This window comes from Strongylocentrotus purpuratus, unplaced genomic scaffold (genome assembly GCF_000002235.5).
Source record: "Strongylocentrotus purpuratus isolate Spur 01 unplaced genomic scaffold, Spur_5.0 spur5_scaffold_9, whole genome shotgun sequence".
Classification (NCBI taxonomy): Eukaryota; Metazoa; Echinodermata; class Echinoidea; order Camarodonta; family Strongylocentrotidae; genus Strongylocentrotus; species Strongylocentrotus purpuratus.
The window spans coordinates 34,305,795-34,536,779 of NW_022145615.1; the positions used below are offsets into that span (position 1 = coordinate 34,305,795).

At 36.5% G+C, this 230,985-nt stretch overlaps 7 protein-coding genes and 3 long non-coding RNA genes across 18 annotated transcripts; 5 read left to right on the forward strand and 5 right to left on the reverse strand.

The window, feature by feature from the left end:
- The first annotated feature begins 2,381 nt into the window (after window positions 1–2,381).
- LOC115920783 lies at window positions 2,382–6,520 on the forward strand. Its single transcript, XR_004062549.1, has 2 exons — window positions 2,382–2,479; window positions 4,842–6,520. It is a non-coding gene; the product is annotated as an uncharacterized LOC115920783 (long non-coding RNA).
- A 29,205-nt stretch (window positions 6,521–35,725) lies between these two features.
- On the reverse strand, window positions 35,726–41,377 carry LOC115920546. Its single transcript, XM_030976438.1, has 2 exons — window positions 41,355–41,377; window positions 35,726–40,251 (listed from the first exon to the last, which is right to left on the reverse strand). The coding sequence occupies exon 2, from the start codon at window positions 39,995–39,997 to the stop codon at window positions 35,726–35,728; it is 4,272 nt and encodes a 1,423-aa protein (XP_030832298.1). The 5' UTR covers window positions 39,998–40,251; window positions 41,355–41,377.
- Window positions 41,378–51,135: 9,758 nt separating this feature from the next.
- LOC115920639 lies at window positions 51,136–75,617 on the forward strand. The gene is made up of 3 exons (XM_030976920.1): window positions 51,136–53,539; window positions 70,155–70,214; window positions 72,464–75,617. Exons 1-3 carry the CDS (start codon window positions 51,483–51,485, stop codon window positions 72,606–72,608), a joined length of 2,262 nt encoding a protein of 753 aa, XP_030832780.1. The 5' UTR covers window positions 51,136–51,482; the 3' UTR covers window positions 72,609–75,617.
- An 8,353-nt stretch (window positions 75,618–83,970) lies between these two features.
- LOC100891509 (GRAM domain-containing protein 2B) lies at window positions 83,971–141,063 on the forward strand. 5 transcript variants are annotated; one of them, XM_030977340.1, is made up of 13 exons: window positions 83,972–86,304; window positions 109,971–110,031; window positions 114,303–114,378; window positions 117,241–117,344; window positions 118,799–118,894; window positions 125,792–125,875; window positions 127,406–127,474; window positions 128,087–128,186; window positions 131,260–131,400; window positions 134,021–134,120; window positions 135,118–135,231; window positions 136,743–136,848; window positions 137,707–141,063. In XM_030977340.1, the coding sequence occupies exons 1-13, from the start codon at window positions 85,901–85,903 to the stop codon at window positions 137,812–137,814; spliced, it is 1,563 nt and encodes a 520-aa protein (XP_030833200.1). In that variant the 5' UTR covers window positions 83,972–85,900; the 3' UTR covers window positions 137,815–141,063. The 5 variants fall into 5 exon arrangements, with proteins under 5 accessions (XP_030833201.1, XP_030833200.1, XP_030833202.1 ...); XM_030977342.1 differs by lacking the exon at window positions 83,972–86,304 and adding an exon at window positions 99,832–100,775; XM_030977344.1 differs by lacking the exon at window positions 83,972–86,304 and adding an exon at window positions 105,219–105,764.
- Window positions 131,768–132,901, reverse strand: LOC115920757. The gene is made up of 2 exons (XR_004062523.1): window positions 132,652–132,901; window positions 131,768–131,886 (listed from the first exon to the last, which is right to left on the reverse strand). It is a non-coding gene; the product is annotated as an uncharacterized LOC115920757 (long non-coding RNA).
- Window positions 141,064–147,955: 6,892 nt separating the features above from the next.
- LOC105442957 (toll-like receptor 4) lies at window positions 147,956–153,489 on the reverse strand. The gene is made up of 3 exons (XM_030976439.1): window positions 152,898–153,489; window positions 152,467–152,588; window positions 147,956–149,158 (listed from the first exon to the last, which is right to left on the reverse strand). The coding sequence occupies exons 1-3, from the start codon at window positions 153,487–153,489 to the stop codon at window positions 148,061–148,063; spliced, it is 1,812 nt and encodes a 603-aa protein (XP_030832299.1). The 3' UTR covers window positions 147,956–148,060.
- On the forward strand, window positions 153,125–207,687 carry LOC105445269 (major facilitator superfamily domain-containing protein 12-like). 5 transcript variants are annotated; one of them, XM_030976538.1, is made up of 14 exons: window positions 153,125–153,371; window positions 168,538–169,476; window positions 184,414–184,686; window positions 185,846–185,982; window positions 186,689–186,896; window positions 188,548–188,677; window positions 196,139–196,336; window positions 199,177–199,269; window positions 200,486–200,578; window positions 201,180–201,347; window positions 202,678–202,772; window positions 203,751–203,774; window positions 205,318–205,445; window positions 206,245–207,687. In XM_030976538.1, the coding sequence occupies exons 3-14, from the start codon at window positions 184,526–184,528 to the stop codon at window positions 206,619–206,621; spliced, it is 1,812 nt and encodes a 603-aa protein (XP_030832398.1). In that variant the 5' UTR covers window positions 153,125–153,371; window positions 168,538–169,476; window positions 184,414–184,525; the 3' UTR covers window positions 206,622–207,687. The 5 variants fall into 5 exon arrangements, with proteins under 5 accessions (XP_030832398.1, XP_030832397.1, XP_030832400.1 ...); XM_030976537.1 differs by lacking the exons at window positions 153,125–153,371; window positions 168,538–169,476 and adding an exon at window positions 176,535–176,674; XM_030976539.1 differs by lacking the exons at window positions 153,125–153,371; window positions 168,538–169,476 and adding an exon at window positions 176,541–176,674 and having other exon boundaries at window positions 184,419–184,686.
- Window positions 167,776–169,579, reverse strand: LOC575859 (melatonin receptor type 1B-B-like). The gene is made up of 2 exons (XM_030976440.1): window positions 168,547–169,579; window positions 167,776–167,861 (listed from the first exon to the last, which is right to left on the reverse strand). Exons 1-2 carry the CDS (start codon window positions 169,577–169,579, stop codon window positions 167,776–167,778), a joined length of 1,119 nt encoding a protein of 372 aa, XP_030832300.1.
- On the reverse strand, window positions 173,394–176,529 carry LOC115920571. The gene is made up of 2 exons (XR_004062405.1): window positions 176,317–176,529; window positions 173,394–175,063 (listed from the first exon to the last, which is right to left on the reverse strand). It is a non-coding gene; the product is annotated as an uncharacterized LOC115920571 (long non-coding RNA).
- A 5,185-nt stretch (window positions 207,688–212,872) lies between the features above and the next one.
- On the forward strand, window positions 212,873–227,330 carry LOC115920696. Its single transcript, XM_030977149.1, has 11 exons — window positions 212,873–213,250; window positions 213,926–214,042; window positions 217,119–217,244; window positions 218,225–218,394; window positions 218,837–219,032; window positions 219,906–220,025; window positions 220,400–220,566; window positions 221,533–221,750; window positions 222,482–222,700; window positions 223,650–223,719; window positions 224,571–227,330. Exons 2-11 carry the CDS (start codon window positions 213,965–213,967, stop codon window positions 225,673–225,675), a joined length of 2,469 nt encoding a protein of 822 aa, XP_030833009.1. The 5' UTR covers window positions 212,873–213,250; window positions 213,926–213,964; the 3' UTR covers window positions 225,676–227,330.
- The last annotated feature ends 3,655 nt before the right edge of the window (window positions 227,331–230,985 follow it).

The following is a 230,985-nucleotide window of genomic DNA, read 5'->3' on the forward strand; positions in this document are numbered from 1 at the left end:
AATAATGTAAATAATATTAATGAAAACAAAAGTTATGAGTTCCTACATAGCTGTTGTTAACGAATTATTGTTTAAAAGATTTTACTAATTTTCGTCGTTTATTATGTTTACGAAATTACGCAAGGCTTCTCTCTGACTGTTGATTTGTTATAAAAATTAGAACTACATGGTTACATTGTTTGAGATGGATAATCAATTTTCCTTCTTTTTTTTTTCATTTTTCGTCAGTGAAAACCAGTGGCGTGGATGTGCAGGAAAACTGTGTCTCCAAGAGACTGGCAAAAGAGAAAGCGGGAGAGAGAGAAAGAGAGAGAACAAACGAGAAAGAGAGAGAGAGAGAGAGAGAGAGAGAGGAGGAGATGGAAGAGAAAAGGGAAGGGAGAGCGGAGAGAGAGTTGTGTGTGTTTTTTTTTTTTTGGGGGGGGGAGGGTAACAATGTTATAATACGACAATTTTTATTGCATCTCAATTATAAACCTATAACAGCGCCGGCCCGGCCGCCCTGCCAAGAATACAGATGATAACATGTGGCAGATTCACTGATCTTTACGAATTATCATTACTTTCTTCGTAGAGGTAACTGACATCTATACGACTCTACTAAAGCTATATGGTGTTTAATCCATAGAGGGGGTCGTTCTTCATATCACATAGGAAGCTTTTGTCTATGGTCAAACAATTTTCTCCGAAGTTCCTAACATTCTCGTCTTTCTCCCGATTCTCCGCTCCATCATCATCAAGAACTTGAACACAAGCGACTGAAATAATCTCCATCAACTATTATAGACTAATATCTCAAAACTCAATTGCCGCCTTGAATATGAATTTTTATTTTGCATTGACCTACTCCGTACGATATATTACTATTTAATTATGCATATAAGAAACACTCTGCTTTTAATTTCATATAATATAATCATAGTAAGATTATAATGATTTTGTGGAGTAGTATACCCTCTGGATTCGGTATTTGAAGAAAAACAGAATTAGAGAAACAACTGAACAAAAGCAAAGAAACAAAAATAGAAGAACTATGAAAATAGAAGTTGAAGAAGAAGATGAAGAAGAACAACAACAAGAAGAACAACAACAATAACAACTAAAACAACAACAATAATAATAATAATAATAATAATAATAATAATAATAATAATAATAATAATGACAATGATAATGATAATAATAATAATATTGATAATAAGACAAATAATGAGAAGAATAACATAACATTATACTAGACAAAATGAGAAACAGATGTTTCTAAACTGAGAAGATAAAACCCTATAGCTGAGATCTTAAGAAATTGTCATCTATTAGCCATATCCGACAGGACACCCCCCCCCTCCCTCCTTCCCTCCAGACATAGGCTTACGTCATTGCATTGTTTAATTAGGTTCTTTCAATATGAAATGGCACTGGTAAATGAACGGACCCGGGAACGGACCGGAGAAGAAGAAGAAAAAAAAACTGAAAGAAAAAAAATTGTTTAGAAAAAGGAAAAAGTAAAGAGGAGAAGGAAATGAAAATAGCAACAACAAAAAAGCTAAAGAATAGGAAGAGGATAGGGGGTCAGGAGGAGGAGGAGGAGGAGGAGGAAGAAGAAGAAGAGGAGGAAGAGGAGGAGGAGGAGGACTTTAGCTGGGAATAGATGATGTATGTCGATGATGATGATGATTGATTGATTTTTATTCATTAAGCGATCCAACATACAACAATATACAGTAATAACAGATCAAAAGTATGTCAGCTTGAACAGGATAACCCACGAAAGCTCGAGATGAGTGGTAATGATGATGATGATGATGATGATGATGATGATGATGATAATGATGATGATGATAATGACGATGATGATGTTGGTGATGATGATGATGATGGTAATGATGATGATGATGATGATGGTAATGATGATGATGATGATGATGATAATAATGATGATGATGATGATGATAATGACGATGATGATGTTGGTGATGATGATGACGATGATGATGGTTATGATGATGATGATGATGATGATGATGATGATGATGATGATAATGATGATGATGATAATGACGATGATAATGATGATGATGATAATGATGATGATGATAATGATGATAATGACGATGATAATGCTGGTGATGATGATGATGATGATGGTGGTAATGATGATGATGATGATATGATGGTAATGACGATGATGATGTTGGTGAGGATGATGATGATGATAATGACGATGATAAAGATGATGATGATGATGATGATGTTGGTGATGATGATGATGATGGAGCGAAGAAGGTCGAGGATAAACAGGAAGTTTGAAAACTATAATATGGTAAGGTTTACGAAGCGTACTAGTGCATAATGCAGCTGGCTATACCTAGTGAAAATTGCATTGATCAACATTATATCACATTTCTGTGTGGAACCCTGATGCGGATGTTAGCTGAGCTTCGCTGAGAAATCCCTTGAAATGATCACTTTCTGATTCTATGTAAGTCACTATGATTGCTTATTAAACTGAAACTAGAGAGTAATGTTTATTCGCTCTCGGATGGGTTGTTGCTGCTTATATTTAAACAGAACAGAAAAAGGTATCTTCTCGTAAATAGTTCGTGCATTTTGTCAACAACAGTCCCAGACGTTCAGATTCACGCTTGGAACGTCTTGCAACATCTTGCAATCGGTAGTGTTGACTGTTGAGTGCTGTGTTTACAATTTATCTCTGATCCTGACACACGAAAGCACATTCTTTATTAACGTTGCATATGTTCTCCGCCTAATGTATATGAAGGGGTGACCAAAGTTCGCGGACATTTTAGAACATATTACAAAAAGTGATATTCGATCTGTGATTTCTCACATTCTACACAACTTTATTTATTTCAATTATTACCAAATGGACGGCAAAGTTTTTTACTACAGATTGGTTTAACTAGAAAAATTTACCGTCAAAGGATTTCGGAGATATCGCGATCTAAAAATTCGATGTCCGATCGTGCGTGCGCGCTGCATCTAAAAAAGTCATAAAAACAATGAGACCTAACTTCACGCACGATGGTTTACAGTTGATTTATCAAAAAATGCGATTCATCAAAAATAAGGTAATATCATAATTTGCAAGGCAAGATATCGTACAATCAGTTAGTACCACTCTTTACTTACAATTTTGAGGATTTCTGATCTCAAAATGAAGATTTCCAGACCCTTATCGGTAAGTTGATAATTTTTCGGAACGGACGCAAATAATTGCAAAATTTGCCGATCTTTTGTCAATATTTTCACAATTTCGCACCCACTTCTAAAGAAAATTTCGTTTCTGGGTAATTTTATGACCCTCTTTCCATTGGTGATATCAGATTTTCGAAATCTTACCGATTTTTTGAGAAAGCGAACTTTGGTCACGCGCGAACTTTGGTCACACCGCCATACAGTTAGTGTGGTTGTGTTGGCTCGTTGTTGGCTAGGTTTACATTCATATCTGTGGTTCCCCCTGAATTGCGATATCATTTTGTTAAATTTATTTGTTATTGTTGTAAATCCTCTTTTTTTTCTTGAATAATAATATTAATAATAATAATATTAAACCGAAACAGAAATTCTTTTTGCCCAATTGATCGTGAGCCCAGGAGCCACTGAGCAGCGCCAGATCGACGTTGCTTTATCCCTATTGTTGAACGCCAAACAAGGTAGCAACAACTCCCATCTTTTAACGTCTTTTGGTATGACGCGGCCGGGGTTGTATTATTGTTTGTATTTCTCCAGAAATCTATATTCTGTGTAATTATTTTCTTTTCTGATCTAGATCCTATCCAGCTTGTGTGTTTCTATAGAATGGGGCATCATCTGTACTTGAATAGCATAATGCAGACATTGTCATTCCAGTTTAATACACATTTATTATGTGATAGATAGGTTAAAAAACAAAACATTGAATTTGTTTATTTTTGTTGACTAGATTATGAACAAAAAATATATTTAAAGTGAAATTCAACCTTGATGGCAAACTTCTCCACAAGAAAGCAGGCGTAAATATTCATAAATGAATGACACACGCCATTTAAACTAAAAGAACAACAGGAAAAATCAACAAAGCAGACTGGTGAAAGTTTGAATGAAAGTTATGAATTTTTGAAAGTTGTAATCACTTGGTATAAGTAGGCCTATGGGCTCTTTAAATTGGCTGAGTCAGTAATGTCTGTGTGATATAGTGGCGGACAACTTTCCCATATGTTCCAACACACAAAATGACTACGATTTCAGTTTTTCAAAAATGTATGACTCAGTAGGTTCTTTCTCTTGTAGAGGACCTACACGGAGTCATGTATAATATGCTATCCATAATATATTTTTTAGAATTAGAGTAGTGCCCCAAGGGAGAAATTGATGATATTTTTGTACCTGACAAACGGGAGCGTTGTCTGTGTCTACATGTACGTCACAATCCATGGACCAAATTGCCCCTTTGAGATTCGCACTTATTTAGTGATCTGATATTTCAAACATTCATACATGTGAATCTCTTATTATTGGTCTAAGTTATGTAATACTGTCACCATTCTCTTTATATTATTTTCTACTTTCATACTAATGAACTTTTTGCAAGCCTCGGATTGCCCTTTCAAGTTCAATTTATTAAAATTAAGAGTCGTATATAAGGGTCTAAATTATAAGCCTCTAACTGTCTATTTCAAAACAAAATTAGGTCTCCTATGAGAGGAAATATAGCAATATCAAACAAATTTTTAGTAAATTATTAAGCTTAAACATCCTGAACAAATGCAAATGATATTGGATTTTGTGTGTGATAATATAATGTTGACATTCATTTTTATTATTTTTGTTTGACTCTACAGTGCGAGAGACATTGCTGAACATTTCAAAATGTAGTTAATCAAGGCATGTATAGAGCTACTGGGCTGAATCAACAAGAATGGACATTACATTCGCTGAATTTACGTGCAATGACTCCCCTGTCCAATTGAGGTGAGTAGTCTAATGTTCATTTTTTTGAATAAGAGTTTCTCCAAGGTTCCATTAATCAATTCATTTATTTGTTCATTTATCTATTGGTTTATTTATTTATTTATTTATTCATTTTTTGTTTTTTAATCCACATCTGATTTTATTAATTTCATTTCAATTACTTTTACTTTTTTCTTCATCATATGTGTAGTACTCTGGTTACAATCGGAGTAGTAAAACTAGCTGTTAAAGCTTGTATGTACTTGTATCATAAATTTCCTGGTTCATGTATATTAGAACATGTAGAAACTGAAAGTAATATTATGAGTACTTATGCCGTGTAGTAGGTTGTGCAGCTACATGTACTTTTATTAATGATAAATTAATAAATTATGAATATAAATTTTCACACTGTTTGAAATGAGGCTTCCTTTGTGTTGAGCTTAAAGGGGATTCAAACCTTGATATCAAACTACTCTAGAGGAAAGCAGAAAAAGCTGTAATCATCATTAAAAGGTATGGGCTCTTCAAGTTAGCTGAATCAGTAATGTCTTTGTGATGAAGTGGCGGACAACGTTCAAATTGTTCCAAATCACAAAATGTCTGAATTTAATTTCCCCCCCAAATTTATAACTCAGAAGGGTCAATTCTCTTTAGAGGACCTATAATAATCTGCTATCCACAGTATATTTTGAGTAGTGCCCAAAATGAGATGGCACTATGGAGAAAAACTAAAATTAATGATATGTGCATGGCAAATAGGGTCTTAAGCCGTGCTCTGTGTGCAACAGGGGCCCAGGCATTTCCTTTTGTGTAGGATGGGTTGGCCTGTAACAAAGAATTCTGTGCACAACATTGAAAGGAATCAATACTCCTGTTAGAGAAAATTCATTGATTTGAGTTTAGAGAGGGATACTCGATCAATGTAAATTGTTAAGTGTATTTCATGACTTAAAGAATAAAGAATAATTGTGTTCAAAGGGTTGTTTTCAGGAATTTTAGATTACCTTTATATCAATATCCGATGCAGGTAAACACTACTCCCATTCTGAACTGACTGAACTAAACCTAACCATATCTGTTGTACATGAAGTATTCTTAGTCCAAATGGATGTTAATTGTTTGGGATATCACTTTTGCAATAAAAGAATTAAAGAAACTGGTACAAATAGCTTTAAAACAAAAAGGCTGGTACATAAAGAAACGCTGGCACTGAATGTAAAATACAACATGTATGGTGTTGGTCTAATAATCATTAGTCATGTCATTGCTTCTAAACGTGTAATTCAGTTTATCAGAATGACAGTTTGATACAAAATGATGTATGGTATCATTAAGCTCACAATTGAGGAAGTAGAGTTAATTACTATCATATCCTGATGGTATGGTCTTGTATGAGTGCAATAAATCATACATGTAACTTTTGATGATCAGGGCTTTTTTTTTTTTTTTTTTTACACATGTGAATTAATGTATATACTGCTTTTTATATTTTGCCAAGCTACTTTATTACATGCATACACATTTATGTAAAATGTACCGGTAAATAAATATATAGTGCTCTTACAATGTATTCAATCCATTGTGTCATGTGCTTTTGAATGAAACATAATATAAAGGTTACTTGTTGAGAAGTGACAAGGTAGAAATATGTTTTAGAATAATCACTGTATTAAACCATCCTTTGTAATTGGAGTATAATCAAAATTGTGTTTTCTTGTTAATTAAAATGGTTGCTCAAAATTTTCTCTTCTTATGATGTCATAACTAAACTATAAGTACATGTATGTGCGTTTATGTTGTATTGTTTGTAGCTAATAAAATAAATATGTGGAATTACGTCAACATGAGTTTGTGTTCGTTGTAAATGTTTGTGCAAATAAAAAATGTGTAGATTTTACTTTCAAGCACTGTGTTAAGATGTACTTATAGTTCTACCAGACTGGAGAATGGTCATCTTTCTTATGAGAAAATTTCAAACATTTCTAGGTTGATTCTATTTATGATCATATGACCTTGCATTTGAAGTCTTTTAGTCATAAACCTGGACTTCCATTAAAGATGAATGTTTTCTAGAAAAAGTTCAGTGTTTTTTATGCTTATCAGCTCTTTAATGTGAAGTCTTTCAGTCATAAATCTAAGTTTGCATTATGAAGGATTAACTGTTTTAATGATGTTTTTTTTTCTTCTTCTTCTTACCTTACTGCTACAAAAAAGACAATGCTTCTAATCTAGAGACCTATCATTTAAAGACTTTTCTAAGAGACTTGGTGAAATTTTAAGGACTATTGTCTTACCAAAGGGCATTAAGGTTTCAACCGTTGACTTTCTAGATATGAGGCTGCTGCTCACCACTGAGCCATCACATGATTTGTAAAACAAAAGTGAAATTGTCTGAATTTATTTAAGTGTAATTTAGAATATCATATTTATTTGTTGGAGACCATTATTGGCTGGGTAGGCCTACATTGCTCTGGTAAACAAATCTTGCATAGTAAACACTATGTAGGATATCATTATAGAAATAAAACGTGCCATTTTTGGTGAAAAGTCATTGGTTGGCTTGATAAGTTAAGGAAATTCTGTGTACCCTGCTTGTCTGAAAATGCATCAATCCTTTCTTGCAGTAGTTGAGTGAGGGCAGCAGACATGAATTGCCTACAGGTCTTGATGGAAGTACAGTCATGTAGATCCAAGAAAAATGTGAATAAAATGAAAGTGTGTGATGGGTACATTGTTTTAGGATAGTAGGCTGATATTACACAAAGTCTAATTTTTTTTAAATTATGCAAAATTGATAAGGTGTTACAATCTGCTTAATTTTTGAGACCTTTTTTTGTAATTCTCATTTGTAGGTAAAGTACTCTTTGATATAGCAAAGACACCTATACTGGTGAATATTGAAAAGGTATATCATTTAGCCACATTATACTCATTAGCCCCATTATACTCATTAGCCCGGACATGTTTATTAAGAATGGCAGTCCTTCATGACAGTTGTCTTAGCTTATGTTGTCTGTGTTTCTTGGAAACACTTATCATCTGTTGATGATACAGGATAATTCATTTCACCCAATCCATGTCTTTAACTTGTGAATCCACTAATTAACCACCATGTTATGATTTAAGAATCGATTATTGCTCCTGGTCAATCAATCGTCACAATATGGTCTCTATTTACCATGCTCATTAAGATACAATGTATAGTAGTAGTTCAGTGATCTCATATGATACCTGACTATTGATCTGGCTATACTGAGGGGTCAGTGACACAAAGACGTAACTCAATTTTGGCCATTTTGAGAAAAAGTGGTTTATGTGTCACTGAGCACTTAAGCCTTATAGAGTTGAGTCTATGTTTCACTAGCCATTAACTTCAATTGGGCGTTGGGAGGAGTTAAGTCTCTGTGTTTCCTGGAAAGTCCACATGTTTCTGAACGTTTTGCCTCATTTTGGCAAAATATGGAGTTACAGTATGTCTTTGTGTCACTGAACCGTCCATATCGTCGCTGTTTTCACGAAGTGACGGTAGTGAAAACAAATTGCATTCACTTTGCGTTACGATTTTCCTCACTACCGTCACTTCGTGAAAACAAGGACGATATGATATACAACGATATAGGTCTGTAGAGCTGTGATAGAGAAAGCCGAAGCTGTTATTGATGTTTATGGCATCCAACACTTTGACACTAATTAGCTACTACAGACTGATAAGACCTTGTTTTGTGATCTCATGCACGATTATTATCTGGCCCTCTATGATATATCGCGATCTGTAGAGCTGAGAATAAATTATGCCGAGTGGAACAAAAAGTGAAGCCGTTATTGATGTAGTACGGTAGCAGTGCTCAAAAGACACGGGGGCGGTGGGCGATTCGCCCCTGTGAGCTACATGTACATAATCGCCCCCGTCAGGTTGCTCATGGGGGCGATTGCAAAATTAAAAATCGCCCCCGTGGAATTATAAAATAAAGATTATCTTTCCTGTTATAACTTTAACACAATATTGAGCTGCCAAGTGAAAATGTGATATTAAAGCAGGGGGTGGGGGGGTGGGGGGGGGGGATGCTGGAGAGGAGGACTACTAATCTATTTTTTTTTAGGGGGGGGGGGGGAGTGAAGCGCCGTTTTAGCATGACTTTCTTTTTAACTCTTACTTTCACCTATCTCAGATAACCCTAAGTTTTTGGTTGCTGCTCTATATGTAGTTGATAATGCATGATTAAAATAAAGAGAGAGAGAGAGAGAGAACCACCATCATTTTGCAATGGTTCAGGGTTCGTGTAATGTACATTTGAAACCATTTCTTAGCGTCTCAACCCTAAAAAAATAGCAAAACTATTTTTGAGGAAAAGCATTATACTGAATTAAATAAAGAATAGTAGCTTTATATTGGATCATACTAATACTGATACGGGCTAAAGACAATGTGGTATTTGTATAGAGGTATTCCAAAATGACATTCTGATAATCAACATTTGTTCTGGTATCATAACGTATATATGCATAATACAACTGATCTTTATGATTTCTTAACATGACATAGCTTCTTCTCCCCCTGCAAACAAAAAAGAAAACAAGGTTATTTAATAAAAGGATCATGCGACAAATATTCATTGTGATTCAAATTGATGCAAGGATTTTTTTGAATAAGCAATGCTTCTTACCAGAATCTTCTTTGTAAAAACGACTTTTACAAATTTCAGCCATGCAAATCTGCCACTGTGTTGTAAGATCACTTTCAGATTAGGAGAAGTGTATTCTTTAATGAGTATTTTACATTAAATGGAACGTCTCAACTCAGTAAGCATGGCTGAGATTTGTAAAAGTTGTTTTTACAATGAAGATTCGGGTGAATAGCAGTGCTTATTCAAACAAATATTCGCATCAATTTGAATCACAATCATTATTTGTCGCTTAATCGTTTTTAACGACCTTGTTTTCTTTCTCGTTTGCAAGGGGAGAAGAAGATATGTCACGTTAAAGACATCATAAAGATCAGTGTTGTATGCGTATATATTATATACACAGGCCAGTAACAGCTATGTAGCTTGTAAATGTGTAAGAGGGAAAATGCTGATTGAAATGATAATGATGAAATAGCAAATAATTGAGGAGTATCATAGGTACCAATTCAATGGATATTTGTATAAAAAAGAGCCCCCGTCAGTACTAAAAGAGCCCCCGTGAGAAGGCTCACGGGGGCTCTTTTTTTTGGGTGGGGGGGGGGGGGGGGGGTAGAAGAGCCCCAGTGGACAAAAAATTAATTTGAGCCCTGTATGGTAGTTAACACTTCAATTCTTGACAGCGACATGTAGTCTTGATTATTTGACCATGTCCATGAAGATAGTGCTGTGATCACATGTATATCATGTTTGAGCCGAAACATATTTTTATCCATATCCTAGATTTCAGGAGAGCTGTGAATAAAATGATACTGTGTGGAATAGAAAATGAAACTGTTGACCATATGGTATAAACATTTCAAAACTTGGCAGCGACATTTAGCATTACTTTGATCATGTGATATGTCACAATGTTTTTATCCTTATTCTGCATTGAAGTCAGCTTGCTTAAGTAAAATACTTAGATGTCATCTGAATACAAGATCAGAAATTTTACTTAGCCAAACAAAATTTTAAGTAACACACCGTCTTATTCTGCAGCCTGAATTGAATATGATCCCTCGTTTATATTTCAGTAGAGTTGTGAACATTGTGGAGTAGAAAGTGAAGTTGTTATTGATGATCTTATGGTATTCAATACTTCAACACTTGACTGTCTTGACATCATACTATACATAGATGCCAGTTCATGTCGTTTTGTATTTTCACTATGGATCTTGGCATCTTGCCGATAGTTTTCAGTAGAATTATGAATACATTATACTTAGTGGAATATTAACTAAAACTGTAATGATGAGCATATGGTATTCAATTCTCAAGGCTTTCTCGAGGCTTTTTCAAACCATGGCATCAATTAATTTTGTTCTAAAGGTAAATGTCTCTTAAACAGTTAATATCTAGTCAGGTTTAAAATAAACCCAGTACTAGCAGCAAGACAATCGAGAAGCATAGAATTTATGAAAAAAAAAGTTTTCTAGAGATATCATTTATGCTTTATATAAGAGCCATTTTTGCGTTCTGAAGGCTAATTCAGAAAAATAATTAATGTCCCTATAAAACTCAGAAATGAGGAAGTACATTTATTTTGAAGTAATTTTAAATAGATATAATTCAGTCATTCTTGTGTTCAACCGAGACAACTGAATGTTTTAATATATCATTCAATAAAAAGGTTGATATTATTTTACTCAATACTTTCAAACTAGTTTAAATCATAACAAAATGCTTTTCGGTGCCGGGACAAACCTGCTACGGCCTCTAGTCTACCAAGCTAAATATAGGATAAGCGCTTGCTTTCATGTGCTACAGAATAATTTCTATAGAGCCTTCTCAATGCAAATAGAAGAAAACATGTGACCCCAAATGCAAAGGTCACTTGGTGTAGCCAATTTGGAAATGGCATGTACCTTGGGAGGCCTGAATGTATGGTTCTGAAGAGGCTCCTTATTTTTTCATGTGGCATCTATAATGCAGGGCTCCATGCTAATTTTGGTGTAAAGGGTTTAGTTCAGTTTCGGTGATAACCACATGTACTGCACACAGAAATTGATACATGGGACTACACACATGCAAGTGGCATAAAAGTTTGGTGCAAACATTTTAGCCATTTCTCATTTCAAATATGAGGGAACTGTAAGAGCAATCCTTGTTCAGGGGATATTTCTAATATTTTCTATGATATTATTCTTCCAAACTGACATAAAAGGATTGAGAAAGCTATTAACAAATTATGTTCACCATCACCAAAGCCTGACCTTTGCTTTGAATAATGTGCTCGCATCAGGAACCTGGTGGTGTCCATGTCAACACTGGTAGAATGATCAAGGGATGCAATCCAGTGTGTATCTCGGTCATGCCTGTCAGCCCCGAGCAGACCTATCAAGAATCATTCTCTGAAAAAAGAAGAAAAACCAATATTGCTATCACCACTGACATCCACCACTGGGAAGGCGGGAATTGAAGCCTTTTTTGTCACAGTATCTCAAAACATTTTTGATCATTTACATTGTGTTTAACACTCTGCAGCGGATGAACATTTCTATAAATAGTATTCTTATGTTGAAATAGGTTGACTTTCTACCTCATATGATCTATTTACATGTAGATAGGTTATTTTGAAAACATGTTAATTACAATTTATGTGACCCCACATGAAAAGGTCACTTAGTCTAGCCAATTTGAATTTGAGAAAAAAAGAGGAAATTGAGCAATTCTCAACATTTAGTCAGTGATTAATGCTTAGGATACATGTATCTGCAGTTCATTTTCAATGGTAATCATTAATGTTGTCACCACATTATTAGTTCCTTATTAATGTAAAAATAATTTGATAATGAAAACTAGAAATTACACTTTATGCATGAGTAGAAAGTATAAAAATTTGTAATTTATTGATTCCTCTTTACAGGAAATAAACATAAAATCTTTAATTGGGTGTCTCAAGCACAATACATGTAGAAATGTTGTTGTTGTTGTTGATGTGACCTGTAGTATTTCTTAATAGTATTTCATTGTGGATGTGTATTCTATCAAAATACTGTCACAATTGAATAAAAACATAAATGTTACTAGGTTTATTTTATGCAGAAGTTTTATTTGCCCAGATGAGTTAATATCTGTAGCTGGAATGATATTTGATTATCACATTCAAAACACACCTTAAATATTCATGGGATTCCAAGATAATCAGAAAAGCTCTTTATATGAATTATTCTCTTTAGAGCACCCATTACGAGAGGAATAAAGGTGCTTGCTTCCCACACATGTATTTGAATAATGCTTTAATCCAAGGTGATTTATGGAGACACATTTGTCACTTGGTTACCAATTGAGATCTAAATAACCGATGACAGTAAAGCATCGCTTTGAAGAGAGATATTATTTTCTCCAAAGTTAAGCAGGTGGTTCGTTAGGAATGACGCAGTTATTTTGAGCTTAACTTGGGCATTTATAAAGTACCTGCTTAATTGCAAAGATAATGACCAACTATATGCTGCTGAATAGCTGCATATTTTTGTTAAATTGCAGATCTTATTATTTTTCCTGATGAGTCAAGGGTACAATAGAAGTATTGGAAGTACATGTACACAAATCTTCCCTTCTATCACAATTTCCTACATTCTTGTAATTTAATACCCACAGGTTATGATTAGCATATTAATTACAGAAACATAAGTTGATGTGATCACTACCGTGTGAGTCAAAAAAAAGTTTACACCTGAACAGTAAATTAGTACACATCTTATGAAAGAGTGTTTCATCTCAAATCATTTGGTATCATTTTTGTGTTGTACGTGTTCACGCTTGGATGAACACGAGGCATTGTTTGCGAGAGTGCAAAAATCGACTTGCGCCAAAGTGATGCGTACAGTATGTATTATGTTGAGATTAGTGGAGTGAGAGAATGAGTTAAATGTATCAAATGAAATGCATTGCAAATGCTTTTTGCAAAGGGCAAAGTCACACCACTAACACACACGCGCACAAATGTTTGTTGATATTTTTTATATTCTATATTTAATATGTGTGGCATGATTAATTTTGTTAGGGATGTTATTTGGATCTGCAAAGACCGAATTAAACCCCAAATCCAAATTGTTTTATTCAAACATCACATAAGCAACTTTGGCGCAAGTTGATTTTTGCACTCTCGCAAACAATGCCTCGTTTTCATCCAAGCGTGAACACATACCACACAAAAATGGTACCAAATGATTTGGGATAAAACACTCTTTCATAATAATTTACTGTTCATAGATGATTTTTAAAATAATTATCAATTGTCTAGGTGTAAACTTTTTTTTGACTCACTCTGTTTAGAAATTTAAGTTTGATGGAAATAATTCTGTCATTAGAGAGTTTAAATTATATATGATGTACATTGCCATTGAGCTATTAACATGATAACCACATTCCATGAAATTTTCTTTATTTGCATTCTTCCATGTGAAATTGTGCTTTCCTGTCTCTCATGCATATCCCTCAAGTGGAAGGACGGGTTTCTCATCATCTCCAGTTATTACGGAGGAAGATATAACCTATATCATGCCACCATGTCTGATATATATATATATCCCTCGACTGCTTGGACAACATGGTTGGTTAATAACCTTCTCGCTTAGTCATGTTCATAGTAAAAGGAAGTAAGTGCTTTTGGGCGATTCCTTGCAATATGTCTCATAGACATATTGCATTTTCTAAAAATCTTTCATCATTGTTAAATCAATGGTAGTACCAGAAAGTACCATTATTCAATGCTCTTTATCCCCCCTCTATCTTTATCTCTGTTTCTTTCTTATGAGTCTGTATCTATCTCTGTCCCCACTCTCTTTCTATCTCTTCCTCTCTCTTCCTCTCTCTATTCATCTGTTTCTTTCTTTAAGTCTGTATCTATCTATCCCCTCACACACTCTCTCTCTTTCTCTTTCTCTGTCTCTCTCTGTCTCTCTCTCTCTCTCTATTTCTCTTTCTCTCTCTCTCTCTCTCTATTTCTCTTTCTCTCTCTCTCTCTCTCTATTTCTCTTTCTCTGTTTCTTTCTTTTAAGTCTGTATCTATCTGTCCCCACTCTATGTTTCTGACTCTTTTACTCATGAATTCAACCTTGTTTCTTTTTTTCTCACTATCTTCTCAAACTATATTTCTCTGTTTCTCTTATTTTTCTCCTTTGGGTGTCTCTTTTTCTTAATATTTTTTTTCCCTTCCCATTCCTCCTCCTCTCTCTCTCTCTCTCTCTCTCTCTCTCTATCTTTCTCTTTCTCTTGTCTTCCCTCTCTCTCTCTCTCTCTCTCTCTCTCTCCCTCTCTTCTTCATTTGTCTACCCTTCACACTTCTCCTCTTGCTTGCTTTTTCATTGTTTAGATAGCACTATTTTCATCAGTATGATTGCTTGTGAAATGGCATTGCGAACATTGATTTTGTAGGTGACTTAAAAAATCATTGCAACAATCTTGGTATTGAAGCAGACATGTGTAAAATAATTAAATTGATTTTGGGGGAACGATGTAACAAATCCATATTTGTGTAAGTGGGTTTTGGGTGTGGGCGTGTGTGTTGCAGTGTGTATGTGATAGCATTGAATAGTTTGATCTTGAAAATTAAATGTATATTTTTTTTTTACAGTTTCTGACAGATAATTCCCAATTTTTCTTAAAGTCATGATGATTATGAATCATGTGAATCTAACAACACAATTGTGTAGGGGGGGGGGGTGTCACATTTGAGAAGAGTGCAGAGAGCTGTGTGATGTGGGTGCACGTACATCCTTTTACCACCAGCTGATATATGATTACACCTTTGTGTAGGAGGGGGGGGGGGGGGTTGTCATGTAAGAGTGAAGAGAGCTGCGTGATGTGGGTGCACGTGCATCCTTTTACCACCAGCTGATATCTGATTACACTTGTGTGTAGGGGAGGGGGGGGGGGAGGGGTTGTCATGTTTGAGAAGAGTGCAGAGAGCTGTGTGATGTGGGTGCACGTTCACCCTTTTACCACCAGCTGATATATGATTACACTTTTGTGTAGGAGGGGGGGGGGGGGTTGTCATGTAAGAGTGAAGAGAGCTGTGTGATGTGGGTGCACGTTCACCCTTTTACCACCAGCTGATATATGATTACACCTTTGTGTAGGAGGGGGGGGGGGGTTGTCATGTAAGAGTGAAGAGAGCTGCCTGATGTGGGTGCACGTGCATCCTTTTAACACCAGCTGATATATGATTACTCCTGTGTGTAGGAGGGGGGGGGGGGGTTGTCATGTAAGAGTGAAGAGAGCTGCGTGATGTGGGTGCACGTGCATCTTTTTACCACCAGCTGATATATGATTACACCTGTGTGTATGGGGTTGACATGTGAAGAGTGCAAAGAGCTGTGTGATGTTGGAGGTAAGCTCCAAGTGTAATCAGTATGTTAAGGTATCTGGCCTGGATATGAAGTCATTATACATCTGGCTGCCGGTAGCCTCATTAGGCATTGGTAGGCCGCTTGATTAATTCCCAACAAACCTTGTTACGCTGTCTCCTAGGTAAACTCGTATGTGATTAAGAACGCGTGCCCAATAACAAATTATTCTCCAACGGCTTTGAAAATGAGAGAAAAGGACAGACCTTGCATACACATTTTTATAGGAGCTCTAATGCTTGAGAAAGGCTTGCCTCAATTTCTGTATGCACAATTTTCACAAAGCATCTCTGGATAAAAGTGATGAGTTTGAATAGTGGTTTGTATCGTTGCTGCATCTAGCCAGGCAGCGGCGGTGCGAGGAGGAATGCATTTTGCAATGTTGTGCTTGAGAGGCTCAATCAGCCAGAGGTTTTAGAAGATGCGTCTCTCGTCACTAGATTCACACGTGTGCAGCTATCGAGTGAACCTCCGCGAGACACAGCTGAGCATACCCCCGCTGGATGCAATTTAGGAATACCATTTTGGATTTTGGGTCAAACTCATTTCCTTGCAAAATCTGTGGCTGTGGTTCTCTCATGTTTGTTTTACCCTACTAGTATGCTCTCTTTGTGATATGTTTTGTTGGAATATTGAAAAGACTGCAAACTCTTTGGAATTATGGTCATGATATGGTTGATTGACACAAATCTTTTGTTTTTGAGGTGGTATTTTGTTCTTCTTCAGCTCTGAGTGGTTCCTTTAATGTGCAGGAGTTGTTCCTCTCTCAATCCTGGACGGGAGGACTCTAAATCAGGTTTGAATTCATTATGTTCAGTGTTCATCAAGGATGGTATGTATTGATACTTCAGGATGTATTCTCATGGTTACATGGAAGGATCTATAAAGAAGCCTTGGTGCCAATTAATGATTATCAAAGACCATTGTCTGTCTTTGCAGTGACATTCAGAAGAGTCAATAACACTAAACCTTTTTTGTGTTTTGTTACATTGAAAAACATTTCACTTTGTTTTTTCTCTTATCTTTTTATTGAAGAAGATTTATTATTTCACTTTATTAACCCAAATACATTGTACGTACACAAATTTCTAAAACGTTAAAGAGGGGGAAAAAGTGAATGTGAAAGATAATTCAAGAGAAAGAAGCAGAAATATTGATAAATTAACAACACCATAAGTACATGATAGTGTCATCAGTTTGACGGAGAATCTATTTGATGATGCTCACATCTTCACACTTGTATAAGCCTAGTATTCGTCAGAGCATGGATTTAAATTACAAATGCTAATTGATCTGTTTATCTGTTGTGATGATTTTTATTATAAACAGATTGTTAACAAGTTTTATAATGCTTATTTGTCTAGATCATTATGTTGTCTACTGGTTCAATACCTCATTACCTGCATGGAAAGACTACAGCAAGGCTGTTATTCCTGTTCATTTGCCTCTTGCCAATGCCAAATAATCAACAAAATCAATGAAATTTCATCTCTTTCATAAATCCAATGGTGCTCAATGGCTAGTTCACCATCTCCGGTGGACCTTTCAGCTCGTGAGAGATACTATTCGTAATTATTGACCGCTGTCACGTATTGGATATGTCCACCTGGCCAAATAAATCCCTCTTGACCGAGTTCATTTAGGAGCTGTCTGCCGAGACACTTGGACAGTTAACCTCTCTGCTTTTATCCCGTATGGAGGGTGTTTTTCTGATGCCGCCACAAGTCTTTATCTTGGTACTTGGTAGGATTCCTCCAAAAGACGCCGTAAAGGTGTTTAAACTGGAGGTGTGTCGTTGTGTGCGGCCACCAACTTAAGGTGCTGGTTTTAAGTTGGTTTTAAGCGCAGATTTCAACGTATTTAAGGAAGGTTGGGCTACAATTGAGGGAGAAAGACTGTTCCAGTCCCTAACTGTCCTTGGGAAGAATGAGTAAGCGTATGCGTCCGTCCTGACTTTGTTGATATAGAATTGTTGGTCATGGCCCCGTCTTGTTCGTTCTACCTTGGGTGAGATGTAATTCTTGTAGTTGATGTCCATCAAGTCGTGAATCATTTTGTACAAACAGGTGATACGAGACTTCCGTCTTTCCTCCTGGAGGGGGATCCAACCCATTGAGTCCTTCAAAGCAGTGACACTTGAATATCTTGTATAAGTGTTTTTGACGAATCTAGCTGCTGCATTCTGGACTCTCTCAATGTTGCAGATGTTGGTGCTCGTGTATGGATCCCAGGCTGAAGAAGCATAGTTAAGATGAGGTTTAACTAGCATAGAATACAGCTTCTCCTTTGTTTTTGTTGAAGATTGATAGAAGTTCCTTTTCAAGAAGTTGACTACTTTCATGGCCTTACTTCTTGAATTTTCAACCTGCTTGTTCCATCTCATATCATTTTGTATGATTATACCCAAGTATCTGGTGTGTGTGGTTTCTTCGAGATTGACTCCCATCATCTGGTAGGATGTTTTGTTTGGTTTCCTGCTCCTTGTGACTCGCATAGTTGTGCATTTGCTCGGGTTGAAAGTCATTCCCCAGGTATTGGCCCAGTTAACCAAGGTGTTAAGATCCGTTTGCAGTACTCCCTCATCTTTGGGTGATCTTATGGTGTTGTAGATTAAGCAATCATCCGCAAAGAGTCTGGTAGTACTCTTCACACCATTATCAATATCATTGATATGAAGGAGGAAGAGATGAGGCCCGAGGACCGTACCCTGTGGAGTCCCACTAAGGACGGGAACCCAGTCAGAACACTCGCCGTTAATCATGACCCTCTGGGATCTCTTAGTAAGGAAGGATGATATCCACTTTTTGGTTTTGGATCTAATCCCGTAGAAGTCCAGTTTAGTGAGAAGGCTATGATGCGGCATCACATCGAAGGCCTTCGAGAAATCCAGTATAGCTACATCCGTTGTCAGTCCAGTATCAATACTCTTTGTAAGATCATGAGTTGTCAAGATAAGCTGAGTTTCACAAGATCTTGCCTTTCTGAAAGCATGCTGGTTGTCAGAGAGTATGTCCCATTTTGATAAATGGGTCATAAGATTCGAATCAATGATATGTTCCAGGAGCTTACAGCAAACACACGTTAGAGAGACCGGACGGTAATTCGCTGGATTTGTTGTGGGCCCTTTCTTGTAGATGGGTGTGATGTTTGCTTTCCTCCAATCCTCCGGGAGGTCACCCAGGTCGAGTGATTGCTGAAATAGATGCTGGAGTACAGGAGCAATTTCATCTGCTGCTAACTTCAAGGCTTGATTCGGGACTTGATCTGGACCTATAGCCTTTGAGGTATTGATATTCTGCAACAGCTTCCTAACTCCTTCTGTATCGACAATTATGGGTGGCATGTCCGGGAAGGGATTTCCAGTCATGGTTGGTTGAGGCTTTTGGCCTTGGCTCTCTCGATTGAAGACGCTTTCAAACTGGCTTGATAGTGCAAACGCTTTGTCTCGGGCATTTGTGAGAGTTTGATCATTGACTTTCAGGGTTTGAATGCCGACATTGTCCTTTCTTGTTGAGCGTATATATCGCCAGAAATTCTTGGTGTTCGCGTCCTCCGTCAACTCTTTGATGTATTGCCTGTGTGCAGATCTGATGGATTTACTAGCATCTTTGCGTATGTTTGTAAAATCAATCCAGTCTTGGTGATTTCCAGAACGCTTTGCTTTGATGTAAGCTTTCTCCTTCTTGCTACACAGTCGCTTGAGTGTACGTGTGAACCAAGGCTTACGTATATTCTCCTTGGCTGTTTTGGTAGGTACTGTGTCCGAGACTATTGTCTTCAGATTATCCCTGAAACACAACCAGTTTTCCTCAACCGATTTTGAATCAGGATTTCTCTCAAAATAATCTGCTTTCAGTTTACGAACTTTGTCTTTGAAGTCATCGGGCACTACGTTCTTCCATAGTTGCATTATGCGCGGTGGCTTTTTCAGAAGATTGGTAAGGGTAGAGAACTTTGCTTTAACAATACAATGGTCACTGAGGCCTGCAACTGGCTTCACATCTGTGACTAGGGAAGGATGTGTTGTTAGTAAGAGATCCAGCGTGTTCTCTGTTCCATTTTGGTGATGTCTTGTTGGGAAGGTAACCATCTGGGATAAGTGGTTGTCATCAATAAGATCCAGTAAGGACTTCTGAAGACTTCCCTTTGGTGAAGTAACATCATCAGTGCTCCAAGTCAATTGTGGGACGTTAAAGTCGCCGCCAAGAATTACATGAGGAGATCTGGTGCTGCTGTGTATCTTGAGTAAGTTTTCCCTCAACTTATCAATAGGCGTAGCGCTTTCTCCTGGTGGTCTATAGAATGCTCCCAGTAGAACAGTCTCGCCAGAAATCGAGGCTTGACACCAAATGAGTTCGACTCCCTCTTCTGATAGGTCTTCCCTTTCAAAACATGGAATGTCCTTGTTGATGGCTATAAAGACACCCCCTCCATTGGAGTTCCTATCTTTACGAAAAATGTTCAAGTTCCTTGGAAAAATTTCAGCAGAGCCAATATCTTGGTCAAGCCATGACTCTGTGCCGACCAGAATGTCCAGTTTCTCGTTATCAATGGTTGCTTGTAGAATGGAAGCTTTCCCACGGACACTGCGGCAGTTCAAAATGGCCAAGTTCAGAGAACAATTGGTTGAATTTGGTTTGACCTTAGGAAGTTGCCTTCTGGTATCATTATTACATGTAGATGTAGAGTCCTTTTTATTTAGTGTCCATTTTCCCGAGGATTTATACATTTTTATTGGGGAAACATGTCGCTGAACTATTCTCCAACCATCCAATGAGTTGGCAATTTTGAGTGTAGGCACTCGTTTCCGACTCTGTAGTTTGTTGGATTTCGCTTCAGCTATATCAGCTTGCTGTTGATGTCGATGTTGACGGGAACCCTGTCTTGGGCAGCTGGTGGTGAGGATCGGCGGTGGATCTGCATCCACGTCGGAGTCAGGGTGCAAATCTTTTTCCGTGTCGTTCTCGTTAAGACTAACATGTAGCAATGAATTGTCACAATTGTTAGAGTAAACATAAGCAGTAGAATCGTTTCTAGATTTAGTTATATTTAAGTCGTCACAGGTAGTACAAATCCAAACCATAGTAGATCTATTACATGTACCAGTATGGCCACTATCTGAAGCACCTGAACAGGCATTGTGAAACCATTTATTACAACCTGTGCACTGGATACAGTTCGTTTTGACCGCATACCCACACAATCCGCAAGGATACTTAGGTTTACGTCCCCTGCGGGCTTTTCCATTTTCTGGCCCAGGGTTAGGGTTAATATCGTTGGCTAATAGATTACCTACGATGAATAAGGGAAACTTGACTCGTGGTACTCCAACTGGTCCTAGCAAGGGCGTTGTGCTTAAATTAAGCCCTTTTGCAGTTTGAGGTTTCTTTACACAGCTCAATGATATTGAATACATGTTCCGCAGTTCCACACAACTTAAGTCAAACTCAAAGTGGTGATAACGCAAGTTCATTACATTGAGATCACGAGGACAAAAGTCATGGTCAAAAAATGGTAAGATCCTACCGTATCTAACTCCAACAGAACTAGTAGTAGTAGATCTACTCTGCTCCTTGAATCTTGCCTGGTCATCTGTCCTTAAACGTAGTACTGACAAGAAGAGCATCACACAGATATATGTTGAAAGGTTTGCCGTAAAAGAGAAAGGCTTGCCTCTCCTCAAACCCGATCCCGATAGGCATGTCATACTCTGAAAACCTTGGTTCCCAAAAAACAACATGGCGGCGAAGTTGGCGTGGGAAAGTCAGTCATGTGATCACAAGAAAAATTTGCCCACTTTTATCTTCTAAAAATGGGTTAAGAAAACCGCAGTTCCAGTCCTATAAATTAGGTTGATGACACTAAAATGACATGTAGTTAAAAGCACGGCAGATCCGGCGATACTTTATTAAAAACAAAATAAGAAGCTGAAGGCTAACATAAGTTTAAAAATATAAAAGCCGCTATGTAAAAGCCGCTATGTAAAAGCCGCTATGTAAAAGCCGCTATGTAAAAGCCGCTATGATGACGGCATGCGACGCGATGCAGGGCGGCCGACAGGCTCGGCCGTATTGCACAGCGGTCTATGGTGGGTGTAATCTCCGTACACGTGTTGATCTTTTTGCGTTCGGCAGCAGGAATAACTCGATCTAATTTCCAGTTTCCAGTCGTCAAATTTCACAAAAAATTGTCCACAATTGCTCCTAATCAACTCCAACAACATAATCTTCGTAGATTTTAGTTTAAAAAGCAAAACAAATGGGGTAAATAGCAAGTTTAAAAACAGAAATTGCAGCAACGAAATTTGATGACCGCCTCCAACGACACACATCACATCACATCCTAAGCTATCGAGAGAGCTTAGGAGAGAGAGAGGCATTGCTGGAGAGGAGGAGATGTGTTTTAAATATGATTAGGAACCCATTTGTCAGTGAGTTCAAAGGCATTATCGTCTGTGAGTTGTGAAGAAAGATCATTGATGGATCGAAAGCCTTGGGAGAAGCAATATGCTGTTTGTCTTTTTGTGAATGTATAATGACTGAAGGATTCGTTGTGAGTCTCAATGTGGCAGTTTGGATTCAGCCGCCATTATTGGAGTGACCTAGTCAAAGGACCTGAAGGTTGGTTTTGGAAGATATATTAAGGTCTTCCTGAGGTCTTCTGATGCAGCATCTTTTGAAATAGCTGTAAATTCTGATGGTACAGTATTTGTCTCATTGTTTGATTGACATAATCATTTGTTTAATAGTGGTCTTCCTTCTTACTCTTCAATCTGAGCACATGTTATCTAGGGCTCATACATAATCTGGTGAGTCGTGTTTTTGAAAAATTAATGACTGCAGATGTAAGAAGGGTGCCTTTCTGATCTTTACGTTTTTTAAGAAGCCCTCTTTTCCTCTAGTGGCAGGTGTTTGACAAGTCAGTAGTGTTTGCTGATTGGTAGACTGGTCCTTAAATAGAATACAATGGTTAATTTGAAGCTAAATTGGATATGGCTATCATGTTGATTTATCATAACCCGTGACAAAACTCGCTTTTACTCAGGCTATTTCTCATTTACAGGGACTCATTTGTTTGTGAAGGGGGGGGGGGGGGGGTTGGCCCTATGCTCCTGAATACATTTTCACTGCATATTCATTCATGCATATGTACTCATTCACTCTTCACAACCAACGTTAATGATAGTCACACAATAAGGCTCTTGATTATGCCAGCCTTATGTTCTTTTGTTGTCAAAATTTATAATAACGCAGCCTAGTGGAGATGACTGCACTTTTTATTTGCCCAGTAAAGTATGCATCACACAGGTGTACCAGGTGTACTATTGTTAACTGCTTTCCTATGTCTCTATATAAGTGTTTTAAGATTTGCTGTACCAGGTGCCAGGTGCCAATACTGCCAAATTTACTGGTATGAATATGTTTATCATGGGATTGTCCCTTTATTGTGTTTTTTGTACAATTTATTTAGATGTTCTATGAGATCTACAATGTGCATGGGGATGAAATTCTGAATAAAACCTGTTGGACAAAATGTTTTGATTATCATTAGAATTAAGATAAAAATTAGCAAAATGTGTTACTCCGACAGTAAACAGGAGAAAGGAGAAGGAAAACCCTTTGGAATACTGCCTGCAATCTACTGACAATTATCAGTAACTCCTTGCAGTATAAATAATTGCTAACAAATGGACAATTGACATACATGTGTTCATTTGATGCATTACACAGTCTTTACATAAGTGACAATTGCAAGGTCAGGATCTTGGAAGTGCCAATTTGAAGACTTTCTTTGAGAGCAAACTCTCTTGATCTCTGAGAGCATTATGTCAACTCTTCCGTCACTGTCCTATCCCAAGACACACACTTGCTCCTTATGTTTTAATGCTGTATACTGCAGCATGGGTGCATTTTTAATCAAGATGGTCTTTACCTAATTTTTTTTCTTCCGAATACTGCCCTTAGACATTCTAAGTGACTTTTGGAAGCTCAAAAGCTTGAAGGTGTCAATTTGAAGACTTTTTATTGGTAATTTGACATTGTTATCCCACGTCTGCTTTACTTCTTCAAAGATAAGATTAGGCCTAGGGTTAGGGTTGTCATTGGATTTGGGAGTTAGGGAGAGGGCTTGACTCATTACCTGCCTGCCTGCCTGCCGTTTCAGGCTAAAGGGAATATGAATGCAGTATAAAGAACCTTTGTATAGCGAAAGAAGTGGACAGACTAGAAAACAATAATCGTATAAAGAAAGGTATAAAGGAACTCATTTTGATGAGGTCAATTGACTTGACAGCTGGCCAATCATAATGATAAGCCCCGCCCAGTTGTTTGATTTTCGTATGATATGACATTCAAACTAAAGTGGGTGTGACTAAATAGAAAGGTGGTTTCCTTGCATACATATTTTGCTCTTCAATGTAAAGATCTGTTGTCGAGCTATGACTTTTTAATGGTATAACATCTACAGATCTAGATATTATACTCTTTATTTGTCTAGTGCAAAACCTCAAGCAGTATGAAGTGGGTAGGTTTCAATGTTTACAAAAATCAAGTTGTAATCTGTACTGATACTGATAGACATGTATTTACATTGGAGAGGATGTTATCAAATATAGGTATAATTTGAATACTGTATACAGCTCTAGTTTCTGTACTTGTTATTTGTCAGTTGTTAAAAGCCTTGAGCAGTGTACAGTGGGTACATACATGTATGTTTCTGTGTCAAGAAGAGCAAACTGTAATCTTTATTGATAGATGAGGACAAGCATTTAAACAGAAAGAACTTTTTGAGATGTAAGTATGATGTAGATCTACACCTCTTGATACTGCACTTGTCATTTGTCTAGTTCAAAACCACAAGCAGTATGCCAATCAAGTTTCCTTGTTAAGAAGACCGACCAGTTATCTTAATCGATAGATGAATACATGCATTCAGAGTTTTTTTAAATATAGCTCTGGATAATGTGAAAGCCATGTTTACTTCAGGTAGCACTGAGTGGGAGAGTAGAGAGTTAGAAGAGCATATACTAATCTCTGTTAGAGAGAGAGAGAGAGAGAGAGAGAGAGAGCAAGAGAGAGAGAGAGAGAGAGAGAGAGAGAGAGAGAGAGAGAGGAGAGGGAGAGGAAGGAGAAGGGGGTAGCCAGCCAAAGGGAGGGGAAAAAAAGAAAAAAAGAGGTAAAGCGAGACAGAGGAAGAGAGGAGGAGATGGAAGAGAAAAGGTAAGGTAGAGAGGATTTAAGGAAAGAGAGAGAGAGAGAGAGAGAGAGAGAGAGAGAGAGAGAGAAGCCCCATCTGCCACCCATCCGTAAAAATAGCCGCAATATTTGTGACTATTTTACTGATATGCTTCTGTTGATAGTGGCAGATATCAATGGGTACCAACAAGTCGTGAAGTATATTGCTTTCTGCTAATTATGCTCACTTTACAGCTATTTTTAATTTTTTGAATATGGTGATATTTTCGATAGCTTGCCGTTGTGAATTGTATCCACAAAATAATGATACATTTTGTTTTATTCAGTGAAGCGTAGTGCCTACACCAAGGGTTAATAAATGCGCATTACATGCCAGGCAACCACAATGCATAGTGGTACTTGTGTATTGAACTGAATACCGTCTTTTTGTATGTATGAACGGAGAAATACCGGGACAGTACAGCAGCATTACGTTATTGTCCCCAGGATATAACAGGGAAAATCACATAAAGATGCACTTTGGCAATATTGCAGTTTTTACAGATATGAACAGGGCAATTGGGAGAGAGAGAGAGAGAGAGAGAGAGAGAGAGAGAGAGAGAGAGAGATTGTGAATCCACAGTTTCTTAATGTCCAAGTAGATCTAGATATTTCCTAATAGTGCTTTCAGATATATGTACTGATTGATATAGCTAAGAATACTTGAAGTGCTTATTTTAGCTCAAGCAACCTCACTATTATGGTTCTGAATACTTGTTATTGTCGCTCTCGATACATGTAGTTCTTGGTATAGCTCCAGATATTTCTTATTTGTGCCCGAGACTATCCAGATATCTCTTAATATAGCACTTTGCTATCCTTGTTATTTCTTCTCTATATAGATAATGATTAGTATAGCTCTCCTTACATACTCCAAAAACAATTTATTTTTACCTTTTAGATGGATGGGATTTCAGAGTAAAAATAGCATAAACTGATGTTTGCTGACGTTGCAGGTATTGAGTAATGTAAGAGACAAACGGATATGCTGCAACATGTGTTATTGGTATAGTCGGACTAGAGTATAAAATACACTCATGATTATCTAAAAATGATCAATCAACATGGTCTCAAATGGAAAGAATATGTTATTTTCCAAAATTCTATTAAATTCATGAATACTCCTAGCCCCCCCCCCCCATTAATATTGTGAAAATACTCAATACTCTGTAATATGATGTGGGCCTAAGTTACCCTTTGGCATAAGCTCTTACCCACCCCACTTACATACATACTCATGTGTCAGGCTCCTGTTAATAGGGGTTGAAGAGAACAGACCTGGGATGGCTAATCAGTTTAACCTCAATTCGTTGACTAACGGAATGACAGTAACCCTCAGTATTTGTTAGCAGAAGATCTCTAACAACATCTCATTAATGACAAAATGTAATTATATAATGTCTGATCAGAACCAGGTGGGTGTTAAATCTGTTTTAAAATATATGTTTTGTATATAAGTTAAAACCCTTCTGGCTCCAAACAGACACAGTAATGATTTCTTTAGAACAAAACCATGGTTAGTGTATTTACACAAATGTTTTTCTTGGGCACCTAGTATTATCATTATTATTAATATTTTTGCATTGTCTATTGACTTTATCTAAGAGGCCTTTGTAATGTTGACACATTGCAATAGATAATGTAAATGGTAGCAAGTAAGTTCTACCATTTCAAAATATTTGCAAAAATGCACACTACCATTTAATGTCGATTACATAGGATTTTTTTATGGAACCACTTGACCTTTTGAGTTTATTTTTTTATGTTGACTATTACATCAATGATTCTCTTGTCTGGATAGTAGTTGAAAGGCCATTATCTCAGTATTAATGAGTTAACACCTTTCTAGCTTTCCTCCTGACATGGTGTTGCCTTTTGACATAACAACAAATAGCATTTTGATGACATATGCAAGTTTGATGTTATCCTCCAGTTTGCGTTTAATGATAAACACATTTATTTTTTCAGGAAGAAAATAAAGATTTGTATATTTGTCACATTAGTCTGTATTCATCATCTAATGGGAGTCAGGAGAATGTCAGTGGAGAAGATAACTTTCTTGCAAATGCTTTTTGGCATGCTCCAATTGCAGGAGGGGAATTCTGTACAATCTATATTTTGCCTCCAAATAATTTTTTCCCACCGGACACTTTTAGCGGCAATTCCCTTGTACTAATAAATCTTGTTAATGGTTTTTACTTTTGATGAAAAAAAAGAGTTCTATCCTATTAATGTTTCACCTGAAAATTCATCTTTTGACTGAACATTCACATTAGACAATTCAATTTTTTAAAATGTATTAATCAAGTACATTTCAAGGGCAACTCTTTACCATTCTCCTGTAATGCTATTTGTATGAGGAAAAGAGGATTTCTATTCATATTATGTTTTCCTCAAATGTATATTCCTGCAAGGCAAAAATAAAACCAAAAAAAAAAAAGAAGAAGAAAGGAAATAAAAAGACCGATTCTTTCCAATCTAATGATAAGTTCCAAGGGTATTTTTTTTTTTTTTACTATGTCAGCTCTTCTTCTTAGAAGAGAAGAGCAGTTCTGAGCAAATATTACCCTCCTGCATGCTGTATACAGTATTCCTCTGTGATTTGACCATTTCATTCAAGACATGTCCACTTACCTCAAGCGGTTAGACTTTTATCACACCTCAGTTAGGGGGCCTTCCATTAGACCGTCATGTAAGGGGGGGGGGGGGTGTATTTTATTGGCATCCATAATCAAGTATCAGAATTGTAATGTGTTAGGCTGGATCCCACCGGAGCTCCCCCTCCCCCCTCCCCCCACCCCCACCTCAACATCAAGTGAGGACATATGGAAATCGACTACTCAAAAGGAAGAACATTTCATTTTGCCCCATGTCCTTGTCACTTCATTAGCACTGGCATATTGATTCGGTTTAAATCGTTTTGCCATTCAGAAGATTTAACAAAAGATAAAAGAATACATTGACGACTAGAATTGGATAGAATTGATACGGGGAAAACAAGTAGAGAAAAAGTTTATCATTTCCTTTCAGTGAAAGCTAATGACTGGTCGATATCACCTTCTAACAGGTAGCAGGGTATTTACATGTACATATATCATTTAGCCCTAATCATTGTTTTGACATTATATCATGGATTTTAATAGCAATCATAATAGGCCTTTACAAAAAATAATCATTTTATTACTCTGCAGACATGCAAGACTGATTTACAGTCACAAAATGTGTTGGATTAATCATGAACTCATGAAGTTTTCATGTTTAATTTCATTGGTAAAATGAGCACATGACACCACATGTGATTCACCTCTATTAGAACGCAAGTGAAATATGGGGGAATTATGAGTTTGATATTGAGAATGAAGCACTTACAAAATAATAACATGAATATATGATGAAGTTTAATTACAGATTATATGAGGAGTTGGCTCCAACTTATTGTGACTGTAATTTTGGAAGTAACTTAGTACAAATTCATGGATTTTAAAAGTGCTGACACTTAGTCATCCGTGATAACAAAGATGCAAGTAAAATTGTTGTTAATGAAGATAGATCTTCAAAATGCAACCACTGTCAGTTGATTTTCCAACCTAGAACTTGACTACATTTTAAAAAGGAATCTCTTGTTATTACTTTTGTTACACTCCTTTTGCCTGCGAGGGAAAAGGGAACTAAATCACTTTGAGTATGACCTGAATATCACTCCTTCATTATAAAAAGATTGCATTGTGCTTGTATCGAGAAAGCGAATTTTCTTTCCAATATGACAAATTTGTAACAGGTTGGAGATTCAACCTGAGAGTATTTGGGTTTATGCCAGTGGGAATAACATTGTATGAACATGAGACCATTCCCAACGGGTCAATAGAACTTGATCCCTTTCTATCTAGCTGCATTTCATCACACCAAGCTTGTCACTTTGCATCGATCCAGATGATTTGGTAGGCATGGCTGACTAATGCAGGGGTCTCCATGGCCGTTCAATTCATTGCAGCTTTATATGAACACCCTCACAAAGTTCCTTAATATATTACATGATATTTTGGTTGTATAATGCATGCTCTGGTGACAGAATTTGCTATCTGGTATATCCTTCAATAACCAACTTCTTAACTCCCCCCTTTGGATCAAATGCTATACCCCACACTAAACCCAACCCTAAACCTAAACCTTAACCCAAGCTACATGTAAAACCCAATTGTAACCCTAAGCCTATGTTTTTTATGAATATAAGCCAGGAGCAATTGTCATTGGAGAAATGTCAGAGCATGAATATTTCACTAAGAAAGTATTGATTTGCCATTTTCTTAAATCAACATTTAAAGCACCTTTCAATTTTACGGTGTTCAAATGTTCAACTTGTTCCCATACAGATACATACACACCATTAGGAATTGTGTTTCTTTCTTGTCACCATTTCAACGAAGCATGTAGTCTGTACATAATCTTTGGTTAATCCTGCTAGTATCCTAGGCTTAAATGCCATGCATAATTTAAAATAGCTCTTCTAGTTCCTGGTATCAAGGGGATTCAAACATCAGACAGTGTTATCCATTTCCCAGTAGGGCAGTGTGAATGACATTAGATCAAGCTACAGAGCCATGAAGACCTTTTATGAACTTCCACCGTTGAAAGAAAAACAATCTATTTTTGGTTATCAGGAGCCTTTGCTGTCGTAAGCTAGGTCCTCATGAGGGACTAGAAATTGCTCTGACATGCGTGTGTGAAGACGACATTTACACCCACTACCCTGTATGATAATGTTGCAAGTTTGAAAGAAGAATCACGTCAGGATAAGTTGATCTGATTGTTCATATCACACTGCTGTTCCCTTGGGGACAATTTTTTAAATAGAAATATGGCTTTTTAGGGGAAATGACCTACGTTCATGTTGGTTGTCATGGAAATTAATTAATTCACTATGTTTTTATATCATAGTTATATTCTTCATAGGCAAGCAATAACATTTTAACATTCTATCATAACATTATGTATACCGGTAATGTCAAGTGCAATTACTGGCGATATCCCCTGTGTCTGATGTTGCCACATTCTGCATTAATTTTTTACTCTCAATAATTGTGAAAGTGATCTAAAATAACAAGAGACTTGAGGGGAGGGCCGGGTTCACATCTAAGGTCTATGTCTGAAAAATGGAAAGGTTGTTTAAAGGAAATAAACCTGAAATGCCATATATGTTGCAGCAGTAAAGCTTACAAAAAGTATGCGGGCAATTCCATGCAATGCGTCCCATATGCCATATGGCTTTTATACATTTATTTGCATCTCATGAAGAAAATCTCTCAACGTGGCCATTACCTAATGCTTGTTTCTGTTATCACAAACGTTATTCAATGGTTATATCTAAACAGCTTTCATTTTGAGATTAAATAGATGGAAAAAAGGAAATACATCATGTGAGACATATTTTAATTACATATCCAATTTAATCATGAATATGAATTAAAAACATGAGGTTCCTTTTACATGTTGTCTGCTTTCCTTAGGCTAGACATGACAATAACAAACAAATTATGAGAATGTTATTAATGCTCTCCAGATCACTCTCAATGCCAAAGATATTCTGAAAGAAGCTTATTGAATCCACCTCTTCAGCCTATCAAAAATGGAATACTTCTTTGTGTTTTGTAAATGGCTTGCCAGTTATGGCATATGTGACCTGAGTGATGTGTTGTAATTACTGTAATTATGCAGGCTCATTAAAATGTAAATGTCACCATGAAGAAAAAAAAAGCAGGATTTTCATATACTTTCACTTGAAGAATGGCATCCTCATAGTTGGTGCATGCCTTAATAGACTAATTATCCAAAAAGCTGATTAAAACTCTTTCTCTCTCGAGAAGGTCTTGGCTTCAAATAATAATCATATACTGTATATTATTTGTGCATTTGGATGATAAAGGTCATATTATTTATTTATTTGTTTACATCAAATTTTAATTCAAAATACAGGTTATATACATTCAGTATACTGCTTTACAAGTATGGTCTGTAAAAGGAGTGTAATCTCCATATTAGTTATGCATATGTTATATTAATCCTTAGGATGCTACCGAATTTAAAAAATGTGTGTCATAAACACAGCAAGTAGAACTAGTCTCAGAAGTTGAAAGTAGAGGTTGTGATGAGGATGTGTTTCTCCAATGCAAGTGCAAAGTGATGGTTTTGATCCCGGGATAATATGAATTAGTTCATGTGATTGACAGACGGTAGGATATATGATCTCATTGGATTGGTCTATTGATTGGCATTGAATGACTTCACATCTACTGTAGATGAAAGGTCTCAGGAGCATTAAGACATGAAGACCAAGGAGGACACTAGGAGAAGAGGAAAGGGATGAAAAGTACAAGGGAAGGAAGGAGAAGAAGAAAGAAATGAAAGAAAATTGGAAAGGGAATTTAATTGGAGGGGGAGGAGAAACAGAAGGGATGGAAAGTACAAGGGAAGGAGAATTGGAAAGGGAATTTAATTGGAGGAGAAGAAGAAGAAGAAGAAGAAGAAGAAGAAGAAGAAGAAGAAGAAGAAGAAGAAGAAGAAGAAGAAGAAGAAGAAGAAGAAGAAGAAGAAGAAGAAGAAAAAAAGAGAGAGAGAGAGAGAGAGAGAGAGAGAGAGGGGGGGGGGGGGGCTGAGGAAGAGAGGTGGGGGAGGGGGGGGGGGAGAAGGAAGGGAAGGAGGAGGAATATAATATGAGAGAGAAAGAGAGAGAGAAGGGAGAAGGGAGAGCAAAATATGGGGCACAAAAAGTATTAAAATATACAAAGATGTCAATGTTAAGTGGTAGATGGAATACTTCTAAAGTATGTACACAAGGAGTGTACTTGAAGACACTATGTCAACACCATTGTTTGTCAAAATTAAACATATGTTCCATTTATCTTTGAAGGTACTTCATATGGAAGGAAAGGAACAATTTACATTTTGATGCATGTATAGTGCGCATATGTAGGTAGCAGACTCAGTTTCTCAGAACGATCAAGCGAAAATGATCAAGGAGGATATTGCAAGTTCCACATCCATCTTGTTCTAATGGGCGATGAAGAGGGGTCTGATTGATGGTGAATTTATAATAATCCAAGTTCTCCAAGCCCAAGCAATAATTCTTTGTCAAATTCAGATCGTTTTGTAACAGAGGAATAGAAAAGTGAAATGTCATTGCGTTATGTATAGTGGAGCCGTAGTGTGATCACTAATACACTTCTTGATCAGGCTAATGAGCATGCAGAATTGGTGCTACTCAAATACACAATAAAGGGCTTGATAGATTTATGATAATCCAAGTTTTCCAAACCCAAGCAATAATTCTTTTTCAAATTCAGATTGTTTTGTTCATACAGATAGACCATGGGCCAAGCCCTGTTTTCTTGCTTAGTTTTTGAATTCCGTGGTCTCCGACTAGGAAGTACCTACAAATGTGCCAAATATCTTGGAAATGTGTAATTGAAACAAAAATGACATGTTCCCAAGTTTGAAACTTGAGCACTAATTAATAACGGCCAAAAACAAAGAAAAAGTTAAGAATTGGTTGCTATGGACTTTTCCTCCCTAGCAACCATACAAGGGAAGATATTTGTTGGAATATTTTGCACCTAACATGCTAATTGTGCATACAAATGGTGTTTGGAGAAGTGTGATGTTATGAATTGAAGTTCAATCATGTAAAAATTTAATTTGCATATTTATTAATACCTTGATTAATACATGTATTATCCTTATTATTCAAAAACATGTTGTTAAAAAGTCTCATAAAACCTGATATCAGTATGAACATAGAATCAGATGTATTCATGTATTTATCAATTTTTCCAAAGGGATGGCATTATTAGTCACATGCCCCATACCCCCTCCCCCAACCTATACCCTCCACACCCCCCCCCCCCCCCCACCAGCTCCATGAAGCGAAAACGACGTAAACATACAGTAGTTTCCAATCATAATGATCAGCAAAAGATGTTTTCTCACCAAATTTCAAACCATGCTCATTTTTATATTCACACACAGCCACCCCACCACATAGATCTTCATGTATATATAAAGGCAACCCCCCCCCCCCAACACACACACATATACACAGTAATACCCAATGATATAATGAAAGAAATTAATTTAAAATACATTATTTGTGACTTGTAAATTCAAATGTCCCTCATGTTTGCTGATATCCACTTTATCCTAGATACACAAACTCATGCATATGAACACACATGTATGCCCCCATCATATACCCCCCCCCCTCCAAATACACAAGCATAATCGCATCAGTTGTTATCTTGTTTTCTTGGATATTATCTTCCATTTTTTCTCGCTGTGTGACCTCACATGAAAAGCTATGACAAATTGATTTTATAGTATAGTTTTTAATGTTCTATTTACTATAACAAATAAAACAAAGGTTCACAGTACCATGTTTTATGTATTTCATATTGGCATTATATATGTACATGTATGTACCATAAGATTTCGTTAAAAATGTTTAGAAATCACATTCCTACAATATTAGGCTCTCTTAGCTCTGTCATATTAAAATGGTACGTCTCTGGATCTATAATTCCGTTCAATTAATCAGCCAAAGTAAGCAGGTACATGTATTGTAACTTCTTAGCTCTTACAAATTATACTCTTCTATACTCACTTTAATTCTAAAGTGTAAACTCAAAAGTGCACTCAAAATTACTTACAAACTGAGTGAGACAAGGGTTGCACATCATAACATATTCATATGTACAACAGTCAATAACGATATAGATCACAGATTTTGCACCTACACACATGTATATGGTAATTTAAAGCACCAACAAGTTTTTAACCCTCATTTTCACCTTAATAAGTGAACGTGTAAAAAATACCATGACAAGGGCTGACCAAATGAAGATTTAGATATCGAACTGTAAATGTTACTCTAAATACAGTGTACATTCAATATTATAGAAGTTCAGAAAAAAAATGATATTATAACAATTATCTGTAAAAAAAAAATACCATGACAAGGGCTGTCCAAATGAAGATTTAGATATCGAACTGTAAATGTTACTCTAAATACAGTGTACATTCAATATTATAGAAGTTTAGAAAAAAAAAGATATTATTACAATTATCTGTAAAAAAAAAAAGACCATGACAAGGGCTGTCCAAATGAAGATTTAGATATCGAACTGTAAATGCTATTCTAAATACAGTGTACATTCAATATTATAGAAGTTCAGAAAAAAAATGATATTATAACAATTATCTGTAAAAAAAAAAAAGACCATGACAAGTGCTGTCCAAATGAAGATTTAGATATCGAACTGTAAATGCTATTCTAAATACAGTGTACATTCAATATTATAGAAGTTCAGAAAAAAAATGATATTATAACAATTATCTGTAAAAAAAAAAAAGACCATGACAAGTGCTGTCCAAATGAAGATTTAGATATCGAACTGTAAATGCTATTCTAAATACAGTGTACATTCAATATTATAGAAGTTCAGAAAAAAATCATATTATTACAATATCTGTACCTAATCCTTTTAGCTTTACTTGAAGTAGGCTTACTTTTGTTGTAATACATCCTTAGAGAAAATATATTGCATAATCATTGTAGAGCATTTTATTGCCTCCACTTCAAATAGTAAAGGTAAACAAAAAGAATTGTCTTTACTGATGGAGATTACAGTGTGCTTGTATGCAAATGTTGTTGTTTTTTAAATCAATAAAATATATATAATTAAAAAATATTCAAACCCATGAATAGCAATGAGTGATCTTAACACCTGTAAGGAAGCAATGGGTAATAATATTGATTGAAGGTTGTATTGTAGAGGAAACCTACAAAGCAGGGCTTGTAATTTAGGGTTCCTGATACAAAATTGAATGAAGTATCTCAAATGTAAAAAAATAAAAACAAAAACAAAATATATGTTGGAATGACAGTACGGTGTATGAACAAGAAAAGACATTACAGTTAATTATTTACAATGTACCTTTTTACAACATATTTTCATTTACAATTATTTCCACATTATCGTAGGACAAATATTATGGATGACTGAAAGAAGTAGTACAAGCATCTATTAACAGTAAGTTACTGTGCAGTAGCTCTGTATTCAAGATGATAAGATGCATGCAAGAATAGCTGGTTGAAATAGTTTGTACCGGGGTATGTTTCAAAATCGTGTTAAGACATTGGAAATATGGTTTTAAAGAGTTTCTTATAATGAAACAACAAAAGATACATTTGTGAAGGAAGTCATATGCATATTACATTACATTAATAGTATATGATATCTCTAAAGCGCTTAGAGACATTCTGGATCTGTTGAGCGCTAGGACCTGTTTAAAAGCGGAATATTATTATTTTATATCATTACCTGCAAAACACAAAATTTGATTTTAGCAATTTCTTCAGATGGGTAGATAATCAAATGACAAGCTGTATAACGTTCAGTTAAATGTTAATAAAAGCTTAAGTTCAATACATTTTTTTCCTTTACACTGATTTGGTGTAGATATATCTAAAAAATTATCATATCACAGCCTCCAATTCCTCATCAGAATCATCATCATCATCATCATCCCCTACTCTGTTTGACATGGATGGCAAATTTGCGCAATCGATGCATGAGCACATATCGGTGCATGGCATATTATTTTGAAGACAGGAGCAACGGCCTTGTGTACACTGTGTCTTCTTGCATGAACAGTGAGAGAGCTCTAATACACTGGCAGGTGCTGGTGGCAGTGTCATCCAATCAATGACGTACGCATCATCCTCAACCTTCCATCCATGGCTCTCTGGAGATGGTGTCTCTGGTTTAGGGTCAAGACAAAGCTTGTGGACAGCAGCTTGGTAATTTGCCCTCTGTGTGTGCTTGTGGAGACTGTCCTTGTTTGTGGGTAAGCTCTTCTCTCCGCAAGTGCCGCTCTTGAACAATTTACATCTTGCATCATTAACATCTTTGCACCCCTTCTGTCCATAAAGCTCACAGGTGTATGCCTCGATGCCTTCATACAGGGTTAGAGGCACTGAAAATGATGCTCCCAGATTCTGAAATGTGGTACAGTGCTCTTTGCTAGACATCATCAATTTCAGAGCTCTCACCTTCCCAATGCCATACATGGCACTCACTGTGTCACAACCTGTGAAACAGTGCAATCCAATGAGGGCTCTACACACATCTTGGCCGAAATGGTTGAAGACATTACCGATGGCGATGGTTCGGGTCTTGTTGCCTTGGCCTGTCCGGAAATACATGTTTGCGTCGATATCTTGTGAAAAAGCCAGACAGAGGATGAACACATCAGTGTCGGGACTGTTGATAATTACATCAACACTACAACTGGCAGCATGTAGACTGTGAAGGAGGAGTCTGGTGTCTGCCTCTTCTTGGGTAGAGAATAATGCCGGTAAAGGTTGTATTTCCAGCTCTCCCTTGCTCCTGTCCATGCGAATGGCATGGCATTCTTCCCCATGTCCAACAATAACCGTGACATCATCAATTATGTCCTTTCCCGACTGGCTCCATCTCTCAAAGAGATATTGGAGGAGATTCTCCTTGTTCTCCCCAGAAGAGAGAAACTTTGTCCACTGGTTTGGTATCTTCTGGTCACCAGAGAAGATTTTTGTGAGCTGGGACCCCTCGACAGCACGTCGCCCTCGTTCAGCATTCTTGATGCTCTTGGATTTGTATCTGTCAGGAACAAAGTGAACAATTTTAGATTTGTTCATCTTTGCTTGCTTCACTAATATCTTGAGTACCTGGTCCGCAAATTGCCCAAATGTAGAAGGAGGTTTGATGCTGCGGATCAATGCCATAGCATCCCACACCCATGTAGATCCGAAAGGGATATCTTCTATCGTTGGTGATGGTTTTACAGATCCCTCTAGGAAATGAAGTAGTTTGGCTTTGTTTGTCTTCACTAGAGAGCCATCATGATTAGCTAAAGGAGCAGGCAATGGTCCCAAAGTATGCACAAGCATCTCTCCGATATCAATCTTTCGAACGGTGCCGACCACAATAAGACGTGCAAACAAGTTTCTATCAGCCTTGAGTGCAATCTCTCTTCCTTTCACTCTCGTGATTGAGGATTTTGCTGCATCTTTGAAGGTCTTCAGCTTATTTCTCTTCAGGGTATCATGGAAGCCGACATCTTGTTTGAGTAATCGGTCCTGACAAAATGACATGAGAGCCTCTTCCCCCTTCTCTTTTGCTCCCTTCAGGTCTTGAAGAACAGGTTTTGGTGCCATTTGTCCAGATGTTATGTTGTACAGCTGTTCTCTCTCAAGTGAGGCATCGAATGGGTTGACCATATTGAGTATCGTGTCCATGATGTTCTGGATGTCCCTTTCATCACGATCTATTCTTGATCTATCCAAGTCAATCCTTTGTCGAGTTGAGGTGTTACGACCAGCCATCTCTTGACATTCTCTTGTAATGGCAGCTCTTTCATGCTGTGAAAGAGTCCACCTGTACACAGCGCCCTTGTTGAGGGTAAATCCTGTCAATCCTCCCTTGGTCTTTGAGTCCCGATTTGCTGTTTGCTCTATCACTTGGTCACAAGCAACCTGGGCAAAACCATGATTCTGTTGTCGTTGAGCAACAAAATTACCAGCACGCAATGCATCATGAATATCTGGATGAGTTTCCTTCAGTGCACACATTTCAACCCAGTAGGCAGACAAGTATCTCGCATAGTTTACCCTATCATACGAGAAGTACCAGGGAAGCATTGAGCGCACACAGGACAGGTGTAGGTTCCAATCTCCTTGTCTTGTTGCTCTGATAAATTGTAGCAAATCACCAACCATTTCCATGTACGAGCACCAGAACTGAAAAGTCTCATTGTTCTTATTTTCGATGATGAAGTTATCATAGCTAGTGCTTAGATTCTGATATGCTTCTGAGTCAATGTAGTAATCAAAGTCCTGAGATGGAAATGCTGCTTGCATGTCCGAGACAATTTTCTGTGATTGAGCTTGATCTTCCTCTGAAAGGGTGTCAAAGAAGGCCTGCCAACACAAACGATGAAGAGCCTCACATACTAGCTTGTGAGCCCTTAGACTCCTATTGTAGTGATGACCACTTATGACTCCTCTTAAGGACCCAGCAGCAACAACTTCTGATTCAATGACAATGTCCTGGAATCCAGCATCCCCAAACCTCTTTCCTATGCAGGCGAGGTAAGCCATAGCAGTATGAAATTCCCCCATGCGAATGACAAGTCTGTCCCTGAACATGTCATTTCTCCATCTGATTTCTTGGGCCTTCGCATAAATTGCTTGGTCGAAGACTACTACGATCCTATTTAGCCCTAGCTGATCAGCGATGGCAACACTGCGACAAAGGATGGTGTATACAGTGTTCAAATTGGTTGGGCTGGCATCTATGACTGGTAGATATCCTATATTTGTCAGTGGTGGAATATCACATCTCTGAAGTAATGTGTTGAACCCACTCCAACCTGGCAATGCATGTACATTTGAAACCTTGGTGAAGTAGTATGCACTGTCTAATCTCCTTGAACTTTGTTGGATGTGGATATGGTCTTCTAAATCTACAGCGACATCTTGCTCAATGAAAGGACCTCTTCTTTGCCCTCCACTGTAGTAGTCAATGTTTGCTGCTGGTGGCTGTATAGACCTCTTACGTGTCCTTTCTACCGAGATACTTTCAGTGCGATGGGTAGTTGCTGGTGATGGCCTCTGCAAGATTATGCCATTGGTGTTATGGGTTGTCCCTTTACCGGAGAGGGTCTCCTCCCCAAAGTCATTATTATCCCACACTAGTGTGGTATGTACAGATGGCAAAATGTTGGGAGGAATGAAGTTCTCGCCTCGTTGAATTTGGAGTTGAGCAAGGGCAGTGTCATGCTCGAGGACTTGTGAGTTCGAGGAGCAGTGCCCTAATCCATTCAACAGCCCAATGAGCTGCGCCGAGCCAGTAAGGTGTCTCACCGACATAGCCAGAGCAGAGTGCTTTGGCATAATCGTCCTACCGCTGGAAGCAAGATTCATTACGTCCTGGCATATTGAGACAATCTTACTTTTCTTTGCATCCTTCACCTGCACTCTTGAATTATCTGGAGGGAGTTCATTAGTTGCACCTACAGTCCATGCCATAAAGTTATACAGCGCATCTGGTACTAATCCCAAAGCCATGTCTGCAGTTAAGTCTCTCGCAGTTGGTGGCCATGGAGGCTGAGGAATGGAATTAGAACCTCTTTCTATTGCTCTTCTGAGTGATTGTGCTGCATGATATAGTGGTCTCAAGTCACATGATGTTCTCACTTGAGGAGCTCCTTCAGTTTGATGAATGTCAGAGTCGGTATCCCCATCAGTCTCATCTGTACTGCTTATGTCGGATGAAAATGGATGAACAACGTCCTCTGCAACTTCATCCATAGATAAATCTTCAACAAAAACTAAATCACTAGCATTACTGTGAGAAGACCTAAGAAATTTGAGAAATGGAAAGGTCTTTTGAAGCCTTCGCTTTAAATTAAATGACTTGTAACTTGGGATTTCTTTTCCCTCTACCTCCTTCACACACTTCTTGAACAATCCAAGCAATTTCTGTAACCTTAACACTTCTCGACCCTTCACCACTCTTACATCAACAACTGATCTACAAAAATGATCATATGACTTCTTATACAAAATGTTCTCAGAGTTTTCTTCTTTGTCCTTCTTTGTGAGAAACCTTGTATAGTTCTGGTAACAGCTCAAGTGGTATCTCACTTCCAATGCGACAGGGTCCTTCCCACGAATCTGCATCAAAATCTTCTCATCGGTGCGCATTTCTGCAGCAAGTACAAGCTTACCTGCTGAAATTGTTTCACATTGAGTTAATTTCTCCTTCCTTCTTTTCCTTGTAAAATGATCACAAGTTGTTTTGTCTTTCCTACATATTATGCACTGCACTGGAAGAATATGCCGAACCCTTGGCTGAACACTATGCTGATCCGACTGCCTCGGTCGAAGTTGTCGGATCTTCGAAGGTGGCTTTATCCCTGAATCTTCTGCCTCCAGTGGAACATCGTTGGTTCTTGTGGCTGAAGCAAGTTTTTAAAGACAAAAAGAGAAACAGGAAAACAAAATTATTATTGGTCCAAGCTTTACATGTAATAATGAAATATCCCATATATACAATTTGAACATTTGAAAATGTTCAGTCCCTTTCCTAAAAAAGGAATACATAAATTTCATTGTGGACAAAATAATTTTTCAACATCTTAGTTAACAAGATTGAAAGCTGAATAACTGTTTCATATTGATGGCTTGTTAATGTGGTCAATGAATACCCAAGCTATTTTCTGAGTGGCATTACTATTAGCTGAATCAACGTGCTCATTATTTGTAATTTCTTCCCGATGATGTTTGATCGAACTTGAATATGTCATTAGACATTACACATTTACCATACGAGGTCAACTATAAACAGTGTCGACCTTACGACCATTATCATCTTGTCGTACATGTATGAAAAATGAGATTCAGCACTCGCAGTATTATAGAAGGCCTAGTGCATACAATGAATAAGTTGCCAGGAGTGACAACAGTCAAGATTTCATTTGTTTAAGTATTTTTCTTTTCCAACATCGATGATGAAATTTATTGTACAATAAATACTTTACTGTCAATTAATTCAGCTCAGTCAGATGTCACTCATGACCAAGTGTAACTTAAGTAAAGCTTAAGAGTGAATTTAAGTATTGTACAATGACGTTGGAAATTTTTTAGAATTAATATAGATCTAGAGGTGCTCGTGTTTTGTTCAAATAATTGAAGTAGACTAGTTCTCATGGTTCTAGACTAGTATTATTAAGTCTAAGAAGTAAGAGTAAGACCCTAACTTTGCTTTTTTGCGTGTGTGTGAAACTGAATTTATTATGATGATAGCCTACCTACATATATATAGTGCCTGTAGCTGTATATCTTATTAAGGGAATAACTAGTTTGTGGGTAAAATCAAGTGATTTCAAAGATAAGCGTTAAGCCCACGCAAGAGAACCCAGATCTTACACGAATACCAATGCATGGGACTGTAATGTGAAAAAACTGGGCAAACAATCCATGACTAAAACCTGATGAAACCTTCACTGTTTAATCATAACAATGCTTTTGAAATATTTAAAAAATGACAGTAATAAATTACCTTCATGTCCTGATCTTTCTTGCTTCTTTCTGACCCTCTCGATCTTAGTTTTGTCGGTAAATCGCATGTAACATGCGCGATGGTAACCCAAAGTTTGAGGAGGCACATTGAGAATATCTGGAGACAAAACAAGCTCCAAATCATACTTTTCAATGGCATGGGTAGCAATAACACCTTCTTTAATGTCAAATTCCTTCCACTGGTGAACACTGATAACAAATTTCCTCCAGCTTGTCTCAGAAAAAGAGATAATATTTGTCGAATCGCCATCAACAATGTGCATGCAACACTCCATGGTCATGGTGCACTAGCAGACTAGACATACAGACAGTGCATGCGAACCAAGACTCAGAATACATGGACTGTGATTGGTCAATTGCACTATGAGCTCTAATACCCCAGCTGTGATTGGCCAATTAAGGAACAGCTATGACATCATCATTGCAGAATGGCTGTCTGCTACATACAGTGATATTTGCAACTTTATATCAAAATTGTGAAAAAATGTACCAGCCAAAAGTTGGGAACATTTGACCATTGTTCTTAGATACATGTCCAATGATCATTTAGGACAAAATAAAGTACTTCCCAGGGGGAGACCACGGAACTGAAGAATTTTGAGGCTTGGCCCATGGTCTAAGAGGAATAGAAAAGTGAAATTGTCATTGAGTTATGTATTGTATAATGGAGCCGGAGTGTGATCACTAATACACATCTTGAGCGTGCAGAATTGGTGCTACACAAATACACAATGTTTAAAAAGGGGCCTGATGGATTTATGATAATCCAAGCTCTTCTAACCAAGGCATTAATTCTTTGCCAAATTTGCATTTTAGTTTAATGGAGGAATGGAAAAACAGAAATTGTCATTGATTAATGTGTAGCTAGCTGATTAACAGGGTAATCAATAGTATATCACCATGCATCTGGTAGATGGGTCAAAGCGCACTGCACCATTCTGCTAAATACGAACGCACACGATATTGCACTAAGGCTAAGTATTAAAAGGCATGTAACTTTTAAAAATATGTGCTTATTTCATCTAATATGTAACTACTCCAAATAAACAGTTCTAATCCATTTTCAATTTCTTTTCAAATTAGTTGATAAAGAGAGAAATCCTTGTCATGTTTTTAATATGGTATGCAGTTGAATCCTTTGAGGCGAGTTACCACAAATTTAGTTTACAGCGTTTGTGCTTGCTAAAAAGATATTAATGTCACTGAAAATAAACACTATGTAGATGGGCATACAGGTGGTGCTCTGTACACTGCTTCTGATTGTCTGACTGTATGAGTATTTGCCTTGAAAGGGCTCTTATTAGTGAAGAGATGATATCTTCATATGGTCAAGGTCTTAGCTTTTCTTGTTAATTCATCATTTTCTATTACCATGGAAACTGGAGGATTCAAGAACCAACGGTACTGCCAAGAAAGGGAGATAAAAACCGTTCTTGATAATTACAGGCGTAGAAAATAAATGATGGATGCAGAGCCTAAAAATTTGCCATGCATTATATCTACATTACATTTTGCATCTGTAATATATACCTGTATATGTAATGTATGTAAGGAATAGTACAGGTACATTTTGGATAGGCCAATATTAATGTAACACAATATTTTCAACCTTCACATATTTTTGACTTTCAAATAAGGTTATAGATCAATTAACTTATTTTAAATTATGGTAAGCAGTACTAGCAACAGATAATTTACAATGAATTGAATACATTAGTGGAGACCTATTGGACACCTAGTCCCATTCATCTTGTTTTGTGTCTAGTTGTGCGTAGGTAGGTGTAGCATGTTGATTGAGAGTGGGTAGCTTCTGACCCATTTGACTCAGCAGCATGGTGTAGCTTTGAATAATGTTTAATTCACATCTGTCAAATCCACTTTCACCTGTTCTCATCTGATGTGCAGCCTGACAAACTTTATCTTGTAAACAAGGAGCAAAATAGTGAATTGTGACGGAAGGAACATCAAATTTCTTTTAGTTGAGTTAGAAATGAGTAAAATAACCCAAATTGCATTGCATAGTTGGAAGAAAGAAGACAAATTGAACATGTACAGGAATATACATTCTGGTCTGTTGAGAGCTTAAAGGGCATTTCATCAATGTTCAAGAATATGAGTTAATACCCTTATTCCTTTATCTTGTAAACAGGGAGCAAAATAGGGAAATGTGAATAAAGTGTGAAGGTTGAAGGAAACCCAAATTTCTTTTAGTCGGGTTAGAAATGAGTAAAAGAACGCAAATTGCATATCAGAGTTGGAGGAAAGCAGAAATATAGAATATACCTTGAATATACCTTGAAGTCCACACCTCGCCATCGTGGTGATAAAGATCCCGTAGATAGTGTGGTGTGGCAGGGTTAAGGGGGTCCCATGGGACCCATTTAAAAACCCAGGTTGGATAGTTGTTGTTTGAAGCTTAGGAGTGTGGGAGCATCAATGGCAGTTTGTGGCAGCTTGTTCCAATTGCTTACAACTCTCTGGCTATAGAAATTTTTCCTGATGTCAAGGCGGCTTCTTGTTTTGGCTAGCTTCATGGAATGGCCTCTTGTTCTTTCATAGTTAGCAAACTGAAAATAATTCTCGGGGTTGGATTTGTCGATTTGCGTCATTATCCTGTAGGTTTGCAGTAGGTCTCCTCTCTCTCTTCTTTTCTCCAAAGTAGTTAGTTTCAGTTTTGCTAGTCTCTCTTCATATGGTAGATGTTGAATACTTGGGATGAGTTTTGTGGCTCTTGCTTGAACTTTTTCCAACTTCTTTTTGTCTTTTTCCAGGTAAGGACACCAGGCCTGAATGGCGTAATCTAGGTGGGGTCTGACGAGTGACTTGTATAGTTTCAAGATCACTTCCTTACTTCTGAATGTAAAGTTGCGTTTTATCATTCCTAGTGTCCTGTTTCCTTTATTTGCTGCTGCAGCACACTGGGAGGCAACTTTCAGGGACTTGTGTACTAGAACCCCTAGATCTTTTTCTTCTGTACTTTCTTTCAGCTGGGAGTTGCCCATCGTGTATGTGTAGTGTGGGTTGTGGGTTCCAAAATGCATCACTCCACATTTGTCTGCATTGTACCTCATCTGCCATGTATTTGCCCATCTGTGAAGGTGGTTGATGGAGTTTTGCATGTCTGTTCTATCATTGTCTATTTGCACTGGATGGATTAGCTTGGTGTCATCAGCAAATTTGCTAACTGTTGATTTGTCGGTTAGCCCAATTTCGAGGTCATTCATGTATATCAAGAAGCACAGTGGTCCCAGGACTGATCCTTGTACTACAGAGCTGGTAACAGGTCTCCAGCTAGATTTGGCTCCCTGGGTAACGACTTTCTGCTTGCGACTGTTGAGCCAGGCTGTTATCCACTGTAATATGTTACCATCTATTCCATGGGCCTTGATCTTTGTTACTAGTCTCTTGTGTGGGACGGTATCGAAGGCCTTTGCTAGGTCAAGGTATACTACATCTACTGGTGTACCATTGTCTACTGATTTGGTGATGATTTCTAGGTATTCTAGCAAGTTGGTAGTTGTAGATTTCCCTTTCCTAAAACCATGCTGGGTATCCTGTATCAGACCATATTTATTCAGGTGGTTAGTTATTTTGTCTTTGATAATGCTCTCTAGTACTTTACAGCTGACTGATGTTAAGCTGATCGGTCGGTAGTTCTCCGGTTTAGATCTTGCCCCTTTCTTGAATATTGGAGTTATATGGGCTGATCTCCATTCCTCTGGTACATGTCCTTCCTTTAATGATTTTCCAAACAAAATGGTGTATGGAACACTCAGTTCTTCAGCCAGGGGTCTTAGAAAAGCCGGTGGTATATCGTCTGGACCCGCTGCTTTGGATGGGTCGAGGTGTTCAAGCTTCTTTTTCACACAATCTTCAGTGATTTCTATCTCAGCAAGGATCTCTTCATTAGTTCCTATGAAGACATTCTGGGGATTGGGAACATTTAGGTCCTCTTCAGTGAAGACTGCTGCAAAGTATTCGTTTAAGATATTTGCCGTTTGTTGGCCTGATGGGACTGACTCTCCATTTTCTCTTTTAAGAGGTCCTACAGTGTCTCTGACCTTTTGTTTTGATCGAACATATGCATAGAAGCTCTTCGAATCTTCTTTAATGTTTTGAGCAAGTTTCTTCTCGAAGTCACGTTTTGCTGTCTTTATTTCATGTTTGGCGTCCCTCTGGCATTTCTTGTAGTACTCTAAGTTCTTGGTTGTCTTATCTGATTTGTACCTTTTCCAAGCTCGATGCTTTCGACGGATGCTTTTCTGTGTTCTTTTTGTGAGCCAGATAGCTTTCTTCTTTCTAGATTGCCTTTTTAATGGTACATGATCATGCATTAACTGCTTCAACTTTCTTTCAATTGTGTTCCATATTTGATCAGTCGTCTGGTTTTCAAGTTCCTTTATCCAATCTATTTCTTTTAGTTCTGTTCTGATTTGATCAAAGTCAGCATTTTTGTAGTCTCTCTTAGGTTGAGGTACACATGGTTGGACATAGTAGTTGGTTTCCCATCTTAACATGTTATGATCACTGGTTCCAAGATGTGCGAGGACCTCCACTTCATCGATCATGTCAGGATTTGATGTGATGACAAGATCCAGAATTGAATCAAGCCTTGTAGGTTGAGTCACATGCTGACACCATAGATTGTCCTGTATAACTTCTAGAAATGCACCTGATTTGCTTGAAGCAGCTTGCATGTTTTCCCAATCAATGTCTCTGTAGTTGAAGTCGCCGACAATCATTATATCTTTATGTTCATCATTTAATTGCATCAAAACTCGATTCAGACAGTCATTTTGGTCGTTTGAATTGTTTGGGCTCCTATACACTATGCCCAAAAGTAAGTCAAGGGCTGCATCCTTACTTGAGATATCGCACCATAGTGCTTCGTCATATTCAGCTAGTGTTTGGCTCTCTCTCGGTTGCACTTCAATGCCATCTCTTGCATATAAAATTATTCCTCCATGGGCTCCTCTTTGTCTATCTAGTCTTGTGATTTGGTATCCTGGCATTTGAATTTCTGCATTTGTGGTCTTGTCATTCAACCAGGTTTCTACTATACTGACCAGATCTGGTTTTTCTGCTTCAATTACGGCAGACAGTTCATTTACTTTGTTCGTGATGCTTTGTGCGTTGGTAAAGATGCACATCAACTTTTTCCTGGCATTTGTGGATTTGGCGTGAGTATCCTTTAATTTTCCTTGTTTCACTTGATCCTTAAGGTCATCATGGGTACTTGTTGTGCCTCCATCATTTCTTTCTGTTAGAGGTCCTTGTTCATCTATGTAGTTTTTCACTTTCCCTTTTCTTTTGTTTGAGTTGCATTTCTTTAGGCCTGCATTTCGTCTTAATTGTTCTTTTTGCTTAGTATTGAAAACATTTGATGAGACCTCTTTGTGGTGGCTTTCCTCCAAAGTGGTTGGTTCCTCTAGACTACATCTTAATTCTGATCTCTTAGTACTCAGTTTATACACATTTATACCTGCTTCTTTGCTACCATGTGTCTCTTGTGCTGTTATATCAGAATAATTTGGATGATCCTCTTCGTGGTGGCTTTCCATCAAAGTTCTTGGTTCTTCCAAATGTGTGTAGTGCTTTAAGGGTGCTCTATGTACATTTGTGCATGTGATGGTTTGCTTCGTTACGGTCCTTGGTCTGTGGGAGGCTTCACCTTTGTGATAACCCCCCTCACTATCTTTAAGTTTTTTGCACCTTTCTCCTGTGACTGTGATGTTGCTGCAGAAGGTGTTGTGGCCGGTGCTGGTGGTGCTAGTGGTGCTTGTGTAGGTGCCCTTGTGACTTGATGAATTCTGTTTTCTATCCAGACTCTTCGCCTGGGTGGCGAAAAGACTGTTTCGTCTTGATCACTCCATTTCGAATGACCAAGTCTTTCTCTCCATTCTCCAATCGATACTTCAACTCTTCACGTAGTTTCCTGTACTCTTCCCTTTCTGCCTTAGTACGATCTCTAGATATCTGTACCGATCTCTCCTGATATTCTATAAGATTCAAGCCTCCATCTCTAAACGTCTTTAATACCTCATCTCTGATGGACTGGTTGTTCAAAACTGCTTTCAATGGTCTTGGTCTTTCGCCGTCTTTCTTTCCAAGTCGATACAATGCCTTGATCTCTATCTTATCATTGGTAAGCTTACTTCCGATCATATCTCGAAACCTTTTCTCATCATCTGCCTTTCGTGTGCCAGATTCGATACTGGTAGACTCCGGAATTCCAAAGAGTATAAGGTTGCCCTTTCTCTTTTCCTTTTCTTCCATTTCATCAAATTTCTCTTTCACCAGTTTGTTTAGCTCAATGTGAACAGCTTCAGGCTGAAAAGAATTGGCTGCACCTTCTGCATTGATCATACCATTCTTCACCTCCTCCAACTTTGTTGTCATTTGATGGAAGGTGTCTACACTTTCTTCTCTGTAATCCTGCATCACCCTTTTCATGTCTTCTACCTCCTTCTGTAAATTTGCTTGCTGGGTCTGGAGCTGTGCCATTGCATTTAGCATACTCCGTGCTGTTCCGTTGCAGATGTGACAATACCAGTGGACAGATTCTGGTTCCTCATTGACTATATCATATAATTTGCTTGAGACATTTTGACATGTGCAGTGGAACCAGAAATTACACAACTCACATTCAATGGCATAATCATCAGACAAAATGATCAGTCTACATGAGCCACAGCATTTATCATCTTTTGATTTGGATGCGCTTGTCGACTGCTTTTCATCTAAGTTCACACTTCCTCTAGTTTGTCTGATTCTAGTAGTAGTAGAAGGTGGTTTGTTTCCTTTGCGGGTAGCCATCTCACGTTGAATACAGTTATGTACAGACAAAATTCAAAGTTCACTCAGTCCAGTTAAGTAATGTTGTACAGATACAAGACCTGGCCTATTCACTCAATTTCAAGGTCAAAGCAATTAGGGCTGAAAGAGCACTCAAAATCTCAAAAACATCCAACAGCATGAATCATGATTTTGATTGGAACAAAGATAGTAGCAACACTTATCACTCCTGATGATATTGATGTTATCTTGTAGTAAGGTCCAGTCCACAATCGTGTTTGTTGAGAACACCAAACTAAAAAAGTAGTGAAGTTACTGCTCGCATAGAAATGCACAAGTGGGACTGAAATGGTATTCACTCCAGTGGCATGCCTGCATATCAAAATGTATTCTCCAAGAAAACTCTCCAAAATACATAGAATGAACAAAATAATTGCCCATATAGTTGCATCTGGTGTCAATAATGAAGAATAAAGCAAATTTGTATCCAAAAAGCCAAGTTCTAGTGGTGGATTACATGGATTTTGATCCAGCTTTCAGCACACACATCCTCTCTCATTATAGCAATCTATCCAGCCTCCTACCTCCCTCCTGTCACTGATGCATAGAACATGTACAGGAATGTACATTTTGGTCTGTTGAGAGCCAGAAGGGCATGTAGTCTACCGGTATGTTGAAGAATATGAGTTATTAATACTCTTATTCCTCTTAGCAGATGAGTGACATTGTTTAGGAGTGAGCGTTGAATACATTATACATGTATAAAGTTAACATCAATCTGAATAAATATGTGTTTGAATTATTCTCTGGGACTGCTCATTCTATAAAACTATTTAAAAAAGCTGAATTCCCAGATAGAATCTGTTGTTGGTCTACTGTTGGTCTGTTGCTGGTATAACTTTAAGTAAACTTAAGTTTGATAACCATGAGTACATCTGTATGTTTTGTAACTACAAGATATAACCTGGACGTTTACAACCATAACCTTAACTTGAGGTCTATGGGCTGTCATGTGAACCTGAATATTCACTCTCAATCTACATACAGTTGACCTTTAACTCATTCAACACCTCTCCTGATCATACGACCATAATGAATTAATGTAACAAAGACCGATGCTATACAGCATGTCTGGCGATAATGAGCCCCCTTTGGTATTCCCGCCCCCTTACCCGAGCGATAATGAGCCCCCTTGGTATTCCCACCCCCTTACCCGAGTGATAATGAGCCCCCTTGGTATTCCCACCCCCTTACCCGATCTCCATTATCATCTTGATGCTATCAAGTACAGTCTTATAAGTGGATCACAGAGAGACAGTGTTGGTAATTCCTACACAATAATTAAGTCAAGGGTAGTAGTTGGTGTGGAATTTTATCCTGATGAATAAGTGGAGTCAGTAGTCTAACCTAGTTCTAGCTTATGAATGTTCAGATTTGCCTTCATTTGGAATGCATGTTAAATGATCATGACACTTTCTAGTTTTGGTTTAAATATACTATGTCCCTTTTGCAGCCAACATCAAATTCTGTAGAACTTTGCAGGAAGTATGAATATGTCATGTATGTCCTATCTGTGAAATTTAAACGTTAGCAGTGTCATCATATTCAAATTATGCAAGGAAACCCGTTTACTTGCTAGACTTCACTGTCAGACACTATTGAGTGACTGACTGGCTTTTTTTTTTCTTTTTTGGTAATAACATACATGAAAAGAGTTGTAAAGGGTACATGAGCATTTGTCTACATCAATAACCCACTTCTTGTGATGGCCAAGATTAAACTGATTGAATCTTTGCGCAGCATACAACGTATGACCATTCGGTACAATTGTCTGAAAATCAAGACTATTACTTTTGGGCTCTATAGCCCTAAAGTCGATTTGACAACTATTAGTCATTATTTTCCCACTTGAAGACATTTTCAAGCCCCACCTTTTTTAGGGAAGTTCTAAATAAGTATTATCTTTCAAATGCCATTGGAATTTAACCTTTTCATTTTTTTGACCTGCAAATGGGACATAGTACATTTAACCTTATGGTTGATGTATTAAGTCTATGGGAATGAAAGAATTCAGTCAGTAGGTTAAAGTTAGTTTCTATTACTCTGACATAGTTGTGAAAGTAGTGATATTGTTGAAAAGTTTATCTTTGAATAAGGAAAATTCCGGACAGTTTATATAGGTGAAATGAACATTGTGTAGAGAGAGAAAATAAATGTTGATTTTCAATCAGACTCGTTGTATAGTAATAGTAATAGTCTGTTAAAGGTAAAGACCAGTTATGGTCATGCCATTGCATTGTGAAAGAAACGTTGTGGATTAGATCAGAAAAGGTTGATCATCTATTAGCATATAAGTATTGGTGTGTACTGCAAGGTTCTGGAATCATCAAAAGGATAAGAAATTTGGCCCAGTCTTCGTAAAGTTACAAGCACTGTACACAGAAAGATGTATATGAGACTATACACACATATGCGCGACATGTGCGTTTATCTCTCACAGACCATGTAGATAAACTAATTTACCAAATATATCAATTAGTTGGCGGTTTCCAGGCAAAATTGTTATCATCATGTATTAGTCAAAACATATTCTTTCACATGGTTGGTAATAAGAGCTTCCATTTCATTTTTTGAAATTGAGGCATTTCCAATACTGGTCTTTACCTTTAATAATAGTGATTTTTAAAATCTAAGACCCTATATTAGTTGGTTTTATTATTATAGTAGTCGGAGTTGGTTTTACCTTTTTGTGTTCTAACGGTAAAGCAACATTTGTTGCAGTTTCAGTTGCATTTCGTTTCATCTGTTAATTTCCTTTGAATAGTATTATATCATATGCAGTCATTTGTACTGGTAGGCATTTTGATTTTTCTTTTTGTCGCATTTTGATTTTTCCTTGATTCATATTTTGCTTTTTCCTACATCTCATTTTGCCTTTTCCTTGATCGCATTTTGCTTTTTGCTTGATCGCTTTTGGATTTTTCTTGGTTGTATTGACTTTTCCTTGGTTTAAGAAAAATTAGGTCTATTACCGGTCGGTCTATTATTGTGGTCTCCTTGATAAGTGCAGTCAAGCGTCTGGTGTTTTTACGTCTTTAACTAATCTCTTTGTAAAGTCTTGTTTTGTTCAGTTGTCTGTCTGTCCTAACCAGCATCAACACAGAGTCCATTTGAGGAATGTTAAACCAATACACTTTATATTTTATCTTTGATGTGATACAGCTAAAGGATTTCATGTACTTGTTGTGAACAGAGGGATATATGATTGATATGGAACTAGATCTTCATATCGTAAGTGAAGAATCCTGTCAGCATGGGTGAATGGACTTCTGATAATATGATCAGTAAAATGAACAAATGGCAGAATAGACTTGATTCAACAGATCTTGAACACTCGGATGACATACACCAAATAGAGCAAAAGCAATACAGCTTTGAAGGAACAACCAATGTGTGGCAGAAGAGCAAACAGTCTGATCCGTCTCATAGTTACGATCCTTTTCGCGAAGATGAGCCGAGAGTTTGTGCTCTAGAGACATTGCATTTGAACAGCACAATGAGGAAGCATTTGTGTAAGGGACAGAGCTTTGATATGAGTGAGATTGGGTTCAATGTAGATGTTCCTTATGACTATACACACAGTCTTCAGCCAGAGAGTGATATTGAAGAGTACATTGTAATAGATGATGTCCATGGTGATTCTTATGATCCAGTAAAAGCGGATGAATATTTATTGTGCCAAGATTGCTCTGGTGATGTCTCCGATGCTGTACTGACAGTGATGGGGAAAGACAAGAGGAAATGGAGGTTCATGAGAGCAAAGCAGCAGAGAACAGGTCCACGTCAACCCATCCGTGTTGATAGCATGGAAGACACTTTGAACAAGCTCAAAAAGTCAGATAAACCTCTCGTTGGTAAGCCCAAGACACTGTTGATACCAAAGTCAAATACCACATCAGACATTGGGACAAGGGATGGAGATAAGACTCCTTCTGGTGCCTTTCGACCCATCAAGTCTGAACCAGCGTTAGGCACACAGATGGACAACGTTTCCAAAGAAACATCCACTCAGTGCAATGTCAGAAAGACAAACGCACAAGGAATAGAAGGTGGCATGCTATACAGGCAGAAGAGAACAATGTCGATGCCTGAGGCACCCACCAAAGGCAAGCTGAAGAAACTGCAAAGCCAGATATCATCTGTATTCAAGAAGCGAGAGAGCTACCCTCATGACGAAGCTTACACCAGATGCTCCAGGAAGCGATACGTTTCCTCATCATCCTCGTCATCTTCAGAGACCTCCCCCATCATTGCTTCCTACCTCTCATCTCCAGAGGTGTTTCAGGATGAACCTTTCTGTGAAATAGACATTGATGTGGAAGAGATAGAGAAGGAAGCAAGTGAATTTGAGAATATTGTGGAACCGAGTTGGGTATCTCAATCAAGCATTTTGTTGTCCCACAGTCTGGTACATCAAAACAGTCAAGAGGAATGTACTGAAACAGAAGAGTGGGTTGTTTCAAAGTCCGGAGAGTATATGTACTTGTTCAAAGAACCCAATGCTCACAGTGAAGGGGATGGATTTTCTAGCAGGAATCAGGACTTGCCAGCAGTCAATGCTGACGTAGTGCCTGAGAGTCATGCTGCCATCAGTGTTGAAAAGGGTACAGGTTTTGCTAGCAGTTGCGGCAGTGAAGGAGGTGTGAGTGGAAGCAGTGCTCAGCTGCCGATCTCCCGGCATTGTACTTCTTCGCTCACTTTAGGGACCATGAATAATGAATTCCAATTAACAGACGGAAAATTTGGTGCTGTAAGCCCAGACACCATCAGCCCCGGGGTAGTAGTTCAAGCTCATGAGGTCGCTGAATTGTGCATCCCCAATGACAATGGCATCAATCACAACAATAGGTCCACATCAGAGAGCCCTGAGCAAGGGTATAGTACTGCTCCAGAGACAGACAATATGCCTGAATGTCAAGAGTCAATGGCCTATGATAGCGATGAGAATGACAATAGTAATAGCAGTTCTTATTCTTCATGCGATGAAACCGTGAATGACAAATTTACCAGGGACCTAGCATCTGCAGGTGTATTCAGCAATGACTCTGAGCATGTGATCATCACTGCATCGTTGCCGGTTGGTCCTAACTTGATCCCTCAGGCCGATCCTATACCTATGTTGATGGATGCTCCTCCCCCGAGGGATACCGCCCTTCTGGATGGAGACGGGGAGGATGAGGATAAACCAGGAGGAGCAGCGGAAGATCAAGGAGAGGAGCCGGAGGATGGGGAGGTCAACTACAGTCAACATGTTGGTGCATCCCTCGTCAACAACACCATGGCCATCATGCTTCTCATAGACCACAAGTTGTAAGTAGATGATGCAACAAATATTGAGTGCTGTGGTAGAGTGTCTTGACGTATAATGCGTAAGTTCTAACCTGAAGTGCTGTGCCTTTGATTTCTATACCAAATATGTTACTTATTTATAACAGAATATGCTGATTTTTACAATTTTGTCCGTTCAAATGTTGTGTATATAGTAGCTATTGAACAACAGTAGCATATATTTTGATGTGAATATGATTGTTATTCAGCACGCAATATCTTATGCTCATCAACAAACATTGCATCTAGGTGCCTTTTTACCCCTTTACCCTCACTTGTATTTTTTTGCAGGTTGAAGTACTGCTTGACAAGAGTACTGTATTCAAAGAGCATGCACTATTAATCATGTAGTCACAAAAAAAATATTGATTTATTGCATATAGCTCTTTCAAGCATGAACATATTTTATTTACTCATTGCATTGCATTGCCAGATTCATCATAATACCAAAGAAGGCAACAAAATAACATGTTTTTGTAGATGGTTTAATAAGCAAACGTGGCACAGGAATTTCAACTCCATGCAAGAAGTAGTATGACATAACGTCTGTTGGGAGCTTAATAGTACACAAGTTAGATTCCTTCTGGCTGTGAAGTCTATGCCCATGTTCACAAAAAGATGTTTTTGTTTGTAATTGTACCCGTGGGATAATCTTTCTCTTTATGTGCTTGGTTCATTAATATCTAATAAAAGGGCAAAGTTTTATATAAATACGTTAATGTTGGTTGCTATGCAGACCATTGGATGTTGTATAAGCCTAGGACAGAAAATTCAAATTCTGTTCATGACCAAGTATGACATATATGTGAACTCTGAGACCAGAATTCACTCAGATTTGTTATGTAAACCCATGGTTTGTACCTCTGGAAGTATAAGTGTAGTAATTCACTATTTATGTAAAGGGCATTTAGTGCTTTTATACAATCATTTGTTTTGCAGTGGAGATTTAACCCATATATTAGATCGTGCATAATCATCTGTTTATTTTCCCCAGCACATGTTGTTATTGTCTTCTAAATTCAAATGATTATAGTGTATCAGATTACCTTTTATATCTGTAGTAACTTCAGTGTATCTATTTATAATAGTTTGATCTTAATAACAGTTAAACATTGAGTCTTGTGGAAGCAAATAAAAACTATTTGTTTCAAGTAATATACATAGATGAGGAAATTATTTGAATTCAATTATAATTAAAGGTTTATTGTTTGGCCATTTATCAATTCTTAATTTGTAGCACTTTCTTTAATGTAATTGCCATAGAGTTTTGTATCGAAACCAATCATAACACATTCATATTTGATATACATATCAAAGATTTGAGAGCTTCACACATTGTAAATGCTTTATAATGAATCATAATCTATAATAATGATCCATTTATCATGATTATTCCAAACTACTTACAGGATATCTTGGGACGGTAGGCCAGTAGCTTATTTTTAGTTTAATAGAAGAAAAAGCATAACTATCAAGACTTGTTCCATTGATATGCATTTGATTTCATGTGAAAATATTTGATATTATTGACAAGTGTATGTATCACACTTTCTCTCTTTCATCAATTAGAAACACAGAGGTAGAAGGAAAAAGGTTAAAGGGAAAGTAATGAGGGTTTTAGCCCTAGAAAACTCCAATAAAAGCTCTGGAAAAATGAGGGGGAAGAAGTCTATAGTTTAAAAGAAAGAAAAAGAAATAAATCGAAAGGCTACCAATATTGCCACAAGTTAATCTCACATATTGAATTCAAACAGACTGTTAAACAAAATAAATTTTCACTCTGATAGTTACCTGCACATTTATTCGTATTTAATATGGAGCAGAACACATTTTGGGCACAGGTTATATTACCTTCTCTACATGCCATCCAGTTGGATAAAGTTATTGAATTTCTACATGTATTGGAAATTTAGCTACACAAACAAGAGTTGCATGTATAAGTGAATCAATTTTGTGTACAGATGGGAGAGTTGATGAAGGGAAAAAACCCCAAAGAATCAATATTCCACAGACAGCCTGGATGGCGTTTAAAGGGAATGTCGACATTTTTATGATTGAAACGTTTTTGCCATAAATCTGATTGACTTCAAGTAACACTAACACTAAGCAACACAGATGAAAATATATCAGAAAATATATTGAATGATTGGACAATGTTTTAGAAATACAGGGGTTCATTGAAGTATTTAGTTCTTAAATTTGTCTAATTTGTCTGTTTGAAAGATTTGTCAACGAAAGTGACAGAATTCAAAATCTGCAAGAAAAGTAAAATATTACAACGTACCAAAACATTTCAAAATGCAATGTATGTAGCTACTAATATTGATTTTCTATAGCTAACATTAAAAAAAAGCATTTTCCTAACTTCATTTTTATTTCATTTGCAAATCCATTTGAATCAATACTACCTGCATGAGCTTCTAAGAAAGATCACATTACTTTTTGATTATCAATCAGTATCAGTATTATTAAACAAGGAATGATTGCCCATTACAAAAGCTGGTACCAGTAAGAATACATCTTAGAAATGCCTTGTTGAATTTATAGGTTGAAGGGTGTATATAATATTTAGTTTCACACCAATTCGTTGAATGTAACTGCCCATTATATAAACGATAAATGATTTTTGCAGGTTCTATGTGATGCAATACAATTCTTAGGTATAAAACCTCTTCAAAAGAAAGAATTTATTTCCAATTTTTAGGAAATGCTACTAAATAAGAAGTTAATTTATTACAAATTGACAATTGTAAATGCTATGAGAAAAAGGCAAAATTTGTTCCCCACTCTTATGTCATGATATATAGAAATAAGAAATTACTAATTATTAGATAATGCTAAATAAAGAAGTAAAATCAAAACTGAAAAAAAAGTCATAAAAATGATGGAGAGATAAGTGTGTTGAGACTCTTGACATCCAGATTATGATGATCTTACATGTTATGCAGGTAGTGCGAATAACTGTAGAGAAATTATTGTTTGATCAGTTTTATGAATGTAGAATAGAGCCTTTAAGATTTATTTCTAAAATTTAGTCTGTGGCATAAAGGAAAAAATATATGTATGATGTGAAAATAAATCAATAAATCAATAAATCAATAAATCAATAAATCAATCATTAAAGAATTAATAACAAATAAATTAATAGATGAATGAATAATACAAGCAAACAAACAAATACACAATAAAATAAATGGAACAATGCTAATTCATGACTTTAAGGTCTCAAATGAAAATAAAACTGATAAGTGGTAAGCTCTCTCTCTCTCTCTCTCTCTCTCTCGATCAATCAATCAATTTTACAAACCAGTAGGCTTATATACTTGTATGGTTTCATATTATTTATGTAATATAAAGATATTGAGAAGAAGCCACACAAATTGGCCAGACAATATTTGACATTAAAAGTCTTGTTCACATTTCCATATCTTATAACACTGACCTCAGTCAATATGCGCAAGCCCTCTGTTGCGCAGCTGTCATTCATTTACATACAGGAATGAGGCAGGTTTTTAGCGGCAGTTTACTGCACATTACTGAACAAGCCCTTACTGATATATCATATAGGATAAATGCTGTCATACTGTTTGATTAAGCATTGTATCAGTAGACTAATAGCACATATTGGACATGGAGATAAAGTTGTGAAAAAGTATTTTGCTTCGTATTTTGACCGTATCTGAGGATGGACGAATCTGAGGATGGACGACGCATTGCCATGGCGATACCAAAATCTAACCGAAATATGAGGGGTCTGTTTTTAGAATATAAGTGAGTATTGGATGAATGGGTGTGATCTGTTGTTTTAATAAGGAGAGTAATGGGGAATGTTGAGATGTAATTCATAGCTCAACAGATGTGTATGTTGACATTAGAAAAGCAAGTCCATTCTATTAAGAACCTTTTAGAATTCGCTATTATTTATGAGGCCAAAGGCATCATGCCTAGGCTCATTGAAAAATCAAAAACTTGGTTTGGGTTGCTTTGATTGGTCATTAGTAATTTGACTTACAAAGATTGGATTATAAATTCACTTTATATCTACCTAGTGATATTCAGCTAGGATTTTGGCAGATTTGTCTAGTGGATTGTACCCCTCTAATTCCACCATTGCTACATCACCAACTTGTTTTGGAAAATTGTAACAAATTCTATGAATGTGTAAATATTTTAACATCCCACTATATTCATGTTTCTAAAAACAGTCAGTAATGCCTTCCATCGAAAATGTAACGATGCCCTCTGTTGTTAAATTGTATAAAGTTGTTTTCCACCAGCTCGATGATGGGTAGGTGTTTGTAGGCTGTGAGTGTTCAGAAGGGTATAGCAGAGAGTGGGAGAGAGAGAGAGAGAGAGCAGTTTGGAGCAGGGAGGGAGAGAGAGAGAGAGAAAGATAGGAAGAGCGAAGAGAGAGAGAGAGAGAGAGAGAGAGAAGAGAAAGATGTGAAGAGTAAGAAGAAGAAGAAGAAGAAGAAGAAGAAGAAGAAGAAGAAGAAGAAGAAGAAGAAGAAGAAGAAGAAGAAGAAGAAGAAGAAGAAGAAGAAGAAGAAGAAGAAGAAGAAGAAGAAGAAGAAGAAGAAGAAGAAGAAGAAGAAGAAGAAGAAGAAGAAGAAGAAGAAGAAGAAGAAGAAGAAGAAGAAGAAGAAGAAGAAGAAGAAGAAGAAGAGAGAGAAAGAGAGAGAGAGAGAGAGATAGAGAAGGTGAGTAAGGGTAGGGGATAGAGAGTAGGAAGGGTGGAAAGAAAGGGTTCATGTTCAAGAAGATAATAGAGGATGGAAGAAGGAAAGAGAAAGGGAGAGGTGAGGATAGGATCTGATAAGAGAGGGAGGGAGAGAGAGAGAGCAAGAGATAAATAAAGAGAGTGGATGGCATGAGGGGGGACAGATGAGGGGGAAAGGAGAGGGAGACAGGGAAAAAGTAAAATTGTGGTGTTGGTCATAAAGATGGAGTGGATAATAATTATAGGGGATAGGGAACAATGATGCCAATCTGTTAATAACCATGAGTGAATTGTGGTTTAAATTTGTCCTAGCTCATCAATCTTCTCAGAATTTGCTGAATCGATGCACGGAAGGGTGAAGGAAACTGCAATAACATGATATTAATTAGATTCAGCTAAGGGGAGCCTTCCAAAGTTGCGACTGTGCCCGGACGCGTCGGGGCGCGATGAATAGAACAGTCGCGTCCCAAGAGACGCATTGAGGCGCAAAGGGGCGCAAAGGGGCGCAATAGTCACCCTCACCTGATTCTTGCATATGAAAAGAAACCGTCTATTGTTAGTATAAACCCGCTCTATTCTTCTTGCGCCCTTTTGCGCCCCACCAGGCGATGGAAGATTATCTCTCCCGTCATTGTTCTCGCTCGTGATGCGCGGTACAGCTTAAACTTGATATACAGAAAGTATTTCTCGGCCAAAGCCTGTCTTCCCCTCCTCCGGTTTTCGTTCTGATAAACTTTCCATTGTTTGTACAAAATTGATGTATTCTTCTCGCGTCGCGATCTATTCTTCTCGCGCCGTTTTGCGTCGTAACGGGCGGGGTATTACCTTTCCAATCATTGTGGCGAAGCTTTGCGATGTACATTACTACAGCACAGCATGAACTTCTCTGGTGGGATCGTCTTTGTTTGGGGGGGGGGGGGCAATCAACACACTCGTTCATCTTGATCAGAATACATTATGATTTATTTTTGTTGGGTTTAATACGCCTCCTTTTAATTTTTGTGACGACTGTATGAAATGTGAAATAAAGATGACTATGTACGATTAATGGTTGTTTAATTGCGAGCTTAATTGTCCCCAACAACAAAAAATAAAAGACGAATGATGTGAATGACTACATGTATGCGGTTATGGTCGGCAAATTGATTACTGTTTGGGTCGCTTGTGTATGTTTGTAATTTGAATGATTATCAACATATTTGTATAATTCCCACATCGCGATATTATTCTAGCATCGTATAATGGACAAATGAATTATCTTTCTCTCCCGTCATTCATATTCACGCTACGCGTTGCACATCGCCACAGCCTGAGCTTGGAAGAATTTATATTTTGTCAGTCAAATCCTTTTTTTTTCTCCTCCCATGACTTGGTTCTAATAAATTGAAGGTTTGCTTATTAGGGATGAGAAGGATAACATCAAACAAACGATTTACTCAAGATGACGCTTTTTTCATTTCACCTCGCTGTTTGATAAAGTAGAGTTTTACGGAGCGAATACAAAAGAAAAGTTCGCTCTAAGGCCAAATAAAAAAATGTTTTATTAGTGTCCTGTTTTTTCGAAAACTAGGAAGGAGGAGGCCCTCTCTTTTCTTTTTTTTTCTTTCAAAATGGCCGCTCAAAATGGCCGCTCGGTACATTTTCCTGACAGTCGGGCTAGTTTTCAAGATGGCCGCCGACATCTTTTAACTTTTTAAAAAAAATCAGTAATAGATACATTTTAGTATTGTTTTTCATGTTTTTTTTTTTCAAAAATTATTTAAAAAAAAAAATTAAATAAAAAAAAAAAATTAAAACAAATTTCCCCAAAAATAAAAAATAGGAGGCGGCCCCCAAAAAGAAGCAGCCGGGACGCTAAACATGAATATTTTGTTAAGTGGCCTCAGGGAAGAAAAAAAACATAAAATGCCGTGGCAGGATTTCACGCCCGAGATTTGCCTTCGAAAATTGCCCGTCCAAAAGGCGTTTTAAATCATAATAATTCCATAGCTCTTTTTAAAAGTGGAATAAATAGACAAAAGAGTCCGGGAACTATATCGAGATTATAAAACATGTTTGTCATGAAGATGTAAACAAAAAAGCGTAGCCTGATGGTGATAAAGTTGAGCAGCAATTGGAAATGCAATACAAAACATTAATCAGTTCATGATGATAATTAATCATTCGACACAAATACAAACATTGATTTCTGCTCTAACATTCGAATCATTTATTCGTAGATTTGTATAATTAAGTGGCGAAAGTGAAATTTTGAAATCTTAATGCACAGATACAAAAAACATACCAAACATGTTTTGATTCTTATTCTAAAAAAAAAAAAAACCGGCAAATTTTAAAAGATCTTTTTAAAAGGAGGGAGGCGCTATAGCCCAGTGGTAGAGCAGAGCAGCTCGTAACCGGGAGCTCCCTGGTTAGAAACCAAGTCGATATGCTATTGTAAGGCATAACTCAACATTACATTTCGTTCGGAGAGGATCTTAAACCCGCCGGTCCCCTGTTTGCGTATCAGAGCATACACATGCTTCATATAGCAGTCAGGAAAAAAAAAGCGAACGGTACAGGAAGCTACCTTTTATGGATATGCCTAAATTGAAGGTTTGGCTTAACTAGGGAGAAGAAGGATAACATCAAACAATAGATCTACTCATGATGACGCTCTTTTTATTTCACCTCGCTGTAAGATAAAGTAGAGTTCTATGGAGCGAATACAAAAGAAAAGTTCGCTCTAAAGGTAAAAACATAGAATGCCGTGGCAGGATTTCACGCGGCCGAGCAAGACTATTGTTTGATCGCTATAATTGTCCGACTTGCTATAGATTCTTGTTTAGCTACACATTAAGGTTGCGTATTATGTGTGTGTGTGTGAGGGAGGGGGCGGCGAAGTGAACGGCCGGACCAAAATGGCAGAGGTCAATCACGAGGGCTCCGCTCGCTAGTTATAAGGACCGCTATTCATTGGACAACTATTCATGAAGACCGCTATTCTTAATTTGAGAACATGGTCATTATGTATAAGGGTCATGAATTCGTAATACGACATCCCCCTCCCCAAAACTAAATAAATAAATAGAAAACATGAATAGATTAATAAACTTAACTAAAGATACAATAACAAATAATGCCCGGTGATTGGGAATAGCCGCCTATGAGCGGAACAATGGGCGCAACAACTATTAGCTGCTCAAAGAGCTGTCTTTTGTCATTGCGTTGCAAAAACAAAGTGCTTTTAAAAGTTACATGTACTATAATATCCGTATGCTATATAACACCCAATGTGAACATGACGTGTTCAGGCCTTATAACTATATACAGTGCACGTTAAAACAAAAGACTTTACTAGCGCTAGCTAACAAATATGAAACGTCAAAACGTCACGAACATTGAAGATAACAAATTGTTAAGACAAATGACACCACCAATAAAGTTTCTTCGCGAAGAAATATTCGATCGAATTTCATGTTTGGAACAGATAGGCGATTTCGAATTGTTCCATCTACCGAAACGTTTTGATGATGCAGGCTCCCGACAATACGACTATCATTTTTGTAATATCTTTAATTTGCAGATGTTTGTTTGTTTTGTATGACATATTTATAAACGCCCTATAATCTTATTTCAAGCAGAATCTTTCAATCTCTTTGATTATAAGTATCATTTTTAAATCACGGGTATTTAAATACAATAGCTGATTTTGCGAAGATTTAGAGAACCTACGTTTCTATTCTTTAAATCGATCTTGCATGAGAAAGAACAGAGTGATGATATAGATATATGACCTATTTTGATCGGATGACAGAACAAAATAAATGTAATATGAAACAAATAATGTGTCAAAACATACAGAAGGAATACAATTATACATATTGTTTTTGTTTTGTTCGTGAACAAATTAATATAATACAAGTATTGAACACATTAATGAACAGAAATGAACAATCATTCCAACGTCAACGCCTACACAACTTCGATGTTTGGGAGGAAAATAACAATCAGAACAACAATCTAAATCAATGTCTTGTACGTAAAATAATAATAAAACATATCAGTAGCCAAAGTGAAAATTTTAGAGTCAAATCTTTCAAGACGAGAGCGGACACACACGCGGGGATTACATGAATAACTAATGCGTAGGAACGGGCGCGAAAGCTTTTCAAATTCACAAATTCACAATTCACAAAAAGCGCTTCGCCTTTAAGCGCACCCCTCCCTCACCCCCACCCCCAATGAGTGTTATGTAGGGTACGCATATGCATTTTCCCTCCTTTTGAAAACAGTCCCCTAAGTCCGGTGTGTAAAGTCAATACGGGCCGGATTTGTGTGTACTAGACGAGCCGGACTTTGGTGCGTGAAAAGTACCTCTTTACCAGATAGTAACAATGAGTCTCCAAACAATAGCCAGATTTGATATTCATATTGTGAGCATGTGCTTAGTTATATCAGGATTCCCTGGTTATATTGAAGACGTGGGCTAATATCTGTTTGCCCAGTACTTCTCGCTGATTGTTTGACCAATATTAAATTGCTATTGTCCAGCTGACTTTTCTAAAGGATTTTCTACCCTCGGCGCTAAAGGGATTGCGGAAAATTTCAACACTATTTGTGTTTCTTGATGACCCAGTAGAAGAAGAATAAGGGCTACCCTGCCCCCCCCCCCCCCCGAAAAAAAAATGTCCCAAAACAACCCAATCATTATTAATTCCGTTTACCAACACGTGCATGATGGATCCCCCGGATGGATCCTTATTTAGACAGTGAGACAGTTCTGTTACGAGAAGCAATTCAACGAATTGCCATGGCTTGTATTTGTTCTAGAATGTACTACGCTCTTTCGATAACATGTGGCCCCTATTCAGCACAATATATACGCAATTTAGTTATTCTTAACAATGAGCTAGATCTAAAACTGGCCGCGGATGTAACCCCCCCCCCCCCCCTTCGTCGCAAAGAAATATTCGATAAAATTCTTTGACACAGAATGATAAACTAATTTCTTCTTGAGATATGTTTGGGGTGAAATTTCAAACATCATTTCCTGGTAACTCTCTTCTTTTTTAATGCATGCTCTATTCTTACGATTTAGGCATAATTTACTATGTTGATTTGCAATTGATAATCTCCCTGGGAGTTTTGCGATATCCCCGATGATACGGGTACAGTGTATTTAATTTTGTTCGTAACATTAGTGTTTTGCAAAGAAAGAACATTCTGAAAATGAGCGTCTTCCTTCTAACGAAACATATTGATGATGTTCCCGACAATACGGATATCATTTGCTTAAAAAATCGTAATACAGATAAAACGCTTTTTAAATCCAATTCAAGGAGAAACTATGACATTCTTGATTAAGTATCATTTTCAACATCACGGATTTTAAAATACGTTCTCTAATTTTAAGAAGATTCAAAGGATCTATGTATTGAAATAACAGACTGATGATATAATTATATGATTTATAATGATCATACGACAGAACTGTTTACAAGATGCAACAAAAATTGTTTAAAAAAAAAAACAAGAAAATCGAAACATGCGATAACATCGCTATAAGGAAATATAAAATTACAATTAAAGTGTCAAAACATGCACGAGGAAAACAATGTCAGAGAGAGTGGGGTAAGTATAAAATAAATTTGTTTTTTTGAACAAATCAATTTGTATTAAAATTGATACAGTATATTGAACACAATCATGAACAGAACAGGAGGAGATGAAAAAATGAACAATCATGCCAACGTTAACGACTACAGAACTCCGATTTTGAGAGGAAAATAAACAAACATTGTAACCAATGTCATGTACGTAAAATAATATTAAAACAAATCAGTAGCCAAAGTAATGCTTTTCAGAGTCAAATCTCGCAAGACGAGAGCGACACACAAGCGGGCACTACATGAATAACTAATGCGCCGGACCGGGCGCGAAAGGGCGCGAAAGCTATTCAAAGTTTAAGCTCCCATTCACAAATGTCAAGTGCTTCACCGGGGCACGCCCTGGCGGGGTAATTTCGTAACAATGAGACTCCAAACAATAGCCAGATTTTAATGAGCTGGCAACCAACTGAAGTCCTCTCCTATCCGACGCAAAAAGGCGCTAATGGGCGCATAAAGGCGCCTCCTTTGTTCTCATATCCTGCTCTGCGCCCCGACGCGTCGCGGCACAGTCGCAACTTTGGAAGGCTCCCCTAATGTCATTCAACTGCTCAAGTTTCTCTGCCTTCTTTCATAGGTTAAGTTCGAGGATAGTACATTTGATGGGTTGATAACGTTGTTGCCGTTTTCTTTTATTCTGCATTCATGCTATTAGTCTTATTATATCTTAAATAATCAAGAATACATGTAGGCAAACCAATCAAATGTAATACAGAAGTAATAATTTCTTTTGGGAATCACATTTCTTAGAAATGCAAAATGAATAAAATCAATTAAATGTTCCAGAAACAGAAAAAGAAAAGTAAGATAAGGAAGATTGTAAGAAACAGAGAAGTTGATTCAGAAATAAAATCCACTTTAGATTTCAATTTCATATGAAAGCATCACTGCCAAAGATTCTGTAATACCAAAGAGAACAATTCGTCGCTGTTTTCACAAAGTGACGGTAGTGAAAAAAATTGCATTCACTTTGCGTTACGATTTTCCTCACTACCGTCACTTCGTGAAAACAAGGACGAATTTTTCATTTTGCAGATTTGTCAAAATCTAGAAAACATACCTTACATCACCTATATGCAGTCAGTGTATATTGGAAAGCTAATACAAACATTTCTTATATAATGGATTTTTTTCTTCAATGAACGGAAGATGAGATGCAGCTAGACGATTCAACAAAGGCATTCAGTTACGCAAATACGACATGTGATGTACTGCTAATTTCATGGGATGTTCGAAATCAAATCAGTCTTTGGATTATACCTTGCTTTGTCAAGATAATGAGAGGAAGGATTTAGCTTTGCTCCTTGATAAGTTTGAGGCACAGAAGGGTTATTGCCATGGCGATGTCCGAATCAAACCAGAATATGGGGGATTTGTTTCTGGAGGGTTGCCCAAATGAGTGAGTATTGCTGGTACAAGGGTGGTCAGATTAGATTGTTATTAGAACACTGATCAGATATGCTGTTGCTCTATTTCTTGGGGCTTTTCTTTGGATCCATTCATTAGAAGCCAACGGTTTTAGAAACTTGTTCAAATATTGGCATGTGTGTGTGAGAGATAGAGAGAGAGAGAGAGGGGCGGACAGAGAGGGAGGGGAGAGGGTTATAGAGAGAAGAATAGGTGCACTTAATGAATTTAATTATGTCATTTTTGTTCGCTGTTTATAAACATTGTAAGAGAGAGAGAAAATTGGCTATTTTTAAATCTTCATAAGATGTGTGTATGTCTAAAATGTGTCATCTATAATCGATTTGTACACGCAGTAAACCATCTCCAAAAGATGTGTTCATATGGTTCATATTTTCAGTAGATGTGTTCATAATTGCTAGTAGATGTGTTTATATAATACATCATCTTTGATAGATGTGTTCATACAATATATCATCTTCAGTAGATGTGTTCATATACAATACACCATCTTCAGTAGATGTGTTCATACAAGACACCATCTTCAGTAGATGTGTTCATACAATACATCATCTTCAGTAGATGTGTTCATACAATACATCATCTTCAGTAGATGTGTTCATACAATACATCATCTTCAGTAGATGTGTTCATCCAATACACCATCTTCAGTCGATGTGTTCATACAATACATCATCTTCAGTAGATGTGTTCATACACTACACCATTTTCATTAGATGTGTTCATACACTACACCATCTTCAGTAGATGTGTTCATACGATACATCATCTTCAGTAGATGTGTTCATACAATACACAATCTTCAGTAGATGTGTTCATACAATACACCATCTTCAGTAGATGTGTTCATAAAATACACCATCTTCAGTAGATGTATTCATACACTACACCATCTCTAATAGATGTGTTCATACAATACACAATCTTCAGTAGATGTGTTCATACAATACACAATCTTCAGTAGATGTGTCCATACAATACACCATCTTCAGTAGATGTGTTCATACAATACACCATCTTCAGTAGATGTGTTCATACACTACACCATCTCTAATAGATGTGTTCATACAATACACAATCTTCAGTAGATGTGTTCATACAATACACAATCTTCAGTACATGTGTTCATACAATACACAATCTTCAGTAGATGTGTTCATACAATACACAATCTTCAGTAGATGTGTTCATACAATACACAATCTTCAGTAGATGTGTTCATACAATACACCATCTTCAGTAGATGTGTTCATACAATACACCATCTTCAGTAGATGTGTTCATACACTACACCATCTCTAATAGATGTGTTCATACAATACACAATCTTCAGTAGATGTGTTCATACAATACACAATCTTCAGTACATGTGTTCATACAATACACAATCTTCAGTAGATGTGTTCATACAATACACAATCTTCAGTAGATGTGTTCATACAATACACAATCTTCAGTAGATGTGTTCATACAATACACCATCTTCAGTAGATGTGTTCATACAATACACCATCTTCAGTAGATGTGTTCATACAATACATCATCTTCAGTAGATGTGTTCATACACTACACCATCTCTAATAGATGTGTTCATCCAATACACCACCTTCAGTAGATGTGTTCATCCAATACACTAACTTTAGTAGATGTGTTCATACAATACACCATCTTCAGTAGATGTGTTCATACACTACACCATCTTCAGTTGAAGTGTTCATGTACATCATTATCTAATTTGACTTTGTGTTCAATCCAAAATTATATCTGTAAAGAAAGTGTGATAGATAATAAAGTTTTTTTTAATGATCAGCATGCCTTTAAATTCATACAGATAATATACATTTTTTTTGTGTGAGTGCTTATACTATAATATAAATAATTAAAGTAGATTCTAAGTGCAATTTTTACAGTATGGTTTGTATTGTAAACTAAATTACTTACTGCTCCCATTCATTGTTGAGTGGTTGTACATACATGAAAATGTCATAAATATTTCCATTGCTTAGAAATAAGAGATGTTTTTCCACGCATTGCAGAGTTACAGTCCACAATTTTATCAAGCATGTATGTTCAAACACTTTAGTAACAGAATATTACTATATATCTAGCAGTAATACACTCTGGAGAGTGAGAAACAAGAGTTTGTAAAACAAAATCTTCAGTTGCATTGTTTGATAAGTGCTCTGACAGTAGTCCTCAAATATTGGTGTAGGATTCCATAAATCATATTTCATTTATGAGGACCAAACTCCAACAGTAGCTACGTGTTGAATAGTCTGTAACCTTAACTTGTTTCCTAGCAACGTAAGGTCTTCAAAAAGAACATTCTTTGCTTATCAAAGGAAGAGTAAATTTGCTTTTCATGGAGTATTTTTATCAATATTTAGAGCAGTCTGCATAGAGTTGCTGGGTCATTTGTGTGTTAAAGCTGGTGGTGTACGCTTGATTTGTGCTTGTTCATAGGAGGGATTGTATCTTTGCTTTGCACTACATGTACATGTGAGTATATACATGATAACGTTGGTTGGGAAGGTTGAGAAAGGAAAGGGTCTAATATCGAAAGACAATATTAGACTTGAGGCTCTTCTTATTGTCAATCAAAGATATATTACTTTTATATTTCTATAGGTATATATTTCTGTCATATACTAGTTTGATCACTTGTTAATTTATGAGGCGAACTGAGCTGAAAATGTCAATATGAGCACAGCTCTACTCCAGACCAGCAATCTTAAAGTTGAATAATGAACTCCTGAACTATAAATCATTAATCTTATGAAGCTATAAAACAAAAATAATATTTGTTTGGAAATTATAATTTTTATATCGTAACCAGTATCTTTTGCCATTTCTTATTCATAAGAGGCATCATATGTGAACGAGCATTCATGGGTAAAGGTCATCACCGATTTATTGATCGTTTTTCTTTTGTTGTTTGTTGTAGTTTTATTCAGATAATATTCTCCACATATCTGTAAATTATAACTCATAAACAGTGAGTACACAAATAACCTGTGTTCAACGCAGTTGCATAGTTTAATCCACACGTCTCATTGACAGTCAAACCTGTCTATAGCGACCGCCCAAGGGAAACACAAAAAGTGGTCTTTATAAGTAGTTGGTGTTTGTAAACAGGTTCCTTTAGTACATGTTTCAATGAGAAACCATTTTCAAGGGAAACAAACAAAAGGTCTTTGTAGACAGGTGGTCACTAAAGCAGGTTTGACTGTACTTACATGTTTTTTTAAAAAGGCTGGGGTAAACTGATGCAGTCTTCTGCGTCATTTGTGAACAAGCCAATGTGGATGCTTGATTTTGTGTTTAAAAGCAGTGTGGTATTTCTCTCGTTAAAGATAAAGGTGAGTTCTGGTCATCCGATTGCATTGTGAAAGAAAAGGTGTGAAATGGATCAGAAAAGGTTGATCATGTAGCATGTAAGTATTGGTGTGTACTGCAAAGTTCTGGAGTCATCAAAATCATAATAAATTTAGCCCAGTCTTGGTAAAGTAACAAGCACTGTACACAGAAAGATGTATATGGGACTACACAAATGGTGTCGGGGCTACTAACCTTGATTTCCTAATCTTTCTATGCTCATTACTCAGCCAGTATACATTTTCTACCGAAATTGTTGGGCAAATGACATTTATTTGTATTCTTGAACATTCAGTGTAAGTTTTGTTTGTTTCTGTGAGAATTCATTTTCTTTTTTTTTAACCAGAACTCACCTTTATCTTTAAACTAACACTTTTCTACCACAAAAACAATCCATCAGATGACAGCGACAGCTGAACATGGCTGCATCTTTGTCAGATTCTAATCAATAGTGTTGTCAAGTTGTCAAGTGTCGAGAAATCCCCCTCCCTCCCCTGTCTCTATACAAGACAACAGGCATTGGAAGCTACATTTGTTAAAATATCGGAGAAGGTGACCACAAAATGTGTCAAGTAGATTGAAAATTGCTGCAGAAATGTTTTTATCATCATGCCTAGATTAACTTTTTAATAGTTTGGTTGTGAAATGTTTCATGCCCGGTTTAATAATAATCACGACTATAATGGAATTTAATTTTTTATGTGCAATGGTTAATTTATTGATAAGTAAAATATTGAAATGCATTATTCTTGCTGTGCTTGTGTATTGATTCTTTTTATTAGTGCAAATTTACAATTGTTTTTTTCCTGATTCTCACTCTTTATGACTTTGTTTTCTTGAATAACCTAATCCTTATTAATGATTGTATTTCAAACAATTCTGCTGGTACTGTGTGATAGGATGTTCTGTCGTTTTGGGTGCACAATTTATAGCTAACAATGGTACAAAAACCATCACATTTTCCATAAGACTATAACAGCTTGGGAAGAAGCATCAAGTAGTTTTATTTTAAATATTTTAATAATACAACTGGAAGTAGAACTGCTACTGACAAAGGCAATTTATTTCCTTAGGCCATAAGGAAAATGTATTTTGAACACACATTGTTCATTACATACAGTACTTGAAGTTTGACGAGAATTTTTGATACATATGTAGTTCCCCTTCAGCCCCCCCTGAGGAGGAAAATCCCACTCAAAAATTGATTGATGGTTAAACATTGTGCTTGTGATTTTCAACAAGAGCGAGTCTACATCTCTTAATTTGATAATTCCCAAACCACAGAATACATCATTTCTTATGTGCTACATAATCAACCTTTTCCAATGGCTTCCTTACAGTTTCTTTCATAATGTCATTGCATGAAAGGTACTCAACTATATTTTTAATTTGATATTTCTTGCCTGTTTTGTATTCTTTTCCGTAGGGGCTCAGGGTCCTTCCAGTTCTCACCCAGTGCAGAAGACAGTATCTTACAAGATGATGGGTAAGTGTTCCACAAAATATTGACAATGTATAAGGGCTCCACACTAACAGGAGCCCAGTTAATATAGACCCTGAATTTTAATGTCAGACCCCCGCCTGTCAGACCCCCCACCAGCCAACTTCTATTTCAACTTAGGTTTAAAGTGATTTATATCATTTCCAGGAATTAATTAGTGCCAGGTACCCATCAATATCATCAATAAATAAAATCATCATTCTGAGCACAATGTATATTAGTACGGAATATGATTTACTTGCACCCATATAGTTTCTTGTGATCTTTTGTATTCTCTTGAAACGTCTAGTTCTTTATTATTTTTTGATATCAGAGAAAAGCCAGTGTAACACAAGCCATCGACCTTATTCAACTCCAATGTATAGTGTTCATGAATGATGTTTTTATAAGAGACAAGAAAGTAAATTAAAGAGGGAACAAAAACTGATGCATGAATGGCATTTATTTGATCTCACAAAACCATGTTGATGTCAGTGCTTGTAAATCTATTAGCTTATGGATGTTGGATGGATGAATTTACGTCATGGTAGAAGGAACATGTCTAATTTAATCAAACCTAATTTGTTTTTTATTAGTTCTTGAATAGCATGTGATTACAAAGATCCATTATTAAAACCTGCAGGTGCACCAAACATATTTTTTCTCAAAGGGGGGGGGGGGGGGGGGGGTTTTAAGACTAAAGTCAGTGACATAGCTACATGGGAGTGCACATGCCCCAATTAACATGACAACATATAAAGGGAATTAAAAGAGTGAGAAAGAGAGAGAAAGAGAGAGAAAGAGAGAGAAAGAGAGAGAAAGAGAGAGAAAGAGAGAGAAGAGAGAGAGAAAGAGAGAGAAAGAGAGAGAAAAAGGAAACGGTGAGAGGGGCAAAGGAACATCATAAGAAGATGGTGGGACCACTACACCCTTTTCCATCCCCAGGTTTTCACCAAGTATAGACAGGTACCCCCACCTAATGCCCCCCCCCCTCCCCTCAATGTCTAGAGCCACACCATGCCACTGAGTGAAGGCAAGTCGGGTATTGATCTTTAGCTCATTTTGATAACAAAAATCAAACTAAAGAACCTAAAAAACCTGTTGTATGCTACACCCTTGTCACCATACAATGATTCTGTACACATAGTCTACACAGACTATTGGCTTTCTGTAGTTAACCTTGAAATTGAAAACACCCTTAACAAAATTAATCAGTAAAGAATTTTCAGGACATAATCATAACAATAACTTACCCGGTAAGCAGGCGTGCTCTCCCGATTCACTCCACACTATGCACAAAAAAGGTCGCACATCGACGCATTCACCAATCATTCAAGATTATTCAATATCCATTACCTGAAATTAAAAGTGATAGGAAACCAACTTTTGCTTTATTCAATGCGGCAACAACATTTGCATCATTAAAAACCTTCCTTCTCTTCACTAGCTTGAAATTCACAAAATTTAATTCATTATTAATGCTTTCACCCTTCAGTTCGGGACAGCGTGCGTACATAGTTCAGTTCATACATTTCAAAGGGAAGAGCTGGTCGGAAAAACATTGTCAGAAAGAGATCGAATGAGTACTGGGGTTATAACATTTTGAAGCCATGCCCATGACTGATTTTTGTTGTTGTTTTTCTTTACATACAAGGTAAGACCACCGTACACCTTATGGACCAGCTACGATTAGATTTGGGAAACATCGGAAATGGCATAGGATATAAAGTTCATAAAGGGCAAGTCTGGCCCATTTGCAAGTTTAATTGAATAAAGAAGGAAAAATTTAATATCCAAAACTGTGAAAGTTTCATCAAAATTGGACGAAAATTAAGAAAGTTATGGAATTTTAATTCTTCACATTATTTCATAAAAGTGATATGTATCACATACACTGTATGCAAATTAATGAGTTGGGGATGTCACCCCCTTACTTTTTAGTTTGTCCCTTTTGTTCATTAAAAGGACAAAAGCTAAAAACAGTTTTTTTTTAAGTGGGGGTGGGGAAGTCATTGGGTCTTTGTGAATTTGGGGCCTTTGTGCTATGTGAATATATTGGTGTTTTGTTTTTAATCTAGGCCTCTTGAATTAGAATACATTTCAAAGTTATAATGACCATTGACCTCATCCTTGCTACCACTCCCAGGCCGAAAGAAGGTAGTCTTGCAAGTGACATTGTAGATTTAGAATGGATTGTCATGTCGTAACGGTGACTTTTAAGTTTTAATGGTGACCTTTGACCTTGTCTCTGCTAGGCCTGATGAAGGTGGTCCTGAAGGTGACATTGATGCAGTCCAGTTCCAGTACCAGGATCCTGATGAGAACCTTGAGGAGGATAACCTGCTGATGGCCAGGACCTTACACTACATGAACCGTCAGCAACAGGAACTAGACAGGTAGGAACTGGACTACTTTCTCCTTGTTAATTCTCACATTTTCAGAAACCAGGGGCCACTTTATCAAAACCATCTCAAGTTTATTAAGTTTGTGTAAATCTCATTGAAACATGTGTTAATTCACATATTTCCATGGAATGTGTGATAACTTGGATTTATTACAGTTTCAAGAAAATGGGCCCTGGTAACTGATAGATTTACATTTATTCATGTTTCCCCCAAATCCATGGTAACAAACTTCTTTAAAGGCGGTGCCTGTGACACATGGGCACCCAAATCAGAACACCCAAAATTTTGACATTTGTACTGTACACATCTGGACCCCTGTCCAAAAACTTTGGTGTCGAGCCCTGGTACAAGATTTGAGATGTTTAATTTTCTCTACATGAAGCAGTTGTCATGTAATACTACACTGCAGATGCAATTAGGCACCTCTTTATTGCTTCATTTAACTAGACCCTGAATTTTGGTTGTGATTTTCTTTTGTATGTTTTGTTTTATTTTGACATAATTTTTTTTTAAATGTGAGAGACATCAACTTCACACACAACTTGGTTCGTTTTTTTGTGGCTGCTGTCAGCTAGGCCCTGGTTTTTTTAATGACAAGTTTGTGTGTGTGCTGTTATGTTTTATTTTGCTTTAAGAAAAATAAATGTGCAAGACATTAACTTAAGAACGATCTTTACTTTGGTTTTCAACAGTGTTGATCAACCTCCCTGCTTTGATTTGGTTTGTCTGTATATTCATAAACATTTTGTTAGTTGCCCGCATGAAGGCTGTTACTGTTAATGACAATCCATGGCTCTAATGATCTTCTTGTGGGCAGCCAATGAATTATACCCTCATCTCTGCTGTGTTCATAAGTTTAAACCCAAACCGTCGATGGAGATGGGGTACGATGTGTTCATGGACCCTGGGACTCTCAACATGTGTTGATGTGGTGTGTGATTTTCATAGGGCATTAATTCCTAAAGTGCATCAGCATTTTACACGGCTTAAGTGGTGTTATTCTTCCATTGGGGCACGAGAGCTGGCCAATAAAGTGCTTTTCATCCCTGTAATTGCAAAGTGGAGATGCATTGTAAACTGATTTAGAAGTAGATCTTTAAAGCCCAGTATGTGTAGGCCAACAGACATTTAGCCAACAGATATTGTGATAGTCTCTAATATTCATTCTATCTTGTACACTGTAGGAAAATAAAAAGAATATCTATGCAGGATGTTAATGATGCTTTAAAAGCCCTAGGACCAACTGAAAATCAATTTTAAGGTTCTTTTTTTTCTTTCCTTCGTTGTAATATAAACATATAGAGTTTGACCAATCACTTCCTTGCTAGCGTTTGGGAAGTATATCGTCTGTTTGGAATCAGAAGGGCATTATTTCATATAATATTTCATAGGCTTTAATATTAATGCCCTGCTGGCTCCAAACAGACAAATTATCATGTAAGAAATCAATAGCACTTTCCGGTATCAAAGAGAAATGAGTATGAATATTGAGAGACATACTACATGGCATGTATTCTGTATGAAGTGTTATTTGTTATTTGTGAATGCTCTCAGGAGATGATATAACTCATCTTGGTTTTAGGATAAATAGATGAATACCTGACACTGACGAACATCGATATGAGCGTATTATGCATTGTGCCATTTTGATATCTTTTCCTGATATGAACATACTCTTTTAAATCAGAATGTTAATATTGTATGCATCTTCTCTTTGGAAGATGAACAAAAAAAGACCAGTTGTAGTATTGATGGAGAGGAGATGTATGCAGATATATTCTGTACATTCTCTTTGAGTTATGATGATTTACCTGCTCCTCACAGCCAGAAGGGCATTAACTCATAGACCTCAACACAGAGTTAACACCCTTCTAGCTTTCAACAGATGATGTCTTGTCTGAGTCAAAAGTGTATCGGGCTACAACATGGACGTAAAGGTCACAACTGAGACGTACATTTATAATCAATCTCAATAATTTGATTCAATAATTGTTACTGATTGTGCCCATACTTGGTACGTGTAGCAAATAAAGGGTGACATTGGTGCCATCACAGGGACTTGAACCATATTCCCTATGATCACCAGTCCGGTGACTTATGCACTAGACCATAACACCTGTACAACTTCCTCAATGTTTTCCTTGGTTTACCATGCAGTGCTTGAGATAACACTTCGGCTGAAGGCTCAAGTACACTGGATTGTCTGATGTCTTGAGAATGTTGGTTTGCCTTAAATGTTAATATAAAACACTAGTGGTCAAGTATTAGAACAGTACCTGCGTAACTTGAATCGTGGATGAATAGGCAAGTGATGTCCTTTGGTTTCTAACCACACATTTCTCAGTGGTCAGACGAAGAATGGTGCTTTACACACCCCTGAATATTCTTGAAGTTCAGCGGTAAAGTGCTCTTTTGTAGCCAAATGTCATGCATTTTGTGTCAACTATGTTTGCCTTAGATGTAAGAATATGCATTGGTTCCAGGAAACCTCTTTTGTTGTACTGAGGTACACTAATTTAGGCACAAAACTTTTATCTTTCCCTTGTGGTAAAATCTCACATCAAGCAATCTGTTCTTTGAAAGTTTTAAAACACACTCACAAAGATTTCAATAAATAAACTCAAGGAGAATATCAATAATCTATTTGTTCATAGGAATAATGTTTGGAATACGTCATTATCATGTACCTGCATTTCAATAAGTTACACACAAGGCTATTGCAATTTCCCTGGGATGATTTCCTAAAAGTCTTTAAGATTATGTTTTTCCTGCTTGGAAATTGAAATAATAAACACCCCACTACAACAGCTCTGCAGGGAGATGAAATATCATAACAATCCAGAATTTATGAAACTTACATGAGGTATGAAGATGAAAAATATTGAAATTAAAATCTTTTATTTTGAGCCAGAATGACATTTACAGAGCTGCGAACCATTCCGTTTTTGCCGGAATTACTCCGTTTTTTCCTCCCAATTACTGTATTATGTTTTTTCTTCATAAAATATGTTTTTTAATAATTTTTTAAATTTTTTAATTTTAATTTTTTTTTTTTTTTTACATACTGCATGTCAAACAACTGCCCTAAAATGGTGATTTGATCACAAATTCAATAGAAAACTAATTTAAAAACATACTTGAAGAGAAAAATTAAAAAAAAAAAATGAAATCCCGATGATAACAAAAATAACCACAAAAAAAAATTACCTGCTTGTATGGAAAAAAACAGCATGATGAATGAACATTTCTGCATTGGAAGTGTGTTGCGCGTGGTTGTAAGTTTTGTTTTTATGAATTCCTTTTTTTTGCTTGAAATTCCTTTTTTTGGTGGCACAAGGTTGGCAGCTCTGCATTTACTCTGTGTTAAATTATATGAGTAAACACCCTTCCGGCTTTCAGCAGATGAAATGCTGTTTGATCAGCTTTCTGCAGATTAGAGATTAAATGCTTATTTTTCCGCTCTGGACTTATGCACTCTAGATTGTCTTATTGTTTTGAGTATAACATACACAGAGTGTGTGTTACAAAAGTCAACTGGCAGTCCACTGTTTTGTTCTATAAGTCGACTTAAGCGGATAAAGAGTTAAGTATGCAATGACCGCTGGATGACTGCTCTGCAAACCTAGCCTGGTAACAAGGCAGAATCTTTTCTTTATGTCATAATTTAATAAAATTCAATCAGAATTGTTGTTCGTTCCGTCGGAAATCAAATGAATATAATCTGCATATGTACTTTGTCTTTGTATGTCCTTAACCAATTTAGATGGGAGGGGAGGGGGGGGGGGGGGATATTTGACTACCGGTACCAATAATGTCATTGTCATACTCCTTAGCAATATCCAGTTGTAGAATAAAGAGTGTGTGCATAGAATGTATGAGCGTGATATATTTCACATAAAAATCATTCAAATATTGCTGTCCTGCTACCAAGATTAGGCTTTAAAAATGCTTTAAAAATACAGAATTGTTTATACCTCCAATCTTTGAACCTCATCTGACTGAGTTGCATTTTTCCCTTTTGAAGTTATGCTAAATCTATTCTCATTTGGAGAGAAATGTGTCATCCAACCTGAAGGTAGACTAGTCGAGGCAATCCACGATCCCTCAGCTCACAGATGGTGAGGTGGATCTGAGTGTCTGTTACACAGCCTCATTTCGATTCAGAAAAGTGTGCCAGTAATTGATTCTCTCCCGCCTCTTGAATTACAACAATTCCCATCTCTCTGTGCCGTGTCTGTTCCCTTAATGATACTTTAACTCCTCCCGTTGAGGACCCTGGGGATCTAAACGCCTCATGAGCTAGGACCCTGGGGATCTAAACTGCCGGGTGAGGACCCTGGGGATCTAGAGCATATCTGTCTGCGGCTCTGAATGCCCCCTTCCCTATACCTTTCCTATATGTCGTCCCACTTACTATGATGGCTCCTCTCTCACTCCCACTCATTACATCTTTATCATCGGATTCTCTTTCTTACCCTCTCTCTTTCTCTCTCTTTCTCTCCCTCTTTCTCTCTCTTTCTCTCTCTTTCTCTTTCTCTCTCTCACTTTCCCCCTCTCTCTCTAATTATCTTATAAATACTTTAACAGAGAATGAATGGCTTCTAGCTCAGAATAGATGAAACTGAATATGTTATCTATCTCTAAGTGAGGCAATGAAAGGCTATGAAATACCAGATGTCTGAATTCATCCTGTTTGATTGCCATTATGTTCATACAGTCACAGATTTCTCTGTTCTAAATGTTCCATCCAACATTTTCTCCATCGCCTGGATGTTTATGTGGCAATCTGATGGCATAGTTGCCTAGCAACGAGTGATGATGCTCAGGTGCTCAGGAGTTTTTCAAGTACGCATGGCCTAGGGGGAGGATATTTTGATTTATCCATCCAGCCTCCCAAGTTTTATTGCAGTATCTATTTTCACTTCTTCCGGCCGTCGTGGCATGCAGCATATTTGCGTTTACAATTTACAAAACATTAGGAGATGACATTACCGATACATCATCCATCACATTTTCTATTTATAGTTTTCTACCTCTTGAGGTGATGTAATTCTTTAAAGTTCAGGGCTAATTTAGTGTTGTCAACTTCTAGGAAGTAGACTGGGTTTAATTTCCACCTGAGGGGAAATGCAATTTGCTTTATAACACAATTACCTGTGTTATTTGATGAAGTATATAAGGATTGAAGCTATAACCAAATTATAAGGAAAACATAGAGTAAGTAGATCTTCTTTGCTTTCAATATAATTATTGGGTTGATAATTTCAACTCTTTATATTTTTAAACTAATGTTCAGGTAAAATGAATTTATTTGATGGACACACGTATCTATAAATATTATATTGTGTGTGCTCTTGGCATGTTTTTTTTTGTTTATTTGCAATTCATTTTTTTTCAATATTTCCAACTTGTGTAATTTAAATTCCAACAAGATCCAAGTATAGATCCAAGTATTGAACACACATGTACCTAGTCATGAAGGGGTTGTTCCAATGCTACAAGATTCAGTGTGGGAGTACAGTGGTACATGTATTGGTCATGGATGGCTCTTGACTCTTAAACGAGAGGTCTCTGGTTCAATGCTTGCTCAGTGCTCAGGGAAAAAATACTTTAAACATTGTGGGGGCTACTTTTCAAGCTTGCTTGCATGAAAATAACACTCTTTAATTTGTTTTGCATTGAACTCTATGCAAATTTTGGGGGCTCTTTTATGACTTTCGTGGGCTCTTTTGGGCATTTCGGGGGCTAATTTGCCCCGAGCCCCCGTGTATTTTTTTCACTGTCAGTGCTCATACCCTCAAACAAGATGTTTTACCCACATTTGTCCCTCTGCACTCAGGTCTATTACATGTAAATGAGTTCCTAGTAGCGCTGGGGTGATAATAATTACACGGCCCTGATGGAAGAACATTATTAATGAAACTGATGTGGCTACCCTGGGCATATAAGACGAAATTATTCTTATTGGTAATCTGAAATGATATATTATATACCCTTTCGAAGAAATGCATCAGCAGAGAAGAAATAGATGTTTTATTCAGACGTGACCTGAATTCTACCTGGCTTTCTACCTAGCCTCATGAATTTTACATGGTAGAATCCATCTACTCTATCATCTAGCATTCCACTAGCTCGGCAGTTGCTCTTTCCTAAGTGCCATCCATCTTGCCCTAGTGCCTGTAATTCTAAAAAAAAATCTCTTAGGAAAATATAATCTAAGTTCAAAGCTTTACCATGCCAGATGCAAGCAAAAGCATCTGCCAAAGAAGAGAAAAAGAGAGAAAAGGATAAGATATTGCATACACTTTTCATCGCAGATACTTTCAGATTTATCTCAATTTTTATTGAAGTTGCATTTTGTTTCTGTGTCAGCTGCGTGTTAAACCAACAGGGAGTCTGTAGCCATAAGATTGGAAGTGTGTTTGTAGAGGTATTGGGTGTATTGGCTGGCGTGTTTTGACATCTATATTGGTATCGGTTGGACAGCACGCACCGGCTGAATAATTGTTTGAGTTGTCACCTTGTATGCAGTAAAACTGTTTATGAACTTGGGGTAATGAAACGCAGCTAGTGCACATAAATTCTACATGAAATGCATGACACCATCCAAACAGATAGACCTGGGAGATTAAAGACACAGTGCTAAAAAATGCTGCACAAAATATGTAATATATATTTGGAAAATGGAGTGTTACTTGGGACAGTTGAATAAATCTCAATAATCTGTTTTTATTTGGTTGTGTAGTGATGTCCCCATTTTTGGGGTGTATATATGGGGAATGGGTAGAAACACCCTAGATATTGAGATGGCTTAGCAAACTGTAGTGTCACAAAATAAAAAGAAGTACCGGTATCAAGAACGCAAACTTCATAATAAATGTTCACAATCACAATTTCATCACTTACAGGTACAACCACATTGTTAGGATATGATGGAGCTGGTAAATGCATATTCTATCTCACTGACCAGCATTTTTGATGGTTGAAATTCCACATATAATGCATCAAATACATGCGGGTCGCTTGTTTTTTCCAAAGGTTCATAATTCCTAAACACAATGTTCCTATATTCCAGCAGTTTCATATTTCTAAAAAATGAAATAGGGTTCATAATTCTGAACATTTGATGCATTATTAGTTATTCTGAAAATGAAACAGTTTAATTCTGAAGGTTCTTAATTCCACAAATGAAATATGGTTCATAATTCTGAAAATGAAATAGGGTTCATGATTATTAAACCTGCATAAAAACAATGTATAATCAAACCTACTGTGTATCCTTTCTATACATTATGAGAGGCAATTTATTTGACAAAGAGAAATATGTCAGGGAAGGTAGATTACACAGCATATTACTTTACTGAAATGAAACCCAACAGCTGCTGATGATGGATGTCATTTTTGTTATGAAAGGGAATGTCCTTTATTGAATTTTATTAAATTGAAAATCTATAATTGTTACGTCAGCTAAAAGCCTTATGGAGATCGATGATATGTCAGAGTGATACAAATGTATGAGGATTTATGATCAACTGAAAGTTGGAGAGTACCAGCTCATGGTCACACTAGGCGTGTCTGCACTATCTCGAGATTGCCAAATATCCAGCTATTTGAATTATCCTGATAGCAAACTATCCAGCTAATTTGCGTCTTCATTAGACCGAAGTAGCAATTTAGCTGGATAGTTGGTCGGGATAATATCCCAAGATATCTCGGTCTAGTTTGCGGTTTTCCGTGTTTACTAGTTGTACTAGCGCGGCGCTGAGCGGTATAGATCGCATGTGCGAGGAAAACCGGAAATCGTTGTGTATGATGGGATCAGGATATTTGACCCGTACTTCGGTCTAATGAAGACGGTCGCAAACTATTCCGCTAGTTGGGAAATAGTGGGATATTTTGCAAACTAGAACAAGATATCTTGGGATATTATCCAGACCAACTATCCAGCTAATTTGCTACTTCGGTCTAATGAAGATGCAAATAGCTGGATATTTCGCGATCGGGATAGTTCAAATAGCTGGATATTTGGCAATCTCGAGATAGTGAAGACGGGCCTACTGCACATCCATAGTTGTTTAATTTAGAAAGGTTAGGGTAGATTAAACAAGATAATTGATTTAGATGGGATGGGGCAATTTTTTTGACATACCAGAAGTGAGAAAGTATGTCTCTAGCCATCAACCAATGTTTGTTCAAATTGAGTTTGGCATGAAAAGCATTGCCAACTATGATTAGAAGTACTTTAGCTTCATGGTGAATCAATATTATAGACCCAAAGTCTATGTTATGTAATATAAAAATGTGATGTTCATGTAATACTGCTTTAAAAAATGCATAACAAGCAAAGATTTTGAAGAGAAGCAAACTGGAATGGGAAAGATTCTGGCAGGGCACTACTATATATTGCATAACAATCTTCAACAGATGATTTTATCTGTGTAGTTGATAATCTCATACAAAACGTTACATGGACATCGTCATATCTTTTGCCCCAACCTTACAGAAGACTCAAATAGCAATGCAAACAACAAAACTTGACTGGGGAAATAGCAGACTTCATTTAATATATAATTGGTTGATGTTTAAAATAATCAGCAACTTAACCTGATTTATAGAAATGTACAAGATTTGTGAGGCATCAAATCCATTTAAAGTCAAATGCTCAAGGTGCACTAGTGCAGAAAACCCAGAAGAAAGCACTATATACACAAAAGTACAAAATGAGTAGGAGGGAGCATTAAAAAACAGGACAAAATAATTCATTATAGGCCAAATCAAGCAGATACGTTTCTAGATTATTTTGTTAACACTTCAACTGATCTGCTAGTTCTGATCTCTTGAGGGAGATCAATCCACAGTGATTATTATTTCTTGTTATTTATGATACACCCTTTCTCTCCCATTCAACACAGCACTGTTGCGGGATACGTTAATGTGATAAATCATCTATTGAGAGTCAGAAAGGTGTTTACTCTATGTAAAATGATACAAATTAATGTCTTTCTGACTATTCATCATTTCTTACTATCTATGTTTACCATTGCTTTTTGTTCTCTGGTGTATGACTTTTATTACCTTTCTACTTAGCTTGATTGGGCGTTTTTACTTAGATGAGATGATTTTTCAAGTTGATTGCGTATAAAATATTGATGGTGTCTACCGAAGCATAGCTTTGCTGTTAATCATTTTTTTCAATTACTCTAATGAAAAAGTTTGGAATGATCTGCTCAGAACCGGGAGTGCATTGGCTCGTAACGATCAACATAGTTATAATGCCCTTCTAAATCTCAACAGATGAAATGTTAATATCTGATCAATGTAGATGCATGAAGCATTTAAACTTCTTGAAAGAAATTCACCTGTTCCTGTACTCTGCTTATTTGTAAATACAGTACCGGTAGTCATGTGCAAATTTTGTGAGCAAATATCATACCTCGAGTTCAGCTAAAGCTTCATTGCTTCAACAACTAAATAATTCATATTTGTTGTTATTTGAGAATACAGTGACTTTGTAGAGTTCAATGTATTGGAGAAGAAAATAGGATTGAAAGCCGAAAGCCAAGAGTAATTTGATTATAAGCCATGCCGAAGTAAGTTTAGATGCTATCCCTAGGGGTAGGGTTATTCATGCGAGAAGGATTGTTTGGGGGGATGTAATGTATCGTTCGTTGCCATGGGATTCCTCATCGAAAGCAGCTTTACATCTGCAGAGCTCGACTGATCACCGTCAATGCCAGCCGAGCCACGCTCTCATAAATTATGCAAGGTTGATGGTCTGCAGATGGATAAGATGAGAAGGCATCCATCCAGCGTGGACCGGACCAAACCTCCTCTCGGCAACCGTCCGATGATAAGGATGATGCCGCATAGCCATGCTCCGGTGATTGAGTACAACTAGAGAGCTCTCGATCTAAAGCTTGCGTTGTTAAACACACTGGATACACTCGAGTATTCTCTTCATTACACGCTCATGCAAATTGCTGAATTGCACCCTGGGAATGATGCGGGTTAGCTCTGTCATTGGAAGAGAATGTTTTTCCTTCCTCTCCTCCCCTCTCCCTTCACGTTCACTGTCCTAGCTCGCCAGAGGCAATCGTGTGCATTAGTGAGTAATTTGGAGTGGCCATTTTGGCTCGTTCATCGGCGTTTTGCGATGCATGATCGTACATTCGCTTGATCGCCTACATCCTCCTAACTCAAGCAGGTAGGGCAATCAACGCTTTTGTGGAGCACATAGTGAGCGTACTCCTACAACGCACGCACGGATACTTGCTGCGGGATGTCATCGGGTCAAGCAGAATCTGTGTTTACATTTAGCGAAGGAAGCGTGGCCCTACACTCATTTCCTGAGAGATGTTATGGATCCATCGACGAGTGCCTGGTGATGCCGCCGCAAGAAAGAGCAGAGCATCTTGGAATCTAACATTGCATGAATTTTTGACAACTGAGGAGATTAATTCTATTTCTATTAAAACCTGCTACCTGGCTCATGGCATGCATTTATGTATTTGGAGCAGGCCGCGGGTGACATATACACTGCTCTTAAGCCTCCATTTTCATTTACTTGAGCTGTTATGCGTTGTGACCTGCATGTTTATATCCACCATCCATGAAGAGAGATATCTTTTCAAGCAGTAGCTAGCGGCCGACACATCTCACCCATCACATCCTAGATGTAAATATCAACATTGATAGGAAGAATGCTGATATTGGGGTCATTGTATTCTCTTCGAGGTCATCATCATCATCATTGTCATTGTCTGTCATTGCTCAGTGATTGGGAAGACATCGCGGCCGTGCCTGCCAAACTGTCTGAATCCAATTGATTGAGGCTCGTCTAGCTCCTACCTCTCAGCTGATTGATTGGCAGTTGATCAATTCCCCGGGAACACTGGCTAGGGTCCAGCCCACTCAAGCCAACCAACGCTAATTTCATTCCACGCTATTTTTGATATACCTGCTACTCTAATATCTACCTCAGCTCATCAGTTGTACAGTGGGATGCTTGAAGGAGAGTATAGCTCTGCTGTGATCGCTCTTGGAAAGATGTGGATCACATCTGAGTGAGGTCTTTTTGAATGGTTTACCTTGCTTATATTATTTGTAAGAATTGCTTCGAGTGGTGACATATATAAACGCATACATTATAATTTGTTGAGTTTTCAAATGGATTGGTCGTTGACTCTTCAGTAAGGCAGAATATCTAAATCATTCAGGTAATCCACAGCTACTCTATGTGCTATGGTAACGTGCACTTTGCAAGACTTGAAGTGGATTTATAGATTGTGTGTACTGAAATTGAGCTTATAGGATAAAGCGTTTAAATCTCTATCCTTTTAATTTCAGAGTATTATGAATTAAATCCAAGGACATAGCGCTTCGTTGGATTGGATTTCATTTCATAATCTGAATATCAATATATTTTTGAGTGGAATTCTGCAACAGTGACAGTGACATCCACAAGTAAACAAGCCGGATCATAGCTATGATTGGAATCATTGTTCAATAGTATAATTTAACAGAAAAATATAAACATATCGTCATACTGGTCAGGGAGAATTACATGTAAATGCATGTTTGATGCCGAAACGGGATAGGAAATACCAATGTTGGAGATGTGCATCACTGATGTGGAACTTTGATTAGTGGGATACACTCATCACTTGTTGAGACAAAAGATTTCTGTGTTGATTGAGCTAATAATCTCCAGTTTCCTGTCTAGTCTCGCTATGTTCCATGGTGAAAGTGAACTTCATGTCATGTGATCATGCATGTATCGTTCATTAATCTCCTGGATTTAGACATGTCTTCACTTGATCTGCTGGGCTAGGATAGCTAGAGAAACAGGCTGTACGTGCATGTGCCCTTTCATATAATGCAAACATACATGGTTGCAGTCTTACAATAAAATTGAATAATCTTGGATCACATGCACTCTCTAAGTGTGTTGTCAAATGCCAATGTAATACAAGTTCAATTTAGTTGGCAGAGAGATACAGTATTGCTAATGTTTTGGCTGATCCAAAGATTGAAATTCCAAATTTGTCATAAAAAGGATATTAAGAGCATCGGGTGAAGGTTAGGCCACTATCAAAGCAGCTGAAGCATTGCTTTGATATCCGTCTGCTCTAGTGCTGCTCCATGGCAAGTAAGGATAAGACAACAACAGCTCTAAATAATTCATGACCTAGCTGCATCATATGACATCCTGAGTACACATTATCACACTTGGGTCTTGAGAAAGCCCTGGCTATTATCGATGGAATCGCACTGTGCTAATGGGACGACTTATGTGTGCTGCATGGAAAACAATCACTCCATAACTCATCATGTAATTGCACCAAGCCGGCTTTATAACAGCGTTAGCGTGCCCGCTGCTGACTGAAATTCACTTTCATTGGGGCTGACTAATAACATCTCAGGGGAGATAGAGGAATAAAAAAAAAGAGTCCGGTCTCTAGCTGTATGCTGCTGTGAACTTGCATGTACATGGTGAAATAGGTAGGAAGTGTTGTATTACTATTACGGTAGGTAGTACAGAGATTGCCTGACTGACTGAGATCAACAGTGGTCACTTCTATCCGCCAGATTCGAGGTTGGATGCTATTCACCTCTTTATATACTGAGCAGTTTTGTTTTTAGCAGTACAATATGTGACTAATCATATATTCTGGAAATACAGGGAATTTCACTCTTGGATGCTTGCTGAGCTTCATCGATATTATTTCAGTATATTCCTATCCTATAGTCTGCTACTGCACAAATCACGGCATGGCAACTGTCATAGAGTGCTAACGAGTCACTTCCAACTCTAAATTGGCAACGTAGCATCGGCAACGTAGCACTCGCAGCGGCTAGAGTTCAAGCGGATCTAGGAGTCGATCAGGCCATGTTCTAAAATTGTATGTACAGCGTTGATTTGGTCACGAAGAACACAACTTGTTCCAAGAAGGGAGTTCTTGTGCTGCTGTTTTAAAGTCAGAAGAATATTTGGAAAGTTGTGTTTGACACGGATATCATGTCGTGGATTAAGTTATGGATCTATGACACATTTCTTTAACTACTGCCATTGGAATTAAGTGTAGTGTGTCTCAGATAGGACGGGAGTCGACGCAGTACAGCATTGAGTCATCGTGTACAAACACTTTTGGCTATATTTGCCTTTAGATATGAGTACATTGTTGCAGTTGACATATTTTGTATGAATTTCCAATATTCGAAATAGCAGACAGCAAACTAGAAGAGGGAGAGCTCAAGAGAAGAAAGAGAGTGAGTACTAGCTCCTTAATGATTCTGTTTGATGATACGTGTCGGTCGGCACGGCATTGTCAAGATGTAAGCGGACAAGAAGTCATGATCGATCAAGCAAACATACCCCCATCCATCGCCTCCACCTCGCCCCGATCCCTGCCTCAACTCTCAAGCTCTTTATTCGACGACGACGCTATTCCGCGCCTTGATGGGTCTTTAAAGGAAGAGGAGAACGACGAGAAAGAAGAAGAAGAATCCGTGCTTCTGAGTGACTTCCATGATGTTCTCTTGGAGCTGGCTGCGTCCCCTGATGATATGGCTTGCTTCACCATCACGTCTGCAGTCGGTGGTGCCCACCTGCCAACAGCGTTCAGTCTTGAAGAACTTTCGCCGGAGGAATGCAGAGATTTATCCGCTGTTTGCTTTCCAGTCAACGGAAGGTTTGTTCACTCTACATTTTTAATTTTTCTTAAGAGAAGTGCATGAAAAGGTAGATATGCTTTATCTGCGAATCGTGTTTAAACTCTAATCAGCATTTAGAATTGTATTTGTAGAAAATTAGGCCTGCTCAAGAGACAAATTTTATGTTCGAACCATGATGCTGCAAACATTTGATGCATTACTACGTGTATAAATGTTTGAAATATGAAATGCAACTGTGCAATGTGTCCCATGCTACATATATGCGTTATACATTTAGTTCATCCCCAAATGAAAATTCTTTTAAAGATAACTACCAATAGTCAGTGTGTTTTTTTCCTCTTCCTTTTTGGATGTTCAATAACTGGATGTAAGATATCATATTAGCAGATACAATGTACAGATTCAACAAATAATGCAGTGAGGCTGGTAGGTGATCGTCGTGACTTTTGAACTGATTTATTCCGTCGTGAAAAATAACCGACATATTATTTTCATAGTCACATCCGGAGGGTTGCACCAATCTTGAAGATTGTTTACAGCTACTTGGCTTTAATTAAACACATGACCTTTGTAGGGCTGTGACATATATTGGTCTGCATGAGCAAGAGAAAATGAAAATTGGTCAGATCAGATGCAATGCAAAGTGTGAAAAATATCACGTAGATGAATCTGCTTGGTCTAATGGCCCATTTACACATCCCCAAACACCATTTTGAAAAATCATTGATTTTTGGACTGCCATTAAAACTACTGGAAAACCCATTTAAAAAGTTTGGCGTTTGCTCATTCTGATTTTCTGGTGAGTATACTGCTCATGCACGACTTTCCGCTACTCTGCGTGCAATCGCGCAGAGAAGCAAGGAGAGTCACTTGACCAAAAAACAGAATCTTACAAAAGTTTTGAGAGTAGGCATACACTGCAAAAATCTGTTAACTTTTGGCAGGCATATAACAAAACAAAACAATATCAATCGCAACTATGTGCATAAGAGATAGGAGACTGCAAACTTGCGATTGATTGGAGGACTTACGATTGATTTGGATCAATCGCAACTCTTTGTAAGACGGGGCCCAGGGGTACGTGGATTTGTCTATTTCAGTTTTTTATCATATTTGCCGGTTCCGACAAAAATGCAGGTTATGTCTGCGTCGTATTGTGCAAAACCTTCTTTCAGAATACATGTATATTAGATGCTAATCTGCGAAACACATGACTCCTATAACCAAGCATTTAAGCTTCAAAATTGTGCTTGCTTTCAATTTTTCCCTTCATACATAATAATTCTTAAGTAAGGCATTCAGCTCGTAAAACTGTAAATGCTAGCTGTCAAATTCACCTTCACAGTACACCTGTCCATGTATGTCTTGGATTTCCTGTTGGACCTGAATGAACTTGTGATGTTATTTCATGATCTCATCTGCACTTCCTACTGGAACATGCAATATACATGTACATGCAGGACTGGGATATCCTTTGTGCATGTTATTCATTAGTTCATTTTCCCCCTTATCTGCACACCATTGAATTTGTTAATAGTTCATAATGTACCTGATAGTGGTGTAAAGTGTATGGGTCTTGTCATTGTCATTGGGGAGAGTCCCTATAGGTGAACAAACAATGCGAAAGGGAAGCAGAGAGGAGCAGGGGCAGGGAGGGGGCAGTCCCCCAGAGGAGATGGGACGCTACAATTTAAAAGTAATTAAAAGCGTCTTCTCTCTCCACCTCTCTCTCTCTCTCTCTCTCTCTCTCTCTCTTTTGTCATTCAAAATTGAGAGGCTTATACCCCTTCTCCCCTTCTTATTAGCACCAATCTTGCATTAATTTTATTTCGTAAAATAGAATTTCTTTTGGCCATAATCGTTTGGCCCTTGTTTTTTTTATTGGGGGGGGGGGGGGTAGCTTTTTACTATTATGTTATTTTTCATGCATTTAGTGAACCTTAGAAAATATCTTTGACTACTCTTAAACTCTCAAACAAGTTATGCATCATGGTTATCCATCATGAGAAGAAACTTCACGTACCCCCAAAATTTCTTCAGCATGACCATGATGTATCATTCTCCATTTCAGCAATTTCTATTTTAGTCCCCAGGAATGCCAATCAGAAAATAGGATGATAAAGTGTAGCTGTTCTGCTTTGCAACTCGTATTAGTGATCATGATAAATCAAACTAGATAATGTATCTTTTAGGGATTAGGGTTAAGGATATTTTACATTTGACTTCCGATCGTGTTACTTGTATGATGATGATACGTGCCTCAAGAGAGATGATCATGAAATCTAAAAGTAAGCAGAAGAAAGTCTAATTTTGCTCTAGTTTTTAATGATGACATGTGTCAGTTGGTAGGAGAGATAATGTTTTTGCCTTGAAGGCATTTGCCCATTTAGAGAGAGAGCAGGAAAGAGGCCAAACAAATACATGAAGAGTTGCTTTTAATGAATGTAAGATTAGACAAATAAATTTAGAGGGAGTGACTGAGAAAGAGAGTCAACAAAGGGAAAGACAAAAGGGAGTGGTGGAGGAAAGATAGAAAGAGACAGAGAGGCAGTTAGAAAGAAAGGCAGAAAGAGAGAGAGACAGGGAGAGAGAGAGGGGGAGAGAAAGATGTAGAGATGGAGTGATAGAAAGAGATATAAAGATAGAGATAGACAGACATAGGGAGATAGGGGGTCAAAAGAAGATGGAGGAAGAGATAAAATATAGAATGAAAGAAAGAGAGAAAAGAGGTGAAGGGAAAAGATAAACCATAAATGGTACAACAGCATGATAAGGACAGACCCCATAGACTTTTGATTAATGAAAGGTTAATTTAATGAGAAATATATACATTGTATCAGTTGCTATATATTAAACATTTCATCAAGAACAGTACAATCATGGCAGTGTGATTCAGCCTATTGTAAATTTATCTGAAAGAATCAAAACATAGAAGCTAGAATAGTGTGATACGTGATCTCCTGCAGGTCAGAAACTGTATCGAATCACTGAATCATAATCAGAGGATGGTAATTAATCTCTTCCATTATGTTCTTTAGGAATACGTGTACTTTTTGTGGCTTTTGTAGTCAATGACAACATGAGGTCATCATGATCCTTTAAATAAATGTTCCACATTTAGCTGCAACAGCAATGTATACATGTAGGCTGTATTAGTGCTGATGAGATAGTGTTTTGGTTTGAATTTTGCAGTTTAAAATTCTCTCATTTCTCACATTGACACAAATGTCCCATGAAGTGAAATCTCCTAGAATCATTGCCATCATGTTGTGGGCAAGTCCACCTTTGATGGAAATATCATTGTCAGAAATGAGTCATCACTGAGATTATAGTCCCATTGTTCCTTTCATTGTTTTATAACTGATACAGTTGACTCTTATTAAAAATAGGTGCCATGTTTTTTTGTTTTTTTGTTTGTTGTTGTTGTTGTTTTTTTTTTGGTTTTTTTTTGGGGGGGGGTGGTGGTCTTCAGTCAAACACGTAAAAGTTATATAACGAGAGACTAATTCATTTTTGTCTGCATGGGTCTTTGCATGAACTCTACATTAACATTTGGTCAAATGAATTTATTAGAGAACACATTTTAAGAGACCTAGCTGTATAGCCAAGATATGAAATAGAAAACAGAATATAGGATTTCCCAGCCAAATTCGCGAGTTTGTCATTCAAATTAATTTGTCTTGCGTTCAAATTCGACGGTTTTAGTGCAGTCAAGTATATCTCAGGTTTATATTCCCTTTTCTAGTTTTCAAATCTATGGAATTTTTGTTAGAATATACGTATGTTTCATTCAAATTAATGAACAATTTGCTTCTTTCGCTATTTGGTCATTCGATTTGGCGCAACGCGATTTTCTGACAACACGACGGTGTACTTCTAGCATTCTAATTCATTTGTAGCATTCAAATTAGCACTTTGTGCACTTAAATTGATGGTGGTCAATATACATTTCTCGTTTATTACACACTTTTTAAAGCTCATTCTTTTTCTTTCAAGATTGTTTTTTCATGTGTATTTCATCATATTTCATTTTTTTTGCATTTATTCATACTTATTAGATTTATCTGATATTCATCAGCATTTAAGTTTGATTGTTAAGAAGAAAAAAACGACTTGCATCTACGGACCTGATGGTCTCAGTATATTTGTAAATGTTCATGTAAGGAAGTTGCTTGTCTTAAGTTTCATCATAAATATATCATCATAATTTCATCATAATTTCATTATGGAAGAAGGGTACAATATTGTGACTGGGGTAGGGACTAGAGTCAACAATTTGAACATGTCTTTAGCCATCGATCTGCTGGCGGGCAAGTAAACTATGAAACTCTTTAAGAAAAACAGAGGGGTGTGCTGGGTATAAGAGACGATGTGAATTACTTTTGTAAAATTCCGAGTCTGTAGTAAATAGGGGCGTTTGAGGGTACCCCCACCTTTCCCGGGTATATGAACATGTCCGTGCAGAAATGCCATATGCCTTGATTTCGCCCCTTCTTTACTTTATGTTTGACTACACCCATTTGCATTGTCCTGAAAATAATAAATGGAATAACAGCTTAGACCCCAATGGCAAATCATGCATTTTAACTGCATTACTTAAAAACTATAAAAGTTTGATGCAATTCTTCCCCCTAACATTCCTAACTTGAATAAAAATATTACGAATACGAATGACAGGTGTTAATTTGAAAGATAAAAATTATGCTTCGACAAGTGAATATTAATTTGAATGCTAGTTGAGCAGTTTCTAAATTGAATGACAGATCTATGAAACCCTTCGACCAAAATCCTAAATTAAATACAAAAACTGGAAAAGTGAATGATAATTGGCATGGCAAAGCCGATCTGCGCTAACTTAAATGCAAAGTAAATGAATTTGAATAACAAACACGCGATTTTGGCCGGGAAATCCTATACTAAAATATTTGTATCTATTAGAGGTCAAGTTTTACGAGACCTGTCTGAATGCAAGATAGGAAAATGAAAATGAAAACCAAACTGTTCCTTTGTTTCATGCCCTCCTAAATGAAGTTAGATTGATTTATTCAGCTTCCGTTTAAAAGATGTATCGCTTAAAACTAAATAAACATGGTTCCAATGCTGTACAGTTTACACAGTTTGAAATATTTTGCAGATAGATAACAAAAGACAATACATATTGACAAAATTATGACTATATACTGTTAGTATAGACTCTAAAATTATGGCAAGTTAAATATTTTATTGCCTGTTTAACAAAAGATACAGAGGATCATAAAGATTAAACAGAAGCTTATCAAAAACCTGGTATGCTGACATTTTTCGTTGAGTCCTAACCGAATTATGGAATTGTGGTGATTGAGGGATTCATTTTCTCACCGCCCCGGCCTTATTATGCAGTTCACACCTATATGTAGGTCACAAAATATTGCACAGATGCATCTAAATCAGTGTTTAATACACAGAAGTATGACAAGTACTGGGCGGCAATGCTTAGTTGTGTGTCATATGCCTGGGAACTGATTTCAATCATTGTTCCATTATTTTGTAATTTCATGGGTGGCGTGATGAGGGCTGGGTCGTGCATCCTGCGTCGTTTATTGGTCCATCTTCACCGGGCCTGAATTCGACCATGTTTTAATGAGTTGTCAAAGGCAGGTGGTAATTCTCATAGTTTGATTGTCCTTGTGGCCAGGCGAGGGCGGTGTAGCCTGCGACATTCGATGCCAGGGAAGGCAAGCAGGTGGCACGGTGTGCCCATCGTCAACAGGGAGCTAGCAGGGAGTACCACCGCATCAGCCGTATCTTCAGGCACCGACTCCTATTGTTTCACCGTAATCTAAACTTGCTGCGATAATACTGTTTTATATAGACAAAGGACTACCGGTAAGGCATGACGGTGCATGTGGACTGACTTTTGCAGATTAGAAGTGTTAAGAATACTAAAGAAGCAAGCACCATATGAAATAGTGGACAGGTACTTAACTGTGGATGGACGATCGTACGCGCCGCAGTCATGGTGACCCACATTTATGTCGACATACCCCGGGGACACCTCCTCCCATCTCATCAGATCAAAAGTGGAGGTGTTCAGGCATGCAAACTGGTTGCAAAGAGGTTTGTCACCCTTTCATTTTTATTTCCTACACTTGATGCCCTCATGTGACTGCTCAGAATCATTTGAAATAGAACTTAAAGCTATATTTTATTTAAGAAAAAAACATCCTGTTTAATAACATAACTGGAGATCTAGTGTGGAAGAGGCAAAGTCTACATTATTTCTATACTTGGTTGGTCTATTGGTGTTAACAAACAACCTTCATGCTAGGCAAAGCATGCCTGATTGTTTTCATTTCCAATCAATTTTAAAAATATTTTGTAACCATTTAGATAAAAGGATTACCGCTAAGGAAAGTGGAAGGGGTTGTTAATTGGTTTATCACTTTATGGATACTTTAGCAATAAAGGAACAGAGGCATTATGACAAATGCATATGAAGAAAAGGAGAACATACTAAGAAAAGCCCAGGACTTGACCTGATTAATGGTCCATGCAGGACAGGTAACATAAAAAGATATACCAGTAATTATAAATAGCTTTTAGAAATCAACATGGTGGTTATACAGATTAGGTAGCCACATAATGTCATAAATGTTACATAAACTATAGAAAAATAGTAAGTATGTTGGTAAATTTGCTGTGTAGGTGTTGAAAGCCTTTATGATTAGGCAGAGTGTACCTGAACTCATCATTTTACCAATTAATTTATGCTTTTATAAACATTTGAATAACAGGATTGAAGAGAGTGAAAGTGGAAAGGGGCAACACAATTGTATTTCACACTATTTCCTTACTTGATTGGTCAAACGGTTTTATTTGACCATATAAACATTTCTGTACGATGAGGCAGAACATCATAGAATTCCTCCATTTTCTATTTACTTTCTGATTTAAAACCATTAAATAACAGGATAGAAAAGAGTAGAAAGGAAAAAATTGTTTTCCACACTACTTTCTATACTTGCTCACTTGGTGTTATTTAGCTGATTAAAATTACCTCCATGGCCAGGCAGAGCCTAATTACCTCTGCTGTTGTTTGTCACGCATTGCATTCAGCGTTAAAAAGAGAGGTGGATGTGTATTGTAATTGCAATTTTGTTGAAGCCATTTTCTATCATGGATGGGTCTCTATGAGGCTGTTCACACCCCAATGAGATAGCGCGGTCTATCGTAGCACCCCCTTTTTTCTAGCGCGCGCTAGACTGCGCTATTACTGCGGTGTGAATCCGGCGAATGCCAATGGGCGGATCGTGGGTCGTGCTACGATAGCGCGATCCACGGCCCGCCCACGGTCCCCCCTTGCGGTGTGAACAGCCTCTATGTCGACCTTAGTGGTCTCTTATCTGTGAGAATATCACTAATTACTTAGTGAAGAAAAGAGTGTAGCTGTATTCATAATTAGCTTTTTTCACACATTTAAAAAGAGAGGTGGATGTATATTGTATATGCAATTTTGCTGAAGCCATTTTCTATCATGGATGGGTCTCTATGTCGACCTTAGTGGTCTCCTTATTTGTGAGAATATCACTAATTACTTAGTGAAGAAAAGATTGTAGCTGAATTCATAATTAGTTTTTACAAGCTTGTGTGTTTTTATACCCCATCACTTTGGAAATTGCTTTGGACATTGTCATTCAGAGCACGTTCCAAATTATTCATGATCATTCTTTGAGGTTACCCATTTCCAGTGCTTCTCTAACTAGACAAAGCCGAAACTTTATTAAACTACAGCTATGCATGAGTTTCAAATTGGCAAATTTAAAATGGATGTATGCAATTGGGATAGCTGTTGTTTGTTTGCTCTGAAGAATCATCTTGTTAATCCCCAAGTTTGAGAGCATTTGTTATCACATATGATTTCTTAGATGTTTGAGACAGAAAAGGGATATTATGAAAATTGTTGTGTTTGTACACTTTAAATCGGTCTTTGTTCAGAGGATTGGCATGAACATTATGCCAAATAAAAGATGTTTATTGGTGATTTCATTGAATATTTAGAGTAAAATTATGTCAATGTGTGTTATGCAACAGAGTGCAAACACAAATTTTGGTCAAAAACTTTACTTGTGTAGTGTTTAAAAAGAAAGGGAAATAAAAGTTGAGAAGTTATACCTTGTCTTCTTTAACTATTTATATTATATGGACCAACATTTGTTTGTAGATGTACCTCCCTAGTGACAGTAAGGGTTAGTATGGGGAGAACTCTTTATACAGAGGCGTCAAAACTCTGAAATGTCTACCGGTAGGTCTATTTCTAAAAAAATGTACATCCATTGGCTCATATCTCTGCTCGAGCGGTACTCTATGAATTATTTATGTCATTGATTCGGATATGTGTCCGTCAGTCACTGGTCATTAAAATAGCAAGGAACTTGAACCAGCCCCAGCCCCTTGATGATGTCAATACCCAGGGTTAGGATAAACAATCCTTGGGCAATACGTCTTTGACCCAAATATATCAGGATAGGAGAGGACAAACTTTGTTCCTTAATCTTATCTGGATGCAATGTGACTGTTATGACAAACTATGTGCCTGAACTGCAAGATGATAACAACATGACCTTTGGGTGTTGGAAGAACGAGACAGGATTCCCTCAAGTGCACCTCAGTCTCAGAGTTTCTATAATTAGAGGGAATTATGACTGGAGTTGCATGGATAGGGTTTGTACTTATCATCTTGTTTGCAACTCATTTGTGTATATTATAGCGCAGCTGAATATATTTTGTATAAAAGCTGTGCTATATAAATTTATTATTATTATTATTATTATTATTATTATTATTGAGAGATTAAAGATAAACTTGAGTAGTGGTTTTAAAAAAATGAATTCTCACATAATCAAACAAAATTTACACTGAATGTTCAAGATTACAAATAAATGTCATTTGCCAAACAATTTTGGTAGAAAATGTATACTGGCTGAGTAATGAGCATAGAAATATAAGGAAATCAAGGTAAGTAGGCCAGACACCATTTGTGTAGTCCCATATACATCTTTCTGTGTACAGTGCTTGTTACTTTACTAAGACTGGGCCAAATTTATTATGATTTTGATGACTCCAGAACCTTGCAGTACACACCAATACTTACATGCTACATGGTCAACTTTTTCTGATCCATTCCACACCTTTTCTTTCACAATGCAATCGTATGACCAGAACTCAACTTTATCTTTAAAGCTACTTAAGCCTATGGGGCACATTAGAATGCAGTAGTCAATGGGCTAAATAGAGACAGCACATTTCACTTGTGAGAACAAGATGGGATTATAGCCATCTGTTTGGTTTTTCTGGTCGTCCTTCACAAGTGAACAATATTTGTTTTTGCTATTTTTTCTATATTTTTTATGTTTATGGTATTTATTATATGTTTCCTAAAAACTAGACTATTTTTCTTCTATTTTCTTCTGGAAAAAATGGAAATATACAAACAACATATTTTAGGCTAAAGATTTGGAACCAAAGATAGATTAATTTATATATTCATAATTGAAAATATTAAGAAAACATTTTTCTGTTTGTTTTTTTTAACTATTTTTTTCGACTAGTTTCCGACTATTTTATTTTGACTAGGGGTTTTCTATATTGCTAGCTCTCTTGTCATGTGAATAGAGTCTGTACATGTAGATATTTCTATTCTCAAGTACTTCGATGTCTTTCTGTGTTTGTATAATGACTAGAGGTTGTTTGATCTCCGTAGACCAAGCAGGGGAGATGCTTGACTTTGACATGCAATTTGTTAATACCTCCACTTATTTGATGTCATGCTTTGACAACTTTGTAATGACTTTGACCCCATTCACACTTTACTTGCATGCACAATTTAGCATACCTCCAAACTGCGCTATTACTACTATGTTCACACAGTAGGCCTATGATTTTTAGGGTACGTTTATGCTCACCTTTTTCTGGCCAGAATGAGGCATTTGTTCCGCGTTAAGTTCAAAACACGGTTGCGTCCTTTCTCACTTTTGTAGAATCACAGAAAAACGGCGATCGTAAACTCATCAAAAGGTGCGTTTTGGATCAGCGATTCTGGGGAAGCATAAACGCACAATCATTTGTAAACGCGTTTAAATGGGGTCAACGTAGCATGCGCAGTGCAGGTTTGCTAATCCAGCTGCAGAGCCAGAATCATGCCTGAAGGAGCCAGAGAAGTGAGCATAAACAGTACACCGTGGAACTGCGATTACGATGAGCGTTTACGATGAGCGTTTCAAATCGCTCATTCTGCCTTCAAAATTGAGCATGAATGTACCCTAAGTTTGCGAAACCTCGAAACTGTAACTACGAGGGTTCAAGTGGGACAGAAACAATAATAATAATAGTTAACTAACTACAAGCTGGGGAAAGAGCATTAATTTTTACTTCACTCTGGTGTAATTAACTCAAAGTTTATTGCATCCTCATGGCACAGAGCATTTAGAGGAAAGACTCCTTTAATTCCTAGAATATACATTTAAGATTGTTCAAGTCTTTGATACTGTATCTTGTCTTGTTAATTCGAGGCAATAGAAATGTGAAATACGTATTTATAAACAGGGGGGGGGGGGGGTTGTGTTTTGAAAATTCTGTAATGATGATATTATTCTCCCCCAAAAACAATAACAAATGAATAATTTGGTTATTTCAAAATGAGCATTATTCAACAAAAATGTACCAATATCATCACTGTCCTACCAAAGCAAAAATGCAATTAATTCAGTTATCTATCACTTTGTGGTTTGGGTTGAATACCATTGCTTTAGTTTCTTTCCTGATCCTTGCCAAATTTTGCTTCCCATTTGATTTGTTGAGGTTGGATAGATTCACTTTGATAATAACAACCATTCACAAAAATCAAATATAGTTCAGCTGCAATTAGTGAATTGATATTAAAGTAAATTGATATTGAGACTTGTTTTTTTTTGTGCTGCTTGACTGCGTGTGCTTGTCATTCAGGTTTTTATTGATGACCGGTATGCTAAACCTGATTATCAACTCCTAATTATTTGTGTCATTTCAGCCATAATTGCCAAGTTTTGGCACCTTCTATGATATACAAGCTGATAAATTGGCCTTACACAAGACTTCCTTCAATATTAACAAAAAATAAGATAAATGTCATCATGGATTAAAATACATTTCCCCCGGAAATAGAAATCCACTGTGCTTGACTTTTTTTTATAACAAGATAGCGATAGGCCATATACTCCTAGGTGTTCATGTATTTTACTGGCATATACCTTTGTCAGTTGGGTTGTGTCAACGAGTGTCTGAACTCTCAGACTATGAATACTGCGTGGTCTACTGCACTCCATAGGCCCTGCACTATAGCTACTTGACACAGTCAGAGACTGACAAAGTTAGGCTAGGCTCAAGGCTTTATGGAATTGTGTTAAATGTCAAACTAGTGTCTGTGCCTGCAGACAAAGACAGTGTTGATATTTATAATGTTTCCTGTTCTGCTTCCATGACGAGTCGTTTGCTAGAAACTATTAGCGACCGTAGCTCTAATTAGAGCATGGTATGGTAATGAGCTCACACTATCTTAGGATGATGTCAGAGGCTGGGGTATATATACATCATTAGTCAGCCCAGCAGTTGTGTTGTCCGTCTGTCTGTCTGTCTGGCCGGCCGTCCCTCCAGCTTTTAATCACCGCAATGACTTGAGAACCATAACAGATTTCTGACTAAATGGAGTATGTAGATGTATAACATGCAAGGATGAACTGATTAGATTTTGGTTGAAAGAGTTCAAAGGTCAAATGTTAAAGGATCATAAAAGTGTTTTGAAATAACAGAAAATACCTTATTACTGTGATAACTTGAAAAGCATTGAAGCAATGAGTATAGGCAGAGGTATATTAGAGATAAAATCATCTTCATCTTGTGATGGTGATGGTATAAGATGACAAAGCCTTCCAATGTATATATGGAACATCCATCCAATAACCAATAAACGCAAAATCCAGATTAACTTTTTTAATAATAATAATAACAATCCGGTTTTTTATATAGCTCAAAAACCAAAAACAAAATCTGTGGGTAATTTAGTTATTTCTATTTGTGTTAGTGATGCACATGCACTCAGAAACAAAGCAAACTATTGATGTAAATTTCTCTTAATTCTTTAAATGAATTTTGTTTTGCTTGGAACATTCAAAGATTGCTATATCAAGAAGTCTAAGATTGATTAATGCACATTGCAGTTATTTCCATTTTTATTAAAGGATTAAAGAAGAAAAAACCCATATTGTATAGTTTTGTTCATGCAGAAGGAAATGTACAGTAATGATTATCATATGTTACTTTTATTTGTTCTTCCCTGATATCAACCAAATGGGAAATGAAAATACATTACTTGCCTAACATGTAAAATGCCCCATGCGAAGGCCACATGTAAAAACAAATGGTGTAAGCTGTTCTGCCTGGTTTTTTACGAACCTCTGAGAGCTAGAGGTTACTTTGCATATCACTTCCAGGGAGACAGCTGATATGACTCCATGCATGGCAGCCTCAATTTGAACTTCCTTGAAGGTATTTTACATTGAATCAAGGACAGAACTCAAATAGTGGCACCTGTGTTTTTGATACGCACGGACCAATATGAGAACATAATTAACAATTAAGTTTCATTCCAGTCTATTATTTTCTACCAAAATCAGAGATTTTCTGTGAGCACCTTTTAAAATTGACGGACAAATTTGGCTGTATTCTATGTCTCATAGAATGGCCTATGTGCTTGATTCACAAATTTGATTTAATACCAAGTGCTGAATTCCCAAACTGCCAAATTTTGCAGAGTATATATATCTGCCGTTAATGTAAGAGCCACATACTAAAACACAGAACTAATGTCCTTGTGTCTCCAAACAGAAGATATGTTCGTCTCTTATTTTCGTATTATTCAACGAGAAAGAAAAACTTGACATTAGCCAACTGAAGAGGGCGGATGCATGTTCCTAAAGTTGATGAAGCGGGAAAAGAGTTGTTAATGTGACCGAGCACATGATGTAGACGTCATTCTCTGATGGATAAATATATGACCAATGGAGTGATATTGTATTTAACCACATGTATGCATAGCTCAATAAAGCTTTTATATACCGTCAGGTTTAAAAATAGACCAGAAGTGATGCTGTAACCGGAAGCGTAATATGATACAATTATGCTCTTGAAGTCATTATGCTCGATCTCTTTTGAAGCCTGTAAATGCATTCAACCATTACTGAAATGGACAAAACCCACGTGGAATACATCATATCATATATATGACCCATTCTCATGGTTAATATCTGATAGCAGTATGTGAAACTCCACCTAATGGCTGTTTCAGAGTTCATCATTCCAGTTGTTAGTTTAATTAATTATTCCTCATCTCATCTAATAGTGACCTTTGGCCAGCTGGGAGGTGCAATGCTCCTTTGAATAGGAGTGCTTATCTGGTATCAAACCTTTATCAGTTTTTACTTCTCTGTCCCCAATAAGTCATCCATTAAGTAATTCTTGCGTGGCTTTCCTGACATTATCCTCGACAGTTGTCACGAAGATATCACTGTGAGGAACGGCTCTAAGATTGCCCGGTCCGGTCAAGTTTAGGAGAACTACAGGACACACCAGGAGGAATCGGCACAGCTAGGCGCTCCTGAAGCTGAAACTCACTCAACCAGAGAGTTTGGGAATATTTATCTGTAGCTTCATGACTTCATCTCTGTCTACTACAATGTCTTCTGCAATCCTTTGTTTTAAAGATTGGTGCTGACGAGTCTGCCGATTCTTATTCAAAGTAACTTAAAATACCTTTCTTGCCTGAAGGAAAAAAATTTGAAGCAGCACGAGTCGATTGTGTTTGAGGATATTATGCAACATCTCGGATGTGGAATATAGTTCTGATAGTTTCTTCTGACAGTCATTACTTGCCTGGGGGTGAGCTGTGTTTAATACTAACATTACCCACAAATTTATGCTAGACTATATTTTGTGTCCAGTAGAATAAAATCTTTCCTTCATGCAGAGTCTTGAACCAAACCAGGTAGTAGGGACATAGGCACAAGGTGGTAAAGGAGACAATTGTGTCAGCTTTCAGGTGTGGACGAAATGAACTTACATGAACTTGGACAGACAAGATCATATCATTTTTCAATTATTTTGATGAAATGAAATGTTAATCGGTCTCTATGGTTTCATGTCACTAGTAGCTGAAGTTGTGGAGATGGAATATCTTGTATTCTGGATGAATAAACTCACTCAAACATTAGACAGTTTCTGTACTTGCTAATGGGCATTGTGTTGTACTGCTGACCTAAAGAAGTTGCAAGACTCTATGAAATAAAATGGAAGAGGGAGATGAAGAGAGACCTTTGATGTCTGGAATGGAGGATGAAATAGAAACGTCTTACGAAGGAACAAATTCAGATGAGCCGAGAAGGAGACGCTCCTCAGGCAATAACAACAAGATTAGAAGAATGTAAGTAATCAGAATTGATGACAGGTCAATACTGGTATGAAACCTGCGACAAAAACACTTTACCATACACCTAAAGATGAACTCACTACACCAGATTTTTTTGTTTCCCTTTAACGGTTCTTCTCAATAGCTTCATTTATGCTGCAAGCAAAAATTATGGATTATTCTCACATTTTGGTGTTTCGTCTGTAGTTGCATAGCAACATAACATACTGGCAAACATAACAAAAAAACAAACTCCAGAAATCCACCTTTGGAGTATTTTTGTTTAAAAAGCCTGCAGAAATGTCACCAATTTTTGTAACGTAATATAAATAAAAACTTTGATATGATTTTAGTTTTCCCCTTCCATGTGACTCTCCTTACTTCTGTGCAACTTTTTCTTTCCAGCAGTACAAAAAAAATAAAAAATCTTCAAAATCGTGTTTTGGATGTATAAATGGGGCTATGAGGTTTCATACCTGTGTGGATTAAACAATTGATAGGAGATGGGTATGAGCACTGCCTTGCATCGTGAAACTCAATCAGGGTAAACTCAAGGGAAAATTATATTTATCATTATTAAATGCTAGAAAACCCTGTCCAGAAGATGCTCACATTTCTCTTTTAGGTTTTTTTTGTTTGTTGCCAGTTTACACTTGCTTTCTCAAAAACACAAGTAACTGTTTTTCTAATCTTGAATTTTGATAATAGTAGTTTCTATGCAGACCAATTTGTTTTGTAAGATGTATATAGAGAATCAGCCAATATCAGCCCTTTGGGGGGAGTTTCACAAAGATCCTAGGTTGAACTTATTTCTAAGGTGGACTTAAAACTTATGGGAAGCCGTTAACATCTTTGAAAATATTTTGTAAACGTTATTTCAAAAGGCATAGAATGTTAATTTGAATCATTCATATTTTCTTTTATCAAGGAAATTTCATGTTCTTGATGTGGAATTTATGAAAAGTCTAAAATACTTGAATTTTTGCCGTTGAATATATTTTATTTGAATGCTATAAATGGCTCTCCATAATAGTCTAACTTAGAGTTAAGTTCATTCATTTATTCATTCATTTTATTTCCAATTCTCATAAAAATGACATTCAGCAATGAGAAAATATACAGTATAAACAATACAAAGTTCGACTTAGGATCAAAATGCCCATGGAGAAATTATCTCCAGAGAATGTGTTGTACAAACAGTAAAAATACACATGGGAAATGTAGGGTGATAATTGAAAATAGAATGAAATAAAAAGTAGCTCCTTTCAAGCATGAAGTAGTTCTCACCCAAAAAATTTCATTGAAAATTCTAAACCCAACTCTTTACAAAGAAATCAGAAAAATGTTTACATGTGGCATTCGTGAAGATGTTATTGTTGTTATTATTTGTTTTGCTTTTTAGCAGTTTTTCTGCACTATTTAGAGCAGCATCTTACAAAATCCAACCATTATTCCATTGAAAATACAATTTTTTGGAATAGCATATACATGACTTAATTAAATCAGAATCCAATTACTGGTATAAACACAGGTAAAAAGAAGATCGAGACTGGATTTAAAAAGTAATCTCTCCGAGTATTCCATTAGGGGGGCAATGGCTTGGCAATGTTGTCATATTGCATAATATCTTCACTGTAGTATCATGTTCAAACATGTTCGAGGTACAACACTTCTATTGAAAAAAAAAGGATTATAATAATAGATATAAGGTAAAAAGTAGACAAAATATGTGATAAAATGCATGAGCTATACAAAGAAAAAAAATTCATACAAATATTTGTAGTAAAAAGTGTACCTTTTTTAAAAACCACAAACATGTTCATGATAACGGTACTATAATGTTTGTTTTGGGAAGCAAAAACATGATAATAAGCAAATATTAATCGACTACGAGGGTAATGGTTCAAACTATCATTACCGAGGTGATCTCGGGGCTACTATCATCCGCGAACCTATGATGGTAGCCCCGAGATCAACGAGGCGATGATAGTTTTTATCCATTGCCCGAGTAAAGGAGGTTAATATTTGTTTTATATCCCACATCGGCAATAAGGTCTATTTAAAGTGAATTTTACATAATTAAAAGAACTGATTCTGCAGACAGTTTAGCTTCAGCTAGATTTTACAAAGCACAACATGCATACATGTAATAAAGTCGATGCGCGCTCATTTGACATTGACATTAGCATTGACATTTCATTTATTCTACTTTGTTATGCTTATTCAATGGGCAAGTGGGGCAGCAGCAACAAATTACTGTACAAAAGTCCTATCGCAGGGGGATAGTACTTATCTATCATTGATCATGTGACCTCGTTTAGACCAATCAGATTGCAAGATTCTTAGTATGCGGGATATAATATCTAATATAACACTCGTCCTTCACAATAAAATGAAATATTGATGAGGTTGTTGACCATTTGCAAAGTGCAGTTGAGTATATTCACCTAATGCCTCTCCACTAGTTACTTATCAACTTATTTGGACTTTACAATCTTGAGCAAACATAGCAAGTAGTAGTGTTTGTGACATCTCTATCTGACAGACTTTGCCTCGTGTGTTAAAGGGTAGTGTATCCCTTTTGTAGCCATCATTCAACCAATCCAATCAGCCAACTTTGCATGAATTTAGAATGTGTCGACGTCATGTATGTTCTATCTGTGAAATTTAAAAGTTAGTAGTGTCCTAGTATTCAAATTATGCAAGTAAACCTGTTTACTTTCTAGACTTCACTATTAAAGTTCACTGTCAGACACTATTGAGTAACCAACTTTCTTTTGTTTTCTTTGGTAATAACATACATAAAATGAGCTGTAAATTAAGGGTACATGAGCATTTGTCTACATCAATAACCCACTTCTTGTAAATGCCAAAATGAAACTGATTGGATCTTTGCGCTGCACAAATGTACAACCATTTGGTACAAGGGTTTGAAAATCAGACTATGTTCTAGGGATAATTTAAGGAGCCCGCTCGCTGAATTTGATTCGACAACTAACGGCCATTATTTTCCCACAAAAAGACATTTTCAAGCCCTTCTATTTTGAGAGAAATTCTAAAGTAGTGTTATCTTTCAACTGCCATTGGAATTTAACCTTTTCATTTCTTTGGCCTACAAAATAATGGGACATACTTCCTTTAAAGATCCATGTTCTAATGTCATTCAAGGTTATGATTACATTGCAAACAAAATAGTGTGATTCAAACTTCATGTATAACTATTGTTTGTAAAAAGATAAAACCAAGTATTATCATTTATGAAGTTAGATATTGTATTTGGATAGGTATTTAAATTGCTTCCATTGAAGTGATTTATCAAATTGGTAACAAACATGGTTGTTTGATTTTGAAGTATTACTGCTATTTATAGATGAAAAAACATATTGCCTTGTAATCATTTGTTTGATTTATAAATTGTGCAAAAAGGTTTATGCAGTTTGTGATAAAGTTTAGCTCTTGGTTGCATGGTGTTCTGATTTGATTTGGGTATTTCAGAAGTGATAATTGCTACTATGAAAATCAAACTTCAATGGTTCATTTTAGCCCATTTCGATTTCTATGAATTCCATATGCTTTTTTTTTATCCAATGAACCAACTTTTTGGCCATTAAAAAATATGAAAATATACTGAGGGGATTGAAACATGTTTTTGTATTCTTTACTAAATTATCCTTTTTGTTCCAAATGTGAAACTATTAATACTTTCTTATGCTGGTAATTTGTATTAAATTGCAAGATTTATATTATTCTTAATTTTTTTTAAAAAATCACTGGAACTCCTGTAGGCCTTTTGAAAGGAAACCCCACTTATATCAAGTTATTTTGAAAGAAAGATAGAAATAAGATAAAAGGGAAAATAATAACAACAACAGCAGTGAAAAGTGAGGAAATTCAATGAAGAATTAATAGTGGTTACTAACCATTATTTCATTTTTTGATTGATTCTTTTTTAAAATTTTCAATTAACTTTCTCTATTTGGGGATGAGTTGACATTGCTGTATACTAGAGGAGAATTGCGTCATCTACCTTTATAGCTATAGTATAAATAACCATTTTCTCTGTTATGCTGAGAGCTGAGTTATTGATTAGGCTCCCAGTGACATAGATCTACCTGGGTAACTGTATTTACTGGTAGTCTTGTTTTACAGACACACTTTATTTGTTTGACAAGATCATTATGTAACTTAAGAAAGGTTTGTAGTCTGAGACTCTGAGAAGTATCCCTTGACTTCTGCTAGACATGTGTTTCATCTAGTTTAAAGCAAGTTTTGTATGAGTTGAAGGAGATAATCTTTCTGGATTTGACATTTAATACAAGAGTCTGGAATCCATAGACTAGCTCTCCCAGGGTGTAAAGAGTTACAGAGTTATGCAACAATGAAAGTGAATGAAAGTTTTGACTGGGTACCGGTCTGTGCCTAGCTTGTTATTATGTGTACGTACATGTAGCAGTAAACTATGTGTTTTAATAGTATTGTAATTTGTAGACCTCTGGTAATACTTTGTACAGCCAGGAACAATTGAATACCTTTCAATAGCAAATTTATTACTTTTGACGGAAAAAGGGAGACTTTAGCGGTAGAATTATGACCCGATCAGCTAATTGTTGGAAATTCTGCACTGTCATCGAATCATGACTGGAATCGGTTTCTATGCTTGTGCATTGAGCTTAGCTGAATACACTCTTGACTTTAAGCAAACAATGCTAACCTAATAAAGCGGCTTCATCCCTGCCTGCTGGCTTCAGGCTGGTATCCTATAGCACAGAGTTTCTGTTTGATAGTAGAGTAAAATAGTATTATAAAGCCAGTCGCTTCATGCAAGAAGTCCGGTATGTGTTGACGTTAATGGAATGTATAGGCTTATATGATAGCTTGTATTGGACTGTTTGCACAATGGGGAAAGAAGTGATCAAGTTGTGAAATCATGAAGCATATGCTCGACCCTATGTTCGTTGATCCTGTGATTATTGCGGAAGACTCCAGCGGCAGACAGAATATCAGGTTAGTTTAAAGGGAAAATTAAATCCAACTGGATAGCAAACTTTACTCTAGAAGAACGCAGTAAAAATCAGAGAAGCAGACTGGTAAATGCAGATTTTACAAAAAATAGAAAGCGATATGAATTTAAAAAAATTGTAATCATAAAAAGGGTGAGCTCTTCAACTTGGCTAAATCGATAACGTCTCTGTGATGTAGTGACAGACATTTTTCACATTTGTTCCTCCACACAAAAAGACTAAAATTAAAAAAAAAAAAAAAAAAATGTATAACACAGGTGTGTCTTTTTTTGTTAGAGGACTTTTGATAATATGCTTTCCATAATGTATTTTTAGTAGTGCCCAGAGGGAGAAGGCAATTAGGAGAAAAATAGCAATTAATGATATTTGTGTAACGGCCGGCAAACGTGAGAGTTATCCGTCACTATGTCACAACCCACTTAACCAAACTGCTAATTTGAGATTTTTATAGACAATAGGGATTCAAACATCCCTGATTTTTGTTACTATTCGTTCCATTTATTTCAATTTTTTCACCATTCTGTTTATCATAAATTCTTAATTTAACCAAATAAATAAAATAAAATTACTGACAATTTCTAAATTGCTTTCTATTGGTGATATATTGTTTACTTGACCATTTACCTTTTACCTGATGGCAAAGTAAATAGTTACATTCAGTTTTTTAAGGGTGATAAGTAGGACTCCTTTTCCTTTTGGGGGAAGGGGGGGGGGGTCCCTAAGGAAAGGAATGAATTTCATATACGTGTTGTAACATATGGACATGAGTTTGACAGGCAAAGATGTATAAGGAAAGATTTTCTTTAACAGAAAAGATGATATGTCAGGATATTACAATACAAATATAGAATAATCTAACATTGACTATATTTTGGTGACCATATTTACATTGACAATAAGCAATGATCCGATTAAACAGATACCTGATCATGGTGGGGGTGGTGGTGGTTATTATTTTATCTGAATGCTAAGAAAGCATAAATGCTTGTTAGTAAGCAACCAGAGGACCTCTCCAAGAGTACCTGGCTATCTCATGTTGACCATAGTGACATCCATTGGTCAAACACCCCCCCCCCCCCCCCGAGCAAACTAACATACATGTACACTGACCCAACAATCAGTATAGTAATGGTTTCCATAATAGAAACCACTGTTGTACGATTGTGTTTGCCATACTCATCCCAGTGTAAATGAATCCTATTTGCTTTGACTGCACACCACCCTAATCACTCTACACAGTGACAACGCTGCCATGCAAGCAATCAGTGACATGCACTTTCCACCCATTTACACCTGGCATGCAAAATTTTACCATTGGAAAGAGAGAAATATGTTTATTCACATCATTGCTATTTATAGCTACCGCTATTCAAGGAGTGTTGAAATGCAGAGCCAGAGAGGTTTTCATTGTCAGTGTTATTCATTAAACATGATCCCAAGGCAGTAGCCAATGCTTAATTGTATTTGTGCGCTAGCTCATATAGAGAACAGATTCATAAGAGGGATCGATAGGAGGATGTTCGGAGGTATGTACTATCTACTCTGTGACTGGTAGTAACACAATAGGCCATTTTTGTATAGTAAGCGCATTTGATTCACATGGAAGTGCCTCGATACAAATTATTTCGTTCATCTGTTACAAATAATTGTATTTCAATAGTCAGAATGTGAATGACATACATTGCTTTTTGCTAGTAAGGACAAACATCACGTAAATACCCTACCTTAAAACATGTAATGTATGCAATTTGTACTCTTACTATTGAAATACAGTTATCTGTAACAGATGAACGATATAATTTGAAACAAAGAGTGTCACTCAAATTTGATTACATTACGAAAATTGTCTATTTTTCATCGGTATCAGATTTGTGATAACTTGAATTATAAAGGAAGCCCTGCTATACTAACCCAGACTCGATCTGGCCCACTCACTGATTTCATACAAGATGACACTTTGTATGACATATGACTGAGGATTCTTACCTGTGTTTGATTTATAGGTGTATTTGAGTTTTTAATTGGAGTAGTTCATGATGATGTTGTAAGACTGAACACTCTTAATGATCTGCCCACTACAAACCTGATATACCATTGAGAATATTGCTTTTTTACTTCTTTGAACTGCAAGACGGAGGATCCACTATCTCTTGGATGAGTTTTGTGCTTCTTGTTCAGCTGTTATTTTAGTGTTCCTAAAGAGTGGTTGGCATTGTAAGACAGACACTTTGATAATCGGCCGCAAACCTCCTGCAACCATACGCCTTATACCAGTGAGGATCAAACTTCAAAACTGGACAACTATCTCTATGCATGAGCTAGGACTCAGTATCTCTTGAATTCGCTACTGCTTCATTTTTTAGCTGTGATTTTGGTTTCTATCTAAAGATGATGTTGTATAGTATGAGAGATATCTTTGAATGATCTGCCTAAAATCACCTGCTACGACAGTCCTTATATACCACTGAGGATCTAACTTTCATACATTATATCTATGTGCATCACTGGAAATTAACTATCTGTTGCATCGGCCGACTTTGCTACTTCATTTGATGCTGTTAAAGAGGCATAAGATGGACGCTGGGAATGATCAGTTCCTAAATTTGCATCTCTGCCTGAATGATGAGAAAATTGAGATGTATCTCCCGTCGTCGGCGTAGAGACCTAAAACAGTTTTCAGCCTTAGTCTGTGCATGGAGGTGAAGTATATTATTGTCTGAATGATAAATGTTCCCCAGGCTTTACCCTTTCTCCTGTTAAATGCATTTATGCAGACAATCTCCCCACTATTTGCTCCTGATGGTCGTTAGATAAACGAGCTCATTACTGCTAGAAGATTCCATCTATTCAGTACAAAGATGTGCAGTTCATCAACTTGTTTTCGTTGCTTCAGGAATTAAACTGACACATCACTATTTTCACCCTGAAGGAGAATAATGTAATATCACAAATTATAAAGATGAGCTAGCTTTGGACAGATTATGAAATATAATTGCAAAAGAGTAGTCTCAGATCCAATCCCCAGAGTGTACAATATAGGTTTATTTCTTCAATATGTCATTGTACAGTGGTGTCCAACTGATGATATTACTATTAACTTCATCATTTTAGAGAATATTCTTGAGGCAATTCTGAGATAGAGCCTACCTGACAGTTTATTACGATTCCCCTCATGTCAACTGTTACAGCAGTTGATGTCATTTGATGTAGTAACGTGTCTCTCTCTGAAGGCTGCTTTCACAATTTCATTTCACCATCAAGAGAGAGGTCTCCCAAAGCGCTTGAGGAGACATCTATTGAGCGCCAAAAAGGTGTTAAACTTGTGTTATGTCACTTCAAGTCTTCAAAATCTATTTTTGGTTTCTCGATTTCTTTAATACGAGATTGTTTTTGAAGATTAGTTTAATTATACAATGTTTTTTTCAATGATTCTTTATACGATGTTGTTTTCGATGATTCTTTATACGATGTTGTTTATGATGATTCTTTATACGATGTTGTTTATGAAGATTATTTTAATTACATGATGTTGTTTTCAATGATTCTTTATATGATGTTGTTTTTGATGATTCTTTATACCTAATTTGTTTTCAATGATTTTTTATAGCTCAGCACATGCTCTCAAAATGATTGCATACTTTCATACAATACCTCCACATTACCTTTCTTTTCCTGGTGATGCTACATCACATAGCAACTGACATAGCAACTACTATGTTGGTATTGTCTGGTCTATTGTAAACAGGTGGTCAGCTCTGGTGAAGCTACATACCACTGTCTCTTGTTAGCTCACTAACAATTGACAGATGATGTCATAAGGGAAATGAGATCTGGAAAAAAAATTTAGGGTGGAGCTTAGCAGGTCTGAGAAAATTATTTTTGAAAATATTAAAAGATTTATGGAAAATATTTCTAGATGTTTGAATAACAAAATATGAGTTGTATGCAGCCCTGCTCATCAACAGGAATCAACTTGGATTTCACCTGACCTTTAATGTGATATATCAGCTACATGACTATAGGTGGTGTATATGATACAGGAGTATATAAAGGCATGTGAGTGCTATACAAAAAAGCAACTATTGTAATTAGTTTCGTACAGTACGAGTTAAACAACAATTTTTCATAGCATGCCAGCAAGTAAAGTTACTCCATCATTAATTATGTATATCTTTTTCTCTCTTTTCAGATCCAAGTCTTTCGGTAACTCTGTATCCAAAGCTTTCAATGAAGCTGTCTCGAAGCTGGAGGTGAGATATCTGATTTTTCATTCTTTTCATTCAATTTGTGGAATATTAAGAATGATTTACATCCAGTTTACTGTGGCCAAGTTTGTTTGAACCAGGAGTTAACACAACTTGCTTTGATTGAATGTGTAACCCCCTTCAAACCACCAATATTTACTATTTATGAAAGTTGTATAGCTTCATGATTAATTTAGTTTGAACAACAAAATGTTGCGTAATGAAGCGTGTATTTCTAAACACGCTTGAGCATGGTTTCGGATATAAACTTGATAAAGAATCAAGCAGCCTTTTCACACACAGCTAAAATTCTATAAACATGATTAGTATAAACGTGTTTGAAACGTGTTTAAACTAATCATGAGCCTTTCACACACAGAAATTTTGTTGCGATCGTTAATCGTTTCGTAATTAACTACTGCTCGTAAAATGCGCAGTAGTGCCATTGCGCATTGAAGGTCAGGTCATATCAAACAGAGCGGTCGCTCCATCCAGTTTAAACACGTTTAAACACGAAAAACCTTTCACACACAAAATGTCAAGCTCTTTAGATACGAACTTCGTATCGGCAGCCTGCTTTTAGGGGCGTATGCATCGCGACTTCGTATCTATCCCAACATCGTATTAATGATGTTCACACTGGGAAAATTTTTCTATAAACATGTTTAAAACTGTTGAGTGATTCTAATCATCTCTGGAAACGATGAATTTTAGCTGTGTGTGAAAAGGCTGTAGGTCTCATTCTCATCTGAATCTAAATATAAATATATTTCTATCAATGCATCTTTCCACCACAAACCAACATTATCATTGATAAAATACATTGTGTGTATCGACAGATACTCTTACTAGGGGTAACAACACACACATACCACAAACCACAGCAATTACATGTATTCAATGTTTCTTTATACAACATTTAAGTGACATATAGATTTCCTACCATCTGTGGTCAGTTTGTGGTCAGTCTGTAGTCAGTTTGTGGTCAGTCTGTGGTCAGTTTGTGGTTGGTGTGTTGTTACTCCCAATAAGAGTATCTGTGGATGGAAAATATTTATTTTATCAATGATTATATTGATTTGTGGTGGAAAGATGCATTGAATGAAATATTTATATTTTAATAGTGCTGTAATGTGGTTTATAGTAAAAAATAAAATAAAAAATATATATATACTGTTATAGATGTATACCAAAGCAACACCAAAAGAAAATATTTTGCACGGATGGAAAATATTTATTTCAACATAGATGTAGTGAGAAAAGAAATGGGGGAGCACACCTGCTGGCAAAATTAAATTTGTATCATTGGATAAAAGGTAGTATTTAAGAAAAGCGATGTCCTAATTTGCTTTTTCACTCCCAATAAACAGAATGTTAGAAAATAGATTATACATCCTCACATTAAATTTTGAAATTTATTAAAGCTTTTTGCCTGAAAATGGCATTGTTAACAATTTGTGAAATTTCAGATTGCCAAAGTTTCTTTTTTTTTTGAAGTATTTTTTTGTTGAGGTTACTGAATTTAGTTAACATTCAGAACTTGCTAATTGCTATGGTCAAGCATATTTTATTTCACTAACAAAATAATTTTGCTGTAACTCAAAGAATCATGAAGTTGAGAATTTGTTTGACAACCTGAAAGCTATTGTAAAGGCTCTTGAATGTATTATTGTTTAGAACATGTGTATTGTAGCATGTAAGTAGTAGATGGCTTTATTGATCCATGATGATCATTTGACATTTAAGGTAACTGCATTATCAAGGCTTCAAACTTGAAGTGCTTTATTATCATTTTATATTTATAGTAGAATTAGAAATGTTCCTATCATTGTTATCACTATTACCAAAATCACAGTTTTTGTACTAGTTTAGTCTGCGATCATGTAAAGTCAGTATTACATAGTTTGTGTAGAATAGAATACAAGATATCAATCCCTTTCATTGCATGCAGTGGGTAACAAAAACCACAAAGGTTTTGTTGAACAATATATGTTCTGACTATTAAAAAAAGGCCTATTTTCTCATTCAGAATAACAAATTGGGCACCTCCTCTTTGAAGTCTATTAGCGTGTTTCTATTAAGTTATACTGCATTATCCGGTTGAAGAAATAAGCGTATAATGCCAGGGCCTAGGGAAGAGCAGTTAATATCTACGCGCATTACCAGGATAAAATACACCGCTCCGATCTAGCCAGAAAAAAGGCGGTGAAAAAGTTCATCGAACTCTGGCTAAACAGGTCACCGCAAGGTATTGTGGGACTGCTAGGTCAACCCGGGATTGTAGTGTCGCGCGTGTCGGGGTAAAATTTTCCGATCACGTGATCACTCCTATTTCCGGTTTCTCACCGGCATGAGCACTCAATCGGAACGGGGTGTGTTTCTATCTACGTTATCCGGTTAGCCTCCCCTGCATTATCCTTCTAAAAGAAGGATAATTTTGCCGGTGAACGCGTAAAAGCTCTCTCCGGCATTATCCGGATAATGCCGGAGAAAGTGTGTTTCTATTAGGAAAACTTTTTCCCTTACCGGCCATTAACCGGATAATGGCGGATAATGGCTTTAGATAGAAACACGCCGTATGTTTAAGAAAATATTTGATATCTAATTTATAAATGAAACAGAGAAAATTCTATTTTATGACAATTGACTGTAGACACAAACATGATGGCAAAGATAAAAGGGCTTGAATGATTTGGAAAAATTGATTTGGAAAAATTGTTATGGTATTATACATTACATATCTCTCTCAACTCAGGCCGGTATTTGCAAATCTGCTCAGTTAGAAAGGAACATGTTATGTTCTTAAAGATTTTTTTCTTAAATTTTGAATATCACTTTGACAATGTGCAAATAGTATTGAACGCCATGAACTTATTTGTGGAGACATATCATATGAGATCTAATTATCTCAGAGAAAATCAAATATACGTGGTGCATTTCCAAAAGTTGAGTGGTGAACAAACTTATTCTTAGATCGTTATCCAATTTTGTTTGTTCTTCTATGTTTGTTTTTTTAATTGACCTTCAATGGGCCATACAATAGACTAGATAGATGTTAGATGGGGTGACTTAATATTCAAATGAATGAATCCCATATACTTACCATTGTTATATTGATGCGTACATTTATATTACAGTGTTCAAAAGTACAGTCTTGTTTCTATTTGTTTGAGACTTAAATGAGTGAAGAGTTTATTCCCTGGTTTTAACATTGCACACAGCTCACTTATATGACCGCATGCCATTTTCAGCAAAAATATCATGAATTGAAATTATACTGAGTGTAAACAACTCCTCATAAAAAGTCATTTTCTTTTTCAACAAGAAATTTCGATTGTTAAAAATAATTGGATTATTCTTTAAGGACCCCCAAGGAAGAACAGTAGTGTTCTATAAACACTGCTGAATTGGGCTATCCACCGATTATTGTCTATGTACATGTTTAAATATTCTACTTTGTATATTTTACTATTTTTATCTGATTTCGGAAATAAAAACAACAACAACAACAACAACAACAACAACAACAACAACAAATTAAATCTTTTGTACTTTTAAATGTACATGCATTGGTTTTGTGAATGGTGTAAACTCTAGAGACATGGCTCCACAAAAGTTTTCTTTGTAGGGGGTATGATTGGAAAAATTTAGGTTCTGTGTACATCATGTACTCGAGACCTATTTAGAATGTTGAAGTGTTGAAATTAAAGGGCAATTCCACTCCAAAAATAACTTAGAAGCAGAAAAGTCAGACAAACCAATCAAAAAAGTTTGGCAAACTCGGATAACTATTGCATATAAATGCAAGAAAAAATTGCTGATGGTGATGGAAATCGGACTTATCGGAGGTACGTGTCTTTTGTGTGATTTTTTTTTCTTCTTGTCGTTATTGTCCATGATGACAATAGCGAACAGTAGTATGTTGTTGTCAGAAAAACAAAATGGATTTTCTTTTCAAATGTTGTTTGATATGATTGGTTGTTGACTTTAGACCCCTTCAACGAATCACAATATAGTTCTAGGAAAGTAATTTATCGGGTAGCTTGACTAGGTCCCTGGTTTAAAATATTGCCTTTATTAAATATTTATATTAAAGACAACTTGCTCGCCACCGTTTCACACAGGGCCCATGTATCGTAAGGGGGTAGTAAACAAAAAGTAGCTTGCATGCAGCAGTCTACCCGTAGACAATATTATGTTTTAATGATCCAATTAACTTGTGGATGTGCATGATGTAAAGACTGAAGGAATTTTTCTGATTTACTTTATCTCTAAAGATGGGGCATGACAGTCGCAACAAGCAATTCCACAAGCTGTTTCCTTGTGTGCCAGACTCTGAGCAAGTTATAAACAGTAAGTCTTACTTTTTATCTCTTTAATTTGCATTTTGATTAATATTTTAACATAATGAACTTCAAAGAAGATTCTTATTGTATTTCTTTATGCCAGGATAAATGTTTATATTCTCTGTTTGGAGCCAGAAGGGCATTAGCTTGTATACTTAAACACAGACTTAACATCCTTCTTGCTCTGACAATATACAAATTACTGAATTCTTGACCTGTTACCAGTGTTATGTTTACGTTTTTTTTTATGTCACTGTCTGCCACAATTGTATCCAATAATCTCATTTATTCAATTTTTTGTTGGTAATCAGTCCTTTAAGGAAGGATTTTGTATTGAATATATCTTGACCGAATTAGTAGTTTTGTGGAAGCACAATTTACTGTATTTCCTTTTCTTCTTTTTTCTTTTTCTTTATTGTAAGGATTTGATATTGAATATATATATATATATCTTGACGGAAATAGTTTGTTTTAAGGCAACACAATTCATAGTATTTCCTCTTTTTTTTTCTCTCTTTTTCTTCTTCACAAAACCACTGATTTGCTTTTTATGACCTTTTCATTTGAAATGGATATCACTGTCTGTAAATGGTTTGTCACATGGTATTCACCATGCTGAGGACATGTTATGAAGACATTCACTCAGACCCAGTTTATACCGGCACCAAGATTATTGTTTCTAGTCTTGAAATGATTCAGTGATGTTACAATGTTATGGACCAGTTGAATGCCTGACCACATTTAGGGAAAAGGGGTTTCCCCTTGGTCGATGCAGGTGTAAACACAAGGATTCATATAGAAGCTGCAAGAAAAACAAATTTGACTAAAATGTGTTAGAGATACAAGGATGAACCCACTGCAGTTTGAAAAGCCGCTTTGGACTTGAAAGACACTCTTTTTTGAACTATTTGTGAATCTTAGATCTAAAAGACCTTTGTTTTTTAGTCATACTTTAAACAAAATGATGATAACAACAAAATCAATAAGATTATAAATAAAGTTGAGTTCTGGTCATGCAATTGCATTGTGAAAGAAAAGGTGTGAAATGGATCAGAAAAAGTTGATCATGTAGCATGTAAGTATGGGTGTGTACTGCAAGGTTCTGGAGTCATCAAAATCATAATAAATTTGGCCCAGTCTTGGTAAAGTAACAAGCACTGTACACAGAAGGATGCATATGGGACTACACAAATGGTGTCAGGCCCACCGTACTTACCTTATCTTTCTATGCTCATTACTCAGCCAGTATACATTTTATACCCAAATTGTTTGGTAAATGACATTTATTTGTAATCTTGAACATTCAGTGTAAGTTTTGTTTGATTCTGTGAGAACTCTTTTCCTTTTTTTTTTTACCAGAACTCAAGTTTGTCTTTAATGATGATATTGATGATGATGATTGATGATTGATAATAATGACAAAGATAATGTTACTGGTTATAATGATGATAATGATGATGATAAACCTTTCAACAACAAAAAAAAAAATCATTTTTTACGTATATAAAAGCGCCTAACTAAAATGTCTTGTTCACACTCATACCAGTAGTTGTATTGAAATGTGGGTGAAATAAAGTGAAAAGGGTATGGCATTCTTTGGATAACAAATAGCATTTCTATTGTGAATAAGCATTTCTAGCGCTCAGAGATTTCGGTGGTAAGCGCTTTATAAGCAACGTTTTTATTATTATTATTTTATTTTATTGTGAATAGGCAATCAAGGATTTATAACCAAGTTTATGACACGTTATTAACATTTTTAGTAGTTGTACCCTTTACTAGTTCCCCAACCCCTCTTAGAGACACAAAGGAGATTACCATCCAAACATAAAGCTCACACTCTTCACAGCACGAGATTTCATATAATTGTGGTCTCCGCGTGAATAACATGTATTCAATTACTGGGCTTGTTTGAAATGGTTTCTGATTAATTTCTTGTACATTTCCTGCAATTCATGGTAAAATTGTAGAGGCTGACTATTCAGTTTTTAATAGCAATGAAATATCTTGTTTAGCATTTGATTATTCATATTCATTAGAATGATTAAAATCTGTCATATATTGATACTGATTTAAACATCACAACAAAGATGTTATGCTTTGAAATTTGCTCAGGATAAAAGTGACAATGTTTGCTTTTGTTATTGACAAATGGCCCTGAAAATGTGCAGTTCCTGTCATGAGTTTTTTTACATCTGGTTTCCAGCCAACAGTTCAAGCTGCGCATTGGAAAATGAAACAATTAGCCAAGCGAAAAAAATAGATATATTAACATTCATGTGTGTATAACTGTTATGCATGTTAAGTTAAGTTCATTCCAGTTCAATTTGTATTATCCTTGAGAATTTACATTATTAGCAAGTAGTGAAAAACAACATGTAATTGATTTCCCTTCTATATGTATGCACCCTATAGATACCACAAAGCATACAAAGATGCCTTTCAAAAATCTATGCTGTCCCTATTTTATGTGCTGATTCCCCAAAGAAATGTAGGAATGGATTGAAAAAGAGATCAGTGTTGGTCTGCGAAAAAAATGTTTGATTACTTGCATTTTATCTTTCAGCCTTGGCAGCTTGTCATAGGCTAAATCTGGCAAATGTATACACATTTACCTAGTGAAGATCTATGAGATACACCTATTATGTATGGTTCTGTCTCAACAGTCAGAATGCAAACTGCGTAGCACATTAGTTGTTGCTTGGTTGGACAAACATGGCTTGCCCTGGCTAATAACAACTAATGGGTCTAATGCATTCAATTTGATTACATTACTAAAATAGCGTATTAACGGTAGCTACTGCATGCTTTCAAGAACAATTTTATGATTTACTAATGACAATTTCTTTCTTTTTGTTTTGTTTTGCAGCGTATTCATGTGCCTTAGTTAAAGATATACTCCTCCAAGGAAGAATGTTTGTATCAGAGAATTGGCTTTGTTTCCATTCCAACATCTTCTCTTATGAGAAACAGGTATGAAATGATTCTCAATTTATGCTTCCTAGTTCCTACAATGGTTTATTGTCATTTTTAATGATAACACCTTTATACAGTATGAAATTATTTTGGATGGGAACTAATTTATTTCTATTCCAACATCTTCTCCTATGAGAAACAGGTATAAAAGTGTCTTCTTTATGTACTTTATATTCCCCATGCAACATGTAAATGAACATTAATGTAATTTTTGTTGTATAAAAAAAAATTCATTTTCAATATAAAGGAATTTCAGTTCATAGTCTGTCCTCAATCTTTTTATATTTCTTCATTTCTCAACTCCATAATTGATATTTTTAGTTTTCTACAAACTTTTGTTGCCGCCTTATTTTGTGTTGAATGTCATTTGTAGGACCACACACCTTTCTCTTTATAATGTGCTTTTTTTATTGAGTTTTTAAAATGAATATTTAGTTAATAAGATCTTGATCTTAATTTACCTCTGACATCCCTCCAAGAATATCCCATCAACTTAATTTCTTGGGAATGGGACATTTAAATTGAATACATCTATAAACATGATGTGATGATCATATATCATACTTATCATAATTGGATATCGTGGAATATATGAGATATTCATTTTTTTCTGACATTCCTCAAAGAATACCACATTACCCGTATCTTAATTTCTTGATACGTGGCATTTATATAACACGTAGGAACATGATTTTATGATGCTTTTCATCACACTTCAGTGACTTTTACAGCAGTGAAGGATTCCTTTAAATCATCTCGTATAGGATGAGGCTGGAGAAAATAAATACATGTGTTGCCATGGGGATCATCTCTCTAGTCTCATCTATTTATCATCTCTCACATTTATCTTCACATTCTGTCAGCTTGTCTTCATATCCCCTTCAGTCTTCATCAATGTTTTCTTTTGTTGCTATCTCCTCTGAGGAATAAGTAATGCTTTTATATTCAAGGTACATCTGGACCAACAGCCCTTAAACATTCAAAACGTAATTAAAGGCAAATATTTATTTGTGGCAATGAGGTACTTTGATGGAGAGCATTATTTCTTCTTTTGGTTTCATGTGAAAGAACTCCCTATTGTAAGCATTTTTGTTGGTGTTTGGTAGGACTCAAAACAGATTTTGCATATTAAGTAAATGCAATTCTGTGATTTCAAGAATTTAGGTCTAAACTTTTGCATACATGTACCTCTGTTTGAAGATATTTAGGTGTAGAAATTAAATTTTAGTTTAATCTGAGTAAAGTGAATGACATTTGGGTAGACTTGCCTTTAGCATATTTCACTTATTATGTATCTCTTCCCTGATGCTTTTCCTAACCTTCTTCTCAATCCTTTCTTCAACTCTCTAAAAACTTCCTACTTTGTCTTGATATCTTGTACGTCTCTTCCATTCTGCCAAGCCATCCACACTATTTTTATCTTTCTTTGGTCTACAATCCTTGTTTTTCAGATTGCAATCAAAGTGGAGACGATTACCAAGATAACCAAAGAGAGAACAGCTTTTGTCGTTCCCAATGCAATAGGACTCCAAACACCCTCCGAAAAGGTCAGTACTCAATCCTGCATAGGCCGATGTGATGCTGCAGAGGGAAAATTAATTTCTTTGGTTGTGAAATGTGAAGGCTGTTTTAGAAAGAAAGAGAATGATGGAGAGAAGGAGCGGGGAGGGGGACTATATGAAGAGAGAAGAGGAGGGGATATCGACTGCTTGAGGTTTAAACTACAAACTGAGTAGTCATTGTAACTGCATGTACAAGCTGGCAAATCTAAACTAAACCTTATTTTTACAGTCCGCCATGTGAGCCTGATGTTTGATATGTTCCATAACTAGGGTAATGATTTCTTATCAAAAGAAGTTGAAAATACCTCAGTTTGATTGCTAGAATAATAATTGCACATTTTCAGGTCCATTTGCCAAGAACAAAAGCACACATTGTCACTGTTTTCATCCTGAGCAAAGTTCCATGCATATCATCGTTATTGTGATGTTCATCAGTATCAATATATGGACAGATTTTATAATCAAATGCTAAACAACAATGTGGTCCTAAATGTAACTTTTTTTGTTGTTGTGTGCTAAGCAGTATTTTAATCATGTTTTTCTGCTGAAACCATCATACCGCTGGCTGAAAAATATACATTATCATCACTAAATTCAGGCTTGACGGTAAAGTGTTAATAAGTATAATAAATATGGTATCTTTTGATTACATGAATAAAATGATTCATAATCATAAATTGTTTCCTGATCAATATTCAGGTAAGCATGACTGTCTGCCAAAATACTCCTCCCTTTTAAAACTTATTGCTAATAATCTCATTTTCATGATTAACTTGTAAACGTGACACCATTATTCACATATAATGTGCGGGGCTGTTGTATTACCAAGTGACACATTAAAAGCTTGGCCCCCAGGCATTCCTTCTTCTTTCAAAGTCTGGCGACAAGGGTTGACATTTGATGGTACTGTTGTCATCATCGTCCGGTGATTAAAGTGCCAGAATCCACCCAATCTACAAATGGAATCATTTCCACTTCTTCAAGAAATGATGACCCATTTTCTATTCAGACGTACATGTACATGATAATTTGAATCACGCAATTTGAATTAGCTCATATTGGTAATGGAGTACCGGTAACAATTTTAAGTCGATTAGGGATGGGGGGCTGTATCGTCAACCATGATATTATTTGTGATGCGAAAATGCTTTAACCCTTATGGCCTCATTTACATGTGATGGCATTAACCACCTAAAGAAAATGTTCAGTTTAAATGGATGAAAGTGAAGGGGTTAAAGAATATAGATGTATGCAACAAAGTTGCTTCAGTGTACTTACTGCATAGGATAATGTGTCATTTTAAAAGCAGTGTTGAGATACGTCATTTAATGAACCAAAATCACTATATATTATGACTTTTGCCCTCCGGACGTGTCTTTTTGAGCCACTAGACTTTGCTAAGGTCTTTAATATCGGTAAGCTGTCTTTACTTTTGGCACAATGAAATGTTTCAATATAGGAAGGATGTATGTTTAAAGTTGATTTAACCTTTTCCTCTCAACTGCAGCTGGTTTAATATCTAAATTGTTTTTTCTTCATGGGAAGGTGGATGATAGGAATATATTATATTTGTTCTAAACCATTGAAACCTGACATTTTGACGAGAGTATATATATAGGCTATTGCACAGTGGATGGTTTCAAGTTTAATTAGTATCCTAGCTCCTTGTCTCAAGGACATTGCACTTATATACAAAAGCAGTGGTTGTTTATACAAGCAGTTTAATTTTGTTTTGTCTCAATAACATTCTATTATATAATTGCAGTGGTTGATTATACAAGCAGTTTCATTTTCTTTCTCTTTGAAATTCATCAATGAAAGTCATCAATGCTTGACTCTTTCTTTCTTTCCTAAATGATCTTGAGTGCTAGGACAGGATGGTATTACATAGGGAATGATGCTTCTTTACTTTACTTTGAACTTTCTCACCCGACCGATCGAAGCTGATTAAATAATATATGAGGCTCTTCAATTCTGCCTTGAGTGTTTGATTGTGGGGGTAAAGCACTCTCGGATTCAGATCAAAGACAAAAATAAGGACTTCTAAATTCTAGATTGCTCAGCAGGCGCATGTGATGTAAGCCTATGGCCTGTGGGAGTCAGCTAGATGATCCCTCTATTAAGCCTATAAGAATACAGGGGTTAGCCCTACAGGAATTCAGTAGTTTTAGTATTTTTAGCTTATTGGGAATCATAGGATTCTATAGTCTACAGATTAATCTTTCAATGCCATAGGCACTCTTAATTTATAAACCATTTTCCTACAGAATCTTGGTAGCTCTCGTAGGCAGTTAGAAACGTTGACTACAGGATCTTGGTAGCTCTCGTAGGCAGTTTGAAACCATTGCCTACAGAATCTTGGTAGCTATCGTAGGTAGTTTGAAACGTTGCGTACAGGATCATGGTAGCTATCGTAGGCAGTTAGAAACGTTGACTACAGGATCATGGTAGCTCTCGTAGGCAGTTTGAAACCATTGCCTACAGGATCGTGGTAGCTCTCATAGGCAGTTTTAAACGTTGACTACAGGATCTTGGAATCTCTTGTAGAAATTCTCAAAATCGATTTTTATGATATCACAGCTTCGGTACTCTATACAATGTTTTTCAGTCTGTATACATCCCTTTCCATATTTGAACTCTGAACAGGTTATTAATTGACAGTTGTAAGTCATACCCAAAACTTCAAATTCTTCAACCTTCATAATCTCTTGTTATTGAACTTGAAACCAGGACTTGTCGGTAAACATTTAAACAGATAATAACAGGAATTTTGCCTCTGGCGTCGTCTACTGAACAAAAGGAAATTTAAGATCAGGTGAAATTGACCTTCTAATGACCTACTATAAAAACTTGTTGAAGTATGAAAGGTCATAGCCAAGTATCATGCAACACAAAAAACAGGAATTTGACTATTTTTATATGACTATTCCCTTATTGCTTCCTGTGTAGCAGACTGTGATCTCCGAGAGGAAACAGAATGACCTATTTAAAAAACAAAAGGAACAAAAATGTTTGTGCATCTGTAAGTAGATTGCTAGAAAAATATATGGACTGGGTTATGTACACGTGGATGCTGGCCTGCATATGACCTCCATTGTGTTATATTATGGTGTTAAAAATGTGTTTTTCTTTGCAGGAGCTTTGTGAGATTCCATTACATTGATGCCCATATTTCTATATTTTTGATCAGAGCTCTTTTTTCAGTTTTAAAGCTCTTATAGAGCTTTCCAGCCAGTGATGATCTCTTGCCACTCCTGTGTTTGTTTGTTGGTTGTTGTTTCTTTATACTGCAAACTATATAATTTTCATATTATTTAGATGATTATTCTAGATGAAGGGTTTTCTTTTTTTGTCTGTTGAGAGCCAGAATAGGGAAAACTCTATGTGAATGTATAAGATTTAAATGAATATATGTACAAATTGAAATCCTTGGCAAGACTACCACATTGCTTTGAATACATTTACATACATTTACATACATTTAACATACATTTTACTTACATATTGTGTGACAAAAGTTGAGTGTGGCATCCTAGAGTTTGTTCCATTCATCAACCAAAGCACTTGAAGAGTTAATGCCCATCTGGTTGTTAACAGATGAACAGCCCTCATTTAATATACTGGACATTTGGATCTAGACACTACTAACTTAAATGAAGGGTATTTTAAACTTAACTTAATTACCATAATATTGAATGGAAATTACTTAAAATTAACTAGTAGCTATACAAAGATTACACTAAATTTTTCAAAGGGTAATACATTTTTTTTGTTTTATGTATGGACCATTATTAAAGACCATTGTGAATTTTATCTGCTCAGAGCCAGAAGGGCATTAGCTCATTTACCATAGGATTTACACTTTTCTAGCTCTCAATAAACAAGCTACAATGTATTTATTTATTCAATAGTTTTCCTGTCAAGTATATAAACTCTTGCCTATCCATGTTTAGAGCCAGAAATTAACCTATTTCTTACAAAAGTAAACTAGATCACATTGATTTTATTACTTTAGGGAATTATTGTACTACCGGATGTTGTTGAAAGTACTATTTAATTAATTTTCGGCTCTGATGCTAAATCATAAGTAATCAGGAAAATTAATACAAAGTACACAATTCTGTCTCCCAAAAAGATGATCTTGGGGTATATTAGTCTTTGTGCATTTTGTGAATGCATAAAAAGAAAGAAATATTAAAAAAATATTTTTGCAACCATATTTTGTTTTCTTGAAATGTCCTCTTTTGGGAGGCTAGAGGTAGTATAGTACAATACATTTTTGCTCAATTTAAACATTTGTGAAGTATTGAAATGTTAAAAAGTGAATGCTTCTGGATGATAGCTCTTCAATACAAACAACACCCTCGTCTAAGCCCTGAAAATCACCCCCTACAAAAATTATATAAAAGGCAGATAGGATATTTAGGAATCCCTTTATGTTTGTGAATTCAGTCATTTGAGTATTAACTGGAGCATGAATTATGTATTTTTAAATACAAACAAGAAATTTTTCTTTTGGTGGTGTATACACATGTCATCCCTTTGTTGATTTGGATTTTTCTCAGTTTTTCTGATATATTGTAAAAGTATTGTTTATAGTAATTTTCCACTTCTAAATATGCATCAGAAAATTTAATTTTGTAGGGACATTGAATATTGCAAAATTCATAATGATCTCCAGTTTTAATTAATTAACTACAAAAAACTGAGTCATTCTTTTTTTCAGGAGCGATAGTTTAACATTTCAGATAGGTTACAACATAGAAACTCAGCTTGATTAATGGCAAGATTCTTAAATGAGCTTTGACAATGGGGAGAGACAAAGAAAGAGAGAAAGAGAGAGAGAGAGAGAGAGAGAGATGGAAGAAATGGAAACATGCACACAGGCATTTATGATTGATGGATGGATAGATAGATAGATGGATTGAAATTCAATTGATAATTTATAAATGACTGTATAATTCAATGTATGCACTGGCTCCACTAATTGAACTGATTTCTTCATTACCCTTGTAGTCTTGACTTAGTAAATCAATAGAAATCAATCAGCTAGTTTGCATCTACAAACAGAGCAACACATCACATTTTAAAGGAAATATCAAATATGAAGGATATAATTGTGATGCATACATGGAAGGTTATTTTCTGACATGTGTATAAAGGTATATTTGAAAAATAAAATTAAAAAGTAAATAATGGCCAATTATAACGCGCCATATCAACTTGACACTCCTGGCGCAAGTTATAAAGAAATGATGTTGTAACTACAGTACAGCCTGTGTTATACAAGCAATGGTTCTATATACAGCAATCTCTTCTCTGAAGAAGATAAATATGTAGATAGAAACATGCTTGATGACTGTATAGTTGAAAGCCAAAAGGTTGTTATGTGACAATGTATTCTATAAACACTGTACGTGTAAAGTAAGTTTATTGGGAGGAAAGGACACAGTTTTATAGACCTACATTTGTCATACTATTTGTCTTTCCCAAGAAAGGTCAACTCGACAAAATATCGAGTAGTAGGATTATGCCTAAACCCTGTATTGTATAAATGCATAGGTGTACAATACTACGTCATGGTCGACTTGCCATGTGAATGGGTTATTAGTATTATATGACGTACCATAGTTTAAAGGGTGATTTTGAGCAACGTGTTCATATCTATATATTTCAACCATGAATGAAACATATCTTGATATGACTATGACCAAAGGTTAGGGTTACCAGAAAGCACCATTCTTTAATGGTCATATCATCTGTTTGGAGCCAGAAGGGCATTAACTCAAATACTTTAACTTGATGCCCTGTTGCCAAATAGACTTATCACACAAAACATTGTATAATGATCCCTTTGTGAATGGGGTTTTAGCTTTATAAGGTCACTTGGAAAGGATGGCCATCAGACTAAATAGTTGATGCTCTATTGCGACTTATCACACAAAACATACAATGATCCCAGTCTTAAATATATATATATATGTTGTTAGGTAACTATGAAAGTTCTGCATATAGACTTGTTGTTGCTCTGTCGCTGTATAGTTTTCACACAAAATGTTGTACATGTATAATGATCCCTGTCTGAATGGGGTGTTTGGTCACTGTGGAAGGTCAGCATTTAGACCAGTTGGTTCACTAATCTCATTGAACCACTTTTAACAAGTGAGGGTTATGCCAATCCAATCTTAATCAGATTAGGTTTGTCATTTTAGATGGGTACTGCTCATATCATATCCCCCGCAAAATAGTTGTGTGATACACTTCTGTACAACAGGAGCTGATGTATACGACGTCTCGTTATACGACGTATCGTTATTAAGCATTAACACACACACAGTTTCATTATAAACTATCCCGAAACTGTATTACCGTTTCAGGATAGTTATACAATGAATTTGTTATGTGTGGACATGGGAAAAATTGATTAAATGAGAATTTTTGTGATGATGCAATAATTTGAGAATTAAGTGCAAGATTGACATGCCTGACTAGTACCTGGGTAAGGACACAAAAATGTAGCACTTTTGTATTATAAAGGCTTTATTATTTGTCTTACAAGAAGGAAATTATTTTTTTGATAAATGGGAGTTTGTACTGTCACCTTCCTGTGCATATTTTTTTTTAACTTCCAAAATCCCTACTGCTTTGTTTTTGTATGGTATCTTTGAAATACAGCTTTGTTGCAAGGAATTGCAAGTTCCAGGAATTGTTCATTATTTTTCGTTGTACGGCTTCCTTTTGATATTCAAACTTCATTTTTTTGCAATAAGACAATAACGTTGTCATAAATGTCAAGGTTTTTGATAATTTCAAATAAACATAGCTTGTCCTGTTCCTCTCAATTGATGGATTTTCCTTTTTTTTCTTCTTGTTTTCTTGCAGCACATCTTTGGATCGTTGCTTTCAAGACATTCCACTCATCAGCTTCTCTACAGAGTCTGGAAAAATGCCAAGGGTGAGACAGAGGTAAGTACCCGCAAACAAAACAATTACTCCTGACGACGGATTGTCAACCTGTTCGAAACGTCGAGCCACTCCCGCCACCCATCCTCCCCAAGCGCTATAGTTCTCCTTAGAACTGTAAGCTAAGAAAGATAACCAACAGTCTTTTTCAAGACTACATCAACAGTCATTTTCAGGACTACACACCCTCAAGAAAGATTACAGAGAGTCCTTTTCAGAACTCCTCAATCCTCCCTCTCTCTCATATGGTGCATCCACAAGCCTACTACATATCTACATCACCATGCAAGCCGATACTTACAAGCAGCATCTAAAACAATTATGCATTGAAATGACTGGAAATTGAACAGCATGAATTGTCTGATGATAAGGGCTTGAAGGATATTGCATCTAAATAAGAGCCAGAAGGGTGTTAACTCTTATTTTCAAATTATTTTTTATTCAATGTGCTCTGACACAGTGTTATCCCCACTGGTTCTTAAAAAGCACAACTGACTATTTATTCAGTTTCTAAGGGGCAGAAGGGCATTTATTTATCAATGGATGATATTATCAAAACATTTTGACATGGAGTTAACTCCTTATGACTCTCAGGCTAGTGCTACTGAATGTTCATTTACCAACTAGGTCATGTAGGTGTGGGCTTGCGGCCTCGTTGACAGGGTCTTTTCTATTTCCATTTTATTTTAAAGTGAGAATAAGGGGAGTGACATAGGTATGTAGTAAATGAGTTACACATACTGATGTTTACTGAGAATCAGAAGGGTATTAACTATGTGTTAAGATATATGGGTTAACGTCCTTTCAGCTCTCAATCGATGACATGCAGCCTACACAGTTAGGTATGATGGAGTGAGTAGACAAACAGGTGCGTGATAACAATCTCACATTGCACATACTTTGAACCCATAGATGTTTAGTATTTAGGCATGGGTTCATGGTTTATTTAGGCATGGGTTCATGGTTTATTTAGGCATGGGTTCATGGTTTAGGTCATTAAAAGTTTTAGACAGAAGCCATGTTCAGATGTGGCTTCTTGGTCATTGTGAGAACAATGCTATTAATAGACAAACATAGGGGTACAATGAGATAGGGTACCAATGAGAATCAAACAGACAAATTGATAGCTAAAGGGTGGAATGAATGAGACAATGAAAGCAAGGTCTGAAAAACATCTTTAGAGAAGCTCTTCTTGCTCTAATGTAGATTTCATGTGCTTTTGGCCAGAAGGATATTAATTCAATATCTTCACCATTGGCTTTGAATATGAAAAGAATCATTCCTGGATTTTCAGAAAAAATGATCAATTAAGTTTTGGGGAGAAATGAACGTTAATTTCCAAGTCGAATGGTAAGAATGCTATTTTTTTTAACCAATTGTATCCCATTACAAATACCCTGAATACCATTAACACTGGAGGTTTGGATTTACATTAAGTGTTCTGTTGTGAAAACTATAGGAGCCAGTGTTCTTCTACTATTTGAATATGAAATGAGATTATTATTTATCTTTTATTCTCGCCTTCTCTTGCAGTCGATGAGCCCTAGCTCCAGCCAGCAAGGGGATAGTGATGAAGACGACATTCCAGGAGACAGTGATGATGTAAGAGGACTGTTAAAAAATGTACCCCAAAATTTAAGAGAAAGTTGATTTGTGTTGCAGATGAAAAATTAATTTACAAATTCTTTCAATTTGTTCATTCCTATAGCAATGTCATATTGTTACTTTAATTAATTAATGAAGTTTTGTTCCAGTTCTGTCTTTGTTTCCCTTGATTTAGGCAGTTCATATTTTGATTGATAAGCACAGTTTGAGATTGAAAAATGACTTTTAAGGCATTTAATGATATTTGGTACTCATACAAACATACCTGGGCCTTGTTTCATTAAACTTGTTATAAATAACTGTTATAAGTTACTGAAGTCATGCCATTTCATAGGCTGAGAGCAAATTTGTCCAAAGAAATTAAGCATTTGTGATTGATAACATGTATTATAAAACAGAACCTTGATTTAGACAGTAATCTCGGTTTTGTAAAAACTGGCATAGGTAATCATTGTTATCCTGACAATACGATAAGAATTTCTCTTGAAATGTGCTCTCTTAAAACAAGTTTACCTCATCTTTTAGAGATGAGATCCTCCTTTGTTCTTCTATCATTTGTAATTCTCCTTTCCTCGCTACTATCATCCATCCTGTTTTTCTCTCTTGCAGGAGGACGAGCTAGATTTGGAACACGAGGGTCCCAACGGTCGCGTTCTGCCTCCAGTCAGCGTGCATGACTATCAGAGATTGGAACCTTCGCGTTTCTCAGGTAAGCCCTTCAACCCTGGCCCCTAGACGCCCCTAGAGGGCTGCCATTTTAAAGGTGACAGTTAAGACTAGATTGGAAATTGCCAGAAGCCTCATTCATAATTCATTTTGTAAGATGCTTACCTCTGTGTAGATGCTTAGTTTACAGTAAGGTGCATATTGGCATCAAGCAAATCGTAATGGAATGCATCAAATTATGCATTCTTTGTTGTTCAGGGAATTCGATTACGTCAAATGCGTGTTATTAAAAGCATTATCCTTAGGATCGGAATCGACAAAGTTGCTTTTGGAAAATTTAATCTTCTTTGTCAAATTTAATTTCTGTTCATTATAAAAAGGCAATATTACTGCCTTGAATTATTTAGTCTTTGAAACGTTTGTTCCAATTAAAGGCCTAGGTTCTTCTAGGAGCATAAACAAAATATAAAATCAAAGCATGAAGTATGCCTCTAAATTGGGGAAGCTTAGTCCAATTCGTATAGTCCTTCAGGCTTACTTATATGTTTATAGCTTTTAATCCATTGCCTATGATAGCTGGGTGGTCCATGTATTAAGCTTATGGCAATTTAGAATTCAGTAGTCTTTGGGTTAATTTGCTTATTTCTGTAGGCCCATATACCGTGTATAATTTCCCTTGGTGCATAGACATAATATAAAATTCAAAGCCGGAAAAAAAATGCCGTCAAAGTATTAATCCTTTAATGCTCTTGGCGAGAGTTGCCCTTTGGTCTTTGTCAACTTTTGATATGAATCTTCACACCATCTCATCAATCAAGTAAATCTTAAAATATTCCCATTCTGTCTTCCTTTGTCCTCTCGGTGCCGTTACCTAGCAACCAAGATGGCCTATCGGCAGCAGGTTGCATCATTTAGATTTAAGAGAGAAAAGAAGTTTCAGGCCTGGCCTGAAAGAATCTTGATTTACATTTTTGTTTTTGCATACTTCAGGCACCAAATGCTTGATGTGCAGTGGTATCTTTCTCCATAAGAAGGCATTATGACTACCTTGCATAATTCATTTTTTAGATGTTGGTCCCTAGATTTATAGGCATCTAGATGTTTCTTGTGGAGCTTATACAAAGAAGAAAATAAAAGACACGGCTGAAACTCCTCTCAAATGGCATTTCCTGATATAAAAGAAATCAAGAGAAATGATATGCTTTACCAGATGAAATAAGGATGTTCTTTTCATAATCAACGCCTTGAAAGCATGATTTTCAGCCACTAGATGGCAATATGGCTACTTTGAATAATTTAATATTATAGATTCTCTATCCATATTCCTATAGAAGTTTGTCATGAATCATAAACAAACTATAAAATCAAAGCATTGTCAGAAACCTGTCAAATGGCATTGCCTAATGTAACATTACGTCAGAGAAATGACAGGCCTTACCGGATGAAATCAGGATTTAGATTCAAATCTCTAAGTAGAAAGATCAGCTATTTAACTGTGTTCACTAGAAGGTGAAGATGACTATGTTTTGTTTTGTTTTTAGATGCTTCCTTCATAGGCTTTTAGTTGTTTCTCAGGAAGCATAAAAACAGAGTATGAAATCAAGGCATGTGCCAGCACCCTCTTAGATTGCAATAATTGAACATGTAATTAAATCAATTATATGCCATGCTGGATGAAATATGGATTTTTTGGTTGTTGCACGCTCAAGGTTCCCCAGGGTTCTCCTCCATTAGAAGGTTACCGACTTGAATAATTTATATTTTGAGATGCTCCTACCACTTCTTAAAATCTGAAGGCCTATAGATGTTTCTCATGGAGAATAAATATAGTTTAGAAGCTAGGCATGTGCCCCAAAATTGTCAATCATTTACAACCATTTTTGGATAAAGTACTGTTGGTCAATTATTGCCCTTTTGACAATTTAAGTCAGTAGCATGTAATTGATAATTTAAAGATTTAATTTTGCAGGAGAAGAAAAATTAATGCAGAAACAGCTTAATTTATGTATTTCTTCAATGCTTATTAGCAATGGAAAGTTCAGATACATTTATTGTGCTGCGCAGAGCCGTGCTAATCATGTCCTTTTAGGGTTATGGCTCGAGGCGACGAGACAAAAGGCCCCACATTTCTAGCTTATTACAGAGCCTGAATTAGCCTTCATTGCTTGTTCATGTTGTCTTTATTAAAGAACATGTGACTAATCATACTTGTTTTTAATACGAATTGTAAATGTGCAGCCAGACATGAGACCCCAACAGTCACTGGCCTTCAAATGGGCTAAAGGGTGATTCTATGCAATATTACTCCTTCTGTACAACGTATGTCCCTTTTGGCCATATTGTCACAAAATGAAGAATCTTTTGATATGACCATTGAAAGATGGTATTTTTCTGGTTTCACTACCATTAAGTTATTATCATATTGAGATATTTTTTATTCATGGATATTATGTGGGTAATTGGATACATTGCAAGGAAGAACAATGATGCAAACATAATCAAAGATCATGTGATTAATCAAGTGAATATGATTTGGCATTGGGGGAAGAAAAGAAGAAAGGGGACTGTGAGAGAGGAAGAGGATAACGAAGTGGAAGGATGAGGAAGAGGGTGAGGAAGAGATGGAGAGAGAGAGATAGAGATAGAGATAGAGATAGAGAGAGAGAAAGAGAGAGAGAGAGGTAGAGATTGAGGAGGAAGGAAGGAAGAGGACAGGTGAGGGAGGGATGGATAGAGGAGCAGAAATACAGAAATGGAAGAGTAGGGAGAGGAACTCAAAATAAAGATAAAAAAGAAGAGAGTTCTAAAAAAAAGAATGGAGATAGAGAGTGAAGCCAGAGAGAGAGAGAGAGAGAGAGAGAGAGAGAGAGAGAGAGAAACAAAGGAGAGAGCGAAAGAGAGAGGGAGAGAGAGAGAGAGAAAAGAGAGCTGGAGAGAGAAAGGGAAAGCAAGAGAGCAAGCAGGTTGGAATGAGAGCTGGGGGTGTGTGGAATGTTGTCACAAATCGTTATAAAACTCATCCATCTGTCTAATATATGTATATGTCTTGCAGCAGCAGCATCAAAGCTTATACCATATTCTCATCTCACTTTCACTCCATTTCCATTCCTCATCAGATTCATACGGGGGCGGGTCTCATCCTCATCAGGGTAGCCCTCGGCAACCACGCCTACCCTCCGACCAATCACATTCCATGGGGGACTCGCCCGATCAGGGCCACCGGTCACATACGGGCTACCATCATCAGCTCTGTCAGAGTGAGTCCTAGCTGCATGCTTGGAATAGATTTTATTTGTCTCTCTGGAAAGATGTTACAGATATTATTACTATGAGTTACCATGACAACAATCATGCATATCATCTTTTTAATCTGCATAATTGTACATTCATTCAAACAGATTATATGTTTTGTCATCTCTTGTCCGATGCAGCACTATGCATGTACACCACAGATCATATTAAAGATAGAGGGATAATATTTCTGCTATTCTAAATAGATGAGGAAGATAAGTGACATTGCATGACAATGTAGCCGCTACTTGATTATTTGAGTGTTGAATGTCGATCAAGGGTACATTAGCAAATGTCAGATATCATATTCATTTTGTATAGATCCTGCAGATAAAAAAAAAAGTAAAGTGAGGAGAAAAGTGTAGCTTGAGGCTGATAGTAAAAAATAATAATAATAATAGTAGGTTCTTGCTCATGTCTGCTGGACTTGACACTCCTAGTGCACCACAATTCTTATGGAGCTCTCACACTCTGCCGTGTAGGCCTACCGTCCACCTGCCGGGCTATTAAAAAAACAACAGAGTCCAGAACGTTGGGTTTTGAGCGAACTTGTCCCCAGTCGCAAAAAAACAAATCATAAAATCAATCTTTTCACCGTTTCGTTGCCATCTTCTGACCGTTCTCACCGGGCGCATACCGGGTGTTAAACGTGCTTCTACCGTCTTCACCGCCCAGATTGACTTTTGTTGAAAATTTTGGCCGTTTCCATACCGGGCCCATACCGGGTCTCGAACGTGTGCACCGGGTTTGTAGCAGCCACCTACCAGTCACTTAGCATCCCCTCACCGCTCGGAGCGTCCTGTGAGCGAGTCCCCGGACTGCTGACGTCATGACACGACTGCCATAAATACCCCGATTTGAACGGCAATGGTCAGTCCGCTCTCCATTTTTCATCACCGTTCTGTAACGGGTTATGAGCGTGTTGTGAACGTGTTCATACAGTGTGACCGTTTTCATAACGTATTCATACCGTCCTCATACCGTTCAACACCGTCCTCTTGCCGCTTACTTGCGGCCGGTGCCAGCCGGCCAAAGTTTTGAACATGCCCAAAACTTTTGCCGGGTCCCACCGGGTGTAAATAAGCGCCAACGCCCTATTAACGTGTTGCCCGCTTTGATAACGAACCACCGTGTGCCCTCGCCGTTCTCCACCGTCCACAGACATTTTCGCGCACAGTGGCACACGGTAGGCCTACACGGCAGAGTGTGAGAGTCACTTTACCCTGGCTTTAGCATGGCTGCCATTAGTAGCACACTATCATTCAAGGAATTAATTCCTGCAAGGTACCCATTCACCTCACCTGTGTGTCAAAGTTAGATTAATGTCCAGCCAAAGGACATGAGGGCCTCGTGAGGACTCAATTCGAACCGCAAATCATGTGATGTGATCCACAGTCCGATGACCTGTCCACTAGACCACGACATCATATTTATATTGATGTTGATGAGTTAATTCCTTGCATACCATTGCAAGATTGATATGATAGATTGTGTCACACATTTAAGCTCAAACAGATGCTCTAAAGTTTACTGATAGTTTATACCCTGAGCAAGCATTGAAATTAAAGTAGCAATCAGACTAGCAATGTCCTCCCACTCACTGAATTGAGTCAATACCAATCACTTCTCCACTTCACATTAACTCTCCACCCTCTTGAAATATAGTCATCGTGAGTGGTAATTGAAATAGTTTCATATTGTCATAGTTGGATCACAAGATACTTGTACATATGGAAGATATTTGAATTTTCTGTGCATGATTAAAGGTCAATGTTGAGTATAAATATCTGAAAGAAATGCCAGATGCTCAGAATTTTACTTAAAGATAAACCAGAGCATTGAAATTGAAGTAGCAATCAGATTAGAATTCTACTCCCACTTACTAAACTTGATTCATTTGTGATCACATTCCATTTCCCATTCCCCTCCATCTCCTCTTGAAATACTTGTAGTGGTAGGGGATTGAGGAGTGTTAAGTACGGTCTCATGTTGTTGTACTTGTTTGAGTATTTAGATGCTTAATCCATGATTTCCAAAGAATCTTAGTGTAAATATTCTAAAGGAATGCTGGATGCTGAGAGAGTTTACCCATAGATAAACCAGATCATTGAAATTCAATTAGCAATCAGATCAATAATGTCCTCCTACTTTACTAAGCTGTTTCATTACCCAAATGACCTCTCCACTGCACATTCCCACTCCCCCACGTGACATTCCCCCTCCCCCACCTTGCATTCCCCCTCCCCCACCTCGCATTCTCCCTCCCCCATCTCTGTAAATATAGCAAACATTAGTGGTAGCAAGAGAAAGTTTGAATTAAGAATGTCATATGAAGTGATGGCAAATGCAGATTCATTCAATAACACACTAATGTTTCAGCCATTAGAAGACAGAAATGTTCTTGTGAAAAGTTGACAGCACTGGCACTGCATCATGTGTTCTTACTCAACAGTTGTTTCCCTATTAAAGTCTTTGATTTACTTTGGTGTATACACTACATTCATGAGCACATACATAACTCTAATATTTTGTCTGTATATTTTTTTTTATAACAAAGTATTATTTTCTTTTACCTTTTTTTGGCAGTGTTATGTTCAGTCAGCATATTCAAGTCCATTATGAGGCTTGGGAGCTCTCTCAAGCAGCTACCTCAGTATCAACCTTTCTTACTACTCATTGGCATCTTGTAAGTACCTCAATGCTTAAAGGGAAATCTAACCTTAAAGGTATTACAAAGTTTTGGTATGGGGTCATGAATTTGGTTCAAATTAACATATTGGTTAAAGACTAGTTAAAGTTTGAAAGAAATCTGAAAATTTTTGTTTTTTTATATTTTTGAATCTTTAAAACAAAAACAATGTTTTTTTTTAAATCTTTAAATCGGTTGAATTGGTAATGACATTGTGATGTAGTTTCACAGGAGATTCAGGAGGGCCTGTAGAGGACCTGTAGTAAGGTACTATCCATAACATATTTTGAGTAGAGCTCTAAAGGAGAAGATACTTGAGAGAAAATAAGAAGTTAATGATAGTTTTGTAAATGGCAAACAGGAGAGTTGTTTTTGACTTTGTCACAATCCATTGAGGATTTGAGATTCGCATAGCTATAGTGATTTTATATTTCAAACATTCATTGATCCAATTTATTTCAAACTCTTGCCATCCTGTTTCTCTTGTTTATCTGCTTCCATATAAATGGATTTATTACAAGCGTTGGATCGCACTTTTATAGAGAGGGGTTCCTTTATTTATTCTTCCATTTATTTATGCATTATACATTTACTTATTTATTTGTATCAATCTCTCTTTTTCCTTATAAGTATCCTGTTCTTATCTTTGCTGTAGACAGATTTTATCCATTAATTTATAGAGTCCCAAATGTCAACCTCTTTTCCCTGTAAAAATCACCATAATTTTGTTCAAAATAATGATACAAAACTTGTCGATTATATTGATTTTCAATTTCAACAAAACAAGTTAGTAACTGATTAAAAAAATAGGGTTTGAAGATTAGCCTTCCTTGAGTCATTGAACTTGGCTAGAGCTAGATTTAACCGAGGCCACTTCCAAGAATATGGGCCACAAGGTATGTATTTATACTTGTATATACATTGTATAACTTTTAATGAAATTAACAACAACAATTTGAAATTAATATTTTATTTCTGGCGTTGCTCCACCTAGACTTCTGTGCCTGACCTTCTCTGCAGCAGTACTGTCTATAAGGATATGGCGGCTACAACCACACATGGCCACCCCATCACAAACATCAGCCCATGAGTCCGTCCACCTTGAAAGGTAAGTCCCTCAGATAGGATGTAAAGGTTTAATGTACATGATATCATGATCCAATCCAATCCAGGAATTTATAAAGCGCAAATATCTAGTTGCCTAATCAAAGGCGCTGAAATGATGTAGTAATCATGGGTTTCACTTAGCAATTAGAAATTTAGAGGGAGAGCAGAGTGTGGTAAAAACTTGGCATGAAATGCACTATAAAAGAACAAATTATTATTATTTATTATTTCTGTTACCCTTCAGCCCCTCTCCCCCCTCCCCTCCCCTTCCTTTAACACTGACTTTACCATTAGCGTTTATTGATTTTCATACCAAATAATTGTGAATCTGCACTGCTTTAAAAATAAGAACTCTTACTACCCCCCCCCCCCCTAATGCTAGTTGCACTGCTAATAGTTGCTTTAAAAAGTAATCAATTTTCAAGTTCAAGTTCAAGTATTATTTATCTTTCTTTCATAAGACACTTTACAAAGTTTCTATCTTTTATTGATAATAAAAACTTCAAATAACAACCGATAATTACCAATTAGCAGTTTAGCTTATGATCATGTCTTTATCAGTACTTTAATAAGTCTTTAATAGTACGTTCTTATTGAGCGCTTTTCAGGACTGCAAGCCCTCTCAAAGCGCTTTACAAATATATTATTATTACCCCGGTTATCGGATTCAGGCTTACCTGCACACAATGTATGCACATTCTCCACTCCCTTGGGAGCATTCCAGCCAGGCGCCATTTTTACAAGTGCACACTTGCTCATCTAACCACATTAACTTTCGCATCCTATCTGGGACCCATTTAACACTTGGGTGGAGAGTGGCAAATGTAGATCAATGTCTTGCCAGCGACATTAATGCCTCAGCGGGACTTGAACCGCAGACCCTGTGATCCACAGTTTGGTGACATATCCACTCAACCACGACACCTCTATTTTAATCAGTTATAGTTTACTGGAGGCGCACACAAGTAGTTAATTCCATTCAACTCAATTGCATTGCATTGTATTGTATTAATAATATTTTATTTCATTTTGTTGCTTTTAAGGTATTGAACATGTTGAATAATTATAAGTTAGACCTGTGCGCTTAGAAACGTCTGTATAAAGCGCCCTATAAATGTAATTATTATAATTATTATTATTATTATGATAATATCTTGTTTTTGAGTGTTTATCTTGATGATATTATCTTGTTTTTGTGTGTTTATCTTGATGATTATATTTTGTTTTTGTAAGTTTATCTTGATGATTATATCTTGTTTTTGTGTGTTTATCTTGATGATAATATCTTGTTTTTGAGTGTTTATCTCGATGATATTATCTTGTTTTTGTGTGTTTATCTTGATGATTATATCTTGTTTTTGTGTGTTTATCTTGATGATTATATCTTGTTTTTGTGTGTTTATCTTGATGATTATTTTTTGTTTTTGTGTGTTTATCTTGATGATTATATCTTGTTTTTTAGTGTTTATCTTTATGATTACATCTTGTTTTTGTGTGTTTATCTCTTGACAGCATGGAGAGCATTGGGGATCTCTTCTTATTAGAGCAGCATAAACACCAAGAGAAAGTATCTCATATACAGGATACGCTATCAGCTAATCTCAAAACATTATTACAGGTATCTATCATCTTCTTGCTCTAAAATATGGTTACCAACGTAATAGGACATGTTATGACAAACAGTCCCTTACACTTTTCTAATCAATAAAAAAAAAGATATATATATATATATATATATATTATATATATATAAAACACATTATATTTGATAGAGTGATGAATGAACCATAACCTGTTAATTCTGCTTGGGTAATGTTTCCTTTTGGTCTTTATATGTAGTATTTCCGCTCTCTATGCGTTAATTAACCTTCTGAATTATGTCATGGTTTGTTTTGGGGGATGATAATCTTTGGTAAGAAGTCTCCTTTAAATATGAAATGAGTATTATGAAATGACAGTTATTAAATCTATGGGAAACAAACAGATTTGAATACAAATATTCATCAGGAATGCCAGTTTTTAGGCCATATCCTGATTTCAGTCGTGTGTCCATTTAATTTCTTGCTTTTTTCAGGCTTCATTTTGTATAGCAATAATAATAATAATATTCTGTGTGTATATAGTGCTTAATACATCAAGGATCTCTAAGCACTTTGAGATATATATGTATTTATGGATGGATCAGTGTTATTGAGTTTTTAAAGACGTGTATCAATCAGATAAGATCATTTATGTCTGGGGACTGATCTTTACTGTCACCATCCGAAAGACGCGACTCGTTTCGAACCTAGGTCCGATCAAAATCAGCTTGTAGGCAAAGACATAGAGCTGACCCCAGACATTACCCCTAGACCAACTCATATCTCCATAAAGACTTAGGATGCTACATGTCTGAGCCTCACTAGGTGAAATTAATCTGTATCCCTTGTTAATAATGTTTATGAAATTGAACATATCTTCTTGTTTTGTCTTTTAGGTGCAATTGTCGTTACGGCATCTGAACACAAAGTCGTCGGAAAATACTATTCCACCTCACCACAGCGACTCATCGTCACCGGACAGAGGGAAAAAGGAAGATTTATAGTACCGGTCCTTGGTCTGCTCCTGCTATCCAATCTGCAATCCATTCCACTCTGGACGGCTTCTGTTACCCATCCACCTCAGGATCTCAGGAGCTGTCATTCCTATACCCTCTCACGAGGTTCTAGCAGACCAAACTCTAAAACAATGACCCATTCACTTTGAAGAACTCCAACATTCTTAAACCCTTCAGACATGATGCAGCACACCATCAAATTTTGTGTTGCTGGATGATGACCTAAGTGTACTACACTGCACATTTCTTCATCATCTTGTAACAGAGATCTCAGTGAAGTGGTGTAGGATCTCTTTTTGTCATTCATTTACATGTGAAGAAGACCGCTGCGGGCCTTTCTCCATCATAACTTGGGACCACCAGAATTTGACAGAAAGATTTCTTCAAGGAATGCACCTCATGGTTTTTGTTTTTATGTTCAACATTCCTAAAGCCTCTAATCATGCCAAACATGAATACAAGAAGCAAAAACCACACCACTGTATTTCCTCCTCATCATCATCATGTATTAAAGTCAGAACTTTCACTCTTTTGAGGTTGATGACCTTCACTTCATCTTGTCTCGAGCATCCTCCTCATCGAGCATCCTCCTCATTTAGACCAATCTATGAAACGCACGATGACTGTTAAACTTTGAAAGATGACTCCTTTAGCATATTGTCTAATGGGCCCGAGATCATTTGAGCTGGATACATGTTGTAACAAAGTCAAATCTCATCTTATGGCTTAATACACAGACACAGCTTTTATTTATTTTTAAATATTTTATCGATCAGGATTATTCTTGAACTGGTACCATGTTCCAAATGAACATGGAATGAGGAATAAATATCTATTTTTGGCCAAGTAACTTTTTCCTCTTGTTTGTTTAGTCACATTTTCTTTTGCTTTGTTTACCCATGTACAATGCTTTTAAGGTGTTGTGATATTTAACTATCTTAATTTGCAATATTGTTGTGATTTTAATGGATACAAAACCTTATAATAAACAATTTTAATGTGTATCGTTCAGAACTTTTTCTTTCAAATTGCGATTACCTCACTACTATTTGACACAACCTACATTAAAGCTTCTATCATAGCCCTACTAATTGAAGAAAACTACCGTATTTTTGAAACTCTAAACACTTTATGTAATTTGTAATCTATCGTTCACATTTCCTTGATTTCTTCTAAAAATAGTTGAATTTAAGCCCTTAAAAATGAGGATTTTTAGAGCTACAATTTTACAAATTTAGATTTATTCAGACTCTTTCAAAGTTGATTGACCATGAAAAATTATTAATAATAAAAATAAAATGAATAGAAAAAAACTATAAATTACTGGTACAACCTTTTATGATTAAACGCAATACGGTGCTACCAGCAATATAAAGTGATTTTTTTATGTAGGCAATGAATTATTCTAATTGTATTCAAATTAAAAAGGGCTGGTACTTAATTATGTTTAAAAATAGTAATGGGAAGAAGATCATAGGCTTGTCCTTGTAAAGGAATTGGATACTTTCATGAGAGCTTTCTCATATTAATGTGGCTCTGTAGCTGCTTATTTTCCTTGGGGTGGGGGCTATGTCACAAACTTCATTCCAGATGGCAAGAACAGCAACTATACCAAGAAAAACAATAAAGTGAGGTAGTTCTCCAAAAGGTAATCTTGTCAAATATTATCATCAGCATGTAGTCTCAGTGTGTAGTGGCCAAAGCAATATTAACAATGATGGGAAAAAAGAAGAGCCAATTTTCTCTTTGAAACATACTTAACAGTAAACATATATGTTTTAAAGCAGTTGAGATCAATTTATGAATGATTTACCTCCATTTCCTGTTGACAATGTTTGGTAAGATGGTAGACTGTTGATACATGTTGTGTGCCAAGCAGAAGGATGTAATCCCAACGTTTTTAAATATTTATTTAAAAAAAAGTTTGATTGCTGCAATGATGATTTGGATCAAGTAAACCCATTTTCAAGATGTAATATTGAAATAGTCCAATTTTGCATTTTTTGTGAAATATTTATCTGCACATCCATTCACACCCTTTTGACATGCATGTGACACTTCATAACCAACGGGGAGAATGGTTTATTATAAGCATACACATGTACCTGTACTTTAGTGTTTACTTCTACACCAGTGCTATGTCTACAGCACTCATGTGGGGTGGTCGATACATAATGTTGAGGATTGAAATGAAAACGCAGAGTACAATCATGTGAGCAATGTAAATGCAGCTGATTTGAGGGAAATGAGAATTGATGTCGTGCTATGAAACGCACTTGAATGAAAGCCAAATTGATAAATGTGTCAATGTTATAATATTGTTAAATGCACAAATCAAACACAATGCACAGAAGAGATATCACAGTGCAAAGTTCATAGAAGAGATCCTTTAAACTAACATGTTTCCCATGATTATGGATGCAGTATACTTATCACTTGTTATTAATGTATATCTTACAATTTGTATTCTTACCTTCTTTTTTAATCCCCATCTCAACATGAATAAGTACATCAAGAAGATATAACAAACGTAACATCACATGCACATGTACTTCAGTTGTATTCAAACATACTTTAAATATAATTCCAATAAATGAAATACTCAAAAATAGCAAATTGTCAATGGACATAGATGCAAAATGCCATATATCTTGCATTGTACATTACATATTCCAAATATTAGTCTCAGAAGAAGAAACAAGATTCAAATACTCTACGAAAATCTACAAAGAACCATTGCATTTCCATCTCTGATGCTTATACATGTACAACTAGGTTACACTTTAAGACCATGAAAGACATGGGGCTAAGTCCAAGCTTTTCTGTGCCATATATATCACTGACCAAAGCTAAGGATTATCTATTAGTACCCCTTACTAGAGCTTGGAAGTGAAATGAAACATGTCATGTCGACGTATGTTCAGATCTCCACCATACACTCTAATGTATGGGAAACCACAATGACCAAAAGATGTGTTTGGAGCCAGAAGGCAATAACTCTGGATAAAATAACATGACTTAAAGCCTTTCTTTCTCCAAACAGACGAAATAAGTAAGACTTGCCCACATCAGACTTGTATGGATCAATAGCAAACAGTATGTATTCCAATATGTTAGTAAAATGAACAGATAATTATGGAAAAAGAGTAAACTTTAGAGTGTGATTCCGCAATATGAAACTATAAGGGTTGCATATATGTACTTCGTACTAGTATGGATATGTAATATGCATAACTCTGAATGTGACCAATTTAAGTTAAATTTACCAATATATACATGTATGCAGTATCAGGAATAGACCATATTATATCACATCACACATGCCTCTCTCATTTGCATTAATTTGTACAGGGCACCCTTTCTGGCCTTAAAAGAAAACTGTGAACTCTTTATTTAAGGCTTTTTATTACAAAAGAAGTAATGCTATTTTGCATGAATTTCATTCTCTACTTATAGTAGTTACCCAAAGAAAATTGATGACAACTGATAATTATGAACAAATTATATAAGGATGGAAATATTTTCTCTTGAAAAACGCAAATAATTTGCTGGAAAATTCTATAGATATCATAAAAAGGCTTTGTGGCTAGCTGTGTCTTGCATGTGGTGTCACAAAACTTGACGCTCTATCGCTGAAGGCAGAAAATCTGGTTCTCAAAATTAAGAGATGATTAGGGCAGGCTCCAAACATATTTTGTGAATTTTGCATCTATTCATAAAACTTTTGATTCTTTGGGTGACTATCAATATATCTTTTAATCTGTGACAAAAAAACAAAAAAATTATCACTAACTGTCTTTCAGACCGATTTTGTCAACTTTGTAAGAGTGTAAAATTGTATTTGTAGAGAGTTTATGATGTTTGACAAATTATTATGTATGTGACCCAAATTGTATGCTATTATTATAATATATTTGATAAGAAATCTAATTTATAATGAGTGATGAATGTATTTCTACAATGATATATAATGTGAATTGCATGAAAAAAGGTTTTAATTTTGATTGTTACTATTACATTTATCATTTTCATGCTTCTTTCTTTTTGTTATTGCTACAGCAAACAGGAAAAATAAAAACATAGAACTATCTCACACTTAATCAAATGGTTCTGTGAAATTACATGTACCACTATTTAATTTATTATGGTGTCTCAATACACTACATTTTTTGAGTTGTTGTTTTTATGTCTGATGTGTGCAATTATATCATATAAGCCAATATTTCATATTTTTGTCTAGGTTGCACATTCTGTTTTGTATCTTTATGTACCATTCTCTTGATTTGACCATTGAATGCCTGTATGCTTGTTAGTGTTTCTGTTTATGAATATGTTTGACCCTTTTTGTGTGGAAGTTTTACCCTCCAATTATTTAAAGAACTTTCTGTTCAGCAAAATAAAGCATTTTACGAGGAAGATGATCAATAATCTAAAATGAAATACGGTTTAAATTATCATGGTCTGATTCTCATTGGCATTTAATGTCACTCTATTCCATTTCAATGACATCAGTTGTATGCCTAAAGCTAAAAATGCACATAGTAAAGATGAATGTATACAATCGCCTTCTGCATTCTTCACACATGTTTTAAATTGTCACAATTATTGAAATATTTGAATATAAATATTTATAGTATGGTACTTAAATTTTTGTCAAATCATGTGATCATATGATGAAACAGTGAAGTTCCTTTCCTTAGGAAGGTATGTTGTCACAAGATTTTAAATGCTGATTATTTTCTTTTTGTCCAAACACCAAGTACATTAAAGTTTATATATTTTACATACTGCTGTTGTTATAGTAGACTAATAAAATAAAATGCATAGTTGTCAGTATAAATTTGATGGATTTGGCAATCTGTATGTTAAACATTTCAAATGAAAATGTAACCAAATTCACTGAAAATGTTCGAACTTAACCTATCTTCTCCCAAACCCTTTATTAAATATGGGGTTTGGGTTTCAAATTGATACTTGTTTGTAAATATACATGAAATCTATAAGAATTCTATTTAAATGGCCAAAGGCTTTATCAAAGCCAATTAAAGTCAATTAATCAAAGCTTTATGAAATCAGATAGAAAATTATATATATATATATATATATACACATACTACAATCTGTAAATACTTAATTAAAAGTCATACTTTTATGGAAATCATATTTACTCTAAAAAACAAAATGTCATGCAAATGACTACAATCAGACAAATTATAAAGCATCTAATATATATCAAGTATTTTCTTAATTTTTTTTTTTTAATACTTTGTTTCTTTCTCTCTCCTGAATTACTGGTTTGCCCTTAGTAAAAGGAAAAGGAAAAGAGAAAGTCATAGTAATGCCACTACCACAATGAAATCATACCTTCTATCCTGCAGCATATGAATATTTAATGATGGATAAATCCTGGCAATCGATTCCTGTCATATTTATGGACTCTTATTAGCAATTGAATTTGAACTTAACTTGGCTTGCTTGCATATCAAAACTATCATTAATTATGTTCAGGATTAATCAGATTAAGCAAGAATAAACACAATATTACTTGTATCGTTGTGTTATCTAATGAGTCTAAATTTATGATCGAACATTCCTTAATATAACCTAGGAAGAGTCAAAGATTTTGTTTGTATGGTTTCGGTTTTATCTGCAAAGACATTATCGTTGTTTCAAGTCATCATTATTTTTTGTAAAGTCATAAACCCATCGGCATCACTTTGCTTGTAATGTCGTTAAAGGCTTTTATATGATTTTATTTTGTTTGTTTTACTTGTAAAGAAGTCTTTTACTTGTGACATATTGCTGACAGTTTATGACGTTCTTAAGTAGTCTAGCATGCTGCCAACAGAATCGATTTGTCCTTCTGGTTTTGTCAGGCAATGTATCAAACCTTATAGCATTTATTTTAAATAATGGCATTGTAAAATAGCAAATTAACATTTGCTCCGCACAATAGCACTACATTTCGTCACACGCATTTGTCTCTTCTTACCCACTCTATAGAACACAAATGTTCACATCCAGACGAACGAGTGGCTTTTAAACGATTTAACATTTATTTTCACACAAAAAAAAAAATCACAGAGCAGTATGATACATGTACATTAGGTCGTTCAAACCAGACAGTTTTGCTTCCCTAATATGTAAGCCAGAGCTGTGAAATATTGTTTTGTTAAATGTTTTTAAGAATAAGTAGCCAGTTATCGTTTGAGAGTTGTTTTGCTGTAATAGGATATAACAAACACCTGCAAGCAAAATTCCCTGTATGGAGAGCAGAAAATGCATAACACGTTCTAGAAACTACATGATATTTTGTAAAGCTGGCAAAGATGGTTTCAGAGTATGCAAATGCCTCCTGAATATTTTGATGTTGTTTGTTTTAAAGTGTGTCTTCTGATTTATTTTAGTTTTCAATAGATGTGTAAAGTGTTGAATTAATGTACACATGTTGTGATGTTTTAGATTCAAATCATAGTGAAATAATGGCTGGCCCTGTATGCTCTATTTTTCTTAAATGTTAATGATTCAGATGTATTTGTTTATTATCATACTTGTTACAGATCAAGTGCAAGCTTGTCCATGAATAAAAAGAATGGAGAAGAAATAAGAGATAAAAGACTGCTTTTCATTTTGTTATTTCATTTCATTTTATTCCATTCGTCATATAAAACATACATAATTATAACATTGATATTTACAGATAATTAAAGAACATAGAAACAACATAACGAAAGATAAACACAAAATATAATTATATATACAAACGAGGAATCCGGCAAGAAAGAACATTATAGTATTATGTGCTGCTGGTCCCTTATGATATAAGAAAGAATGTTACCCATATCTCACACTTAAAACCGTACACTTGACACCTAACATCTGATTGCATACACACACATATATATATATAATAATAATAATAATAGCATAGTAGTCCACTCCAAATTTTATTAAACCGAAACGGAAATTCTTTTTGCCCAATTGATCGTGAGCCCGGCAGCCACTGAGCAGCGCCAGATCGACGTTGCTCTATATATACAAATAATATACAACTAAACATGCTATTCACATGAATCGTAATTTTGTGTATCTTTGTGTACATGTATTTAAAGTTGGGCTTGATTTGATGTTATATGAGGCATGGGGCTCAATGCATATTGACTTCTGTAGAATTAGAAAGATAGTGCACGTATGTGCCTATAAAGTCAACCAAGGCGCACAAAAATCAAGAGTACAAGTACAAGATAATACAAAATAATTGAAAACAAAATACATAAATGACAAAAATGCTATTACAATAATCAACTTGGTTCGTCTTATACGAGTGCCCTTTATCTACCGTTTGACTAAGTTATACACGGTATTATGTGATGCGCTATGATACTATCGTCTGCAACTAAATGAACAAACAAAAATCTTGTCAATATGACATTTGATTAGTTTTGTTTATTTATTTTGTTAAAGTTATACGAGATTTAACTTGGTCCGTCTTATACGAGTGCCCTTCATATACCATTTGACTAAGTTAAACAAGGTTTAAAACATCTTCTTGATAAAGCTTGTAAGTACTACTAATTTATACATAAACAGCTTATTTACATAACCAGATAAAAATTATTGCAGAAAAATGTTTTTTTGATCATTAATAAGTACCCCAATAGTTATCTTGCCCACTCAAAGCCACTTTTTTTCTCAATTAGATATTTTGAATATTTTTTATGCAAAACTTTATAATGTCGCACTTTTTTGTTTCTTTGTTTCAAGAATCAAATTGAAATTAACACTTCTAGATTTGTTCAGTTCAATTTCAATTTTCACAATTTTAATACAAAGTTTTCTAAAAAATATCATTTATTCCGAGTAAGAACATATACCTTAAAATTTTCTATTTTCTATAAGGGCCCAGAAGTTTGGAATAAGTAAAATGATATCATAAGAGAAAGCCCGATATTCTGAATTCGTTTAAAAGGAGATGTATAAGTCACTGTTACTGAGCAATTCAATGATACGCGTCATGTATTTTATGTGTGTGTCTTGGTGTGTGCGTGTGCGTGGGTGAATGTGAGTGTGTGTGTGTGTGTTTGTGTTAGTTTATCTTTGGGTGGAATTGTATGTGTTTAAGAATTAGTAAGAGCCTTATAGTTTGACTTACTAAATACAGATAAGAATACTATCGGTGAATTATTAGAATCAACTGATGACAATATGAACAAGAAAGATGTAAAAAGGATTCATAACATCAGCTTTGATAGACTATTTTCATAATGTAACCAAATTTTACATTTAAGAGCATCGATACGAATTATTTCATTCACCTGTTACGAATAATTGTATTTCAATATTTAGAATGGAAATTGCATATAATTATTACGTGTTGTTAGGTAGCGCAAGCCATAATGTTTGTCCTACCTGGCAATAACTAATGTATGCAATTTGAGTTCTGACTATTAAGATACATTTTAATTCGTTAAGGGTGAATTAAATAACTCGTATCGAGACACTTCACAAAGGCATATGCATACATTTGGTTACACTACGACATTAAAAAAAGAAAACGTTGTCAATAAAGTGAACTTGATACTTTATCCCAAGATGATATTTTATGAATTATCACTGTGTTTGGATGATATGCGCCATAATGAAATATTTTTTAAACAATAATTTCTGGTCAACCCGAATGTAATTGTCCCGCGGCGTATCACGCACTTGAGAATCGTTTGATAGTCCTGGAAACTATTGCACGCTTTTTTTTTCTTGTACAAAAAAAAGTGTGATTGTCTCAAGAAATTAATAACACTTGACTGCGTTAGACCAATCATTTTAGTAAGGATCTAGGAGCTAGATGTATAATTATAACTTTATAACTATCATACATGCTCAGAAGATGATGGTACGCCTAATAATATTATATAAACGTCTAGAAAATATGCAGGTGAACATTAGATGTCTTGTCACCCTACTTTTAGTCGTCTGTTTCGGCAAAATTCAAGACAATGTATACGACAATAAAAACGTTGTTGTATCAACTTGTAACTATGATATTCTTCGTTCTTTTCAGGTAAAAATAACAGGTGACTTTTATAATGTATCCAGGCTGCAAATAGGCTGTACATTGAAAGGATTTGATTGAGTCAATGATGAGCCGAGAGCAGTGGGGGATCCGGGGGGGGGGGGGGGACGTGTACAAACACGTTAATTTTACCTTTTTGTTTGGAGATGGGCCCCCAAAAAATAAATAAATTAGTGCTCACTACTCCCCTCTCCCCCCCCCCCCCCTGAGCGAATTACCGGCCGACTGTTTCGCCGTTAAATATTTTCTCATCAATTGGGCCCCCTCCCCTGCCGCCGGCTGGATCCGCCCCTGGCCGAGAGACAAGGCTACAATTAATAAACGAGGGAACCTACACACAAGCAAATCTAGTCATCCTTTTTTGCCACTGTTTAAGTTTCGATAAAAGATAAAATATTTTTGAAGGGGGACCTTCTAGCTGTGTCCACGGGCCCGCTTAAGCGCCCCTTTTGTGCAGGGACAGATCGGGGGTCCAGAGGGCGGAGCCCCGGATGCTCTCGAGTTTTATTAATTCATAATCTTCAAGATGGTCTTAAGCAATATATACTATATCCTATCCATTGAAACTTGCACTGCCCCTTTTGCTTTATTTCGTTGGAAATCAATGCTCTTGCTCTGGACAACGTTGAACTGGTTTATGATCGATTTTTGCACTCTCGCAAACAATACCTTCTGTTCATCCAAGCGTGAACACATACCACACAAAAATGATACTGAATGATTTGGGATAAAACACTTTTTCATACGATGTATAATAATTTACTGTGCATAGATGATTTTTTAAAATAAATAGCAATTTTCTAGGTGTAATTTTTTTTTAGACTCACACTGTAGAGTGGGTAAGAAGAGTTAATGCGTGTGACGAAATGTAGTGCTACTGTGCAAAGCAAATGCTTATTTGCTATTTCACTATAATGCCATTATTTTAAATGAATGACATAATGTTTGATGCATGTATCTTTACAGTTTTGAAATGATTTGAATTTGAATGAGACAGCATAATTATAAAGACACACGTCACGTCGGATTCGCTTCATGTATAAACACTATAATCTCGACTCAAGGAATTGGTTTTGTTTGTGTAAACAAACGTCTAGTTACAACCACGTGTCATGACACGCGATCTTCCATAAAAGTGTAGAAGTCACACTTTTTGATCTGTTACTAAACTGGAATTACATTATTCATTTTCCTGTTAGCCCTCATGCTCTTCTGAAATTGTGCCCAGAAAAGTTCTTGTCCATCTTCATCATCATCAACCCACAGCAAGTAAGGTTTGTTCCGACTCAGCAACAGCCTTACAAGATACGGTAGGTGGTCATCATCGATATCCTCTAAGAATATGAGGATGACCTTCTCCAACTTGGTGTCATTCATATGCTCCACGGCCATACGCAGTTTGGTCATGAACCAGGTATCCTCCACTGACTGGTTGCTAAGCAACAAGACCGTCTTGAAGCTGTTCTCGATGACGTCGTAGATGGCGTTTAAGTAGAAAGACCCTGGATGGAGGCCACTATCCCCCCAAACAATATGCTCCAGATGTGGCATCCTCCCCTGCAGGAATGGCTTCATGCAATCGTTGATCCACCACTCATCATCTTCGCGGAACATGAGGTTAAGCTGATACTCGTAGTCCACATGACCTTGATTTTCAATGATTTCTTGATACCCAAAGATGGCCAACTTTAAGAGAAATAGTTTGTGGTTCAGCCACCAGCGCTTTAGGTATACGAGGACACTTAGCGACAGAACGGTCACGATTGCCAAAGATACACCTATGATAAGATAGATATTGACTCCGCAGTAATCTTTAGGATGGAACGACCAGATAGTCTGATTTTTTAGCGATTTGAATGAAGTACTAGAGCACCGAGTCTCACTTCTTTGATAGATTGTTGTATTCATCTTGTCCAGCAATTCCCTGAACCACTCAAGTTGGCAGGTACACGTGAAAGGATTGTTCGCAATGATTAACACATTTAGACTTGTTGGTATTAGTGTAAAAGGATCTATCGTGGATATTTGATTATTCTGGAGGGATAGATACTTGAGACTGGGTATTCTAGAAAATAATTCCTTCTCGATTACTGTAATAGAGTTAAAATTCAGTTTCAGGGTACGTAAATTCTGTAAATCTTGAAAAGCTTTCTCAGGAATGATTTTAATAAAGTTTTCGGCCAATGAGAGATATGTTAGTAACGTGAGATTCCTAAATATACCCGAGCCAAGTTCCTGTATACGACAGTCAGCCAGATCTAGCTCATGGAGATTCCAAAGTGTGGTAAATGCGTTAGGAACGTGGTGGAAAGCATAAAATAAGTTATGTTGAAGTTTAAGGGTGTGCAACGAGACTAGTCCTGAAAACAGCGATCTATTGCTTTTAAACTGGAATAGATCTTCGGCTTTGATTTTAGTTCTGGATAAGTTTAGAGTCCTCAGCGCCGACGTATGACTAAATTGGCTACGGGGAGTAATTTCCAAGCGACTAGCAAGATATGACATATCGAGGAATACTAGTTGATGCATGTTTCTGAAAGAACCAGTCATTGTGAATTTGACCAAATCCTTCATTATGATCTTTTCTAAAGAACTGGTTTCTTCAAAGGCATCATTGGATATTTTGAGAGGATTATTTCTGCTGAAATCAATAATTTTTAGATTTTTTAAACCAACGAATGTACATCTGTTCACGGAGTTGAGGTTGTTATAGGCTAAGTTAAGAGTTTGAAGATTTGTTGCGTTCCATGGTAAAATTTTGATTTCATGAATGTTGCTCTTATAGAATGTCAAAGTGCTGAGACGGTGGCTTCCATCGAACCATTGAGGATCTAATACAGCAATGTCATTAAGTGATAAATTAATGCTCTCAAGCTTTTCGGCACAAGCAAAAGATCCTCGTGGAAGCGACTTAATTTTGTTTACAGAAAGTCCCAAATTGACCAGCGACTTCAATCCACAAAATGACTCATTATAAAGACTAGATAAATGATTGAATCCAATGTCTAGTACCTGGAGCTTTTCGAAACCATCCAGGGCATACTTTGGAATAGTTATCAATTCGTTGTATTGAAGAAAAAGTTTTATTATACCTGGAAAAAGGTCTCTTGGTATTTTCGATGTATTCATGGGTACAATAGATTTTATTCCCGAGCAAGTTATGGTCGCTTTTACTATTACCTTGTTACCGAGAAAGGACTCGGCGTGGAATTTAGCCAAGGATATATTATTGATGAGAAGATTTACTGCTGGTAGATCTGTGAAAACGGCACGAGAGAGACTATTTATATCGTTACGATTCAATTTGAATATTTCGAAGGAGCAATTTCGTAAAGCTACAAAATCTCCTTGCTCTAGTGATCTGACTTTATTAAAAGACAAATCAAAAAGTGACAAATTCTTACATCCACATGCATCCTCCCCATCTTCTGCAAACTGAGAAGTTTTCAGATTGTTTCCAAAGATGCGAGGAATTTCCTTGAGTCTATTATGACGTAGGCTTAGCAAAGAAAGATGAACATTCTTCTCCAGTAGGGAAATGGGTAGGACACTGATACTGTTGTGATCGAGCATTAATACCTTTAGTAGCAGGAGATTATGAAATGTTTTATTCTCAACGAGGTAGATGGAGTTATAACTAGCGTCTAATGTTTCTAGCTGTTGATAGTTCACGAACGATTTATCCAGGAGCATAGATATGTTATTATCAGCAACGTTAAGGGACCGCAAGTCGTGTGGAAGATTCTGGGGAACCGATTTAAGACCGCGATATGAGCAATTTGCGCTATGGTCACTCGAGTTTACCGAGCACGTATGATTAAGAGTTATGCTGGTGCTATCCATCACCACACCATATAGCAAAGGGAATCCACACAGTACTACGAAGCTTATTGCCTGAGCGTACACAGCCATCATGAGTTCCAACCAACAGGTCGCTGATACTGGATTGATGTGAGAAAAACTGAAGGAAAATCGAAGTAGTATTCTGTCCTTAAAGATGATTACGATGAGTCAGCCTTTTTGTTCGTAAAATGAAACCTAGGCCTATCGAGAGATATCCACGGTAGAACGATGAAGTTTTTGCGGCTGCTGTAGAAATCGTGTTTCATGCCTTCTCAAAATGCGTTCGTTTATTTGTTTTAGTTGAATGATAAGATAGTATTTTTTTGTATCACATATCCAGAATATCACCACTTGATGAAATAGTTCGAGTAATTTAGGCACTATTTCTACCTTTAGACTACCAAGCTGCTCTAAGATTGACTGGATGGTCTTTATTTGCTTCCAGAGAAGGTAGATAGGCCAAGTCCTGGACTACAACAGAGAGATAAATAACTATCTGCAGGAATATGAACATTCAGTTGTTCCTATACGACTGCGCTCTTGACTGTCCCTCTGGGTTCCTTTCGTTCATTTATACTATAGGGTATGCGCTATTCAGTCTCAGATCTCTGTTGACTCATTTCCAGCTTTGTCATTTTTCTTTGACTTTTGAAACAAGCACCTAAATTCCTTTCGCCAAATGTGCATTGTCTATGAACATGTTACAACATGAAATGAAGCATCGGTTAAGCCACGTGGTCAGAGAGAAGAAAACAAAATTAATCGGGCGGTCGTTTACAGATAAGGAAATGACGATGCTTAATATTGAGCAAACGAGGAACTGGGATTCATAGTTTTCAAGAGGAGAAAAAACACCCCATATATTTAATCAAATTGATTTAATGTTTTTGTGTCTCATTATTTCAAGAAACAATTACTTTACGGCCTGTGGCTATCATTCTTGGCTTTTATCTGGTATTTATAGGCAATTTTCAAGTTTCGATATAATACAATTACTTTTGCCGAACAATTATCTTGTCTTGAGCAATAATATTTATCAAGTGTAATGCGACATGCTACGCTTGTGTGTTTGACTTACGTTCAGGGGCGTTCGGGGGTCTAAGGAGGGTCTTGAAAAATTGCATTTTACGCCTTTCCATGATATCTATATGATTTCTCAGCAAATTGTTCGTGCACCCACACACACACACACACACACACACACGCACACACACACACACACGCACACGCATTCTCATAACACACGCACTTTCTCTCTCTCCTAAGGACAATTTTGTAGGACAAAGAGTTGTCTTGGATTATAGATCCAGGGTAACGGATGGGGTCCTTGGGGCCCGCTTTAGCGCCCTTGTCGGCGGTCCAGCTAGGGGCGGACGCTCTTAACTTTTTTACAATCTAGAACCTTCAACATGACCGTCTCGAGCAATAGAAAGTGAAATTTTTACCTTGAAATTCACACATCCCCTATCATTTCTTTTCGTTAGAAATCATCTCCCTTTCTCTCTTAAAGACAATTTAACAGAACTATTTTTGTTGTACTGTTCTAGTTTCGTTCGAAGTATTCGTAGGCACATGTTGTTCCAACTCATCGTCGATGTAATCTGTTTGTGTACAATGTTACAGTTTCAGGTCCTTCTTTTTTCTTTCTTTCTCTCTCTCTCTCTCTCTGTCTGTCTCTCCTTTTCCTCCTCAGAACAATAACAGCAAAAGGTCCTTTTGAAGACCACTTGGAAGTTAGGATGCTTGAATCCGTAGATGATCGGACTGACTGCGCTATTTGCCGGTAATAACACGATACTGTAGAGTGTGAACACGCTAGTGCCGGGGATGAGCCGATTTATACTGGTTGCTAGGAAACAGAAGACAAAGACACATACGACCATAAAGAGATTCTTAGTGATCTGGATTTCCTTTCGCTTAATAGATTGGATCATGGGTGGACACGATTCTCGAGATACAGATGAATCCTTGCTCTGTGATGCATGTGAACTGGTGTCTCTCTTGATGTCATACTTGTCTCGAAAGTGTTTATTGTGTTGCAAAACATGACACAAAATAAGAACGTAGAATATTACGGTTAGCGTCAAGATAACGGCCATTCCAGTTCCTTGTAAAGTGACATAATAATAGTCAAGCGGGTTTGTGTCTGTTGACCAACATAGGCTGTAGTATTGAGAATAGCCAAGTGTCCCCATTCCTAGAAGAGTGGGTACGACCGTCAACGCGGCAGACCCAATCCAGATGATCGCCACTACTGTGGCGAGTTTCTTAGGAGAGTGGATGCCCCGTTGACCACGGACGAACTTAGTGATGACGTACCAGCGGACGATGGCTATGACGACTAGAGTCGAGGAGCTACAGCAAATACAAGTGACAGCGACCCCTGCAACCGTTGCGCAGACAAAATCATGTAGAGGATATCCTTCTGTTTGACTTAGAAGCCCCACAACCTGGAATGGAATGCAGAGACACGTTACCAAATCAGCGAAAGCCAGATTGACCACCAGTATGTTCGTGATCGTACGAAGTTTCTTGGCGACGACGACGGCGATGATGACGAGGATATTACCCAACAGACCGATCAGTGTCAATCCAATCAAGACTGATGCAACAATAGCTCGATGATGGAAAGGTATGTTATACACTTCTTGTCCTCTGCGAGTTTCTGTTCCCGTTTCTAAACTCTTCCCATCTATCTCCGTAGCTTCTATTGTGAAGTAATCAAAATGAAGCTGTGACGTGTTTTCCATTATTGCGACGTGTTTTCCATTATTTCAACGTATAATATGTTTTGGGAATTTCAGAACCAGTTTCAAAAGCTGCAGATTTCGTGCGATTTTTCACCTCAATGAAACACTAAAGCATTGACTTGTGAACGAAGAATGGTACTCAGCGCTTTATATCACCAGGAAAGAGCTTCACGGTACCAGCTAAGATAATGATTAATATTATTATATCGACGCCTCCTCTTCTTCGCTTCCTACATACTTGACAAGTACATGTAGCCATATTCATTCTGATTGGTTAGTTGCAACGTAGTTGCATGAACCTTCATTTACTAAATGTTGCATATTGATGATTATTTTTCCAATTATATATTTTTGCTCTTCCAACACCGATTTGTGAAGCAATCATCCTAACCCGGTCGCCGGTTTCATGAATCCTTAATGGGTTCTAAGTAATTCTTCATTGAATAGCACGGCGCATTATAAAACATCGCTCTATTAATATTTTAGATTAACTGTCAATTTGCAATCTCCTAAGAACAGGCACTAAATTATTAATAATGAATAAACGAAATCACCTCTTTTGGCATGAGAGAGAGAAAAGGGGAGGAGTGGATTGGGAGAGATGGAGAGAGAAAGAAGGAGGGGAGGGGAAGGGAGGCAGAGGGGGGGGGGGAGGGGCGAGATGATAGCCCATTTTTAATGTGAACTTCAAAGAGAATATAAGATTACTGCGATAATACTTCCATTCGTGTGGGGAAAGGGTTTTTTGGATCAAACTTCCTCAGTAACCTTTTTCTTCCAATGAATACCCACTCTCTCCTTGAGTAAAAAATACCATGAATATGCCAACGGAAGTCGTCGACAACTGCTAAAACTTACACAGCTAATTTCACGAAATTAAAAAGAAAATTGATGGTCTATTCATGATTTAAAATTTCTAAAAGTGCAGTTAATTTTAATAATGGGTTTCAGCCGATTGGCTCCATTAATCAACGGTGTTGATTATTCTACTGTCCCCTTCACCCAATTCAAATGACCTCTTTCAATATTTGATAGCTTCACAGTGCTTCCGAGTGACATTTATTAAAATGAGGATTTTTGTTTACATTAAATTTGAAATCAGACTTTGAATTTGTGTTCAGAAGCAATTTCGTGGTTTATCTGCATTGCACTTTCATCGCTTTGTTTGTTTGTTTGTTTGTTTTGAATATCAAATAGCTGGTTTTGTTTGTTTGTTTGTTTGTTTTACCTGACTGGTAAGAAAGCATGTTTATGCGTGTAAGTATGCAACCAGGGGACCGACGGCTATGGACTTGGTAATTATAGGGCACTAGCTCATTATAGGTTTCGAACACGAGACCTCCCGGCTTCGAGACAACAGCTCTACCACTGATCCATCGCGCCTCACTCTTTCTTTATCTTATGGATTTGATATATACATCGAGTGTAAGTTTATTGGCAGCGAACCATCTAGGCACCACTCTTATTCCGATGTCTAAGCGGACACTTTTTTTTTTTTTTTTGGTCTCGAAATTTGAAAATTTGACTTTTTTTTTTCGTTGGGGGGGTCACTTTACGTTAGCCGTGGGCATAATTTTTTTTAATTTTTTTTTTAATTAAAACAAAACAAAAACAAAACAAAACAAAACAAAACAAACAAAGGGGGGGGGGGGTTTTAGTTTTTTTTAGGGGAGTTTACACACATAAAAATACCAAAGGGGGGGGGGTTGAACCCCCAACCCCCCCCCCCCCCCCCCCTGCGTACGCCCCTGGTCCTTCGTCATGAGCAGACTGGATTTCTGTAACAGTCTACTTTTTTTTTTTTTTTGGTCTCGAAATTTGAAAATTTGACTTTTTTTTTCGTTGGGGAGGGGGGGGGGGGGGTAAGGTCACTTTACGTTAGCCGTGGGCATAATTTTTTTTTTTTTTTTTTTTTTTTTAATTAAAAAAAACAAAAACAAAACAAAACAAAAAAAACAAAGGGGGGGTTTAGTTTTTTTTTAGGGGGGTTTACACACATAAAAATACCAAAGGGGGGGTTTGAACCCCCAACCCCCCCCCCCCTGCGTACGCCCCTGGTCCTTCGTCATGAGCAGACTGGATTTCTGTAACAGTCTACTGTATGGTCTCCCTAAGAATAAGATTCGCAAGCTCCAAACCCTACAAAATGCTGCAGCTAGAATCATCCCAAGAGCCCCACGCATACCCGATACTTCACACCTTCTTCATGATCTTCACTGGCTCCCAATCGAAAAGAGAATAATCTTCAAAATTCTGCTCATCACTTTCAAAGCCCAGAACGACATGAGTCCTGCCTACATCTCAGATATGATTTCACCTTATGTTCCTGCACGCACACTCAGATCTTCAGCCCAGCACCTCCTGCAAGTTCCTCGTCACTCAACTCATTTCTACGACAACAGGGCTTTTGAAGTGGCTGCCCCAACTCTCTGGAATTCGCTCCCTCTGCATAACCGTCAAGCTCCCACACGACAGACTTTCAAAACCCTTCTTAAAACTTACCTGTTTCGTTTGTAATTTTTGACATTACTTTTCATCTATGTATTATAATTGAATATGCTACTCTAATTGATTTGTCATAGGTATTTGCTATTTGTATTAACTTTGCCCGCAATGAATTCTCTTAGCTACATGTCTTTAGTTTAAGGTCTTTATATTTCGTTCTTAATTTGTAACTATTTAAATATACTTGTACTTGATTGTTTTTTACTTTGTAAAGCGCATAGAGAAACTTCAGTTTATTATGCGCTCAATAAATCTATCTTTTATTAGGTGATACGTAACGAAGTCAACGTATCACCTTTTGATTTCGTCAAGATTTTTCTTTATTATTATTATTATTATTAGGTGATACGTACGTAGACGTATCACCTTTTGATTTCGTCAAGATTTTTATTATTATTTATTTATTATTATTCTTCCTCGAATTTGTTCGCAGGATATCTCAAGACTGAACGAAGCCATTGTTATGAATCTTTCAATGATGATAGATCTTAGTCTAACTTAGAACTGCGTGACTTTTCAAAGACTCAAAGTCATCGTGACGTCATCCAGGCGCCATTTTGTGAAAATCAACTAATGATCATATCTTTATAACGAATAATAATTTTTCATTCATATTTATCATGATTAAGATCAATATCCGTCCGGTCAAGTTGAGGTCAATAAACGTGCGTAAATGCGCGCGTGCGCGCTCGTCCGCGCGTTTACGCGCGCGCAAAAATTAAAAATGCTCTAAATCATCCCAAATTTTTTTTGCATACGTTTCAGGCCATATGGAGCATTTGATAAAAAAATTACGCACACGCGCATGCGCGCGCGTTTTCGCGCGTACTGGCATTTTGCAACATAGAATCGCCGATTTTTTTCTGTCATCATATTCGGTACATTTTTCCAAGCATTTTGATAATTTGTTCACCTTTTATTAACGCAATGAGCCTTCGTCAAAGTTGACTGCACGCGCGGATTTGCGTTATCTTTATCCACAATACATGGGCAAAAAACATGCCTATATAAAATTCATTGTAACTCTTTAGAATAGATAGAAACTCCTAATATTTTGTCATATTTGGATAGATTATGAGTCGGAGATATGATTTCATGTCTCATTTCATCCTCAATTAACTCATGACGTCATCATAATGGCCTCCAAACTCAAAATTTTAATTTGCATATTATGACGTCAGCATATTTTTGGAAAATTGATTGTATCTCTGTAAATATGGATCAATTTTCTTTTTAATTTTGATATGTTCTAGCTGAGACAATTTTCTACAAATGTAATGTTCACAATTTTTATTTTTGACAAAAGTATCATGGTGTATTTTTGCGATTAAAGGAGGCATGTCAATTTTTCGCATTTTGCGTGTATTCTCTATGGGACATGACTTTTTCTCAAAACTGGATTCTACACTCCTGTCTTTCGCGAGCAAAATCTCCGTTGTTTTAGCTTTGTTTTCGCTGAGCTTCGGATATGTTGTAGCTGAGACAATGAGCTATCAAAAGTGTCCCCTTTATTTTTCGATTAGATGCCAGGATCATGCTCATATTTCACTTGCAAAGTAGGATTTCTGAATTCCATTTCCTGTTTACGTGTAATCGCTATGGGAGATGTTTTGGTATATCGGTAACGCACTTGACTTCCAACCTCGAGATCCCTGGTTCGAGTCCGGGTGTCTCCAACACTTTTTTTTCACTTTTTTTTCCTTTTGACCTTCACTGTACCATCTCCTTTGATTATTTAAACACGTAGATTCGCAAATAATGTCATAAATACCCCTTTTTACTTTATTATTACCCTATTTTCACTTAATCCATTACTTTTTGCGTGTAATCCCTATGGGAAATGACTTTTTCTCAAATCTGGAGTCTACATTCCTGTCTTTTGCGAGCAATATCGCCGTTATTTCGGCTTGGATTTTGTTGATTTTTGAGTATGTTGTAGCTGAGATTATATGCTATCTAAATCAACCCTCATTTTTTCAATAAGATGTCATGATCGCGCTCATGATCATGATCATGATCATCACGATCATCATTATCATAATGATGCTAATCATTTATCAATTACATTTTCATTTCTTTGAATAAGATAAAATCGTCAAAAGGTGTTCTTCATGATGTAAATTAGAGTCAAATGTGTAACTGGTTACTGCACAGGGTCAAAGGTCATATATTGTTTCAATCTATCTTCCCTAGATTCATGATGATCAAGGAGACACAATTTAATCTTGACATATGAATAGATCATAATGGGAGAAGCATATGAATGGGAGAAGCAAAATAATATATCGTGTAATGCATTATTCGTTATGTAAACCATTATCATACGTATCACCTAATTCGTCTAAGTGACGAATTAAAGTCTAGTATTTATTTTGTGTCTGTATAGAAGAAATTATTAGGTGATACGTACGTAAACGTATCACCTTTTGATTTCGTCAAGATTTTCTTTATTATTTTTATTATTCTGCCATGAATTTGTTCGCAGGATATCTCAAGAATGAAAAAAGCCATAATCATGAATCTTTCAATGATGATAGATCTTAGTCTAACTTAGAACTGTGTGACTTTTCAAAGACTCAAAGTCATCGTGACGTCATCCAGGCGCCATTTTGTGAAAATCAACTCATGATCATATCTTCATAACAGAAAGCCATTTCTCATTCATATTTATCACGATCAAGGTCAATATCTGTCCCGTCAATTTCAGGTCAATAAATGCGTTCAAAAATGCGCGTACGCGTACGTGCGCGCGTTAATGCGCGCGTAAAATTTTATATTGCTCAAAATCGTCTTAATTTTTTTTTGCATACGTTTCAGGCCATTATAAGCATTCATAAAAAATCGCGCAAAACACGCATTTTTGCGCGTTTTCGTTCGTCACGGCCGAACGAAAAATAATTCCTCCGCAAAAACTTTTGACAGGATATTCCTCATAATTTTCCGAACAATTTGATACCAAGTTTATCTCTTTATCACTATTAATAACGGAATGAGCGTCCGTTCAAGATAACCGTCCGCACTCGCGATTTTTGTAATACATAGCATATACGGGCAAAAACATGCCTATAAAAAGTCCATTGGGATGAATAAGGATTGCCAATTTTTTTTTCATATTTAGATAGAGTATGAGTCGAAGGTATGATTTCATATCTCATTTGGCCATTAAGTACATCTTGACGTCATCATAATGGCCTTGGAAGTCAAAAATACAAAAATGCATATTATGACGTCATTATGTTTATGGGAAATTTAGTGTATTTCTCTTAATATTCATCGATTCTCTTCTAGATTTTAATATGTTGTAGTCGAGGCAATCGTCTTTGAGATCAGTTTACACCAATTTTCATTTAATTGATGTCATCATAGTACAAAATTCAATTAAAGGCCACATGTCAGAATTTTCTTAATTTGCGTGTTATGTCTATGGAAGGTGAATTTTGTTCACATCATGAATATTCATGACATTGATCTTTGAGCACTATCTAGCTTATGAGTACTCTATGTTCTCCCAAATTTTGATACGGTGTAGCTAATAAATTATCTTCAATATTGACGTACATCATTTATCATTTTGATGACATCATCTTAGTGAAAATTTCAATTAAAGGCGACATGTCAGAATTTTCTTAGTTAGCGTGTTAGGCGACTTTTTCTGAAATCCTGATTCTACAAATCTCTATCGAATACCTGAAGGGGGCGCTATACCACTCTTAATCATGGTCTTTATCGTATTTATGATCACTATCATTAGATCATCATCGGCACACTTTCATGATAACAAAATAGCACGTATCACCTAATTCGTCAAAGTGACGAATTAAAGTCTAGTTATTATTCTTCCTCAATTTTGTTCGCAGGATTTCTCAAGAATGGCAAAAGCCATTGTCATGAAACTTTCAATGATGATAGATGTTAGTCTAACTTAGAACTGCATGACTTTTCAAAGACTCAAAATTATCGTGACGTCATCCAGGCGCCATTTTGTGAAAACCAACTAATGATCATATCTTCATAACGGAAAAATATTTCTCATTCATAATTATCACGATTAAGATAAATATCCGTCCGGTCAAGTTGAGGTAAAAAAAAAAAAGCGCAAATGCGCGCGTGCGCGTTCGTTCGGGCGTTTACGCGCGCGCAAAAATTTAAAATGCTCCAAATCATCCCAAATTTTTTTGGCATACGTTTCAGGCCATATGGAGCATTTGATAAAAAATTACGCACACGCGCATGCGCGCGCGTTTTCGCGCGTACTGGCATTTTGCAACATAGAATCGCCGATTTTTTTTCTGTCATCATATTCGGTACATTTTTCCAAGCATTTTGATAATTTGTTCACCTTTTATTAACGCAATGAGCGTCCGTCAAAGTTGACAGCACGCGCGGATTTGCGTAATCTTTATCCACAATACATGGGCAAAAACATGCCTATATAAAATTCATTGTAACTCTTTAGAATAGATAGAAACTCCTAATATTTTTTCATATTTATATAGATTATGAGTCGGAAATATGATTTCATGTCTCATTTTATCCTCAATTAACTCATGACGTCATCATAATGGCCTCCAAACTCAAAATTTTAATTTGCATATTATGACGTCAGCATATTTTTGGAAAATTGATTGTATCTCTGTAAATATGGATCAATTTTCTTTTTAATTTTGATATGTTCTAGCTGAGACAATTTTCTACAAATGTAATATTCACAATTTTTATTTTTGACAAAAGTATCATGGTGTATTTTTGCGATTAAATGAGGCATGTCAATTTTTCGCATTTTGCGTGTATTCTCTATGGGACATGACTTTTTCTGAAAACTGGATTCTACACTCCTGTCTTTCGCGAGCAAAATCTCCGTTGTTTTAGCTTTGTTTTCGCTGAGCTTTGGATATGTTGTAGCTGGGACAATGAGCTATCAAAAGTGTGTACTTTATTTTTCGATTAGATGCCAGAATTATGCTCATATTTCAATTGCAAAGTAGGATTTCTGAATTCCATTTCCCGTTTACGTGTAATCGCTATGGGAGATGTTTTGGTATATCGGTAACGCACTTGACTTCAAACCTCGAGATCCCTGGTTCGAGTCCGGGTGTCTCCAACACTTTTTTTTTCTCACTTTTTTTTCCTTTTGACCTTCACTGTACCATCTCCTTTGATTATTTAAACACGTAGATTCGCAAATAATGTCATAAATAACGCTTTTTACTTTATTATTACCCTATTTTTACTTAATCCATTACTTTTTGCGTGTAATCCCTATGGGAGATGACTTTTTCTCAAATCTGGAGTCTACATTCCTGTCTTTTGCGAGCAATATCGCCGTTATTTCGGCTTGGATTTTGTTGATTTTTTAGTATGTTGTAGCTGAGACTATATGCTATCTAAATCAACCCTCATTTTTTCATTAAGATGTCATGATCGCGCTTATGATCATGATCATTTATTATCATAATGATGATAATCATTTATCAGTTACATTTTCATTTCTTTGAATAAAATAAAAATCGTCAAAAGGTGTTCTTCATGATGTAAATTAGAGTCAAATGTGTAACTGGTTACTGCACAGGGTCAAAGGTCATATATTGTTTCAATCTATCTTCCCTAGATCCATGATGATCAAGGAGACACAATTTAATCTTGACATATGACTAGATCATAATGGGAGAAGCATATGAATTGGAGAAGCATTTTACAAAAAAATATATCGTGTAATGCATTATTCGTTATGTAGACCATTATCATACGTATCACCTAATTCGTCTAAGTGACGAATTAAAGTCTAGTTATTATTTATTTTTATTATTCTTCCTCGAATTTGTTCGCAGGATATCTCAAGACTGAATAAAGCCATTATCATGAAACTTTCAATGATGATAGATCTTAGTCTAACTTAGAACTGTGTGACTTTTCAGACAGTCAAGGTCATCGTGACGTCATCCAGGCGCCATTTTGTGAAAATCAACTTATGATCATATCTTCATAAAGGAAAGCCATTTTTCATTCATATTTATCATGATTAAACTCAATATCCGTCCGGTCAATTTCAAGTCAATAAATGCGCGCAAAAATGCGCGTACGCTTATGTCCGCGCGTTTACGCGCGCGAAAAAAATTAAAATGCTCCAAATCATCCCAATTTTTTTTTACATCCGTTTCAGGCCATATGGAGCATTTGATAAAAAAATTACGCACACGCGCATGCGCGCGCGTTTTCGCGCGTACTGGCATTTAGCAATATAGAATCGCCGAATTTTTTCTGTCATTATATTTGGTACATTTTTCCAAGCATTTTGATAACTTGTTCACCTTTTATTAACGCAATGAGCGTCCGTCAAAGTTGACAGCACGCGTGGATTTGCGTTATCTTTATCTACAATACATGGGCAAAAACATGCCTATATAAAAGTCATTGTAACTCTTTAGAATAGATAGAAACTCCTAATATTTTTTCATATTTGGATAGATTATGAGTCGGAGATATGATTTCATGTCTCATTTGATCCTCAATTAACTCATGACGTCATCATAATGGCCTCCAAACTCAAATTTTTAATTTGCATATTATGACGTCAGCATATTTTTGGAAAATTGATTGTATCTCTGTAAATATGGATTAATTTTCTTTTTTTAATTTTGATAAGTTCTAGCTGAGACAATTTTCTACAAATGTAATATTCACAATTTTTATTTTTGACAAAAGTATCATGGTGTATTTTTGCAATTAAAGGAGGCATGTCAATTGTTCGCATTTTGCGTGTATTCTCTATGGGACATGACTTTTTCTCAAAACTGGATTCTACACTCCTGTCTTTCGCGATCAAAATCTCCGTTGTTTTAGCTTCGTCTTCGCTGAGCTTCGGATATGTTGTAGCTGAGACAATGAGCTATCAAAAGTGTGCCCTTTATTTTTCGATTAGATGCCGGGATCATGCTCATATTTCACTTGCAAAGTGGGATTTCTGAATTCCATTTCCCGTTTACGTGTAATCGCTATGGGAGATGTTTTGGTATATCGGTAACGCACTTGACTTCCAACCTCGAGATCCCTGGTTCGAGTCCGGGTGTCTCCAACACTTTTTTTTCACTTTTTTTTCCTTTTGACCTTCACTGTACCATCTCCTTTGATTATTTAAACACGTAGATTCGCAAATAATGTCATAAATAACCCTTTTTACTTTATTATTACCCTATTTTCACTTAATCCATTACTTTTTGCGTGTAATCCCTATGGGAAATGACTTTTTCTCAAATCTGGAGTCTACATTCCTGTCTTTGGCGAGCAATATCGCCGTTATTTCGGCTTGGATTTTGTTGATTTTTGAGTATGTTGTAGCTGAGACTATATGCTATCTAAATCAACCCTCATTTTTTCAATAAGATGTCATGATCGTGCTCATGATCATGATCATGATCATCACGATCATCATTATCATAATGATGCTAATCATTTATCAATTACATTTTCATTTCTTTGAATAAGATAAAATCGTCAAAAGGTGTTCTTCATGATGTAAATTAGAGTCAAATGTGTAACTGGTTACTGCACAGGGTCAAAGGTCATATATTGTTTCAATCTATCTTCCCTAGATCCATGATGATCAAGGAGACACAATTTAATCTTGACATATGAATAGATCATAATGGGAGAAGCATATGAATGGGAGAAGCAAAATAATATATCGTGTAATGCATTATTCGTTATGTAAACCATTATCATACGTATCACCTAATTCGTCTAAGTGACGAATTAAAGTCTAGTTATTATTATTATTATAAAATAAAGATTATCTTTTTTGTTATAACTTTCACACAATATTGAGTTTTAACTTTCAAACCTTAAACCAATGAAATGGAATTATGGAAGTTATATTTTAATAGCGTGCAGGATTTCTCGCTCGAATTTGTCGGTGTCTAGAGGCTGCCATATAGATTTAAACTATTTTAAATTGATAGATTAAAGCCACGCATTTATAGAAAAATTAATAATGTTTTTCAAAACGATCTCGGATCTTCTCCAAATCCTTTATTTTAAATATGAGGTTTGGGTGTCAAATTGATACTTGTTTGAAAATATACGTGAAATCTATGAGAATACTATTTAAAAAGCCAAAGGCTTTATCGAATTCAATAATCATGAAATCAGATATAAATGTATGTATATATAAAATACTACAATATGTAACTACTTAGTACTGAATTAAAATTCATACTATTATTGAAAAAATATCATATTTACTCTAATGTGTTTCAAGTATTTTCTTGAATTGTAAAAAAATCTTTCCTTCTCTCTCCTGAAATACTGGTTTGCCCTTGATAAAAGGAAAAAAGGAAAAACCCCATAGTAATGTCACTTCCACACTGTAATCATACCTTCCTATGAATATTTAATGATGTGTAAATCCCGTCAATCGATTCCTGTGATATTTATGGACTCTTATTAGCAATTTTGTTGAACTTAATTTGGCTTGCTTGCATATCAAAACTATCATTAATTATGTTCTGGATTAAAATATTTGTATCGTTGTGTTATCCAATGAGTCTAAATTTATGATCTAACATTCCCTTATGATCTAACATTCCCTTATAACCTAGGGAGATACAAACAAACAAATTGTATGGTTTTGGTTTTATCTGCAAGGACATTATCTTTATTTCAGGTCATCATTATTTTTGTATAGTCATAAACCCCTAACCATCACTTTGCTTGTAATATTATCAAAGGCTTTTATATGATTTCATCTTTTTTGTTTTACTTGTAAAGAAGTGTTTTACTTGTGAAATATTGCTGTAGTCTAGCATGCTACCAACATCATCGATTTGTCCTTTTTTTATGAGGGCAATGTATCAAACCTTATTCTACAGCTGTGTAAAGTGTTGAATTAATGCACACAAGGTGTGATGGTTTAGAATCAAATCATAGTGAAATAATGGCTGGCCCTGTATGCTCTATTTTTTGTCCATGAATAAAAAGAACGGAGAAGAAATAAGAGATAAAAGACAGCTTTTCTTTTTGTAATTTCATTTCATTTTTTCTATTCGTTATTCAAAAACATACATAATTATAACATTGATATTTACAGATAAGTTAAGAACATATAACCAACATAACGAAAGATAAACATACACAAAGTTATATAGACGAATGAGGAAACCGGCAAAAAAGAACATTAAAGTATTATGTGCTGCTGGTCCCTCATGAATATAATATAGAATGTCACCTTTATCTAACACTTCACACCGTACACCTCATTGCATATATATACGAATAATAACATTCTATTCACATAAAAACGTAATTTTTTGTATATCTGTTTAGATGTATTTAAAGTTGGGATTGAGTTTATGTTATATGAGGCATTGGGGCTCAAATGCATATTGAGAATTAGAAGTTCAGAATTGCATAGCGCACATATTTGCAAGGCGCACACAAATCAAGAAAGTACAACATAATACCCCAACAAATAAAAAAAATGCCAACACAATGATCAGATGCAATCCACTCAGATACAGTAATCATACAGATACAATATTCAGATACATTGTCACTAATATCATTTTGCAACTATTAAAAAAACATCTGTATATGAGTATGGGTCTATACTCTATACATCAACATACTCAACCCTTTTCCTCTACATAATGTATCATGATATATTGTAAATCATTTTTCCTTTCTGTCTGCAACCTGCACAGCCCCACAAAAGTACTCTAAAAAATCCTCTTGCGCATTTTGTGACATTATAGCCATCTGAAATAAGCACAGCATTTCACAGGATTATGTGTTTTTCATACCAAGGATCACATAATAGCATCATGCTTTATAACACCTCCCAAACCTTTCAAAGTATAACCATTGCTATGTCGGGTGGTATTGTGTGATGCGATGTATTCTGTAACTAAATGAACAAACAAAAATCATGTCAATATGAAATTTGATTAATTTTGTTTATTTTTTTTTTATTCATTATGCTACTGAGTTGCAGTAATTACTACAGAACTAAAAGCTAAACAACTTGCCCTTCATATACCAATTGACTAAATTATACAAGGTTCAACTTGCTCCGTCTTATTCGAGTGCCCTTCATATACCATTTGACTAAGTTATACAAGGTTTAACTTGGTCCGTCTTATACGAGTGCCCTTTATCTACCGTTTGACCAAGTTATACAAGGTTCATCCTGGTCCGTCTTATACGAGTGCCCTTCATATAGCATTCGAATAAGTTATACAAGGTTTAAGTTGGTCCGTCTTATACAAGTGCCCTTCATATACCGTTTGACTAAGTTATACTAGATTTAACTTGGTCCGTCTTATACGGGTGCCCTTCGTATACCGTTTGACTAAGTTATACAAGGTTTAACTTGGTCCGTCTTAAACGAGGCCCTTCATATACCATTTGACTAAGTTATACAAGGTTTAACTTGGTCCGTCTTTATCTACTGTTTGACTAAGTTATACAAGGTTCGACTTGGCCCGTCTTATACGAGTGCCCTTTATATACCGTTTGACTAAGTTATACAAGTTTTAACTTGGTCCGTCTTATACAAGTGCCCTTCATATACCGTTTGACTAAGTTAAACAAGGTTTAACAAACATCAACTTCTTGATATAGCTTTTAAATTCTACTAATTTATACATAAACAGATTATTTACATAACCAGATAAAAATTATTGCAAAAAAATGTTTTTGGCATCATTAATAAGTACCCCAATAGTTATCGTGCCCACTCAAAGCCACTCTTTTCTCAATGAAAGATCTTGAATATATTTCATGAATTTTTTTTTATAATGTCGCAGTTTTATGTTTCTTTGTTTCAAGAATCAAATTTTAATTCAAATTTCTAAATATTTTCAGTTCAATTTCAATTTTCACAATTATAATACAAAGATTTCTCAAAGATATCATTTATCCCAAGTAGGAACATATACCTTCAAATTTTCTTATTTCTATAAGGGCCCAGAAGTTTGGAATAATTAAGATGATACCATAAGGGAAAGCCCGATTCTGAACACGTAAAAGGAGATACATGTATAAAGTCACTGTTATTGAGCAATTCGTAAAAGAAAAGAATACGAGTCAGGTATTTCATGTAATTGTGTGTGCGTGTGCGCGGGTGACTGTGTGTGTTTGTATTGGTTTGTCTTTGGGTAGAATTGTACGTGTTTAAGAATTAGTAAGAGTGTTATAGTTTAACTTAATAAATACAGATAAGAATACTAACAACCGGAATCAACTCGGTTAACATAAGTTGTGCCGGGTGAATTATTAGAATATGAACAAGTAAAATGTAAAAAGGATTCATAACATCATCTTTAATAGACCATTTTCGTAACCAAATTTTACATTTAAGAGCATCGATACGAATCATTTCATTCACCTGTTACGAATAATTGTATTTCAATATTTAGAATGGAAATTGCATATAAATACTACGTGTTGTTAGGTAGCGCAAGCCATAATGTTTGTCCTACCTGGCAATAACTAATGTATGCAATTTGAATTCTGACTATTGAGATACATTTTAATTTGTTATGGATGAATTAAATAACTCGTATCGAGGCACTTCACAAAGGCATATGCATACATACGGTTACATTATCGGATGCTCTCGAGTTTTATTAATTCATAATCTTCAAGATAGTCGTCTTAAACAATATACTCTATCCTATCCATTGGAATTTGGACTGCCCCTTTTGCTTTATTTTGTTGGAAATCAATGCTCTCTCTCTCTCTCTCTCTCTCTCTCTCTCTCTCACGTAAACACAGTTACACTCTCTTCTATAGAACAATGGGTTGTCTTTGATCGGGTCCAGGGGCCGTCTTAGAGCCCCTGACGATGGTCCAAGGGGCGTAGACCCAGACGCCTTCGAGTTTCAGAAATTCAGAAACTTCAAGATAGCCGTCTTGAGCGATAGGAAATATAACATATGCCTTGAAATATACTCTGTTCCTATTGTTTTATTTCGTTGGAAATCAGATCTCTCTCTCTCTCTCTCTCTAACACACACACACACACGCGCGCGCGCGCACACACACACACACACACACACCCGCACACACACACACACACACACACACACCAATTCTCTTAAGGACCGTTCTGTAGGACAAAGGGTTGTCTTGGAATAGGTCCAGGGTAACCATTTCTATCTTTACGGATGGGGTCCAGGGGCCCGCCTTACCCCTGTCGGGTCTCAGGGGCAGAGCCCATGCATGTCGGCGGTCCAGCTAGGGGCGGATGCTCTTAACTTTTTAACAATCTAGAACCTTAAACATGACCGTCTCGAGCAACAGAAATTGTAATTTTCTCATTGAAATTCACACATCCCCTATCATTTCTATTCGTTAGAAATCATCTCCCTTTCTCTCTTAAAGCAAATTTAGATAGAACTATTTTGTTTGTACTGTTCTATTTTCGCCCGAAGTATTCGAAGGCACATTGCCAACTCATCGGCGATGTAATCTGTTTGTATAAAATTTTACAGTTTCAGTTTCTTCTGTTTTCTTTCTCTCTCTCTCTCTCCCCCTTTCCCTCCTCAGAACAATGACAGCGAAAGGTCCTCTGGAAGACCTCTTGGAAGTTAGGATGCTTGAGTCCGTAGATGATCGGATTGACTACGCTATTTGCCGATAATAACATGATACTGTAGAATGTGAACACGCTAGTGCCGGGGATGAGTAGATATATACTGGTTGCTAGGAAACAGAACACAAAGACACATACGACCATAAAGAGATTCTTAGTGATCTGGATTTCCTTTCGCTTAATAGATTGGATCATGGGTGGACACGATTCTCGAGATACAGATGAATCCTTGCTCTGTGCTGCATGTGAACTGTTCTCTTCCTTGATGTCATACTTGTCTCGAAAGTGTTTATTGTGTTGCAAAACATGGAGCCAGATAAGAATGTAAAACATTATGGTTAACGTCAAGTTAACGGCAACTACAGTTCCTTGTATAGTGACATAATAATAGTCAAGCGGGTTTGTGTCTGTTGTACAACATAGGCTGTAGTATTGAGAATAGCCAAGTGTCCCGATTCCCAGAACAGGAGGTACGACCATCAACGCCACAGACACTATCCAGATGATCACCACTAATGTAGCGATTTTCTTTGGAGAGTGGAAGCCCCGTTGACCACGGACGAACTTCGTGATGACATACCAGCGCACGATGGAGATGAGGGCTAGAGTCGAGGAGCTACAGCAAATACAAGTGATGAAGACCCCTGCAACCGTTGCGCAGACAAAATCACGTAGAGGATATCCTTCTGCTTGACTTAGAAGACCCACCACCTGGAATGGAATGCAGAGACACGTTACTAAATCAGCGAAAGCCAGATTGACCAACAGTATGTTAGTGATCGTACGAAGTTTCTTGGTGACGACGACGGCGATGATGACGAGGGTATTACCGAACAGACCGATCAATGTCAATCCAATCAAGACTGATGCAACAATAGCTCGATGATGGAAAGGTATGTCACTGTGAGTTTCTGTTCCCGTTTCTAAACCTGTCCCATCTATCTCCGTAGCTTCTATTGTGAAGTAATCAACATGGAGCTGCGACGTGTTTTCCATTATTTCAACGTAATATTTGATTTGAGAATTTCAGAACCAGATTCAAAAGCTGCAGATTTCGTGCGATTTGTCACCTCAATGAAACACTAAAGCATTGACTTGTGAACGAAGGGTGGTATTCAGCGCTTTATATCATCAGGAAAGAGCTTCATAGTACCAGTTAAGATGATGATTAATATTATTATATCGACACCTCCTCTTCTCCGCTTCATACCTAATTGACAAGTACATGTAGCCCTACATTATGATTGGTTAGTTGCAACAAATAAACCTTCATTTACTATAAATGTTTCATATTGATGAATAGTTTTCCTATTATCTATTTGCTCTTCCAACACCAATTTGTTAAGCAATTATTATCCCAACCCGGTCGCCGGTAGACCAATGAGAAGAAAGTATTTATGTTTGCTGTATTATAAATAATTCATTACAGTAACTTGAGTTATACATCATTGTCGAACTTTAAATTAATCATTTTGGAAAGCCGTTTTGATAAGGGGGCGATGAATATATAATCAGCAACTTGCAACTAAATTATATAGTTCCGTTTTGTGGGAAACTAGGGTTTCTGGTATCCTTGAATTGTAAATTGTATTAATTTCACATTATATAATATTACAGTGCCATTGGATTCATGAAACCTTCATGGGTTAACCCAATATATCTCTGTTGTGAGTAGCACGGCGTATGAATACAGAAATCGCTTTATCAATGATTTAGCCTAACTTCCAATTGGCAATCTCCGAAGAACAACATGCACTACAATATTAATAATGAATAAACGAAATTATGGACTTGGTAGTTAAGGCACTAGCGCATTGAATAGGTTTCGAACCCGGGGACCTCCCGGTTACGAGACCGCAGCTCTACCACTGAGCCATCGCGCCTCACTCTTTCTTTTTCTTATGGATTTGATATACATCGATTTTTAGTTTATTGGCAGCAAACCATCCATGCATATTTCTTATTCTAATGTCTAAAACAGTGTTTTTTTACACTGTCTTTATCAACAACATTTTATCTACAACAAACTAAAACTGAATAGTAGATCAATAGATCATATTTAATAGTCAAACATAGAAATTGACCATCGGCTATTTGGTTTTTAAGGGTACTCGAGTAATTTCTCTACTATAAATATAATTTATAACAAATATATAGTTACCAACATTTAAAAACAGTTTCCTGGTTGAACAAAAATCTTCATCATCTCTGTTAAATTGAATTGAAATAACTCAACGGTGCATTATTTCCCTAAAAGATTATTGTTGAGCCAAGCTAGTCTCTATACACATGGAGTCCAAACGGGTCAATGATAATTTGTCACAGGGGTCGATCCATGAATTGGTAAAAGGGGGCAGAATGCCGAAATCGGATTCTAAATTTCAAACGGGGCACAAAAAGAAACATGGGGGGAGAAAAAAAGGAGGGGTACAGTGACCTGTTAAGAAAAGGGGGAGATGGGACGATGAACGGCCCCTCCCTATACAGCCGCTTCTGATTAGTCACAACCGGTTGATTTTTTTTCTTCTCGTTTTCACCGTAGACTTCTCCAAATGTTAATCTTAAAAGAAGGAATGTATACAGGAAAAATAGGAGGGGCTGGCTCAGTCACCTAAGTGGCCAGTCAAAACGAGGGATCGACGAGCCGGTGTACCCCTTCCTCATGTTTTTCCCCTTCCACAGGGTTCCTTCATTAAATAAAATCGTTCACATTATACAAGAAGAGATATATATACATGCAGAATTACAAAATGATATTCTTGGCCATTAAAAATATGATAAGATCATACATTTATAGATATCAGTTACAAATTGCAGTTCATTTTTAAATTACCATGTTGATTCGTTATCGAAGGCTAGGCTAGATGGCGAAACCAAAGAAGGGTCTTTCCACTCCGCAACGATGTCTTTGAAAGTTGGGATGTTTGAGACTATAATACTATAGTATTTATATTGATTGGATTGGCTACGCTGTTCATCAATATAATCACGTAGGCGTAGCCATATAGATTGAAACTATCTGAAATTGATAGATCATAGTAAAGCCACGCATTTATAGAAAAATCAATAATGATTTTCAAAACGATCTCGGAGTAAAGCATAACAATGAAGGGGAACAAATACGGATCAGAAAGAACCCTTATTATTATTATTATTATTATCATTATTATCATTAGTATTATAATAATTATAATTATTTTGATTATCATTATTAGTATTTATAGGAGGGCAGAACCCGCGTCGCGATCGGGGTTCAGTCATTCACGCCTGAGAGCTATAGGAAGTGAGCAATCAAAATGAGTGGGTGATTCGCATGTGATATAATTATCCAAATTACCTGGATGAAAGCTGTTTCAAGTTACTTTTTCCCTGAAAATTATTTAAAAGGTGATTAATTTCCTCGTTTTTCGCAGCGGAATTGAAAATGGCAAATAAATGCACAATCATATATTACGTAACAGGAACTAAAGGTACCGCTTAGTACAAAGACTATGAAACCTTCGTCATGCACGTGACCTGAATCACATGACCAACTTCTCGCAAAGTCGTCTAGTATAGTCGATCTCATAGAGATATATACTTAATAAGGCTAGAGTGCGGACTCGTCATACGCGCCCGTTCAAAGCTCTGTGCGCGCATGGAGCGCGGTCCGCCATTACTAAGGAGGGCACAACTTCGAGAAATACCCGGATGTTCCCTTCGAAACTGTGCTACTGATAAGCAATGTGAAGCTTCATTTTTCGAGTTGATTTATCGGTTTTCGAGTATGAAACGTTATAATTGTGGTATTTTGCATAATGCATGAACCCTACTCATGCCTCAGTCATGGTATCTGGTGTAGGTCAAGATTAATTACGGGTGTTATGGTGAGGTAAAAGGGACACAAAAAGCTATTTATATTTCAGTGTATCTTCAATTTTTCTTCCTCTTTGTCAATATAAAACTGCGATATTATGACATCAAATATTACTTGGCTTTCAACCAATCAGAATCAAGCATTTGGGACTTGTATTTGATATTTATGTCATGATATTAACCAAAGTTTTATGCTACAGGGCCAATGCCGGGGGTCAATGTCTTTCTAATTCAGTTATTATGAGAGCCAGGGTTTACTGATTTAAAACGCTTTAAAGGTTATATATTCATTTTATGTTTATGGCTATTATAAACAGATTGATACTTATAGATTTGGGATAGAGATGGGTATAGCTAGACACATAAATAGATGGATAGATAGATATAACATAGAAGGATAGGTAGATAATGGAAATGCAGATATAGGACGATACTGAAGATAGGAAGAGGGGAAAGGAAAGAATTGTACACATTTATTTAAAAAAAATTATGTTATTTACTCATCCAATCATTCATCCATCCATCCAAACATTCTTTTTCTTCTTCTCTCACTCATTTTATATCAAATTCACACCTTATGTCTTTCACCTAATCTCTATAAAATTTCTATATGTCTGAAAGAATAATTCAATTTTTTACAGTTCACTATAAATATATATGAATATTCTTTAAAAACAGCTGATCATTGATGTAATAATTATTTATTCACATCACCTTTTTTCTCCATAAATAATATTCTCCTTGATACAGTGTATTTCTTATTTTCTTCATCAACCAGTTTTAGAGAATAAACTTATAATTCAATTTGAAGGAAAAAAATGAATAAATGAACCTTTTATTACCACACGGCACACGTGTGTTGATATTCTACAGCATAGGCATTTAAGTTTTGACATTTTATTATACTGCAATAATACAACACAATTGAAAGGACAGACATTGCAAAAACAACACCTCAGATTTTAGCCCCAAATTTACTGTCACGGATCATAGGCAACACAACCACGACAAATTGATTCGCCACCAAAGACAAGCATTACACATCCCAAAACCGCCACAATAACTCCCAAAACATAAATGTCAGGAGGCCAATGTCTATGTGTCAAGATGTCAGCGATAACGAACACTTTATTAACTAGTCTTGGCTCCAAGCGCACGCAGGCGCGTTACATTTACTAATAATACAAAGACATTTCATCGAGTAATAAATGCAAACCAGAAAAAGTAATTGAGCATATATATTCCAAGTCACCTGTATTGCTATGAAGAACTATAATTGAAGAGACTTACATCTCAGGATACTGCACTACACTATTCAGTGAAACCTCATAGTAACATGGTCTTTTGACATCATTATTCATCAGGTATAATAATAAATTTGAAACTGATTACCCTCAAATGTACACAGTAGATACAACAAGCCAAAGAGTGCACAATCTTATGGGTTTACATCTAGTGACATCTAGTGACATTATTCCATAATTGTTCTGTTATCAAATCTCTTCAAAAGCAGTTTTCCATTTTGGAACAAAATTCAAACCTATGTACAAAACGATCTATGGGTGTGTATATGGTGTGCAACTGTGCATTACACAAGCTTTTCAATTGCAACACATCTGTGAATTCTTCTCGTTTATTGAAAATGGGCTCACTTGATGTGAATTTCTTGCTTTTCATCTTTAATGATGTAAATCACTTGGTTGAGAGCAATCCAGACAATGTTATAAAAAAAGGTCTACATGTTTATCTCAGGTTATCCATACTGTACCTGCAGAATCAAAGCACATGTAGAGTGCAAATAATTTGCAAAAATTATAGCAACTGAATCAGATACAGCAGGTACAATTATGAAGCTAATAGAGTAAATATTCAAATACAGTGTACCTCACAACAACTCAAAATTCAAGTACATTTTGTTTAACCCCTAATTTAATCAACTCTTCTAAGTTCCACTTTAGTTTGCCTTCGTGTAAAGTTAACAAACAGAAAATTATGGTTAGGTTGTGCAACTGTCACAATGTGTCCCAAGAATTTTATTTCATTACACAGAACAAAAGTCTCAGATTGTTCTGTTTTTTTAAAAGATTATTGAAAGCTCTCTCCAGTTTTAAACGGCTTCACAGTCAATCATCCAGTGGATAAGCTATGCAGACAAGAGGCAAAATATAAAAGACTGATCTGTCTTTGTAGTTTGTACGAATGAAGTTCTATGTTTTGGTTTTTTTTCCTGAAAATGCGTTCTCTCCAAAGTTGTGTTGAAGTAGGTCAAGCTGATCCTGGCTAATGAGCTTGCTTTCGTGGACTTCCTGCAAGAGAGTCCTGGTTTTTCCATCTCTCCTGTTTACCTTGTTTCACCACTTGAAGCTGTTTCTTGGCATCCTGCACTTGCTGTCTGGTTATATTCAGTTTCTAATCAACTCAGACAGAAAAAGAATAGTCATGTTCTTTTGTAATGTCATAGGGTTTCTTTGGAGGCACGGGAACACTTTCGGATGTTGTACATGGTTTTGCTGGGAGTCTTGAGCCATGGGTCTGTTTATAGGGAGGATGTCCAGGAAAGACAGTAGGCACAGCTCTAGGAATGAGATGTGGTGTGTAACATCCTTTCCTCTCTTGAGTGTATTCCTGCATTACAATAAAAGCAAATGGAAACAATAATGAGTTTTTTCTCATAACATGACAATTGTTCTACTATTCATGCTATTTCATGTGATTTTTAAGACTGAAACTGAAAGCAGCTTCCAGCCAAATAAATAAAATAATAATAATGTCAGCAAGTCATAAGCAAATTTGATAGAAATAGTGTAGTGTGCGGTGGGATTTTTAGGCTTGCCTAGCCTAGTTGGATAACTCCTGTGATGTGAAATATGGCAGGCTAGCCTGGCTTAGACCAAAAGCTTCAGTCTCTCTATATTGTCGGTTGTTCTACTGAGACTGCGTCTGGCTCCACTAGACCTCTGATTATATTATGGGGAATGTCAACAAATGTCAGTTTTATTAAAGAAATGACCCATATCAGACGGTTATTTCTGTCTAACCTGGCTTTGCTGTTCAGGCTTTAGAAATTAGAGACTAGAGTTTAGATCTAGAGTCTAGATCTATCATCTAGCTCTAGTCTAGTCTAGTTAAAATATAAAGAAGCTGACATTTGATTTTTAATTTATCTTGAAATTAGATAAGATCAAATTAATTATATCATTTTCTTCTAGACTTTTCTTTAATAGAATCAAGCTCATGGAGTTATATTTCCGAGTTGGACTCTCTGACTCTTGGAGTTGCGAGCGACTCCAGCGCAGCAGAATTTTCCCATCACCATCCCCAGAACCTTAAAGGTAAAGACCAGTATTGGTAACGCCCCAATTTCAAAAAATGAAATGGAAGCTCTCATTACCAATCATGTGAAAGAATATGTTTTGACTAATACATGATGATAAAAAATTTGCCGGGAAACCGCCTACTAATTCATATATTTGGTAAATTTATTTCTCTCATGGTCGTGTGAGAGAGATAGGGTAGTCCCATATACATCTTTCTGTGTATAGTGCTTGTAACTTTACGAAGAATGGGCCAAATTTCTTATCATTTTGATGATTCCAGAACCTTGCAGATGCTAGATGCTAGATGATCAACCTTTTCTGATCGATTCCACAACGTTTCTTTCACAATGCAATCGCATGACCATTACTGGTCTTTACCTTTAACCCATGCCTGCCCCAGCCCGGCGGGCGTGGACTGGCGCGCTCCGCTGCTGCAGGAGCTGCCGTGGCTTGTCATGAGACAACCCGGGTACAGACTACAGTCACTGCATTATCTGCATAAACTACATTTTTAGCTCTAAAATCTCCTTATTAATCAACATAACATTAAGAAGAACTTACTTGTGAAATATTATGCAGTTCCCTTTCTTTCTTCGGTTCGAACATCCAAATGCAACGCACGAACCTGGCTTCTTCAATTTGTCCACGTATGTTGTGCACAGTATCTTGTTGGGTCGTCCGTTTTTCTGCCCTCCTTAGTAATGGCGGCCACCGCTCCAGCTCGGAGCAGCAATTTGAGCGAGTACGCCCTCTAGTGTTTAGTAGTATATATCTCTATGGTCGATCTACATATAAACAGAGAAACACGTACCCGGTACATTACAAAAGTCGCTCAAAATCAAGTTTGTGTGCTCTGTCAACCTGCCAAGTTGAGAGTCGGATTCGGAGACAACAGGAATCGGAATGCACCCAAATCAAGGTAAATGAAAACGAGTTTCTATGTAGATCGCTTTTTTAATTACTTACGGGGGAAACAATCAGGATAAAATGAGAAATAAGTAAGAATGAGCAGCAGACTGTCGGTCAATCACTACGGGGTTGTCGGCAGTTTGCACCCCAGTGGTTCGGGTATGGTGTTGGTCGATTTCTGTACCTTCCGTGGTGGTCGATTTCTGTACCTGCCGTGGCTGATGCAATCGCAGTCTAGTTTGCAAGCACAGACCCTTGTCAGTCATTTTGCGAAGAAAAGGGGGACTTACCAGCAGGGAAAAGAACGCCTCTCAGAAAAGGTGCTCCAGGGGTAGACCGAAAGCTTCAGTCTCTATACCGTCGGTTGTTCCACTGAGACTACGTCTGGCTCCACTAGACCTCCGGTTATAGAGACAGAACGATCGCCTATGCCAGCCTATGTTGAAGATATCACGGCTAGATTTTAGCCGCTAGGCCCCTCCCACAAACATGACAAACTTGCCATGGCCGTATTGTTATGCCCCCAAAATCCCCCAAAATGTCATTTTACCTCGTCCATATCCAATTTTAAATTAGGCCTAGATCTAGGCTATAATACATCGGTTCCACTTACTAATTTGATGGAAATAATCCGTTTAATGGTCCCTTTTAAGGAAATTATGGGTCAAAATCGACATCCATGTTGAAAATCTTGCAAGCCGTGTTAAACTCTCACTGCCGTCAATCTCATCCCTTCTAGTCTACGCCGAAGGCAAAATGATTATGAAGGAAAAACTGTGCGCCATCTACACGTTCGTAATGGCGGTATCACAGTTTTTTCCTTCATAATCATTTTGCCTTCGGCGTAGACTAGAAGGGATGAGATTGACGGCAGCGAGAGTTTAACACGGCTTGCAAGATTTTCAACATGGATGTCGATTTTGACCCATAATTTCCTTAAAAGGGACCATTAAACGGATTATTTCCATCAAATTAGTAAGTGGAACCGATGTATTATAGCCTAGGCCTAATTTAAAATTGGATATGGACGAGGTAAAATGACATTTTGGGGGATTTTGGGGGCATAACAATACGGCCATGGCAAGTTTGTCATGTTTGTGGGAGGGGCCTAGCGGCTAAAATCTAGCCGTGATATCTTCAACATAGGCTGGCATAGGCGATCGTTCAGTCTCTATAACCGGAGGTCTAGTGGAGCCAGACGAAGTCTCAGTGGAACAACCGACGATTATAGAGACTGAAGCTTTCGGTCTACTCCAGGGGCAGCAATTTATATTAATGACTGGGGGGGGGGGGACAAAATGCGAGGGACGAGGCAAGGCCCACACATAGGAGCACCATCACTATCCTGGCTGTGTAGTAAAAGCTGTGCTTTTGATTCTCAACATTTCAAACACCACTGTACAAAACTCAACTGATTTCACTCGAAATCGGTACTTTAGTTACAATTGATGACACCTAAAGAGCAGTAAAATACATTTTTTTTAACTTAGATGTTAAAAAGAATAATTTAAAAATTCAAATTGTAAGTCTAGTGTCAAACTTTGCTTACAGCTGCATCGACATGATTGTGTACAGTCTATGCAATATTGTGTGGTGTGTGTATTTGTGTATGGGTCTAAAAATACCCGCCTCACAGCAATCATGCAGTGCTAGAGGTCAATACGCATTTGCATTGACTCTCTATGCTTTGCTGGAGTGGCAAGGCCAAGGGAGCTAGCGTGCCCGGTATTCGGTCCATTCCCAGTATCGGTCAGACAGCCGTTTCAACAGCTGTAACAATTTAACAAATAATTTATGAGCCACAAAACTTGCACAAATCAGGCAGCTGAACAAATTTTCTTAAGGGTACTGGAAAGATCTCCAACTTAGCTCGAAATTGGTCAGTGTCGCACAACTTTCTGCACTTCCACGTTCTGTTAGCACATGCGCTAACATGCATAGCCATATGTAGAAGTCTATTGCGAAACAACTAGGTGTGCTGTCGCAATAAATTTAGTATGTGTGTGAAGAGTAGCTCTTCCGTGTTCGCTCCATCGCAGCGAATTTGCAAATGGCGCACTTGCCGATGTGCAAGAGGTATCCATACGATACCCTTGCCATGCGGTAGCGCTCGTCCAGTATTCGGTCAACGCATTGACATTCAGTGCTTTGTCCAAATTGTGTGAAAATAGTGCGCAAATACGCTTCGCTCCTTGGCAATGGAGATACCACGCACAACGCCTGACCAAATTCTATTCGGCACGACCGAATTCTGGGCAGAAAAATGCGGCTCCCGTCTTCTTTCGGTAATATTTTGCACATCATCATTCTATATTTTAAGTGACTATAAAATCCTGATTGAGGAATAATTCTCTTTTCTTTTGATGGGTAGATTGCTAAATAAAAGAGGTAAGAATTCAAAATATTAGCGATTTCCCCTTAAAGGTACTATGTCCCTTTTGCAGCCAACCTCAAATTCTGTAGAACTTTGGAGGAATTATGATTGCCATGTATGACCTATCTGTGAAATTTAAACGTTAGCAGTGTCCTAATATTCAAATTATGCAAGGAAACCTGTTTACTTGCTAGACTTCACTGTCAGACACTATTGAGTGACTGAATGGCTTTTCCTTCCTTCTTTGGGAGGGCGTCTTGCTCTCTCTTCTGCTGCTCTACGTTTCTGTGATTCTGATACTTGCCCGGTATGTGAGATAAAGACTTAAAGGTAATACAAAGTTTTGGTATGGGGTCAGGAATTTGGTTCAAATGAGCATATTGGAAGCATATGCGATCCTACAATATTCAGTGATCATTGTCGCGGTTGAAATCGAGTCTTAAGTTATGAAATTGTAAATAATAAACTCTTTATGTTGTGCAGCTCCCTCTCAAGGTCAAGATATCGATTAAGCCATCAAACAATGTTTCTTGATTAAAATTGACCAATCGGCTATTCCCGTGTTGAAATGACATATCACAACTACATATTCTGAGATTTTCATGGTCGCAGCTACCATTGTATGGTCGTGAGCGCTATTTGAAATTTATCAACATTAACCGGGAGCACCGGTAAATTTTCGAAAGTAAAAATGTTTCAGGGGCTACATTTTTGAGTGGTTATAATCACATCCACAGGGGCATCCAAATATATCAAAATTGTAAAGAATTACTATCCTGCCTATTTTCAAAATTTCCCGAAACTTTGTATTACCTGTATATAACCTGTAATGAAGGACCTGGACGTAATGTATTTAGAAAGATGTTCACCATTTTCTCTTAGGCGACAATATTTGTATAACCAGGCAGGAAGGGACTCCTGAATTAAAAGAGCAAGCGGAATATTCATTTTTGTAGCACTGATATACAGTGTATGTCTATAAATCTTAATCTTTTAAGCCAGTGACGCCCCCCCCCCCCCACCCCCTCCTGGGGAAAAAAAATGTGTACAGACACATTAATTTTACCTTTTTTTGGAGATTGGCCTCCTCCCCTGTCGCTCAAGGGGGGGGGGGGTTCAATTTTTCAACTTTCTGAGGACCCCCCAACAAAATTAATGCTCAATTACCCCCCCCCCCCCCCCCCACTGACCAACTTATCTACCACCACGATTTTCAAATTTTCTGGGGCAATAAAAAATTAGTGCTCACTAACCTCCCGCCCCCCCCCCCCCCACCCCCCACTGAGTGAAATATTGGCCGGCACGATTTTCAAATTTCAGCACACTAAAGTTCAAATTGATTTCAAATTTGGCCCCCCCCCTAAGAAATCCTGGATCTGCGCCTGTTGTAAGCATACAGTGTAAACTGTGTATACGTGATAGCTACGGAATTTACGGAATACAGATTTTCTACAATACTTAATTGTACATATTGAAGGATATTATGCGAGGGAGCGTAGCGTATGAGCAAGATAATTTGCATTTTTATTAGTCTAAACGCTGCAATTTTGGGCCCTCCAGAGCCTAAAATTGTGTTGCAGTCTTTAGTCAGTATTTGCGATGTCTGCCGAAATGTCAAAGTCTAGGACTAAATTTCTCATTCGGCTGTGTTTGTGCCATAATCTGGGGAAAAAGGGTGGAGCGTGGTAGGTTCATTCATCAATCTACAGAGGCTCCGAGATGGGGAAATTCCATAATATTTTGATACTACAGGAAGGAAGAGATTCTAAGCTTTTCAGGAAATATGTGTCATGGTTCAAACAGAAATTCTAGCAAAAATCGTGAGTTATAAAATTCAAAATGTAATGTTTTTGATTGATGTATGTGCATGGCGTGTTTTGAGTGTCTCTACTGTTCACTGAAGCGAATGAACATCCTACTTGAACTACTTGTATGATATTCTGAGCTGTACAGAAAGTTGCACAAACTGGGGGCCCGGAGGTTAACACTTTACGATGAGCGGCTCATTACCCTAGGACAGGCCTTCTCAACTGGCGGCGCTTGCGGTTAGTCGGAGTGGCGCGCGACTGTTGCAACAACAAAACAAAAAACAGAAAAAAGAGAATATAATATTTTAGAATTAAATACTCAGCTAAATCAAGAAGTTGCAGTCGAATTCGAGCCCTAAATGCCTGTTTTATTAACAAACAGGAAGAAAGGGGGAATTTAACGTTTTTTATCATTTTATACGAATCTAAAAGGTCTGAACAACAATTAGCTTACGATGAGATATTTCAACATTGCCAATATCTGGAAACCTCTCGTTTTTGTTTGTTTAATTTCACTTTATTTTGACATTTCCCGTGTTTATTGCACAAAAAAAAAGAACTACATATAAATATACCTCCATTGTAATTGTACTCAGGAATTTTACTAATTTTTTCACATCAATATGAAATTATGAGTGATTATATTGTGGAATGAAATGGTGCTAAAAATGCCCCATTTGGGCCTTTAGAAAGCCCTAAATCTACCAGCTTCAGGGGGCTCAGCCCCCTGCTACCCCTGTTAGGGCTTCGCCCCTGGACCCCACCCATTTTCGGCTCGGTCACTACGCTCCCTCGCAGCACAGTCGACCTTACAGGGTGGCACTTTAACTACAAATTCTTTTCGTTTTGGCACTTCTAATAAACTAGTTGAGAAGGCCTGCCCTAGGAGGCCCAACTGATATCGGCTGACCTCCCGCCGCCCACCACTGAGATTTTTTTTTGTACTGAGGAACCCTATTGTAAATGTGAGGTCAAGTTGAATTTCTCAATGCAATGGGAGTGATAAACTCCCTTTTGTTGACTGACCTCCCTGGAAATAGTGACTGCTTGTACTTATTTTTGAGGGAAGTTCTAAATTAGTATTATCTTTTGAATGCTGTTGAAATTCAACCTTTTCATTTTGTTTGCCTGCAAACGGGACACAGTACCTTTAAATTGAGATACAAGTGTAGAAGAAGTATACATGTAGTTTGCAGGAACATGCTTAACATGCCGGAGATGGGTTGTTTGCTGTAACATCACGGATATCTCCAATTCCGTTTAACCGCCAGTCAAAACCGGACGGTTTTCGGTTAAACGATTTAAAAAAAAAAAAAAAAAAAAAAAAAAAAAAAAAAAAAAAAAAAAAAAAAATCATTTTTTTTTTTTTTTTTTTTTTTTGCTGACTCTGTCGGCAGCAAGCCAGGTCCGTGTGAAAAAGCGGGAAGGCACCGATTTGTGCTTGCGAACTTGTCACAAATAATAGTAACAATGTCATTTTTAGAAGAATGTGTAAGATCATTAATGTAAATTAAAAACAGTAGAGGACCTAGGATAGAACCTTGTGGTACGCCTTGTGTAAAAATTGGATGAATATTATTATAAACTACATATTGAGATCTATTACAAAGATACTTTCAAACCAAGATGACAGACAAATTGGAGTGTTGTTCTAGTTTCAGAGTGGTGAGTCAACACACAGATTACTGAGCTGGGAGACATTGTCAGGCATAGTGCCAGGTGGAGGGGCATAAATCTAAACTTTAAAAAAAAAAAAAAAAAAAACGGGAAAACGAAACCGTCCAATTGAAAACGGAATCCGCCATGGGCGGTCGGATACCGGATGGTTAAACGTTTGACTACAGCACTAGTTTGACCAGCAAATTAATTGAGTAAACTGGCTAAAAATTCTTGGTGATCATATTCACTGAAAATTATAAACTCTCATTTGCACAATACAGGTTCATGCCAGGGGTCAATCAAGGATTTTCCAAAAGGGAGGGGGGGGGGGGGGTGAAATGTATGGAAATTGAGAGCGCAAAGCTTTTACCCCATGGGGTCCAGGAAAAGTTTGAAATGTAAAATGCTAAAACTGAAATTGTTTTCCTTTTTTATGGGAGGATAAGAAAAGGGGGGTGGTATGCCCCCCACACCCCCTGGATCCGCCCCTGCATGCAATTGCATGTCTGGATGACTAGACTAGCTGTATTAGGCCTTAAAGAGAAGGTTGAGTTCTGGGAAGAGGTGAAAAATAATTTGTGAGCGTTATCATTCTTATTATGCAAGCGTGGAAGAACATCAGATAAGACATGTTCCCTGAAAAGCATGGCTCTTCAAATGCCTTCATATTCTAAATATGTCATGTACATCGTAAAACTTGGGGGGGGGGGGTAGGTTTTTTTACACCACGTGTTTGTGTAGTCCCATATGCATCTTTCTGTGTACAGTGTTTGTAACTTTACCAAGACTTGGCCAATTTCTTATCATTTTGATGATTCCAGAACCTTGCAATACACACAAATTCTTTTATAAATGTAATGCTTCCTGGGAGAAATTTCAATGGTTTAAACATATTTGTGGCTTACACCCAGTAAATAAGATCGATTAATTGATCTGTAATTGAAAAACAAGTCAGAAAAAATTCTTATATGCTAGATGATCAACCTTTTCTGGTCGATTCCACACCGTTTCTTTCACAATGCAATCGCATGACCAGAACTCAACTTCATCTTTAAAGAAAAGATGTTGTATTGCTCTTTAGGTGCCAAAACATGGGTCGGTCAGTCAGAATTTTTTTTTTCCTCCCACTTTGGGCTGATATTTCTCAGTTTGAATGCTTTGAATGTATTTTTTTTTCTCTAAACGGTTACAAAAAAAACCTTTTTAAATTTCAGATTTCAAGATTTTTGGGTCGGTCGCAAAGGGCAATACAACATTTTTTTTTTAGGCCTTACTTCTCGTTATTTGCTATTGTACCTTTCCCCCCAACATCTCTGGTCAGATATACTGTAAGTTGTCAACAGTGTTCAACATTCAGTATAACATTGGTTTGACTGGGTGGAAAGATTACTATTTTAGCTTTGATTAATTGTTTTGTTATTTCCTTGCTCTATTTATGTGGCTTAATTACAATGTGTAGGTGTGTCTGACTACTTGACAAGGGTTTCATTTCTCACATCCTGGTTTTTAGAACTCAGTTAAAAAAGAGCAAACAAAAATAAAACGATAGTATCAGCATGATTTCAAAAAAACAAAGGAAATACATTGAACTGCCAGATATCAAAACATTTCAAATGATTTACAGACCATCAAAAGGAGAAATTTTGTAAATGGCAAATGAAACTGAAACTTTGTTTAACCTTAAATAGCATTTATATGCCCTTTTAATGAAGTCAATTGAAAGAATATATTGCATATCATTGTTTCTGTAGATCTTCTTACATGGTATATCCAGGCACTTGAGCAAAACTTACTAGAAGGTGAATGATTTTCATTTCTAGCAAACTTCCTTCCTTCACAGCAAGTGTAGCACAATTCTTGTAATTAAAGCAGGAAGTAAATTGACTCTTTTTCTTCATCTTCATGTAGGGTAGGAGCAATGAGAAGGAGAATACGGAGAGTACCTCGCAGCTTCCCAACACCTCACTTAATCTAACTTACTACCGGTAGGTGGGAAAGAGAGAGAGAGAGAGAGACCAAGATGGAGGAAGATACCCCCCTCATCACTACCGTGGTTACCCCCAAGAGGCTCCCGTTCTCCCAGCGTCTTTCCTACGGTGTCGGCCATGTACTGAACGACCTCTGTGCTTCAATGTGGTTCAGCTACTTGCTTGTCTACTTTCACAAAGTTCTTGGCTTTTCGTGAGTGACCATTGATTCAAATCATTATTTTTTCTAATTTTCTTTGATAAATATATTTCATGCTACCATTTATAACCAAAGTTGCGGAAAACATATATTTAAAATGTCATAGGACAACTCTTATGTAAGCGGTTAATTAAAATGATGCTAGAAGGGGGTGGTGGTCCTGCTAAGTGTAGATGGATCCTAAAATGTTCAAATACTTTTAGGGTCTTGATTATTTTAAAGGAGCTAAACAAAGAAAAATTCACTACAACTGATAATTAGAACAAATTACATATGGATGGAAAGATTTTCTCTTGAAAAACACAAATAATTTGCTGAGAAATCATATAGATATCATGGAAAGGCCTAAAATGCAATTTTTCAAGACCCTTCTTAGACCCCCGAACACCTCTGAACGTAAGCCAAACACACGAGCGTAGCGAGCTCTTAATAGTGACGTCACACACTGGACAAGCAGCTCAATACCGGCCGCCTACCGGAGTCGCGCGTGTATTAGTCTGCAGCTAGCCAGCCGTGTCCCGTGTGTGACGTCACAAATATTGACGCTCTACAAAGGACCGCTGAAGGCAGAAAATCTGGATCTCGAAACTAATAATTTTGAGAGTTGATTACTGCGTGCCCCAAACAAATTCTGAAGAGGAGAGTTGTTGTATTTGATCAGTAAGGCTTCCCCTTAGCAATGATATGGGTTTTGCATCAATTCAAAACACTTTTGATTCTTTATGTGTCTACTTTAAGGGTAGTTTTACTACCATTTGAGGGACTCCTTGTAGCGTCTAAACTCAAGATGATTATTCATATTTTTATCACAGTTTTTGCCTATATGTTCTTACCTTGAAGAGAGTGGTACTGCTTCATGTAGTTTCCTATCGTTGAGAGGGTGAATCACACATTACTGATAGCAGTGTAGTGCAAACATATAGTGCACAAAAAAAAATCTAATCTAATTTTGCTCAATGCACTAGTACATCTAGTTGAGTAAAGTAATGAGAACGATATAATGTAAATGATCACATACTTACCGGTATTGGAAAGTATGTACGTACATGTATAGACTTTTTAAAAATTTCTATTAGGCAATTAACATAAGTAGAATTACAATATATAAGAAACCATGATACATTGATTTGTTTCTTTTCTTCTATGACATCAGGAATTCAATGGCTGGTGCTCTTCTGTTGCTAGGTCAGATAAGTGATGGTTTATGCACCCCTCTGATTGGCTACGAGTCTGATCATACAAAGACTGGAATCTGTAACTATGGACGTAGGAAGTCTTGGCATTTGATTGGTGAGTTCTAGGGATTATGTCTCATTGTGAGACATAGGGGAGAAAGGGAACAACATGTATTACATGCAAATACCATTCACTGCTGTGCATTCAGAATCAAGACCGAACCATATTTAAATAATGTTTTTTTATCAAAGGAGGTGGAGGAGGAGGTGGAGGTGGTGGTGGAGGTGGAGGTGGAGGTGGAAGTGGAGGAGGAGGAGGAGGAGGAGGGAGCAAACAGAGAAGGAAGGAGAGAGAAGAAGGAGAAGGAAGAAAGAAGTAGGAGAAGGAAGAAGGAGGGGGAGATGATGATGATTAGTAGTACTAAGGCTACGATAAAAAGAAGTTGCTCAATTGGTCATAATAAATCAAACTTGCAACCAGTAATTGGAATAATTTAAAGAATTTAATGTTTTCAAAATGAGAATAAATATAACACCTGATAGCAAACATACCTCTGTTCTGAAATTTACGATATCAATTATATTATTATTAATTAATTCTCCATACACGATTATCTGGTTTGTGCTTTGACATACATGCACATGATGCGTGAAGAATCAATTCTTCCTCAAGATTTCTTCTTTAGTCTTACTATTGTTTCTTATTATCTTAAAAGTCATATGCAAAAGTTAGTGGCAAGGTTTAGCTGTATGATAGCTGCCATCGGGATTATCTCTACAAGTAACAAGTATTATCATTAATATCATTATTTCTACCTCAGGTACCCTGAGTGTGATATGTAGCTTTACCTTTATCTACCAGCCTGTATTCGGTGGAGAGCATGCAGAAGACTGGGCAAGATTCATCTACTATGCCCCCTTTGTCGTGATCTTCCAGTTCGGCTGGGCCGCCACCCAGATCTCTCACCTCTCTCTCATACCAGAGATCACCTCAGAGGATGGGGAGAGGGTGGAGCTTAATGCTATTCGGTAAGACACATCAGAGGATGGGGAGAGGGTGGAGCTTAATGCTATTCGGTAAGACACATCAGAGGATGGGGAGAGGGTGGAGCTTAATGCTATTCGGTAAGACACATCAGAGGATGGGGAGAGGGTGGAGCTTAATGCTATTCGGTAAGACACATGAGAGGATGGGGAAAGGGTGGAGCTTAATGCTATTCGGTAAGACACATTAGAGGATGGGGAGAGGGTGGAGCTTAATGCTATTCGGCAAGACACATGACAGGATGGGGAAAGAATGGAGCTTAATGCTATTCGGTAAGACACATCAGAGGATGGGGAGATGGTGGAGCTTAATGCTATTCGGTAAGACACATCAGAGGATGGGGAGAGGGTGGAGCTTAATGCTATTCGGTAAGACACATCAGAGGATGGGGAGAGGGTGGAGCTTAATGCTATTCGGTAAGACACATGAGGCTGTTTTAAACAGGATGAATAATGTTGTTTAATTATATTTAATTATGTTAACTTTTTCATTTCATTTCGTTTCATTTCTTTATTGTGTCCATATAGGATAATTGTTTATATGCACATGAACAATCTTGCTTCGACATATGAACATAGGAACAACATATAATTGACATTCATAGGGCCCTGTTTTAGTATACATTTGATATAATATACGTGGTCATGATGAATATACAAACATATACATTTAAATACTCTTTCTTCTTCTTTTTCTTCTTCTTCTTCTTTTTCTTCTTCTTCTTCTTCTTCTTCTTCTTCTTCTTCTTCTTCTTCTTCTTCTTCTTCTTCTTCTTCTTCTTCTTCTTCTTCTTCTTCTTCTTCTTCTTCTTCTTCTTCTTCTTCTTCTTCTTCTTCTTCTTCTTCTTCTTCTTCTTCTTCTTCTTCTTCTTCTTCTTCTTCTTCTTCTTCTTCTTCTTCTTCTTCTTCTTCTTCTTCTTCTTCTTCTTCTTCTTCTTCTTCTTCTTCTTCTTCTTCTTCTTCTTCTTCTTCTTCTTCTTCTTCTTCTTCTTCTTCTTCTTCTTCTTCTTCTTCTTCTTCTTCTTCTTCTTCTTCTTCTTCTTCTTCTTCTTATGTATTTACCTTGTTAGGCGCCTTGAGCATCTCTTGGGGTGGATATGTGCGCATTATAAATATTGTTATTATTATTATAATTACGACGATCATCAAAGATATTGGTAATGAGGCACATGTGATTCATTTATTGAGACTGTCACATGTGTTATCATTAAAAAGCATTCGGTAGGTTCTAGTTTCCTGTCCCTCAATTTCTAAGTACACACTGCACAGTAGTGCAATGTGCGTCAGCAGCATTTTTTCTTCAATATTAAAAAAAAAATTAACTCCACCACCTTTTCCCCAGTTACTCATTTCTTTCCTCAAGTTTGTTTAGATTGCATATGTTTATAGTTTATCATTTGATTTAAGTTTCTCGTCACTGCTACCGTATGTAACAGTTTTTCCTTTGCAGCAAATGTAAATAAAGGAAAATAGTATCCCAAATGGGAGACAGTCTCCTAAATAGGTTACTAAAATCTTGATAAAAACATTAGAAGCAATCTCCCAAATGCCTGCTGCTTGCCTCTACTGAACATATGGGACAGACAAATTACCAAACACATGTTCCTTTGACTTGCCTCTGTGCTTTGCTCATCAGATATGCTTTCACAGTGATGTCCAGTATTCTAGTTTACCTGGTCACCTACCTCCTTCTTCAGTTAGATGACCAAGATGATATGAGTGCCCCTACATCTACCCTAGATCCAGATGATATTCCGAAGTTTAGAGTAAGTTATTTGCTGATGTTTAACACGATTAATCAATATATTTGTGCACGTTACACAATATGTGCTTTGAAAGCCATTATGTGATATAAAGTATGTGTATATTTATTGCTTGTGAAATAGTTTCTCAAGATTCTTGACTACATTTTTTAGGCCCTTTTCAGAAAGTCTAGTTTGCAACTGAAATGGACCAGAGCTATAAAGTCATCAATCAGTTATCTACACCTAAATGGCTTAATGGCGTTTATTACACCTTATCATGGTTCAGTTTAGTCTTTAACAAATTGATTCAATGTTCTGTAAATGGGGATTTATCAAACTTAACACGATTTGATGTATCACCTGCTACTCCTCTTTCTTGTTTTGTGTGGCATCAAAACTTAATTCAAAATCATTTTGAATTTTTTCATATTTTCTGCTAAAACACAAATTAATACTCATGTCCAGGTCGGTTTACCTTTCATGACTATTAGAATCATTTACATGAAGGAATGTTTAATGAATTGCTGTTTAGACATGGACTTTGCTGTTGCTGTCCTTGTCAGAGCAACCAGAAAGATTCATTATGTGTGTTCAGTATGCCTTCTCCACTGAAGCTAGTAACTTATTATCAAGCTTTGATGTGTCTTTTTCCCCCATTTGATTCATACAGTGTAGGTAATAGAAATTGGCAAATGATAAATACGTTCACTCAACTGATTAATTCATGTTACTGGGCATATGCAAGTAGCGTTCAACGTACATACATGTATATGCCTTTCACAGTACCTGTATTACAATCCCCATTTTTCTTGATTTCAGTGGCTGTTAGCAGATCACATACATGTGATTAATATGTCATTACAGGCCAAAAGAGGACCCCCCCCCCCCCACATATGTACAGAGTTCAATTTGTCTGTTTCATTTGCAAATAGTGATTCACTATGGAACATGGCAAAAGGAAGATAATATTGACATAAGCTTTTATGAATCATGTGAAAGAAATGGTGCTCACGAGGTCCCGTTATCTTAAGCAGGAGGTGTGTCTAATACAAATAGAACTATATTTAATCAGGAAAATGGTATACGTGTTTTATGATTTGAACTATGGAATCATTCATTTTTTCATTTACTGTATTTTCTTTGGTTAACATGTGGGTCGTTGTCCTTTGCTTATTATGTGTTTGCCTATTATGAATAAAATACCTAATAAAGCTGGCTACAACCCATATTATCACATGGTATATGCATGATTAAGCCTAATTAATGTACATCATTATCATTTCTAGCCTGAAAGACATGGTGCGGTAGACCGCAGCAGAACAGCAGGCGTGTTTTTTCAAAATGTGTAAATATTAACCCTTAGTGCATACAACAAAGGACTTGTGTGTAATCACTGAGCTCTGTGTTAGAAGATACAGAAATGTGAAATTACACAGAAATTACACTGTACATCATCATAAAAAATGCAGCGGTTTTGCAGTGTCATAACTGAATGAGCTTTGCATGCATTTTTATTTGTCAGTCACATTTTTCAAAAGAGCATTAAGAGACAAAAAAGTATAATAATGTACAATGTATGTTGTGTTTTTGTTTATGAAAGATCATTCAGTGTAAAAGATAGGTTTTCACAAAAGTATACAGTGTATAACACACACACTCAAGAAAGAAAGATTACCAACAGTCCTTTTCAGGACTCCCCAATCCTCCCCTCTCTCACATGGTGTAACAGTAAGCCTACTGTATACAAGTTCAAGTTCAAGTTCACTTTATTCAATACTTTCATTAAAAATATACAAGGAAAACAAACATATAAAAGTTAGAATATAATACATGTATCAATATATAACGTGAGGCAGTGGCGTACCTATGGGGGGGGCAGGGGGGGCAGAGTGCCCCCCTGACGGGCTCCAGGGGAAAAAAAGAAAAAGGGGAAAGAAAAGAAAAGAAAGGGAAAGGAGAGAAAAAGAAAAAAGGAAAAGGAAAGAAAAAAGGAAAGAAAGAGAAAAAAGGAAAAAAAGGAAAGAAAAAAGGAAGAAGAAGAGAAAAGGAAGAAAAAGGGAAAAGAAAAGGAAAGGAATAAAAATGGGGAAAAAAAATAAAGAACATGGCCGTAAGCACCAGGGGGGGGGGGCAGTTGACCCCAGATATTTTGAAATCGTACATTTTTTTTCCTGAAAATGTAGTGTAGGCCTATACCAAATCCTTCAATTCTACTTTTGAAAATGCAAAAGTACCCTCATGACCAGTTCGGTCGCTCGAACTCCCTTCACTCCTTTTGCTTTTGAGATTCTTCGAAAACTTTTAACGCATCTTTCCCCCTTCCCCCATCAGAAAAATATTTAGCATACGGCCCTGAAAAATTAAAACAAATGAAAATAGGAAAATATAAGTGATATAACAAATTTGAAACTCTTCGCTGGCGCGAACTGCTTGCTAGCCTATTTTGTATTAAATGTTTTCACTTCCTCGTCCCCCTGAAAAGAGAAAAGGATTAGTATTGCCTAGAATACAATTGTGCCTGCCCCGACGGGCCCCGACCTGCAACCATGGCAACAATAACACACAATATATGTACCAAATGTTACTAAAAGAGACTAATTCATTTTTCTCGCTCGCTACACTCGCTCGCGAATAAAATGAATAGACATTGCTTTGGAAACAATTGTGCCCACCCTTGACCTGCAACAATATCATTAAAAATGGAAGAGTTTTTTCGCCCTCTCGCCAAAAAGGAATTGAATCGCGTTAAACGCGATTGCGTCCATCCTGACCTGCACCAATAAAAACAAGTTTATTTATTAATTTCTATTAAAAGAGAATTTATTTTTTTTGCTTGCTCGCTATGCTCGCTTGCCAAAATGGAATTGACACCGCTAACGTGCCCGCCCCAACCTGCAAAAACCAGTTAATAATTATGTACGAAACGTTATTCAAAGAAGTTTTGGTGTGCTCGTGCTCGCCAAAAGGGAATTAACATCACCTTAGACATGATTGTGTAAGCCCTGCCCTGCAATAAAAAAATCTGAAATTTATGAACCAATTATCATTACAAAAATTTTGCTCGCTCGCTACGCTCGCTCGCCAAAATAGAAATAACACCGCTTTTAATAATCACGTCCCTGACATGGAACAATTAAACCAAGTTTAATATACCATATTTTCCCTATAAAGAGAAGTGATTTTTTTTTTTGCTCGCTCGCTACGCTCGCTCGCCAAAATAGAATTAACACCGCTTTTAATAATCACGTCCCTGACATGGAACAATGAACCCAAATTTTATGTACCATATTTTCCCTATAAAAGAAAAGTGATTTTTTTTTTCGCTCGCTACGCTCGCTAGCTCGTGGAATTATGTGCCCACCACTAACCTGCTACAATATCATTAAAAAGAGAAATGTAGGGGGTTGCCTGCCCGCCAAAATGGGATTGACATTGCCTTTAAACACGAGTGTGCCCGCCCCCTACCTGCAACAATCACCCTAAACACAATATTGTTCCCGCGCCCTGCATGGGACAATTGAACCAAGTTTAAGTGGCAATTATTAAAAAAGAAGTGATTTTTTTCTTGCTCGCTACACTAGTTTGCAAAAAAATGAAATTAACGTTGCTAACAAGTGAATGTTCCCACCCCAACTTGCAACAATACCAGTTTATATACCAAACGTTACTTAAAGATTTTTTTTGCTCGCTCGCTCGCTCGCCAGAAGTGAAAATTAGCATCGCCTTTTTTGTTTGTTTCGGTCGCTTGCCCCCCCTGACGGAGTACCCCAGGTACGCCACTGACGTGAGGATAACACAAGTGGAGAAGACATGATGGACAAGGGAAAAACATTTTAAACATGTACATTAATGAAAGTATTTGGAGACTAGACAGGAAGGCTGGGCCTTATATAAAAGTCTGTCTCCAGTAATTGTATAAAAAACTAAGTACATTATTTAAATTTTGTATTTGTTATAAAAAGTAAGTAAAAAAAGGGGAAATAAAAAATTGCATTCACACATACACTCTCTCCCAAACACACAAACACACACTTTTCTGTCTGATGAACATTAAGAATATAGGTTATTGCATTATTGAGTATTGTCTTAACAAGTACAGTTTAAATTTTCTTTTAAAACTATTTAGTGATGGACTCAGTCGAATATCTATGGGTATGTCATTCCAAATTTTTGGACCCCTGAAAAAAATTGTATTTTGGGAAACTAGTGTCCTTACTCCTGGAATATGAAAATTATTTAAAGTCCTGGTCTGGTGGCCATGAATATTCTTATTAAGTTGAAAATATTGTAAAATAGTATTTGGTAAAAGTTTTTTAAAGCATAGATACATAAAAATTGCACATTGATAAACATAAATATTGTTTACTTTTAAAAACTTTAGGTTGTAAAAAAGAGGTAAAGTATGAGCAAGGTATTGGCTGTGCGATATAATTCTTATAATTTTCTTTTGTAAAACTAAAAGCCTATTTGTATTTTGCATACTAGAGCATGCCCATACAAGAATACAATGATTTAAGTGGGGTAATATTAATGTATTATACAAAATTATCAATATTTCTTTAGGTAAAAATTTCAATTTATAAAATATACCAACATGTTTAGCCAATCTATTGCAGACGACACCAGTGTGTTCCTTCCAATTTAATTTATCGTCTATTGTGACCCCTAAAAAAGTTAAATGCGTAACGTGTTCAATAACTGATTCCTTAACTTTAACCTTTATTTGGGTAACATCAATGTGTTTTTTGGTAAAAATCATGAAGTGTGTTTTTTTAATATTGATTACAAGTTTATTTATATATAACCAATCAACCAGTTTAGCAAATTCTGTATTAAAAATATTTTGAAGAGATACAATATCTTGATGGGACATAAACACACTAGTGTCATCTGCAAATAATATCAGTTCTAGCACTTTTGAAACATTGCAAATATCATTTACATATAAAAGAAATAATAATGGCCCAAGAATTGAGCCCTGGGGCACTCCACATCTTATCGCCATTGTCTTTGATTCACATTTTTCTAGAACAACATATTGTTTGCGATTACTTAAATAACTTTTGAACCATTCCAGTACAATACCTCTAAAACCATAACATTCCAATTTTTTTAATAATATTGAGTGATCAAGAGAATCAAAAGCCTTGCTAAGATCTAAAAACAGGCCAATCATTATTTCTTTATTATCAAAGGCATTTGTAACTTTATGAATAAAATCAGTGATGGCAGAAGAAGTAGAGTGTCCCGCTCGAAAACCAAATTGTTTGGGAGTAATAATATCGCCCTTTTCCAAGAATTTATATACACGACTATATACACATTTCTCTAAAATCTTTGAAAAAATAGGAAGAATAGATATGGGCCTATAATTTGATAAATTATCATTTGATCCATTTTTATAAATAGGAATAACCTTTGCAATTTTAAGTTTGTCTGGGACAACACCAGTATTTAAAGATAAATTGATAATATCACATAAAGGGTAACATAAAATATGAATAACATTTTTAACCAATGTGATATCCACTCCATCAAAACCAGGACTCTTGCCATTTTTAAGTTTAGAAACAATATTAATAACTTCTTTTGGTGTACACGGAGTAAAAAATGCAGATGAATTATTTTTTATTACATGTTGCATACAGTCCCCAGAATTTACAAAAGAAGAAGACAGTGTATGGCCTATATTTACAAAGTATTTGTTAAAAGCATTACACATTGCTGCTGTCTCATTTATCATTGCATCATTACACTGAATTGAACTTGGTAGCACCTTCTTCTTTACACCCCTACCCAGTACTCCATTGATTATTTTCCATGTGTTTTTCATATCACCTGCAGCATTTTGAAATTTACCTTTAAAATATGCTCTCTTTGTTTCTTTAATTTCTTCAGTTATCTTATTTCTGAAATTCTTGTATTTTTCATGTCTTTCTGGAGTTGGTTTTTTAACATATCGTCTGTATAAGTAACATTTTTTATTACAGAGCTTACGTAGTGGTTTATTAAACCATGATTTATTTTTGAATTTCTTTTTAACTTCTTTTAGCTTCTCTCCCATTACCTAAAAATGAATAATGATCAATGTTATAAAAACAATCACTCTCTTTCAGCCACGTTTCTGTTATACCTAAAAGCGAAAATTGCACTTCCAAAGTATTAAGAAATATAGTTAAATTTTCAAAATTCTTATTCATACTCCTGCAATTACAATGCAAGCTAGAAAAGACACGTGAATAGTTCTTTAATTTTGTTTTACTGTAATCATTAAATTCATCTGGGGTATAAAAAGATTGGGAAGGCCCGTAATTGTATCCATTTTCATTATTCTCAGGAGACAGATATTCATGAATAGTTTGTAAATCAATAGATTGTAAAGATTGCACATAACTTTGTTTCTCAGACATGCTCACTACACACATACACAGACACACCTACAAATATAAACAGAAAAAAAAAAGGGAAAAAGGGAAGAAAAAAAGAAAAAAAAAAGAAGAAAGTTCAATGGAGATAAACGGCAAAAAACAAAACAAAAACAACGGCAAATGTTCGATGTATTGTAAGAAGAAAAGCCACTAGGAGCCTATATAAAATTCATCAAGAACAGAAGATCATTAAAATAGAAATAAAAAATTACAGCTTCTGTAAGTCCTCTTTGCGTGTGATGAGATGCTTCATTGTCCCATTTGTAGTTGCAGCACTTACATAAATACGTCCACCTAATGACCATGCTGCTAGAACCTTAGGGCAGGCCTGGGCATCACTCAACAGTTTGAAGTTAGACGCTGTCAGGTCTTCAAACACAGATATGTGAGATCCTTTCAGTTTCCTTCTATTTGCGATTAGCTGTTGACAGCATTTGTAGGAGCGAAACTTTACGATGATACCCCTGCTCCTAGCCTTGTCAGCTGGAACTTTTCCTACACGGTGACTGCGATCGATGTCACTCGGGTCGAAGGTGATTCCCATTTGCCGTGCGACATCATAAACGATTTCATCTGTATTTTCTTGCGGTTTTTCCTTGACTCCAAAAATGCGTACACAGTTTCGACGCGAGTACTGCTCCAATGAATTGATGTTTCGTTTAAGGCTATGCGCTTCTTCATTACGGCTGTTAAGCTCCTTCTGAAGCGATTTGAACTGTTGATCCTGTTGATTCTTCCCATTCTGAACACCCATGAGGTCACTCTCCAGCTTGTCACATCTGGTCTCCATAGAACTCAACTTTGTCTCAAGGTCACGTATTTGTATACATACAAGTTAGTAATTACTTAGGGAAATCCTAATCCTAAACCTAACTCAATGGCATCCCTGAACTACATCGTTGTTGAATGAAACCCTGAAGCAATTGTCGCCTGAAAAAATATCTAATCACTGTGTAACTTTGTCATATGATAATGGAAATTCATGAATATTAAAGGGTGCTTTCATGCTACAGAATTATTAATACATTCCCAACTTCTCTTTAATAATGAACAGTACCTGGTCATCATCGTTGTTTCCGTGGGGACCATCTTCTCCATCATCTTCCATCTTGGAACCAAAGAACCCAAGGGCGGGAGGAGGTATTCTCAGGAGGAGGATGAGGGGGGTCATTACGGGAGCACCCAGGCGACAAACCAACCACAAGTCATGATGAAATGGAGTGACTGGCTTAAAGAATCTCAGTTTTATCAGGTTAGTAGTGGAACTGGGAAGGGGGAGGGGGAGAGAGAGAGAGAGAGAGAGAGAGACCGAGAGAGAGAGAGAGAAAGAGAGAGAGAGAGAGAGAGAGAGAGAGTGAGTGAGCGAGTGAGTGAGCGAGTGTGTGAGGGGGAGAGAGAGAGAGAGAGAGAGAGAGAGAGAAGGGAAAACATCACAAGGATGAGGGGGTCATTCTTACGAGCACCCAGGCTATAAACCAACCACAAGTCATGATGAAATGGAGTGACTGGCTTAAAGAATCTCAGTTTAATCAGGTTAGTGGTGGAACTGGGAAGGGGGGGGGGGGGGGGGGGGGGAGAGAGAGAGAGAAAGAGAGAGAAGGGAAAACATCACAAGGATGAGAGGGTCGTTCTTACGGGAGCACACAGGCTATAGACGGACCTCAACTCAAGATGAAATGGAGTGAATGGCTTAAAAGAATCTCAGTTTTATCAGGTTAGTAGTGAAAGAGAGACAGAGAGAGAAAGAGAGAGAGAGAGAGAGAAAGAGAGAGTGGGAGGGGGGGTGGAGAAAAAAGTGTGAGTCCCTGGAAAATGACAATAGAAAGAGAAAGCAAGATATAAATAGAAGGAGGAAGGAGACAGAGAGAGTGAGAGTAAAAGAGAGAGAGGATGCATGAGTCTGATTGACAAACAGACAAGATGACTAGAGAGATATATACGGTATACATGTAAATAGTTGTGAAGGGTATAAATATAGAGTTAGAGAGAGAGAGTAGAATAGTAGACACTCAGTTAGTCAGTAAAACTCAGTTAAGATATTGAAATATCCCAACTTATTCTTAAAGGGAAAGTCCACCCCAAAAATAAGTTTGTTTCGATAGAGGCAGAATAATAAGAAAATCAGGTCAGTGAAAGTCTGAGCAAATTCCGATTAAAAATAAGGAAGTTAGGATTTTTTAAGTTGTGATCAATCAAACACAAATTGGCAACTCTATGACGTATCATGCGAGCTCAACTTCCATTTGCTCAGTACTAAAAAAATCTAAAATTTTCATTTTCCCTCAAGAAAAAATTTCAACCATACATGCACCCTAAATATAATAATTGCAAATATGTTTCTATACTCCCCCTGCACGGAACAAATATATATTCCGTCATCAATAACGAAGAAAACATGATTTTATGGAATATTATGCACAAAGCAAATGAAGGAGAGCTCGTATAATAAGTCACAGAGTTGCCAATTTGTATTTGATTGATCACAACTTCAATAATTCATAACTTTCTTATTTTCATTCAGAATTTGCTCAAACTTTCACTCACCTGATTTTCTTATTATTCTGCCTCTATCGAAATGAACTTATTTTTGGGGTGGACTTTCCCTTTAAGAATAAAGTTCAGTCATTTTTTTTGTACAATTCAGGCAACTCCTTTTTTAATTCAATTCTCAGTTTTGTTCAGGCAATATTTTTATGCCTCCGCCACCGAAGGTGGTGCCGGAGGCATCATGTTTTCGGGTTGTCCGTCCGTACGTCCGTCCGTCCGTCCCGTTTGACCGTTATCACAATATCTCAAGAACCATTTAAGATTTAAACTTAAGACTCGGGAATAGTATTTATCACCATAGGAAGACGATCTGATTAGATTTTGGAGTACGTAGGTCAAAGGTCACAGGTCACAGAGGTCAACTTATGAAATTCCTTGTATTGAGTTTGTTAGCGCGATATCTCAAGAACCATTTGAGATTTAAACTTCAAACTTAAGGATAGTATGTATCACCATAGGAAGACGATCTGATTAGATTTTGGAGCACGTATGTCAAAGGTCAAGGGTCACAGAGGTCAACTTATGAAATTCCATACATTGAGATTGTTATCATGATATCTCAAGAACCACTGGAGATTTAAACTTCAAACTTAGTGATAGTGTGTATCACTATAGGAAAACAATCTGATTACATTTTGGAGCACGTAGGTCAAAGGTCAAGGGTCATAGAGGTCAACTTATGAAATTCCATACATTGAGATTGTTATCATGATATCTCAAGAACCACTGGAGATGTAAAAACTTCAAACTTAAGGATAGTATGTATCACCATAGGAAGACGATCTGATTAGATTTTGGAGCACGTAGGTCAAAGGTCAAGGGTCACAGAGGTCAACTTATGAAATTCCATACATTGAGATTGTTATCATAATATCTCAAGAACCACTGGAGATTTAAACTTCAAACTTAATGATAGTGTGTATCACCATAGGAAGACAATCTGATTAGATTTTGGAGCACGTAGGTCAAAGGTCAAAGGCCACATCGCACATTATGAATGCAAAAACAGCTTGTGATCGCGTTATCTCAAGAACCGATTGATGGATTCATGCCAAAATTAGGTCATGTTTGTTACTTGCAGAGCCAATGAACTGAGTAGATTCTTGGTTCATAAGGTCAAAGGTCAAAGGTCATGGGACCATTATGTATGCAAAAATAGCTTGTGAACGCATTCTCATTAGAACTGACAGATGGATTACTATTTAACTCAGAACATCTTGCAGAGCCAATGAACTGAGTAGATTTTATGGTCATGAGGTCAAAGATCAAAGGGTCATATATGTATATGAGAAATTGCTTGTAATCACAATATTCTGAGAACCTGTCAATGGATTACCATTGAACGTGAATTCAATTTTTTTTTTCTGTTTTGGTTTGTAAAATTGCTCTATAACGGAGGCATCATTTTCGACTGCACGCAGTCGAATTCCATCTAGTTCTTTCTTTTGCACATTTGTGTGTGTTTATCTCTCTGTCTTGTACTTATCAGGCCTTCATCTTGTTCTTCATTCTGTTTTCATTTATTTGTTTCATCTTACCTCTCAGGTGACGGCTCTGTATATGTTTACTAGGTTGATGGTTAATATAGCTCAGATATACATACCTATGTATGTCACAGACACACTCAACTTAAATAAGGTAAATCTTTCATGCTTTCTACATTTTTCACACATCTTGTGCTCTTTTAGGGTACTGTTGTAAACAAAATATCAGAAGGTGATGGGTAGCAGGATTCGACTCAAACCTGCTTTAAAGGGATCCAGTAATTTTGCTTCAGATTCTGAAACAAAATCCTGGATTTAGCTCATGCTGCAATGGTAGTTATAAACCTTTAGGTCAGTCAGGAACCCCATGAATTTTACAAGCCGATCGCCTGTCTAATTATCAAGATATTTATGATTGGAAAATCAAAACCAAATTTTGTGTTTTCTTAACGGTTTTCATAACACTATATACTATTGGTTTACTATAACACTACTGTCTATTGGGGAAAATGAGTATGGTAAAACCTGTCACTCAAAGATTTTCACTTTTTTGAGACACTTCTTGATCATTTTGAAGTGCTTTTTTTTTGTAGGGCTTCAATATTACACCATATCACAGATGCTGATAACACGTAGGGCCGTGCATCTCAGATTTAAAATTGTTAAATGATCATGAAGTGCCTCAAAAAAGTAAAAATCTTTGAGTGACCGGTTTTACCATACCAGTTTTTCCTGATAGACTAGTGTTATGAGAACCGTTTCGCAAAATTTGTAATTCCAATCATCAATATCTTGATAATCAGACAGGCGATCGGCTTGTAAAAGTCATGGGGTTCCTGACTGACCTAAATGTTTATAATTATCATTGCAGCATGTGCTTAAATCCAGAATTTTGTTTCAGAATCTGAGACAAAGTTACCAGATCCCTTTAAAGGCATCGTTTAACCATGTTAAATCTGAGTGTCTGTGATATGGTGTAATATTGAAGCACTAACAAATCATGAAGTGCCTCAAAAAAGTAAAAATCTTTGAGTATCCAGTTTTACCATACTCATTTTCCCCAATAGACTGTAGTGTTATAAAAACCGTTAGAAAAACGAAAAACAAATTTCGATTTCCAATCATAAATTTCTTGATAATCAGACAGGCGATCAGCTTGTAAAAGTCATGGGATTCCTGACTGACCTAAAGATTTATAATTACAATTACAGCATGAGCTAAATCGAGGATTGCTACTGAGTTACTTTAAAGGCTGTCTATAATGACCACTCTTGTGTCTCTCTTGAGTGTTTATCTGAAATATTTATAACAAGTCTACATTCAAAATCAAGGAATTGAATTGAACTTTATTTTCTCCTTGATATCCACAGAACAGTGTAGCATTAGTCCCACTAGTGGTCTATATAAGTGGGTTCTTATCAACTCTGGTAGCCAAGCCAATCAACAAGAAAGCTGGAAGAAAGGTAAGTGTTCAATCATTAAAGGGGGTGTAGCACGACGAGACTACATGTCTTTCCTGTGGCCTAACTCTGGGAAAAATCGGGTATAATACGGACGGCGTGACCGCAGTATTCACGTGCCTGCAACATACGCAAAACTGAAGCGTAAGGAGAACTTTGGTCTGTTTCGCGAACGCTAGCGCACGCTGACCGTTTATCAAGTCCACTCATTTACGTGCAGTTGTCCAAAAAAAGTTGTAAATGGCGTTAACCAATATTCGCCATGCTGCACCCCCTTTAAGTGGAAAAGTGTAATTATTGGCTAAACAACCATTTAGACAATTAAATATTGAATTTGATAGGGATCACACAAATAACATTGAACAAAGCTCTGAACAAATTACTGGTTTCGTTATTGGAGCAACTTAAGTATCACCTATCACCATCAGTCCATCAGCATGATCATCAATGTATACTGCATTATCAATTTGTCCTGTATATAAATTATATGATTCTACTCTCCTTGAAAGATATTTATAGTCTTCCAGTTATTGATTAAATGAAAGACCACCTAATTCGTTTCAATGACAAATTAAATATCTCATTCTTTTTTTCTTCTCCATAGATGACGTATTTGATAGGAGCAGTGGTTTACATCGGTAGCTGTGTTTGGATGGCTATACCCAACATCGGTCTTCAGGTGTACGGGGCAGCCATCTTGCTGGGGGCTGGTGGGTCCACAGTATTAGTAACGTCTCTCGCTTTCACTGCTGATCTGATTGGTCGAAACACAGTAAGATCTTGTATTCTTTTCGAAATATTGTGGCAACTTATTCACCCAAGAATGTAAATATTTAATGCATGTTTGGTATTTTTTCTTCTTTTTGAAACAAAACTGTTGAAAATGTGAAGTCTGTGTAAATGATGTGGATTGGTAGTAGTTATTTCCTGCCCAATGAAGCAAATAATTTGACAACTTATTGAAACTTATTCTTCAAGGAATGGTGACAGTTTGTGGCATTGATGGGATACAAAAATGGAACAGAATGCCCAAAAATATTTTAAAAGCTTTTTAGATCTTATTTCATGTCCACATACACTGTAATGTTAGGATTTCCTAAGTCCTTCAGATTGGACTTTCTTCCCTAAAAGTCCTGCTGGCTTACCAACAACTTGACATATGAACTTGCTCTCTTAGTATCTCATATGATAAAGAACAAGATCTGTACTCTTTTTGCTACTTTGGCTATAGAAAGGAACATCTAGTGTTTTAATGCTGGAAAAGCTGTATTGATTTTAAAAAGAGAAGTTGTTTCATTGATATGTGGAGGTCATCATAGTTCCTCATTTTAAATGGCAACCAGTCTAGAATCATACTGTCTCAAAATCTAGTAGTGCACTTCTGAAACCTAATGTTTTATTCAGTCATTGATTTTGTAATAATACATGTATAATGCAATCTTTGGTTGAGTCTGAAAGTTTGTAGCGCCTCCTTGTGTTGATATGCTTAAAGTGTATTATTATTCATTACACATTATGTAAGGATACTTCAGACAGACTCATGTACCAATAACTATGTCTGTGGAATAATTGACACTAATCAGCGTCACAGCAACATGGGTGTTGGAATTCTAGTTCTAATCAGACCCGAAATATTTTGAATATTTTACTTGGGGCTCATGCATGTAGAGTTTATAGACTCTAGAATTCTGATGCGCCCAGCGCCTAAACAATTTAGTTTGGAGCCCTGGCCCATGCCTTGAGTTGATTATTAATGTTTCTATAAACTTTACAACGCAATGTCAAGCTTATTATAACTTTGTGAGGGAATTGCTTGCTTTGTAACACAGATTTAAAAAGCTTGTTGACTTATTGACTTTTGAAAGTTTAGAGCTTAAGCCTCATATTCAAATCACTGATGCTTTTTTTAACCAATAGTCCGCAAAACTCATTCTGAATTTTCAAGACATCTCCTTTTTTTATGCATTACTTTCATTGTATCCCCCGGCAGTATGCCGGTGGGGTACTTTGGATTCAGCAGCGTTACGCCGCTGCCGCCGCTGCGTCATATTCTTGTGTGCACTCTAAGTGCTACATTTCTTGTTTTTTCCTCCTTTTAAAAGGAAAGTGGAGCCTTTGTGTATGGCGCAATGAGCTTCACAGACAAGATATCCAATGGGATTGCTGTTGAAGTCATACAACTCATGCAGCCGTGTGTGTAAGTATAGCTTCCAATATTACATCCAATATTACTCTTTTCACCATGCTTTTATTGTTTACAATCATAAATTGTTCATAATGCAGCTCAAATTGGCAAAATCATGATGTGAACCTGCTGTGGATACTACTATTGCATTCATGTCTTTAAAAATATACTAGCTTTCACCCTTTCAGCTTTAAATTCTATTGGGTTGTATACTTGTATTGTATACTGTGCACTTGGTTGAGTTTTTCATTCATTCTGATGAGCTAAAATTTGTGAAGCAAGAGGAATTCAACTAAATTTTGTTTTAAAAATGGAAACATGTATTTTTTTTAGATTATCATAGCCCAGGGTTATTAACTGTTACTTGCATTGTTTCTTACATGTTCTACCACTGTCAGCTTTCATTTATTATCTATGTTCATGTATACACACTGCAGCAAAATTTATATTTATGATTTATACAGACATGTACAAGCACATGTCATCTTAAGATAAAGAAAAAAAGATGGATTTGATTTTTGGTGGGTGAATTCTTCAATCTTCTGATTTTTTAAAAAATAAGTAAACTAATTGCCTTTAAACTTTAAGATGAAAAAAAGATTTTGTGTGTCATGTGTGAGGTATAGCTTGTCAGAATGTAGAATTTGTATGACCTATTTTAAATGGCGGATATAAGACACGGCATAGTCAGTACCATCCTTGTCATTCTTTCTGGCTAATTGTACTCGACCCATTCACTTTGTATATGCATGAAGACACATTGCATGTACATTCTGACATATACATACACATATACTACTCTGTTCTTCACACAAATTAAGCAAATGACATTGTTTAATATGTATCATCACCCAAAAGAAATTGTACTGCAGATCTTTCATTTTGTCGTTCCTCTTTTCTTCATCTTCACACGATTAACATTTTATTTAATTTATTTTGTCCCCTTTCCCCTCCCATTCCTTGTCTTTAAAAAACAAATGGTAATCCTAGGTCTACTGTCTATCCAGTCGAGAGGTAAATTGAAGGCATGAAATGTATATCAATTACAAATTTATACTCTTTTGGTAGAGGTATAAACAACAGTATCTATTTGCAAAAATGAATTGTCAACTTCATTTATTCTGGAAACAGCATATGAGAGTTTAATCAGTGTTTTTATTATTATTATTATTATTAGTAGTAGTAGTAGTAGTAGACGTAGTAGTAGTAGTAGTGGAGGTGGTGGTGGTGGTGGTGGTAGTAATATTATTTTTGCTCGCATGAATCGCTATCTGAATTTTTTTTTAAAGGGCTTTAAAGAGAAGGTTGAGTTCTGGGAAGAGGTTAAAAATAATTGTGAGCATTATCATTGTATTATGCAAGTGTGGAAGAACATCGGATAAAAAACGTTCCCTAAAAAGCATGGCTCCTCAAATTCCTTAATAAATTAAATATGGCATGTAACAGCATACAAAATCGGGACAGATTTTTGTGCCACATGTTCGTGTGATCCCATATTCATCTTTTTGTGTACAGTGCTTGTAACTTTACCAAGACTGGGCCAAATTCCTTATCATTTTGATGACTCCAGAACCTTGCAGTACACACCAATACTTATATGCTAGATGAAAAACCTTTTCTGATTGAGGCCACAACGTTTCTTTCACCATGCAATCGCATGACCAGAACTCAACTTTAGAAGTAATGTTGCTCTGTTGGAATGTAGCAGAAATCTGAGTTTTTATATGCATACTGTAGTCAGTCAATGTTTAAAATACCATTTACTATTTTGAAGAGATGTACATATACATATTTGAATTGAATTGTTACATGTATTTGCATGATACCAATACGTATTGGGTCTTGTGGGAGAGAAACCCATAAAGCATGTATCCAGCAGGAAGTAAAATTTGAAATTCTGGTTTGCAAATGCCATTGTTCACACACTGGAAAAACCCCATGTTATAGCATATTGATAACTTGAGACTACTTGATATAGTAAGTTCTTTACCCCCAACACCCCCCCCCTCCTCCCCCATACACATTAACAGTTGAGGAGTCAGCAGTATGCACTGGTATCGGGACTAACATGTATATGGCATAAGTAACATAACCTTATACTTTAAACTTTCATTTGAGGAGTCAAGCTCGTTCATTGAGATAATGGGAGATGCTGTAGTCATATCCTGTTAATTCATATACTATTAATTCATATACTATATGCTAAATATACATGTATTAACTGACTAGTGTTTATGTAAACATCTAAGAGCAATCCTGATTGCCCAGGCAACATGCATTTTACACTCCTGAACTACCATCTTGGAGAATGAAAGCCTTCACCATCAAAGGGCAACTCAAGAAGAGCTATTAAAGCATTATGATCAACATTTTTTGGTGCAATTGGTTTAAAAATTATGTCAAATAAATTAGATATAATCACATTTATTAAGATGTTCGTGGATCAAATTTTTGGGGGTGTTATTTGTTTGTTGAACCTTGTAACCTTTTCTTTTCTTTAAATCTAGATTAAAATCAATCTATTCTATAAATGTCTATAATTCTTTTACTTCTCCAGACACTGCTGCCCAGGCTGTAAGGCTTACTACAAAGAGGTCATGACCTATGTGACCGGGGGGTCAGCCATATGCGCCATTATTGTTCTTGCCACTCTCATCCCTGTCACGATAGGAAAGAGAAGAAAAAGTAAGTCAGATGCTCTGTTATCCTATATTTTTAGTGATTACGCCAATTAAATTAATACAGGAACTATTAGTGAGACTCGTGAGATCTTCTGTTATCAAGAAACATTATGAAATATATGATTTCAAAAGGAGAGAACTGTTGTTTATGACATTCTTTGTAGATTATATTCTAAATTATGATTTATGTCAAAGATAACCTTATTCGGGAGGGTTAGGGTTCTTGAACTACACAGATAAGAATATACTGTATATATTCTTGACTGCTGGAAGGGCATTTAAGGTAAAGATCAGTTTTGGAAACTCTCAAAAACTGAAATGGAAGCTCTTATTACCAATCATGTGAAAGAATATGTTTTTACTAATACGTGGTGATACAGATTTTGCCGGGAAACTGCCTACTAATTGATATATTTGGTAAATTATCATACCTATCAGGCCTGGATAGATATCGCGTAGTCCAATATACATCTTTCTGTGAACACTGCTTGCAACTTTTCCAAGACTGGGTCAAATTTCTTATCATTTTGATGATTCCAGAACCTTGTAGTACACACCAATACTTATATGCTAGGTGATCAACCTTTTCTGATCGATTCCACAACGTTTCTTTCACAATGCAATCGCATGACCAGAACTGGTCTATACCTTTAACTCTGTGTTAAAGTATATGAGATAACTCCTAGCTCTCAGCAGACAATATATATATATATATACAGCTGAAATTGGTTAAATAAACTAGTAAGTATGGATTTGTAATATTCTATTTCCTTTTTACTTGCATGCTTCTTTGTACGCTGAAGAAGTTGCAAACTCCTGTAAAACTGATGACCGACCGAGCTTGAAGCCTGAACCATCAAGGCCTGTCTCCTCTGATTTCTTCTCTGACTCTGCAAGAAGTCACGACGAGGACCCAGCTGGGGATAATGGCTACTTGCCTCAATCAGACTGTGGGGATGTACATGCTGGCTTGGACAGACAAGCCGCCAGAATCTGTGGAAAACAAGTGGACCAAGAAGACAGCCTTGAGGAACACCATTGGAGACCTAAAGTGGAATTGAACAATTGCGCTAAAGCACAATCTCAGGAAGATTTAAATCAAGGACACGGAGTAGAGAATAACGCTGATCCTGTCTTGAGTGAGGGAGAAAATTATAGTCAACATGAAATCAGAACTTGAAATAAAATGCAATGGATTTCAATCTTTTCAAATTAAAACGAGAAACATTATATATTTGTATTAAGTAGAGAATATGTATATCTAAGACTTTATTCAGAAAGTGTGGAAGTATTTAAGAAAATTGTTGCATATATTTGTGTACTAATGCTCAAGTCTTCCTTCTAATCTGATACAGAATACTTGCCTCTATTTAAGGTCTGCTAGCACCTACATGGATTTGATGGTACTAACATGACCAGCGTAGTACTTTTAGAATAAATAAATGTATTATGGATTATTAAATATCAGAGTATCAAAGATCTGTGAAGACTCATTCACATATGATGTGGTAAACTACTTATTTTTGTACTTTAAATCATTGTATGAATTTTATTTTACATGTAAATGAATATCATAAGTAAGTATAAGTAATTAGATAACTTATTGTCCAAACATGTATCTGGAAATTCGAATTCCATAGGTTGGTATAAGTAATACAATATGAATATACATATAATGAGACAAAATACATATATAACATAAAACAAAATTGAGTTATTTTCATCATTCTTATAATCAATTCTATCAGAAAGGTTATGAACAATATGACTTTTATTGTTTTTATTATTATTATCATCATTATTATAATAATTTATATTGTTTATGTTGGTTGCAACATTTGACATGCAGTGCCATTTATATAGCTACATCATCAATCAAGTACATTTTGGCTTAGTTGATAATTTAGATACAAGTCATATTCAATTTTCTTTGTTCTTTGTTGTAGAGCAACTCATGGATATGTATTCAGAGATTTTATTTATGCAAAAGGATCTTTTCACAAATATGATGTTGAATTCATTTACATTCCATGTTAGGATCATGAAAGAAAACGGCCTTAAGAATATATCAATTCATATTCATTCCTTTGAAATATTTTGTATGTAAGTACAAAGTCATCAAGTCTGCAATGCTACTTAGCAAATGTTATATGACGAGATCTACTTTTTATACAATGTGAGTTTCGATTCAATATGCACAAACTTGCTTCTTTCCAAGAATGGAATAAATGTCTCCATTCTCCAGAGATTTTATGCCAGTCAGTTTAACCCAATTATTACCAGATTTGGTGACAACTTTGTTGCATTTTTCTCTTTTAGCTGCTTCATACCTCGGTCACATCTTAATGTGATACACTTATGATGAGAAACCTTGTCTTAATGAATGGATATAGTGTAAGAAAGTGTTTTTGTTTGATTGTCAATAACTTGTGCCATATTTTAACTGTATAGGCCTTTAAGAGAAGGTTGAGTTCTGGGAAGAGGTGAATAATTATTTGTAAGCGTTATCATTGTATCATGCAAGTGTGAAAGAACATCAGATAAAAAAATGTTCCCTGAACAGCATGGCATTCCAAATGCCTTAATATTCTAAATATGGCATGTAACATCATAAAAATCGGACAGATTTTTATGCCACATGTTCTTCTAGTCCCATATAATAATATTAATAATAACTATTTCTTATATGGCGCTTTTTTTTGAGGAGGGCCCTATCAAAGCGCCTTACAGATATACATATATACTATTACCCCGGTCATCGGATTCAAGGCTTACCCGCACACAAAGTATGCACATTCTCCACTCCCTGGGGAGCATTCCAGCCAGGCGTCATTTTTACGAGAGCACACTTGCTAATCTAAGCACATTAGCTTTCGCATCCTACCGGGTACCCATTTAACACCTGGGTGGAGAGTGGCAAATGTAGATCAATGTCTTGCCAAAGGACATTAGTGCCGCGGTGGGACTTGAACTGCGCACCTTGTGATCCACCGTCCGGTGACATATCCACTCGTCCACGACACCTCTACATCTACATCTACATACATACATGCCAACTGTTCAGATTAAAGAGGAAAATTCCTCTTTTTGGGAGAAGATAATTATCATTTTAATGCAGGTGTTCCTCTTCCTGTACAAATTTGTCTGTAGTATTGAATAGGAGAGTTAGGATTGTTCCTCTTTTTTTTGAAAATAGCATAATTTGTACAGATTTCTGATTTTCAAATGTTGGCATGTATGTACATATACATCTTTCTGTGTACAGTGCTTGTAACTGTACCAAGACTGGACCAAATTTCTTATCATTTTGATGATTCCAGAACCTGGCAGTACACACCAATACATATATGCTAGATGATCAACCTTTTCTGATCAATTCCACAACATTTCTTTAACGATGCAATCTCATGACCAGAATTTTATCTTTAAGCCTCGTTCAGATATGAGGCGGTTAACCACCATGGTTTGTTTGTAATGATGAGGTTAGTTTAATAGCCTTCATATGTCTGGATCTCATAACAGAGAGCTCAGGGAATACATGTAGGACCTTAACCGATGCCCGTTACTGCTCCATATCTGAATAAGCCTTTAATTGTTCAATAATTTCATTTATAAAGTGGACATTATTGTATGCTGACTACCTAGTGAATTCTTTATGTATGTTGTTATGTAGGTTGATATATAATATCTTTTCATTATCAGTATCCATAGTAAGATGAATTATTTACATGTAATTTGTAATTCTTTATTGTAATCCTTAATGTAGAGGTCTTGTTGTCTAGCGTTTAAGTCTCCAGACTGTGAACCATAAGGTACAGGACTCAAATTTTACTGTTGCAGCAATAACGTCCTTTGGCAAAAAATTAATCTACATTTACCACACTCTTTTGAGGTGTAGTAAGTAGGTACCTGGTGGAATTTTTATTCCTTGAATGCGCCACTACGATTGCCAGAGATAATGCCAAAATAATAATATCCAGATTCTTTTAGAAGCGCATAGAGACATAATCATCATATGATATGCACTGAACAAGAACAGCGTATAACTATTAGGTATCTTAGCGAAATGTGGCTCCTAAAGATGCCCACTGAACGCAAAACACGAACCAGATCAAAGAACTAACAGATACAAAATCTTTAAAACGTGAGAAATTAATTTCATTCATCAGATCATGCAAAGAGATATCTGGTATGGTTTAATAATATCCATGTGTAGTGACCTAAACTTGGAAGTATGAAATATTATTAATGCTGCCCTCTTGTGTCTCTGTATGGAAAGTATTCTGAATGTCATCATCATTATGCCATTGAATTTTAGGACATGCTTTTTAAAGAAAAGTGTGGATGATTGGAAAACAAATGAGTTTTCTTCAAGCCTGAGTAGTCTTTCTGTCTCAAATGAGAGTAAAGATATTTAAAAGAGGCATGTTAAAAAAACTGAAATATGTGGAAAGCAATTAAGATAATGAAACAGTTTAGTTTAATACTTTTTGAAGCCAAAATCTTCTGCTGGAGAGGACATCTGTAGTGACAGGTCTACATGGTAGATAATTAGGGGGAACTTCAGAGTTTCTCTAGATGAAAAATATGCTAAAATAATGTTTTTTCAATACTGAAATGCTTTGATTCAAAGTCAAGGATGGGATTTTAGTCTTTCTTATTTGTGGAATAGTCTTGATTTTATTCTCAATGGGGACTTTGCTGCTTGTTTGCCTTGAATGTACACTGTACTAAAGTACACGCACAAAGTTGAGTTTAACGTTCCCATTGATACACAAACAATTGGCACTGGTCTGAAATCATAAACTAAATTTCAACTAATAATGATCCATGAAATGAACATAATTTGATCCAAATGGATGTAAATGATGATATCACTGATATGTGCAATTTAGAATACTCACAACAGTGATTTCTCTATGTAGTGATAACTAATTATAGATAATTGAGATGTTCTATTGGTAAACTATTTGTATTTGTATATAACTTGTAGTGTATCTGTACACAACTTCTAGCCAATATTATATAAGGCCAGATTTAAAATGTTTTCTATTTTCCATCCTTTTGATAGAATTCAATTTTTTTTACTGTATGACCTTTTTTGGAAATAAAAATTATATATTAGACATATTGATTGCCTACAGTACTTTGATATCATATTATATGTAGAGTGTAATAAAATGGTGATCCTTTTGTCTTTTTTTCATTTCAATTCAATAAAGGTATTTTTGAACATGTTTTGCAGTACAAAGACTGAATGGTTTCACAAAAATCAAAATACATTATAAATACAAATTGCAATTGTGAATAAAACATTATATTAAAAACCACATAACATAAAATACTTTACATTTGTAAAATATTTATTATAGGTATTGAATGTCATATAACATGTTAATAGATGCCGTAAAAGTATTATTAATGCATATACAATTAAAAATATTGAAGATAACAAAGTAAGAGGTCAAGGAAAAAGAAGAAAGAGTGAGAGAGAGAGAGAGAGAGAGAGAGGGAGAGAAAGAAATAAGGATGGAGAAAGAGTATATTATGGTAAACGTTTACACATGAAAAAAAAGCAGTGACTAGATATTAACAACATAAATATTGGGAACGGGTCAGATTATCACAAAAATTGATATAGATGATTATTACAAGCTTTGCTTCGCATGATAACTATCGAGTATATTTGTGAAATTAGGAAAGGGCACTTTTTTTAATCTCTTGCTAGTCTTAGTTCTGCTAGTACATTCTTGATATTTTTCGACATTTTGTAAATACAATTTGTTAGTTTTCTTTGGAGGTAACCACGATTGACACATTTTGTTTCAAATGAATCAGCAAAATCTTTAGTCACCTTTTCTCTACGAGTCAAAAGAGATTGCAATTCTAGTCTTGCTAATTCATTGTCATATGAACTATAGTTTTATCCAAGAATTATTTTACATACTCTTTTATGTGGTTTAACAGTCAGTGATGTATTTTTTGGAGAGAAACGGTCTTTTTATGCTCCTCCCTCTTCTTCTGTTCTTCTTCGTTTCATGCTCCTCCTTCTCCTTCTTCCTCTTCTTTTTTTTTTCCTTTCTTCTTTTCTCCTTGTAAACGTAAAATATCTTTCCTTTCTGCCTCGGAAACCCCTTTTTTATGTTAAAAGCTAATCGATTTTAAACTTGTGAATTTGGGGAAGTGTGCTGTTTTAGAGCGCCTTTTACGGTATTAATAAGAGTAGAAATTATATTTGGCAGATTTATTGAATTTTAACTCATGTGAGATACTATTCCAGGCGGCTACTTTAAACATTTCTTGATACGAAATATATGAGGTGACATATTCTTTCGAAATGTCTGGCTGAAAGCATTTTTTGTCAGTTTTACTCTTGTCAATTCTTTAGAAAATCAATTTGATTAAGAGCAATACAATTTTCTATTACTAAAAGATGAAGGGAGTATTGTATATATTTTTTTTCTCTGGATGATTGCCAAATTTTAAATCGATAGAGGATTGAGTTTAATTTGAAAAGAGATTTCTTAATTTTTTTACTCTTTGTATGTTTCTTTGGAAGAATATACGAAATGTCCCTGAAAAGGATCGCTCTTTAAATACCCTCATATTCAAGTTGGGATCAAGCTTACAACATTAATGTATCCTCTGACATCTTTATGTAGTCCCATAAACCCATTTGTATGTGAAATGCCTGTGATCTTCAGCAGGAGTGGGTCAACGTCTTATCATTTAATTGATTCCAAAATCTCAAATACATCGATTCTCATTTTCTACTCATACATTTTTTAATCGCTTCTCGAAAGCTTCTTTCAAAGTGTAAACCTAATCGTAATTATCAGATCGTCACTTTATGTGTAGTATGTTATTGATTTATCACAAAGTTCTATAAGCTTAATGGCCTGTGTAATGGCGTCTCCAGACTTTGGCCTCAGGAGGGTCAAATCATTTCAACTAACTTTTTTCTATACAATTTTGCGTTATATGAGCGTGGGCATCGCTTAGAAAAGAAGAAGTATTTGAGGAGGGGGGGGGGGGAGACTTTTGGGAAGAATTGTGCGTTTCTTGTCTCGCAATGATTCCTAACCTGCTCACTTCTAATGAGGCTGCATTTCTTTATTGCGGGCTGAAATTCTATCAGGAGAGAAACTTGTCCCCTTGCCCCCTCCCCCCTCCACCTCCTTGACAAGATATTCATCTATCCTTGCCACTCTTCACCCATGTGATGTAAATGGATACCCGGTATGAAGAATTCCTTGAATGCTATATATAATTATATCATGGCTGCTCAGCTATAGCCGGTGTAATAAATGTGATACATGTACTTTGTATTAGGCGTACTATACAGTACAGTTGCGTTCTATATTATCATAACATGTTTAACTTGATCCATAACGCATGATTCAAGGAACATTAGATTTTTCGGTTCCCACCAATGGCATTTCAAAAACTATTGTCGTGAGTATTGACTTAACTGTGAACCTTGTTGAAATAGATTGATGATTTCAAAGGGCCCAACTCACCGTGCATGAACTTCCTGGAGTCCTTTCAATTTTGGGGAGCGCTCTTTTGTATTTCGTTATATGCAAACATCATGAAAATCTGATAATATAATATTTGTATGTCTGGGGGTGTATGTGTGTCTGAATTTCACTGAGCGAGAAATGGATTGATATCAAGTGTGCTATTATATTCCGCAATTCTGAACACGGGAACATTGTGAATGTCTTGCCCGAAAACATGTGGTTATACTAGCCAGTATCGGAAATTGAAATCACAGGTAGAGGACTTCTCTGCCAACTGACTTTGCTGGTAAGTGAAAGATATTACTTATGATATTTTTTCAAAGTTGTATGAACTATGCATTATAAAGTACACGCACACTGATTTTTGTATTAACGTGTACATGCAACTTTTCAATGATTTACATCCGCTAGTACTACTGTTGGGCTTAATCGACAGGGCTGGTTACCACGCAATCATGTGAATTTATGGTTGGTTTTCAGGATTTGATCCGCTTAAGAGATTTTAGTAAGACATTAAAAGTCTAAAAGTATTTTGGAAATTATGCTTTGCTGTTAATGAAAGTCGAGGTTTATATCAAAGAAAATGTCTGTATCATGTTGTTTTGACTATGACAAATCGATGCCCCAACATTAACGATGTAATTGGATATATTAATATTATTATTAGAAGTAGTAGTATTACTAGTTGCTTTAGTAGTAGTAGAAGTAGTATTAGTATTAGTAGTAGTAGTAGAAATAGAAATACTACTGTAGTATTAGTAGTAGTAGCAGCAGCAGTATTATTATTGCTATTCTGTGTTGTTATTTATCCAATCACCAATCATAATGTGTTTCACAATTTTCTCTGGCTTTGACCAACATCGACAAATAAACGTGCAAAAGTCAAGAAATAAAAAAGTGTTTAGTAGATATAACATAATACAAATTTGTGTTTTGTTTCGTTCAACTTTTTTTCGCTTAGATATTTCAACCATGGTTGGATACCATCAGAGCCTCAAATATGGATAAACGGATTTTTAAAACATTTCTTCTCTTCATCTTACTGGATTTGCTTCCCAATGTAATTAGCGGAGGTTGGGTAAGTCAATTATGCGGTCATTCAAGAAAGATTATTCGTTGCATAACGTGTTTGGATGAAATCTGGTTATACAAAAAAAAGGCCCCTAAGAAAAAACGGGAAAAATACAGTGTTAAATTGAACGTTGTTGTATCAGGGTTTTAAAAAAAAGCAATAAAATAAAATAAGATTAAGTGATACTGGTGAAATGACTTATACGTGTTCCTTATTGAGAACTGGTCTGTGGTCCTTGTAACGAGGACCACTGAAACATTGTTTGCATGTGGTCTTAACAAATCGCTTGTAGAATTCTTTTCACCCAAAAGTGAACGATTACATTTTGAACACCTACATTTTACTAGTCTATATCATGTGAAGATGGCTTTCGTATTTTGATTAAAGAAAGACCTCGCATAAATCAAATAAAAGACATGAGAGAGATCTGATAATTCCACGTAAACCTTGTTGGGCCTTAAGTTATCTTTAACTTAATAAGTTAACTTTAATGTGTTTTGCGTTACATGGTATAGGTACAAAGTTTAATAAGCGTGTGTCATGTTGTGTTGAGATTTGTTGATTATTGATATAAATTATCTGTATAGGCAGCATTTACCCAGTAATAGATTTCGAAGCGATATGAGTTCTATTGATCATACTTATTGAAAGAAAAACGAGTCGGGAGAAAAACAACTAGGCTTGCTTCAATACATGATAGACATAGACATGTTTTAATAAATCCAGTGACAGATTCGATAGCAGGGGGGCGTTTCACAAAACTTGTCATCATATAAGCTACTGGAATCCTTGCTTCTGATTGGTTATCAGCAGGCACGTAGCCACGGGAGGGGGGGGGGGGGGCACGTGCCCCCAATTTTTTTTCCAAGATCGGTTGAACTTTTTTAGACCCCTTTTTTTTTAACCTCGATCGATTACATGTATGTGCCCTCCCCCCCCCCCCCAACCTCAAACTCTGGCTACGTGCCTGGTTATCAGTAGATTTTTCACTGAGTTTTGTCATTTTTTATTGAAAAATAGCTTTGAGAAACGGTTCCCAGATCATTAATTATACGTGTCGTTGAACCGTTTTTTTTTTTTTTTTTTTTTTTTGGGGGGGGGGGGGGGGGATGCTGCCATTTGAAAATTGTAATTGAGAATTTTGCCCGAAAACTTGCTTATACCCAAGTTAGACCAACGAGACCGACACCAAACCGACACCAGACCGACACCAGGCCGAGCTAGACACTCCAATACCTAGAATAGTCTATATACCACACGTAGGTTTGGATTCAGTGTGGAGTCGGTTTGGTGGTGCGACTTGGTATTGACAGTTCTTGTAAAACTTCCGCCTTGTATACTGAATGCAATTCGTCTGCCTAGTTAAAAGGATATGTTACAGTGATTGATTATGTATGGAAATTGAGCACTAACGGTTGAATTTGTTCACAAAAGGGGAAGGGGGGAGGGGCGCGTCTACTCACATGATTGTAGATCAGATCCCTTTTGTGCGTGATCTTTGATCAATTGCATTTGCAAAAGCGTTGTGGAATGAATCAAAATAAAATAGAGGCAGAGGGAGCGGGAGAGGGAGTGGGAGGGGAAGTGAGCGAGGGAGAGGGAGAGAGAGAGAGAGAGAGAGAGAGATAAAGAGAGAGAGAGTCGGTGAAATAGAAATAGAGTGAGATTGAGAGAGAAAGGGAGAGAGAGAAAGAGTGAGACACTGACAGACAGAGAGAAAGTTGTGTGTGTTTGAGTGTGTGTGTGTGTGGGTGTGTGGGTGGGCGTGCGTTTGCGCGCGCGTGTGTGTGAGATAGAGAGTGAGGGAAAGAGGGAAGGAAAAAAAGGAGAGAATGAGTGAGAGAGAGAGAGGAAGAGGATGTGTGTGCGTGTGTGTACGTGTGTACGTGTGTGTGTGTGTGTGGGTGCATGTATGGTATAGAGAGAGAGATAGAGAGAGTCGGTGAAATAGAAATAGAGTGAGATTGAGAGAGAAAGAGCTTTGTCATCATATTCCAACCATTCCAACTTCACTTACTGTTTTGGTGCATGACTGTGCATTGGCGATGACTTTTCATTATTGTATTCCTTATTCTCTTTCATTAAAATGAAAAATGCACTTGAATCCTATGATTTCAGTATCAAAGTAAACAATAACCTCAGTTCGCAGCAAACTTCGTGTGTGGGGGATATGGATTGCAGGATGTTTGCGTGGCGGGTGAGTGTGTGTTTATGTGTGTGAGCGCGTGTGTATGTTATATGAACGTGACTTGTATGCGTGTAGGTAAAACATATGTAAAGTACCATTTGCTTCGTAAAGCAGCATTTATATTTGTTTAATTTGTAGAAGAAAAAAATGTTTTCGAATCACTGTCGCGTGGTGAAACATGGGAGCGAGTAAAGTAAAGTGCTAACGTCATAACGGCTTTTCGTCAAGGTTACTGCTTATAATCAATAGAGCCTGTGCATGAGGTTCACCGCGACAACAGTCATTCAAGCATAGGGCTGGAGCAGGGCCAAGACAGTCGTTGGGGCCGTTGTGATTATCACGCCATTATTTAGCACAAAATTGTTTGTTACCAGCATCCTCGAAAAATTGGTCAGTATATGACGTAAACTCAAAATGCTCTGTTCTCATACCTCCCCCCCCCCCCGTCTGCAAACATAATTTGCAAAACATTTATGAATTCAAGGAAAATTCTGAGGGAAAATGAAGAGAACTACAGTTGATAAAAATCCTTCAAACAAAAACAAAATACACATATATATGTTAATATTTGTTACTCTTTCAGACAAAATTAAGATTATTTTCACCATGCAGTATATTGAGAAAGAGATACCTTATCACTCCTTTGTATAATTTCTTGTAATTTTTTTTCCAATCCTCCGTTTTTCGTCTATTATGAAACCATAGTTAGGCCTACATTTTTTTTTCTTTTCTAGAAATCTTTCAACCCCATGCTTAATAAAGCCACATGCATAAACGTGACGGTAGGCGTCCTAGAAAGAGATGCGTTTCGTAGCCTTTTCAGTACACTCAGAATGTCTTCTTTTGCGTAATTATTCATACACCCGGTAAACTATTTTTCTTCATTTGGTATAGTTCTGCAACAACCCCTCACCACCGGTTTGCGCCGATGACTGCGATGGGAATGGATACTATGTCAGTCCAGATGGAACTGCGTGCATTCCATGTCCACAATGTTCAGCTGGACAGGAACTTAACAAGGTACGTATCTTTATAAAACCTCAACATAACACAGTTCATTTAATCATTTACCTGTTTCTCAATCCATTTTTGAGTTTTTTAGGGTCGACTCCTAGCTTGGATTTAACGTTCTTAAAGGTAAAGACCAGTATTGGTAACGCCCCAATTTCAAAAAATGAAATGGAAGCTCTCATTACCAATCATGTGAAAGAATATGTTTTGACTAATACATGATGATAACAAATTTGCCGGGAAACCGCCTACTAATTCATATATTTGGTAAATTTGTTTCTCTCATGGTCCTGTGAGAGATATAGGGTAGTCCCATATACACCTTTCTGTGTATAGTGCTTGTAACTTTACGAAGAATGGGCCAAATTTCTTATCATTTTGATGATTCCAGAACCTTGCAGATGCTAGATGCTAGATGATCAACCTTTTCTGATCGATTCCACAACGTTTCTTTCACAATTCAATTGCATGACCATAACTGGTCTTTACCTTTAAAAAAGTCATTAATCAACATTTTACACTCTCCACCGAAGTGTAAAATTGAGTGTCTGAAAAATATTGGGGGAAACAATGATTAAGGAGCCTAGCTCAGGGAGAAAAGCATTGATGCTGACAAGGCTTCATGAGATTTTAGGGTTCGAATCCTAGCTCGGATCTAACTCGGTTTGACCTCTTGTACACATGCACACCCTATTGTATTCAATTGGAAGCTGCTGAATAGGTATCATGACGGACAATGCCATATCAGGTACGATTATTTGAATGAAGGTTTGCTGAATAATGCATCCTTTTGATGAGCAATATTACACCATTGTCGATTGCGCGCGCAATTAATGTGGAGAGTAATGAGCCATTAAATAGAATGTGTACATTAATCCATTTTTGTTATGTTTCTAGACTGTGTTCATATATCCATGATTTCCGTCTTGAAAGTAGTAAAATGTCTTAATGTTTCGTTTCTCGTTTGATTTATATGATCTTTTAACCAGGATTGTGGAAATGGTTTGAACGGAGATGCAGTATGCATACCTTGTCTAGAAGGATTCTTTTCATTGTCCACGTCACAACGTTGCACCCAATGCACCACCTGCACCAATACCGTTGAGCAGGAAACATGTCAACTCACACAAAACAGAGTGTGTGGGGATTGCTTGCCAGGGTAAGTATTTCGTTCTATTTTGTGAAGTTCCGAAATAACATTAAAAGAAAAAAAATTACAACAATCAGGTCCTATTAATCGCTATGTGGAATTGTACAAAATGTGGGAACAGTGCACTATAATTCTGACAAATTTATAAATGAACAGCAAGGCCGCAATAACCGAAAATTGTAGATAAATATTGACAAAAAGGGAATACGGAGAGCCCCCCCCCCCCCCAAGAGGAAAAACCACAAGAGACAAAATCCGATGATATATGATTTCTAATACATCCATTTTTCACTAAAATACGTTCCATTCTAAATTGGTTATGAGCCTCATTTTAAACAAAAAAAATAATGCGAGTGTGTATGCACGGCAGAAGGTTTCAAAGATGTTTCAGAATTCTTCTGCGGATACAGCAAACATTATTTCATGCTTTGTGTTCTTGATTTCTCTGCAGCTTTTTCCGAGGGTCTGACCGATTCTCGACCGACTTTAACGCCTGTCCAAACAGATGTTCAGACCTTCCCCGTGATACGCCACAGTGCGGGGATTGGTGGAGTACTCAAGATAGAGAATCGATAGAGGTAGAGCAACCCACGGAGATTGCAGATGTAAGAAGGCTCCCTGAAGAGGTGTCTCTGGATGATATTGATGTAAGTGATGTAAATACTGAACATCATGGTTGCTGAGGGGAAATCCCATGAGACCGACAGCTATGAGACCGACAGCCCATGAGACCGACAGCTCATGAGACCGACAGCCCATGAGACCAACAAGTCCATGGAACCAACATCCCATGAGACCGAAAGCACACAAATCCAACAAAACAAAGAAACCCACAAGGGAAGATAGAAAACTATCTGTGTCTGATGTCGGTCTCATCGGCCATCGTTCTATAAACAAAATTGTTAGAAGACCCACAATACCGTTACTGTCGGTATAGTTGGTTGTATCTGGTGAACCTTTAAAAATGATTTCAGAAGACCGGCAGCCCAAGAGAACGTCAGACCAAGAGATCGACAATATTGGTTTCATGGGCTGTCGCTCTGCGGGCTATAGCCGATTGATTAGATGATGGTGATGATGAATATGGTTACGACATCTACTGCACCAGTGCAGTAGAGCAAAAGAATGTACGATGACTAGCAATGGGAATGTGATAATATCCGTCCTAAATTTTGGTCGCATTCGTAATTTTTGTTCATAGTTGGGTTAGATTTAGGTAAAATGGGATGTTTGTGATTGTATTCTGTTCAAAAGATGGGGTTAATGGGAGCAACAAGCAAGGAATTTAAGATCAAGCGGACAAAGGAGCAATGCAGGACAAAATATGCGGGATACACAGGAAACAGACAGTATGACCGATATGACGTAGAACAATAGAATATGAAACCTTCAATGTCCGACTTTGACATTCATGGTAGACTCAAGTAGATGTTGAAAATGTGTGGGCATTCTGAGAATTTTTTCTGAGAACCTAAACTACTTTTGTCATCCAAGAATTATCATATCCTTTCTTTTTAAAGCCATGTGAACCCAAAACCCCTCTATGCATTGACCCCTGTCACGATGGAAACTTCTTCTTGGACTATGATGGACTTTGCAAGGCGTGTCTGTCATGCCAGCCTGGAGAAGAACTCAATAAGGTATTCTTATTTCCTCCCACTTTAATAGTGCAGATTGGTACTGACCACTCTGTGTAAGAGTAGATATTTTGAAATGCCCCAAATGGGCACTTTAGAAATGTTATTCAATTTGGATGATCAGTACTTGAACAAACGTTAGGAAGTTGGACGTGAGCTGTAGAAATTTTGATCGCAAACATAAGAGACCTTTCCTTTGGTGAAAACTTCTTACCAAGTATTTCTAAGAGTATGTCGGCAAGATATTAAATAAGGCCTACTTTCACCACAAACAAAACATACTAGTGCTTTGAAATAATATGTCTTTAAAAAGCTAGTTCACATCTTTAAAAAAAGCATTCGTCTGAATAATTAGTTATTTTTTCGTTAATGTTCAGGTTTGCGGTCGAGGGAAAAATGGTGATGCTTATTGTCGACGGTGTCCCGAAGGAACTTTCTCAGAGGACGGACTACAGAGATGCTCCCCTTGTCGTATCTGCGTCAACACTTTGGCGACCGAGTGCACTGCTTCAAGAAACACAGCGTGTGGAGAGTGCCTTCCAGGGTATGATGCCGGTGGTGCCGAAAATGACCACCTATTTTGCATATTTTCAAGAGCATTTTTAACAAAATGAACCCTTTTTGCATAACACAGATGGGCCCTGTTTATAAATTGACTTTAATTTTGTGTCCTTATGTACACACACCACGTGCCCTATTTTAGGATATGTTGACATTTACACCCACATTCTCATGATGGTGAAAATATGACGTTTTTTCATGAATTTTGTTTCCCCCTTCAAGTCTGAGAACATTTTCAATGCTAGCGAACATACCCGAAAATGTCCTCCTTTTTACGCAAAATTTGAAACTATCATGCGAACATGAATTGAAATGATAACAGGGGGGGGGGGGGGGTATGATTTTGATTTCGAGTGAAAGCTGGTGTTAATCAAAAGAAATAAGAATCTATGTGAGGTTCTGGAATGATCAAAACGACAACAAAATTATCTATGTGGCATATCGAATTTGAAATTGATATACATGTATGGAAATATGCGAATGTGAAAGTTTGGTCCAAACTTCTTCCGCTATTTCTGGTAAATTTTCGAATATTAAGGCCTTTAGAGAGCAATCCTTTCCAGTAGCCGAGTAGCCGAGTAGCCGAGAAGCCTGTTTCAAATCGAGCAAAGCTAGTTTTCCATGCAATCGAAACCGGGCTGACCAGATTAAACTTAAAATAAGCAGAAACGCGAAGTTGCAAACCATCCAGAGACTCCTAATAAATTACGTTACTGACTAATTAATTATGTAATTACGCATCTTTATTCTCAGTTTTCTTATGTTTAACTGATTCTCTTATAAAACTGAAGATATGGCGTATATATTCAATACTGAATGAACGCCACTAAACTATTACCAACAACAACAACAACAACAATCCTTTCCAGGTAACAATTCTACTATGATATGCTTCTAAATTAATCTTCAAAGAATTATACCAGAACTCAATTTTCTTGTTAATGTTTAGATATTACCAAGACGCAGATGGGTACTTCCCGGACCAGGGAGCCTGCCCGAACAAGTGCCCCGAGTGTCCGAACACCGTTCCACAGTGCCAAGAGTGGTGCGAATCAAGGACAAACCCGGACAAGGTTACCGTAGACCCTGCAGAGTCCGTCGGGCAAGATGATGTCACCCTAGCGGATGTGGCTGTGGACATTCCCCAGTCTGGTGCTGACGATGGAAGTAAGCTTGCTTGAAACAATGAATGACCTGTTCGTTTGTTTAAAAGCCAAAATCCTAATCCTAATGACTTTAGGGAATTCCCCCAAAATATCAAACCTTAACTGAAGGATACTGATGTCTTCTCGCCCAACAATACAGCAAAATAACATGACTTTGCAGCTTTACATTTGAAGAAAAAAAAATTGTATTTTTTCATAGAATCTCTAAACATTCGACTTCAAGGAGTGCAACTATCAGTGCCATCTGCCGGACACCTAAACTAAAATTGTTTACTCTTGTCTGACCTAAGATTCATATCGGTCGACACCATTTTTAGATTCCTCGGTAGATTTGGAACCCTTGGTAGAACAGTTGTAACAGAAGGAAGTACCTAGTCCCTATCTGTTCCCTACAAAACTGCGATACGGTCGCAACGAGGATAACGCCAACGAAGAGAATTGTGGAAAATCAACTTAATTGACCGCACTGACTTAAAACACTCCATTTTGTGAGACATTTTCGGGTGGTTAGCCACAGAGGCTTATACAAGACGTCATCGGCATCAGCATCATCATCATCATCTACAATTATTGTCAAGCTTAGCAGGGCTATCCAGCTCTATTATCTTTTAGTTTTGTCATCCACGTTATTGGTTTCAATAAAATTAATTAAAAATAAAATTTAAACTAACACAACAAAATGCCTGGTGTCGAAAGATCAATATTTTTTCGATATCCTTTCTGTTTCTACAGTCAATGATGAGGCTAATCCTCCTCCAGCTAGCCATGGATCCTACATGCTCATCTTCACAGTTCTCGCTTCCCTTCTGGCTGTCGTCATAATCGTCCTCATTACCGTCCTCTTCGTGTTCCGTTGCCTGTGGAAAAGGTCCAATGCGCCGACGCCATCGCTCCTACCGAGTTCGAGTGCGACAAGTTCACCCACTAGTTCACCCTCCAGAACTCCACCAAGTAAGGCGTATATTTTTAATCGGATTAAAGAAGAAAAGTGTCTAGATCCCTGGTTTCTCTTAGCATAGCGACCCGCCAAAAAATTGAAGTAAACGAACAGAACAAAACAAACGTGTGATGAGCATCTTTTTCATGCTCCGAATGTATGGATACATAATACACTAATATTAATACGCATTCAAGTCTTAACATATTTATTCGCTTGCATCCATAGCAAATCAGGAATCATAATGATGCCTGAATATACGCCACCAAGCATGGTATAAACATTTGAATATTTGATTAATTACTAACTTGATTAAACAAGGAATCTAATAGGATAAACAAGTAAATAAGAAATATTTATGCTATTGTATTATGCTCGAACGGAGAGGTATATATTTCAGATACAGTTGACCCTATTTGGGCTATTTGTACGTACTTGTCGAGAGGTCCGCAAAGTACATGTAATTCCTGAAATATTGTTGTGTTTTTTGGCTGTTTTATACGCTCAAGGGAAATTTTCCTCCGCTGCTATCACCCCGAGGCACGCCTGGGTGGGTGGTGCGCCGTGGGGGTGATAGCAACGGAGGCAAATTTCCCGAGAGCCAGTATAGAAACAGCCAGTCCTCGAGTATTAAAGCAGTCGATATCCCTTTTATATGCCGAATTCAAGATTTTATTATTTTCCCGGTAACTGGAATTTTGCCGGGATTTTTACTCTTGGACTATTAAATGGTTTTGGCATTTTTCGTTTCTTTACAAGAATGGCTAAAATCATGACTGCAATTTCGACCAATCAGATGGCTGGATTTCTTAAGTGAGTTATATTAATAAATATATGATAGTAATATAGAATAATGATTTGTATAAATGAAAAAGTGAAAACGAAGAGCTTATGTGAAGATGATTTCATTTGTATTATCGATTTCTACAAACAATATTTTGTTCTCCCTCTGTTCATTTCAAGCTGTTTACGAGCCTACAACCTTTCAGTATTCGCCGGAAGGAGACGGCAGGGAACTCTGGAATTTTATGAGGTAAGAGATAGTCTGTCCCATGCACTGTTATAGAAATCGTTTCAAAGGTAATTTCAATACCCTATTGTTTTGCTTATAGAAATCACCAATGGATTACTCAACATGTTACTGTCATGTTCGCAGATTGCAATATATAGGTAACGCATAAGGTAATTGAAATCACCTTAGATTGACTTCTTAAAAGTCTTTGCATTTGTGTAATACGACACTTTAAACTTACTTTGGTCTGTGAATGAATGTTAATTGATATGCGATCAAGGGGGATATGCTAAGAGACGAATATCCTCAAAGAAAAAAAGGAGGTCGAAGCTGAATCTTCGACAGTTGACTGGCAGTTGAATATGGATCATCAGTCTCAAAATACCTTACCGACAAAAGAAAACGAGAGATGGAGTATGGGAGGGATTAAAAACAAATATACCTTACAGTTCTTTGCAAGCATGATACATTTGCAGAAATGACACATTATGGCATTTATCAAACGATATATTGATCAACCGTTGTCTTTCTCAGTCTATAGGTTTAGGTCATGATTGCTCAGGCTCCATAAATATTGGTGATAATTCCGATTTTGTATCCAGAATCAGATGTTAAGAGTGTTTTCCCTTATCCCGGCTATTACCCCCACCTATATCTCCGGCAGCCGTAGCACACAGTGTACTCAAGATAGTAATTCCTTCCAGGTAACCACTTATACACCTAGGCCGAGTGTTGTATATATAGATTAATGGCCACCTAAAAGACCTAGTGCCGTGGCAAGGAATCTAATCCCATACCTTGTGATTTATATTCTGATGATTTATCCACTAGACCACAGCACCTCTAATGCATTATGTTTTCAATCCATTCAGTACGACCTTTAAGAATCTAACCGGTTCAAGACCCGTTAGTGGAGGTTCAACTGATGCAGAGAATGAGTCATCTGCGGTTTCTACACCAACAATGAACCTAGGCAGACGGCTGGCCGAAAGAGACCTGCTGAGACATATGGTGAGACAAGTTGGTGTTGATCATGATGATTCCCCTCGATTAACCACACCGAAACCACCTAAACACCATGATACCGTTACAGAAGAGCGAATGGTCAATTCAGCTGGTAGTATGAACCAATCTGTGGCTGCAAGACAGTATGATCGAGACATTGAAGATAGTTCCAGGCCTCGTGCACCATCATCGGGCAAGGTCGTCACCGAGAGAGCGTCCGGAACTGTCCACCCACATGTAGATGATACGGATGAGGCTCCTCGAACGAGGGTCCGCCGTCGCTCTATCATCAGTAACAACAGCCAGGATGAACAGTTCTTGCCACTTCTCAACAATAACAGGAGGAGCAGTCTTTCAGATCTGTTCCTAGTAACAGGCAACAATCGGCAGAAGTTATGGAATGGACGAAATGGCAACACTGCACCAGTCAAGGAGGCTGAAGCTGCATTGCGTCCTACGGATTCTTCAAGTGACAACGCACCAACTGCCGATGATCCAGTGGATACCAACAACACTAAGTCTGCAAACCCGAAGCAGCCAAGTCAATCTCTGGAACCAAACGCTTCTTCACACAAAACCCCAACTGCTGCAGCTGCGACCGTTTTACCAAAGGAAATCCCTGTCGAGAACTCCACTCACAAGAATCCCGCCGCAATTCCGGATGACCAGGGAAGCATTGGCAATAAGTCACCCCGTGACACAAATTTCACTATCAACATCACCATGAACACAAAAGAAGTTGAGACTGTTCATATTGGTGATGTACACAATAAACGCAACTTCCGTGACGGTCCTTACCAGGGCATCAAGGCATCGGAACCAAACAACATCGACGACAACGGTGAAGCTCAAAAATTGCTTAACGTAAACATGTCCGCTTCCGAAACTGACACCCTTCACGTTGACAGCAGTGACCATGATGACGACGATAATGCTGAAAGAGACAAATTACTCGACCCCAAATCATCATAGGTATTCGAAACCTAGAATATTTCAAATTCGGTATATAATGATAAATTGTATTCCCAACTTTTAAAACCACTGTTAACCTAAATTACGGACTATTTTTTTAAGGTAACAAATACAAATTGAACAGAAGAACATATCTAACTCATCAAAATCTTCAAATCTGTGACAATATCTTAATGATTGCATTTTAAAGGATTAGATTGAAGCACATTTTCTTGTAATCATAATGATAAAATGAAGAAAAAAAATTAAGCTGCACACTGTTGTGCAAGTTAAACTTTCTCTGATAATAACTTAATCTACATTCACCAGTACGTTCGCGATGCCTTGTTCAATGGTGCTGGTAAGGGAAAAGACATATCGTTCAAAGAAATTACATTTACATAACTTTTAGATGATATATTTTGTATGATATATTTTGTACAAAACACTGTCATGTACATAATTGTATCAATCATCATATAAGTGTAACTTGTGGACACTCCTATATATAAATTCATCTTACTTACTACTTTTGATTACAGTCTTACAAACAAATGTTAGAATCACTTACTTGAGTTTGTGTCTTTGCGAAAGTAACTTGTTTATGTTTCCTTCACATTTAAAGGTTGTCAACTATTTTGTTTCTGTGGATTCTTTCACGTTTCACTGGACTCAAATGGTTATATAAAACGGTATTACACGGTTATCAAACAATTACTTTTGAGTTATTTTCATAAACCGATTGCAAAAGCTAAATAGATGCTGCTTGTATATATTTTGATTTTTCGGAGTATATTTTGTAATGGTTTCAGTTAGAAGTACATTCCTGCTTACTATTTGTTTTCTTAATTTATAAATATTTTCTTTAAAAGTTATGCTATTATCAACATCTTTTGAAATGCAGAACTCTGACGTAGTTATAAGTTGGATGTGACAAGGAATTCTTCTTATTTTTTTTTATATGAATGACATTCTAACATGACCATCACACAGTAAATTTGATAATGTTTGTGAGAGCAAAAATCGATTAAAATAAAAATTTCCCGACATGTCATTACAACGTGTGGAGAATTCAGTTAGAATCTGATTTTTATGAGACGGCTTCATCCTAAGAGAACGATAATCCCCGAGACCGAACTTGTCAGTCCATGGGCCTTTTAGCCACTCTTCGGATGGTTCGATCGACCGACGGCCCACGAGACCGGCATTCATTTCTATCTTACCCTATGTCTTTCGTCGTTTTGTCGGTCTTGTAGACCGTTGGAAACTTCCTACCTTTTTAAATGTCATTATGTATTTGTCGGTCTGTCAGCCTCGTTGGTTGTCAGACTACTGGGATGACGTCTTTTTTAAATTCCGACGAAAGTATAGATTATCATGGGTGTACAGCATTTGATTTCAAATGAAAAAGTTACTCAGAAAAAACAAATTTCTTTTTTTGTTTTGATAGTATAGAGGTGAAGGTGTTCACGTCAATTTCATCATTTTATACAGCAAGTACTAAAATAAATTAAAAAAAAAAATATTTAAAAAGATTAGCTCATTAGTCAATTATTTGCTTTAAGTACATGTTGATATGTTTATTGGTTTTTAGAACCTTACTTCTGTGTTAAAAACAACGCGTCCTTATCATTTTATGATAAATGGACAAAGAAAACATTCTTTTCCTGTAAAACAGAGTTGTTTTATTAATTTTATTTTAAAAATAAATTCAATGTTGTTTTCATTTCATTAAAAAATGTCTATGCATCGTCTTTTGTGGAAGGGGGGGGGGGGTGGTAGGGGCTATATTTATTTTCACATTTATTCATGTATATTCCAATATATATACTGCAAAGGTATTAGCATGGAGAAATATTTTGTTACTATCCTAAACAGAATATGTGGATGTATCACCTTCCAAAATGTTCTGTTTTCGGTAGGAAATACTGAAGAGAATAACGAATAGCCTTCACTATAATATAAAAACAAAAGAAAACCCAACCTGACACAGCAAAACACAACAAAACATACCAAACCTACTTACTGTATGCTACCCGTTAGTGATAACTCCTAACATATGTGAGTGAGGAAGCTAAAGTTTTAAGAATTGTGAGGTCGCAGTGCAAAAATGACATCTTATAGAGAGGAAAAACTATAATCCTGGTGGGGTTTTAAGCACAATCTAATCATGAAAGAACGAAAAGACCTTTTATAAGAAACACAATTATGTCAACTTTAATGCGAGCCAGCGTAGCGAGCGAGCTTTGGGTACAATTAAAGAAAAGATTGCTCTTAGTCGCTTCAAATTTGGAGTACATTTTTATGGTGAAAGGAAAAGGGGGCTTTTATCCAAAGGGAAAATGACACTTATTAGAATAGAAAAGGCGCAGGTTTCAAAACAAAAAGGGGAATTATCTGATATAAAAATGGGGCACTTCGTGCACATGATAAGAAGCACTCACCAGAGATGAAAAAGGGAAATAAAGGGGCACTTATTACAAAGTATAAGGGGCAATCATCAGAAGGAAAATAGCACTTATGAGAAAGCACAAGGGGGCAGTTATGATTATAAAAAGGGGCTCTTATTTCAAAGTTAAAGAGGGTACCTCTCAAATTTAAATAAGGGCACTAACTGGAGATGAAAAGGGGCACTAATACAAATGAAAAGAGGCATACAGAGTAAAAGAGGCACTTGTCAAAATATCAGGGGGCACCTCTCAGATTTGAACAGAGGCAATTATAAGAAGGGGCATTTATCAGAGGAACTTGTGAGAACGGAAATGGGCTTTATCTATCTTGTTGTAGTATTTGATTGATTTATCACAAAGTTCTATTAGCTTAATGGCCTGTAGAATGGCGTATCCAGATCTTGGTCTCGGGAGGGTCAAATCATTTTAACTTACTTTAATCTATAAAAGTTTAGTAAGGATATCGCTTAAATGAAAAGAAGACTTATTTGAGGGGGGGGGGAGGGGGAGGGGTAAGACTTTCAAGGAAATGCCTACAATTCGTGCATTTCTTGACTCACAGTGATTCCTTACCTGCTTACTACTAATGAGGCCGCGTTTCCTTTCTTTGTAGGTCGGAATTCGATCAAGAGGGTAACTTATTCCTCATCCAGCCCCATCCTAAACAAGATATAGCGCTTAGGGACTTCGGTGGTAAGCCCTTATAAGCACCGTTTTCATTATTATTATTATTAAGATTTTCATCTATCTTTGGCACTCTACACCCAGGTGAGGTAAATGGATACCCGGTATGAAGAAATTCCTTGAATGCTGTATATATATCATGGCTGCTTAGCTATAGCCGGTGTAATAAATGTGATTTATGTACTTTGTATTAGGCGCACTACATTATATTCATACAGTATAGTTCCGTTCTATAAATGAACATATCATAATATGTTTAACTTGATCCAAAACGCATGATTCAATGAACATTACATGTGTTGGTTCCCACCAATGGCATTTCAAAAACTATTGGCGTGAGTATCGACTTAACTGTGAACCGTGTTGAAATAGTACTAAATTGATGGTTCTCAAAGGGCCCAACTCACCGTGCATGCACTTCCTGGAGTCCTTTCAATTTTGGGGAGCGCTCTTTTGTATTTCGTTATATGCAAACATCATGAAAATCTGATAATATAATATTTGTATGTCTGGGGGTGTATGTGTGTCTGAATTTCACTGAGCGAGAAATGGATTGATATCAAGTGTGCTATTATATTCCGCAATTCTGAACACGGGAACATTGTGAATGTCTTGCCCGAAAACATGTGGTTATACTAGCCAGTATCGGAAATTGAAATCACAGGTAGAGGACTTCTCTGCCAACTGACTTTGCTGGTAAGTGAAAGATATTACTTATGATATTTTTTCAAAGTTGTATGAACTATGCGTTATAAAGTACACGCACACTGATTTTTGTATTAACGTGTACATGCAACTTTTCAATGATTTACATCCGCTAGTACTACTGTTGGGCTTAATCGACAGGGCTGGTTACCACGCAATCATGTGAATTTATGGTTGGTTTTCAGGATTTGATCCGCTTAAGAGATTTTAGTAAGACATTAAAAGTCGAAAAGTATTTTGGAAATTATGCTTTGCTGTCAATGAAAGTCGAGGTTTATATCAAAGAAAATGTCTGTATCATGTTGTTTTGACTATGACAAATCGATGCCCCAACATTAACGATGTAATTGGATATATTAATATTATTATTAGAAGTAGTAGTATTACTAGTTGCTTTAGTAGTAGTAGAAGTAGTATTAGTATTAGTATTAGTAGTAGTAGTAGAAATAGAAATACTACTGTAGTATTAGTAGTAGTAGCAGCAGCAGTATTATTATTGCTATTCTGTGTTGTTATTTATCCAATCACCAATCATAATGTGTTTCACAATTTTCTCTGGCTTTGACCAACATCGACAAATAAACGTGCAAAAGTCAAGAAATAAAAAAGTTTTTAGTAGATATAACATAATACAAATTTGTGTTTTGTTTCGTTCAACTTTTTTTCGCTTAGATATTTCAACCATGGTTGGATACCATCAGAGCCTCAAATATGGATAAAAGGATTTTGAAAACATTTCTTCTCTTCATCTTACTGGATTTGCTTCCCAATGTAATTAGCGGAGGTTGGGTAAGTCAATTATGCGGTCATTCAAGAAAGATTATTCGTTGCATAACGTGTTTGGATGAAATCTGGTTATACAAAAAAAAGGCCCCTAAGAAAAAACGGGAAAAATACAGTGTTAAATTGAACGTTGTTGTATCAGGGTTTTAAAAAAAAGCAATAAAATAAAATAAAATTAAGTGATACTGGTGAAATGACTTATACGTGTTCCTTATTGAGAACTGGTCTGTGGTCCTTGTAACGAGGACCACTGAAACATTGTTTGCATGTGGTCTTAACAAATCGCTTGTAGAATTCTTTTCACCCAAAAGTGAACGATTACATTTTGAACACCTACATTTTACTAGTCTATATCATGTGAAGACGGCTTTCGTATTTTGATTAAAGAAAGACCTCGCATAAATCAAATAAAAGACATGAGAGAGATCTGATAATTCCACGTAAACCTTGTTGGGCCTTAAGTTATCTTTAACTTAATAAGTTAACTTTAATGTGTTTTGCGTTACATGGTATAGGTACAAAGTTTAATAAGCGTGTGTAATGTTGTGTTGAGATTTGTTGATTATTGATATAAATTATCTGTATAGGCAGCATTTACCCAGTAATAGATTTCGAAGCGATATGAGTTCTATTGATCATACTTATTGAAAGAAAAACGAGTCGGGAGAAAAACAACTAGGCTTGCTTCAATACATGATAGACATAGACA

Bases quoted from the DNA above. Each gene is read 5' to 3' on its own strand.
- LOC575859 (XM_030976440.1), bottom strand. From the start codon at position 169,579: ATGGAAAACACGTCGCAGCTCCATGTTGATTACTTCACAATAGAAGCT. The intron at 167,862-168,546 runs GTCATTGTTCTG...TGAAACTCGAAG, and splicing joins CTTCCAGAGGACCTTTCGCT to GCGTCTGGGTCTACGCCCCT.
- LOC115920696 (XM_030977149.1), top strand. From the start codon at position 213,965: ATGGATAAACGGATTTTTAAAACATTTCTTCTCTTCATCTTACTGGAT. The intron at 217,245-218,224 runs GTACGTATCTTT...TCTTTTAACCAG, and splicing joins CTGGACAGGAACTTAACAAG to GATTGTGGAAATGGTTTGAA. The intron at 221,751-222,481 runs GTAAGCTTGCTT...CTGTTTCTACAG, and splicing joins GTCTGGTGCTGACGATGGAA to TCAATGATGAGGCTAATCCT.
- LOC105445269 (XM_030976538.1), top strand. From the start codon at position 184,526: ATGGAGGAAGATACCCCCCTCATCACTACCGTGGTTACCCCCAAGAGG. The intron at 188,678-196,138 runs GTAAGTTATTTG...AATAATGAACAG, and splicing joins ATGATATTCCGAAGTTTAGA to TACCTGGTCATCATCGTTGT. The intron at 201,348-202,677 runs GTAAGATCTTGT...TCCTTTTAAAAG, and splicing joins ATCTGATTGGTCGAAACACA to GAAAGTGGAGCCTTTGTGTA.
- LOC100891509 (XM_030977340.1), top strand. From the start codon at position 85,901: ATGATTCTGTTTGATGATACGTGTCGGTCGGCACGGCATTGTCAAGAT. The intron at 110,032-114,302 runs GTGAGATATCTG...TTATCTCTAAAG, and splicing joins AAGCTGTCTCGAAGCTGGAG to ATGGGGCATGACAGTCGCAA. The intron at 118,895-125,791 runs GTCAGTACTCAA...GTTTTCTTGCAG, and splicing joins TCCAAACACCCTCCGAAAAG to CACATCTTTGGATCGTTGCT.
- LOC115920639 (XM_030976920.1), top strand. From the start codon at position 51,483: ATGGGTGAATGGACTTCTGATAATATGATCAGTAAAATGAACAAATGG. The intron at 53,540-70,154 runs GTAAGTAGATGA...TCTTTTCCGTAG, and splicing joins CTTCTCATAGACCACAAGTT to GGGCTCAGGGTCCTTCCAGT. The intron at 70,215-72,463 runs GTAAGTGTTCCA...TGTCTCTGCTAG, and splicing joins AGTATCTTACAAGATGATGG to GCCTGATGAAGGTGGTCCTG.
- LOC115920546 (XM_030976438.1), bottom strand. From the start codon at position 39,997: ATGCGCACCGATGAGAAGATTTTGATGCAGATTCGTGGGAAGGACCCT.
- LOC105442957 (XM_030976439.1), bottom strand. From the start codon at position 153,489: ATGGAAAACACGTCACAGCTTCATTTTGATTACTTCACAATAGAAGCT. The intron at 152,589-152,897 runs GTTGGTCAACAG...TCTGTTTCCTAG, and splicing joins TTCTCAATACTACAGCCTAT to CAACCAGTATAAATCGGCTC. The intron at 149,159-152,466 runs GTGGTCTTCAAA...AATCTCCATGAG, and splicing joins TCAAGCATCCTAACTTCCAA to CTAGATCTGGCTGACTGTCG.